The sequence below is a fragment of the Pseudophryne corroboree genome, assembly GCF_028390025.1.
Source record: "Pseudophryne corroboree isolate aPseCor3 chromosome 1 unlocalized genomic scaffold, aPseCor3.hap2 SUPER_1_unloc_6, whole genome shotgun sequence".
NCBI classification, from domain to species: Eukaryota; Metazoa; Chordata; class Amphibia; order Anura; family Myobatrachidae; genus Pseudophryne; species Pseudophryne corroboree.
In genome coordinates this window covers 364,565-652,922 of record NW_026967471.1, presented here as the reverse complement: position 1 = coordinate 652,922, position 288,358 = coordinate 364,565, and the positions used below count along the sequence as shown (strand labels likewise).

The 288,358-nt window shown below is 43.0% G+C and overlaps 1 protein-coding gene across 1 annotated transcript; it reads right to left on the bottom strand.

The window, feature by feature from the left end:
- Positions 1-47,318: 47,318 nt before the first annotated feature.
- On the bottom strand, positions 47,319-198,513 carry LOC134982033 (vomeronasal type-2 receptor 26-like). The gene is made up of 10 exons (XM_063948679.1): positions 198,487-198,513; positions 196,985-197,051; positions 165,783-166,047; positions 165,318-165,384; positions 164,667-164,767; positions 147,128-147,419; positions 127,034-127,336; positions 108,076-108,300; positions 49,038-49,161; positions 47,319-48,226 (listed from the first exon to the last, which is right to left on the bottom strand). Exons 1-10 carry the CDS (start codon positions 198,511-198,513, stop codon positions 47,319-47,321), a joined length of 2,379 nt encoding a protein of 792 aa, XP_063804749.1.
- Positions 198,514-288,358: the final 89,845 nt, after the last annotated feature.

The window sequence follows — 288,358 nt, the reverse complement described above, 5'->3', positions numbered from 1 at the left end:
CAGGGAGTCTTCCCCTTCACTTCTCAGATGCCTTTATTAAAATTTTACCAAAGGCTGGCAGGAATCTTGCTCTCCCAGGATCCTACAGACCTATTTCATTGTTAACTTCTGATTATAAACTTTTTACAAAAATTTTGGCTGAAAGATTGAAACCTATTCTGCCACTTATAATTCACAAAGACCAAACTGGTTTTATTACAGGGAGGCATTCGGTGGTGAACGTGCGAAGAGTCCTTGCTGCGATACATCAGGCTACTGCTGTTACCCCATCTTCTTCCCCCTCAATTTTAATTACGTTAATTATGATGCGGAAAAGGCCTTCGACCTTGTTTTATGGCCTCACTTGTTCTGTACCTTAGAAAAATTTGGCTTCCCTACTCAATTTATTGAAATTCTCCATTTGTTTTACTCTAACCCTAAATCCCAGGTAGTATGTAATGGGCTCTTCTCTCCTGCCTTTAATCTCTGTAGAGGCACGAAACAAGGATGTCCTTTGTCGCCCCTTTTGTTCGCCATCGCAATAGAACCTTTGGCGGTGCCGATACGATCGTCCCCTTTATTAACTGGAATAGGGGTGGGGGCTGAGGAATTGAGGGTGAGCTTGTTTGCGGATGATACTCTTATCTTTCTATCTAATCCTCAGCACTCTTTGCCAGCTTTACTACATTTGCTGCGCTCTTTTGGTATAGTTTCTGGATACCAAATTAATATGTCCAAATCAGAGATTCTGCCTCTGGGAGCGGTCCCCTCTGATTTTCTGACTGATCCCTCTGTCCCCTTTTCAGTCGCATCGTCCCAGATTAAATACATGGGTATACAAATTTGTTCTGATTTAAAAAGACTCTACTCGGCAAACTTCCAACCCATAATTACTAAACTCGCAATGAAACTGGTGGCGTGGAGGGACCTTCCTCTCTCCCTTCTGGGTCGTTTAACTGTTATACACTCAATCCTTTTTCCTAAGTTGTTTTACTGCATGCAGATGTTGCCGATTGCGTTAGTACAAACAGACATACAAAAAGTTGATGCCCTGTTTTCTAAATTTCTCTGGCAGGGTAAACGCCCCAGGATTTCTAAAGCTAAACTTATACTGTCCAGGAAGGAAGGTGGGATGGGTTATCCCGATTTAAAGATGTATTCACATGCCGTTTTCTATAGATATATCCAAGCTTGGATATTAACCAAATCTCAATATACGGATCTTTCTCTTGATATGGAAATTTTCGCACCATGTTCGCCTAGTGCCCTTCTTCAATCACCACCCTCCCTAATACCTGCAGAAATGCGTACTCACATTTTATTTGTGGATACTTACAAGACTTGGATTGCTGTTAATAAACACTGTAAAAGTGATCCATACACTACGACCTTCATCCCCTTATGGGGTAATCCCTCTTTCTCCCCATCACTAACGAATCCATGGTTTAAAATATGGCGTTCTAAAGGGCTGGATCTATCTTGCAAGATCTTTGACCCGGGGGGCCAGTTGGTTTCTTTTGATATGATTTCTAGCCGTTTTTCGATCCCTAACACACACCTATTTAAGTTTTTACAAGTTCGCCATTTCTTGATGACAAAGAAAGCACCCCCTTTCGTATCACATACGCCAAAAATCACACTGTCCCAGATTGATTCTTTAGAGAAACTGTTTTATCTTCTTTTACACACTGATTATAAGGTGAAGCATTTATACTCTCTGCTTATTACCTTCAATAGTCATAATCAATGGGAGATGTTGGTGTCTAAATGGAAAATGGATATTCCATTAGTGACTACGCTACAAGATCTGACAGCCTCCTATTCCCTCTCTTTGAAAATATTAAAATCTGCTTATCTGCAAGAGGTACATATTCGTACCATACACAGGGCATATATCACCCCATATGAACGCAGACATATGGTCCAGGACGAACTTGGTTATTGTTGTAAATGTACAGCTGTTAAAGCGGATTTTATGCACTGTATGTGGGACTGCTATAAGATTAGGCAGTTTTGGTGTAAAGTCATACGATTTGCCAATGATATGTTCCATCTCCACCTTTGTCCAGAACCAGCCGCATGTTTAGGTATAAATTTTTCAAGTTTCAAGTTGGTATCTGGGCGGGGAATAAGAAATGTGTCTTACCATTGCTAATTACTCTACTAGCAGTATGTAAGAAATGTATATTACTCCACTGCATTAAAAAGTCTGCTCCTAGATTGGGGGACGTAAAATTTAAACTCTTACAACTCTTATATTATGAAAGGAAATATGCTTGTCAGGACCTATCTACAGGAGTCAGGTAATTTTCTATTAAATGGGCTCCATTCAGTGACACTCTTGACTTAACTACTCAGTAACATATATTTAGAGTCTTCAATGATTATACACCTTCATAGACGTGTTGAGACGGTATAAAGTGGATTACTACACTTACACTGGTTTATGTTGTAATTTGCAACTCATGATCTAGGATCCCCCCCCTCCCTTTTCTCATCCTCTCCCTTCTGTATGTCTCTTTTGATTCTTTTGGGTTTATTTCTTTCTATATTTTCTATGTTAAGACTGGTCTATATGGTCAGATATCATGACGATCAAATATTTTGCCCTTTCTATTATACCTTAGGGTTTTTATTTGTGCTCTAGGGATTGATGTTATACCTACATAATACCTTTATTAATGGTTACTTTTTATTGTAATCTTTCATTCACCTTTATTGTTATGACTATTGTACGATGTCGGACTGTATTGCAATGTTTACTTTCTGATGTAACTGGAAAATCTGAATAAACAAATATAAAAAAAAAATGAATAAGGAGTTCAAATAATGCCGATATGTGTTAATCAATAACTGAGAAAATATAGAGAAAAAAAATATAGAGAGCTACTGTATATAATTTATAGTACAAATACTATCATTTAGGCCAAGGTGGCTATATCTGTGGTCACATATTGATCACAATGTGATACATTGTATATACCCACCTTGGCCTACATGATAGTATTTGTACTATAAATTATATAGATCTATATATATTTTTTCTCTATATTTTCGCAGTGTTATTGATTAACACATATCGGCATTAATTGAACTCCTTATTAATATTTTTAATTAGAAATGATTAAAGCATTTTGCTTTTATCCAGTTATTGGTATTTGACCACACCAGTCTGTCTGTATTAGAGTGCTCCCTAACAAGAGTCTTCTACTTTCTCTTTCCTTTGTTCATATTGATACTCTCTGACTGAAGGGAGCACCACTGATGGTCACCAGATATACACCATACAGAGGATCACAGTATCTTATGTGTATGGCTTTCCAATTGAGGAGCTAATCCTTGGATACAATATCAGTCTTACAGACAACAACCACGATACATATACAAATATCTTCAACCTGTGCGGTTTCCACTATTGTTCTTTGTTAAACCTATATCCATCTGTGTGAGCAATGTGTTTGTATTGCACTTGTGTGAGCTTACACTATACAATTGTATCTGTAAATGATGGGTGTTGAGGGGAAGCAACGCGGTGTTAGCAGGGAGTGGTGTAAGTAATGCTGGCATGTGATGGGCATTTTTGGGGCAGCCTGATGACATCTCTTGTTTCCTGTGATGGGGAACATGGTGCCAGACATCCTGCATATGTAGCCTGGCTACCTCTCTTTCAGGATTCTCTGATGCGATCACAATTTAAACGTGATTGCAATGGAGGGTGGCACTACATATGCTGGGCGGCCTTGCCCTGTGCTAGGCGTCCCCCAGCATTCTATATGATCAGTAGCAGTTTTTGCTATTTTTGAACAAACTGCTACCAACTCTGAATAATCCCAAATGTTACTTCTTTTCCTGGTGAGGTGTCAGCTAGGATACAATGATAGAATTTAGTACAGTATTAAATACATGTATACCCATTTCAATAAAATATCTTATGATGCAACTGTGTTTATTTAAATAATGTTCAGGTAGCAAATAAATATGTATATATTCTTACTGCATGCAATTCTTTATAACTTGCTCTTCTCCAGCATAAATTTTCTGGAGTTCAGTTCAGGTTTTATAAGCATAATGTAGAGTTTGGGGAAAAATATACAGCTCAGAACTCCAGCACATGAGGTCAGTATGGCGAATATCTCCACGGCCACCATGTATTTCCCTTTGGTGCTCAGATAGGCCAGGATCATTGCAATCCAGACACTGCAGAGCACCAGCATGCTGAAGGTGATGTACTTGGCCTCATTAAAGCTGTCCGGTAATGTCCTCACCATGAAAGCCAGAACAAAGCTCACAGCCGCCAAAATCCCCATGTAACCCAACATAGAGTATAACCCAATCACTGACCCCTCATTACACTGAATGATGATCATTCCCTTATATGAGTGATGGTAATACTCCAGGTAGGGAGGAGAAACAGACAGCCAGATACCACATATCAGAACTTGGACAGAGGAGCACACAATGACCACATAATTAGACACTTTGAGTGTGACCCACTTCCTCCAGGGACTGCCGGATTTGGTGGCTTTGAAAGCAACGCAGACAGTGACAGTCTTGGCCAGTACAGAAGAGACAGCTGTGGAGAAGAAGATCCCAAATGACATCTGTCTCAGCCTGCAGGTTATATCCACCGGCCGACCAAGGAACAAGAACACACAGAGGAAGCTCAGCAAGATGGAAACCAGGAGAATGAAGCTTACAGCCCGATTATTGGCTTTCACAATTGGAGTGTTCCAGTAATAAATAAAGTTCCCTAATACAAATAATGTTCTGGCAGAGAAAGATGAAGCTGTTCCTGCAGATAGTTGCACCACAATGTCCTGTTCATAGGACAGAAAGTCATATTTTTTTGGAACGCATCTCACTTTTCTCTCATCCGGCCACTCTTCATCAGGACATCTATGGCAGATCTCTCCATCTAAAATGTAATATAAATAAAATATATTATATGTGTAGACTATAGTTTGTTTCCTGCACATAATAAATGAAAATGTACACATAGAATTACTTCAATTCTAATAAAAATATGAGTCTGAAGTGTTCTTGCATGACATGTTTTATGTGGTGGACAACCCATTGAGCTGATTTCGAGTACTGTATAACCAACATACATATAGTAAATCTCTGAAAGAGATGGGCAGAAAGTATTGGAGATTAATATAATAGGGTGTGAGTTCTACAAATTTGCTCTAAACTCACACATTTTACAGAACTTGCAAAAGGTATATTTTAAGATCCAGCACAGAGTCTTGGACCAGTTCTAGTTTTAAAAATATTTTGAACCCCTGATTGTTTTCTTCATATTTTTTAAAAAAAGGACAGTCCAAAATCCTTGTGCTTGTTTTTAAAATGCAGGGGGGCCTCACACATATTGCCCCTTTATTTTTGTTTCAGGACAAGCTCCAAGAGCGAGAGTGATTTTGGAGGGGGACTCCAAGTTTTTTTTTTAGCAGCTTGTTTAACCTTTTCCAGACAGAAGAAAGCATGGATCTAAGTGATATGTGCGTGCTTCTATACTACTCGCATTACAAGGTGCAAGGATAACAAGTAAAAGTTCTAGCACTGACTGGCACCTGTACTCTACACTGACTTGCCTTGAACTTTAGAATATTTAGGCTATTACATTTTCAAGTTGTGGTGCAAGAAGGTGCGAGTCTGACCAAGACTAAAAACTCACACCCTATTACATGTAGCCCTTGGTAAGATTTAATTTCCACACACAATATGGTACAGTATCTGGTGGATTAGTTGTCATTATTATTTCTTCGGATATAGAAGTTTAATTTGCCCTTTTTGTCAGAGTTTTCAAATTCACCAATTACATTTTAGCTGAGTATATTTTATTTTTATTAAAAAGTCAGAAACATTGTGCATTTTTGTTATTATACCATATTTCTTCTACCTATTCACGTTCTTAATTATATCCTCAGTTACTCTCATGATTATTCCTCCTGTTATACAGTACCTGTTATATTGGACATTTCTCCCTCAGAACATGGGACACAGTCATAGCAGCAGACATGGAACCCTCCATTAGAGGCTTTTCTGTATCCAGGAGGACATCTGTCATTGCACCGAGATTTGGGGATCTTGTCCAAGGAGTAATGAACAAATTATTATTATTTATGTCATTGTCAGTGTTATATACAGTGATCAGCCATAAGAATTAAACCACTGACAGGTGAAGGCAATAACATTGATTTTCTCCTTACAATGACATTTGTCAATGAGTGAGATCTATAAATAATCACTCAGTTTTTGATGTTGATGTGTTTAAAGCAGGAGGAAAAATGGTCGAGAGTAAGAACCTGAGCCATTTTGACAAGGTCCAAATTATGATGGCTAAATGACGGGGTCAGAGCATCTCCAAAATTGCAGGTTGTGCAGGTTTTCCAAGTATGCAGTAGTTGGTACATAGCAACATTGATCCAAGAGAGGACATCTGGTGTACTGGCATCACAGTCATTTATGCACATGGGGAGCAATGGCTATCCCACCTGGTCCTATTGCTCTGAGTACCTACTGTAGCGCAAATTGCTAAAAAAAGTTTTGGCTGGCTATTATAGAAAGGTGTCAGAACAGACAGTGCATCACACATTGCTGTGTATGGGGCTGTGCAGTCTCAGACCAGTCAATATGCCCATGCTAACCCCTGTACACCATGAAAACACCTACAATGGGCACAAGAATGCTAGAACTGGACCATGGAGCATGAAGGAGGCATGGTCTGAGGAACCATGTCTTCCTTTACATCATATAGATGGTTGATATTACCTGAAAACACTCATTTTGTGGACAACCAGCAAATATTTATTTTCCCCAAGCAATACAGTACATAGGAACTTTCAGCCTTAAAAGTAGATGATACTGTACATTATGATGATACTTATAACAAGCTTAGACCTGGTAGCTAACACCATTGTGTTAGCTACCAGGTCTAATGGGAACACCCATTTTCAGCCTTAAAAGTAGCTGATGCTGTATGATGAGAATTATACCAAGCTTAGACCTGGTAGCTAATGTCATTGTAGTCTGCGGACAATACACTGTAAAGGCTTCTGTCAATCTCTGTTCACATGCACAGTGGCATGACTGCAGTAGGCCGCAATGCCAGAAGTAAAATTATCACATTAGCAATCACTTTAAATATAACACATCACAGATGTGAGGTCACCTATCAGAGGTCTTGTTCCTGCATGTGATTTCTGTTACATCCTGCTGATATTTCATTTCTTATTGTTATGATAATTTACAATTCATGAAAACTAATAAATATGATTAACTAGTACCTCTTGCACTTACTAAAACCCTTTTAAACTTTAATATATTTTTCTTATAAAAGGATAATTACAAACAAATGGCTGAGAGATAAAAGATAAGTCAACACTCTTCTAGTATAAATATAAAACTGAACTGTGGCTAAAAGAAACACAGCAAAAAGAAAGTTTCATAGTAACAAAGTTATTGATGATAAAAAAGAAAATGTGTCCATCAAGTTCAACCTACATTTGATCTACTGCTATGATATGGATTTACTTCTACTGCCCAAGATACTACCATACATTATTATTAAAGATTATATGTTTGGATGCCATTTAAAGCTGAAAGCTTGTCTAACCCTTTTTAAACATATCAATTTAGTCAGCTATTACAGCCTTCTCTGGCAGAGAGTACCATATACTTACTGCTCTTACAGAGGAGAAGCCCTTCCTTCTCAGGGTATGAATCTTCCTTTCCTCCAACCTTAGGGGGTGACCGCGTGTCCTGTGTATAGGTTCCATACCTCATGTATATAATTGAAACTGCACAAAAATACCCTTTTTCGTGATCTACCTACAAATATTTAGTATCCCCAAGATGTATGTACTGTACATGGGAATACCCATTTTCAGCCTTAAAGGTAGCTGATACTATATGATGAGAATTATACCAAACTTAGACCTGGTAGCTAATGTCATTTTAGTCTGTTGACAATATACTTTAAAGGCTTTTGTCAATTTCTGCTCAAATACGCAGTAGCAAGGCTAGATCACAGAGCCAGAAGTAAAATTATCACATTATCAAGGTTGTGTCCCTTTATGTATTTTCTTATTGTTAATAATCATTTGCAATTCTGAATAATTAATAAATATGCCCCTATCTTTGATACCTCTTGAACATAAACTAATACCCTTTTGAGTTTAAATATACTTTTTACTTTAAAAGGAAAAATACAAATGGTTAGAAGATACAAGATAATTTAACACTCTTATGTAGTTTCAATTAAAAACTGAACTGATGCTAAAAGAAAGATAGTAACATAAAAGTGGAACATTTAAGCGTTCTCTTTTGGTGTCACTTGTTGTGTTTTGATTGTGTGCTTCAGATTAGATTGTAGATGGCTGATTGGAAATTCTTAAATTACCTAGAAGTACAGTAAATTTACTAAATGTTAAATTATATTTTATTTTAAATTGATCTAACTTTAACAAAATTGATATTGTGTTTCAGGGGCAATTATGCATATTTAATAAAAAATATTTTTTTTTATATTGATTTATAAATGTCAGTACATGCGCAATGTAATGACTGTGAAACATCAATGTAACATTTCTAAATTTACACCAAAAATGGGAACTTGTGAATCAAAATCAATTGGGGTTTGCTTGTAAAAAAAAAAATAATAATAAGAGAAAGGTAGTGAAATAATAAAGCAAACTTATTGTGTACATTATTTGTTTGTATCATTCTACAGTATATATTGGATAATAACTTAGCGTGCCTTTTTTCCATGTGATTTCTCCTTGTTCAATACGATGAACCTGGTCATCTTCTAGTGATTCTTTAAAGTTGTTCACATACTTCTCAACAAATGTATATGTACTGCCCGTCTTGTAAATGACCCAGTTTGCCATATACCACTTAGAGCGCAGATCCCCTCTCTCATTTAAGATAATCTCTTCACCAGCGGGGTCAGTGTAATGAAGGTTTCTCATGTAGTTCTGCTTTCATTGGGGAAAAAAAACACAATTTGCTTAAATACTAACATATTCAAAGCGCTATATTCAAATGCCCCTACTTACAGAATATAATGGGTGTATATTTTATATACAATGATTGTGTTTTACTCAGTTTGATGTAAGACTTAATTTTCAATTTAGAATAACTAAGTGTAGTAGCTTGCAGCTCTCGTGTATATGAAAAACATTCATCCTGTGATTAAGTTTTTTTTTTTTAGAAAGTTCTGTATTTCAAAACGTATTCCTCATAAAATGAATATGTCCATACTAGAGACAAGGGTTGATCCAGGGTAATTGTGAGAATTAAATGCAGATACTTATATGCATGGTGGGCTAAATTAAAAAGATTTCTATAACCAGATATGTTCATAGAAAAAAAGGGGGTACATTTATTGAAACATATACATGCATAAAAAGGAAAAATATACAAAACAACAAAATAAAAAAAACTTAACTTATAAAAGGTGTGCTTTAAAAGAGTCCTTCAAAGTCCACATAGTTCAGTTGTAATTACTTCAATGAAGTAATCAACTCAAGAAACTTCTCACCAAATGATTTATGGTTTATGGACTGAGTTAACTGTTTATAAACCATATGTACTTTAAAGCACTAGTTACTTTTTTATTTTGTCTTTTTTGCTTATTTTTCCTTTTTATGGATTTATGGATTTATATGTTTTAATAAATGTACCTCCCATTTTTTTCAACAAACATACACTATGGGGTATATTTGATAAGATTCAGATCCATTCCGACATGCAGTTGTCGGAATGGATCCGACAACCCCTATTCAATGTACGGACAAATCTGACTGTCGGATTTGTCTGTTCCTGATGTCCTGTCCTGCTGCCTTGGTCAGCAGCTGCCGCGTGCACTGTCAGTGGCAGCAAGAGGAGCTGGCAGCGGCGCAGGGGGTGATGGGTGCGGTGGCGGGGGGAGCTGGTGGCGTCGGCATTGGTTAATGTCTGTGGCAGTAGGGTGGAGCTGGCGGCATCAGTAGGGGTTAATGTGTGCGGCGGCAGGGGAAGCTGACGGTGGAGGGGGGAGTTGTTTGTGGCAGGGGGAGGCGCTGCATGGAGTAAGGAGCCTGGCAAGGGGGATGCCCTGTTCAATCTGACTTTCTTTAAAGTCGGCTTGAGATTATCTGAAAGGGGGCCAAAACCTGTTGGTTTTGGCCCCGTTTCCGGCAGCAGCAGGTGGATCGGCGGGTATTCCGCTGATCCACCTGCTTTCCGACAGCATTCCGACAAGTCGGATTTCTCGACTTGTCGAAAAAATTTGCCAGTATTGAATAGGACATAACCTCTTCTGACCTATTCCAGATGGTAACTGCCGTCTTTCCGACTAAAGGGCAGTTTCCGACTCTTATTGAATACACCCCTATATGGACAAAGTATTTGGACACACCTGTTAATTATTGAATTCAAAGGGTATACAGTATTTACTAAAAGTCGATTTTGGTTCTATTTATAATTTACCAAAATAGAATCAATATCACCCCACAAAATCGATTACAATGTTTCTATTCCAAATATTGTAACTCATTTACTAAAAGTTGATTTTGAGTTCCTTTTAAAAATTGCTGTGTGATGTGAGTTGTATTTTTTGTTCTAAAAGTGTTCGACTCATCAAAAACTGACCCAAAATCAACAAAAATGTATAACATTGATCAAAAAGTAATCAAATATTGATCAAAATTGACCCAAAATCATCACACAATAGACAAAAGCATTTCTATTGGTCAAAACAGGTCACATGCACTGTATTACCTACAAACACCTTCATTCCTGGGCTAATTTGCATATCCATGATTTTTTTTTAAATCATTGCTTTGCCTTTCAATGTCATAATTTATGCCACCAGGGTGCCCCACATGCTTATCTGCAATGTGATTTCCATCATATTTCAGAAAATTTTATATGAAAAACAAAATAAAAAAATAAAAAAACAATTAGAACTATTTCTGATGTTTCTATTGAAAATAGTGATTTTGGGTTGACTTTCGGTGGATTTTCATATAGACTATTAGTACGTATGGGTTAGGAATTCAACTCTATGTTAAAGTATTGAAGGTTCTGTTGTAGTACTATTTAAGTATAATGTTCTATTTCAGTTGATTTTGAATTGATTTTAACTGTAGTAAATACCTGTCAGTCGAGTCAAAAGCAAAATTGACTTTAAGTCAAAATACCCTGATGTGTTTCAATCAGACCCATTGCTACAGGTGTATTAAATCAAGCACCTAGCTATGCAGTTTCCATTTGCAAACATATGTGATACAAAATGGGTCATTCTGAAGTCTTGCAATAAGAAGGTTCATGAAATTTCATCCCTGATGGATATTCCACAGTCAACTGTAAGTTATATTATTAGAAGTGGAATTATTTAGGAATAACAGCAACTCAGTCATGAAGCATAAGACCATTGCACCGCAGCTCAACCCCTTAGAGCACCTTTGAGATGAACTGGAAAAGAGATTGTGAGCCTTTACAGAATGGATGGGCAAAATTCCCACAGAAACACTCCAAAATCTTGTGAAAAGCCTTCCAAGAAGAGTGGAAGCTGTTATAGTTGCAAATTTTTATTTTACTACATTGTCATTACAGACCCTGTTGGTGTAATGGTAAGGCGTCCAAATACTTTTGTCCATATAGTGTTAATGGACATAGAATTATCTTTATTTAGCCTACCACATGGATAAGAATCTACATTTAAACCTTAGAATTATCCTGGTCCAACCCCAGTCACCAGGTATGGACATACTAATTTTATGAGGAATAAGATTTGAAATACAGAACTTCCTGAAAAACATGGATCACAGCCTGACAAAATACTAGGATGGATATTTATGATTTCACCAACACCAATAATATCCAGTATACACATATATATTATTTACTGTTTTTACCATTTTTCCTAAATACTACACTATAACTGTAGGTGCATTTTCCTCTTGCCTGATATAAATATATATATATATATATATATATATATATATATATATTAGAGATGAGCGGGTTCGGTTTTACTCTATTTTACTCGGCTCACGAACGTCACATGTTTTGAATAGCCAATAAGAAACATCCAGATAAAACCGGACTGCCGTTAATTCTGGCATTACATTCGAACCCGCTCATCTCTAATATATATATATATACAAACAGAAATCAGTCCTTTGCGCTATAATCCTTGGAAATCCAGAATAATGTCCAATTGCGCTTCAATCCCCTCCGTGCCACCGGAGCAAAGTAGAAACTGGTAAACAAATTGGAGAGCGACGTCAGTGACCGTAACCAGAACGGGCCCTGAGAGAAGTCTGCAGTACGGATGCAGTGGCTGAGTTGCAGTATTCCACACATGCCGTTTGTTTTAAACTGAAATGTATGTAAGCAGTTTTTACAAGTAAAACTATATACTTTTTATTACTCATTTGCGCTCTCCAATTTGTTTACCAATATATATATATATATATATATATATATCCATAAAGGTGTCCGCACTCACGTCCAATATGTCATCGCCGTGGGGTGCTCCTCATGATAACCCCAAAGGAAAGGTTTCACATATACCAGGTGTGTTGGAAAATCCAACAGAGGGCACTCACCAGTCCATAATGATAATAAAGGTTTTATTGATACATCTCAAGACAGTCAGAGAGAACATCCAGACAGCATGCCATGTGTGTAACTGGCATGCTGTCTGGATGTTCTCTCTGACTGTCTTGAGAAAGGCCCTATGGGTCGAAACGTCGACACACTACTGGTGATTAAGATGTATCAATAAAACCTTTATTATCATTATGGACTGGTGAATGCCCTCTGTTGGATTTTCCAACACACCTGGTATATATATATATATATATATATACACATACATGATGTACTCTGTTCCACAGTAAGGAATCAGCCTACCGGGTACCTTCCAAACAAAGTAGAAATAACACAGGTCTGCAAAATTTAAGGTATTGAAACCATTATTAATAATACTTTTACATTATTAATTATACTTCTGTGTACTGTACATCAATAAATATATTATAAAAAAAATACAACATCACATTTACCTATAAGGGGGTTAAATATATTTTTTGCAAAAATGAGGAGTTTAATAGTTTTTGACATATTTATTGTAAAATATGAAGAAGTGTAGATCATATCACTGTGTTTTTGGTCTTAATTACTTTATAAAATAACAATAAAATCAAATAATAATAGAAACAAAACCATAATTATTGAAAAAAATCCTTAATATCTTTTTTTTCCTTCAAACTTCATTTTGTCGCTTTTCGCTTATAAGTTAATTCTCAGCCTAGTACCCATGGCTGTTTCCTCAGAAGTATACCAGAGGAAACAGCCACGGGTACTAGGCTGAGAAATGCGTCAAGTGTAAACCCCGGCCTATGTGGACACAAGCCTCTTCCAAACAACTATCATCTCTCCCAGTGCCGGTCAGACTCTGTGCAATCCCGATGTGTACGGGCCAGCGTCCAGCAGCCAAAAGAGCCTAGAATCTACTGGCCGGAGGACCTTCTAATATTCCAGCCACCTGCACATGACCAACTCCATTGAGAGATATACAGCGCTCATGCTAGCGGTGAAGCCGCTGAGCACTGTGTGAGATGGGAACGGAGTCCAGCTGGAGACACGTTAGCAGAAAGCACCGGTGAGATAAGCTTTACTTTTGTTACAGCCGCAGTGGACATATAGGCAATTTTGAACCACGGTCATTTCCACTAAGAACCCTTACTCATAATACCTGCACATAGACGGGGGATGCCCGTCAGAGGATACACAGCTGGTTTGATTAGTTTCTGAAAGAGACCGTAAGACCGACAGTTACCCTATCTAAACCCAGCTTGTTTAACATCAGAGACATTTTTGGACTTATTACATCACAACGCTGTCCCAGCGGGAGGTTACAAGCAAATTTTGATTGTATGCATTTCCTCTAGATATGTTTGGGCTGTGAAGTAGTAAGTGGTATACTAGAGTTCTTAGGAGGTTGTATAATACAGTGTGGTTATTGAGCATCAAAGATTGTGCACTGTGGATCTATTTGCAGGTGTAACCATTGTGATAGCTGTGGTAAGCAATACCAATTATGCAAGGAGGCAGGCTTTGAGGTCATATGCAATATGTTGTAGATATCCAGGTGGATTATTTTATATCAAGTGTTTATAAAAAATGTTTTATTATACAAATTACATTTTTTTAGAACTAAGTCTTTATTCTGGACAGCGCTTTCAATTTTTCTCTATACCAAGGTTTCGGTAACTATTAAGCATTTCCCTGACAATTTCTTTGTCACAAGCTCTGCCCCCAGACTACATAAGGAGCTGCTGCTGCATGAAGCCTGGTACTGTAATTTGTTTTATGGTAGCTACTTGATGAGTAGCATCAATTAGTGTGTATACTCTACTGTATGAATGGTGTGCACTGTATATGTAGTGTGTGTGTGTATATGTGGTGGTGGATGTGTGTACTGTAAGTATGAGTGTATACGTAGTGTGTGTGTATATGTGGTGGTGGATGTGTGTACTGTAAGTATGAGTGTATATGTAGTGTGTGTGTGTGTGTGTATATGTGGTGTGGATGTGTGTACTGTAAGTATGAGTGTACATGTAGTGTGTGTGTATATATGGTGGTAGGCAGGAGTGAAAATAAGCTGGCACAGGGCAAAACTGTGCTACATCTGTAATATTTGGTTCCACCTTTGCCAGATACCAGCTCACCCTGTAGTTGTTGTGTGTGTGCAATGTTCCTTTAGACAGAATGGGGTTTAGGCCCTTTGTAAATTTCAGCTCCAGGCCCATGTGGACCGTAATCTGGCACTGGGCGGGGGGAAGCTTTTATTCTATACTACCGACTGAATTCATTTTAGACAAGGGGCCTAATTCAGATCTGATCGCAGCAGCAAATGTGTTAGCTAATGGGCTAAACCATGTGCACTGCAGGTGGGGCAGATGTAACATGTGCAGAGAGAGTTAGATTTGGGTGGATTATTTTGTTTCTGTGCAGGGTAGAAACTGGCTGCTTTATTTTTACACTGCAATTTAGATTTCAGTATGAACACACCTCACCCAAATCTAACTCTCTCTGCACATGTTACATCTGCCTCCCCTGCAATGCACATGGGGGGTTATTCAGACTGCATAGCTTCAGCAGCAGAGATAGCAGTCTAAATTACTATGCGCAGTGCGCACACGTGGCAGGCCTACTGTGCCTGTGCAGCCAGTGAGATGCGAAAGCATCTCACTGGTGCAATCACCTGATTGACAGGCAGAGGAGGTTGCAGGGTGGGACGGGGTGTACCAATGACGTTAGAACGTAATTGGTGAGGCGCGGTCTGGACAACGGAGGCATGTCCGGACCATTGGGTGGGGTGGCCGCGGTGGCTGCGTGACGTGCGCTGGCAGGGATCTACTTGTCATGTACAAACGTATCGCCGCCGTGTGATGCTTTTGTACCCTGTCGGTCTGTGGGGGCAGGGCCCTGTGCTGGACGTCCCCCCGCGTGTCAGAGTAAATGATCATAGATGTGCTAAATTTAGCACATCTACAATTAACTCTGAATTACCCCCATGATTTTGCCCATTAGCTAACAAATTTGCTGCTGCGATCAGATCTGAATTAAGCCCAATGTGTTTTAATAAATGTAGGCAGAATACATTTATTACTTTAATGAATATGAAAAAAATGACTTATTCATAAGTACACGTTTTGCAGAAAAACTGGATGTGATATGGAAAATCGGGAGTCAATTTCATGTTCAGAAACCAAAAATCTATAAGTTTCACATAAATTAGTTAAAAAAGCTTTTTTATCGCAGACCTGTGTAATCATAGTATGTACAGGTGGCACTCACAGACTTAATTACTCAAAACATGGAGATTCCCCATGAGTTCCGCCTGTACATACTATGATTATATATCATAGAACACCCCAAATGCTGGACAAAGAATTTATTTTTTGAAAAGTTGTAATTCATTTGAGGGTCAGTTCGAGTAGAGCAAGAAAAAAATCAACACAGGGCTAATCATATTTCTGTCCACTGTAGATTCAAGTAGATGTTTGGTCACCCGCAGGCCATCTTTATGAGGAATGCTTAAATAGATGCTCTTGATATCCATAGAATAATGCCAAGTATTATCTGGGATGGTACTCATATCTTGCAATTTCAATAGTAGGGCCGTGGTGTGTTGTAAATAGCTTGATTGAGGGTGGACGTAAGGTTGAAGTAAGAAGTCCAAAAATGTAGCCACCAAGCTGTATAAAGAGCCCTGGCCATATGTAATGGTTCTGCCAGGTTTTTTTAAGATTTTTATGGATTTTGGGAAGACAATATTAAATTGGCCTCCGTGGATGTTGGATTTTCAAGGTTAATGTTAACTCTTTTGGAATGATGTTTGTAAGTACTGCTTCATCTAAGATCTTATCTAGCTCAATCTTATAAAGATTAGTGGTGTCTCCCTGCAATTTAGTAAACTCCGTTATATCGGCAAGTTGAGAATACACCTCCAATTTATAGTAAAACAGATTGAGAATAACAATCCACCACCTTAATCCGCTGGGAGAAGCACAACATCTTGGTAGAAGCTGAGTTGTTTAAGTGCTGCCCACTCACTTTTAGTAAGGTTGGAAAACCGCTATGTTTTCTGTTCCTCAGTAGTAGGTGTCTGTACCACTAAGGCTTTCATAAAGCTCTAAATAGAGCTATTGTTGGAGTGAGGATTAAAGGTGGATTTTTGTTTGAACTATTCAAATTTACAGTCTGGTGTTTTTGTCAGCCAGGTTATCCTTAAAAAATCACATATATTTAATTGGCGATTGAGACATTTGATATCAATTTTCCATTCAGGATCATTGAAGCAGGTCATGGGAATAAATTACAGTCCCTTGTTGTGAACACAAATTTCATCAGATGTAAAGATTTTATCAGAAGGATTGAAAACTAAGTTTTCTTCTGCCGTCCTTGATTGGACACTGCACCAGCAGTTTCCCATTCTTCTTGTGGGGCATCTCCTGTGCCTCACCCAGCATGGGTAAGTACCCCTTAAATTGGGCTTGGAGGAGTTGGCACTTCCCTGATTGTATAATGAAATTGATTAGTTCCAGAAAGGAATGGGGAGAGGAAAGTGTAATGCCTAATTTTTGCTTAAAACATTAAGATAAATAATCCACTCTAAGGGTAGATTTAGAAGAGGTATCACTCCAGTATACTATTATGTTGATGGTAGCTGCCATAGGCAGACATAAACAAGGACAACATGAAAGCTACAGGCAACCTTATTGAACATACAGAAGCAGTAAAGGAGTTGCTAGAAGCTAAACAATTGTAGACATATTTTCATGGTGTTTGAAGCTTTGAAAGCTACCCAATGTTGTTATTGCACCTGTATATGAACTCAGTAAGAGACATGACTTAACTGTGAAAGATCTATTCATGCTACACATTGCACAACAATTAAATCTCATGAGACATTCTTTAAGATACTGCTTCTTTACTTCACCAGTAAAAGTATAAAGTGAGTGGTTCTTACAGGCACCTTCTGGTCTACATATCAACTAGTGAGTGTTTCAGTCATAATAAAATGTGTGCTACTTGCCAACATAGTAACACTGAAAAGTAACATAACTATGAATAGCACTGTGAAGAAAACATCATAAACAGAAATATTTTGGTGGACCCAAGGCCAGATTGAACAGTTTGGGGCAGCATTTTTGGATGGAGTAATCTTATTCTCATGACTGTTATTCTGATTGAAAATCTTTATATGACACAAAACTGAATTTGGTGTGTAAAAAAGCCATGTCAGCTGCATCATAGCACTTTTAATGAAGATTAAGAGACTAAGTCGCACACATATAAAAAAGTTTGCATGTCAAATTAAACTGTACAGTCTCCTGGTGTGCTGAAGTAGCACAAACATATGCTTAACACTAGCAGAGTCTATTGAGACCTGACCGGTAAATACTGTATGTGCTGTCTTGGCAGCAAAGATGCATGAAGACAAATCTATACTAACTGTACAGGAACAATTTTGTAACTGAGATGCATAGTATCTTTTCATTGACTAATCTAATTGCCTATTGGTATTCAATAGATGATGTGGGGTCTTTGTGAATTAATTATTTTTTCAAATACAAAAGGATAGTTGTACTTTTGATAATGCAACTTGTACTGGTGCTGCAGAAAACAATACAGCTTTATTGTTGAACATATGAGACTTATTTACACTACAGTAGTGGGCATACACTTGTCTAATGGTATGTATGAGTTATGTGGAATATACATGGATTCCTTTGGGATATAATGGGCAATGAGTACACTTCTATGTAGTTCCCTTTGTGAGTGTTAATGATCAATACACAAGATACATCCCTATAGAACATGTCTTGCCAGCCACTGATCTGATTAGATTCTCAGATGGTGAGCATATGGCTGGAGTACTTTTTCCATTATTCACTGTTCTCATGGTAGAAAATGTGTGCTAAGAAATGCTGACTCTAAGGGATCAGACTATAGGAGACATGGTTGTTTCTAATAATAATAATAATAATAATAATAATAATCTCTTATTTATATAGTGCTCTTTCTCCAATAGGACTCAAGGCGCTTAATAGATACATAGCATAACATAGTACAGAAAATAATGATTTACAGAACAGCTTTTCATAAAATACAGAAGCATGTAGATTCTAAAGGGACATTATGGAAATGCTTGAGTAAACAGGAAAGTCTTTAGTCTACTTTTGAAGGATTCTATAGTTGTGGCCTCTCGCACTGTGCGGGGAAGTGAGTTCCATAGAGTCAGAGCCACATGATTTAAAGCTCGACCCCCAGATGAATTACAGGAGATTCTAGGTACAGATGGGTCCACCGTTATCTTGAGTAGTTTTCTGTGCCTAGTCACAACATGATTTATTAGCATAAACCCTTCATCTATTGTTCTCAACTGCAATACAATACAGAGAACAATACAGCAGGGGATTAAGTCATTACAGAAGGGGATTAAGTCTGACAGGCCAGTCTCAGTTAATCCTATTAACCGTCAAGATAAACGTGGACCCATCTGTACTGCTAAAAGTCCTTCATCTACAGATTGTAGTAATCGAGTGGGGCAGTATGGGGTCAGAAGCTGCTTCAGGTACCTTGGGCCCTTGTCATGTAGTGCTTTGAAACTCAGTCAGCCAATCTTGAAGATGATTTGCCATGTTACAGGCAACCAGTGAAGGGAGTAGAGGATGTGTGTTATGTGGCTAGAACTTGGCTGGTTGGTAACAGCCTGGCAGCTGTGTTTTTCACCAGCTGTAAGCAGTGCCATTCTTTTGCTGGGAGATCAAGGTAGAGGGCATTACAGTAGTCTAATTGAGATGATACAAATGCATGTATGACTTGTGGCAGATCATCTGAGTATTAAGTGATTGATTCTTGCTATGTTCCTCAGGTGAATGAATGAGGATTTGATTATGGCTGATATCTGATGTATAAGTGTCAAGCCACAATACAGGACACTGCCAAGAATCCGTACATGAACAGTGGTTTGTAATTCTGAATCCCAGAGTGTAAGTCCAGTTGGTTGGCTATGCTGCAGTCTTGTCCTTTGATGTTGCGGTCCTATCATAAGGACCTCTGTTTTACCCGGGTTCAGTCACAGCCAACTGGCGCTCATCCACTCCTGGAGCTCAGCTAGACAGCCATTTAGGGTTGCTGTTGGGTTATGAGTGCCAGGAGCAAAGGACAAATACAGTTGTGTATCATCTGCATAGCAATGGTAGACCAGGCCATGGCGCCTTATTATTTCACCCAGCGGGGGCATGTATACTGCAATAAGCATGGGGGATAGTATAGAACCTTGTGGGACACTACCTGGCAACGGCACTGATGGTGATGAGTATACTCCAGACAATACTCTCTGTGACCTGCCTATGAGAAATTATTTGAACCAGCTTAAGGCTGTGCCATCCAGTCCACAAAAATGTATCAGTCGCTCAATCAGGAGCCCATGGTCCATGGTATCAAATGCTGCAGAAAGAGACAGAAAGATTAATATTGAACAGTCACATCTGTCTCTTGCCATCAGAAGATCATTTAACACACACACACACACACACACACACACACACACACACACACACACACACACACACACACCAGGGCTGTTTCAGTGCTATGTCTTCTCCTGAATCCTGATTGCAATGGATCATAAATATCATGGGTTGTCAGGAGGGTTTCCAGTTGATTTGCAACCTTTTTCTCAATAACCTTTCCTAGAAAAGGAAGGTTTGATACAGGTCTGTAGTTGGTCATGCAGTCGGGATCTAAATTAGGTTTTTTAAGAAGAGGTCTAACAATTGCTTCCTTTAGGGGTCCAGGAAAAATGCCTGTCTGCAAAGAGCAGTGAACAATTTTTACAAAGACAGGACCAATTATATACATGCAACCTATTAGAAGCTTAGTTGAGGCAGGGTCCAAACTGTAGAAGAAATTGACCAAATTTAGAAAGTGGCTTTACAGATTAGGGATGGCAAAAAAATTCAGTACATATACAATAAATAAGGAGCTCTGATTTTCTGCAGCTGAGTAAGATATTCAGTCTCACAATAGAAAAGGAATAGGGAAAAAAAGGCAGTGCTGTGAAGCAGAGTTCATAAAAATAACTATATAACTCACTGTGATAAACATTAGATACAATTTATTACATACTGTAAAAAGCAAAATCTTCTAGGAAAATAACCCACCAATATATCGATGTATAATTTATAAAAACAGACATATTTACAGTGCATCCGGAAAGTATTCACAGTGCTTCACTTTTCAAACATTTTGTTATGTTACAGCCAAATTCCAAAATGGATTAAATTAATTTTTCCCTTAAAATTCTACACACAATACCCCATAATGACAACATGAAAAAAGTTTTTTTTGAGATTTGTACAAATTTATTAAAAATAAAAAACTTAGAAATCACATGTACATAAGTATTCACAGCCTTTGCTCAATACTTTGTTGATGCACGTTTGGCAGCAATTTTAGCCTCAAGTCTTTTTGAATATGATGCCACAAGTTTGGCAAACCTATTTTTGGGCACTTTCGCCCATTCCTCTTTGCAGCACCTCTCAAGCTCCATCAGGTTGGATGGCAAGCGTCAGTGCACAGCCATTTTCTGATCTCTCCAGAGATGTTCAATCCGATTCTAGTCTGGGCTCTGGATGTGCCACTGAAGGACATTCAAAATTAACCGTCACCCCAGTCTGAGGTCAAGAGCGCTCTGGAACAGGTTTTCATCCAGGATGTCTCTTTACATTGCTGCATTCATCTTTCCCTCTATACTGACTAGTCTCCCATTTCCTTCCACTGAAAAACATCCCCACAGCTTGATGCTGCCACCACCATGCTTCACTGTAGGGTTGGTATTGGCCTGGTGATGAGCAGGTGCCTGGTTTCCTACAAACATGATGCCTAGAATTCACGCCAAAGAGTTCAATCTTTGTCTCATCAGACCAGATAATTTTGTTTCTCATGGTCTGAGAGTCCTTCAGGTGCATTTTGTCAAACTCTAGGTGGTCTGCCATGTGTTTTTTACTAAGGAGGAGTGACTTCTGTCTGGCCACTCTACCATGCAGGCCTGATTGGTGGATTGCTGCAGAGATGGATGTCCTTCTGGAAGGTTCTCTTCTCTCCACATAGGAATGCTGTAGCTCTGATAGAGTGACCATCGGGTTCTTGGTCACCTCCCTGAATAGGGCCCTTCTTCCCCAATCACTCAGTTTAGATGGCTGGCCAGCTCTAGGAAGAGTCCTGGTGGTTATGAACTTCTTCTATTTACAGATGATGGAGGCCACAGTGCTCATTGGGACCTTCAAAGCAGCAAATATTTTTCTGTATCCTTCCCCAGATTTGTGCCTCCAGACAATCCTGTCTTGGAGGTCTACAGACAATCCTTTAATTTCATGCTTGGCTTGTGCTCAGACATGCACTGTCAAGTGTGGGACCTTATATAGACAGGTGTGTGCCTTTCCAAATCATGTCCAATCAACTGAATTTACCACATGTGGACTCCAATTAAGCTGTAAGAACATCTCAAAGATGATCAATGGAAACAGGATGCACCTGAGCTCTATTTTGAGCTTCATGGCAAAGGCTGTAAATATTTATGTACATGTGATTTCTTATTTTTTTATATTTAATAAATTTGCTAAAATCTAAAAAAAAATGTTCACGTTGTCATTGTGGAGTATTGTGTGTAGAATTTTGAGGGGAAAAATGAAATTATTTAATTTTGGAATAAGGCTGTAACTTAACAAAATGTGGAAAAAGTGAAGCACTGTGAATACTTTCCGAATGCACTGTATCTGTTTTACTTGAAATTGCACTTTTTAAGTGAAATAAGAGTTAATAGGATTGAGACACATATTGTAAATATATGTTTTCTTACAGTTTCTCATGCATTTAATAAATGTACTTCAGATATCCAGGAGTAATCCCCTTTATAACATCTGTCTCTGTATATTTTATAGCCAGCAGGTGGTGTCACTAATGCAGACCTCACCAGTGTTTGCATTACCAGAAATAAGTTAAAAAGTGGGCAGAAATTGTTTGTAAAAATTGGAGGATGTATTACTGCAATGCCTCAGTCGGATAATTCAGGAGCAGCAGTCTGGGGAACCCAATGCATGACTGGATTTTGCTTCAACACAATCTGCAGCAGGAAGTATTTCCTTATACCCTAACTCTACTTAAGCACTTCCTGGATGTGCTATAGAGGTACAGAGTCATCCTTTTCATACCAGAATAAGAGACACTTAGCTGAGCAATGACTGAGGCTGAGAGGGTAAGTACCAAAGATGTGTATGTGCTGGATGTACCCAAAACTGATTAACCATCTAGGCTCAGAGACATATAGCTGATGACCATTTGTGAATTCACATAAGATCAAGGGCTAGTCACCTTTGTGTTTCAATGCTCACATTTTTGTCAAGATTCTCAGATAGTGTCAATCATCAATCAATTTTTAATTGTCACTTCCATGTTACAAAAATGTACAGTATCAGTGAAATTACAATAACAAATCTAATTTTCCATGTTCTCTTAAAAAATATAGTTACCTCTTTTATTTTCTTACTATTTAAAAGCATATTATTTTCCAACCCCCATTTGACAAGTTGATCAACTTATCTCTTATAATGTTCCGCATCCTCATAGCTATTAAAGCCCACTTTCATATTGTTGTCTGCAAATTTTTCAATACAATTAAAGACAAGAACAATCCTGCTATCCAGAATGACTGCAGACGGTCAGTAACAAATCCAGCAACAAGGGTCTGTACAATTGGGCACATCATAACCAATCTCTCAGAGTTTAGCAATTACTACAGCCTGTCCAAATGTTTTGAAGGGAAAATTCTAATCCACAAACAACAATCTTGCATATGAATCTCTATTCTCTAGCTGACTAAGGACTTTGTGGAGAACCATAGAAGCAGCATCCTCCATGGATCTATTTGACGTACATGCAAATTGCTGGCAATCAAACCCACCAGGATGCCATCCTTGGAGTATCCCAAAACCACCTTTCAAAACACTTCATAATTAATTATGTAAAGGTAATGGGATGATCATTTAGAAAAGAACCAGATGAAAGTCCAGCGACATGAATAATAATAGTAGTTATAAAACTTATCAGAACATTTCAAAAATAATAGTCTGGACTAGTATGAAATTAAAAATTGTATTCAAAGTTTCTGCTAGCTGGTCAGTGCACTCATGCAAATCCCTACCCAGAATACAGTCCAGATCTAGGGGCTTCATAGTATTTGTTTTATGCAGACAAATAATGATGCCAGAATCAGATAGATTCCAAGAGCTGTCTAATGAGGGATCACATATTTTCATGACTAAAATTGAACATTGGATAAAATGTATTCAACTCCTCCACAGAGGTCCCTCTTCCCTTATGGATGCAAGTGTTAATTATGTATGTGCTTAATCCCCTGCCACATTGACCTTGAATCACCAGATTTCCAAAAACAGCTCTCAATTCTTTGCTTCTGTAGTTCTCCTTTCTATTATCAACTATTTTCTTGGCAGAAAGGGTGATTTCAGAAACACTGACTCAGATGGATCAGATGGCAGCAGAATTGGCAATTTCTAATAATAAAACAGTAAAAGAATTTGCCAAATTTATGAAAGTGGCTATGCAGATAAAAATGGCACTAGAAAAATTGTTGGTGGTACATGTACTGAAGGAGGTCAAGAATGTTGCACATATTTACATTTTTAATAGTTCAGAATTGATGCGATATTTGAATAAGGTTACAGAAAGACTTGAGGAAAGTAGGTGCTGGAGAAGGGTGGGCCCATTTTGAGTTGTTATGGTCAAGCATTGCTAAACTTTTCTCTGAAATATTACAATACAGTGTATTGTGTTTGGCATGATTATCCAAGCCAAAATAGTTATAGGTTTTAAGTGTGGATCAATAATTTTAGTACAATGTATTTAGAAATTTGGGATTTTGGAGGTTTAAAGCAAAGAAAGAAAAATAGTTTGTCTATTTGTGTCTTATATTAACCAAGTTATACAATCACGACAATATCCCCATATTTATATTGTCGTGATTGTATAACTTGGTTAATATAAGACAAAAATAGACAAACTGACTTCCAAGGTCAGCAGCTGCGAGGGAGTATGGTCATCACGTGTGGACACCTTACCCCGAGACAATGGTTGCTGCATGCACAGATGTGGAGATTCTGGCATAATTAAAGTAGAAATGTTCTCCATACTTTCATGTGCCAACAATGCATTTTCCACTAGCAAGACTGCAGAGTCTAAAATGTCAACTAAATGCAGCTGAACCCAGTGAGTAACCTTGGCCGGAAAAAGAGCAGTTAACTGTTCCAAAGTGATCAAATCCACTAGCCGGGCAGAATTTTTTTGGTCCTGCTGGAACCACTTAACAGCAAGGTTGGCTTGCTTCTGGGCCAGAGCAAGTGGCCTCACACCAGTGTCATAGGAGACAGACCTGAATTTTTGCCGGTATGCTTCTGGATAGAGGTCAAATCGGTCGGCTGCAGCAGTCTTCAGCGAGAGGGTGGCATATGCAGCTTGTGCCTCACTTGTTAGCAGAAGGGCAATCCATAGGGCCCAGAATACTTTGGGTCATGCTTGCAAGGTTGCAACCTTTTCAAAAGTGGTAAGAAACACCTCCACTTCATCTGAGGCCTGCATTTTGGGGAGCACTAGAGCATTCACTACCACTTGCTGCTATTTAAAGTCCTGTTGCATAGTGGCATCTAAAATTGTCTGTTAATGATCCTCAGCACAGGACACACTTTATCCCACTTCTAACACCACCAATAGGGTAAATTCCAGATGACCAATAGGAGGCAGAGGTATTGCAAACAAGTAAGATTTATTTCCCGCTGACATGCATAGCCACTGTATTCATTATTATTATTATTATTATTATTATTACCACCAATTATTTATATAGTGCACTCATATTCCACAGCTCTTTACAGAGAATATTTGGCCATTCCTATCAGTCCCTGCTCCAGTGAAGCTTGCAATCTATTTTCCCTACCACATGTACACAGACACACATTCATGCTAAGGTTACTTTTGTTGGGATCCAATTAACCAACCAGTATATTTTTGGATTGTGGGAGGAAACCGGAGCACCCGGATGAAACCCAGACAAGTACGGGGAGAATATACAAACTCCACACAGTTAGAGCCATGGTGGGAATTGAACCCATGACCTCAGTGCTGTGAGGCAGTAATGCTAACCATTACACCACCCATACTGCCCCCATTGTAAAAGCTTCTTACAAAGGGTACTACCAACAGTTCAAATATAACAGTTCAGCTTACTTGAAGACAGCAATGCAAACATACATAGTATTCCCACTAGTTTCAGTGTGCAGATTTCTGCAGGATAGAGAGAGCTGCTAAAGGTGCAGGCTCTCCCACTAATTCCCCACTACTAACTCATCTTGCCTGGTTTTTATACCTTAGCTCAGGGGTGGGGAACCTCCGGCCCGCGGGCTGTATAAGCCCTGCAAAGCCGTTTGTTCCAACCCACCCGCTTGTGTCAGTGAGACACTCCGCCGCTCAGTCCGGCGGCAGCATGTCTCAGCTGTCAGGGCAGGGAGGAGAGTGCAGCTACATGTCCGGCGGCAGGTAAGATCTCAAACCAGCCGCCGGTTCATGAGCCAATCAGAGCTCGCGGACAGCAGCCAATCAGGAGCTGCCGCTTCTGGTCCGTGAGCTCTGATTGGCTCACGAACCAGCGGCTGTTTTGAGGTCCTACACACCGCCGCTGCCACCCGACATAGCCACACACTCCTCCCTGTCCTTGCCCCCCTGACACCCGAGACACGCCGCTGCCAGATGGAGAAGCAGCAGCAGCAGTAAGCAGTGGGGGCACTGGGGGGGGGGCATTTGTGGATTTGTCACTGTAGGGGCAGTTGTTTACCTGGCACTGTGGGGGCATTTGTATACCTGGCACTGTGGGGGCATTTTTAGATTTGGCACTGTGGGGGTATTTGTATACCTGGCACTGTGGGGGGCATTTGTATACCTGACACTGTGTGGGCATTTGTATACCTGGCACTGTGGGGGCATTTATATACCTGGTACTTTGGGGGCATTTGTATACCTGACACTGTTGGGCCATTTTTATACCTGGCACTGTGGGGGCATTTGTGGATCTGGCACTGTGGGGGCATTTATATACCTGGCACTGTGGGGGGGCATTTGTATACCTGACACTGTGGGGGCATTTGTATACCTGGCACTGTGGGGGCATTTTTAGATTTGGCACTGTGGGGGCATTTGTATACCTGGCACTGTGGGGACATTTGTGGATCTGTCACTGTGGGGGCATTTGTATACCTGGCACGGTGGGGGGCATTTGTATACCTGACACTGTGGGGCATTTGTATACCTGGCACTGTGGGGGGCATTTGTATACCTGGCACTGTGGGGACATTTTTAGATTTGGCACTGTGGGGGGCATTTGTATACCTGGCACTGTGGGGGCATTTGTTGATCTGGCACTGTCGAGGCATTTGTTGATCTGGCACTGTGGGGGGCATTTGTATACATGACACTGTGGGGGGCATTTGTATACCTGACACTGTGGGGGCATTTGTATACCTGGCACTGTGGGGGCATTTGTATACCTGACACTGTGGTGACATTTTTATACCTGGCACTGTGGGGGCATTTGTGGATCTGGCACTATGGGGGCATTTGTATACCTGGCACTGTGGGGGGCATTTGTATACCTGACATTGTGGGGGCATTTGTATACCTGGCACTGCGGGGGCATTTGTATACCTGACACTGTGGGGGCATTTGTATACCTGACAATGTGGGGGCATTTGTATACCTGGTACTGTGGAGGCATTTGTGGATCTGGCACTGTGGGGGCAATTGTAGATCTGGCACTGTGGTGGCATTTTGGATCTGGCACTGCACTATTGGGGGCATATGTGTATCAAGTCCCATTTTAATTGGCCACACCCAGTTTTTGGGGCATGCGCACACAATACCTCTAAGGGGCAGACCTACTGGGGGCAGGGTAATTTTTTAAGTTGAGAATTTTTTTTCGCCCCCCCAAAGGAATTTATAAATATCCAAATGGCTCTTGGTAGAAAAAAGGTTCCCCATCCCTGCCTTAGCTGGTCTTAATTAAGGGAAGGGTGTGGTTCCTCCCTAAGCTTCAGATGACTATCCCTTTCCTCAAAATGTGGGAGAGACCCACTCTGCTACACTCACCCAATTCTTGCTCTCTCTGCATATGTTTTATCTGCCCCACCTGCACTGCACATGGTTTTGCCTATTACAGGATGATTTTGCTTTTGTAGTCAACCTTGAATTCAGCCTTTAGTTTTTTGTTACCTAATCAATGTTTGAATAAACACAGTTGCATCATACAATATTTAATTTAAATAATCATAAATGTAATGCAATCTGTACTAGATGATATCATGGAAATAAGTAGCATAGTTATGACACAGGGCACTGATATGTCCACAAATATAGGGCCTGGTTCAGAGGATGAGAGAAAGGATGATAAGAGCAATGCATGCACAGCCCAGATGAAACCCTTATTTCCACAGTGTGAACACCAGTCCAATGACATTTGTATTTGTGTATAATGGAGCTGAGTCTGAGGTGGGAGTAAAGCAAAATATAGCAAGTGTCTGTGCACCTTGGGGAACCATGCTGTACTGCAGGAGGGGAATACTGATGTTGTGTAGAGAGATGTAGATTTGGGTTGGGTGTGTCCAAACTCAGATCTAAAATGAAGTGTTATAATAAAGATATCCAACATTTTTGGGGTCATGCAGAATCAGCCAGTACCCTGCATTTAACAAAAGAAATAGTTGCCCCCTTTGCATTGCATCATGACTTGTCTAGGGTCACAGCTACAGTACTTGCTCTTTTCTGCTTTTCTCCTAACTCAGAATCAGTTTCAAATTTCTTATAAGTTGATTTGGCTTCTGTGATCCATTGGTGACTCAGGGTGGAGACTTATGAAAGTTACAAGGAAGAATCTGTACCAGACTGGCTCTGCTTGAGGAGTCACTGGTGCAGGAATTTTGGAGAGATTGGATCCACCAGGGCTGTTGAGCAATGCTCAGTCAGATAGGGAAAGTCTGCATGATAGGGCTTGTTCAGTCCCTTGTACAGATACTCTTAAATGCTTAAACTGGCATTTGCATATTTTCAGACTTAAGAATCTGTAAATTATTTCAGCAATGCAAAAAATTGAGTGCACCTCTGATCAGGCCCATACAGGTGTGTCTTGTCCCAGATTGCCTGCATAAGTCAGAGCTGAATTATGCAGGTGCATTGCAGCATGATGTGATCCCCCCTACAGCCTGAATAATAATATGGTGCCTGCCATCAGGCAATCAGAGCTCACACGCCGGATCCTGATTGGCTGGTGGTCCGCACCATATTTCAAAAGACCACCCACCGACTGCACCCGCTGCACCTGTTCCTTCTCTGCCACCGCTCCACAGCACCTGCAGCTCCACCGGTTCCAGTGAGAGCAGGCGAAGCCCCCTGAACTGGGCGGATACGGTGAGCAGCAGAAGCGAGAGCAGCGCCCGCAGCCAGGCAGGCGTCCCCTCCATAAACTCTAGCGCAAAGTGCCACCCACCACAGGCGCGTAGGGAGAAGCGCTTCCCTCGCTCCCCCTTCCACCGCTGCCAGGCAGGAGACGTCAGCTGAATTGTGAATTGTGGGGGTCATTCTGAGTTGATAGCTCGCTAGCAGTTTTTAGCAGCCGTGCAAACGCTATGCCGCCGCCCACTGGGAGTGTATTTTAGCTTAGCAGAAGTGCGAACATTTTTATCACAGAGCGCCTGCAAATTTTTTTTGTAAAGTTTCAAAGTAGCTCAAAACCTACTCAGTACTTGCGTTCACTTCAGACTACTCAGTTCCGGATTTGATGTCACACACACTCAGCGTACGCTTAGCCACGCCTGCATTTTCCCTGGCATACCTGTGTTTTTCCGAACACTCCCTGAAAACGGTCAGTTGCCACCCAGGAACGCCCACTTCATGTCAATCACTCTGCGGCAACCAGTGCGACTGAAATGCATCGCTAGACCCTGTGCAAAACTGCATTGTTCGTTGTGACCGTACATCGCGCGTGCGCATTGCACCGCATATGCATGCGCAGAACTGCTGGTTTTAGCATGATCGCTGCTCTGCGAACAAATGCAGCTAGCGATCAACTCGGAATGACCACCTGTGCACAGTGTGCTGCGCTGTTAAGGTTACGCAGGTCAAAAAGGGAATAAATAGGTTAATTGGTAATATTGAGCGCTGATGTGTTTGTGGTGGGTGTGGGATACTAGGAAATAGAGATGCAGGTAGTGAAAGATTAAGAGGGGAGACAAGTTAAACCAAAATAAAATAAAACAAATTTAAATCAATAAATAAGTCAAATAAGCAGTTACAATGGGGGTAATTCCAAGTTGATTGCAGCAGGGATTTTTGTTAGCAGTTGGGCATAACCATGTGCACTGCAGGGGAGGCAGATATAACATGTGCAGAGAGAGTTAGATTTGGGTGGGTTATTTTGTTTCTGTGCAGGGTAAATACTGGCTGCTTTACTTTTACACTGCAAATTAGATTGCAGATTGAACACACCACACCCAAATCTAACTCTCTGCACATGTTATATCTGCCCCCCCCCCCCCGCAGTGCACATGGTTTTGCCCAACTGCTGACAAAATTCCTGCTGCAATCAACTTGGATTTACCCCCAATGTTCCAAGCTCTTTTGTGCCTTGTTTAGGATGCGGGAATGTTTTGTATTGTGCCACAGCTTTTCAGTAAAATTCAGTCTACGTAGCCCGTCTGGGCTGAAGTGAATACTTTCCCTACTTTGCCCTTATCGTTGGCGCATAGAGGGACCATGGACCACACACAGCTGTACATGAAACACATATGGGTCCATTCCGACCCATTCGCATGCAGCGATTATTCACTGCGATGTGATCGGGTCTGGAATGCACATGCGTGGCGTGCGCATTGCACATGTGCGTCATTGCCTGGCAACATAGGTGGCCGGGCAACAACGCTGACAGAGAAGAAAGCAGTCGCAGTGGCGACCGCAAGAAGAAGGACAGCAAGAGAACTTAACGTTTATCGTTTGCTGCCGTTTTCAGGGAGAGGTAAGTAAAACGCAAGCGTGTCCAGGTGTACTGAGGGTGGAGGTGTGACGTCAAAGCCGGGCCCATCATCGCTGGATCCATCGCACAGGGTAATTATGTCCAGGGCTGGTCTTGTTTTTAGTGAAACTTTTTTAGCTTAGCAGGGCTACACAAGCGATCGCAGCCCTGCTATGCTAAAATACACTCCCCCATAGGCAGAGATTAGTTGATTGCACCAGCAGCAAAAAGTTGCTTGGTGCAATCAACTCGGAATGAGGGCCATAGACCGGTGCTAAGCAGTGCAGCAGTAGCAGCCAGGACGAAGACATGTCTTTACTTCTCCCCTCCGCAAAACCCTGCAAGCTGCAACATATGAGCCACCAACGATAGGTGCAAGGTAGGGAAAGTATTCGCTTCAGCCCAGTCGGACTAATATAGACTGAATTTTACTGAACTGCTGCGGCAAAATACAAAACATTCCCGCATCCTAAACAATGCACAAAAGAGCTTGGAACATTGTAACTTCTTATTTTACTTATTTATTGATTTAAATTTGTTTCATTTTATTTTGGTTTAACTTGTCTCCCCTCTTAATCTTTCACTACATGCATTTCTATTTCCATGTTTCCCACACCCACCACAAACACATCAGTGCTCATTATTACCAGGAGACATTAGTGCCGGTACTACTTCAGATGGAGCAGGAGACTGAGCCTGCAATGTGCTAGTGCTATGTTCTTCTCTCCTCATCTTCTCCCATCAGACACAGCGACCAGGAGACATTAGTGCCGGAACTACTTCAGATGGAGCAGGAGACTGAGCCTGCAATGTGCTAGTGCTATGTTCTTCTCTCCTCATCTTCTCCCATCAGACACAGCGACCAGGAGACATTAGTGCCGGAACTACTTCAGATGGAGCAGGAGACTGAGCCTGCAATGTGCTAGTGCTATGTTCTTCTCTCCTCCTCTTCTCCCATCAGACACAGCGACCAGGAGACATTAGTGCCGGTACTACTTCAGATGGAGCAGGGGACTGAGCCTGCAATGTGCTAGTGCTATGTTCTTCTCTCCTCCTCTTCTCCCATCAGACACAGCGACCAGGAGACATTAGTGCCGGTACTACTTCAGATGGAGCAGGAGACTGAGCCTGCAATGTGCTAGTGCTATGTTCTTCTCTCCTCCTCTTCTCCCATCAGACACAGCGACCAGGAGACATTAGTGCCGGTACTACTTCAGATGGAGCAGGAGAGTGAGCCTGCAATGTGATAGTGCTATGTTCTTCTCTCCTCATCTTCTCCCATCAGACACAGCGACCAGGAGACATTAGTGCCGGTACTACTTCAGATGGTGCAGGGGACTGAGCCTGCAATGTGCTAGTGCTATGTTCTTCTCGCCTCATCTTCTCCCATCAGACACAGCGACCAGGAGACATTAGTGCCGGTACTACTTCAGATGGAGCAGGGGACTGAGCATGCAATGTGATAGTGCTACGTTCTTATCTCCTCATCTTCTCCCATCAGACACAGCGACAGCTGCGGATGGCAATATTTCTGTGCACTACTGTTGTATCTGTCACTAATGGGGGAATTACATGTATCTGGCACTGCTTGGGGTATTATTTGTGTATCTGGCACTGCTTGGGGCATTATTTGTGTATCTGGCACTAATGGGGGAATTACATGTATCTGGCACTACTTGGGGCATTATTTGTGTATCTGGCACTAATGGGGGAATTACATGTATCTGGCACTGCTTGGGGCATTATTTGTGTATCTGGCACTAATGGGGGAATTACATGTATCTGGCACTACTTGGGGCATTATTTGTGTATCTGGCACTAATGGGGGAATTACATGTATCTGGCACTACTTGGGGCATTATTTGTGTATCTGGCACTAATGGGGGAATTACATGTATCTGGCACTACTTGGGGCATTATTTGTGTATCTGGCACTGTTGGGAGGCATTATTTGTGTATCTGGCACTGCTTGGGGCATTATTTGTGTATCTGGAACTGCTGGGGCCATTACTTGTTTATATGGCACTGTTGTGAGGCATTATTTGTGTATCTGGCACTGCTGGGGGCATTACTTGTTTATATGGCACTGTTGGAGGGCATTATTTGTGAATCTGGCACTACTGGGGGGCATTATTTGTGTATCTGTCACTGCTGGGGGGCATTACTTGTTTATATGGCACTGTTGGGGGCATTATTTGTGTATCTGGCACTGCTGGGGCTATTACTTGTTTATATGGCACTGTTGGAGGGCATTATTTGTGTATCTGGCACTGCTGGGGCCATTACTTGTTTATATGGCACTGTTGGGGACATTACTTGTGTATCTGGCACTACACATGGGGCTTTACTGTTGTGAGGCCACACCCACTTTTCTGAGGCCACACCCACTTTCACAGGAATGCACATGCATTGTGGGTGGGGGTAGCTCTTCCAGAGGTTTTATTTTCTGAAAGTGGCTCACACCCCAATTAAGGTTGGAGACCACTGGTCTAACATATGTGATGAAAAGACTCAAAGGCAGCAGCAGTATAGGCAGAAAGGGCTGACATCAGAAATTGAGAACCAAGTACTAATAAAAATAGGCATTACCTTCCCAATAGACTCACTTACACATATTCTCCCCCCATACTCACAATTCCTTCTGTTTCTGCCCTCCCACCAACATACTATGTTTCTCACTGACACCCACATTCCACAGTCTCTCACTGACACCCACATTCCACAGTCTCTCACTGACACCCACATTCCACAGTCTCTCAGTGACCTTCCACTTTCCCCAGTCTCTCACTGACACCCACATTCCACAGTCTCTCAGTGACCTTCCACTTTCCCCAGTCTCTCATTGACACCCACATTCCACAGTCTCTGTGACACCCACATTCCACAGTCTCTCAGTGACACCCACATTCCACAGTCTCTCAGTGACACCCACATTCCACAGTCTCTCAGTGACACCCACATTCCACAGTCTCTCAGTGACCTCCCACATTCCCCTGTGCCTCTCAGTTACTCCCCAACACACACATTCACCTTCCTCTGCAATCACCACCTTACATTCCCCTCTCTCTTAGTGACCCCCACCCCACATTCCCCTATGTCACTCAGTGACCCCACTTTCCCCTCAGTCTCTCAGTAATGCCCCCATTCCCCTCTCAGCAGTAGTAACTACTACTACTTTAATAAGAGTCCTCACCAGGAAAGACATGGTCCTTTTAGCAGGATTATCAGGGGTTCCATGTCGAAGGAGATGTCCGTCCGTGACTTTTCCTGACCACAACTAGCCCCTCAATACAATTCTGATGCTTGGATCAGGAGCCAGGGCAGTGTGGTGGTGCAGAAATGAAATCCATGCTTCACATGGTAGGCCACAGGGTGAGCTTGTAATGGAAGAGAGGGTAGTCCTGGGCTAGTGGATGATAGAACCTGGGCCCCCTCCATCACTTTCCTGGGTGGATGAGCAGTCAGGCAGGCAGAGGACTGGTTGGTGGCATCTTTTACATGTTGCGGCAACAGTATGGTATGAGTGGAAAGGACACACTTGTTTATCAAAGTGTCTGGGCCCAGGACTGTTGATGGTGGCCCCTTTGATGGTGGCCATGTAGGCAGCAATGACTGGTGCTGTGGCTGATACACTTGGCTCTGCTGCATCAGCCCCACATAGCATGTGTTCTCTGTCATGTGGTCTGGTGCCTGCAGATGATGCTATCTGTATCCACACAATACAACCAATCAAGCACCTTACTGACAACCAGTGGAGCCAAGGGGGGAGTGGGTACTCTTTACTTGGGCCTATTGGAGTGGCCTGGGTGGGCCTAGGAGGGCATGTGTCCTGCTGCCCTCCTCTCCATTGTAGACAGTGACATCTTGGGGTGGGGAGAGAGAGGGTTGTCTGCTGCAGAAGCCTCTCTCCCCAGTCCAGCACACACTCTGTTGTATGATGTGCTGGGGACAGTGTTTGTTGCAGAAGCAGTCGATCCTCTCTCTGCCTGATGTGCGGGTGATGATTGTACTCCCGCCATGGGTGGTGACACCCCAACCGCCGCCTGTCCTCAAGATGGCGATTCCCTTCCCTGCATGGGTGGCTGCTTTGCGGCTACACATTAAATACTATTTTAAATATTTCACAAGGAGGGAAGCTGGCCACACCTCTCTGCATTGGCCATGCACTATCCCATTACATGGGCCCAGCACAGCTGTCAGTGCCCCTGCTGACAACAAGGGTCTAAAACTTGGGTCACATCCATTCATACTTCAGGCAACCCAGGTCACTCACAGGAAAAACACTGGTACCGAGCAGGGTTGCAGACCTGGCTCCCACAGTCTAGGTTGGCTCTCTTCTCTTACAGCCAAAACCCAGATCAAGCCTTCTCCATGGGAAAAAATGTTTTTGCTGTATGTGTAAAGGGTTATAAGTTATATTGGAAAGACTAAAAAGGATCTTAATATCATACTATATCATTCTCAGAATAATAAATGTGGCTTAGGAAACCATAGCCTTCCTCATCACTTTATACATTAACATAACTGTAATACAGATCTTTTGTTATGTAAGGGAATGGAATTTGTAGAACCGGACAAAAAAGGATGGTATTAAACTTAAAAAATTAACCAGAAAAAATATTCTTAGGATAATTATACATTATACTGTACACTACTGTATGTCCTAGTGGTGTAAAGGAAAATTATGAGATACTGTATACCCTTTCCTGTGATGTTTTATGTGAATGTGCTGCCTATTCTCTGGATAATAAGCACAATTGTTTAGAGTCCTGTGTTTGTTCACCTTGACAAAGGGACGTTCGCGCCCCGAAACGTTGGATCACCCTTTTTTTGCTGAAATGGATTAAAAGCACTTGCACTTTATTCCTGGCTTTTGCAGTCTCTGAGTGCCGCTGATTGTCCTTCTAGAAAGCGTATGTATATATATATATATATATATATATATATATAGTTGTAATGTTCTGATTTTTTGTCCTGTATAAAAGAAAATATCCTCATTTCATTATTGTTTAAAAATGTTAATTTGATTCTTAATAGCAATATGTAATGCAGTCAAATGCAATAATTAAAAAAAACTTGATAAAATGCCTGTTTTAATTAAGGTTAAGAATAAATAATATAAATGATGCATAATTTACAAATAAACTTGGAACAAAATCAATTCATTTTGGGGCACAAAAATATCTGAAATAGTACTAACTATCTAACTTTTATTAACTGTTATTTAAAAATGAGAATATATTTAAAAAAATATTTATGCTCAAAAGTGAAATAGAAATAAAATCAAGAAGTGAAAAGAAAAGAAAAAATAAAGATCAGTTTAAAACAAAAGAGTTGTCCACAGGTGCTTGTGTATTTATATTTCATAATTGTATATAATATATATTGACCACAGTAACAATTTTTGCAGGAAATATTCTGTAATTTTCCTCTTTTTCCTTAATACTGATTCAAAAATGGACTTCATAAGAAGACAACCCAATGCGTTTCATCTTTTCTCCAAGACTTCATCAGGGGTGAATCTATGATTGTATAAGAACTTATCAATAAAACATTCATAATTGTGTATAATAGATATACAGAACATCTCACATAAAAACATAAAAAAGTGCAGTATATACAAAAGAGCAGACAAAAAACATAAAGTGAGAAAAGTCAAGGACAACCTTCCCAGATAACATAAATACATCTTTGGAACGTACCTCAAATGAATGGTAAGTATGAATAGTGTATGGAACCACAGTCTCAACAGATCATTCGTGAATGCTTGATGACAAGACCTTATATGCGACTAGGACTTTAAATTGGCCAGTCAGTCAAGCCTAATAGGAAACAATTCCATCAAGTGCATTAAGCCAAATGATGCTATACATAAGACTCGATTAACTGGTCCAGGAAAAAACACAAACCTTGTAGTAAGACAATTTGCACATGGAAAATCAGATGCTCAGGTTCAGAGACAAATCACTTAACAGGCGAACCTAGCAAGTTCATATCAGTAAGTTAATTAATGGAATTCAATCAATATATATTAATTAATTTAAATTGATATCAAATTGATAAATGTTCAACCCATAGAATGACTATTTAACACCATAAAAGACATTACACCGCACTTAAATTCATATGATGGTCCAATATAGCATATCCCCTCTCATAAATGTCTTGCGGGGAATAGTGCTTATGAAGATAATGCATATCGTAAAGTATTAAATTAAATGTTGGAAAAAGGGGTGTCATTAAAAACACAGTGATTTTCGGACCTTACACTGAGATTCATTGGTGTACTTAACATCATAAATCCTTCAATTATTAAATCCACTGACATACATTGTCGCAAGATCTGTGATAACATTCTAACAAATATAAACATAGTTTACATAGTATCCAAAGCATAATTTACATAGTATCTAAAGCAAAGTTTACAAAGTATAAAAAAAATAGTAGGAACCTAATTCACAACAGTGAACTTTACTTTACTTGTACTTTGTACTTTAGAAGTAATCCTTACCCTCAATGGATCTGCAAAGGTGGTTCAGCATCTGTGTAATGAAACACTGAGCCACAAAACTGCTTTATAAAGGGAATAAAAATGACATCATCACACTTGTTAATGTGATTGGTGCACCAAAAAAACAAAAAAACAGTATTTTAAAAAGGGCTATAAATTTACCATCAACTTAGTGAATATTAATAATTGGTGTGCAATTTCAAAATCACTTAAAAAGCTTTAAATACTTATAAACTACTGAGAAAAATGTTTATTGGTGTTATACCCATAATGCCATTCAAGAAAATCATTACACCCACACCTTGATTGACAGTCCCCAGCCACCAATAACTTATATGCAGGTCGGGATGCTGGACTGTCAGTTCATTTACACCTCATGGGCATGTAGCGGCTAACAACCACAGCCCATCCTTGAAGCATAAAGGTGTGCTACCTAGCACACACATCTACTCGCGGCAGACTATACTGGCGCGCTCGATCTCTGCGCCCACACGCTGCCGCTGGCCGGAGCCCATGCATTCCAGCACCATTACTATGCACTCTACAGGGACGGCCAGACTCTTCCTGTCATGTACTCCCGTCACATGACCCTATCACTCCAATAGCATAACTCCAGGGTTCTGAGCACCTAGGGATGACGGCTAGTAGTCTTTATTCTTAAAAATGATGATTCCTCCATGTAGGATAAGCGGGACCCATAGATACAAACCTTTGAATATATATATATATATATATATATATATATATATATATAGTGTAACTATAAACTCCGGTGAATATATTATAAATACCTAAAACAACCCCTGTCCCGGAAGCATCTGTCAATTATCACCTATCTCTGTGTTACATATATATTATACATAGGCACAACGATACTTAAACATTAACACAACAATACTTGTACATAAATTCCTAAATTAGGGGATAAATAATATAGGGAATAATTCATTAATTATTATTCATGGACCCGCTCCTTATTCATGAACTTGTTCCTAACTAGAATACAGTGAAATGAATTACCCTATTTATCTACTCTATTCGAAACAGTGAAATTAATAACCCCATTAAGCTACTCTATACGTAACACAACAATACTTGTACATAAGGTCCTAAGCTAGGAAATAAATAATTTAGGGGACAAATCATTAATTATTAATTATGATCCCGCTCCTAATTACAATACAGTGAAATTAATTAACCTATTCAGCTACTCTATTATTCATAGACCCACTCCTAATTACAATACCGTGAAATTAATTACCCTATTTAGCTACTTAAATGTGAATCCTATTTAGTTGTATCACACAATGAATAGAGTTTTATTCATTTTCTTTATTATCTAGCATGTGACCAAAACAAGACCAAAAGACATATAAAATATTACATATGAGATGCACACATAACCACTTTATCAATAATTATCTATCTATAATTTAGATCTAAGGCACTATTATGAAATGAAGGCCACTACTGTACAATAAAAGATCGATATCAATTATTTATAGTCACAAAAGGATATCATGGAACGTTAAATATAACTATATATAATACCTAATCTAAATATACTCAATAATACAACTATACCCCCTGTGCAGAACACAATTCTTCTATTGTGTTATATTTTTATTTTCAGTTCATTCTAACAGGAAATTTAGAAGCATCAGGCTGCCATTTCTACATCTAGTGCAGTAATTGCATTGAATATACTACACTTACCAGCACAGAAGGAGAGTATTGATTTGGTATATATATATATATATATATATAGTATTATAACTCTCTTATAAAAATACATTGTAATATCTGTTGCTTGACATGTTTAATTTATGTGTTGTATGAAATATGTGTTGAATATATCTTTGTGGCTACCATATATCGCTGTGCATGCTGCGAGTATGCTCCATCTGTTTGGAGTTTGTATGTGGTGTGTATGTAATATTTTTGACTTTGACAGTCCACCCTTTGTCAGTAGACAATAACTGTCATAACTGACACACTAAAAAATATTTTTTTAAAAAGTATTTCAAACACATAATCTATGACCTAGACACACGTATGTATTCATTTCACAAATCAGCCATTGACTATATTTGGGGAAGACAGGGATGAGGATGGGACATCCTCTATATGCACTCGGCGGTCACGGGACCACTGGTTGGGTGTGGGATGACATTAAACCTGTAGAGTATGCTGAAACAGTGCTATGGCCTATGACAGGGGTGTCCAAAAGGTAGATCGCGATCTACCAGTAGCTCATGGAGCACCTGCCGGTAGATCACAACCAACATAACCAAACTTAACCAGCTCCCAGTAGTGCGGCGCGCCGGTGACATAATGATGTCACCCGCATGCTGTGAGGAGCCCACCGCCGCTGCTTCTCTTTCTTCGACTGGCTGTCCTGCCTGTAATGGTGTGCTGTCATAGGGAGCTGCTGTTCTGCCTGGTTGCCTGCTCGGTAAATAGTGTTTGGAGGTGTTATGTTATATGGGGAAGAGGGAGGGAGGAGGAGTGGAGTCTGACACAATTTAATATATGTTTTCGTTTTTTATGGGAGACAATTTTTTTTTCTACTTGTAAGGGGCAATTTTACTACTGTGTGGGGGCAATGTATTTTTACTACTGTGTGGGGGGCCAATTTGTTTTTACTCCTGTGTGGGGGTCAGTGTGTTTTTACTCCTGTGTGGGGGCCAATGTGTTTAAGGTTTTCACTTGTAGGGAGCCAATTTGTGATTTCGGGGGAGTCAGCCCCTACACCCCATGCAGCGAGGAGGTCACGCCCCCTTTCTGTTATGCCTTGCCCCGTTTTGGCCATGCATCTGTGGCGCGCGCTTTTTTCCCACCTAGGTAGATCACGAAAGCTTTTCAGCTTTCAAAGTAGATCGCCAACTCCAAAAGTCTGGCCACCCCTGGCCTATGATGTCTGATTTGAACAAACGTTGCACACATACATGTACTTACATCTTTGCAAACTGATGTTTGGATTCTATAGAGGTTTTGCTGGGTAGAGGGAGAAAACACAAACAAATCGTGAAAGAGATATATAAAATATTCCTGGTATATATTCCTATCATTTCCTGAACATTGTTTCCATTTCTGGAACGTATGCTAGGTCTGTTTCATCATTGAACAAGGGTTATTATTTCAGGTATTGTCCTTCCTAGATAACACAAACCTTCGGAGTTCGGGGAGAGCAACTCAAAAACTTTTCTTCCACATATATTAATGAGCTCTTTATCTGCTATGTGTGAATAGGCCATTGTCTGATTGTTCTCGATTACCTCCCAATTTCCTGATTTCTTGAAATTGGTGAGATTTAAACATACCAGGGATTTATATATGGTACTGGTGGATCTTAATACTAGCAGATCTAGTTAGATTATATTCCTTGTCCACCGGTCCACCCCCCCCCCCCTCAGTATCATTCAAGTACCTCAGCTAACTCTAAAGAATATGGCACTAGTCCTGCATTATTTTGTCTTAGAGGTACCTGTGAGCACATCCACCATTACATTTGTTTTAAGACCGTACCCACTAGTGAGTGGTAATCACTCTAGGGATGTCTGTCAAATGCTGCTTTATTGCTAGACTGACATCTCTTGATGCACTCATCTTCAAGTATAGGGTCCCAATAAGTACAAAATACAGTATTCCTCAGACAATAGCCACATTACCTCCGAACTCCGTAACTACTAGACCTTTGATTTTCTCTGGCTTTAACAAAGTGATAGGGTGATCCTTGGATCCTATAAAAATATCACTCCTTTCTCCAGAACCAGTTCCAGTTCCACACTCGACTCCTCATGAGACCTCACAAAAATAAAATGTCTTGAAAAAAATGTTTGTCAAGGGGAAAAATAATTCTTTAGTACGCACAGGTAGTGTTTAGTGCCGCCTCTCAGTCTACATGGAACAGACTCTCGGGTGATACTTCTGCAATCTCACTACCTTTACAAGTTCCTTCTGGACTACTGACTTTCCTGCAATGAGAATTCGTGGACCCAAGTCTCTCTCTCGGCTACTTTCACTAGGATCGTGCTGTCAACAAAACTTGGTACGGTCCTTCCCACCTGTCTATTAGGCAACCTGAGCGTAAGAACAATCAGACAGTCTCTTGGTTCACAATGAAGACAGTTAGTAGTTGGCATATCAGGAATCAACAGTTTCAAGTTCTTTTGTTACGTTCTCAAATGCTGGCTCATCTCAATAAGGTACTGTACTGTCACCTCATTGGTGTATTTCTGATCATGGTGTGTATAGATCATGACATTTGGTTGTCTTCCAAAAAAACACAAACATTTTTTTTTTGAAAGAGGGTTATTCGTTAAGTGGGAATCTGGGAGTGGTTCTGATGATACATAACATTAGTGGTAGTGTCTATGACCACAATAGTCCAGTTTCAAGGTATCCCTTTGCTCCTAATCCTAGGGGTACCATATATACACACAAATATCTGCACAATTTTCTTTGCGGTAAACACAGCAGTATTTGTGGTGGCAGGAAATGCCTCTACCCAGTTTGAGAAAACATCAGTGCACACCAATACATATTTCAAATTCCTCCAGGGTGTTAACTGTACGAAGTCGATTTGTATTACCTGAAAAGGTCCGTCTGCAGGAGGAGTATGGGATGGCTCTGTTGGTGCTACCTTACCAAATGTTCTTCCTCATGCAAGTAAGACAGGTCATTGCTTTCCTGCTTGCCTGAGAAGAGAACCCTGGTGCATGCCAGTATTCTCTTACCAATTTGCACATACCTTCCCTACCCTAGGTGAGTCAGAACATGTGCTGCCTCAGCTAGGCCTAGGAGATACATCCTGGGGGCCACTGGCTTACCTTGTCCATCTCTCCTGAGTCCTGAGGACTCCTGAACATACCCCTTCGCATTCCAGACCTCCTTTTCCTGTAGGGAACACAAATTTGCATCTTAATTTAATTGTTGTATGATTGCAAATATAGAGTACCAAGAGCATAACTCAAAAAAAAAGAAAAAAAATCTCTAGAGAGAAAAAAAAGAAAAAATATTAGGTCTGCGTTCACTAACGGGCTGTCACTGATGTCTGGTCTCGTAGTAAAGGTCTGATTCAGATATTCCATACCATCATGCATATCAGTGTCTATACAAAATGTCCCTTCACCAGAATTCTCATCCTCCACCCTTTGCGAATGACAAGGCACACTGAAGTAATATACTGGTGCCATCGTGCTGATGAGACATACCGGGTTTGGACAGAACTTTGAAGGACCAATATGGCATGTGGTGTATGAACTGTCAAATCATGTACCAGTACTACGACCCAGGTATTTGACCCTTGTCCCACACAATTGCAGTTTATCCCTTAAAACCTGGTGTCCTGTCTGGAAGAGACGAAACAGAAACTGCTTCGTATCTGCCAGGGACGACTCAAATGAATCAGTGCATAACAACAAGTCATCAACATATTATATCAGCACTGACCCGTTCTCAGGCTGAAAGGTCTGTAAAGAGTCATGTAGGGCTAGGGAGAAAATACTCAGGCTGTCACTTGAAACCTTGGGAGAATCGGGTCCATGTATTGTACCCCCTTTGTGAACGCAAAAGATGAAGAGGAAACTGTGAAGAAACAGAATAGAGGTTGGTGACAGTAAAGTTTGTAGAGGTGGAGAGGATTTTATAAAAATGACAGCTGGATTGGGCACTACGGGGAATTGATTAACTACTTGGTCTACCTCCCCTTAAAGCTTGTTCTTGCTGTGTCACTACTGGGACTACCTCATCCATTCCATCAATCCAGTGTCCTGTCCATCCTAAATTCATAGGGAACCCGGTATCTGTGAGATAATTTCCTCTACCTGTGATGGACATGAATCTAGAACAGTGGAATGCAACATTAGTCTTTGAGGAGTATCTAACATACCTGTTACTTCCTGAGCAGGAGTACAATATATGTATTTCACATTTCAATTTACATAACAAAATCTCTGTCGATTAAGTTAGTCAGGGGCTACTGCTGCTAGGGAAAAAGAAAAAGGTTTAGCATCATAGATGCCCAATCGTAACTTCAGCAGGTTTTGTGAAAGGGTAATGTAGCAGTTCTCTCGTTCCTCCCATTTGCCGAATTAGTGTTTACCAGTAATCTTATCCTGACGGGGAATTTTCTAGTACTAAAAAAACAACCAAATAAGCTTCTAGGTCATGCAAAGTATTGATTCAATCCTTCTCATCCCGTATTAAGGGTCTGTATATGGTCCAACAAACATTTCAGAGATTATCTAGACAAGGGCATTCCTAGAAATGAATACTTCTTATGTAGTAATTAAAAATAAATTCCCGGGGGTTACCCCATCTCTGTCTGCTTTCCTACTGGGAAATACTAATGTGCAGACAGGATAATCTCCATTTATGACATTACTTTCTTGATTTTTGTTTTATTTTTGTCTATATATGTACTTGAATGGCTCCATACTTACCAGTTCCACTGGTCTCAGCCACTTCCCCTGCAGGCTACAGCTCCTCTTTTACCAGGTTGGATACTACTCCTCTGAATGCATGATAAATGGCTGAAACCAGTCAGGTCACCTTCTCCTCCTAAATAAAACTTTGACATTCATTAGTGCATATATATTGGTTACATTCATATTTTTCATATTTTTATTATTTTCTATAGTTTGTATACTGGCTGTAACTGCTTCCACATCCACATATGGCAGTGTACTTGCTTTCTATTTTTACTTACTTATTTTTGCTATGAGTTCAAACAGTTATTATGTTTTTGTTCTTGTCTTATATGACTTTAGTTAAACATACTACCTGCAACCTCATGATCAAAACCACCAATCACTTGAAAATTATATTCCACCATTCATACGTACTCAATCATTACAAAAAGCCTTTGTGTGTGGACTATATTTCCCACACATATTATACCGAGTGGACCCTCTTGGCCTCTGCTCCTCAGCCTGAACCCTGGCTCCTGAACGCCTCTCGGTTGCGCATTTGGCTCCCATTGTGGGCTTTTTTCACAACCCCAAATGGACAATGCAAGCAAACGATGAAAGTTCTCAGAGTTATTTCACCAACTCCTTCTCCACTGGAAATATCATTGGCCACTTCTGTAGTGACTACCGCGTACCCAGTGAAGATCCCTACCAGACACCTCAGCACTGGAAGTATGACATATTAACAGCAATAAATCAATACTAACAAATTTGCAGCAGCGTTCAGGTCTGAATTACCCCAACAGTCCTCTGCACCAAATACAAAATTGCAAGCAATGTGGAAGCTTCTATGAATAATCCTACTTTTACTGCCTCCATAAAGCAAACACAAGGCATCTCCAATGGAAAGCAAACCACACAGATGAAAGTCCTCTACCAGCAAATCGGTGCAGGCAACAATACAGGAAATGTGCCTCCAACCAATGGATCTACAATCAAGCTACAAAATGGTATGGTGTTCAAATGCCTGTACAAAATATTTTCCTCGTGAATATTGAATTTTTAAAATCACAGTGGTTACACTCATGGTTAAAGTTGTGGATAAAATGTGTTCAAGAAATGTTTTAAAAGGTATTGAAAAGGACTACATTAGTTTATTGTGTGGTCAATCAAAATAATTTCTCATGACTGGAAGGGAATGACTGTTGCCAGATAGGTGATTTGCGTAAAATATATTTTAGGAATATTGAGATTAAAGAGATATTGTCTGAATTAGAATATTGTTAAGGATGAAAGGTGGTTTTAACCCAAGTGAACAGTATGGAAATACATTTTATAGTAAGAAACAGGTTTAATAGGTTTGAACATAGGTAAATGTTTAAATTGTTTTGGAAATAAAGTTTTGTATACAGTATGTGTGTTTATTTGTGTTTACTGTAAGACATTGTGTAGGGAACAGGTTTATTCTACTCAAGCCATAAATTAGGCTAGTGAGGTTACAATATAACAAATAATTGTTTCACAATCAAATAGACCCTGTAATCCACAAGTGTATATTTTAATCAGATTCAAGATTTGCAATACAGTACCTTTGGTACTTATAAACCATCTGGCCTATTGCCAATGTATACTGCAGACCAGAGACAATTACAACATAAGATAATTTAATCTACTACCAACAAGTCCCAATTGTTGATGCTAACAACCAAGGCAAACACATACAGTACATTTACACTTTGACGATTAACACATTTTATGACTCCAATATATATGTACTGTTTACCACCTTTGTGCAGAACAATTGCATATGTTTTAGGACACTTTTGAATCTGGCAGCAATCCATTACAAGGGAACCAATAGGAATATGCCAATTTGAAATGGTTAAGTTAGGTATAAATGTAGATGAGTTCAGTTAGTAAGTTAGTTAGAGTCAAGAGATAAAGGAAATCAGAAGGACAGAGGAAGATGCAGAGAAAAAGCTAAGTGTAGGAGGAAAGGAGACATGGTCAGACAGAGAAAAGGATCTCAAGATGGTAACTATGGAATTGCAAGCGTACAATTTGTGTTAGTAATTGTCTAATAATTTCATGTTTTTTATTAAGGAAGCACAAGTATAAATATTAATAGTGTGTATGTATATATATATATATATATATATATATATATAAAACTATATATCACTACTGTGTGTGTATATCTTATTCTGTATGATTTGATTTTGCCTGTGAATAAACAATCAGATGATAAGAGCTGTGAATACCATGTTTGAACTCCTTTTGGAATCATGATTTCATAACTCATATGTATGAGAACTGCATATATGTATCAGCTACATAGTTTCTAAGTCTGACATAATATAATTGCAGATATATATGATAAACGTATATTATAAAATATACATATAGAGTCCACTTTTCAATAATTGGCACTCTAGACACTACTATAAAAATATAAGATAATATAAGATTCCTCAACAAGTATCACCTGCCTCACCCCACCTCACGTCACGGCTCTACGCTAGCATGCAAAGAGGGGCTATCTTTGATATAAATAGGCACTACTACTCCCAGTACTTTGGAGAGGGGAGAGGCAGGCACTTAATCATGTTATGTATAAAGGGAGATCCAGGGCACCACTCAGTATGTCTCTGTTGTTCCTGCTGGAGGGATGTGTTGAAGAAGGTTACATTTGTGAACCAAAATGTCGACTCTATGTATTAAAGTGGTGATGTGAGTAATAAAACTCTGAATTATTGCTTGTGAAAAAAACTGCAACCAGCAATAGATCCTCTTAATGAACCCTGTCTCCTCTTTATATAATTTGTGGACCCCAGGAAATAAATATATCTGGAATGAATGGATAAGAAGAGGGCGCCCATAGTGCAAATCATTTTTTTTAATTTAAAAACAGTTCTTGTAAAATACCACAATACAAAATGCACCTTCTGACCAAGAATCTCACCGCTGTGGGCTGGACACCACAAGATGTAAAACAGAAAGCCACGGCAATAATGTAATACTTCACTAGGGAAAGAGTCAGGACCATAGACTGTATCTACTGGTCACGATAGGGTCCATCTGGACACTGCTCACTACCAGCATGACAATAATCTGGGCACACACAACATTGGATAGGCCAAAATCTTATGTGTTCCATGTAATCACTTTGTCAGTATAACGAGGCTGCAATCTTTCTTGTGGTGTTTCAAAAGAACTGTTTTCAAGTGAATAAAAAAATTGACTTGCAATATGGGTGCTCTCTATTCCCACACACAGACATATATATATATATATATATATATATATATATATAGAAAAGCAAGGTAAACAGGCGGCACTCGTCAGGCTGAATAAACGTGGTAAATTTATTGGCTAAAGGCCTTTAGCCAATAAATTTACCACGTTTATTCAGCCTGACGAGTGCCACCTGTTTACCTTGCTTTTCTATCTGATGGGAATTATTTTCTTCATGAGGAAGGCACCGCAGCAAGTCGTCTCTTTACATGAGAGTGCCGGACACCACACTGGACGCTATATATATATATATATATATATTTATAAATATATATATTTTTTTTTCCTTTGTCCATGTCACTAAATCCAGATCTTTCTATACGTATTTACATAAACCAATTTCGATGAAAATATTGTTAATGAAGCAAAATTTAAGGAAAACAACAGGTTTTGAATCGTATAATGGTAAAGTACAGTATCTGATGGTTTATATAGTGTTTTTTCCCAGTATTGTTTTTCTGGAGTTAAATTCAGGTTTTCTAAGCAAAATATACAGTTTTGGGAAAAATATACAGCCCAGAACACCAGCACATGAGGTCAGTATGGCGAATATCTCCACAGCCACCATGTATTTCCCTTTGGTGCTCAGATAGGCTGGGATCATTGCAATCCAGACACTGCAGAACACCAGCATGCTGAAGGTGATGTACTTGGCCTCATTGAAGCTGTCTGGTAATGTCCTCACCATGAAAGCCAGAGCAAAGTTCACAGATGCCAGGATCCCTATGTAACCCAACATAGAGTATAACCCAAGCACTGACCCCTCATTACACTGAATGATGATCATTCCCTTATAGGAGTGATGGTCATACTCCTGGTATGGAGAAGAAACAGTCAGCCAGATACCACAGATCAGAACTTGGAGAGAGGAAAACACAATGACCACATGTTTAGATACTTTGAGTGTGACCCACTTCCTCCAGGAGCTTCCGGGTTTGGTGGCTTTGAAAGCAATGAAGACAGTGACAGTCTTGGCCAGTACAGAAGAGACAGCTGTGGAGAAGAAGATCCCAAATGATGTCTGTCTGAGTCTGCATGTTATATCCACCGGCTGGCCAAGGAACAAGAACACACTGAGGAAGCTCAGCAACATGGAGATCAGTAGAATGAAGCTTACAGCCCGGTTATTGGCTTTCACAATTGGGGTGTTCCAGTAATAAATAAAGTTCCCTAATATAAATAATGTTATTGCAGAGAAAGATGAAGCTGTTACTGCAGATATTTGCACCACAATGTCCTTTTCATAGGACAGAAAGTCATATATTTTGGGTACACATCTCACTCTTCTCTCATCCGGCCACTCTTCATCAGGACATCTATGGCAGATCTCACTATCTAATGTAATATAAAACCATACATATAATCTCGGTGGGTCAGTTCTTTTGTTCGTTATAAACAATCAAACTGTATGTATATTCAATATAAATCTGCAAAAAAAATTAATGTGTTTTGTCAGCAAAGGGAGCATTGGACATTTGTTCTTCTGAAATGTTTTCATGGGGTATGTACCCAAATGGGGTGTATCAGAGTATTTTTTTCTTTATTGTAATACTTCTGTCTCTCAATAAAAAGTGGTAATTAACTGAAACAAAGTACTGCAATATAATATTTAGTGAATTTGGAATGTGGTATTTTATACTTTAATGCAGTGGTTTCCAAACTTTTTTGAATCACGGCGCCCTAGAATATCAGAAATTTTTTCACGGCACCCCTAGGCCAAAAATGTCTTATTGGTGAAATTTAGAAATAAATATTACATTAAGTAGATCATGTTTATGTGTCATCCTTAGGGTCAGTTGTGTGGCGAGGGACAAGATTTGCTTCTGTTTGGCCACATATTTTATGACTGGCAGCCACCAGCACTGGTTTTGCCTATTATATTGACCATGAATAATTTGAATTGGTCCTGGACCACCAACCCAGGGCACCCCTGCAAGTGTCCCGAGGCACCCCAGGGAGCCACGGCACACAGTTTGGGAACCTCTGCTTTAATGTGAGAACATCAATATAGTTTTGTGCTATTTGTATTGTGTGTTTATTCTATGGTACAGTTTGTCTTCTATACTTATATGTTACTATGACAATTGTTAAATCTTTACTCTATTATGTTGATTTATCTAATGTATATACTGTAACACATTCCTACCTGTTGTATTAGATATTTCTCCCTCAGAACATGGGACACAGTCATAGCAGCAGACATGGAATCCCCCATTAAAAGCTTTTCTGTATCCAGGAGGACATCTGTCATTGCACCGAGATGTTGGGATCTTGTACATGTATTAAAATATAAAATATGATTCAGGTTTTTTATAAATCATTTAATTTAATTATTGTTTCTTTTTATTTGCAAAACCGTTTACTATTTTTTAAAATTTCTCTTAGGGATATAATATACTGATATGACCTCATCCTCCAGTGATAACATGGACCATATCTTCTGTCCCTCAAGTCTGTTGCCTCTTTGTCATTCTAAAATTCACTTTCTCCTTCACTCCCCACATTAACGCTATATGTTAATACTGACGCCAGATTAGGGGTATAAAATATACCTTTTTATTAAAGCATTTCATCCTTCCTGTTTATTTGATTCTCCAGCCCTGCACAATATATATTTCTCTGGTCACCCTCCAGCTGTTTTTCCCTTCACTTTAGAGTGTAAGCTCCTCCTTCTTGTTCTTCCTTAGTACACCGCCTTTCACCAGCACTCCATGGCCTTGTCTCCTTCCTACTGCCACTCTGATTCTTGTAGCTTGCCCACATGCTGGGTACAGGATCACTGCACTGCCCTGACTCCCACCTTTGCCTCCAGCTATCTTCAATGAGTTGTCATACAGTATGTAAGCCCCAATTGTCACTTCCAGTCTGGTGTAAGCTTCTTTTTTGACACTTATGTTATGGCGTTCCTTTGTGTATTTTATGTAAAACCTACTGTAATGCCCTGTTAATGACAAATGTTTTGTATGTATACTCTGTACAGCGGTGTATACATTTTGCGGCACCTAATAAATAAAAGGTAATAATAATACTGTGGGATTACACACATGAGAAATTGCACCTATTGAAATATACAGTAAATAGACTAAATTCTGTAAATCCTAGAACTTGTTTTGTTGGTGTTACATTGTACACAGCAGATCATTCATAATACTTTTTACAACGTATTTATTTTCTAATCATTCCTAACATATTCCAGCATTCATTGTTCTGTGTATAATCCACATCCCTCCTGCACAACAGCTCTGACCACTTACTGCATATCAAGGAAAGATGCTTCCCCCGGTCACACACTCCACATTGTGATCACTCTGCAGCTTATTTCTAATATATAATAATTTATGGTCAGATATCACTCTGACTCTTATTATAGGATTTACTATCAGACATGTAACAGTTTCCAAGTACTTCTAGAAGATGGTTTACATATAAGACTGATTACAACAGTACATGTCCTTATTATTTATATTATTCTTATTGATGTATGTAATTTACAGATGCTGAGGTAAGTAGATGAGGGTGCACAATCCCACACCATACCATACCATACCATACCATACCATACCAGCTGCAGGGGTTGCAATGTTATCAGGGGGCTCTGGTTCCCTGCACCTGGCTGTTACAATCAGGGCCGGCGCTACCACTAGGCAGCTTTAGGCAGCTGCCTATGGGCGGCGACCACTGGAGGGTGGCACTCAATGAAACAGAGAACGCTTTCTTTATTACCCTGCCTCGCCTCAGCTCAGCCAAGCTCCTGCTCTTCTTTAAGAGACGAGGAGCAGCCAGGGATGTTGTATGCGCCCAATTGTCTCGGTGCGGGTGCTGACAATTGTTCGTGAGTGAGTCAGTGAATCCCTCCCTCTCTCCCTCCCTCTCTCCCTCCCTCCCCTCCCTTCCTCCCCCCCTCCGCGATTGTACTCCCGAATGTTACCTCCCCCCCTGCAAGATTATGCTCCCCTCCGCATTATTACCAGCCCCCACTCCCGAGATTGTGTACCCAAACATTACCCGCTACCTCCCCACCGCCTGCATCTTGTTACCATCCAGGGCTGCCAGGGCCAGGCTGAGGAAGGTCAAGACCTCCCCTTTGCACTCAAAACACGGCAGCATTAGGACCCGGGACATCCTCCATGACCATGCGCCCTCCCGCCCCCCGGCTGTTGCTGCTGTGTGGCTGAGCCTGACATCGAGCGGAGCTGAGCTGCCCTGAGACACTGAACAGCGGTCACACCAGCTGCAGCTACTGTGTCACACTTTTCCAGTTATCTGGCTGGACACATAGCACCTGCGAATGACATCTGCCTCCCGGGCTCCTCACAGCCAGCTGCGCAGTGCGAGGTGGCACTAGGTGAGCACTACTGGGTGCATTGTTTGTGTGTGGGTGACATTGTGGGTTACATTGGGTGTATGCTGTGTATGGGTGCCAGTGAATGACTGCTGTGTGTGGGTGCCAGTGAATGACTGCTGTGTGTGGGTGCCAGTGAATGACTGCTGTGTGTGGGTGCCAGTGAATGACTGCTGTGCGTGGGTGACATTGGGTGAATGCTGTGTGTGGATTACTGCTGTGTGTGGGTGTCAGTGAATGACTGCTGTGTGTGGGTGCCAGTGAATGACTGCTGTGTGTGGGTTACATTGGGTGAATGCTGTGTATGGGTGCCAGTGAATGACTGCTGTGTGTGGGTTACATTGGGTGAATGCTGTGTGTGGATTACTGCTGTGTGTGGGTGCCAGTGAATGACTGCTGTGTGTGGGTGCCAGTGAATGACTGCTGTGTGTGGGTTACATTGGGTGAATGCTGTGTGTGGGTGCCAGTGAATGACTGCTGTGTGTGGGTGCCAGTGAATGACTGCTGTGTGTGGGTGACATTGGGTGAATGCTGTGTGTGGATGACTGCTGTGTGTGAATGTGTGTGACAGGGGGTGACTCCTGTGTGAGTGACTGTGCTAAGTTTAAATTTCCACCATATCTGCCGTGATGCTCCTGATTTGAGATTTCTATGTCCCTGCTTGGGGACGGAGCTGCATTGGATGAGAAATCGCATTGGGGAGAGGGGCTAGGGGTTAAAGAAAAGAAAGCTAGTTAGAGGTGTGGGGATGAGTGAAGGAATCAGGTGGGGCAAGGAAGCAGGCAGGGAGTGAAACAAGCAATGAGAGGTGAGGGAATGAGGGGGGGCAGGGGTAGAGAGGGAAGAAGGAGACAAATGGGTAGCAGGCAAAATGCGAGGTGTAAGTAAAGGTGAGAGACACCGGCATTCAGACACCAAGGAGAGCAAATGTTTTTTGGGATTTTTTTTTTTTGGGGGGTGGGGGGGGTGTTAGGCTGAAGTTTTGCCTAGGGTGCCGAGATACCTTGCTCCAGCCATGGTTACAATCACATAAGATCAGGCTACTGCTGACAGGGTCAGGGCTATGGATGCGTGTCAGTGTCTGCTCCAGCCTTTAGTTTCCCAGCCCTCAGCTACTGCCTGTGGATGTGAGTTACTGATAAGCTGTAACTGGAGTATGTCTCTCTCACACACACGCTGCAGCAGCCCTGGCAGGGAGTGGGAGGAAGATGGAGGCTGGGGCTCTTCACTAGCTTTGCATGGATTTGTTATAGGGTCTGGTTGTTCTGCAGTGCCAGGAATGCTGAGTGATGCCACTGAGGTCAGGAATGCTGAGTGATGACACTGAGGTCAGGAATGCTGAGTGATGACACTGAGGTCAGGAATGCTGAGTGATGACACTGAGGCCAGGAATGCTGAGTGATGACACTGAGGCCAGGAATGCTGAGTGATGACACTGAGGTCAGGAATGCTGAGTGATGACACTGAGGTCAGGAATGCTGAGTGATGACACTAAGGCCAGGAATGCTGAGTGATGACACTGATGCCAGGAATGCTGAGTGATGACACTGAGGCCAGGAATGCTGAGTGATGACACTAAGGCCAGGAATGCTGAGTGATGACACTGAGGTCAGGAATGCTGAGTGATGACACTGAGGCCAGGAATGCTGAGTGATGACACTGAGGCCAGGAATGCTGAGTGATGACACTGAGGCCAGGAATGCTGAGTGATGACACTAAGGCCAGGAATGCTGAGTGATGACACTGAGGTCAGGAATGCTGAGTGATGACACTGAGGCCAGGAATGCTGAGTGATGACACTGAGGCCAGGAATGCTGAGTGATGACACTGAGGCCAGGAATGCTGAGTGATGACACTGAGGTCAGGAATGCTGAGTGATGACACTGAGGTCAGGAATGCTGAGTGATGACACTGAGGCCAGGAATGCTGAGTGATGACACTGAGGCCAGGAATGCTGAGTGATGACACTAAGGCCAGGAATGCTGAGTGATGACACTGAAGCCAGGAATGCTGAGTGATGACACTGAGGCCAGGAATGCTGAGTGATGACACTGAGGTCAGGAGTGCTGAGTGATGACACTGATGCCAGGAATGCTGAGTGATGACACTGAGGTCAGGAATGCTGAGTGATGACACTGTGGCCAGGAATGCTGAGTGATGACACTGAGGTCAGGAATGCTGAGTGATGACACTGAGGTCAGGAATGCTGAGTGATGACACTGAAGCCAGGAATGCTGAGTGATGACACTGAGGCCAGGAATGCTGAGTGATGACACTGAGGTCAGGAGTGCTGAGTGATGACACTGATGCCAGGAATGCTGAGTGATGACACTGAGGTCAGGAATGCTGAGTGATGACACTGTGGCCAGGAATGCTGAGTGATGACACTGAGGTCAGGAATGCTGAGTGATGACACTAAGGCCAGGAATGCTGAGTGATGACACTGAAGCCAGGAATGCTGAGTGATGACACTGAGGCCAGGAATGCTGAGTGATGACACTGAGGTCAGGAGTGCTGAGTGATGACACTGACGTCAGGAATGCTGAGTGATGACACTGAGGCCAGGAATGCTGAGTGATGACACTGAGGTCAGGAATGCTGAGTGATGACACTGAGGCCAGGAATGCTGAGTGATGACACTGAGGCCAGGAATGCTGAGTGATGACACTGAGGTCAGGAATGCTGAGTGATGACACTGAGGTCAGGAATGCTGAGTGATGACACTGAGGCCAGGAATGCTGAGTGATGACACTGAGGCCAGGAATGCTGAGTGATGACACTAAGGCCAGGAATGCTGAGTGATGACACTGAAGCCAGGAATGCTGAGTGATGACACTGAGGCCAGGAATGCTGAGTGATGACACTGAGGTCAGGAGTGCTGAGTGATGACACTGATGCCAGGAATGCTGAGTGATGACACTGAGGTCAGGAATGCTGAGTGATGACACTGTGGCCAGGAATGCTGAGTGATGACACTGAGGTCAGGAATGCTGAGTGATGACACTGAGGTCAGGAATGCTGAGTGATGACACTGAAGCCAGGAATGCTGAGTGATGACACTGAGGCCAGGAATGCTGAGTGATGACACTGAGGTCAGGAGTGCTGAGTGATGACACTGATGCCAGGAATGCTGAGTGATGACACTGAGGTCAGGAATGCTGAGTGATGACACTGTGGCCAGGAATGCTGAGTGATGACACTGAGGTCAGGAATGCTGAGTGATGACACTGAGGTCAGGAATGCTGAGTGATGACACTGAGGCCAGGAATGCTGAGTGATGACACTGAGGCCAGAAATGCTGAGTGATGACACTGACGTCAGGAATGCTGAGTGATGACACTGAGGCCAGGAATGCTGAGTGATGACACTGAGGTCAGGAATGCTGAGTGATGACACTGAGGCCAGGAATGCTGAGTGATGACACTGAGGCCAGGAATGCTGAGTGATGACACTGAGGTCAGGAATGCTGAGTGATGACACTGAGGCCAGGAATGCTGAGTGATGACACTGAGGTCAGGAATGCTGAGTGATGACACTGAGGTCAGGCTCAGGCTCCCTCTCTGGGCTGTCACATGCCAGGTGTCTGTGAGATAGGGGAGCATAGTCACTATGGTATTACCCTCAGTATTCTCCCATAATATACTGTATGTGAGCAGACACCTAATGCTGGCATCCTTCCTCAGTGATAAACTCCCACAGATCCCACAGGAGGGATCCAGTTATGATCCCGTCTATCGGGATACCAGCTGTCAGAATACTGACGCTGGAAACACGACACAGGGGTTAATTCAGGTTGCATCGCTGTCACGATGGGACCATAATTCGCCCTCCATGGTGCCAATGCGCAGGCGCAGGTTCCATCCTACATATGCGCACCCACCAGATGCGATAGGTTTGCAATAGGTGCGATTTCCTCTACCTGATTTACAGGCATACAGTAGGTGTTCGCGGGGCATGTGCGGGGTGGCAACGAACCATTGTGGGGGCAGTGTGGGGAAACCAGAGGTGGGTCAGCTGCATTTTCAGGGTAGCGGCATGACATCACACGCAGCCGCTCTGATGTAAAAAATGTTGGCTGCCCTCCTGCATATACATCCCTAATTTCTGCATGAGCAATGAAATCGCAATTGTTTTCCAATTGCATCGCCAGGCCCACCAATTATCATGCCGGGAGGCCTTGCCCTGCGATGGGCAGCCCCCAGAATGCCACAGAAGGAATTGCAGACCCTGTTTTTTTGCAAAATCTGCAATCTCTACTGAATAACCCCCACTATTAGGAATGCTGACACAGGCATCCCGATTAGGTGCACCATCCCAGCACCGGAATCCCATCAGCCAGGATGCCAAATGGCAAGCTAGCGGGATGATGCAGGGAGGGGGGAAGTTAGATTAAGGCTGCTGGGGGAGGGTTAGGTTTAGGCTGTGTACCTGGAGGGTTAGGTTTAGGCTCTGGGGAGGGAGGGTTAGGGGGCCGGGGGGAAAGGTAAGGTAGGTATATATACTCTGTATATAGATGATCAAGCTGCTGCTGCAGGGACAGGAAGGTGGGAGAGGAGCACTGGAGCCCCCAGGAGGACACATCAGTTCAGCTGCTGCTGCCTGGTTGCGCACCTCATAGCACCCTGCACATCATACTCAGTATAGATCTACCCCAGGCAGCCTGCACCAGTGTCTGTGCTGTGAGTTACCCCCAGCAGACACGGACATAGCACCCTGCACATCATACTCAGTATAGATCTACCCCAGGCTGCCTGCACCAGTGTCTGTGCTGTGAGTTACCCCCCAGCAGACACGGACATAGCACCCTGCACATCATACTCAGTATAGATCTACCCCAGGCTGCCTGCACCAGTGTCTGTGCTGTAAGTTACCCCCCCAGCAGACACGGACATGGCACCACTGCACTGAAGCTGGATGTGCTGAAGGTCACAAAGCTGTGTTCCACTACAAGGTATGATCCCAGCCCCGGCTGCCTTACACTGTGCACTGCAGCGTACACCTGCGTTGTGGCGAGCTGCATTACATCACTTACCCTTGTTGCTGTACACTGTATATAGATCATGTATGTTGTGTGACAGTAAGCACCTGTCCCAACTCCTGTGCTCAGTGATACCCAACAGTGGAGAAAGTGACTATTTACTCTCCTAGAACAAAGTTGTCATTTTATACAATCCCAGCTGTAATGAGCATAATGTGTAAGGGCCACTACAACTGCTCTTTCCCATGAGCACCAAAGTATATCAAAGCATACCAAAAAATATGCGTTGGGCCAGCCCTGGGAGTGTCTTATTACTTTACTGCTTGCATAACATCTTTACAGTGAGACTGGCACGACTTTTGGATACAATAGATACTGTAGCACCTTTTGTATAATGCCCCCAGAACCATTGGGTTCATACACTGTATGCTGCTGTAAATCCAGGTCTGTTATAAGCCAGTGCCTCCCCAGTCATTCACCTCACCGCACGGCACTGATAGTGAGCAGGGAGTGTACACAGCTTTTATGCTGGCTGATTATAATAAATAGATGTTCCTATTAGTAGTATCTCAGATGTAATTGTGTAGTAAGATATTTGGGGTATTGTATTCATTAGTGGGTGAAAGTGGAAACCTGTCAAGCCATTAGATAAATTATCTAATATGAATTATTACTGTACCCAGCTTCACAGGCCATGAAAGTATTATCTGTTAAGACACTGAAAGTAATCTTACAGGAGGGCTATAAAGCCTAGAGGCTTACCCATAGTAGATCAGTTCCGATCAAAGCTAGTTTTGTCTGCAGCGGATATAGACTTCCACAAATCCCCTCCAGCTTTTAAATTGAGACAAAGTTAATAGGCGGGACCCTGGAGAATCAACTGAACTTCATTTTTTAACCTACTTAATCAGTGACCATCATCTGGGACATATCCTAAACCATCTGAGATAAGAGCAAAGTATTCTAATTTGTTCATGCTATTATTGTACCTGAGTATAACTTGTTACTTGCATGTTTTTATTGATGTAACTTCGATAAATAAATGCTTATCCTTTTTTAAATGTCCTGTGTAAATCTCCATATTTAATACATTGTATCCCAGAACCAGGGTCTCTTGGGTTTTTTACACAAGATGCCTCCTGAGGAGTAACCATATGGTCACACAGCAGCTGCACACAAAGATGAAATGGTTGCAACAGTAGCGTTCACCTCTGAATTAGCTCCTGGATTTTGGAGGTGGAGTGTGTAGAAAGTCAAAAACAGATTGTGAGGGAGGGGGGGGGGACAGAAAGCCTGACAAGGAAGTTAAGATTGACATGGCAGAACTGTTCGATGAGAGCATGAATTTGAAGTTGCAGAAAACAGTGTGACATCATTGACTGTAATTCAGTGGAAAGGGAAAATTGCATAGGTAGGAGGAATGTAAAGTGTGTCATGGTTGATGTGGTAACCACCAATGCTTAATAGCAGCAACCAGGACAGTAATATCTAGATCAAGGTAAATGTGTAATTAAAGAGTAAAAAGGCCTCTTTTGGGCAGAAAGGACATCCATGTACAAATAAGAGAGTTAAGAAAATTGTAGAATGTAATAAGTTCAACAGTGCGGAAGCTACTCCTAATCAGGGCTTTTTTAGAGAAGGATGGAAGGGATACCATGAAAATATGGTACAGGAGAGGAGAATGAGGCTGGACAGATAATTTTTTTATAGCCAGAGACAGCATAGAGGGAATGTACCTAAACATGGATAAGAGAGGAGATCCATTTACATTGTGTAGAGTTAGACCATTGCATAAGAATAAAAAGACTGGAGACAGCAGGTTCAGAAACATTGTCAGTTGGGATGTTAAAGAACAAAACATAAGAGAGGGAAGGTTGTAAGAGAAAAAGAAAGGTATCCAAGTGGCTAAGTTATCAAGGAATTCATAGACTGTTTTAATTAGGCAAATGTTGAATTGGTGATAGAGACAGATAGGGAGGACATCAAAGGAGAATGAGAGGGAAGATTCATGGCAAATAACCTGGAAGATATAGATGAGGATAAAGAATAATCTTTTTGTTGCTTGTTAGGTCAGGGATTATACAAAATGAACACAATTACAAAGAAGACAGCAGTATGCCGGTTATGTCATGTGAGGACAGTAAAGAAGTTAAGAGAAGTAAGAGATTAGGAAATCATGAACAGAAAGTACAGTATGTTTGTTGCACATCACTCTGGCATTACAAAGTACACAAGATAGAGGGAGAGAGAAAACATTTTTTGCTGATATTTCTGGATTGCAGGGTGGTCAATGTTTTTATCAAAGAGGCTGATATAAAGAGAAGAGGGAAATGAGACAAGAAACAGAAAGTGGAGGGAGGACATCAGTAGACTGGATTGGAAGAAGTGGGAGAGGGGCATACTATTTTGTGATGTTGATTTGAAAGGAAAGAAGAGTTAAAGACTCAAAGTGAAAATAAATGCTAGAAAACAGTTTATTGCTACAAAAATAGAAAAAAAAATCACAAAATTGTGCACTAGCTCACACTGGCTGGTGCTTCAATTCACATAATAATACAATCTTTATAAAAACAATTAAAAACAGCAAAAATTCAAGTTGAATTAATTTCATTAGCTGCTGTATTCAACATTGAGCTTGGATCATTAAAATTCACTAGGATTTTTCATGTAAGCATATAAAGGGTTGATAGCATCAGGGCCGGACTACCCATCTTCCCTCCGGCTCTCTTGTTTGGCCACCCTTGCCCGAAGTGTGTGTCTCAAGAAAATTGAGGTGTACCGTGAGTACACGCCCCCTGACTCATGGTACACCCCTGTTAGCTTTGTTGCACGCCCTTGTCCCCCCCACCTGAAGTGTCTGTTTCAAGGGAAATGTGGGTGTGTAATGAGTACATGCCCCCTGCTTTGTGTGTCTGTGCACTCCCCCTGTGACATGTGCACACACTCACAAATGTCAGAGCTGATTTGTAGACCCAATACATTCCTATAATGCGGCCATCTCTTGAGTGTAAATTACCACAGGTCTTCCTGTTTGTATGAAAAATCCTATACCAGTGCATATTAATGATCCAAGTTTAATGTTGAAACTACAGTAATATAACATCTCCTAGCAGCTTCCAAGTCTATCAGCAGCCTCCCCATGGTAATGATGGAGGCAAAACCACAGAGAATCACGGAAACCACCTGACAAGTGAGTATATTTTTTTTTTATTATATACTGCGGGCAATGGGAGCACGCATAACCGCCATAATTCAAATCAATGAGCGTCGCTACATCTGTATCTTCTACCTATTACTGTCTCAAAATGCATCTAGCTCCGCAAGGATAACATGTCCACCAGGTTTACACCAGGGGCAATATTTACTAAGAAATGTGTTTGCATTCTCCGGCATATTAGCCATTTTTGTCAAACACAGAAATGTACTAAAGGCAAACATGGGAATGTTCTATCAAATTAAACTTCCAAACACAGGCTATCATGTAAATACTATCAGATAAACCATTGGCTAAACTAGTGACTACTTTCCATAGGGATCAATACAATGTAAAAAAAAATTCAAGAATTTTGTTTTCAACTACAATATGCCTGAGAATTCTGCTAACTCCGGTTAAACTTGGCCCAAATTAGAATGTTAAAAGAAACCACCTCAGCAGCAGCATGTTTGTGACATGTTGGTTATTTTGATATGTTACAAATATAAAAAATGTAAAGTAATCACGTATACCTAGCCCATGAATACTGTGAAGAAAAATTGGATACATTAGCGCACAAAGATTTGCAAAAAAGAAATGTATTTTAAATGAATCCTTACTTTTGCAAAGGTCAAACCTGCAGGAAAAGATTGCACTTAAGAAAAAACTACTGTACAGCACAATATGTCATTACACTTTAGTAACAAAGTGCACAATGGTGCAAAAAAATATAATAATCACAATAAATTATTTGAAAAATATATATAAGTAACCAATTGTCTATGCTTTTTTTGTCGAACAGATTAAGTAGGTCACTACTTGCAGCTACAGTATCTGCACCACAGGCCTGCTGAGATCTACCTTTGATGTGGGCTGTTCATAGTGGTATTGTTGTCACCATTGTAGGTACAGTATTTGGAAGTTGCTGCATGCTGATGTGCTACCATTCTGCTCAGGTGAGGTTCCCCAAAATCTACTTCTTATGCATTCTCATATATAGAAGTTTTTAAAACAATTTTCAGAAAATAAGTTGACTAATTTCTGAAATGGCTGGACATCCCTTGAGTGCCATGAAAGTTGTTACCCTATTTACTGAGGCACAAATGACCTAAGTAGGTCTCTGGTTACCCTAGTTGTGGAGTCATTCTTTCTGTACTGACTCAAATGAGAATCCAGAATTTTTTTTAATACAAAGCTTTCCAAGTCTGAGCATCAGTGATGGAACTACAATCTGCTGTGCGTGTATTGGGGAAGCACAAGTCACTTTATAAAGGACTGCTCACTCTGTAGTTCAGGAAAAATTGACTCTCAACATCTCAAGGTTTGGGTGGTCTTCAGTATGCCGAATGTCGAGATCCCGACACACAGTATACCGGCGCCGGCATCCTGAAACCCGGCATACCGACAGATATTCTCCCTCGTGAGGGTCCATGACACCCCTGGAGGGAGAATAAATTGCATGGCGCGTGTAGCGTGCCACCATGCCCACAGTGTGGCGAGCGCAGCGAGCCTGCAAGTGGCTCCTTTGCTCTCACCATGCTGTTGGTATGCCAGCGGTAGGGCTCCTGTCGCTGGTGTGCTGGTTGCCGGGAGCCCGGCCGCCGGCATACCATACTACACCCCAAGTTTCATGCAGACATTTCATCTAATTCATCTCAAATAGTCATTCCAGACTCCCTCACTTCCAATAATAGTATCAAAGGTTTCCAAAAGGATATATATAGGTCTATAAATGGGGTCCTATAACCTGGAGCCACAGGTTAAGATTTGGGAACCAACTAAGGGTATCCAAATCCATCAAGCCCATGGTAATCCCTATTCCTACAGCCCTAGGAGCGTCTTCAAACACTACAATGCCTGGAGGTTCATCCAGTCCTGTAGCCCCAGGAGATGATCCTGTTTCCATGTAAAGTCTTGAAGCCCCTGGAGGGGCATCTGTTCCTGAATCAAGTTTAGAAACAACTTAAGGGCAGTTTCTCCATGTCAATTCCTGGAGCCTTAGGAGATGCTTCTGCTTCCAGATCTATTCCTGAAGACCAAGGAGAAGAGGCTTATGCCTCAGCCAATGGTCTGTCCCCAGGTAGGCAGGCCAATGTCGCAGCCAAGGTCCAGATATTAGGAGAGGTATCCAATGCCCTGACCTCAGAATAGGTATCTGATGTACCAACTCCAGGAAGGGTGTCTGGTCCAGCTGAGATCTGTTTTTCCTGTTGAGACCTCTGGACATGTATTTTTAGTTGAGACCCCTAAAGGGGAATTTCTAACTGATACCGCCGGAGAGGTATCTCCAATAAAGACCCTTAAAGGGGTAATTCCTGTTGAGACTCCAGAAGGAGATATTTCAGTTGAGATCCCAGAAGTGGTAGATTAGAGATCCCAGAAAGAAAGATTTCAACTGATAACCAAGAAGGGGAATTTTCCGGAAAAGACCCTGGGAGGGGAAGATCCTATTAAGTCCCCAGAAGGGTATATTCCAGCTGTGATCCCAGAAGGGGTGTTTCATGTCATGTCCCTTGAAGAGACCTGTATTTCTGAAGCACTTGAAGGGTCATTTTGGGGCATTTGACACTATTAAATTTGAGGAGACATCCCAGCCAAATATTTCAGCAGGCAAATCACATCCTCCTCCTAAAGACCAAGATCCAGGTACACTCATCATCTATATGAAACTGGAACAGTTTACTGAGCTAATGTTGCAGTCACTAGCTGCAGTTCCACTGTGTTCTAAAGGAGGGTTATGACCTTGAGAGAGGCTGGCTACGAAGTGGTCTGACCGGTTAATTGCTTCCATAGATCAGATTCTGCAGGATTTGGGGACTTCCAGCCAAGGTGTCGTCAAGAGGTTTGGTGGACCAGAGTCAATGTTCATTCTGGATCTTCTGAGAGTTAATTTTCCCCTACCAAGGACTCACTTACCAGCAAAGAGGTCAAGTCTGCAAGATCTGAGATTCTGAGGTATTGTCAGTCTCAGGTTGATTACAGCACAGTGACATCTTTACCTAGACCTCAAGCCCAGAATTGAACTATTGGATATGCCTTACTGTCTGCATATTGTAAACAAGATCTGAAAAAGCCTGATTCACTGTATCTAGTAACTGTCCAGTCTGGCTATGCCCAATTAAGTTGTGTTTCTGTGGTACCATCTGTCTCCAAGAAGAACACTGTGATTCTTACATTGGACGTAGACTCAAACTAGAAATGTGATTTTGAAGTTGGAGAAATGTCTTTGCTGGAAGGTACAATCAGCTTGGATAATGTACTTGGGATTACCTTAGTCAGATCTCTGCAAACTTACAGAAAGTCCCTCTGGAAATCTTGAAATCTGCCTTCTCATTCTATCCAGTCTTATCAAGTCCCTAGTTCCTCTTGGACTTGGTGTCAGGAGGAGGTGGGTGGGTACTGTTATAAGTCACTACTGCGGCACATTCCTGGTTGTATTTTTGTTTGTCTTCTACCAACTAGGTTGCTGGCTGCTATGTGTAGCAGCACACCTGTTTGTTATGCCTCATTATCTGACTCTAACCTGATAACTCTTGTGATTAATCTCTCTCTCTTTTATTAGGGATTTTGCCAAGTTCCTGTTGCTGGTGATATTCTTTAGTTCCCATTACCTAATGTACTTGTCACATAACCACTGCACTCTGTACAGTTCCTAGTCTCACAGTCTGTTTCTATGTCCTGGTGCCCAGCCATTGTGTATATACATTTATGTATCCTGCTCTCAGTCCTGTGTGTGCTGTCCCATACAATCCTGTACCTGTGCACTGTGTGACTAAAGTGATGGATAAAGGTGGAGCCGTGGATATAGCTTATCTAGACTTTAGTAAGGCTTTTTACACTGTTCCACATCGCAGATTGCTAAATAAACTTCAAAGCTTTGGTTTAGATACTAGGATTATTGAATGGATAAGAGCTTGGTTGAAGGAAAGAAAACAGAGAGTTGTGGTAAATGGAGTGCATTCACAGGAGGAAAATGTGACCAGTTGAACTCCCCAGGGATCTGTACTTGGACCAGTGCTTGTTAATATCTTTATTGGTAACATTGCAAATGGCATTAAAGGGAAATTATGCCACTTTGCAGATGACACAAAGGCAGGGACGGACTGGCCATCTGGCACTTCTGGCAAATGCCAGAAGGGTCAATGGCCACATGGGCCGGTCCAGCGGTCACTGAGACGCGCTGCCGATCAGTCCGATGGCAGCACGTCTCAGCTGTCAGGATTGGAGAGCGCCCGCCAGCACAGCTGTGTCTGGCGCGGCGTGTATAGCGGACTACAAAGCATCCGCCGGTTCGTGAGCCAATCAGAACTCACTGACCAGCAGCCAATCAGAAGCCGCCGGTCCGCAAGCTCTGATTGGCTCACAAACTGGCGGCTGGTTTGAACGCTATACGCCGCCACGCCAGACTCAGCCGCGCTGGCGGGAGCCCGGCACTCTCACCCCCGTCCCTCACAGCCCGGAGGAGGAGCAGCAGCAGCAGTGCAGCAGCGGTAAGCAGCTGCAGCTCTGGCTGCTGTGGGGGCAATTATATACCTGGCACTGTGGGCGCAATTGGCTGGCACTGTGGGGCATTTGTATACCTGGCACTGTGGGGGCAATTGTTTATCTGGCACTGTGGGGGCATCTGTATACCTGGCACTGTGGGGGCATTTGTATACCTTGCACTGTGGGGGCATTTGTATACCTGGCACTGTGGGGGCATTTGTGGATCTGGCACTGTGGGGGCATTTGTGGATCCGGCACTGTGGGGGCATTTGTATACCTGCACTGTGGGGGCATTTGTGGATCCGGCACTGTGGGGGCATTTGTATACCTGCACTGTGGGGGCATTTGTATACCTGGCACTGCACTATCGGGGGCATATAATGTAAATTTCGGCTCATACCGGCTGCTGTAATATGAATTTTGGCTCATACTGTGTGGTATAATGTGAAAGGGGCAGCAGTACTAGATAGTATAAGGGGTCCTACTATTGTGGTGCATAATGCGTATAAGGGGTGTATGGTGTGGTAAATTACACTGAAGGCCACACACCCCTTTTGAGTGCCCCCTTTTCCGGAGCGCGCGCGCTTAATTACAAACCTCACATTTCCATACCCCCACTTAAAAATTTCCACTTCAACCACTGGTTGTGTATATTTTAATAGAGAATGATGTACGCTTGTATGTTGTTAGAATATTAATTATATTTGCAAGAACATAGACTAATAAGTGAGAGGAGTCAGGAATAGTAAGGGGAGGAGTCACAGAGGTGGGCCTGTGTGCTTCAAAAATGCCAGGGCCTATTTTTAGTCCCAGTCCAGCCCTGCACAAAGGTATGCAAAAGGGTAGACACACCAGGTGGGGTAAAACAAATGATTGAGGATCTAGGTAGATTAGAGGAAGGGTCAAGAGTCTGGCAATTACAGTTTAATGCCAAAAAATGCAAAATCATGCACTTGGGTCTCAAAAATCCAAAGGCTAAATATAGTATTAATGGCACTATACTGGAAACGGGCATAGTATGGTATGCCGGCGGTCGGGCTCCCGGCGACCAGCATACTGGCACTGGGAGCCCGAGCGCCGGCATACCAACAGTGTGGCCAGCGCAAATGAGCCCCTTGCGTGCTCGCTGCTCTCGCCACGATGCAGGCATGGTGGTGCGATACGCGCACCACGCTATTTTATTCTCCCTCCAGGGGGGTCATTTGTCCCCACAAGGGAAAATTAGTGTTGGTATGCCGGCTGTCGGGATTCTGGCGCCGGTATACTGTGCGCCGGGATCCCGACAGCTGGCATACTCGAGACCACCCCTGGAAACTACTGAGGAGGAAAGGGATCTAGGAGTCACTATGCCTTAAAGGCAGGTAAGCAATGTAACAAAGCATTGTGGAAGGCTAGTCAGATGCTTGGCTGCAGCAGAAAGTAATAATAATGCCATTGTATAGGTCATTGGTACGGCCTCATCTAAAATACTGTGTTCAATTCTGGAGGCCATATCTTCAAAAGGATATTAATAAATTAGAGACTGTAAAAAGAAGGCCATCTAAAATGGTGCATGGCCTTCATCACAAAACATACCCAGAAAGACCATGAAATCTCAATATGTATAGTTTGGAGTAGAGAAGGGAAAGGGGGGACATGATAAATACGTTCAAATATATCAAGGGTTTTAAAAAAGTCCAGGAGGGAAACATTCTCCAAATGAATACAAGCAAAAGGGGGGTTTCAGGGGAAATTTGAGGAAAAATAACTTCACAGAAAGGGTAGTGGACAAGTGGAATAGCCTCCCATCAGAGGTGGTAGAGGCTAAGACAGTAGAGGAATTTAAACATGCATGGGATAGACATAAGGCAATCCTTACACAGAAATAAGGATCAAATAAGGGCCCTCATTCCGAGTTGATCGCTCGGTATTTTTCATCGCATCGCAATGAAAATCCGCTTAGTACGCATGCGCAATATTCGCACTGCGACTGCGCCAAGTAATTTTACAATGAAGTTAGTATTTTTACTCACGGCTTTTTCATCGCTCCGGCGATTGTAGTGTGATTGACAGGAAATGGGTGTTACTGGGCGGAAACACGGCGTTTTAGGGGCGTGTGGATGAAAACGCTTCCGTTTCCGGAAAAAACGCAGGAGTGGCCGGAGAAACGGGGGAGTGTCTGGGCGAACGCTGGGTGTGTTTGTGACGTCAAACCAGGAACGACAAGCACTGAACTGATCGCACAGGCAGAGTAAGTCTGAAGCTACTCTAAAACTGCTAAGTAGTTTGTGATCGCAATATTGCGAATACTTCGGTCGCAATTTTAAGAAGCTAAGATACACTCCCAGTAGGCGTAGGCTTAGCGTGTGTAACTCTGCTAAATTCGCCTTGCGACCGATCAACTCGGAATGAGGGCCAAGGTTTGAGATAAAATTATGGTAAAAATAGGGGCCGAGTAGATGGGCCAAGTGGTTCTTATCTGCCATCAAATTCTGTGTTTCTGTGTTTCAATGACATTACTTATGAAAGACATGTGGGTAATTATAGTATTGTTTTATGTACAGTATGTCCCAGAAATCACTTTTGCTGTCTGCAGGAGGAACAAACAATTCTATTTTAATATCACAATACAAATGCTGAAAATCTTTTTAATGAAAAAATGACCCATCTCCTCTTCCTCCTCATGTTCCATGTCTCTGCCTTTGTGGACTTTTTTATTTTGTCTTGTTAACAAAAATACATCTTTTTTTTTTTTAATTGAAGCTGGGTATCTGGACCCAGGGAAATACATCAAAACAACTGCCTGCTGTTGCTGACACCTATTTATGCCAACCAAGTGAGGATCCAGATATGGACTTTTGCCAAGTATACTAGAAGTAGACTCCATCTCTCCATCATACAATTGCAGCATTCATTGGAAGACCCATACAAGCCACATACCACAGCTATAAGGACAGGCAAACCTGCATACAGATTGTGCTTAATATGGTCCTGTGGAAAGGGAACAACCAGCTATCTTAATGGAGTTCCAATTGCCACTACCAATTGTGTCTGGGATCCCCTTGGGGAAACTGTCAGTAGATAGACTGTTTTTTATATTTTATTGATTCTCTGAAGTTCACTCTTTCTTATTTTTATATGCATATTTTTTATGTGCTGAATTATGTCTTAACATTTATTATGTGATAAATTGTGTATATATTTTTTATACTAATCCCAATTGGTGTATATATTTTTAGTTGGGTCTTCCAACATAGCGCTAGTTATTTAGTTATTCACATTTGTATATGTCAATGTAGTACACAACATTGCATTTTTTTAAGTTTTTGTGTGTGAAAAATCACAAATATTTATCAACAATACAGCAGTCTGAATGTCCTGACAACCTGAAAAACATTCCATTGTAGCCTTTAAAAATATTTGCCAAGTATATTTTTGTAGTTATTGCTGTGTACTGTGCAATGTTAATGTTGTTTGTGAACTCACCAGAAAGGTGTCATGAATATGTCCCAGAAATCACTTTTGCTGTGTGCAGGAGGGAAAACCAATTATATTTTAAATTCACAATTCAAATGCTAAAAATATTTTTAATACAAAAAGTGACCTACAGCATCTCCTCTTCCTCCTCATGTCCCATGTCTACAGCATCTCCTCTTTCTTCTCATGTCCCATGTCTACAGCATCTCCTCTTCCTCCTCATGTCCCATGTCTACAGCATCTCCTCTTCCTCCTCATGTCCCATGTCTACAGCATCTCCTCTTCCTCCACATGTCCCATGTCTACAGCATCTCCTCTTCCTCCTCATGTCCCATGTCTACAGCATCTCCTCTTCCTCCACATGTCCCATGTCTACAGCATCTCCTCTTCCTCCACATATCCCATGTCTACAGCATCTCCTCTTCCTCCTCATGTCCCATGCCTACAGCATCTCCTCTTCCTCCTCATGTCCCATGTCTACAGCATCTCCTCTTCCTCCTCATGTCCCATGTTTACAGCATCTCCTCTTCCTCCTCATGTCCCATGTCTACAGCATCTCCTCTTCCTCCTCATGTCCCATGTCTACAGCATCTCCTCTTCCTCCTCATGTCCCATGTCTACAGCATCTCCTCTTCCTCCTCATGTCCCATGTCTACAGCATCTCCTCTTCCTCCACATGTCCCATGTCTACAGCATCTCCTCTTCCTCCTCATGTCCCATGTCTACAGCATCTCCTCTTCCTCATGTCCCATGTCTACAGCATCTCCTCTTCCTCCTCATGTCCCATGTCTACAGCATCTCCTCTTCCTCCTCATGTCCCATGTCTACAGCATCTCCTCTTCCTCCTCATGTCCCATGTCTACAGCATCTCCTCTTCCTCCTCATGTCCCATGTCTACAGCATCTCCTCTTCCTCCTCATGTCCCATGTCTACAGCATCTCCTCTTCCTCCTCATGTCCCATGTCTACAGCATCTCCTCTTCCTCCTCATGTCCCATGTCTACAGCATCTCCTCTTCCTCCTCATGTCCCATGTCTACAGCATCTCCTCTTCCTCCTCATGTCCCATGTCTACAGCATCTCCTCTTCCTCCTCATGTCCCATGTCTACAGCATCTCCTCTTCCTCCTCATGTCCCATGTCTACAGCATCTCCTCTTCCTCCACATGTCCCATGTCTACAGCATCTCCTCTTCCTCCTCATGTCCCATGTCTACAGCATCTCCTCTTCCTCCTCATGTCCCATGTCTACAGCATCTCCTCTTCCTCCTCATGTCCCCTGTTTACAGCATCTCCTCTTCCTCCTCATGTCCCATGTCTACAGCATCTCCTCTTCCTCCTCATGTCCCATGTCTACAGCATCTCCTCTTCCTCCTCATGTCCCATGTCTACAGCATCTCCTCTTCCTCCACATGTCCCATGTCTACAGCATCTCCTATTTCTTCACATGTCCCATGTCTACAACATCTCCTCTTCCTCCTCATGTCCCATGTCTACAGCATCTCCTCTTCCTCCACATATCCCATGTCTACAGCATCTCCTCTTCCTCCTCGTGTCCCATGTCTACAGCATCTCCTCTTCCTCCTCATGTCCCATGTCTACAGCATCTCCTCTTCCTCCTCATGTCCCATGTCTACAGCATCTCCTCTTCCTCCACATGTCCCATGTTTACAGCATCTCCTCTTCCTCCTCATGTCCCATGTCTACAGCATCTCCTCTTCCTCCTCATGTCCATGTCTACAGCATCTCCTCTTCCTCCTCATGTCCCATGTCTCTGCCTTTGTGGACTGTTTTTGTTTTGCCTTGTTAACATAAATGACACAACTAAGACTCTACTACATGTGCACTTTCAGTCTGCAAGTCAAGATGTTTTCAAAACATGAATACATGGACAGTTTTGTAGGTAAAAACATACATATTGGATAGAATATTTTCAAAAACTAAAATCGAATATTAAAAAAAAAAAAAAGTTTAGCAGTAAAATCATTGGAATATATACTATTACATAATTTTGAATAGTCAAGTTTAAAAAAAAAACAGATCACCATACAAATCACTTCTGCAACCAACATCTGCAATATATAATAAACATACGGTACTATCAACCAAAATCACAGCCATTTACACAGTGTTCATCCTCCTCCTGTATTTCTCTGTCACTGCCACACACATACAAGGAAAATAAAACTTGTAAAATGAAATACTTTACTATAGTAAGTAAACCTCCAAAACTCTACCTGCAGAAACCTAAGCTGGGTGCACACTGGAGCAATGTCATAATGACAAATACCCTACATCACTCAGTGTGTGGGTGTATGTGTGATACATCGCTCAGTGTGTGGGTGTATGTGTGATACATCGCTCAGTGTGTGGGTGTATGTGTGATACATCGCTCAGTGTGTGAGTGTATGTGTGATACATTGCTCAGTGTGTGGGTGTATGTGTGATACATCGCTCAGTGTGTGGGTGTATGTGTGATACAACGCTCAGTGTGTGGGTGTATGTGTGATACATCGCTCAGTGTGTGGGTGTATGTGTGATACATCGCTCAGTGAGTGGGTGTATGTGTGATACATCGCTCAGTGTGTGGGTGTATGTGTGATACATCACTCAGTGTGTGGGTGTATGTGTGATACATTGCTCAGTGAGTGGGTGTATGTGTGATACATCGCTCAGTGTGTGGGTGTATGTGTGATACATCGCTCAGTGTGTGGGTGTATGTGTGATACATCGCTCAGTGAGTGGGTGTATGTGTGATACATCGCTCAGTGTGTGGGTGTATGTGTGATACATCACTCAGTGTGTGGGTGTATGTGTGATACATCGCTCAGTGTGTGGGTGTATGTGTGATACATCGCTCAGTGTGTGGGTGTATGTGTGATACATCGCTCAGTGTGTGGGTGTATGTGTGATACATCGCTCAGTGTGTGGGTGTATGTGTGATACATTGCTCAGTGAGTGGGTGTATGTGTGATACATCGCTCAGTGTTTGGGTGTATGTGTTAACATCGCTCAGTGTGTGGGTGTATGTGTGATACATCGCTCAGTGTTTGGGTGTATGTGTGATACATCGCTCAGTGTGTGGGTGTATGTGTGATACATCGCTCAGTGTATGGGTGTATGTGTGATACATCGCTCAGTGTGTGGGTGTATGTGTGATACATCGCTCAGTGTGTGGGTGTATGTGTGATACATCGCTCAGTGAGTGGGTGTATGTGTGATACATCGCTCAGTGTGTGGGTGTATGTGTGATACATTGCTCAGTGTGTGGGTGTATGTGTGATACATCGCTCAGTGTATGGGTGTATGTGTGATACATCGCTCAGTGTGTGGGTGTATGTGTGATACATCGCTCAGTGTATGGGTGTATGTGTGATACATCGCTCAGTGAGTGGGTGTATGTGTGATACATCGCTCAGTGTGTGGGTGTATGTGTGATACATCGCTCAGTGAGTGGGTGTATGTGTGATACATCGCTCAGTGTGTGGGTGTATGTGTGATACATCGCTCAGTGAGTGGGTGTATGTGTGATACATCGCTCAGTGAGTGGGTGTATGTGTGATACATCGCTCAGTGTGTGGGTGTATGTGTGATACATCGCTCAGTGTGTGGGTGTATGTGTGATACATCGCTCAGTGTGTGGGTGTATGTGTGATACATCGCTCAGTGAGTGGGTGTATGTGTGATACATCGCTCAGTGTATGGGTGTATGTGTTAACATCGCTCAGTGTGTGGGTGTATGTGTGATACATCGCTCAGTGTGTGGGTGTATGTGTGATACATCGCTCAGTGTATGGGTGTATGTGTGATACATCGCTCAGTGTGTGGGTGTATGTGTGATACATCGCTCAGTGTGTGGGTGTATGTGTGATACATCGCTCAGTGTATGGGTGTATGTGTGATACATCGCTCAGTGTGTGGGTGTATGTGTGATACATCGCTCAGTGTGTGGGTGTATGTGTTAACATCGCTCAGTGTGTGGGTGTATGTGTGATACATCGCTCAGTGTGTGGGTGTATGTGTGATACATCGCTCAGTGTGTGGGTGTATGTGTGATACATCGCTCAGTGTGTGGGTGTATGTGTGATACATCGCTAAGTGTGTGGGTGTATGTGTGATACATCGCTCAGTGTGTGGGTGTATGTGTTAACATCGCTCAGTGTGTGGGTGTATGTGTGATACATCGCTCAGTGTGTGGGTGTATGTGTGATACATCGCTCAGTGTGTGGGTGTATGTGTGATACATCGCTCAGTGTGTGGGTGTATGTGTGATACATCGCTCAGTGTGTGGGTGTATGTGTGATACATTGCTCAGTGTATGGGTGTATGTGTGATACATCGCTCAGTGTGTGGGTGTATGTGTGATAAATCGCTCAGTGTGTGGGTGTATGTGTGATACATCGCTCAGTGTGTGGGTGTATGTGTGATACATCACTCAGTGTGTGGGTGTATGTGTGATACATTGCTCAGTGTATGGGTGTATGTGTGATACATCGCTCAGTGTGTGGGTGTATGTGTGATACATCGCTCAGTGTGTGGGTGTATGTGTGATACATCGCTCAGTGTGTGGGTGTATGTGTGATACATCGCTCAGTGTGTGGGTGTATGTGTGATACATCGCTCAGTGTGTCGGTGTATGTGTGATACATCGCTCAGTGTGTGGGTGTATGTGTGATACATCGCTCAGTGAGTGGGTGTATGTGTGATACATCGCTCAGTGTGTGGGTGTATGTGTTAACATCGCTCAGTGTGTGGGTGTATGTGTGATACATCGCTCAGTTTGTGGGTGTATGTGTGATACATCGCTCAGTGTGTGGGTGTATGTGTGATACATCGCTCAGTGTATGGGTGTATGTGTGATACATCGCTCAGTGTGTGGGTGTATGTGTGATACATCGCTCAGTGTGTGGGTGTATGTGTGATACATCGCTCAGTGTGTGGGTGTATGTGTGATACATTGCTCAGTGTGTGGGTGTATGTGTGATACATCGCTCAGTGTGTGGGTGTATGTGTGATACATCGCTCAGTGTGTGGGTGTATGTGTGATACATCGCTCAGTGAGTGGGTGTATGTGTGATACATCGCTCAGTGTGTGGGTGTATGTGTTAACATCGCTCAGTGTGTGGGTGTATGTGTGATACATCGCTCAGTGTGTGGGTTTATGTGTGATACATCGCTCAGTGTGTGGATGTATGTGTGATACATTGCTCAGTGTATGGGTGTATGTGTGATACATCGCTCATTGTGTGGGTGTATGTGTGATAAATCGCTCAGTGTGTGGGTGTATGTGTGATACATCGCTCAGTGTGTGGGTGTATGTGTGATACATCGCTCAGTGTGTGGGTGTATGTGTGATACATCGCTCAGTGTGTGGGTGTATGTGTGATACATCGCTCAGTGTGTGGTTGTATGTGTGATACATCACTCAGTGTGTGGGTGTATGTGTGATACATTGCTCAGTGTATGGGTGTATGTGTGATACATCGCTCAGTGTGTGGTTGTTTGTGTGATAAATCGCTCAGTTTGTGGGTGTATGTGTGATACATCGATCAGTGTGTGGGTGTATGTGTGATACATCGCTCAGTGTGTGGGTGTATGTGTGATACATCGCTCAGTGTGTGGTTGTATGTGTGATACATCGCTCAGTGTGTGGGTGTATGTGTGATAAATCGCTCAGTGTGTGGGTGTATGTGTGATACATCTCTCAGTGTGTGGGTGTATGTGTGATACATCGCTCAGTGTGTGGGTGTATGTGTGATACATCGCTCAGTGTGTGGTTGTATGTGTGATACATCGCTCAGTGTGTGGGTGTATGTGTGATACATCGCTCAGTGTGTGGGTGTATGTGTGATACATCGCTCAGTGTATGGGTGTATGTGTGATACATCGCTCAGTGTATGGGTGTATGTGTGATACATTGCTCAGTGTGTGGGTGTATGTGTGATACATTGCTCAGTGTGTGGGTGTATGTGTGATACATCACTCAGTGTGTGGGTGTATGTGTGATACATCGCTCAGTGTGTGGGTGTATGTGTGATACATCGCTCAGTGTGTGGGTGTATGTGTGATACATCGCTCAGTGTGTGGTTGTATGTGTGATACATCGCTCAGTGTGTGGGTGTATGTGTGATACATCGCTCAGTGTGTGGGTGTATGTGTGATACATCGCTCAGTGTATGGGTGTATGTGTGATACATTGCTCAGTGTGTGGGTGTATGTGTGAAACATTGCTCAGTGTGTGGGTGTATGTGTGATACATCACTCAGTGTGTGGGTGTATGTGTGATACATCGCTCAGTGTGTGGGTGTATGTGTGATACATCGCTCAGTGTGTGGTTGTATTTGTGATACATCGCTCAGTGTGTGGGTGTATGTGTGATACATCGCTCAGTGTGTGGGTGTATGTGTGATACATCGCTCAGTGTGTGGGTGTATGTGTGATACATCGCTCAGTGTGTGGTTGTATGTGTGATACATCGCTCAGTGTGTGGGTGTATGTGTGATACATCGCTCAGTGTATGGGTGTATGTGTGATACATCGCTCAGTGTGTGGGTGTATGTGTGATACATCGCTCAGTGTGTGGGTGTATGTGTGATACATCGCTCAATGTGTGGGTGTATGTGTGATACATCGCTCAGTGTGTGGGTGTATGTGTGATACATTGCTCAGTGTGTGGGTGTATGTGTGATACATCGCTCAGTGTGTGGGTGTATGTGTGATACATCGCTCAGTGTGTGGGTGTATGTGTGATACATCGCTCAGTGTGTAGGTGTATGTGTGATACATCGCTCAGTGTGTGGGTGTATGTGTGATACATCGCTCAGTGTGTGGGTGTATGTGTGATACATCGCTCAGTGTGTGGGTGTATGTGTGATACATCGCTCAGTGTGTGGGTGTATGTGTGATACATCGCTCAGTGTGTGGGTGTATGTGTGATACATCGCTCAGTGTGTGGGTGTATGTGTGATACATCGCTCAGTGTGTGGGTGTATGTGTGATACATCGCTCAGTGTGTGGGTGTATGTGTGATACATCGCTCAGTGTGTGGGTGTATGTGTGATACATCGCTCAGTGTGTGGGTGTATGTGTGATACATCGCTCAGTGTGTGGGTGTATGTGTGATACATCGCTCAGTGTGTGGGTGTATGTGTGATACATCGCTCAATGTGTGGGTGTATGTGTGATACATCGCTCAGTGTGTGGGTGTATGCGTGATACATCGCTCAATGTGTGGGTGTATGTGTGATACATCGCTCAGTGTGTGGGTGTATGTGTGATACATCGCTCAGTGTGTGGGTGTATGTGTGATACATCGCTCAGTGTGTGGGTGTATGTGTGATACATCGCTCAGTGTGTGGGTGTATGTGTGATACATCGCTCAGTGTGTGGGTGTATGTGTGCTCCTGTGGTCACTAGCGGCTGTTGCCAGGTGTGATGTGCTATAAATTGCACAGTGATAAAGTACCAGCCAATCAGCTCCCAACTGCCATGTTAAAGGTTATTTTTGAAAAATGACAGTTAAAAGCTGATTGGTTGGTACTTTATTACTGTGCAATTTATCACTCTGCTAGGCTTGATAAATCTGGGCCACAGAGAATAAAAAGCAATCACACACCTCCTCCATTGCACAAAACAGATAACTCCCCCAACACACAGATAAACACTGACTGAACATACAAATATGACAAAGACAGAGAAATGAGACACACTGATAACAAACAAGACAATAATGTAGACAAGACAACTTACACTCAAATATCACCAATAAGGATGTGCAATAAACAATTCACCAGGATTCCAACATTCCAAACTCTCCACTACACTCTCCACAAGGTCCATATGGTTTGGAGCCTATTTATGTGCCTTCTACACCAAGCAATGTACGGAAGTGATTAACTGGCCTGAGACAAAACACGGCTTAAAATAAGAATTTACTTACCGATAATTCTATTTCTCGTAGTCCGTAGTGGATGCTGGGGACTCCGTAAGGACCATGGGGAATAGCGGCTCCGCAGGAGACTGGGCACAAAAGTAAAGCTTTAGGACTACCTGGTGTGCACTGGCTCCTCCCCCTATGACCCTCCTCCAAGCCTCAGTTAGGATACTGTGCCCGGACGAGCGTACACAATAAGGAAGGATTTTGAATCCCGGGTAAGACTCATACCAGCCACACCAATCACACCGTATAACTTGTGATCTAAACCCAGTTAACAGCATGATAACAGAGGAGCCTCTAGAAAAGATGGCTCACTACAGCAATAACCCGATTTTTGGTAACAATAACTATGTACAAGTATTGCAGACAATCCGCACTTGGGATTGGCGCCCAGCATCCACTACGGACTACGAGAAATAGAATTATCGGTAAGTAAATTCTTATTTTCTCTGACGTCCTAGTGGATGCTGGGGACTCCGTAAGGACCATGGGGATTATACCAAAGCTCCCAAACGGGCGGGAGAGTGCGGATGACTCTGCAGCACCAAATGAGAGAACTCCAGGTCCTCCTCAGCCAGGGTATCAAATTTGAAGAATTTTACAAACGTATTTGCTCCTGACCAAGTAGCTGCTCGGCAAAGTTGTAAAGCCGAGACCCCTCGGGCAGCCGCCCAAGATGAGCCCACCTTCCTTGTGGAGTGGGCATTTACAGATTTTTGGCTGTGGCAGGCCTGCCACAGAATGTGCAAGCTGAATTGTACTACAAATCCAATGAGCAATAGTCTGCTTAGAAGCAGGAACACCCAGCTTGTTGGGTGCATACAGGATAAACAGCGAGTCAGATTTTCTGACTCCAGCCATCCTGGAAACATATATTTTCAGGGCCCTGACAACGTCTAGCAACTTGGAGTCCTCCAAGTCCCTAGTAGCCGCGGGCACCACAATAGGTTGGTTCAGGTGAAACGCTGAAACCACCTTAGGGAGAAACTGAGGACGAGTCCTCAATTCCGCCCTGTCCGAATGGAAAATCAGATAAGGGCTTTTACAGGATAAAGCCGCCAATTCTGACACGCACCTGGCCCAGGCCAGGGCCAACAGCATGACCACTTTCCATGTGAGATATTTTAACTCCACAGATTTAAGTGGTTCAAACCAATGTGACTTTTTTTTGGAACCCAAAAACTACATTGAGATCCCAAGGTGCCACTGGAGGCACAAAAAGAGGCTGTATATGCAGTACCCCTTTTACAAACGTCTGAACTTCAGGGACTGAAGCTAGTTCTTTTTGGAAGAAAATTGACAGGGCCGAAATTTGAACCTTAATGGACCCCAATTTCAGGCCCATAGACACTCCTTAAGACAAAATGAAACAGTGACTTGCGCCCCAGCGGCAGCTTGAAAATACGTCCCAAAGAGCACCACTTCTTTTCTAGCTACTAAACAAAATGATGGGCGAATTCCAAGCGCTGCTGTGAACCGGAACTCCTTGTGTCTGAAAGAATCCTCAAAGGAAACAGAATACACAATATCCTTGTACAAGCTTCAGCATCCAATAAATCTCTTGAGATATCCTTCAATGACTGACCTGTATTATAGGCCCTATATTCACATAAGGGTATCTTTGTCTTCTATTTAATACACCGCAATCATGTCATCCAAAATATGTAGTTTCAGCACACAGGTGTTTACTTAAGATATTCTTTAATAACTGACCTGTATTATAAGCCCTATATTCACATAAGGGTATCTTTGTCTTCTTATTCAATACACCGTAATCACATCATCTATAGTATATCACTTATTGGAACAAAGCTCACCTTTGTGATAAGCCCTATGTGTATCCACAGGTATCTTTAACGGGTCCACCCACACCAGAATCTTTCAATGATCTTGTAGGTACATCCACAGCCTCATAATAGGTAAAAACTTCATCAATCCGTTTTGAATTAAAAAAAAATCTGTTTTTCTTTAATTGTTGTAGTCACATAAAAATATTTAAAAATCCATACAAAAATGGAGGTACCCCATAAGTAGAACCGGCAAGATCACTTCCACTCACACCCCTAAGATGGAACTCGGGAAATAGGTACGAACCAATAAGGATCGGAGTGCACAGCCAATCCAGAGGATGTCCTAGTGAGTGGTAGGATATAGCCGGGGGTCCTTTACAGCAAACACCAACGCGTTTCGGAACTTTGTCCTTCCTCAGGGTGTGATGGTGGAAGTGATCCTCTCGGCCCTTTATACCCACCACCCATATCACATGACCAGTTTAGCCAATACGATTATTATATCCTAAAAATCATACATTTACACATAATAATATCGATATTGATCTACCATTGTTATGTAATTATCAACATAAAATCATATATATCCATTAAAAGACAAAATACCACAGAATAATAATAAAAAACATTAATTCATGTTCTATTGGTAAACTATAAAATGAGGCTGTGGTTCCATCTCCAATGTTGTTGCCTGCAAATGCTCTTCCAATCCCGGATTAGTATGTCCATATTTTGATATAGTTCATTTCACCTTCTCTAAGGCCCATAAGCCTCTGCGGTTCGTTGCCATAGAAACCGCACGTACGTCCGTTATTTTCCCTGACACAGCTGCAATAATTCATCATTGCCCGAACTTCCGCCCTCTCAGGGTTTGCAGCTTCCGCCCTGCGTTCCTTCTACCACTTGGTCCGTGACCCGCTTGTCCTGACCGGATGTTTTGATTGCGATACATCACATCCGGTTCTTGGAACGCAAACCGGAAGTTCAGGATTTGCCGAGGTGGAACGCATATCGCTATGCCCGTCTCCCCCATGAAGTACATAGAGAAAAATAAATATCCATTAGTGATGTCATTTTTTACATAATTTGAATATACAAAGATCGCTCCACATACATAATTTAGGTAGTAATGATCTCACAAGAACCATTTAGTCTCGAAGTCCATATTAAGACCCCTTGGATGTAATGTTTTTAGCTCAAAGATTTTCCTCATCTCTGCTCTCGCCAGCCTCTCTTCTTCATCCTTTCTACGCCAATTTGGGTTTATACCCATAATGGCGCAGAAACTGGCAAGATGGTTGGTATCACATTTATGTGTATTCTTAAAGTGTAAAGAAACATTATGGGTTTCCATCCCTTTTTTAATATTGCGGATATGTTCGGACATACGTACTTTCAAAACTCTGGTAGTCCGACCAACATACTGTAATCCGCACGTACATTCAAGCAGGTATACCACATATTTAGTTGAACATGTTAAAAATTCTTTGATAGGGAAAATTTGTTTAGTATAACCAGATGTGTATTCAGTGATTTTGCTTCTCTTATCGCTACAAGTTCTGCACATGATACATGTGCCACATTTATAAATTACGTGGCTACCGGGTTATATGTTAGTTACAGCTGACGTGACCTCGCTATACACAATCATAACACACGAGCATGGTTTGGAGGCCACCAAATTTTTTTTAGATAAACAAATTATGCGGGAGGAAATGAAGGAGTTCACTGTGGAGGGTACTTCGCTTATTTTGAGAAACAATTTTTTCTGGTTCCATGATTCTTTTTACCTACAGTTGACCGGTACCGCAATGGGCACCAGGCTGGCGCCTAGCTATGCTAACCTTTTTATGGCCCTTTGGGAAGAAAATTCCGTATGGAAGGGTCATGAGCATGGCGCCAGCCTGGTGTCTTGGTACCGGTACATTGATGATGTTATATTTGTGTGGGGAGGGGATCGTAGTTCCTTAGACTCCTTCTGCACACATTTAAATGATAATGAATACAACATCCAGCTTACCTTTAATATAAGCGAAATTGAAGTTAATTTCCTAGACTTAAGGATTTATATAGACGATGGGAAAATTAAAACCAGTAATTATGGTAAAGAAACTGATTGTAATTCATTTATTGAATTCAATAGCAACCATCATGCAAATTGGTTACGCAGCATACCCACAAGTCAGTTCCATCGAGTACGGAGAAATTGTACGGACATAGGGATCTATGAACAACATGCAAATGCGTTACAAGAACAATTTTTGGAAAAGGGATATGATCCAGGGATAGTAAAAATGGCCAGAGAAACAGGGGCTGAATTAGATAGAGATTCTTGTCTAAAGAAAGTGAGAAATAAAAACAATAAATTTAATAACGAGGTTATGTTTATCACGGGCTTTAATAGCCAATATAGACAAGTAGAAAAAATTGTAGGTAAACATTGGGACATCCTCGTTAGAGATCCGATATTGAAAGAATATATCTCTGATAGGCCCAGATTTATATATAGAAAAGCAAAAAACCTGCGGGATAATATTGTGAATAGTGTGATAACTGTCCCCAGAATGCAGACCAGAATTAAATCTAAAGGGTTTTATAAATGTGGCACATGTATCATGTGCAGAACTTGTAGCGATAAGAGAAGCAAAATCACTGAATACACATCTGGTTATACTAAACAAATTTTCCCTATCAAAGAATTTTTAACATGTTCAACTAAATATGTGGTATACCTGCTTGAATGTACGTGCGGATTACAGTATGTTGGTCGGACTACCAGAGTTTTGAAAGTACGTATGTCCGAACATATCCGCAATATTAAAAAAGGGATGGAAACCCATAATGTTTCTTTACACTTTAAGAATACACATAAATGTGATACCAACCATCTTGCCAGTTTCTGCGCCATTATGGGTATAAACCCAAATTGGCGTAGAAAGGATGAAGAAGAGAGGCTGGCGAGAGCAGAGATGAGGAAAATCTTTGAGCTAAAAACATTACATCCAAGGGGTCTTAATATGGACTTCGAGACTAAATGGTTCTTGTGAGATCATTACTACCTAAATTATGTATGTGGAGCGATCTTTGTATATTCAAATTATGTAAAAAATGACATCACTAATGGATATTTATTTTTCTCTATGTACTTCATGGGGGAGACGGGCATAGCGATATGCGTTCCACCTCGGCAAATCCTGAACTTCCGGTTTGCGTTCCAAGAACCGGATGTGATGTATCGCAATCAAAACATCCGGTCAGGACAAGCGGGTCACGGACCAAGTGGTAGAAGGAACGCAGGGCGGAAGCTGCAAACCCTGAGAGGGCGGAAGTTCGGGCAATGATGAATTATTGCAGCTGTGTCAGGGAAAATAACGGACGTACGTGCGGTTTCTATGGCAACGAACCGCAGAGGCTTATGGGCCTTAGAGAAGGTGAAATGAACTATATCAAAATATGGACATACTAATCCGGGATTGGAAGAGCATTTGCAGGCAACAACATTGGAGATGGAACCGCAGCCTCATTTTATAGTTTACCAATAGAACATGAATTAATGTTTTTTATTATTATTCTGTGGTATTTTGTCTTTTAATGGATATATATGATTTTATGTTGATAATTACATAACAATGGTAGATCAATATCGATATTATTATGTGTAAATGTATGATTTTTAGGATATAATAATCGTATTGGCTAAACTGGTCATGTGATATGGGTGGTGGGTATAAAGGGCCGAGAGGATCACTTCCACCATCACACCCTGAGGAAGGACAAAGTTCCGAAACGCGTTGGTGTTTGCTGTAAAGGACCCCCGGCTATATCCTACCACTCACTAGGACATCCTCTGGATTGGCTGTGCACTCCGATCCTTATTGGTTCGTACCTATTTCCCGAGTTCCATCTTAGGGGTGTGAGTGGAAGTGATCTTGCCGGTTCTACTTATGGGGTACCTCCATTTTTGTATGGATTTTTAAATATTTTTATGTGACTACAACAATTAAAGAAAAACAGATTTTTTTAAATTCAAAACGGATTGATGAAGTTTTTACCTATTATGAGGCTGTGGATGTACCTACAAGATCATTGAAAGATTCTGGTGTGGGTGGACCCGTTAAAGATACCTTTGGATACACATAGGGCTTATCACAAAGGTGAGCTTTGTTCCAATAAGTGATATACTATAGATGATGTGATTACGGTGTATTGAATAAGAAGACAAAGATACCCTTATGTGAATATAGGGCTTATAATACAGGTCAGTTATTAAAGAATATCTTAAGTAAACACCTGTGTGCTGAAACTACATATTTTGGATGACATGATTGCGGTGTATTAAATAGAAGACAAAGATACCCTTATGTGAATATAGGGCCTATAATACAGGTCAGTCATTGAAGGATATCTCAAGAGATTTATTGGATGCTGAAGCTTGTACAAGGATATTGTGTATTCTGTTTCCATAGACACTCCTGTTTGCAGGAAATGTAGGAATCGACCCAGCTGAATTTCCTCCGTCGGGCCTTGCACCACGCAACATATTTTCGCCAAATGCGGTGATAATGTTTTGCGGTTACATCCTTCCTGGCTTTGATCAGGATAGGGATGACTACATCCGGAATGCCTTTTTCCTTCAGGATCCGGCGTTCAACCGCCATGCCGTCAAACGCAGCCGCGGTAAGTCTTGGAACAGACAGGGTCCTTGCTGGAGCAGGTCCCTTCTTAGAGGTAGAGGCCACGGATCCTCTGTGAGCATCTCTTGAAGTTCCGGTTACCAAGTCCTTCTTGGCCAATCCGGAGCCACGGATATAGTGCTTACTCCTCTCCATCTTATAATTCTCAGTACCTTGGGTATGAGAGGCAGAGGAGGGAACACATACACTGACTGGTACACCCACGGTGTTACCAGATCGTCTACAGCTATTGCCTGAGGGTCCCTTGACCTGGCGCAATACCTGTCGAGTTTTTCCCAACGGTTTATAATCATATGGAAGACTTCTGGGTGAAGTCCCCACTCTCCCGGGTGGAGGTCGTGTCTGCTGAGGAAGTCTGCTTCCCAGTTGTCCACTCCCGGAATGAATACTGCTGACAGTGCTATCACATGATTTTCCGCCCAGCGAAGAATCCTTGCAGCTTCTGCCATTGCCCTCCTGCTTCTTGTGCCACCCTGTCTGTTTACGTGGGTGACTGCCGTGATGTTGTCCGACTGGATCAACACCGGCTGACCTTGAAGCAGAGGTCTTGCTAAGCTTAGAGCATTGTAAATGGCCCTTAGCTTCAGGATATTTATGTGAAGTGATGTCTCCAGTTTTGACCATAAGCCCTGGAAATTCCTTCCCTGTGTGACTGCTCCCCAGCCTCGCAGGCTGGCATCCGTGGTCACCAGGACCCAGTCCTGAATGCCGAAACTGCGGCCCTCTAGAAGATGAGCACTCTGCAACCACCACAAGAGGGACACCCTTGTCCTTGGTGACAGGGTTATCCGCTGATGCATCTGAAGATGCGACCCGGGCCATTTGTCCAGCAGGTCCCACTGGAAAGTTCTTGCGTGGAATCTGCCGAATGGGATTGCTTCGTAGGAAGCCACCATTTTTCCCAGAACCCTTGTGCATTGATGCACTGAGACTTGGCTCGGTTTTAGGAGGTTCCTGACTAGCTCGGATAACTCCCTGGCTTTCTCCTCCGGGAGAAACACCTTTTTCTGGACTGTGTCCAGGATCATCCCTAGGAACAGAAGACGAGTCGTCGGAATCAGCTGCGATTTTGGAATATTGAGAATCCAACCGTGCTGCCGCAACACTACCTGAGATAGTGCTACACCGACCTCCAACTGTTCTCTGGATCTTACCCTTATCAGGAGATCATCCAAGTAAGGGATAACTAAAACTCCCTTCCTTCGAAGGAGTATCATCATTTCGGCCATTACCTTGGTAAAGACCCGGGGTGCCGTGGACCATCCAAACGGCAGCGTCTGAAACCGATAGTGACAGTTCTGTACCACAAACCTGAGGTACCCTTGGTGAGAAGGGTAAATTGGGACATGAAGGTAAGCATCCTTGATGTCCAGAGACACCATGTAGTCCCCTTCTTCCAGGTTCGCAATCACTGCTCTGAGTGACTCCATCTTGAATTTGAACTTCTGTATGTAAGTGTTCAAAGATTTTAGATTTAAAATCGGTCTCACCGAGCCGTCCGGCTTCGGTACCACAACAGTGTGGAATAATACCCCTTTCCCTGTTGCAGGAGGGGTACCTTGATTATCACCTGCTGGGAATACAGCTTGTGAATGGCTTCCAAAACTGCCTCCCTGTCGGAGGGAGACATCGGTAAAGCAGACTTTAGGAAACGGCGAGGGGGAGACGTCTCGAATTCCAATTTGTACCCCTGAGATACCACCTGAAGGATCCAGGGGTCTACTTGCGAGTGAGCCCACTGCGCGCTGAAATTCTTGAGACGGGCCCCCACCGTGCCTGAGTCCGCTTGTAAAGCCCCCGCGTCATGCTGAGGGCTTAGCAGAGGCGGGAGAGGGCTTCTGTTCCTGGGAACTGGCTGATTTCTGCAGCCTTTTTCCTCTCCCTCTGTCACGGGTCAGAAATGAGGAACCTTTTGCCCGCTTGTCCTTATGGGAACGAAAGGACTGCGCCTGATAATACGGCGTCTTCTTATGTTGAGAGGCGACCTGGGGTAAAAACGTGGATTTCCCAGCTGTTGCCGTGGCCACCAGGTCTGAAAGACCGACCCCAAATAACTCCTCCCCTTTATAAAGCAATACTTCCATATGCCGTTTGGAATCCGCATCACCTGACCACTGTCGTGTCCATAACCCTCTTCTGGCAGAAATGGACAACGCACTTACTCTTGATGCCAGTCGGCAAATATTCCGCTGTGCATCACGCATATATAGAAATGCATCTTTTAAATGCTCTATAGGCAATAATATACTGTCCCTATCTAGGGTATCAATATTTTCAGTCAGGGAATCCGACCACGCCAACCCAGCACTGCACATCCAGGCTGAGGCGATTGCTGGTCGCAGTATAACACCAGTATGTGTGTAAATACATTTTAGGATACCCTCCTGCTTTCTATCAGCAGGATCCTTAAGGGCGGCCATCTCAGGAGAGGGTAGAGCCCTTGTTTTGACAAGCGTGTGAGCGCTTTATCCACCCTAGGGGGTGTTTCCCAACGCACCCTAACCTCTGGCGGGAAAGGATATAATGCCAATAACTTTTTAGAAATTATCAGTTTTTATCGGGGGAAACCCACGCTTCATCACACACCTCATTTAATTTCTCAGATTCAGGAAAACTACAGGTAGTTTTTCCTCACCGAACTTAATACCCCTTTTGTTGGTACTCGTATTATCAGAAATGTATAAAACATTTTTCATTGCCTCAATCATGTAACGTGTGGCCCTACTGGAAGTCACATTTGTCTCTTCACCGTCGACACTGGAGTCAGTATCCGTGTCGGCGTCTGTATCTGCCATCTGAGGTAACGGGCGCTTTTGAGCCCCTGACGGCCTATGAGACGTCTGGACAGGCACAAGCTGAGTAGCCGGCTGTCTCATGTCAACCATTGTCTTTTGTAAAGAGCTGACACTGTTAATTCCTTCCAACAGTTCACCCACTCAGGTGTCGACCCCCTAGGGGGTGACATCCCTATTACAGGCAATTTGCTCCGCCTCCACATCATTTTCCTCCTCATACATGTCGACACAAACGTACCGACACACAGCACACACACAGGGAATGCTCTGATAGAGGACAGGACCCCACTAGCCCTTTGGGGAGACAGAGGGAGAGTTTGCCAGCACACACCAGAGCGCTATATATATACAGGGATAACCTTATATAAGTGTTTTTCCCCTTATAGCTGCTGTATTGTTAATACTGCGCCTAATTAGTGCCCCCCTCTCTTTTTTAACCCTTTCTGTAGTGTAGTGACTGCAGGGGAGAGCCAGGGGAGCTTCCCTCCAATGGAGCTGTGAGGGAAAATGGCGCCAGTGTGCTGAGGAGATAGGCTCCGCCCCTTTTTCGCTGACTTTTCTCCTGCTTTTTTATGGATTCTGGCAGGGGTTAAAATTCATCCATATAGCCCTGGGGGCTATATGTGATGTATTTTCGCCAGCCAAGGTGTTTCTATTGCTGCTCAGGGCGCCCCCCCCCTAGCGCCCTGCACCCTCAGTGACCGAAGTGTGAAGTGTGCTGAGGAGCAATGGCGCACAGCTGCAGTGCTGTGCGCTACCTTGGTGAAGACAGGATGTCTTCTGCCGCCGATTTTCCGGACCTCTTCTTGCTTCTGGCTCTGTAAGGGGGCCGGCGGCGCGGCTCTTGGACCAGACTCCATGGCTGGGCCTGTGTTCGATCCCTCTGGAGCTAATGGTGTCCAGTAGCCTAAGAAGCCCAATCCACTCTGCACGCAGGTGAGTTCGCTTCTTCTCCCCTTAGTCCCTCGATGCAGTGAGCCTGTTGCCAGCAGGTCTCACTGAAAATAAAAAACCTAAAACTAAACTTTTCACTAAGCAGCTCAGGAGAGCCACCTAGTGTGCACCCTTCTCGTTCGGGCACAAAAATCTAACTGAGGCTTGGAGGAGGGTCATAGGGGGAGGAGCCAGTGCACACCAGGTAGTCCTAAAGCTTTACTTTTGTGCCCAGTCTCCTGCGGAGCCGCTATTCCCCATGGTCCTTACGGAGTCCCCAGCATCCACTAGGACGTCAGAGAAATCATGAAACCATACGACATGAGAAAACACGATACTGGACAACATAGTAAATTTCCATGTTTGAGTAAATAAACAATCTCCTGTGCCCGAGTGATGACCAGACTGTTTATACTTGGGGAAACTTGGCCAAAACACAACTTTTAAAAAATGTATTCCCAGGAAAGAACATTAGTACATGCTTCAGGAGGAAGTCAAGAGAAAATTATAATATACTGTAAAGGGGTGTAGTATGGTATGCCAGCGGCCGGGATCCGGCGGCCAGCAGACCAGCACCGGTATCCCAAATGCCAGCATACTGACAGCTATGGGAGCGCAAATGAGCCCCATGTGGGCTTGCTGCACTCGCCACGCTGAGATCACCACGCTGTGCTCGCCACGCTGCGGGCATGGTTGCGCACGCTATTTATTCTCCCTCCTGGGGAGTCGTGGACACCCAAGAGGGAGAATAGTTGTTGGTATGCAATGTGTCGGGATTCTGGCACGGTATACTGAGCTCCGGGATCCCAACAGCTGGCATACTGAATACCACCCCTGTAAATGATGTGCCTGTTTTATACAGCAGCCTATCTATGTCTGAATACTGCTATAACATAGCAAGTCACATTTATAATGTCAAATAGATTTACATAGAGATGCATATAGTGTAAAAAGTTAAAGTACTAATTAATTAAAAATATAGAAAATTCCTCTTCATAACAAATAAATGTAATCCTCATCTGATTATTTTGAAGTTCTATATTTAACTCAGGTCCAATGTTAACTCAGATCTAAAGGAATACAGTATATTTACTAAAGTGCTGGCTTTTATAAGTGTCACCTATAGTAACCAACCAGAATCTACTTATCATATATCTAGCACTTACTAGAATAAAATAGCTAGAATCTGATTGGTTGCTATGAGCAACCTCACCACTTAAAAACTCACACCTTAGTATTGTAAATATACCCCATATAGGTCGCTAAAATACAGCATGAATAGTTACTCCTACAGTCAAAGATATAAATTACAAAAAAAGTTATGTTTTTGATATACAAGGAAAAGATTATCCTGACAGTGTGGGAGATGATGCAATGATAATAGCGGAGAAGTGAGCCATTGGGGAGGTTACCCATGACAATCACTTATATGCTATGTATAATTGTATAGAATTCCCTTGATAAATGTTATCTCTAAGCTGATTGGTTACGATGGACTAATTCTCCACTGGCCACTTCTCCATTCTCTTCACTGCTTCATACATCTACCCCAATGTGTTCTAGTATTAGACATAATGATCCACAAGGCTGTTCCTGGACAGGTGATACTTTCTCAAATCTTTTTCTTCCACTTGGTTAAGAATTCACATTTCCAGGTGACTGACATGAACAGGACTATTGATGCCAGACAATACAGGCAGACCAACCCATCCAGTCATGACCTGTATAACTCATGACAGCAGGTGGTGGGTTCATGTATTAGCCTGTGTGAATGGGAAGCAGAAACCTAGAACATTGTGTAGATTTAGGGGAAAAAGAATATGGAGTTACAGAAGTAGAAAAAAATAAATAAAAATAATTGCTAATTTTAGTAAGCATCTAAATTTTACTAAAGAAGTGTATATTGGCCCTCATTCCGAGTCCTTCGCTCTGTAAATTTCTTTGCATCGCAGTGAATTTCCGCTTAGTGCGCATGTGCAATATCCGCACTGCGACTGCGCCAAGTAAATTTGCTATGAAGATAGTATTTTTACTCACGGCTTTTTCTTCGCTCCGGCGATCGTAGTGTGATTGACAGGAAATGGGTGTTACTGGGCGGAAACAGGCCGTTTTATGGGCGTGTGGGAAAAAACGCTACCGTTTCCGGAAAAAACGCAGGAGTGGCTGGAGAAATGGGGGAGTGTCTGGGCGAACGCTGGGTGTGTTTGTGACGTCAAACCAGGAACGACAAGCACTGAACTGATCGCAGATGCCGAGTAAGTGTGAAGCTACTCTGAAACTGCTAAGAAGTTTGTAATCGCAATATTGCGAATCTTTCATTCACAATTTTAAGAAGCTAAGATTCACTCCCAGTAGGCGGCTGCTTAGCGTGTGCAATACTGCTAAAATCGCCTTGCAAGCGAACAACTCGGAATGAGGGCCATTGTGTATTTGTACATTTTATTAAAGCAAAATAAAAAAACACAACATGTACTGTATGACATTATTTTTAATATAACAGCAAAAAATACTGTAGGCTTCCACTTTGTCAGGACACCTGTAAAAAGTAAAAGAAACAAACAATAAAGAGGGGCCTAAGTTATATGAAATAAAAAAAAATTAATAAACTGTTAAATGATGAAGTATAAGTCAAAATATTTAAGCATAAATGCCTTTGGACTTAATAATTTGGCAGTAAAGGGATCAATATATCTGAGGCTTCATTAGATAATTGGGAAAAAGTAGAATTTAATTGATTTTAAAAGGATTGCTATGGAACAATAAATGACAAGGTGTGTACACACGGTGAGATATATCCTTTAGATTTTGACTATATAGTCAAAATCACAAGGAAAGTTAGTGGAAATCGCAAGGGGTTAGGCAGCTTGTGATACTGATTCATCCCGATGCGCACTCACATGGGGTCAGTATCGCAAGGTTAGATAGTCTGTGCAGGCAAGTCAATCTTGACTATCTAGTGTATATAATACAAAGTATAGTGAAAATTGGCACTTAGTCAAAATCCTACATAGTCGAAGTTGAAAGTACAGATAATCAAAACTGGTCCTCCTGGGCTCTGCGTGAGTTCAAGGGTCATCACATAGTTAAAATCAGGCATAGCAAGTATCTCACTGTGTGTATGCACCATAAGATGAAGTCTCCACTGTGACTTAAGGTGGGTACACACTAGAAGATATATCTGCAGATCAATTGATCTGCAGATATATCTATGTACGGATCGCGCAGAGTGTTCAGCATACACACTGCCAGATCCGTCGGGGGACTGACGTCATGAACTGGGCGGGCGGGCAGGCGCCCGCCCTGTCACCTGTCAATCACCGCCGGCCGCCGCAGCATGTGTACGGGCGCTCGGACGACCGCCCCATACACACACAGCGACGCGCCAATATATCGGTAGATATATTGGCCGTCGGCTGTGCTGCACAGCCAACACGATACGTCTGTGAACGACGGAGTTCACAGACGTATCGCCCGTACACACTGGCCGACGGACCCGCGATGTATCGGCCGTTCAAGAGAACGGCCGATACATCGACCGGTGTGTATGGGCCTTTACTTCTGTACAGAGCAAGAATTTTCTGAAATAAAAACTAAATACAGTAACATTAAATTCATCAGCCTTATAGTGTATGCCAGATTTGTTTAATCAGAGTTCCTCAAATATGTCCTCAAGTATGTCTTCCAATCTCATTATTATAATTATATGATTTATACAAATGTTTTATAACTACACTTTCCTAATTTTTCCTGTAAAGTTTCCAACTATCATATGCCCATGATTTATTGGGTCTGGTATATAATACTGGCAGTCGGGATTCCAGCAGTCACAAGACCGACAGTGGCATCCCAACAGTAAAGCTACAGACAGTGGACAGGGTAAGTATTTTTACATTCCACTTTCACCTTACCTAACCCTTCACCCTTTGGAGGGTGGCTATGGTTACATATAACCACCTGACCCAGTGCCAAACCCTAACCCCACATAGAGCCTAATCATAACCCTTCCCCGGGCCCTAACACTGAACCCTGATACTCACCTTTTGGAAGGCAGCTGCCATGTACTTTCGCTGGTCACATGACCGCCGGCACCTCAGCTGCCAGGATGATGAATGCTTCCCAAATTATTACCAGGTGTTAACTCTCCACAATTACATGTATGCAAGATGTAATTTAATTTCAGCATTCTAATAATTCAGCATTAAAACAAAACATTAATTTGATCATTCAGATTCCACACTGTAAGAAAAGAACACTCTGCGCTATTTAAGAACCTTCCAGACTCCAAATAAAGTGAATTCACATATATACATAAAAACACCTTTTTATTCCGGATTAATCACATAAATCTCTAATTAGTAGATGGAACCACATAAAATTCTTAATCTAATAAAAAAGCTATCATATGCATATATAAATTTAACAACTCTAATTAATTCTTATTTTCAAAAGCCGGCTTTCTATATGCACCTAAAATAAAATCTGGATCAGCTCTCATGCGTATATAATAATCACAATATGTGCTATAGGGGATATACTTATTAATTGATGTGCAAATCAGTATTTTCAGATTGTCCACTAACTGCTTGTAGAGAGACGGAATAATCAGATGTAGTAATCACCGCTTGTTGTTACAAAGTCTCAGAACGGCTCCTTGTGTTATTATACTGAACACTTGTTACAAAGTCTCAGAATGGCTCCTTGTGTTATTACACTGAACACTTGTTGTTACAAAGTCTCAGAACGGCTCCTTGTGTTATTACACTGAGCACTCGTTGTTACAAAGTCTCAGAACGGCTCCTTGTGTTATTACACTGAGCACTCGTTGTTACAAAGTCTCAGAACGGCTCCTTGTGTTATTACACTGAACACTTGTTACAAAGTCTCAGAATGGCTCCTTGTGTTATTACACTGAACACTTGTTGTTACAAAGTCTCAGAACGGCTCCTTGTGTTATTACTAGAGATGAGCGGGTTCGGTTTCTTTGAATCCGAACCCGCACGAACTTCACTTTTTTTTTCACGGGTCCGAGCGACTCGGATCTTCCCGCCTTGCTCGGTTAACCCGAGCGCGCCCGAACGTCATCATGACGCTGTCGGATTCTCGCGAGACTCGGATTCTATATAAGGAGCCGCGCGTCGCCGCCATTTTCACACGTGCATTGAGATTGATAGGGAGAGGACGTGGCTGGCGTCCTCTCCATTAGAATAGATTAGAAGAGAGAGAGAGAGAGAGAGATTGTGCAGACAGAGTTTACCACAGTGACCAGTGCAGTTGTTGTTAAGTTAACTTTTATTTAATATATCCGTTCTCTGCTATATCCGTTCTCTGCCTGAAAAAAACGATACACAGCAGTCACACAGTGTGACTCAGTCTGTGTGCACTCAGCTCAGCCCAGTGTGCTGCACATCAATGTATAAAAGCTTATAATAATTGTGGGGGAGACTGGGGAGCACTGCAGGTTGTTATAGCAGGAGCCAGGAGTACATAATATTATATTAATTTAAAATTAAACAGTGCACACTTTTGCTGCAGGAGTGCCACTGCCAGTGTGACTAGTGGTGACCAGTGCCTGACCACCAGTATAGTAGTATATTGTTGTATACTATCTCTTTATCAACCAGTCTATATTAGCAGCAGACACAGTACAGTGCGGTAGTTCACGGCTGTGGCTACCTCTGTGTCGGCAGTCGGCACTCGGCAGGCAGTCCGTCCATCCATAATTGTATAATTATATACCACCTAACCGTGGTATTTTTTTTTTCTTTCTTTATACCGTCGTCATAGTCATACTAGTTGTTACGAGTATACTACTATCTCTTTATCAACCAGTGTACAGTGCGGTAGTTCACGGCTGTGGCTACCTCTGTGTCGGCAGTCGGCAGGCAGTCCGTCCATCCATAATTGTATTATAATATATACCACCTAACCGTGGTTATTTTTTCATTCTTTATACCGTCATAGTGTCATACTAGTTGTTACGAGTATACTACTATCTCTTTATCAACCAGTGTACAGTGCGGTAGTTCACGGCTGTGGCTACCTCTGTGTCGGCAGTCGGCAGGCAGTCCATCCATCCATAATTGTATTATAATATATACCACCTAACCGTGGTTTTTTTTTCATTCTTTATACCGTCATAGTCAGTCATACTAGTTGTTACGAGTATACTACTATCTCTTTATCAACCAGTGTACAGTGCGGTAGTTCACGGCTGTGGCTACCTCTGTGTCGGCACTCGGCAGGCAGTCCGTCCATCCATAATTGTATTATAATATATACCACCTAACCGTGGTTTTTTTTTCATTCTTTATACCGTCATAGTGTCATACTAGTTGTTACGAGTATACTACTATCTCTTTATCAACCAGTGTACAGTGCGGTAGTTCACGGCTGTGGCTACCTCTGTGTCGGCAGTCGGCAGGCAGTCCGTCCATCCATAATTGTATTATAATATATACCACCTAACCGTGGTTTTTTTTTCATTCTTTATACCGTCATAGTGTCATACTAGTTGTTACGAGTATACTACTATCTCTTTATCAACCAGTGTACAGTGCTGTAGTTCACGGCTGTGGCTACCTCTGTGTCGGAACTCGGCAGGCAGTCCGTCCATCCATAATTGTATTATTATAATATATACCACCTAACCGTGGTTTTTTTTTCATTCTTTATACCGTCATAGTGTCATACTAGTTGTTACGAGTATACTACTATCTCTTTATCAACCAGTGTACAGTGCGGTAGTTCACGGCTGTGGCTACCTCTGTGTCGGCAGTCGGCAGGCAGTCCGTCCATCCATAATTGTATTATAATATATACCACCTAACCGTGGTTTTTTTTTCATTCTTTATACCGTCATAGTCAGTCATACTAGTTGTTACGAGTATACTACTATCTCTTTATCAACCAGTGTACAGTGCGGTAGTTCACGGCTGTGGCTACCTCTGTGTCGGCACTCGGCAGGCAGTCCGTCCATCCATAATTGTATTATAATATATACCACCTAACCGTGGTTTTTTTTTCATTCTTTATACCGTCATAGTGTCATACTAGTTGTTACGAGTATACTACTATCTCTTTATCAACCAGTGTACAGTGCGGTAGTTCACGGCTGTGGCTACCTCTGTGTCGGCAGTCGGCAGGCAGTCCGTCCATCCATAATTGTATTATAATATATACCACCTAACCGTGGTTTTTTTTTCATTCTTTATACCGTCATAGTGTCATACTAGTTGTTACGAGTATACTACTATCTCTTTATCAACCAGTGTACAGTGCGGTAGTTCACGGCTGTGGCTACCTCTGTGTCGGAACTCGGCAGGCAGTCCGTCCATCCATAATTGTATTATTATAATATATACCACCTAACCGTGGTTTTTTTTTCATTCTTTATACCGTCATAGTGTCATACTAGTTGTTACGAGTATACTACTATCTCTTTATCAACCAGTGTACAGTGCGGTAGTTCACGGCTGTGGCTACCTCTGTGTCGGCAGTCGGCAGGCAGTCCGTCCATCCATAATTGTATTATAATATATACCACCTAACCGTGGTTTTTTTTTCATTCTTTATACCGTCATAGTCAGTCATACTAGTTGTTACGAGTATACTACTATCTCTTTATCAACCAGTGTACAGTGCGGTAGTTCACGGCTGTGGCTACCTCTGTGTCGGCACTCGGCAGGCAGTCCGTCCATCCATAATTGTATTACAATATATACCACCTAGCCGTGGTTTTTTTTTCATTCTTTATACCGTCATAGTGTCATACTAGTTGTTACGAGTATACTACTATCTCTTTATCAACCAGTGTACAGTGCGGTAGTTCACGGCTGTGGCTACCTCTGTGTCGGCAGTCGGCAGGCAGTCCGTCCATCCATAATTGTATTATAATATATACCACCTAACCGTGGTTTTTTTTTCATTCTTTATACCGTCATAGTGTCATACTAGTTGTTACGAGTATACTACTATCTCTTTATCAACCAGTGTACAGTGCGGTAGTTCACGGCTGTGGCTACCTCTGTGTCGGAACTCGGCAGGCAGTCCGTCCATCCATAATTGTATTACAATATATACCACCTAACCGTGGTTTTTTTTTCATTCTTTATACCGTCATAGTCAGTCATACTAGTTGTTACGAGTATACTACTATCTCTTTATCAACCAGTGTACAGTGCGGTAGTTCACGGCTGTGGCTACCTCTGTGTCGGCACTCGGCAGGCAGTCCGTCCATCCATAATTGTATTATATACCACCTAACCGTGGTTTTTTTATACCACCTAACCGTGGCAGTCCGTCCATAATTGTATACTAGTATCCAATCCATCCATCTCCATTGTTTACCTGAGGTGCCTTTTAGTTCTGCCTATAAAATATGGAGAACAAAAAAGTTGAGGTTCCAAAATTAGGGAAAGATCAAGATCCACTTCCACCTCGTGCTGAAGCTGCTGCCACTAGTCATGGCTGAGACGATGAAATGCCAGCAACGTCGTCTGCCAAGGCCGATGCCCAATGTCATAGTACAGAGCATGTCAAATCCAAAACACCAAATATCAGAAAAAAAAGGACTCCAAAACCTAAAATAAAATTGTCGGAGGAGAAGCGTAAACTTGCCAATATGCCATTTACCACACGGAGTGGCAAGGAACGGCTGAGGCCCTGGCCTATGTTCATGGCTAGTGGTTCAGCTTCACATGAGGATGGAAGCACTCAGCCTCTCGCTAGAAAACTGAAAAGACTCAAGCTGGCAAAAACACCGCAAAGAACTGTGCGTTCTTTGAAATCCCAAATCCACAAGGAGAGTCCAATTGTGTCGTTTGCGATGCCTGACCTTCCCAACACTGGACGTGAAGAGCATGCGCCTTCCACTATTTGCATGCCCCCTGCAAGTGCTGGAAGGAGCACCCGCAGTCCAGTTCCTGATAGTCAGATTGAAGATGTCAGTGTTGAAGTACACCAGGATGAGGAGGATATGGGTGTTGCTGGCGCTGGGGAGGAAATTGACCAGGAGGATTCTGATGGTGAGGTGGTTTGTTTAAGTCAGGCACCCGGGGAGACACCTGTTGTCCGTGGGAGGAATATGGCCGTTGACATGCCAGGTGAAAATACCAAAAAAATCAGCTCTTCGGTGTGGAGGTATTTCACCAGAAATGCGGACAACAGGTGTCAAGCCGTGTGTTCCCTTTGTCAAGCTGTAATAAGTAGGGGTAAGGACGTTAACCACCTCGGAACATCCTCCCTTATACGTCACCTGCAGCGCATTCATAATAAGTCAGTGACAAGTTCAAAAACTTTGGGTGACAGCGGAAGCAGTCCACTGACCAGTAAATCCCTTCCTCTTGTAACCAAGCTCACGCAAACCACCCCACCAACTCCCTCAGTGTCAATTTCCTCCTTCCCCAGGAATGCCAATAGTCCTGCAGGCCATGTCACTGGCAAGTCTGACGAGTCCTCTCCTGCCTGGGATTCCTCCGATGCATCCTTGCGTGTAACGCCTACTGCTGCTGGCGCTGCTGTTGTTGCCGCTGGGAGTCGATGGTCATCCCAGAGGGGAAGTCGTAAGCCCACTTGTACTACTTCCAGTAAGCAATTGACTGTTCAACAGTCCTTTGCGAGGAAGATGAAATATCACAGCAGTCATCCTACTGCAAAGTGGATAACTGAGTCCTTGACAACTATGTTGGTGTTAGACGTGCGTCCGGTATCCGCCGTTAGTTCACAGGGAACTAGACAATTTATTGAGGCAGTGTGCCCCCGTTACCAAATACCATCTAGGTTCCACTTCTCTAGGCAGGCGATACCGAGAATGTACACGGACGTCAGAAAAAGACTCACCAGTGTCCTAAAAAATGCAGTTGTACCCAATGTCCACTTAACCACGGACATGTGGACAAGTGGAGCAGGGCAGGGTCAGGACTATATGACTGTGACAGCCCACTGGGTAGATGTATGGACTCCCGCCGCAAGAACAGCAGCGGCGGCACCAGTAGCAGCATCTCGCAAACGCCAACTCTTTCCTAGGCAGGCTACGCTTTGTATCACCGCTTTCCAGAATACGCACACAGCTGAAAACCTCTTACGGCAACTGAGGAAGATCATCGCGGAATGGCTTACCCCAATTGGACTCTCCTGTGGATTTGTGGCATCGGACAACGCCAGCAATATTGTGTGTGCATTAAATATGGGCAAATTCCAGCATGTCCCATGTTTTGCACATACCTTGAATTTGGTGGTGCAGAATTTTTAAAAAAACGACAGGGGCGTGCAAGAGATGCTGTCGGTGGCCAGAAAAATTGCGGGACACTTTCGGCGTACAGGCACCACGTACAGAAGACTGGAGCACCACCAAAAACTACTGAACCTGCCCTGCCATCATCTGAAGCAAGAAGTGGTAACGAGGTGGAATTCAACCCTCTATATGCTTCAGAGGTTGGAGGAGCAGCAAAAGGCCATTCAAGCCTATACAATTGAGCACGATATAGGAGATGGAATGCACCTGTCTCAAGTGCAGTGGAGAATGATTTCAACGTTGTGCAAGGTTCTGATGCCCTTTGAACTTGCCACACGTGAAGTCAGTTCAGACACTGCCAGCCTGAGTCAGGTCATTCCCCTCATCAGGCTTTTGCAGAAGAAGCTGGAGGCATTGAAGAAGGGGCTAACACGGAGCGATTCCGCTAGGCATGTGGGACTTGTGGATGCAGCCCTTAATTCGCTTAACAAGGATTCACGGGTGGTCAATCTGTTGAAATCAGAGCACTACATTTTGGCCACCGTGCTCGATCCTAGATTTAAAGCCTACCTTGGATCTCTCTTTCCGGCAGACACAGGTCTGCTGGGGTTGAAAGACCTGCTGGTGACAAAATTGTCAAGTCAAGCGGAACGCGACCTGTCAACATCTCCTCCTTCACATTCTCCCGCAACTGGGGGTGCGAGGAAAAGGCTCAGAATTCCGAGCCCACCCGCTGGCGGTGATGCAGGGCAGTCTGGAGCGACTGCTGATGCTGACATCTGGTCCGGACTGAAGGACCTGACAACGATTACGGACATGTCGTCTACTGTCACTGCATATGATTCTCTCAACATTGATAGAATGGTGGAGGATTATATGAGTGACCGCATCCAAGTAGGCACGTCACACAGTCCGTACTTATACTGGCAGGAAAAAGAGGCAATTTGGAGGCCCTTGCACAAACTGGCTTTATTCTACCTAAGTTGCCCTCCCACAAGTGTGTACTCCGAAAGAGTGTTTAGTGCCGCCGCTCACCTTGTCAGCAATCGGCGTACGAGGTTACATCCAGAAAATGTGGAGAAGATGATGTTCATTAAAATGAATTATAATCAATTCCTCCGCGGAGACATTGACCAGCAGCAATTGCCTCCACAAAGTACACAGGGAGCTGAGATGGTGGATTCCAGTGGGGACGAATTGATAATCTGTGAGGAGGGGGATGTACACGGTGATATATCGGAGGGTGAAGATGAGGTGGACATCTTGCCTCTGTAGAGCCAGTTTGTGCAAGGAGAGATTAATTGCTTCTTTTTTGGGGGGGGTCCAAACCAACCCGTCATATCAGTCACAGTCGTGTGGCAGACCCTGTCACTGAAATGATGGGTTGGTTAAAGTGTGCATGTCCTGTTTTGTTTATACAACATAAGGGTGGGTGGGAGGGCCCAAGGATAATTCCATCTTGCACCTCTTTTTTCTTTTCTTTTTCTTTGCATCATGTGCTGATTGGGGAGGGTTTTTTGGAAGGGACATCCTGCGTGACACTGCAGTGCCACTCCTAGATGGGCCCGGTGTTTGTGTCGGCCACTAGGGTCGCTAATCTTACTCACACAGCTACCTCATTGCGCCTCTTTTTTTCTTTGCGTCATGTGCTGTTTGGGGAGGGTTTTTTGGAAGGGACATCCTGCGTGACACTGCAGTGCCACTCCTAGATGTGCCCGGTGTTTGTGTCGGCCACTAGGGTCGCTAATCTTACTCACACAGTCAGCTACCTCATTGCGCCTCTTTTTTTCTTTGCGTCATGTGCTGTTTGGGGAGGGTTTTTTGGAAGGGCCATCCTGCGTGACACTGCAGTGCCACTCCTAGATGGGCCCGGTGTTTGTGTCGGCCACTAGGGTCGCTAATCTTACTCACACAGCTACCTCATTGCGCCTCTTTTTTTCTTTGCGTCATGTGCTGTTTGGGGAGGGTTTTTTGGAAGGGACATCCTGCGTGACACTGCAGTGCCACTCCTAGATGGGCCCGGTGTTTGTGTCGGCCACTAGGGTCGCTTATCTTACTCACACAGCGACCTCGGTGCAAATTTTAGGACTAAAAATAATATTGTGAGGTGTGAGGTATTCAGAATAGACTGAAAATGAGTGTAAATTATGGTTTTTGAGGTTAATAATACTTTGGGATCAAAATGACCCCCAAATTCTATGATTTAAGCTGTTTTTTAGTGTTTTTTGAAAAAAACACCCGAATCCAAAACACACCCGAATCCGACAAAAATAATTCGGTGAGGTTTTGCCAAAACGCGTTCGAACCCAAAACACGGCCGCGGAACCGAACCCAAAACCAAAACACAAAACCCGAAAAATTTCAGGCGCTCATCTCTAGTTATTACACTGAGCACTCGTTGTTACAAATTCTCAGATCGGCTCCTTGTGTTATTACACTGAGCACTCGTTGTTACAAAGTCTCAGAACGGCTCCTTGTGTAATTACACTGAACACTCGTTGTTACAAAGTCTCAGAACGGCTCCTTGTGTTATTACACTGAACACTCGTTGTTACAAAGTCTCAGAACGGCTCCTTGTGTAATTACACTGAACACTCGTTGTTACAAAGTCTCAGAACGGCTCCTTGTGTTATTACACTGAACACTCGTTGTTTCAAAGTCTCAGAACGGCTCCTTGTGTTATTACACTGAACACTCGTTGTTACAAAGTCTCAGAACGGCTCCTTGTGTTATTACACTGAACACTCGTTGTTACAAAGTCTCAGAACGGCTCCTTGTGTTATTACACTGAACACTCGTTGTTACAAAGTCTCAGAACGGCTCCTTGTGTTATTACACTGAACACTTGTTGTTACAAAGTCTCAGAACGGCTCCTTGTGTTATTACACTGAGCACTCGTTGTTACAAAGTCTCAGAACGGCTCCTTGTGTTATTACACTGAACACTCGTTGTTACAAAGTCTCAGAACGGCTCCTTGTGTTATTACACTGAACACTCGTTGTTGCAAAGTCTCAGAACGGCTCCTTGTGTTATTACACTGAACACTCGTTGTTACAAAGTCTCAGAACGGCTCCTTGTGTTATTACACTGAACACTCGTTGTTACAAAGTCTCAGAACGGCTCCTTGTGTTATTACACTGAACACTCGTTGTTACAAAGTCTCAGAACGGCTCCTTGTGTTATTACACTGAACACTCGTTGTTACAAAGTCTCAGAACGGCTCCTTGTGTAATTACACTGAACACTCGTTGTTACAAAGTCTCAGAACGGCTCCTTGTGTAATTACACTGAACACTCGTTGTTACAAAGTCTCAGAACGGCTCCTTGTGTAATTACACTGAACACTCGTTGTTACAAAGTCTCAGAACGGCTCCTTGTGTTATTACACTGAACACTCGTTGTTACGAAGTCTCAGAACGGCTCCTTGTGTAATTACACTGAACACTCGTTGTTACAAAGTCTCAGAACGGCTCCTTGTGTAATTACACTGAACACTCGTTGTTACAAAGTCTCAGAACGGCTCCTTGTGTTATTACACTGAACACTCGTTGTTTCAAAGTCTCAGAACGGCTCCTTGTGTTATTACACTGAACACTCGTTGTTACAAAGTCTCAGAACGGCTCCTTGTGTTATTACACTGAACACTCGTTGTTACAAAGTCTCAGAACGGCTCCTTGTGTTATTACACTGAACACTCGTTGTTACAAAGTCTCAGAACGGCTCCTTGTGTTATTACACTGAACACTTGTTGTTACAAAGTCTCAGAACGGCTCCTTGTGTTATTACACTGAGCACTCGTTGTTACAAAGTCTCAGAACGGCTCCTTGTGTTATTACACTGAACACTCGTTGTTACAAAGTCTCAGAACGGCTCCTTGTGTTATTACACTGAACACTCGTTGTTGCAAAGTCTCAGAACGGCTCCTTGTGTTATTACACTGAACACTCGTTGTTACAAAGTCTCAGAACGGCTCCTTGTGTTATTACACTGAACACTCGTTGTTACAAAGTCTCAGAACGGCTCCTTGTGTTATTACACTGAACACTCGTTGTTGCAAAGTCTCAGAACGGCTCCTTGTGTTATTACACTGAACACTCGTTGTTACAAAGTCTCAGAACGGCTACTTGTGTAATTACACTGAACACTCGTTGTTACAAAGTCTCAGAACGGCTCCTTGTGTTATTACACTGAACACTCGTTGTTACAAAGTCTCAGAACGGCTCCTTGTGTTATTACACTGAACACTCGTTGTTACAAAGTCTCAGAACGGCTCCTTGTGTTATTACACTGAACACTCGTTGTTACAAAGTCTCAGAACGGCTCCTTGTGTTATTACACTGAACACTCGTTGTTACAAAGTCTCAGAACGGCTCCTTGTGTTATTACACTGAACACTCGTTGTTACAAAGTCTCAGAACGGCTCCTTGTGTAATTACACTGAACACTCGTTGTTACAAAGTCTCAGAACGGCTCCTTGTGTAATTACACTGAACACTCGTTGTTACAAAGTCTCAGAACGGCTCCTTGTGTTATTACACTGAACACTCGTTGTTACAAAGTCTCAGAACGGCTCCTTGTGTAATTACACTGAACACTCGTTGTTACAAAGTCTCTGAACGGCTCCTTGTGTTATTACACTGAACACTCATTGTTACAAAGTCTCAGAACGGCTCCTTGTGTTATTACACTGAACACTTGTTGTTACAAAGTCTCAGAACGGCTCCTTGTGTAATTACACTGAACACTCGTTGTTACAAAGTCTCAGAACGGCTCCTTGTGTTATTACACTGAACACTCGTTGTTACAAAGTCTCAGAACGGCTCCTTGTGTAATTACACTGAACACTCGTTGTTACAAAGTCTCAAGCAATTCCTTTTGCATAGATATTAGTAACAGTTCCTGATTGCTTAATCAGGCTGGCTAAATGGTAAAAACTCTCACCCTCCGTCTTACACATAGACGGATCCAGCTGGAGATACACTGCACTGCCGGTCAGGTGCGGCTAGGGAGCTCCGGACGTCTCCGGCCCCCAACGTATGAAATGCCGCTGCAGTCTCAAGTGAAGCCGCTGGCTTCCGGCGTGGTGCAGTGATTCTTAGGTGATAACCGCAATGAATGCTATTGTCATCAGATGTCTCTTCTTTCCTCTGACTAGTTTCTCTCGTCACTGGAGCTTCCTCATAGAGTCTATGCAAAAGAAATTGCTTTAGACTTTGTAACAACGAGTGTTCAGTGTAATAACACAAGGAGCCGTTCTGAGACTTTGGAACAACAAGCGGTGATTACTACATCTGATTATTCCGTCTCTACAAGCAGTTAGTGGACAATCTGAGAATACTGATTTGCACATCAATTAATAAGTATATCCCCTATTGCACATATTGTGGTTATTATATACGCATGAGAGCTGATCCATATTTTATTTTAGGTGCATATAGAAAGCCGGCTTTTGAAAATAAGAATTAATTAGAGTTGTTAAATTTATATATGCATATGATAGCTTTTTTTATTAGATTAAGAATTTTATGTGGTTCCATCTACTAATTAGAGATTTATGTGATTAATCCGGAATAAAAATATGTTTTTATGTAAATATGTGAATTCACTTTATTTGGAGTCTGGAAGGTTCTTAAATAGCGCAGAGTGTTCTTTTCTTATATTGTCTAGTTGGTAATTCCCCCTTTCTTAAAGGGGAACCACTGATTTTATGCTTACACTAGCACAATTAACATTCAGCAGCTGATTAATATCTGTATTCCTATTAACGATTAAGGTTTGTTTTAGAATAAATATAACATTTAAAATGTAGTACTAGCACCGTGAGACATTCTTGTATGAAGATTCCACACTGTGTTAATTTATCCATATTATTCCTCTTTCTGTTGATCCTTATCAGTGTCCTACTACACAAATCAGGAGGTTCATATTTCAACTACCTGTATTATTTATTGTTATCCTTTATATGACATCACAAGGAATTAACAACACCCAATTACAGAGTACATAAATAAATACGCAAAACAGGCAAACAGTGACTTACTGTCAAAGACAATATAGGACAAGTACAGGGTACATAAACATATCTTCATCAGCTCCCGACACTGAACTAGGTATCAGGGTGTCAGAAAACTGTGTGATTTGATGCTGTTGAAGATGGTTAAAGTAAGAGAATGAAAAGCACATGAGGAAAGAGGACCCGGCTCATAAAAACTTACATTCTAAAGGGGAGAGACCAACAGATGTGATGCAGATGAGTGAGCATGGAACAGAATGTTATGATGAGATTTGGCTGCAGTTGTTGGGTATCGAGAGCCAAATTAAAGTTTTGTAGAGAGGTGGAGATTCTGAGGGGGAGATACAAAGAATTCCATAGAAAGAGAGTGGCACAAGAAAAATATTGGAGGTTGGAGTGGGAGGAAGTAATCAGTAGGCAGTGCCTTAGCGGAGTGAAGAGGGCAGGTGGGAGTGTAAAGGGAGATAAGTTCAGAGATGTAAATGGGAGAAGAGTGGGTAAGGGCTTTGTAATGTAGCGTGAGAAACTTTACTTGTATTCTGAAAGGGAAGGAATGTTAGTTAAGGGCTTGTAGAAGAGATGAGGTGGACAATTTTGTTTGATGAGGTTGATAAATTGGGAAACAGCATTGAGGATAGATTGGAGTAGAGAAAGGCATTTGTCAGGGATTCCAGATAGAAGGAGATTACAGTACTCCAGTCTGGAGATGATCAGTGAGTGAATTAAGGACTTGGTAGCATCCTGGTTGAGAAAGGGTCTGATCCTGGAAATATTTTCAGATGAAAATGGCAGGTTTGTGAGAGATGATACATTTGTGGTTTGAAGTAGAGGGAGGAGATAAGGATTACTCCAATACAGCACACTTGGAGGCTAGAGGATATAATGGTGCCATTAATAGATAAAGAAATTGTGGTGGGTGAGGTTGTGTGGAAGGGTGGAAAGATGATCAGGTCATTCTTAGTCATGTTATGTTTAAGAAAGTGCTGGGACATCTACGAAAAGGTAGCAGAAAGACAGTTGGAGATACAGTATGATGGAGGAGTGACGGAGAGGTCAGAGGACAAAAGGTAAATTTGAGTATCATCAGCATAGAGATGAAAATGGAAGTCAAAAAAGCCGATGAGTTTACATAAAGAGGACATATAGAGAAAAGGAAATAACCAAGGACAGAACCTTGAAAGACAACAACAGTTAGTGAAAGTGGGGGTGAAGTGGCATCATGAGAGGAGAAAGAAAAGGAACAGTCAGAGATCGGACCAAGAGAGTGAAGGATTTGCAGAAGAGGGTAGTCCACGGTGTCAAAAGCAGAGTTTAAAATTAATTATCAGAGATCAGTGTCCCTTCAATTTTGCAGCATGAAGGTCATTACAGACTTTGTGATGAAAGTTTCAATGGAGTAGACAGGACAAAATCCAGACTGGAATGGGTCAAGCAGGGAGTGGGAGGATAGGAAGGCTGTAATGCAGTTGTACAGGATATGCTCAAGTAGTTTGTAGTGAAACATGAGGAGAGAAATGTGTCAGTACATGGAGAGGGGGTTTGGATCAATGGTAGGTTTTAAGAATAGGGGAAATGAGTATATTCTTGAAGGTAGAGGGTACAGTGCCTTATGAGAGGGAGATATTGAGGAAGTGAGTCAAGTGGAGAGGTGGTGGTGGGCAGGAATGGATGATGGTTATGAATTTATCATTAGTTACAAGGAAGAAAGATGTTAGAGTTGATAAGAGGGACGGGGGGTGGGTTTAAGGGACAGGGGGTTGCTGATGGACTGGTAGGATGTGAAGTCCTGATGTACAGATGTGTCCTCCATTATCTTGACTGACTGAGGCATTAGTCGCGATCGGGCATACGCAGTGTGCCTGGGTGCAAGGAGGTGCGCCTAGTTGAAGGGATGCGCACAGAGCGTTTATTGTTACCTTTGAGTATAATACCGAAAATCATCCACCAGATGTCGCTTTTTAAAATCACCAACGTGCATACGTGTGGTCTCCATTAAAATACAATACTGAACTACAGGGTAAGAACTACTTTACTGGTGCGTCTCATTACGCTACTGTATGTCATAAAGTATATAACAGTATATACAGTACAGATGCAAATAGTACAGCATATACAGATGCAAACAAACGTGTTACAGATACAGTGTGGTCTATTGATGTTAGGAATATGTGAGCGTCCAAATCCCATAGTATTAAGTATAATGGGGAGAGAAAAAAGATACTCCCTAAGTTCCTGGATGCCAAATCACTGTGTGAATAGTTTATACAGATGAAAATGAACATTTTAAAACACTTGTGTATGCAAACACACTTGTGTATGCAAATGTAACTAATGTGTGAAAGGAATAATGTAGCTCATTGACTTTACAGTATGTACAGTGCACTAAATGAGCAGCCGAGTCCCCTAATGGCATAAATGTAGACCAATAGGAAGGAATCACTGCTTGCATTACTTTTACACATGATCTTGTGTATCTTCCATGCAGTGACATAGGCTAGCAGTGAAGGCTCCCACCTCCCATGCTGAGGATCCCGGCTTCGATTCCCAAAGTGCCAATCTATATATTTTTTTCCCCTTACATTCACATTATTAATTTTGTTTTTCTGTGTAATGTATTGTAAAACTTTCAATGGAAAGGTGCACACAGGTTTCACATAAATCAGGGTTTATAGTGAACAGCTAATTAGTACCATAATATAACATACTGTACAGAGATATTAAGGATGGTGATTTGGCACCCAGGAACTTAGGGAGGAGCTTTTATCTCTCTCCACTATACATAGAAAGATTGCAATGGAGAGAGATAAAAGCTCCTCCCTAAGTTCCTGGGTGCCAAATCATCATCCTTACTATCTCTGTACAGTATATTCTATTAGGGTACTAATTAGCTGTTCATTCTAATTAGTTGTTCACTAAAAACCCTGATTTATGTGAAACCTGTGTGCACACTTCCATTAAATGTTTTGCAATGGATTACACAGGAAAAAAATTATAATAAAGTGATTGTCAGGGTAAAAAAAAATTCACACATTAGTTAGAAATTAGAGCTACATTATTCCTTTTACACATTAGTTGCGTCTGCATACACAAGTGTTCACACATTAGTTGCATCTGCATACACAAGTGTTTTAACATGTTCTTTTGCGTCTGAATAATTTTTTACATTTATTTTACTCTCTCCATCTGACCATTGGTCACCATCTGTGTGTACACTATGCAGTACAGGACTATATTAAAATTACAGTCATCACTGACCATTTTCCAAAGCTTGTACTGTAGATCAATCCGCCGCTATTCAAACTAAAGTACTGGATTAGTAGAGCATTAGCCACCCAGTGGTGGAGATGTGTATTGCATGCTGAGTATCTAGTCACGCCTCAACGTGCCTGTCCATGATTAAACTCAGCAACATAAGCTATTGCCTTGGCGTGACTAAACCTCCGTCTATGTGCTGAAAAAATCAAGATAACGGAGGACTCATCTGTATAGAGTACATTTTGGATGTGAAGTAAGTGGAAAAATCAAGAGCATAGAATGAGGAGGGGAGATGAGTTTTTGGTTATGTAAACTTCTCTAGACACATGCATTTAATTGTACTACCCTTGATATTCAAAGATTTATCTAATCACGACAGGTTTCACAGACTAACAGAGCAACATCTGAGATACCAGAATGTCCAAGTTATTCAATATTGAACACAAAGTTTGATTAACGATAGAGAATAAATGAGATTTCGATAAGTTTACTCTGATGAATTCCCCCAATGAAAAGAGTAAAGATTCTTCAAAAATATTTATTTTATTGAAATCTCTTTGGCATTCTGTTTAATTATATATTAATTCCAAATTGGAAAAAAATATTTTCCCTTTTGTTATCTTACTTTTTACAATTTTACTTTGCTATTATATAAATTTATATTTTTAAAGAGGTAATTCACTGTGGGGGAATTCCATACTGTACCTCGCACCTGATTTTGGAACACCACAGTTATGCATGAATCTAATATCTATGGGATCTAATTATAAAAAAAAACTATGGTTGAAGGTTTTTCAGCTCTGAAAAAAAGATACTCATCTCTCCATGCAGAATATCAAGATTGTATGTTAATATTTTAGATCTCAAAGCTGTGAACATATTGACAGTCTGCACATGTTGACATGTTCATTGTTGTCATTTTATCAATGTTCAAAATACCAAAATCCTAATTTAGTCTACTATCTTGATGGCAGTGACCATAGGCAGACAGAAACTGGGGCAAAAAAACCATGGTATAGTTGACACAAAGTTTTCTCAACTTCTCCTTTACCACCAAATTCAGCACAATTTTCAGAATTAAAAGAATTAACCAAGTCTTGACTTAAGTCAGAAGAGAGGACCATAAATATTCACGCAGAAAGTTCATATGATTTTGTTGTATTACTTGATTTTGGCGATTTTTATAAAAAAGAGACTTTATAACAGTAACAATAAACCAATATGTACATGTGAGAGCAGTTGAGGAGTTGCCAGAAGTCATACAATTACAACCTACTAGTGGCTGTTACAAATACCAATCCCAGGACAAGATAAAACTAATAATGTAAATAACTATATGCAGTTATAGCATCCATGAGTAATCTGATTAAGACCTACTGGTATAGTTATACCTTCACATAATTTCTAGACATATACTATGTCGCCTGTATTGTCTATTTGCAGATTAAAAAATCAGTAAGGAAGGATAAAACACTACCTTCATGTATATCCTTTTACACATCCTATAACCAAATGTAATTCAAGTTGCAGAGGCTAGAATGACTCAGTGTGATTTGGTATAAGATGGAGGGTACTGTATGTCAATGCTAAGGCACGGGATTATTTCTGTATGTATAGTATGCCTAATGTAATACCATCTGCTCAAAGTACACATTTTACTAGACTACTTTAAAAATAAACCAAATAATCTGTAACATTCACAAGTGGGAGAGATGATGGAAAACTACTACTACTATTACTACAACTACTACTACTATTATTACTACTACTACTACTACTACAACTACCACCTATTACTACCAACAATTCTACAACAACTAATACTAATTCTACCACTACCACTAATACTACTACTACTACTACTATTACTGCTACTACTACAACAACTCCTACTACTACCACCACCACCACTACCTATACTACTATTACTACCAACACTACCACAGCCACTAATATTACTTCTACCACTACCACTAATAATACTACTACTATTACTTACTACTACAACTCCTACTCCTACTACACTACTACTACTACTACTACTACTACTACTACTACTACTACTACTACAACTACTACTACTATTACTGCTACTACTACTACACTATTACTACTACTACTACTACTACTACTACTACACTATTACTACTACTACTACTACTACTACTACTACTACTACTACTACTACTACAACTACTACTACTACTACTACTACTACTACACTATTACTACTACTACTACTACTACTACACTATTACTACTACTACTACTACTACTACTACTACTACAACTACCACCTATTACTACCAACAATTCTACAACAACTAATACTGATTCTACCACTACCACTAATACTACTACTACTACTACTATTACTGCTACTACTACTACTACACTATTACTACTACTACTACTACTACTACTAATAATAATAATAATAATAATAATAATAATAATAATATAAAATAATAATAAAAATAATAATAATAATAATAATAATAATAATAATATAAAATTGATTTCATCACAAAGTTCTTGTATATCCTTTGTTGTCTAACAAATTTTGGGAACCTACCTCCAGTACTTCATGAAACTCAAAGTGCTTGAGATGACTAATAATTAGATCATGTATTTTATATCTGTACAGTGTGCCTTCATCAGTTTGCCATGAAGGTGGCACCTACTGTTTACCCTATCACACTATGCTGCACCAAGAGGCTCTCTGAAAAATCCCTTTAGCAAATTTACTATTTTCTCTCACTAATCTCGGCTACGCAGATATTCCATGTCCAGTCAAAATAATTTATTACACAGAAGTTAATGATGTTTTTATTCGTGTAACACATTTGTGGACAGATGTCATGTATCTAGGCTTACCATACATACCATGTAACTGGGGCACACATGAAACACACAGATTCTCTAGCTGAGTAATACCAGGTGAAATACAAGATTGTAGTCAGCCAGCCACAGAATATGTGTGATTCATGTGTCCTGGTATAAAGGGATAGTACGGCACATCTGCATGTATAATACACCAACTGCATTCCTACTGTATATGATATACTGTATTTCATCTTCTCTTACCATGCCATTTTTCCATGTGATTTCTCCTGCTTTGATATTATAAACCTGGTCATCTTGTGATTCGTCAAAGATGGTCACAGGCTTTACAACAAATTCATATGATGTGTTAGTTTTATATATAACCCAGTTTTCCATTAACCACTTAGAGGGCAGATCCCCTCTTTCATTGAAGGTCATCTCTTCTCCAGTGGGATCTGTGTAATGAAGGTTTCTCATAGAGTTCCGCTTTCGTTAGGAAATAAAAATGTCTGTATAAGTAATAGCACAAACACAGCAAATGTTCTGGACATACACATACACTTATAGCATAACTGTGGCCATAGATTTTATAGGTAATGAGAGATTGGGTCTATTTACTAAACACAGGAAGTAGAGATGAGCGGTTTCGGTTCTCCGAGAACCTAACCCCTCCGAACTCGACGTGGTTTACACGGGTCCGAGGCAGCCTCGGTTCTTCCTGCCTGACTTGGAAACCCCGATGAGGCAAAACGTTATCATCCCGCTGTCGGATTCTCGCGAGATTCAGATTCCATATAAAGAGTTGTGGGTCTCCGCCGTATTCACTTGTGCATTGTAGAGAGAGCGGAGAGGACATGGCTACGTTCTCTCAGTGGAAATCTCAATATCAGTGCTCAGTATCAGTGCTTACTGCTAACTTTTTGCTGCTCAGTAATACTACTAGTTGTGTGTCTCTCCTGCTCAGTGTCAGTTCTAGTATCCTCATCAGTGCTCAATATCAATATTCTTTGTCTTGTGCTGCATTGTGTGGTGCTCAGTATATTACAGTACATTACTAATAGTCCAGGGCTGCATCTTGCTGCTCAGTGTCAGTTCTTCTCAGTATAATCCTCATCAGTGCTCAGTATCACTGCTCATTGTCTTGTGCTGCATTGTGTGGTGCTCAGTATACTACAGTACATTACTAATAGTCCAGTGCTACATCTTGCTGCTCAGTGTCAGTTCTAGTATCCTCATCAGTGCTCAGTATCACTGCTCATTGTCTTGTGCTGCATTGTGTGGTGCTCAGTATAATTCAGTACATTACTAATAGTCCAGTGCTGCATCTTGCTGCTCAGTGTCAGTTCTAGTATCATCCTCAGTGCTCAGTATCACTGCTCATTGTCTTGTGCTGCATTGTGAGGTGCTCAGTATACTACAGTACATTACTAATAGTCCAGTGCTACATCTTGCTGCTCAGTGTCAGTTCTAGTATCATCCTCAGTGCTCAGTATCACTGCTTATTGTCTTGTGCTACATTGTGTGGTGCTCAGTATACTACAGTACATTACTAATAGTCCAGTGCTGCATCTTGCTGCTCAGTGTCAGTTCTAGTATCATCCTCAGTGCTCAGTATCACTACTCATTGTCTTGTGCTGCATTGTGTGGTGCTCAGTATACTACAGTACATTACTAATAGTCCAGTGCTACATCTTGCTGCTCAGTGTCAGTTCTAGTATCATCCTCAGTGCTCAGTATCACTGCTTATTGTCTTGTGCTACATTGTGTGGTGCTCAGTATACTACAGTACATTACTAATAGTCCAGTGCTGCATCTTGCTGCTCAGTGTCAGTTCTAGTATCCTCATCAGTGCTCAGTATCACTGCTCATTGTCTTGTGCTGCATTGTGTGGTGCTCAGTATACTACAGTACATTACTAATAGTCCAGTGCTGCATCTTGCTGCTCAGTGTCAGTTCTAGTATCCTCATCAGTGCTCAGTATCACTGCTCATTGTCTTGTGCTGCATTGTGTGGTGCTCAGTATACTACAGTACATTACTAATAGTCCAGTCCTACATCTTCCTGCTCAGTGTCAGTTCTAGTATTCTCATCAGTGCTCAGTATCACTGCTCATTGTCTTGTGCTGCATTGTGTGGTGCTCAGTATACTACAGTACATTACTAATAGTCCAGGGCTGCATCTTTCTGCTCAGTGTCAGTTCTCAGTATCATCCTTATCAGTGCTCAGTATCACTGCTCACTGGGGTATATTTACTAAGGTCCCGATTTTGACCGAGATGCCGTTTTTTCTTCAAAGTGTCATCTCGGGAATTTACTAAACTCAAATCACGGCAGTGATGAGGGCATTCGTATTTTTTTGGAAGTCCAAGAAAAAAAATACGAATGAATACACCATCGGTCAAATACGCCAGCAAATTAGTAGAACTCGGTCATTTACTAAAAAGTGCAAATCTCAAAATATCCAAACACTGCCGTGAAAAATTACAAATCGTAAAAAAGTGCTAAAAAAAAAACAGACATGCTTTTTTGAACCGTGATTGGATAGGCATGCACGGATCCATGAGATCCGTGCATGTATATCAGTGGGAAGGGGTGGGAAAGTGTTAATTTCAATAAAAAAAATTGCGTGGGGCCCCCCTCCTAAGCATAACCAGCCTCGGGCTCTTTGAGCCGGTCCTGGTTGCAAAAATATGGGGAAAAAAATGACAGGGGTTCCCCCATATTTAAACAACCAGCACTGGGCTCTGCGCCTGGTCCTGGTTCCAAAAATACGGGGGACAAAAAGCGTAGGGGTCCCCCGTATTTTTGAAACCAGCACCGGGCTCCACTAGCTGGACAGATAATGCCACAGTAGGGGGTCACTTTTATACAGTGCCCTGCGGCCGTGGCATTAAATTCCCAACTAGTCACCCCTGGCCGGGGTACCCTGGGGGAGTGGAGACCCCTTCAATCAAGGGGTCCCCACCCCAGCCACCCAAGGGCCAGGGGTGAAGCCTGAGGCTGTCCCCCCCATCCAAGGGCTGCGGATGGGGGGCTGATAGCCAAAGTTAAAAGTGATTGATATTGTTTTTAGTAGCAGTACTACAAGGCCCAGCAAGCCTCCCCCACAAGCTGGTACTTGGAGAACCACAAGTACCAGCATGCGGTGGAAAAACAGGCCCGCTGGTACCTGTAGTACTACTACTAAAGAAATACCCCAATAAAGACATAAGACACACACCTTGAAAGTATAACTTTAATACATACATGCACACCAACATACATACATACTTACCGATGTACCCACGCAGGTCGGTCCTCTTCTCCAGTAGAATCCATGGTGTACCTGTTGAAAAAATTATACTCACAAAATCCAGGGTAGAAGGCTCCTCTTCTTCTTGTAATCCATTTGTAATCCACGTACTTGTTAAAATAAAAAAACGGATACCCGACCACGAACTGAAAGGGGCCCCATGTTTTCACATGGGACCCCTTTCCCCGAATGCCAGGAACCCCCTCTGACTTAAGTCCAAGAAGGTTCCATCAGCCAATCAGGGAGCGCCACGTTGTGGCACCCTCCTGATTGGCTGTGTGCTCCTATACTGTATGACAGGCGGCACCCGGCAGTGTTACAATGTAGCGCCTATGCGCTCCATTGTAACCAATGGTGGGAACTTTGAGGTCAGCTTTTTGTCCGCCGTATTTTTGAAACCAGGACCAGGCGCAGAGCCCGGTGCTGGTTGTTTAAATATGGGGGAACCCCTGTAATTTTTTTTCCCATATTTTTGCAACCAGGACCGGCTCAAAGAGCCCGAGGCTGGTGATGCTAAGGAGGGGGGACCCCACTCAATTTTTTTTCCCATTTAAAACAATTTTAAAAAATAAAAAAGGTGCACAATGAACCCCAGCACGGATCTCACAGAGCTGGCCGTGATTCATTGTGTTAAAGTCGGCAGTGTTTTGCCATTCACTACCGTAAAACACTGAAAAAAGTTACGAATGACATCGACATCGGAAAACACGAAAATGCAGAATACGACAGCTTAGTAAATTAGTCGTAATAAATTAAATAAGTTGCAGTTTTACACTTTCGATGTCATTCGTGATTAATCTACCACCAAATCGGGAGAATTACGAATGTTAGTAAATATACCACATTGTCTTGTGCTACATTGTGTGGTGCTCAGTATAATTCAGTACATTACTAATAGTCCAGTGCTGCATCTTACTGCTCAGTGTCAGTTCTAGTATCCTCATCAGTGCTCAGTATCACTGCTCATTGTCTTGTGCTACATTGTGTGGTGCTCAGTATACTACAGTACATTACTGATAGTCCAGTGCTGCATCTTGCTGCTCAGTGTCAGTTCTAGTATCCTCATCAGTGCTCAGTATCACTGCTCATTGTCTTGTGCTGCATTGTGAGGTGCTCAGTATATTACAGTACATTGCTAATAGTCCAGTGATACATCTTGCTGCTCAGTGTCAGTTCTAGTATCCTCATCAGTGCTCAGTATCACTGCTCATTGTCTTGTGCTGCATTGTGTGGTGCTCAGTATAATTCAGTACATTACTAATAGTCCAGGGCTGCATCTTTCTGCTCAGTGTCAGTTCTAGTATCCTCATAAGTGCTCAGTATCACTGCTCATTGTCTTGTGCTACATTGTGTGGTGCTCAGTATACTACAGTACATTACCAATAGTCCAGAGCTGCATCTTACTGCTCAGTGTCAGTTCTAGTATCCTCATCAGTGCTCAGTTTCACTGCTCATTGTCTTGTGCTGCATTGTGTGGTGCTCAGTATACTACAGTACATTATTAATAGTCCAGGGCTGCATCTTGCTGCTCAGTGTCAGTTCTAGTATCCTCATCAGTGCTCAGTATCACTGCTCATTGTCTTGTGCTGCATTGTGTGGTGCTCAGTATATTACAGTACATTACTAATAGTCCAGGGCTACATCTTACTGCTCAGTGTCTGTTCTAGTATTCTCATCAGTGCTCAGTATCACTGCTTATTGTCTTGTGCTACATTGTGTGGTGCTCAGTATAATTCAGTACATTACTAACAGTCCAGGGCTGCATCTTACTGCTCAGTGTCAGTTTTCAGTATCATCTTTATCAGTGCTCAGTATCACTGCTCATTGTCTTGTGCTGCATTGTGGTGCTCAGTATACTACAGTACAATAGTCCAGGGCTGCATCTTGCTGCTCAGTGTCAGTTTTCAGTATCATCTTTATCAGTGCTCAGTATAACTGCTCATTGTCTTGTGCTGCATTGTGTGGTGGCAGTATACTACAGTACATTACTAATAGTCCAGGGCTACATCTTGCTGCTCAGTGTCAGTTCTAGTATTCTCATCAGTGCTCAGTATCACTGCTCATTGTCTTGTGCTGCATTGTGGTGACCAGTATACTACAGTACATTACTAATAGTCCAGTGTCTTGTGCTGCATATTGCTGCTGTAGGGTGCTGTGGTAGTGTCCTATCACTGTGCATAGGTCATCGTCATTCCAGTCACAGTGGCATCTGATATCTATCTAGTGGTATCTAATTCCAGACAATACTGCCGTCTAATTCCAGATATATTACTAGCATATAATTCCAAACATTAAAAAATGGAAAAAAAAATTTGAAGAGTAAAATAGTGAAAAATCAAGATTCATTTCCACCAAGTGCTGAAGCTGCTGCCACTAGTCATGGCAGAGACGATGAAATGCCATCAACATTGTCTGCCAAGGCCGATGCCCAATGTCATAGCAGAGAGCATGTAAAATCCAAAAAGAAAAAGTTCAGTAAAATGATGACCCAAATATCTAAATTAAAAACGTCTGAGGAGAAGCGTAAACTTGCCAATATGCCATGTACGACACGGAGTGGCAAGGAATTGCTGAGGGCCTGGCCTATGTTCATGGCTAGTGGTTCAGCTTCACATGAGGATGGAAGCACTCATCCTCCCGCTAGAAAAATTAAAAGAGTTAAGCTGGCAAAAGCATAGCAAAGAACTGCGTTTTAAATCACAAATCCCCAAGGAGAGTCCAAATGTTTTGGGGGGTGTGATGCCTAACCTTCCCAACACTGGACGGGAAGAGGTGGCTCCTTCCACCATTTGCACGCCTCCTGCAAGTGCTGGAAGGAGCACCCACAGTCCAGTTCCTAATAGTCAAATTGAAGATGTCACTGTTGAAGTACACCAGGATGAGGATGTAAAATAAAAAAGGGCCGACTAGATGGGCCAAGTGGTTCTTATCTGCCGTCAAATTCTATGTTTCTATGTTTCTATATGGGTGTTGCTGGCGCTGAGGAGGAAATTGACAAGGAGGATTCTGATGGTGAGGTGGTTTGTTTAAGTCAGGCACCCGGGGAGACACCTGTTGTCCGTGGGATGAATAAGGTCATTGACATGATTGGTCAAAATACAAAAAAAATCACCTCTTTGGTGTGGAATTATTTTAAAAGAAATGCGGACAACAGGTGTCAAGCCGTGTGTTGCCTTTGTCAAGCTGTAATAAGTAGGGGTAAGGACGTTAACCACCTAGGAAAATCCTCCCTTATACGTCACCTGGAGCGCATTCATCAGAAGTCATTGACAAGTTCAAAAATGTTGGGTGACAGCGGAAGCAGTCCACTGACAACTAAATCCATTCTTCCTCTTGTACCCAAGCTCCTGCAAACCACCCCACCAATGTCAATTTCCTCCTTAGACAGGAACGCCAATAGTCCTGTAGGCCATGTCACTGGCAAGTCTGACGAGTCCTCTCCTAACTGGGATTCCTCCGATATATCATTGAGTGGAACACCTGCTGCTGCTGGTGCTGCTGTTGTTGCTGCTGGGAGTCGATCATCATCCCAGAGGGGAAGTCGGAAGACCACTTGTACTACTTCCTTTAAGCAATTGACTGTCCAACAGTCCTTTGCGAGGAAGATGAAATATCACAGCAGTCATCCTGTTACAAAGCAGATAACTCAGGCCTTGACAACTATGTTAGTGTTAGACGTGCGTCCGGTATCCTCCATTAGTTCACAGGGACTTAGAGAATTGCTTTATGCAGTGTGTCCCCGGTACCAAATACCATCTAGGATCCACTTCTCTAGGCAGGCGATACCAAGATTGTACACAGACGTCAGAAAAAGAGTCACCAGTGTCCTAAAAAATGCAGTTGTACCACGGACATGTGGACAAGTGGAGCAGGGCAGACTAAGGACTATATTACTGTGACAGCCCACTGGGTAGATGTATTGCCTCCCGCAGCAACAACAGCAGCAGCAGAAACAGTAGCAGCATCTCGCAAATGCCAACTCATTCCTAGGCAGGCTACTCTTTCTATCACCGCTTTCCATTAGATGCACTCAGCTGACAACCTCTTACGGAAACTGAGGAACATCATCGCAGATTGGCTTACCCCAATTAGACTCTCCTGGGGATTTGTGACATTGGACAACGCCACCAATATTGAGCGTGCATTACATGTGGCCAAATTCCAACACGTCCCATGTTTTGCACATACAATGAATTTGGTAGTGAATAATTAAAAAAAAACACAGTGGCGTGCAGGAGATGGTGTCGATGTCCTAAAGAATTGCGGGCCACTTTTGGCATTCTGGCACCTCATGCTGAAGACTGGAGCACCAGCAAACACTCTTGAACATGCCCTGCCATCAGCTGAAGCAATAGGTGGTAACGAGGTAGAATTCAACCCTCTATATGCTTCAGAGGATGGAGGAGCAGCAAAAGACCATTCAAGCCTATACATATGCCTATGATATAGGCAAAGGAGGGGGAATGCACCTTACTCAAGTGCAGTGTAGAATGATTTATATGTTGTGCGAGGTTCTCCAACCCTTTGAACTTGCCACACATGAAGTCAGTTCAGACACTGCCAGCCTAAGTCAGGTAATTCCCCTCATCAGGCTTTTGCAGAAGCAGCTGGAGAGAATGAAGGAGGAGGTAAAACAAAGCGATTCCGATAGGCATGTGGGACTTGTGGATGGAGCCCTTCATTTGCTTGGGTGGTCAATCTATTGAAATCAGATCACTACATTTTGGCCACCGTGCTCGATCCTAGGTTTAAAGCCTACGTTGTATCTCTCTTTCCGTCAGACACAAGTCTGCAGATGTTCAAAGACCTGCTGGTGAGACACTTGTCAACTCAAGCGGAACGTGACCCGCCAACAGCACCTCCTTCATTTTCTACCACCACTGGAGCTGACAGGAGAAGGATAACAATTCCAAAACCACCCGCTGGTGGTGATGCAGGGCAGTCTGGAGCAAGTGCTGACATCTGGACAGGCTGAAGGACCTGCCAACGATTACTGACATGTCTACTGTCACTGCATATGATTCTGTCACCATTTAAAGAATGGTGGAGGATTATATGAGTGACAGCATCCAAGTTGGCATGTCAGACAGTCCGTATGTATACTGGCAGGAAAAAGAGGCAATTTGGAGGCCCTTGCTCAAACTGGCTTTATTTTACCTAAGTTGCTCCAGTGTTTAGTGCAGCCGGTAACCTTGTCAGCGATCGGTGTACGAGGTTACTTCCAGAAAATGTGGAGAAGATGATGTTCATCAAAATGAATTATAATAAATTTCTCCGTGGAGACATTTACCAGCAATTGCCTCCAGAAAGTACACAGGAACCTGTGATGGTGGATTCCAGTGGGGACAAATTAATAATCTATGAGGAGGGGGATGTACACAGTGAAAGGGGCAGACTAGATGGGCCAAGTGGTTCTTATCTGCCGACAAATTCTATGTAAAGGGGTGAGGAATCTGACGATGAGGAGGAGGTGGACATCTTGCCTCCGTAGAGCCAAATTGTGCAAGGAGAGATTGATTGCTTCTTTTTTGGTGGGGGCCCAAACCAACCAATCATTTCAGCCACAGTCATGTGGCAGGCCCTGTCGCTGAAATGATGGGTTTGTTAAAGTGTGCATGTCCTGTTTATACAACATAAAGTTAGGAGGGCATCATGTGCTGTTTGGGAATTATTTTTGAAGTGCCATCCTGTCTGACACTGCAGTGCCACTCCTAGATGGGCCAGGTGTTTGTGTCGGCCACTTGGGTCGCTTAGCTTAGTCATCCAGCGACCTCCGTGCAAATTTTAGGACTAAAAATAATATTGTGAGGTGTGAGGTGTTCAGAATAGACTGGAAATTAGTGGAAATTAGGGTTATTGAGGTTAATAATATTATAGAATCAAAATTACCCCAAAATTCTATGATTTAAGCTGTTTTTGAGGGTTTTAAAAAAAAAAATACACCCGAAACCTACATTAATTTGAAAGGAAGGTTTTGACAAAATGCGTCCGAATCCAAAACACGACCACAGAACCGAATCCAAAACCAAAACACAAAACCCGAAAAATGCCCGCTGCACATCTCTAATAGGAAGGAGATAAAGTGGATGGACATAAAGTACCAACCAAACAACTGCTGTCATTTATCACACACAGCATGTAACATGACAGATAGGAGCTGAGTCTCTGGTACTTTATCTCTGTCCTCTTTATCTCTCTCCACTGCTTAGTAAATACACCACTATGTTATTAAGGGGGGCATGTACAAAGAAGTGATACAAGTAGAGAATTGAGCGAGTGGAGTAGTTGCCCATGGCAACCAATAAGCTGCTCTGTATGCTTTTATAGTATGCAAATTATAAATGTTACGTCAATGCTGATTGGTTGCATGGGCATCTTCTCCAATGGCTCACTTATCCACTTTATCACTGCTAAGTACATGTCCGCCTTAGTTTAGAATGTGCCAAATGTTGATCCTGGCAGTCCTGATATCTCTGAATAGCCCATTTTTCCCCTGACCAGGGATGGTGTGGTAGTCAGCAGTTTGCCCATTTTGTATTCTGTCATCTTCTATGAATGACTGCACAGATACAGTAGAACATATTGTAATGATGATTTTTTTAACTCTGTTCAGTCTGCTGAAATAAGTAACTTAGGCCCTCATTCCGAGTTGTTCGCTCGCTAGCTGCTTTTAGCAGCCGTGCAGACGCTAAGCCGCCGCCCTCTGGGAGTGTATCTTAGCTTAGCAGAAGTGCGAACGAAAGGAAAAAAAAATTCGAGCAGGTTTTTAGTAGCTTCAGACCTACTCCTAGCTTGCGATCACTTCAGACTATTTAGTTCCTGTTTTGACGTCACGAACATGCCCTGCAATCGGCCAGCCCCTCTCCCGTTTCCCCAGGCACGCCTGCGTTTGTATCTGACACGCCTGCGTTTTTCAGCACACTCCCTGAAAACTGTCAGTTACCTCACAGAAACGCCCCATTACTGTCAATCACTCAGCGATCAGCAGTGCGACTGAAAAGCGTCGCTCGACCTTGTGTGAAACTGCATTGGCTTTTGTGAAAGTACATCGCGCGTGTGCACTGCACCGCATACGCATGTGCAGAAGTGACGATTTTTAGTCTGATCGTTGCGCTGCTAATGACGGCAGCTAGCAATCACCTCGTTAGTCTGCTGCTTTAGTGGAAACAATCCGCTAGTTCCATGCCAAAAAAACTAGAGATGAGCGGGTTCGGTTTCTCTGAATCCGAACCCGCCAGAACTTCATGTTTTTTTTCACGGGTCCGAGCGACTCGGATCTTCCCGCCTTGCTCGGTTAACCCGAGCGCGCCCGAACGTCATCATGACGCTGTCGGATTCTCGCGAGGCTCGGATTCTATCGCGAGACTCGGATTCTATATAAGGAGCCGCGCGTCGCCGCCATTTTCACACGTGCATTGAGATTGATAGGGAGAGGACGTGGCTGGCGTCCTCTCCATTTAGATTATAAGAGACTGAGAGAGATTTACTGGAGCTGACTAGGAGGAGTACTGTTACTGTAGAAGTGTAGAGACTGAGTGGAGAGAGTTTACTAGTGAGGACAGTGCAGTTTACTTTATAATCCGTTCTCTGCCTGAAAAAAGCGATACACAGCACACAGTGACTCAGTCACATACCATATCTGTGTGCACTGCTCAGGCTCAGGCCAGTGTGCTGCATCATCTATTATCTATATATAATATTATATATATCTGTCTGACTGCTCAGCTCACACAGCTTATAATTGTGGGGGAGACTGGGGAGCACTACTGCAGTGCCAGTTATAGGTTATAGCAGGAGCCAGGAGTACATAATATATTATATAGTGAGTGACCACCAGACACACAGTGCAGTTTATTTAATATATCCATTCTCTGCCTGAAAAAAGCGATACACACAGTGACTCAGTCAGTCACATACCATATCTGTGTGCACTGCTCAGGCTCAGGCCAGTGTGCTGCATCATCTATATATATTATATATCTGTCTGACTGCTCAGCTCACACAGCTTATAATTGTGGGGGAGACTGGGGAGCACTACTGCAGTGCCAGTTATAGGTTATAGCAGGAGCCAGGAGTACATAATATTATATTAAAATTAAACAGTGCACACTTTTGCTGCAGGAGTGCCACTGCCAGTGTGACTAGTGACCAGTGACCTGACCACCAGTATATAATATTAGTAGTATACTATCTCTTTATCAACCAGTCTATATTAGCAGCAGACACAGTACAGTGCGGTAGTTCACGGCTGTGGCTACCTCTGTGTCGGCACTCGGCAGCCCGTCCATAATTGTATATACCACCTAACCGTGGTTTTTTTTTCTTTCTTTATACATACATACTAGTTACGAGTATACTATCTCTTTATCAACCAGTCTATATATTAGCAGCAGACACAGTACAGTGCGGTAGTTCACGGCTGTGGCTACCTCTGTGTCGGCACTCGGCAGCCCGTCCATAATTGTATATACCACCTAACCGTGGTTTTTTTTTTTCTTTCTTTATACATACATACTAGTTACGAGTATACTATCTCTTTATCAACCAGTCTATATATTAGCAGCAGACACAGTACAGTGCGGTAGTTCACGACTGTGGCTACCTCTGTGTCGGCACTCGGCAGCCCGTCCATAATTGTATATACCACCTAACCGTGGTTTTTTTTTCTTTCTTTATACATACATACTAGTTACGAGTATACTATCTCTTTATCAACCAGTCTATATATTAGCAGCAGACACAGTACAGTGCGGTAGTTCACGGCTGTGGCTACCTCTGTGTCGGCACTCGGCAGCCCGTCCATAATTGTATACTAGTATCCAATCCATCCATCTCCATTGTTTACCTGAGGTGCCTTTTAGTTGTGCCTATTAAAATATGGAGAACAAAAATGTTGAGGTTCCAAAATTAGGGAAAGATCAAGATCCACTTCCACCTCGTGCTGAAGCTGCTGCCACTAGTCATGGCCGAGACGATGAAATGCCAGCAACGTCGTCTGCCAAGGCCGATGCCCAATGGCATAGTACAGAGCATGTCAAAACCAAAACACCAAATATCAGTAAAAAAAGGACTCCAAAACCTAAAATAAAATTGTCGGAGGAGAAGCGTAAACTTGCCAATATGCCATTTACCACACGGAGTGGCAAGGAACGGCTGAGGCCCTGGCCTATGTTCATGGCTAGTGGTTCAGCTTCACATGAGGATGGAAGCACTCAGCCTCTCGCTAGAAAACTGAAAAGACTCAAGCTGGCAAAAGCACCGCAAAGAACTGTGCGTTCTTTGAAATCCCAAATCCACAAGGAGAGTCCAATTGTGTCGGTTGCGATGCCTGACCTTCCCAACACTGGACGTGAAGAGCATGCGCCTTCCACCATTTGCACGCCCCCTGCAAGTGCTGGAAGGAGCACCCGCAGTCCAGTTCCTGATAGTCAGATTGAAGATGTCAGTGTTGAAGTACACCAGGATGAGGAGGATATGGGTGTTGCTGGCGCTGGGGAGGAAATTGACCAGGAGGATTCTGATGGTGAGGTGGTTTGTTTAAGTCAGGCACCCGGGGAGACACCTGTTGTCCGTGGGAGGAATATGGCCGTTGACATGCCAGGTGAAAATACCAAAAAAATCAGCTCTTCGGTGTGGAGGTATTTCACCAGAAATGCGGACAACAGGTGTCAAGCCGTGTGTTCCCTTTGTCAAGCTGTAATAAGTAGGGGTAAGGACGTTAACCACCTCGGAACATCCTCCCTTATACGTCACCTGCAGCGCATTCATAATAAGTCAGTGACAAGTTCAAAAACTTTGGGTGACAGCGGAAGCAGTCCACTGACCAGTAAATCCCTTCCTCTTGTAACCAAGCTCACGCAAACCACCCCACCAACTCCCTCAGTGTCAATTTCCTCCTTCCCCAGGAATGCCAATAGTCCTGCAGGCCATGTCACTGGCAATTCTGACGAGTCCTCTCCTGCCTGGGATTCCTCCGATGCATCCTTGCGTGTAACGCCTACTGCTGCTGGCGCTGCTGTTGTTGCCGCTGGGAGTCGATGGTCATCCCAGAGGGGAAGTCGTAAGCCCACTTGTACTACTTCCAGTAAGCAATTGACTGTTCAACAGTCCTTTGCGAGGAAGATGAAATATCACAGCAGTCATCCTACTGCAAAGCGGATAACTGAGTCCTTGACAACTATGTTGGTGTTAGACGTGCGTCCGGTATCCGCCGTTAGTTCACAGGGAACTAGACAATTTATTGAGGCAGTGTGCCCCCGTTACCAAATACCATCTAGGTTCCACTTCTCTAGGCAGGCGATACCGAGAATGTACACGGACGTCAGAAAAAGACTCACCAGTGTCCTAAAAAATGCAGTTGTACCCAATGTCCACTTAACCACGGACATGTGGACAAGTGGAGCAGGGCAGGGTCAGGACTATATGACTGCGACAGCCCACTGGGTAGATGTATGGACTCCCGCCGCAAGAACAGCAGCGGCGGCACCAGTAGCAGCATCTCGCAAACGCCAACTCTTTCCTAGGCAGGCTACGCTTTGTATCACCGCTTTCCAGAATACGCACACAGCTGAAAACCTCTTACGGCAACTGAGGAAGATCATCGCGGAATGGCTTACCCCAATTGGACTCTCCTGTGGATTTGTGGCATCGGACAACGCCAGCAATATTGTGTGTGCATTAAATATGGGCAAATTCCAGCACGTCCCATGTTTTGCACATACCTTGAATTTGGTGGTGCAGAATTTTTTTAAAAACGACAGGGGCGTGCAAGAGATGCTGTCGGTGGCCAGAAAAATTGCGGGACACTTTCGGCGTACAGGCACCACGTACAGAAGACTGGAGCACCACCAAATACTACTGAACCTGCCCTGCCATCATCTGAAGCAAGAAGTGGTAACGAGGTGGAATTCAACCCTCTATATGCTTCAGAGGTTGGAGGAGCAGCAAAAGGCCATTCAAGCCTATACAATTGAGCACGATATAGTAGGTGGAATGCACCTGTCTCAAGTGCAGTGGAGAATGATTTCAACGTTGTGCAAGGTTCTGATGCCCTTTGAACTTGCCACACGTGAAGTCAGTTCAGACACTGCCAGCCTGAGTCAGGTCATTCCCCTCATCAGGCTTTTGCAGAAGAAGCTGGAGGCATTGAAGAAGGAGCTAAAAGGGAGCGATTCCGCTAGGCATGTGGGACTTGTGGATGCAGCCCTTAATTCGCTTAACAAGGATTCACGGGTGGTCAATCTGTTGAAATCAGAGCACTACATTTTGGCCACCGTGCTCGATCCTAGATTTAAAGCCTACCTTGGATCTCTCTTTCCGGCAGACACAGGTCTGCTGGGGTTGAAAGACCTGCTGGTGACAAAATTGTCAAGTCAAGCGGAACGCGACCTGTCAACATCTCCTCCTTCACATTCTCCCGCAACTGGGGGTGCGAGGAAAAGGCTCAGAATTCCGAGCCCACCCGCTGGCGGTGATGCAGGGCAGTCTGGAGCGACTGCTGATGCTGACATCTGGTCCGGACTGAAGGACCTGACAACGATTACGGACATGTCGTCTACTGTCACTGCATATGATTCTCTCAACATTGATAGAATGGTGGAGGATTATATGAGTGACCGCATCCAAGTAGGCACGTCACACAGTCCGTACTTATACTGGCAGGAAAAAGAGGCAATTTGGAGGCCCTTGCACAAACTGGCTTTATTCTACCTAAGTTGCCCTCCCACAAGTGTGTACTCCGAAAGAGTGTTTAGTGCCGCCGCTCACCTTGTCAGCAATCGGCGTACGAGGTTACATCCAGAAAATGTGGAGAAGATGATGTTCATTAAAATGAATTATAATCAATTCCTCCGCGGAGACATTGACCAGCAGCAATTGCCTCCACAAAGTACACAGGGAGCTGAGATGGTGGATTCCAGTGGGGACGAATTGATAATCTGTGAGGAGGGGGATGTACACGGTGATATATCGGAGGGTGAAGATGAGGTGGACATCTTGCCTCTGTAGAGCCAGTTTGTGCAAGGAGAGATTAATTGCTTCTTTTTTTGGGGGGGTCCAAACCAACCCGTCATATCAGTCACAGTCGTGTGGCAGACCCTGTCACTGAAATGATGGGTTGGTTAAAGTGTGCATGTCCTGTTTTGTTTATACAACATAAGGGTGGGTGGGAGGGCCCAAGGACAATTCCATCTTGCACCTCTTTTTTCTTTTCTTTTTCTTTGCATCATGTGCTGATTGGGGAGGGTTTTTTGGAAGGGACATCCTGCGTGACACTGCAGTGCCACTCCTAGATGGGCCCGGTGTTTGTGTCGGCCACTAGGGTCGCTAATCTTACTCACACAGTCAGCTACCTCATTGCGCCTCTTTTTTTCTTTGCGTCATGTGCTGTTTGGGGAGGGTTTTTTGGAAGGGACATCCTGCGTGACACTGCAGTGCCACTCCTAGATGGGCCCGGTGTTTGTGTCGGCCACTAGGGTCGCTAATCTTACTCACACAGTCAGCTACCTCATTGCGCCTCTTTTTTTCTTTGCGTCATGTGCTGTTTGGGGAGGGTTTTTTGGAAGGGACATCCTGCGTGACACTGCAGTGCCACTCCTAGATGGGCCCGGTGTTTGTGTCGGCCACTAGGGTCGCTAATCTTACTCACACAGCTACCTCATTGCGCCTCTTTTTTTCTTTGCGTCATGTGCTGTTTGGGGAGGGTTTTTTGGAAGGGACATCCTGCGTGACACTGCAGTGCCACTCCTAGATGGGCCCGGTGTTTGTGTCGGCCACTAGGGTAGCTAATCTTACTTACACAGTCAGCTACCTCATTGCGCCTCTTTTTTCTTTGCGTCATGTGCTGTTTGGAGAGGGTTTTTTGGAAGGGCCATCCTGCGTGACACTGCAGTGCCACTCCTAGATGGGCCCGGTGTTTGTGTCGGCCACTAGGGTCGCTAATCTTACTCACACAGCTACCTCATTGCGCCTCTTTTTTTCTTTGCGTCATGTGCTGTTTGGGGAGGGTTTTTTGGAAGGGCCATCCTGCGTGACACTGCAGTGCCACTCCTAGATGGGCCCGGTGTTTGTGTCGGCCACTAGGGTCGCTAATCTTACTCACACAGCTACCTCATTGCGCCTCTTTTTTTCTTTGCGTCATGTGCTGTTTGGGGAGGGTTTTTTGGAAGGGACATCCTGCGTGACACTGCAGTGCCACTCCTAGATGGGCCCGGTGTTTGTGTCGGCCACTTGGGTCGCTTATCTTACTCACACAGCGACCTCGGTGCAAATTTTAGGACTAAAAATAATATTGTGAGGTGTGAGGTATTCAGAATAGACTGAAAATGAGTGTAAATTATGGTTTTTGAGGTTAATAATACTTTGGGATCAAAATGACCCCCAAATTCTATGATTTAAGCTGTTTTTTAGTGTTTTTGGAAAAAAACACCCGAATCCAAAACACACCCGAATCCGACAAAAAAAATTCGGTGAGGTTTTGCCAAAACGCGTTCGAACCCAAAACACGGCCGCGGAACCGAACCCAAAACCAAAACACAAAACCTGAAAAATTTCAGGCGCTCATCTCTAAAAAAAACCCCACAATCTACTGTAGATGCTAGATCTTCTCCATATGCATATTGCTAGGTAATAAAGGGAACATTACATGTATTTCTTTGTAGAGGTTGTTGCTTTGTCAGACAACTTTATTGCTGTTTGTCTTTATGTTTTCCACAGAACTAAGAAAAACTATTTGACAGAGCAAATGTGACTGATGTAGGACTTGAGAGATTGACATGATACCATGTGACTGCAAAAGTCAATGTCAAACAATTATCTCTCAATTTATTACATACATACAAATAAAATATCTGGGGAGTTTACTGGGATTGTAACGCACAGCAGCACATTGGGAACTTAATTCCAGTGCTCCAGCCAGTTGCTACTAGTATTTTTGAGTTTTGGAACAAGCCTTGTTCTTCACCTACAGTACTTTCTAGATACAACAAATCTTCTACAGTACATACGGAAATACACCTACATATCCAGTTCTAGGTATACTGGGGGTAATTCAGATCTAATTGCAGCAGCAAATTTGTTATCTAATGTGCAAAACCATGGGGGTAATTCAGACCTGAACGCTAGGTTGCGTTTTTGTACAGCCTGCGTTCATGTCTGAACTGCGCATGCCTATGCAACGCAATGCACAGGTGTGTTGCACGGGTAAAAATCAGATCGCCGCTCAGCAATGGGTTTGTGTGAACAATCCATTTGCACGCATGAACGCAAGGATATTGACCATAAGAAGGCATTTGTGGGTGGCAAATGACCGTTTTCAGGGAGTGGTTGCAGGCATGTCCAATGGTTTGCAGGGAGGGTGTCTGACATCAATTCCAGTCCTGGACAGGCTTAAGTGATTGCATTGGCTGAGTAAGTCCTGGGCTGTGCAGAGACTGTATAAGATCTGTTTGTACATCTCTACTACACGTGCGTTTGCACACTTGCACAGCGAAAATACACTCCCCCTGTAGGTGGTGACTATCTGATCGCAGCAGTGCAAAAATCACCTGCTAGCAATCAGGTCTGAATTACCCCCATGTGCACTGCATTTGCTGCTGTGATCAGATCTGAATGAGGGTCACTGCCCTTTAGTTGTGTCTGAACATGCTACTGCGTATCTGCCAATTACTGCTAATGATCTCTGTGACTTATCTGTCCTCTCCAGTCCTGGCTTTAGACTGATGACTTATCTTCCTGAGATGCCTGCCTCAGACATAGATTGTTTCCCATCTGCTCTTCCCACCACCCATGACCATATGTAGATCACTCCTTGACTTCCAACCACATTACCTAATTACTTTGTCTATGCCTCCTGATATAATATACTCCCCTCTTCTTTGTCACATTAGCTGCTTACCTGGGGGACTATGACATGTGCAGCACAGCAGAAAGGACAACATGCAGGGATCAGTGACATGTATATACTGGGTGCGGTATGATATACTGACAGCTACAACCCACCTGTTGGTATATAAGCAGTGAGACATCCTGTGTTTGCTGTTCTTGCTGCACTTTGGGCCCGGTGGTGAGATTTACTCACAACATATTCTATTCCCACTCTGTAGGTGGCATGGAACCAACAACTGAGTGTGAATTAGAGGAGGTGTAGGGATTCTGACTGCTGGTAAAATGTCAGAGGTTTGGATTCCAGAGTCAGTCTCCTGAACACCGGGATCCTGACCACCAGCATTATAAGCACATCCTGTTTATACTCTATACCCTGAAGATAAACAGGACCAATACAGACTTATGATTCTGCAGAACCACTGACTGGATTAATGATCTATAATTATGCCACCATCCAATCGATTTGAGCCTAACATCATGGCAATAGTGTTGCCAAATAAAAATCAAGAGCTCAATTCCGACAATTCTCTTGTCACTCTCTTACATACACACAACTTACTGTTTGCTTTAATTCAAAAGATTTATCTTTATTTTTATGCAGATTCATTCTGTTCAGAGCATGAGCCAGAGCATATACTGACATGTATGTATAGTGGGGCTTCAATTCTGCAACACCATAAATTGTCCCTGGAAGATGATTTTTGCCACTGCAATTATGTCCAGAAAACTGATACATAAACTGATATAAATTATTTTTGAAAATGTTTTGTGAAAGACATTTATAAAACAGGAGCCAAATATCTTCCAGTATTGGGTCATTCGTTCTTTCAAATGGGATTGCATTGTTAATAAAATTATTAATGTTGGGGAATTTTTTAGGAGGCAATATAAAAATTAAGCTACAATTTATGGATGGGAAGAAGATATTATCAAAATATTTTACATAAGTCCATGTGTCACTGAGGATTAATGTGAAATTTTCATTAATACCTTCATTCTCAAAAAAAATATTAAAAAAATGCATGGAACCAACACCACACATTACTAGAATTCTAGCTGTAAATTGTTTCATCTCCTGAAGTTTCTTTCTATTAACGTCTAAATCAAAGGAAAGTTTAATGATAAACTCAATGCAGATCCCATGCTGGCTCATCAGTTTACTCAGTTCCAGTAATTCCATGTCCCCACTACCATCATTTGGTGTAATGACTCCAACCCAGTTCCAACCAAAATGTAGCAGACACTTAACAATAGCTGCATAACGGTCCTGATCATCTGGGACAATCCGGGAAAAAGTTGGATATAATTGTCTGTCATTTAGGACAGGATCAGTGGCTCCATAATTGATCTATGGAAATAAAGTATACTGTTAGAAGTAGTAGCTTAGTATAATAGCAGTAAAAGTGTAATCACTGGGGTAATTAGCAGTATTCTAACATAGTACAGTATTTTGTGAATTTGAGATCAGTGCTCCAGCCAGATGCTTTTAGTATACTTGAGCTTTTGGAACAACTCCTGCTCTTCAACTATTATTTGGCTGCAGTCAAAATCCTACACATGGTAAATACACAATGAAGGAAGTATATGTATTTACTGAAGTTCTTGTAATATTACCTTCTCCTTGGATTGTGTCAACCTGCTGCTGCTTACTTGAAAATTACTGTTTTTGGCCCAGACCTCTTTGAATTCTATAGCATCTGCAATCCTGACCTTGCTTGATCAGTGGAGGAATATACAGATGTGTCCACGTACACCTTTCCAATATCCTGTCACATATGGCACAGATTAGCATGCCATGGACTCAGATATTTAGCTATGTTTTGTGATTTTTCTTTATTGGCTTCTTTAACATACAGTACTACTTTATACATATTATTATGGCAAACAAAAATTCTAAAATCCATCCACTCGCTACTCATAGAAAAAAGCTTAGCCATGCTATACATGACGTTCCAAATGTAGCAAAATATATAAGGTGAAAGTGGTCACATATGTAGCGCAGAGTCCTGTACTGCAGGAGATCTTCTTGAGACTGTGAGTGAAATGATCCAAACTTATGTAGTCAGTAGAGGACAGGTACACACACCATTTCCATTTCAGAGAAGTCTGGCCAGAAGTGGTCTTCATGGAAGAATTGGGGCCAAAAAGTTATACCATTGATGTGGAAACTATGCAATCAGCTCCACAATTTATGAAAACATAGGAACTGGGGTACAGAAAAATGTCAGCAGGCGCTCTAGACTGATGATTCAAATGTTGAAATATTTGGCAGTAACAGAAGGCAGATTGTTCACCAAAGGGATGGAAATCAGTACAATAATGAGTGTCTGCAGGCAACAGTGAAGCATGGTGGAGGCCCCTTGCAGAATATGGGCTGCATTTCAGCAAATGGAGACAGAATGTATGGTGTCATGAATGCTGATTAATACAGACAGGTACTTCTTCAGCATCATGACTATCTGGGATTACATAATGAGACTGAAGTATTTGAGCAAGCCTACATCCACAGTAAATCTGTATCCAACAACTTAAAAAACCTCCACTGTGAGGTGCAATCAAGTATAAAAATCTTTCTACCAAAAAAGACTACAGTCCTTCAAATGGATCTAAATACAATGTATAAGTTCACAGATCCAATTCCTTCCCCTTTCGGATAATCCCCAGTGCATCCAGAGGCCTACGTATACAGCACAGAAAAGCACATGATTAGGTATTTATCATATCATTTCAAACTCTTTGTACCTAAGCATAGTGTATTTATATAAACCATTTGGTCTCAAAATCTGCATTTAACCCCTGTGGGTACAAAGTCCTCATAGTATATATCATTTTCATTTCAAGTTTGGCCAGTGCAGTTTCTGCATCTCGTGTTCTCCAATGTGGTTTAGCTATCTTAATACCGCATATATTTCTCAATTCCTTAATGTCACAATTATGTTTGTCTTGGAAATGTGCAGAAACGCTATGCCTATCATATCCCTTCCTAATGTTATGATTATATTCATTCAGCCGCTCCTTTAATGATCTACTTGTACTATATGTCCAACATATTATAGAGCGCAACTGCATTCTAATAAATACACATTTTTGCTCCCACATGTAATAAAATCATTGATTTTTTCTTTTTTATTGTTTACATTTGAAACATAGTCAGTAGTTTTTCTGTTTTGCACATTATGCGCAAATTTTGCTCCCAGTGGGACTATTATATCGGAAGTATAGTGAGAGTCAGGAACACGAATACTGTTTAACAATCATTTATTTACAATACCATTGACAAGAATTCAAATATACTTATCCACGTTCCTTAAGGCAGTTATACAGGATGGTCAGAGTCCTAGCATAAGGTGTAGTCCCAGGGAGCCTCCTGTCACTGCACAGCGCCTAGGTCTTGTCAGTAAAAGGAACCCTATTGCCAATCTCAGGTCTCAATGGAGGCTGCTATCAGTATAACATGACACTCTATTTAACCTAGAGTCTAGGAGGTGGTGAAAGAATCCGATCTCTATACACATGTCATTGGAGTCCCTGGTCACTCGTATAATATTGTGAAATCTTGTTGTATTGTATTCTAATGTAAGATAAATAGCCCTTTTCCTTGCGTAATTTAGATGTCTAGGCCACTTGATCAAAGGTAAACATCTATTTGTTGACCATGAATAGACATATTGTCTGGCACACATTCTCTGTGTGCTCCCAGTGTGACTAGGTGGACGGATCATACTGAGAATGCTGGAATACGATGGAGCCACATCGGATGAGCGCGGCTCCATCTGTACAAAAAAGTTACTAACAGGGACATGATACAAACTACCGGATATTAGTGTGAATGGGGAATTACAACTCTTGCAGCAAATAAAAAATGCTGCAAGACTGGGGAAGGTCCTAATCATTAGGGATTTTTACTATCTGGATATAAATTGGAAAACCAAATCAGATGATACAGCCAGGGAAAACAAGTTCTTAACGATGCTAAAAGATCATTATTTGTCTCAAGTAATCTAAGAACCAACTAGACTAAGGACTATACTGGATCTGGTACTAACTAATAATGTGGCGATAATATCAAGTACTAAAGTAGGGGAGACCTTGGGAAAAAGCGATCATAATATAGTATGGTTACATTCGATAATAGTTTCAAAAACAGCTCTATAAGGGCACAACTAAGATCTTAAACTTTAGAAAAGCAAAATTCATAATGCTGAAACATACACTAAAGGACATTAATTGGAAAACTATGGGGGTTATTCAGAGTTGATCGCAGCATCAAAGCTGTTAGCAGGTGGGCAAAACCATGGGGGTAATTCCAAGTTGATCGCAGCAGGAATTCTGTTAGCAATTGGGCAAAACCATGTGCACTGCAGGGGAGGCAGATTTAACATGTGCAGAGAGAGTTAGATTTGGGTGTGGTGTGTTCAATCTGCAATCTAATTTGCAGTGTAAAAATAAAGCATCTAGTATTTACCCTGCACAGAAACAAAATAACCAACCCAAATCTAACTCTCTCTGCACATGTTATATCTGCCCCCCCTGCAGTGCACATGGTTTTGACCAACTGCTAAAAAATTTCCTGCTGCGATCAACTTGGAATTACCCCCCCATGTGCACTGCGGGTGTGGCAGATATAACATTTGCAGAGATAGTTAGGTTTGGATGGGTTATTTTGTTTCTGTGCAGGGTAAATACTGTCTGCAATTTAGATTTCAGTTTTAACACCCCCCACCTAAATCTAACTCTCTCAACATATGTTATACCTTCCCCCGCTGCAGTGCACATGGTTTTGCTCAGCTGCTAATAAATTTGCTGCAGCAATCAACACTGAATTAGGCCCTTTGTTTCATTTTAAGGATCCAGCTGAAATGTGGGAGGCTTTCAAAACTTTACTGAATAAGAACATTCATAAGTTCATTCCCATGTGCAGCAAACGTAGGAGTAGTAAATTCAAACCAATGTGGCTTTAGAAAAGGATAAGGTACAAATAAATTAAAAGAGGCATGCATTCAAATTGTTTAAATCCAACGGGGAGGCAGAATCGTTCCAATAATACAAATAATGTAACATTAAATGAAAAAAGGAATCAGAGCTGCTAAAATATAAAACAATTAAAGTACTGTATATAAACAGTGAAAGGTTAAAAAAGGGGAACATAGGACCATAACAGGGTGAGTTGGTTGTCTTGATTAATGAGGACAAAGAAAACGATGAATTATTTAACTTTTTTTCATAGGTATTTACTAGAGAGGTTCAGTTTGTTGGAGTAATGTACAACAAAAGCCATGATAAGGTCCCATTGCTAAGTGCATTGTTAAATGAGTAAGTAGTCCAGGAGAGACTAAGTAAAATTAAGATAAAAAAATCTCCGGGTCCTGATGGTCTTTATCCAAAGATTCTTATGGAGCTTCACTCAGAATTAGCAAAGCCTTTATATTTGATTTTCTATGATACAATTCCATCAGTCTTGGAACCAAAGGGCTGGTGTATAGCAGAGGAAGTCCCAATATTTAAAAAGGGAACTAAAACTCATCCCGGAAATACTAGACTTGTAAGTTTGACAAATATAATGGGGAAAATATTGGCAGGTACATTATAATAAGGGATAGCATACAGGAGTTCTTGGAGACCTCCAAAGTTATTAATAGGAACCATCACGGTTTTGTGAGGAATAGGTATTGTCAGACTAACTTAATTAGTGTACAGTATATGAAAAAGTGAGTGATAATGTAGATCAGAGAGAAGCAGTACTGGAACTGATGTCAGACACCCACCCTGCCAACGCTAGGACACACCTGTGTTTTTTCAAATATTCCCAGAAAATGGTCAGTTGACACTCACAAACACCTTCTTCCTGTCAATCTCCTTGCAATCGGCCGTGCAAATGAATTCTTCGTATAATCCATCACCCAGCAACTATCCGCTTTGTACTCGTATAATGCACCTATGCATTGCGGTGCATACGCATGTGCAGTTCTGAACTGATCGCAGCGCAGCAAAAATCCAAGTGTGTGATCAGGTCTGAATGATCCCTAATGTGTACATTTCTGGGGTTATACTATAAAAAAGATATCATGGAACTTGAAAAGGTTCTGAGGCGAGCCACCAAATTGATTAAGGGGTTAGAGGAACTGGAATATGAGTAAATGCTTGCTAGGTTAGATATGTTTACACTCAAAAAGAGGCATCTAAGAGGAGAAATTATTGATACTTACAAATTTATAGCGGGACAATACAAAGAGCTATCAGGCGATTTAAAAAAAAATCTGTACACTGAACACGCGGTCACCCTCTGATGTTAGAGGAGAAAAACATTTTATACCCAATGCAGGACAGGACTCTTCACAGTAAGTGCAGTAAGGATTTGGAATTCTCTGCCAGAAAATGTAGTATTAGTGGAATCAGTCAATATGTTTAAAAATGGATTAGATAAATTTCCTAACCAAAAGAAATATCCCAGGATTTAGCATTTAAAAAAGAACATATTTGAGAAATATTGTGAATTACAGTTTTTAGTTAAACTTATTAACATAGCTACACCAGGGTCATTATAGGGGTATGGGACTCAGGGTGGACAGTGTCTAGGTTGACACCCAATAGGTTGACACCTATTGGTCTACAGTGGCTAGGTCGACACTTGAAATAGGTCGACATGACCATTATGTCGACATGAACAAGGTCGGCAAGAAAAAATGTTGACAAGTTTTTATTTTTTTTGTGTTGTTTTCTTCGTAAAGTGATGAGGAACCTCAATTAGTGCCCCGTGTCCCTTCGCATGACTCACTTCACTTCGGGCAAGGTGCTTCGCTATGCTACCGCTGTGCTCGGCACAGGTTACAGGTCCCAATTGTAGTCCACATGGAAAAAAACAAAGAGGAATTTTGACATGGATTGGGTCTCTATATTATTGTGCATCTTTATTAGTTGCTTTATTACCACATACTGGTATCTTACACAACAACCATCCCTCTGGCATCTGTCCCACAACAATTATTGCAGACAGGTATGAATTGCTGAGGATGTATACATCATGGGCTGAATCAGGAGAGCCGGTTACTTCACTCATGTTTATAAATGTCATTATATTTATCAGCCAAATTGCCCAATATTGTGCTCTGGTGCTATCTATTGCATAGTAATAGATTACGTTTGATGTTTATAAGTATAAATATGTGCTCTATTCAGCTCATTAAGCTGCTGCTGGTGCTCTGATTGTTCCTGCAGGGTTATCTCAGTCAGGTGATGAATTGTATTGTGTAGGTGGGAGCAGAACATATCATAACCATGGTCACCCATTTTTGATACTTCTACACTGCCCCATATGTTTTTGGGTACTCAAAAAGTCATCACTAACAATTTCCTATTATTAGAAAGAGCTTAGAAATCAAAATTGATCATCTAAGATCAGTCTAAACAGTTTGGGATTTGGGGTTTGATTTGGAGTTCGATTTAGAGTTCAATATCAAATTGAACTTTCTTAAATTAGGGGATTTTATGTTGGTCTATGGGAAAACATTGATATTTTTAAGAAATGTGATTTCTATTGGGATATGAGTTGAATCTGTCTTTATTATTGACATTTTATTTGGTCTTTAGTAAATCAACTACAACCCACATTGAATGGAAATCAAATTGAAACAGAATGCTAAATCACTTAAATCACCAAAATCCAACTTTAGTAAATTTGGCCCTTGGTTTCAAAATATTTGGAAAAAAAGATGTATTAGCACCTCGACTTTTAAAAACCAGCATCAGGCTCCACTAGTCCACAGCCAAGTGTCACAACTGAGGGCTGAGGCTGACTGAGGGAAGCCTCAGATGTAGGGGCTGGCATGTAGGTGAACCATTGAGATAAGATTAGGTTCCTAGACATACAGGATGTTAGAACACCATAAACCCGAAGGCGTGACCACAACAATGGAGTAAAATATAACAGTCAGTTTATTGAACACACAGTATAAATCTTGGCAATGAGAAATCCTCAACAGTGAGTGCAGAATGAAAATGCCGTACAGTTCCTGGGAATGTAACTGGTATTTGAGACTGTGGCTATGCAGAACAAGAAAACAAAGTCCTTTCCAAAATCCGGAGTTGGAAAGTCCGTGGCCACAGCTAACTGCTGTAATGAGGAATGAGCAAGTACTGCACAGTAGGTGGCAGACAGGAGACTGGGATAGGCACTGATACACTGAGGTTGAAAAGATGTAGGTAGGATTGCCAGAGACTACTGGATGAAACTGGTGTGAGGAAAGATGTGCTGAACTCACCACTGGAGCAACAGTTCGATGGTGAGCATCGATGGATACTGTGGTCCGATGTTGTGTGGAATGATATGCAGGATGATATATGAATACCGCTGGAGATGATATGAAGCACCGCTGTAGGCAGATGGTAACACCAATCCCTGCTGGAGGCTGAAAGCGATGTAAGTGACATGCTGGAAGCTTGAAGCCAGTGACACTTTACCACAGAAGCTAGTGAACGATGCTGTAGATAATGGAAGCAATAACGATACCAGGACACCACTGGAAGCTGGAGGCAGAATAGAACCAATGCTGGAAGCCAATGTCAGGACCGCAGCAGTAGAAAGCCAGGAAGCAGAGCTGGAACACTGCAGGATTCAGGCTGCACCGCAGGATGGTGATTGCTGCCGGTATTTTGTAGAAGCTGAATCACAGGAGCTGAAATATCTGGAAAGTCAAGCTGAGAATTCACCAATCAGGAGAGACATGTATGCAGGATTGACAACCAAAGCACTGACGATTATTCAGCCCTGGAGCAGGATATTTGTACTAGCTGATGAGCAAGGATTGGCTGGATAATTAAGGCAGAGTCCAAACTGCAGCGGATAGGCTGAAAACAACATGTGATGAAAAACAAACATGGCTGCACCCATGTTTGAAACTGGAGGGAAAGTCTTTGTACTTACATGTGAGAACCGGCAGTAATGGCGGCGGAGGCTGTGCATGGTAGGAGACACCGTACTTTAAACAAATGGATATTTTGTATAATGTGGCCGATGTACCGAGGAGCAAACTTCATACTTGGAACTCTTAAACTCAGATTTTTAGTAGACAGCCAAATACGGTCACCTGGTTTGAGGGCTGGAATTGCTCTACCCTTCTTGTCTGCAAACTTTTTGTACCTTGAGGAAGCTTTCAAGAGAGCTGTCTGGATATTCTTCCAGTTTTTAGAAAACTGACGAAAGGCGACATCAGCTGCAGGTACTGCTGTTGCTGGAAGCGGTTGAAACTCTGGAACCTTTGGATGGAGACCGTAACTGGCAAAGAATGGCGTAGAAGAGGATGAAGAGTGGTACTGGTTATTATGACATAATTCGGCCCATGGAAGAAGATGAATCCAGTTGTCTTGAGAAGATGATATTTAAATTCGGAGGAAGGACTCCAAGTCCTGATTCACCCTTTCGGTTTGCCCATTTGTTTGGGGGTGATAAGCGGTGGAAAACTTTAGCTTGACTTGGAGTGGTGAACACAGACTTCGCCAGAATTTGGCTACGATCTGGACACCTCTATCAGAGATAATCTCTTCTGGAAGACCATGTAGTCTGAAGATTTCTTGAATAAAAACTTGAGCCAGCTTGGAAGCTGATGGAAGACCGGTGAGAGAAACGAAGTGATCCATCTTGGTGAACCGGTCAACTGCAACCCAGATGTATTATATTTGTTACATTCAGGAAGATCTGAAATAAAGTCCATAGATAAATGGGTCCATGGGCGATGAGGAAACGACAAGGGTACCAGATGTCCAGCGGGCAACTGGCGAGGTACCTTGTGCTGGGCACATTTAGGGCAGGATGCAATAAACTCTGCAGTGTCTTTCTTCAGGGTCGGCCACCAGTATGATCTGGAAATCAATTTAAAGGTTTTCTAAATACCCACATGTCTGGAGAAGCGAAAGGAATGCACCCACTGCAAGAGCTTCCTTCTAAGGGACGGTTTCACATAGCTTTTCCGTGGCGGATGCATAGAGTCCACTCTCACAGCGGAGAATACCACTGGATCGAGAATGGGATATTTACCAGTAGACTCAGACTAATTTTCTTGCTCCCAGGAGCGGGAAAGAGCATCAGCCTTACGATTCTGTGACCCTGGACAAAATGAAAGTTTAAAGTCAAACCTGGAAAAGAAGAGTGCCCATCTGGCTTGACGAGAGTAGAGGCATTGGGTGGCATTTAAGTACAGAAGGTTCTTGTGGTCTGTGTGGATAGTGATGGTATGAGTAGCTCCCTCCAGTAGATATCTCCATTCTTCATGAGCGAGTTTAATAGCTAAAAGTTCTTGATCACCAATGGCATAATTACGCTCAGCAGACGAGAACTTCTGTGAGAAGAAGCCATAGGGATGTAAGTGGCCATCCTCGTCTGTTTGAGAGAGCACAGCGCCGACTCTGACTGAAGAGGCATCCACCTCTAAGGTGAAGGGTGAGCTGGTATTAATCTTTTTCAGAACTGGAGTGGAGACAAACTTCTGTTTTAGTAGATAAAAAGCTTGAGTAGCTTCTTCCGACCACTTGGAGGGATTAGCACCTATTCTTGTAAGAGCAGTGAGAGGTGCTACAATAGTAGAGAAGCCCCGAATGAACCTCCTGTAATAATTGGTAAACCCCAGAAATCTTTGAACACCCTTGAGAGTTGTGGGTATTGGCCAATCATGGATAGCCTGAAGTTTCTCAGGATCCATCTCTAATCTGGAACCGGACACGGTGTACCCCAGAAATGGAATTGACTTGACCTTGAACACACATTTTTCCAATTTACAATAGAGATGGTTGGCACGGAGATGGGACAGAACTTCCTTGACCCAATGATGATGCTCCTTTTTGTCATTAGCAAAGATAAAAATATCATTGAGGTAGACCACAACATGTCGGTAGAGGACATCACAAAAAATGTTGTTCACAAAATGTTGGAATACTGCTGGAGCATTACTTAGTCCAAAAGGCATGATGAGGTACTCGTAATGTCCATCACGGGTGTTAAACGCGATCTTTTACTCGTCACCCTTACGGATACGTATGAGATTGTATGCACCCCTCAGGTCCAACTTGGAAAAGATGGTGGCTCCACTGACACGATAAAAAAGCTCGGAGATAAGAGGCAAAGGATACTGATTTTTCACTGTGATGTCGTTGAGCCCACAGTAGTCAATACAGGGTCGCAGACCACCATCTTTCTTTTTCACAAAGAAAAAGCCTGTGCCAACCGGTGAGGAGGAAGGTAGAATGAAACCTTTGGCAAGGTTTCCTTTTATATACTCTTCCATGGAGTGTGTCTATGGAAGCGACAACGGATAGGTGCATCCTCGAGGTGGAGACTTCCCTGGAATGAGATCAATGGGACAATCCCACTCCCTGTGAGGAGGAAGAATATCTGCAGAGAATTTACTAAAAACATCAGTGAAATCTTGGTTCGGTGAAACATCTGTAGACTTGGAAGAAGAGGTGCAAGCTGGAAGTACCTTTTTATAAGACAAGTCTCTGAACAGGAAGGACTCCATGTAAAGATATGTGTAATCTTTCAATCAATTTGTGGATTATGGAGACGAAGCCATAGAAGGCCTAGAACCACAGGATGCATGGCTTTTGGAATGATCAGAATAGATATCAACTCAGAGTGAAGAGCTCCTAACTTCAGACGGATAGGCAGGTTCTTGAGATTAATGACTGAGTCGGAAATCCTGCTGCAATCCACCACAGTCAGGCATATGGAGGATGAGAGTCTCTCGGTGGGTAGGGACCACTGCTCAACAAATTCCGCAGTCACAAAGTTTCCGGCTGCTCCAGAATCCAACAGAGCGATGAGATTCCTGGAGCGCTGAGATGCCTGAAGAGAAACTGGAAGGTTACAGTTACATAAAGATTGAGAGGAATTAATTACTCCTAGCTGACCCTCTCCTTGATTGGCTAGGATTTGGAGTTTCCCTGACGCTTCGGACAAGCGTTGATGACATGAGATGGAGCAGTACAATATAGACACAGGTGTTCTGATAAGCGTCTTCTATGCTCTGCAGGAGACAGACGAGAGTGGTTGTACTGCATGGGCTCATCTTTGGGTGGAGATAACTGACGAGGAGGTATAACACTGGAGGTTTTAAGAAGTGTGGACCATCATCGTTCAATTGCCCTTTCACAGAATCTGAGATGAACTTTGATGCATAGGGATATGAGCTCATCAATTTCAGGAGGTAAGTCTCTAGTAGCAAGCTCATCTTTAATTCGCTCAGAAAACCCTTGCCAGAAAGCTGTGTAGAGAGCGTCATCATTCCATGAGAGTTCACATGAAATGATCTGGAATTGTACTAAATATTGACTGACTGTCCATGTTCCCTGATGTAGCTGGAATAGATCAGTGGAGGCAGATGTCACATGTCCTGGCTCGTAGAACATGCGCCTGAAGGTTGCCACGAAAATTGTATAGGAAGAAATCAGGACATCAGACTTCTCCCATAGAGGTGAGTCCCAATCCAGAGCAGGACCACTGAGGAGGGAGATGATGTAGGTAACCTTGGTGAGGTCGGTTGGAAAGTTGTCATGCTGCAACTCAAAGTGAATTTCACACTGGTTTAGAAAACCTTGACAGGCTTCAGGGGAACCATCAAACTTGGCTTGTGTCAGCAGATGAAGACGAGGAGCAGAAACGGGACTTGTGGGTGGGGTTACCACCAAAGGTACTGTAGTCGGCACACTGGACGCCCCTGGACCACAGAGGGTTGTTTGAATCCCATCCAGCCGGGAGGAGAGGTCCTGGAGACAGCAAATCACTTGCCTCCTGATGTTCTAAACGGGCTGCAAGTTGTTTTATCAGGCTGATAGGTTGGCCCTGGTCTCTGGCTGTATCCATATGGTCAGTGCTTACTGTCACAACTGAGGGCTGAGGATGACTGAGGGAAGCCTCAGATGCAGGGGCTGGCATGTAGGTGAACCGTTGAGATGAGATTAGTTTGCTAGACATACAGGATGTTAGAACACCATGAACCTGAAGGCGTGACCACAACAACGGAGTAAAATTAAACAGTCAGTTTATTGAACACACAGTATACATCTTGGCAATAAGATATCCTCAACAGTGAGTGCAGAATGAAAATGCAGTACAGTTCCTGGGAATGCAACTGGTATTTGAGACTGTGGCTATGCAGAACAAGATAACAAAGTCCTTTCCAAAATCCGGAGTTGGAAAGTCTGTGGCCACAGCTAACCGCTGTATTGAGGAACGAGCAAGTACTGCACAGTAGGTGGTAGACAGGAGACTGGGATAGGCACTGATACACTGAGGTTGAAGAGATGTAGGTAGGATTGCCAGAGACTACCGGACGGAACTGGTGTGAGGAAAGATGTGCTGAACTCACCACTGGAGCAACAGTTCGATGGTGAGCATTGATGGATACTGTGGTCCGATGTTGTGTGGAATGATATGCAGGACGATATATGAATACCGCTGGAGATGATATGAAGCACCGCTGTAGGCAGATGGTAACACCAATCACTGCTGAAAGCTGAAAGCGATGTAAGTGACATGCTGGAAGCTTGAAGCCAGTGACACTTTACCACAGAATAACAAAAGAACAATACTTTGAAAAATTGTGCGCACTAGGTTGAAGTGCAGCTAAACAATTCACACATAAATGTGCACCCAAAAACACATTTAGATTAGTACATTTGGAAGAAGATAGTGTGAACAGATAATAGCGCTCTCCAACCACCATGAAAAAGGAGAAGACCTTTTGTCAGTGCAACAATAATAATAAAAACAAATCACCCTATCACCCTAGAATGGATGATCGACTATTCTATAAGGACTGAGCTGGATGCCTATGACTATTCCACTGGCATTTATTTCATCCATTAATAGGGTGATTTGTTTTTATTAATATTGTTGCACTGACAAAAGGTCTTCTCCTTTTTCATGGTGGTTGGAGAGCGCTATTATCTGTTCACACTATCTTCTTCCAAATGTACTAATCTAAATGTGTTTTTGGGTGCACATTTATGTGTGAATTGTTTAGCTGCACTTCTACCTAGTGCGCACAATTTTTCAAAGTATTGTTCTTTTGTTATTGTTGGTTTTTTGCATCCTTTCTTTGATTTTGTGCTGCAGCCATGTTTAATTTTAGGGAAAGCAGGAATACATTAATTCAATCCACCTTTTCTGATACATCTAGTAGTATTGAGATTTCAGATGAGGATCTAAATTCAGTATTTAAGAAACTTGAACAAACCATGATGAAAGAAAATAGGATGTGGTGAGAGGTAGTAACGCTGGAACACTACCAGAGCTCCCACCTCATACCTAAGGGTCTCAAAATTCTCAAACCACCCACTTTTAATACATCTGAAACAGAGTTTAGGAAAGAATGGGACACGATCCTTAATTCCTGTTCACTCTCCCTGATAGATTTGATTATCAGAGAGAGAAAGAAAAATATGACTCAATTGAATGATGAGATAGACACACTACAATCATTAGTACGTCCTTATAAGGAATCAGAAGAATTCCAGTGTTTAGAAAAATTACTCCTACAAAGGATGAATAAAAGTACGAAGGAATTGAGGGATAGGAAACTAAAGAAGTTTAAAAGGGATTCCGTGGAAACAACAGATGTAGGGACAGAAGTATTCCCCGTAGGATCTAATCCAGGGGTACAAATAGTAAATAAGATCAATAAGAAAAAGGGAAAAACTAGAAATGTCAAACAAACGGTAGAAACTAACCTGGAAGGTCCACACCAGGGTCCTTCAGGTCAGAGTGGAAAGATCGCCTCATGGAGAAGAGGGAAATCCTCTAATCCATCTAATAGAGATAACATCTATCATCCCCCTACGAACAGAAATAACACCATCCCCCACAATAGATCTGGGGATGAACCAAATCAAATCAATCATCAAAGGTTTAATGATAGGTGGGCCACATATAGGTCAGGACCCAGATTTCGAGACTTTGATAGAAGATTATCTTCTCCAAAAAGATTTAATAGAGTCCGGAATGGTCCATATGTCGAACAAGAAACGGCTTCTTTTTTAGAGTGGGGCCAAAGAACCCCGAGGGACCATTGGTAGGTGTTTCTACCGACATAGTAGTAAGTGGGGCACGCCATAAGACCAATAAAAGAGGTAAAAGGGCGGGTCTCAAACGAAAGTTTAAAAGAAATCCAAAAACCACTATACCAGTGATGATTGATAATCCAGATACAGATTTGGGTTCCACTGAAGGAAAAATCTTCAATCTCTCTGATCGTGTTCTTGATGAGGAGGAAAAAAAGGTGTTGCAGAAGGGTTTAAAATTTGCGCCTTCCTGTAAGCCCAATTCCTTTGACACCTTTATAGACGTACAAAAATTTGTAAGGAAGCTTACCATCAAACGTTTTTTTCAGATTAAAGAGGACAATTCTTTAGAACCTCCGGTAGTTATTACTAATAGTGAAAACTCATCTTTTAAGCCCCCTTCCACATTCTATCCCTTACATGCTAAGGGAAGTTGTCTGGACACTTTCAATAAAGTAGTGTGTGACGAAATAGAGAAAGTCATTGTGACGGATAATATGAGAAAAAATAAGAGACTTAATCTTACCAAAAAAGAATTCCTGGCAGTTAAGAATCTTAAAAATGACAAGGAATTAATTGTTAAGCCCGCGGACAAGGGTGGAGGGGTGGTCCTTATGAATAGGGAAGCCTATATGCAAGAAATCTATAGGCAACTTAATGACGGTAAAACTTACCTTAAGTTGAAGTCTGATCCTACATCAAAGATTGCCAAAGCATTGTCCGACCTATGTACAAAGGCTTTAGACATGAAGGCAATCACAGATAAAGAATTTGTCTACCTTAATATCTCAGATCCATCTATTCCTACTCTATATGTCCTTCCAAAGGTCCACAAGGACCCCCTCCACCCCCCAGGTCGACCAATTGTCTCCGGGTGTAACAGCCTAACAAGCAATTTGTCGGCAATGGTGGATTATCATCTTCAGCCATTGGTACAGTCTACCAGAGCTTTCTTAAAAGATACTGGAGATATGTTGAGAAGATTAACGTCATATAAATGGGAAGAAAATGATGTTCTATGTACAGCAGATGTGTGTACATTGTACACAATAATAGATCTACACCAAGGTCTCACTGCGGTTTCCTACTTTTTGAACTCCAGCTCTATGAGCGAAATATTGAAAGAGTTTATTCTGGACAGTATCAAATTTATTTTACTGAATAATTATTTTTATTTTGATGGTACGTTTTATTTGCAACGTGTCGGCACTGCCATGGGCACCAGGTTCGCCCCCAGCTATGCAAATTTGTTCATGGCCTACTGGGAGGAAACATACATCTGGCCCGGTGGTGAGCTGGGGTCGGGCCTGGTGTCATGGCAGCGTTATATTGACGACGTGTTTTTTCTGTGGAGGGGGGATAATGCTTCCCTTCAACTTTTTTGTGATGAGCTTAACACTAATGACATGTCAATCAAGTTTACTTTCACCATCAGTGACATGGAGGTTTCTTTTTTAGATTTGAGTATCTATATTGCCAATGGGAAGGTCAATACCAAAACATATAGGAAGAGCACAGACTCTAATGGCTTTATAGATAGAACGAGTGAGCACCATGCGAACTGGCTGGATGGGATTCCCTTCAGCCAGTTTGCAAGAATTAAGAGGAACTGCACGGATATACATATCTGTGATCAACAGTTTGATGAGATTTCGAACCGTTTCATCAAGAAAGGATACTCCACCAGTTTATTGGATAAAGCAAGATCAAGAGTATCCAATATAGAGAGAAACACTTTATTGGAAACCAAATGTAAATCAAAGGAGTCGAATAATGGGAAATTCCAGTGGGCCTTCATCAGCCAATTCAATCAGTCACACAAGAGAATAGAGCGGCTGTTCCAATCCAATTGGAACATCCTCAAACAAGATGCAATTCTCGGACCCCTGTTACCAGAGAAGCCTGTCTTCGTATATAGAAGGGCACCATCTCTAAAGGACCAACTGGTTAGGAGCAGTGTAGAGAGCGAGTCCAGGCAAAGCATAGGGACTAAGGGTTTTCACCGTTGCGGCGACTGCCTGATGTGTAAGACTGTGAAATCCCCTTTGAGAAAAATAACTGAATTTAAAGTGAATGGCCAGGTATACCCAATAAGGGAATTCATCACGTGCCACTCCAGAAATGTTGTATACATCCTGGAGTGTGCATGTGGTTTGTTTTATGTTGGGAGAACAAGTAGATGTGCCAAGGTGAGATGGGCTGAACACATCTACAATATACGCAAAAGCCTAGAAACCCACACAGTTTCTTCACATTTTAAAAAAATCCATAACACTAAGGAATGTTTTTTAAAAATTGTCTGTGCTATTCAGTTGATCCTCCCAGTCTGGAGAACCAGAGATATAGAAAAAAGACTGGCACAGGCTGAGATGAGGTGGATTCACCGTTTGGGGACCCTTGTTCCGAGGGGCCTAAACGGTGAATTTGAACTCAAATGTTTCTTACCTTAACTAATTTTAATTCGTAAACTAACTGTTATGGTTTATTTATACTTGTTTATTATTCTATTTTTTGTATATACCTGGACTGAGCCCTAGGGCTTGTGGACTTTTTTCTGCTATGGACATTGTATACCACCTTGCTGAAAGAATTGTGCGACTGATCATCGAGTGGAACGCACGAAGGAGGACATTTCCGGCATTGGTGGAACGCATATGGGCCGCAGAGGACTTCCGCTTCCGGTAACGCGTCCGAGAACGGAAGCGCGTCACCGTTTTTTTTTGCCGATTAGCGGCAATGAACCCCAGCTGAGGACACTCGTTTGTAGGGTTTAAATAAGGGGACTCGAGCCATTTTAAACCACGCTTCTGACGAAGGACCAACGGTCCGAAATGCGTAGAGCGTGGCTCGTGTTTGCTGTGTGTCTCGTGGACTGATCCAATCTCCTGGGAGGACCTCTTGTATTGGGAGCCGTGTATCCGGAACCGGGACCCATCCTCACCACATACATCGGGTGTCAGAGGTTTCCCCCCTTTCTTGTGCCATCTGGATTGGTGATATATCCCACTGAGTATATGTTATGCTGTTTAATTTTGTCTTTCTGTAAGTGGAACCTTGAAAGAATAAAAAGTTGTCTTTATTTTAAGGACGTCTACACTATATCTGTTCCTTATAAGTATCTCTCAATTTGTCCCTTGCAACAGGGACTAGAGAGATACTTTTTTTCAGGTGTTCACGGCTATTCAGAAAAGATATAAGAACGGATGATCGACTATTCTATAAGGACTGAGCTGGATGCCTATGACTATTCCACTGGCATTTATTTCATCCATTAATAGGGTGATTTGTTTTTATTATTATTGTTGCACTGACAAAAGGTCTTCTCCTTTTTCATGGTGGTTGGAGAGCGCTATTATCTGTTCACACTATCTTCTTCCAAACTTTACCACAGAAGCTAGTGAACGATGCTGTAGATAATGGAAGCAATAACGATACCAGGACACCACTGGAAGCTGGAGGCAGAATAGAACCAATGCTGGAAGCCGATGTCAGGACGCAGCAGTAGAAAGCCAGGAAGCAGAGCTGGAACACTGCAGGATTCAGGCTGCACCGCAGGATGGTGATTGCTGCCGGTATTTTGTAGAAGCTGAATCACAGGAGCTGGAATATCTGGAAAGTCAAGCTGAGAATTCACCAATCAGGAGAGACATGTATGCAGGATTGACAACCAAAGCACAGACGATTATTCAGCCCTGGAGCAGGATATTTGTACCAGCTGATGAGCAAGGATTGGCTGGATAATTAAGGCAGAGTCCAGACTGCAGCGGATAGGCTGAAAACAACATGTGATGAAAAACAAACATGGCTGTGCCCATGTTTGAGTCTTTGTACTTACATGTGAGAACCGGCAGTAATGGCGGCGGAGGCCGCGCATGGTAGGAGACGCCGTACTTTAAACAAATGGATATTTTGTATAATGTGGCCGATGTACCGAGGAGCAAACTTCATACTTGGAACTCTTAAACTCAGATTTTTAGTAGACAGACAAATACGGTCACCTGGTTTGAGGGCTGGAATTGCTCTACCCTTCTTGTCTGCAAACTTTTTGTACCTTGAGGAAGCTTTCAAGAGAGCTGTCCGGATATTCTTCCAGTTTCTAGAAAACTGAAGAAAGGCGACATCAGCTGCAGGTACTGCTGTTGCTGGAAGCGGTTGAAACTCTGGAACCTTTGGATGGAGACCGTAGTTGGGAAAGAATAGTGTAGAAGAGGATGATGAGTAGTACTGGTTATTATGACATAATTCAGCCCATGGAAGAAGATGAATCCAGTCGTCTTAAGAAGATTGCCTGGATAATTAAGGCAGAGTCCAGAATGCAGCGGATAGGCTGAAAACAGCATGTGATGATAAACAAACATGGCTGCACCTATGTTTGAAACTGGAGAGAAAGTCTTTTTGAACTTTTTATGTGAGAATCGGTAGTAATGGCGGTGGAGGTCACGGAGGGCAAGAGACACCATACTTTAAACAAATGGATATTTTGTATAATGTTGCCATGCCAGCACTGCCGCGATCACAGAAGAGAACCTTGAGACACAGACCTGCAGCGCGCTGCCCGCAGACAGCACAGTTGGAATGCAGGCCTGGAATGCCAGGCCAGTTTCAGGAGTTACTTAGCAGGTAAATAATGGGGGCTAATAACCCGGATCTTGACACCTATGACACATTTATACAGGCTGTTACACAAACTTGATGTCTCCTGCCTAACACAAAAAGCAGATCCACACTGTATCTATAAGACCCAGCTAATTATCCCCCCCTATATAGGTGCACTCTCATTGGACGTCTGACCAAATCCTTCTACTATCAAACCACACTGCTAATGCCCGATCTCGTCCGATCTTGGAAGCGAAACAGTGTGGGCTGAGTTAGTACCTGAGGTGGAGACTCACAGGGAATACTCAGTGTTGTAGAACATCAATCATTGCATATGATGTGTGGTATGTGACTCCAACAGCAGCATCACCATTTGTTCCTATCCTTTTCTTTCTTTACCCTGGTATATCCTTTGATTTGTTTCTATTATTACTTATTGCCATAACAGCTGTTATTCCTTCATTAGGATTATGACAGAATCTAAAATCAATTGACTTAATTGATCTAATTAATACAGATCATCTGTACTGGCCGGGTGAGAAAGGGTTTATGACTTGCAGTGTCTCTACCCCTCTCCATCTCATTTCCTGAGGCAGGACCAGAACATTTTTATCTGGGATCATTCACATCTCCTCAACCAGGGGCAATTATATTCTTAATATTTCCAAATAAATTTTGTTTTATCTGCTGATTAATCAACCTAGTGTTATTCATTCTAGTTATTTAACTACCATTAATGAGTGCGCCCACACAAGAGCCTTCTTCTTTCTCCCTTTTGTTTATACATTTATACAGGCCCCTGTGGCCATTGCATTACCCCCTCCCAACTACTCAGCCATGGTGGCGTTTTCTTTTGGGTTTTCTGGGTTTGCAAAAACACAGGTGTGCCCAGGCATTTTTAAGGGGGCCTCTGACATCAGCGATGACCACTTCCAGCCTCTTGTGTCACAAGAATGACCTTGCCTTGCACAGATAGCAATTTGTGTGTGGTTTTGTGATCAGACTGCATATTGTGATGCATTCACAATTTCTGCAATGGGTATTTTTTCACTATTTCTGTGCAACAACTATTGTATTTGATCGCAACAACTACTTTGTAGTAGAAATTGCAATACTTAAGGTCTCCTGAGCAATTAAAGAACTCACAGGACAATTGTATTATTGCAGGATGTGTGTGCCCTTATAAGTAATGTGCATTATAGACTTGATTCCACTATGATAACATGCATAAAGCAAAGTATTGAAACCCAAGACCCCCAGTACCAGAGTTAGTCATATTATTCAGGAAGTATGTGCCACAATGATGAAATACCTCTATTTGTAATACAAATGCACCTCTATGGGAAAAATACAATGGTCAGGATATATTCAGCGGCCCCAATAGGCATAGAGAAGAACAACAGCCAATGAGAGAGAGGCACATTTTACAGAGAAATGTGGGGATATTAGCAGGTACTGTATAATAAAATACAGATAAAATACAGAGATCACTTACCTGTGGGTACTGGTACAGACTCAGTAACTGGGCCATCACATGGCTTGTATGAAAATCAGAATCACCAACAAATCCAAACACTTTCTCATGTTTCCTACAGGAATAATTAGGAGCCTCCATCATTTCTCCAGACATTATCTGCAGGACATAGCGTAAGGTTTTCTTTGCATCCCCACAAGTGTCATATATGTGATAACCCAGTGTCACATTGGGGAGAAGGTTGGGGTCCTTGTTAATTTCATCAATTGCAAAGATAAATGCCAGGATACTTCTGTACTCTTCAATGTCAGGTCTGCAAAATGTTGAGTATGTGCCACAATTAGTAAGCCAATCATTAACTGCAGATGTTTAGTTTCTGTAGCCCAATGTTTAGTCAGTACACTCAAGGGCAATAATTCATGGCGGACAGCTGCAAAATTTCTACCGGAAGTGTCTATCATGATCTCTACCAGATACACCTGAGTTTTGACTATACAATTTCATGGACATTCCTGTTTCAATATATTTAAAAAATCACTACTCCGGCATTTGATGAATGCTGCAGAGAGCCTCAGTTTGCCCGAATGTGTCTCTTTGGTTCCATAGCATAGACCATTACATGCTCATGGATGACCTAACCTCTTTCATAAAGTTACCTTCTTCTGATTTTGTGGCTACCTGGAATAACTGGTTAGCCTTTAAAGAAACCAGAGGATACGATGAACACATTTTCTTTTACTCATCTACACAGCGTGATTAACTCGAATGACTCTCTTCCCCTTCCAACTTCTGCCCCTTTCCTTCCCCTATTTCCTATCACCTTTCTTTTGTCTTTTCTTATCCATTCTTTTCCTATTTACTATAGTGATCCTAGTATTGCTTGTGCCAACCACTCACTCTTACTCTATGTTGTAAAAGAAAAAGTACATAGTGAGTATAAAGTCACAAATAAAGCATAATGATATTTAGTGCAGAAGTCTTCTTTTGCATTTTTTACAACTTCATCTCACACATAAGTAGAGGTCCGGTATGATATACCAACAGATGGGTTGCCGGCTGTGAGGCAGCGAGTCCCCTTGTGTGCTCGCCATGCTGTGGGCCTGGTGGCAAGCTTTGCTCATCACAGTTTCTATTGCCACTCAGTTGGTGGCGTGGAACCACCATCCGAGTAGCAATCATTGGTGGGTGTCAGTATGCTTGCCTTCAGCAAAATACCAGCTGTCTGGATACCGTCGCTGGTCTCCTGAACACCAAAATCCTGACCGCAAGCATTGTGACTGCACCCCAGAAGTATATAACATGCTAGCCCCAGTGGTCACTGCACCCTTACATTGTACTTTTGTTTCATTAGTGATGCCACTGAGATCTATATATAAGGAAAAATATACTTAGCGCTGCTGAGTCTCAGTGACTGTTTCTTGCAAATGTCGCTATTTGGCGCTAATTCAGACACATCTATATAATGTCACATCTGCAATCTGATCCACATTTTTATTTGTTCTTAATCATATTCTGTATAAATGTGTTAATATTTTTCACAGTCACTGATATATTATTATTTTTAGCATATATTCAGAATTTTGACGCTGTGTAATTCTTGTGGTTCTCTTTTTTGGAAGTTGCATTTTTCAGCTGTAAAAGGATGGTTCAGGCCCTACAGTATGTTGGTTATACAGCTAGCAATCGTTCTTTGTATAGTACAGTAAGTGTCTAGTACAGCAGCTGCAGAACCTCATTACTGCTGAACACAAATCATTATACTGTTCTATAATTCATATTATAATAACAAAGAAAAACAGACAAAGTAAATTTCAGGGTTAAAATATTATCAACAATTAATTTGGGTACATATCAGGATAACATTTTTAATCCATAAAATTGTGCAGCAACTATGACCATCAGGACACTAACAGCGTAAACTTCTCATGTACAGACCTCAGTCATCATAGTGTAATACTCACTCCAGATCTATCAGGCTGCAGCGATGTTCCCTGCTAGAGTCTCATCATATATACCTGTCACTGATCATTATAGTGTAATACTCACTCCAGATCTATCAGGCTGCAGCGATGTTACCTGCTAGAGTCTCATCATATATACCTGTCACTGATCATTATAGTGTAATACTCACTCCAGATCTATCAGGCTGCAGCGATGTTCCCTGCTAGAGTCTCATCATATATACCTGTCACTGATCATTATAGTGTAATACTCACTCCAGATCTATCAGGCTGCAGCGATGTTCCCTGCTAGAGTCTCATCATATATACCTGTCACTGATCATTATAGTGTAATACTCACTCCTGATCTATCAGGCTGCAGCGATGTTCCCTGCTAGAGTCTCATCATATATACCTGTCACTGATCATTATAGCGTAATACTCACTCCAGATCTATCAGGACTGCAGCGATGTTCCCTGCTAGAGTCTCATCATATATACCTGTCACTGATCATTATAGTGTAATACTCACTCCAGATCTATCAGGCTGCAGCAATGTTCCCTGCTAGAGTCTCATCATATATACCTGTCACTGATCATTATAGTGTAATACTCACTCCAGATCTATCAGGCTGCAGCGATGTTCCCTGCTAGAGTCTCATCATATATACCTGTCACTGATCATTATAGTGTAATACTCACTCCAGATCTATCAGGCTGCAGCGATGTTCCCTGCTAGAGTCTCATCATATATACCTGTCACTGATCCCTATAGTGTAATACTCACTCCAGATCTATCAGGACTGCAGCGATGTTCCCTGCTAGAGTCTCATCATATATACCTGTCACTGATCATTATAGTGTAATACTCACTCCAGATCTATCAGGCTGCAGCGATGTTCCCTGCTAGAGTCTCATCATATATGCCTGTCACTGATCATTATAGTGTAATACTCACTCCAGATCTATCAGGACTGCAGCGATGTTCCCTGCTAGAGTCTCATCATATATACCTGTCACTGATCATTATAGTGTAATACTCACTCCAGATCTATCAGGCTGCAGCGATGTTCCCTGCTAGAGTCTCATCATATATACCTGTCACTGATCATTATAGTGTAATACTCACTCCAGATCTATCAGGCTGCAGCGATGTTCCCTGCTAGAGTCTCATCATATATACCTGTCACTGATCATTATAGTGTAATACTCACTCCAGATCTATCAGGCTGCAGCGATGTTCCCTGCTAGAGTCTCATCATATATACCTGTCACTGATCATTATAGTGTAATACTCACTCCAGATCTATCAGGACTGCAGCGATGTTCCCTGCTAGAGTCTCATCATATATACCTGTCACTGATCATTATAGTGTAATACTCACTCCAGATCTATCAGGCTGCAGCGATGTTCCCTGCTAGAGTCTCATCATATATACCTGTCACTGATCATTATAGTGTAATACTCACTCCAGATCTATCAGGCTGCAGCGATGTTCCCTGCTAGAGTCTCATCATATATACCTGTCACTGATCATTATAGTGTAATACTCACTCCAGATCTATCAGGCTGCAGCGATGTTCCCTGCTAGAGTCTCATCATATATACCTGTCACTGATCATTATAGTGTAATACTCACTCCAGATCTATCAGGCTGCAGCGATGTTCCCTGCTAGAGTCTCATCATATATACCTGTCACTGATCATTATACAGTGTAATACTCACTCCAGATCTATCAGGCTGCAGCAATGTTCCCTGCTAGAGTCTCATCATATATACCTGTCACTGATCATTATAGTGTAATACTCACTCCAGATCTATCAGGGCTGCAGCGATGTTCCCTGCTAGAGTCTCATCATATATACCTGTCACTGATCATTATAGTGTAATACTCACTCCAGATCTATCAGGCTGCAGCGATGTTCCCTGCTAGAGTCTCATCATATATACCTGTCACTGATCATTATAGTGTAATACTCACTCCAGATCTATCAGGCTGCAGCGATATTCCCTGCTAGAGTCTCATCATATATACCTGTCACTGATCATTATAGTGTAATACTCACTCCAGATCTATCAGGGCTGCAGCGATGTTCCCTGCTAGAGTCTCATCATATATACCTGTCACTGATCATTATAGTGTAATACTCAAACCAGATCTATCAGGGCTGCAGCGATGTTCCCTGCTAGAGTCTCATCATAGATACCTGTCACTGATCAGTATACAGTGTAATACTCACTCCAGATCTATCAGGCTGCAGCGATGTTCCCTGCTAGAGTCTCATCATATATACCTGTCACTGATCATTATAGTGTAATACTCACTCCAGATCTATCATTCTGCAGCGATGTTCCCTGCTAGAGTCTCATCATATATACCTGTCACTGATCACTATAGTGTAATACTCACTCCAGATCTATCAGGACTGCAGCGATGTTCCCTGCTAGAGTCTCATCATATATACCTGTCACTGATCAGTATACAGTGTAATACTCACTCCAGATCTATCAGGCTGCAGCGATGTTCCCTGCTAGAGTCTCATCATATATACCTGTCACTGATCATTATAGTGTAATACTCACTCCAGATCTATCATTCTGCAGCGATGTTCCCTGCTAGAGTCTCATCATATATACCTGTCACTGATCACTATAGTGTAATACTCACTCCAGATCTATCAGGGCTGCAGCGATGTTCCCTGCTAGAGTCTCCTCATATATACCAGTCACTGATCATTATAGCGTAATACTCACTCCAGATCTATCAGGGCTGCAGCGATGTTACCTGCTAGAGTCTCATCATATATACCTGTCATTGATCATTATAGTGTAATACTCACTCCAGATCTATCAGGCTGCAGCGATGTTCCCTGCTAGAGTCTCATCATATATACCTGTCACTGATCATTATAGTGTAATACTCACTCCAGATCTATCAGGGCTGCAGCGATGTTCCCTGCTAGAGTCTCATCATATATACCAATCACTGATCATTACAGTGTAATACTCACTCCAGGGTCAATATTTACAATAAATTCGAGTTTGTCCATTTTTTTTTTCTAAGTCCCAACACGGGAATTCACTAAGCACAAATATCCGCAGTGTTTGGACTATTCGTAATGGTTTGAATGGCAAAGTTCAGAAATACGAATGAATAGACCATCGGTCAAACGCGGCTGTTATTTCATAGAACACGGGTATTCACTATTCATTCGTATTTGGGTGTTAGTCTGTGAGTGCTCAATTGCGGTCGTATTATTTTGCGAATCGCAAAAAAAAAACTGCAAAAAAATAGACCTGATTTTTTCTGCCGTGTTTACATGTGTTGACACTTACAAATCATTCACACCTGACTTATCATGCCTATAAAAGGGACACAAATTTGTCTCATCCAAAATATTGTATTGCCTTATGTTTGCTTGAGTAAATTTGGAGTTTTAAAAGTCAATACATATTTTTCAACATATATCCATTATTACACACATTAGTGTTAAAAGTTAAAATATTTTTCATTTTGTGGGTTCTGCCTCAGGTTTTTAAATATGATTACTCATTTTTAACACACACAAACATGCCACAACAATAATGTCATTCATTTTGGGTATTACATTTTAAAAATTTACACAAACATATTCGAACACTTTTACACAACTCTATTGTGTTTTTCTTGTAAAGTCGTCTACAGAAGAAATGTAAACCAGTTTTAATTCACATTGTAAGTTGCATTGGTCATGGATGATTCTGCCTGGCTGCCAATTATTGTGTCTGCAGGATCTGAGAATGATTGGAATCTAGAAAGAGTAATGCTTATAAAAAAAAATCAAGTGGTCTGTTTACTTCCTGCTAAACATATTCTGCCTGGCTGCCAATTATTGTGTCTGTAGGATCTGAGAATGATTGGAATCTAGAAAGAGTAATGATTATAAATAAATCAAGTGGTCTGTTTACTTCCTGCTAAACATATTCTGCCTGGCTGTCAATTATTGTGTCTGCAGGATCTGAGAATGATTGGAATCTAGAAAGAGTAATGATTAGAAAAAAATCAAGTGTCCTGGTTACTTCCTGCTAACATCTATGTGCAACTCAAACAACATTTCCTTCCTCCCAAAAAATTCAAAGATGGTAAAGAATAAATGTGCGTACAAATTTCCTGTTGTTGTTTGTACCACTTATAATTAATTATGTTGTACAAATTGTCAAGGAGCTAAGTGTTATATGTATTATGACAAACATACACTTACTAAGTATTTTGATTAACTTCTCTGAAATTAAAAATGTGAGGTTTATTTGTTAAGTTTTTTTGGGTGGCTGCTTGTCCTGCCCTTTGCCTTTAACACTGTCATGTTGGCATGCTCTGGTGGAGCGTCTTGGTGGTGATGACACTGGCATGATATTTGGAGTAGTCATACCAGAACTGCTGCTTGTTTGCTGTTGGTGCATGGATCTGAGTGTTTCATTGAGGTTAGTGAGGGTGGCATTGAGTTCATTAGTAGCAGCATTTTGATTGTCTACAATTCGGAATAAAGATTAATTTATATTTTGATTGTTTTGAAAAATGTTGATATAGCTTTGCTGATGTCTGTGCTGTTCTTCCATTAGTCTGTGCTGTTCTTCCATTATGCGCTGTAAGTTGCCCATGGCATGTGTTCCATGGTATTGCCAATTCTCGTGGTTTGTTCATTTTGTCGACTCATATTTTGGATAATTCTTTTGAGGTGACATGGTAGGCTTGCAAACATTTGTGTCTGCCTACACAGGCAATCTTCATTAGTGGCCTGCTGTCTAGCCCAAATGTTCTAAAACACGTGATCAGGACCTTGTGTTACTGGTGTTGTTGGGCTGTGTTGTGGTGGTGGTGTGCTTTGATGTGGTGGTGTACTCACAGGTGCTGGGGGGCTGATTCCTTGGCTTAATGGCTGCATTTCTAACATGATTGTCTCATCCATATCACTGTGTTGCTGTTGTTGTGGAGGGAAGCTGATACCAGGACTAGAAGCTGTAATTTAAAAAAAATATCCGTTAGTTATTAGTGATGAGCGGGTTCGGTTCCTCGGAATCCGAACCCCCCCGAACCTCACCTATTTTACACGGTTCCGAGGCAGACTCGGATCCTCCCGCCTTGCTCGGTTAACCCGAGCGCGCCCGAACGTCATCATCCCGCTGTCGGAATTTTGCGAGATTCGGATTCTATATAAGGAGCCGCGCTTCGCCGCCATTTTTCACTCGTGCATTGGAAATGATAGTGAGAGGATGTGTCTGGCATCCTCTCAGTTTTGTTCAGGGGGCTGCAAATATCTGTGCTCACTGCTTTATTGTGTGGACTGGGTAAATAGGAGGAGTATAGTGCAGAGTTTTGCTGACCAGTGACCACCAGTATTATACGTTCTCTGCCTAAAAAATGCTCCAAATCTGTGCTCAGTGTGCTGCATATATCTGTGCTCAGACTGCTTTATTGTGGGGACTGGGGACCAGCAGTATTATATAGGAGGAGTACAGTGCAGAGTTTTACTGACCAGTGACCACCAGTATTATATGTTCTCTGCCTGAAAAACGCTCCATATCTGTGCTCAGTGTGCTGCATATATCTGTGCTCACACTGCTTTATTGTAGGGACTGGGGACCAAAGGTATTATATAGGAGGAGTACAGTGCAGAGTTTTGTTGACCAGTGATCACCAGTATTATATGTTCTCTGCCTGAAAAACGCTCCATATCTGTGCTCAGTGTGTTGCAAATATCTGTGCTCACACTGCTTTATTGTGGGGACTGGGGACCAGCAGCATTATATAGGAGGAGTACAGTGCAGAGTTTTGCTGACCAGTGACCACCAGTATTATACGTTCTCTGCCTGAAAAACGCTCCATATCTGTGCTCAGTGTGCTGCATATATCTGTGCTCACACTGCTTTATTGTGGGGACTGGGGACCACCAGTATTATATAAGAGGAGTACAGAGCAGAGTTTTGCTGACCAGTGACCAGTGACCACCAGTAGTATACGTTCTCTGCCTGAAAAACGCTCTATATCTGTGCTCAGTGTGCTGCATATATCTGTGCTCACACTGCTTTTTTGTGGGGACTGGGGACCACCAGTATTATATAGGAGGAGTACAGTGCAGAGTTTTGCTGACCAGTGACCAGTGACCACCAGTATTATACGTTCTCTGCCTGAAAAACGCTCCATATCTATGCTGCATTGTAGTATATAGTAGGAGTACAGTGCATAATTTTGCTGACCACCAGTATATAATATATAACAGTACGGTACAGAAGGCCACTGCTCTACCTACCTCTGTGTCGTCAAGTATACAATCCATCCATACTTGTGGTGTATTTCAGTTTTGAACAGTTTGCTGACCACCAGTATATAATATATAGCAGTACGGTACAGAAGGCCACTGTTCTACCTACCTCTGTGTCGTCAAGTATACTAACCACCCATACTGTACCTGTGGTGCATTTCAGTTGTGCGCAGTATATATAGTAGTAGGCCATTGCTATTGATACTGGCATATAATTCCACACATTAAAAAATGGAGAACAAAAATGTGGAGGGTAAAATAGGGAAAGATCAAGATCCACTTCCACCTCGTGCTGAAGCTGCTGCCATTAGTCATGGCCGAGACGATGAAATGCCATCAACGTCGTCTGCCAAGGCCAATGCCCAATATCATAGTAGAGAGCATGTAAAATCCAAAAAACAAAAGTTCAGTAAAATGACCCAAAAATCAAAATTAAAAGCGTCTGATGAGAAGCGTAAACTTGCCAATATGCCATTTACGACACGGAGTGGCAAGGAACGGCTGAGGCCCTGGCCTATGTTCATGGCTAGTGGTTCAGATTCACATGAGGATGGAAGCACTCATCCTCTCGCTAGAAAACTGCAGTGCCACTCCTTGATGTACCAGGTGTTTGTGTTGGCCACTTGGGTCGCTTAGCTTAGTCACACAGCTACCTCATTGTGCCTCTTTTTTTCTTTGCATCATGTGCTGTTTGGGGACTATTTTTTTAATCTGTCATCCTGTCTGACACTGCAGTGACACTCCTAGATGGGCCAGGTGTTTGTGTTGGCCACTTGGGTCGCTTAGCTTAGTCACACAGCTACCTCATTGTGCCTCTTTTTTTCTTTGCATCATGTGCTGTTTGGGGACTATTTTTTTAATCTGTCATCCTGTCTGACACTGCAGTGACACTCCTAGATGGGCCAGGTGTTTGTGTCGGCCACTTGGGTCGCTTAGCTTAGTCACACAGTGACATTGGTGCACCTCTTTTTTTCTTTGCATCATGTGCTGTTTGGGGACTATTTTTTAAATCTGCCATCCTGTCTGACACTGCAGTGCCACTCCTAGATGGGCCAGGTGTTTGTGTCGGCCACTTGGGTCGCTTAGCTTAGTCATCCAGCGACCTCTCGCAAATTTTAGGACTAAAAATAATATTGTGAGGTGTGAGGTGTTCAGAAAAAACTGGAAATGAGTGGAAATTATGGTTATTGAGGTTATTAATACTATGGGATCAAAATGACCCCCAAATTCTATGATTGAAGCTGTTTTTGAGGGGTTTTTGTAAAAAAACACCCGAATCCAAAACACACCCGAATCCGACAAAAAATTTTCAGGGAGGTTTTGCCAAAACGCGTCCGAATCCAAAACACGGCCGCGGAACCGAATCCAAAACCAAAACACAAAACCCGAAAAATATCCGGTGCACATCACTATTAGTTATCCATATGTTTGATAAATTATAACAAATCACTACATATGGAACACATGTCATTGACTGTTGCTTTCAGATATCCTGGCTAGCACCATCATCACTCATAACTTAAATACATACATATGACTGTTTGTGGCAAATGTGTCTGGTTACTTCATTGTGAAAGCAAACACATGAGTTTTATTGTAGATCAGACATACTCCACCATAAAAACACATTGTAATCCATAATGTGTTACCTTATAGCTTTTCAAAAACAAATATAGTAATGTTTTTATATGTATTTGGCAATGTTAGGTCAAACACACATGTGAAAATGTGTTAAACAACCTTACTATTTTCCAAAATTACACATGAGTTTCTCTTGCAGCATCTTCCACACAATGTGCTACTGTATGGCTGAAGTGGACATACATATCTTTACAGGATGTGGACAAGGCCATTTTGCTAGGATTCCATTTCATGTTTTACTGACTTCGGTAAGTATATCTGATTTTGATGTGTTTGGACTTAATGCATTTAAGTAAAAGTTTTATTATGATCAGAAATTTAATAAATTTATTTCAGTTTGATACTCACAATCAAGATGAGGGGAGTGTGGTTCGCGTCTTGGAGGTGTGTCCAAAATTTGGAGTGGGGGGACCGAACATACTGTCGATAATCTTCGTGGCGGGGTAGCCTGCTGTGGTTGGTCCTGGACATCACACCTTGCTTTCTTTGCTGCCACATGTTTTTTTTTGGTGGTGTGTTACATAAGTCCGCCTTCTGCTGCTCCAGACTTCTTTTGATGGATCTAGTATTGAAAGTTAAATTTTGTTATGGCCATTCCTTTACGAACATACCCTATACTACAATAGACACTTTACCTGCTTCCGTAGCGTCGTCATCATCATCAGATATAGGACGACCAGTACTGCTTTTTTCCAACACTGTAAAAAAAAAAAAAAAAAATGTATTCATGCTATTGTTGATACATCCACCCATTATGCTTATAAACCTTAAATCTGTTAAAAATGCTTGTTTTTTTTATTAAATAAAACATAAGAACCGTAAACCAAAAAACCACTACATAAAACAATAAACATTGTCCAATAGCCACATTCACTATGGAAAGTGCAACACAGGAAAACATGTACAGGACACAGACATAGGACACAAGTAAAAATACATACACTAACAACCAAAAATACACATCTTCATTTTGTAATGAAAGGAAACAATTTACAGATGCAATAAGGGAATTGCTCTGTGATGTGGCACTCCAAACACACATTACCACTATATGAGCCAAACAAAAACAAAACCCAAATAAAAAATAAAAAAATAAAAAAATTAGACTGCAGTGTAGTGTCAGGGTACAAATACAGACTCAAACTGAACAAACAAATAGTGGGATTTAAAAAAAAAAAAAAAAACATTCAGTACTAATGACATTACACATGTAAGTGGTTTCCAAACCACTTTCCACTACTCCAGCCTCTAACATGACAACCACTGTTTTTGCAACATTGCACATAGATAACCTAAATATAAAATCTAGTCCAAATTGAAAACTTAAAAATGTGCAAAAGGAAAACATTATTGCAGGACAATTCAATGACACACCAAGTCCAAACTACACATGGAAAATATACAGAAAAAAAACACATGACATACAATAAAGTAAGGTGTGACATTGGCTTTTGTAGAAAACATTACCAAAAACAATGTATTTGCTGACACACACTTGAAGATGGGAGTAATATGCAACGTCACATGACAGACATTTGAAAAACAAAACAAAAAAAACAGAAGTAAGGTAAGGCAAATACAAATGCTCACCATTCTTCCTGGGCCTATCTGAATCCCGGACATGGGTCGCAGAGACAACTTCAGGAGGTTTTACACTCTGCATGGGCTCCTCATAGTCCAGATATCTTGAAATATAGGGCTGGTCACCACCGGTTTTTCGAGCCGACTTCGCCTCCTTGGCCATTTTGGACTTGATTCGTTGCTTTATGTCAAAGTACCGTTTGCGGCACGTGTGCTCCGTCCGCTTGACCACCCCCTCACTATTGACAGCAGCAACAACTTTCGCCCACAACACTGTCTTCTTCCATGTTGGCACCTTGGCGGGCTCAGGCCCAAATAGCTGCCGCTGATACTTCATCAGCTCCAGCACCAATGCCACATTTTCTGCATAACTAAACTTGACATTCCACCCAGTCTTAGTAGTGGTGCGTGGCTGCAGAGCTGTCTGAATGTCACTATCACTGTCACTTGAGGCTGCTGCAGCAACCTTACCCACCTCCTCCACCTATCTAACCTCACTCACACTCACCTCCTCCACCTGACCGACCTCTTCCTCCTCACTCACACCCTCTACCACACCCACCTCTGAGTCACACATAATTGTGTGTCTAAACACTTAACACAGAAAAAAAAAGACAAACAACACACTCCTCCACTACCACTGCACAACTTTCACACACACACACACACACACACACACACACACACACACACACACACACACACACAAACACTGACAAGGGACTATAAAGAAAAAAAACTTGGACAAAAAAATTAGACAAAACCACAAAAGACAAGACTACAAGAATGACAAGACTACTTTCTAAAACAATACTACACTCAGAAATCGCAAACAACACTCCTCACCAAACCAAAAACTCACCTACCTCCTCAGCACAACCTCCCTACTCACCACTAACTAAACCCACGTGGTGCGGACGGTTTGGGGCGTATTTATGTGGTTGCACACAGACACTCCTACATATGAAACACAACCAATCACGAATGTGGATGAAAAACAAAACTAAAAATGAAAATGCGGCCGGGGTTTAAAAAAAAACATGCCGCGTTTAACTTAGAAAATAAACCAGAAAAAACAACAAAAACACGTACGCAAACGACAATGACGGCCGTAAATGTGCCAAAAAAAAACCGACTGGCATCGACATCGGAAAAAACGATAACCATAAAGTCGACTGCTTCGTAACTTTGCGTATATAGTTTCAAAAAGTTGCATGAAAATGCACCTGATACAAAACGACTTAAAACACTACACAAACCGACTCAAACACGGATATTAGGAAATAATTAAATATAGGCCCAGATCTATCAGGGCTGCAGCGATGTTCCCTGCTAGAGTCTCATCATATATACCTGTCACTGATCATTATAGTGTAATACTCACTCCAGATCTATCAGGCTGCAGCGATGTTCCCTGCTAGAGTCTCATCATATATACCTGTCACTGATCATTATAGTGTAATACTCACTCCAGATCTATCAGGACTGCAGTGATGTTCCCTGCTAGAGTCTCATCATATATACCTGTCACTGATCACTATAGTGTAATACTCACTCCAGATCTATCAGGGCTGCAGCGATGTTCCCTGCTAGAGTCTCATCATATATACCTGTCACTGATCATTATAGTGTAATACTCACTCCAGATCTATCAGGCTGCAGCAATGTTCCCTGCTAGAGTCTCATCATATATACCTGTCACTGATCATTATAGTGTAATACTCACTCCAGATCTATCAGGACTGCAGCGATGTTCCCTGCTAGAGTCTCATCATATATACCTGTCACTGATCATTATAGTGTAATACTCACTCCAGATCTATCAGGCTGCAGCGATGTTCCCTGCTAGAGTCTCATCATATATACCTGTCACTAATCATTATAGTGTAATACTCACTCCAGATCTATCAGGCTGCAGCGATGTTCCCTGCTAGAGTCTCATCATATATACCTGTCACTGATCATTATAGTGTAATACTCACTCCAGATCTATCAGGCTGCAGCGATGTTCTCTGCTAGAGTCTCATCATATATACCTGTCACTGATCATTATAGTGTAATACTCACTCCAGATCTATCAGGCTGCAGCAATGTTCCCTGCTAGAGTCTCATCATATATACCTGTCACTGATCATTATAGTGTAATACTCACTCCTGATCTATCAGGGCTGCAGCGATATTCCCTGCTAGAGTCTCATCATATATACCAGTCACTGATCATTATAGTGTAATACTCACTCCAGATCTATCAGGCTGCAGCGATGTTCCCTGCTATAGTCTCATCATATATACCTGTCACTGATCATTATAGTGTAATACTCACTCCAGATCTATCAGGCTGCAGCGATGTTCCCTGCTAGAGTCTCATCATATATACCTGTCACTGATCATTATAGTGTAATACTCACTCCAGATCTATCAGGCTGCAGCGATGTTCCCTGCTAGAGTCTCATCATATATACCTGTCACTGATCAGTATACTGTAATACTCACTCCAGATCTATCAGGCTGCAGCGATGTTCCCTGCTAGAGTCTCATCATATATACCTGTCACTGATCAGTATAGTGTAATACTCACTCCAGATCTATCAGGCTGCAGCGATGTTCCCTGCTAGAGTCTCATCATATATACCTGTCACTGATCAGTATACAGTGTGTGACTGTTACACAGCGTGTGTGACATATACAGCAATGAGACACTGTGACACTGTCACCTCTGCAGAACTGTCACAGCGTTAGTCACACTCACACCTGGAGAGACACCTGGTGGTAGCTGCACACATGTTGTGGGGTCTCTCAGTACATGTATGTAATAGGTGGTGTGTTGTTGGGAAATGTGTTGTCCCTATTTCACTATTTTAATATGTTTTCCCTAGATAACAAAGCAAACAGAAAGACCCCTGTAAAACAAGCAATTACAGTATATAGTTAAAATACAGAAAATACACTAAAAAAGACTTACGCTACACATATAGTGCTGAATGTAGACATGTCATATGCAGATTCATACTCTATGGTTTTGAAATGTGCAGATAATAGTCCTCCAACAATGATGTTTCCATCTTGGTAATATTTAAACTCAAATGCAGACTTTTCTGCCGCAAGGTGACACTGACTGGCTGAGTCTTGTGTTATACTCCCATAACATATTATCAGCAGGATAACTGACCACAGGTAACAGGCAGAGTGTACAGGAGACCAGGACATGACACACACAGGCTCTGCTCAGTCAGTATAATCCCTGACAGCTCTGCAGCTCCTCAGTGCTGCAGTTTATATACATTATCTGGGACTGATATAGGCTCAGAGCTGCAGCTGCAGAATGATAAACAATTGTAATAATTGTATCTTTAAATTCAAGAATAACATCTATATTTAATTGTGTTTTAATTTTTATAATAAGATATCTTTGTTACCTTAATTTTAAGATCTGTGTTTCATCCCGGATGAGTTTAAGACAATTTATAAACAGAAAAACATGGTTTTCAGAGCTCCAGATGAAGGAACTGATGTAGAACTACATGTGTCATTGTGTATTACGTGTATTGTGTACATTTTCTGAGAAGTTGAGATTATTTCTAATAAATATTTAAAATGCCAGCATTAATATATGCTGCGGACGCAAGTCGCATTTTATTACCATGTACGATAAAAGTGCGCTGTACATCTCAAACACTACATCCCTTAAGAGAAAACAAGCTCTTGCACACATTGTATTACTGAGGTCCAACACTCAGAGATGTATTTGATATTAAAAGGGTATGCATACCATATAACACATGTACAGTATATATATGTTTACAGTTGCAATTACACAAGAAGCAGTTGTAGTTACATAAGGATCAATTACAGCCAGCAAACTTCACCCTGTCCCATGCTCAATGCACAGTCTGCTCCATCTTTGAATCTGCCCCAACAGCAACTAACAAAATAACACAGAACTTCTTGGGTGAGGGAAAATACCTATATATTGTGTATTGGGAGAAGTACATGTCTGGGACTGAGTCTTTTGTTATGGGTCCAAGGGAGGGTGATCTCTCATTCATGATGTGTTATTTGTCAGTTCATATGCAAGCAATGTCCTGCCTTGAATATCACATCATAGGGATTAGCCATTCTGTCTTTCAGGAAGTTCTTTGTTAAATTTAAAATTGTGGCTTCATATTCCTGCATTTAATCATAACTAATCGTTGCAATGTGCTATAATCTACCCATTGCTATCAAATTAACACACTCATTCCCCTGATCATTTTGACAGCAAGCATGACATGTTTAACATGTTCCGTTCCAATAATACACATGTATATGATGTTATAACTCTCCTATATAAATACATTATAATGTCTGGTGCTTGACATGTTTAATTTATGTGTTGTATGAAATATGTGTTGAATATATCTTTCTGGTTTGTCTGTGTGAATGTGTATGCTACCATATATCGCTGTGCACACTACTATCTGTTCGGAGTTTTATGTGCTGTGTATGTAATATTTTTGACTTTGACAGTTCACCCTTTGTCAGTAGACAATAACTGTCATAACTTACTAAACATAATTAAAAAAATATATATTTCAAACACATAATCTGTGACCTAGACACACATATGTATTAATTTAGCTAATCAGACATTGACTATATTTGGGGAAGACAGGGAGGAGGAAGAGACATCCTCTATATGTACTCGGTGGGCACGGGACCACTTGTTAGGTGTGGGATGACATTTAACCTATTGAATTTGCTGGGACAGTGATATGGCCTATGATGTCTGATTTGAACGAACGTTGCACAAATACATGCACCTACATCTTTGTACACTGATGTTCGGAATCGATAGAGGTTTTGCTGGGTAGAGGGAGAAAACACAAACAAATCGTGAAAGAGACATATAAAATTTTCCTGCTATGTATTCCTATCATTCCCTGAACATTGTTTTCATTTCTGGAATGTATGCTAGGTCTGTTTCATCATTGAACAAGGGTTATTATTTCAGGTAGTGTCCTTCCTAGATAACATAAACCTTTGGAGTTTGGGGAGAGCCACTCATACACTTTTCTTCCACATATATTAATGAGTTCTTTATCTGTTATGTGTGAAAAAGCCATTGTCTTATTGTTCCTGATTACCTCCCAATTTTCTGATTTCCTGAAAGTGGTGAGATTTAAACATACCAGGGATTTATCTATGGTACTGGTGGATTTAAAAAGACTAGGGGGTCTAGTTATAATATATTCCTTCTCTACCGGTCCCCCCCTCCATGTAATTCAAGTACCTCAGCTAACGCTAAAGAATATGGCACTAATACTGCATTATTCGGTCTTAGAGGTACCTGTGAGCACATTCAACATTCCGTTTGGTTTAAGAACTTACCCACTAGTGAGTGGTAATCACTCAAGGGATGTCTGTCAAATGCTGCCTTATTGCTAGACTGACATCTCTGGATACACTCATCTTCAATTATAGGGTCATAATAACTACAAAGTAGAGTATTCTTCAGACAATAGCCTATCACATTACCTCCGAACTCCGTAACTACTAGACCTTTGATTTTCTCTGGTTTTAACAAAGTGATAGGCTGATCCTGGGATCCTATAAAGGCATCAATCCTTTCTCCAGAACCAGTTCCAGTCCCACACTCGACTCCTCATGAAAACCTCACAAAAATAGAATGTCCTGAAAAAAAAGTTTGTCAAAGGGAAAAAAGAAAGATAGAACAAAACAAATCTTGCCCATAGCAAATCCATTACGACTGGTCTTTCTGTAGTCCTTTAGTACGCTCAGGTAGTGTTCAACAGTGTCGCCTCTCAGTCTTCACGGAACAAACTCTTGGGTGATATTTCTGCGATCTCACTCCCTTTATGAGTTCCTTCCGGACTACCGACTTTCCTGCAATGAGAATTGATGGACCCAAGTCTGTCTCTCGGGTACTTTCACTGGGATCGTGCTGTCAACAAAACTTGGTACGTTCCTTCCTACCTGTCTAATAGACAACCTGAGCGTAAGATCTATCACATAGTCCCTTGGTTCACAAACAAGACAGTTAGTAGTTGGCATATCAGGAATCAACAGTTTCAAGTTCATTTGTTAAGTTCTAAAATACTGGCTCATCTCGATAAGGTACTGTACTGTCACCTCATTGATGTATTTCTGATCACGGTGCAGATCGATCATGACAGGAGGTTGTCTTCCAAAAAAAAAGCACTAAAGAAACAAAACAAAAATTTTAAAGATGCTGATTCATTAACTGGGGATATGGGAGTTGTTCCGATGCTACATATCACTAGTGGCAGTGTCTATGACCACAATAGTCCAGTTTCAAGCTATCACTTTGCTCCTACTCCTAAGGATACCATATCTGCACACAAAATTCTGCACAATTTTCTTTGCTGTAAACACAGCAGTATTTGTGGTGGCAGGAAATGCCTCTACCCAGTTTGAGAAAACATCAGGGTACACAAATACATATTTCAGATTCCTACAGGGTGTTAACTGTATGAAGTCGATTTGTATTACCGGAAAAGGTCCGTCTGCAGGAGGAATATGGGATGGCTCTGTTGGTGCTACCTTACCAAATGTTCTTTCTCATGCAAGTAAGACAGGTCATTGCTTTCCTGCTTGCCTGAGAAGAGAAACCTGGTGCACACCAGTAAGCTCTTACCAAGTTGCACATACCTTCCTTACCCTAGGGGAGTCAGACTATGTGCTGCCTAAGCTAGGCTTGGGAGATACGTCCTGAGGGCCACTGGCTTACCTTGTCCATCTCTCCAGAGTCCTGAGAACTCCTGACCAAAACCCTTCGCCTTCCAGACCTCCTTTTCCTATAGGGAACACAAATTTGAATCTTAACATAGTTGTTGTGTGTTTGCAAATGTAGAATACCATGAGCATAACTCAAAAAAAGAAAAAAAAACATCTCTAGAGGGAAAAAAAATAGAAAAAGAATATTAGGTCTGCCTTCACTAATGGGCTGTCATTTATGTCTGGTCTTGTAGTAATGGTCTGATTCAGATATTCCATACCATCATGCATATCAGTGTCTATACAAAATTTCCCTTCACCAGTATTCTCATCGTCCACCCTTTGTGCATGGCAAGGCACATTGCAGTAATACTGGTGCCATCGTGCTGATGAGACATACCGGGTTCAGGCAGAACTTTGAAGGACCAATACGGCATGTGGTCTATGAACTGTGAAATCATGTACAAGTACTACGTACCAGGTATTTGACCCTTGTCCTAAGCAACTGTAGGTTATCCCTTGAAAACTTGTGTCCTGCTGGAAGAGACGAAACAGAACCTGTTTTGTATCTGCCAGGGACGACTCAAATGAATCAGCACCCAACAACAAGTCATCAACATATTGTATCAGCACCGACCCACTCTCAGGCTGAAAGGACTGTAAACAGTCATGTAGGGCTCGGGGGAAAATATTAAGGCTGTCACTTGAAACCTTGGGAGAATTGGGTCCATGAAGTGTACCCCCTTTGTGAACGCAAAGATGAAGAATAAACTGTGAAGAAACAGAATAAAGGTTGGTGACAGATAAGTTTGTAGAGGTGGAGAGGATTTTATTAAAATGACAGCTGGATTGGGCACTATGGGGAATTTATTAACTACTTGGTCTACCCCCCTTAAATCTTGTGCTTGCAGTGTCAATACTGGGACTACCTCAGCCATCAATCCAGTGTCCTCTTCATCCTAATTTCATAGGGAACCCGGTATCTGTGAGATGATTTCCTCTAGCTGTGATGGACATGACTCTAGAACAGTGGAATGCAACATTAGTCTTTGAGGAGTTTCTAACATACCTTGTACTTCCTGAGTGGGAGTACAATATATGTATTTCACATTTCAATTAACAAAACAAAATCTCTGTCGATTAAGTTAGTCAGGGGCCACTGCTGCTAGGAAAAAAAGAAAAGGGTTTGCAGAATTAGTGTTTAGCAGTGTTCTTATCCTGACGGAGAATTTTCTAGTACTGCAAAAAAAAAAAAAAAACAACAACAAGCTTCTAGATCATGCGAAGTATTCATTCAATCCTTCTCATCCCATATTAAGGATCTGTACATGGTCCAACAAACATTCCCGAGCTTATCTAGACAAGGGCATTCCTAAAAATAATACTTCTTATGTGGCAATTAAAAATAAATACCCGGGGGTTACCCTATCTTTGTCCGCTTTCCTACTGGGAAATACTAATGTGCGGACAGGATAATCTCCATTTATGACATTACTTTCTTGATTTTTATTTTATTTTTTGGGGAATTTACTATATATGTACTTGAATGACTTCATACTTATCAGTTCCACTGGTCTCAGCCACTTTCCCTACAGGCTACAGCTCCTCTTTTACCGGTTGGATACTCCTCTGAGTGCATGAGAAATGGCTGAAACTAGTCAGGTCACCTTCTCCTCCTAAATAAAACTTTGACGTTCATTAGGACATATATACTGTAGGTGACATTCATATTTTTATTATTATTATTTTCTATAGTTTATATGCTGGCTTCAACTGCTTCCACATCCATATATGGCAGTGTACTTGCTTTCTCTTTTTTTCTTATTCATTGTTGCTACGAGTTCAAATAGTTATGTTTTTGTTCTTGTCTTATATGACTTTGATTAAACATACTACCTGCAATACCTCAGGATCAAAACCACCAATCACTGGAAATGATATTCCACCATTCATATGTACTCAATCATTACAAAAATCCTCTGTGTATGGACCATACTTCCTACTCTTAATATACAGAGTGCACCCTCTTGGTCTCTGCTCCTCAGCCTAAACCTTAGCTCCTGATTGCTTCTTGCATGCCCATTTTGGCTCCCATTGTGGGCTTTTTTCACAAAACACCAAATGGCCCACACAAGATGACGGTGAAAAGTCCCTTTGAGTGCTTTTTACCCACTCCGGCCTCTGCTGGCCAGTACGACGGTCCACTCCATTAGTGACCCCCGCGTACACAGACTAGGCCCTTACCAGACACCTCAGCACTGGAAGTATTTAAGTGTAAACAGCAATAAATTAATACCCCACCTTTTTCAGTGGAGGTTACAGGCCTGCTACTTTTGGGTTTCTATCAACTGGAATTTTCTTGGGTGAGAAACAACTTATAGATCACCCTTTCCAATTAATGTCCACCAGGAATATTTCCTGAGAGTCAGCGAAAAATTCCTTTACTTTACACAAATCACGTCTGTGTATGCTTTACACAGCGCATATGATGACACAATTGTGCAGAATTACGCAAATTATATCACATTGCACTGCATATCACACACACACATACACACATGTGGTCCAACTGCACAGCTTATGGATACTTGTTATCTGTACACCCTATGTTCATGGGAGTCGAATCAACAAGCTGCGCTCCACAGCCGGAGTGTAACACCAACCCTTTGGTCAACATATCACGCTCCTCTGCACATTTTTACCTTGAAAAAGAACACACACACACATCATGTGCCTAAAATACCAATAAAACGTAAGGTTGCTAACCTCCCACCACCGAGCCTCTGCTAACCCAGTGTCTCAACGACAAGATCCCGCTTTGTCCTGGTTCAATCCACTCACACTTACTTTTCAACAACCCATACTTTTAGATTATCTGTACTGAAAAAAAAGTAATTTACCAGTAATTGATAACACCCCCCCCTTAAAGGTATTACACTTTAAACAAAGTATTATAGTAATGTGCTTTAAAATCGGAAAGTTACCTGTTAAAATGTTTTTTATCCCACCTTAACAATCAATTTCTATTATGCGGCTAACTTCTGCTTGTGTAAATACACTAGAGATGAGCGGGTTCGGTTTCTTTGAATCCGAACCCGCACGAACTTCACTTTTTTTTCCACGGGTCCGAGCGACTCGGATCTTCCCGCCTTGCTCGGTTAACCCGAGCGCGCCCGAACGTCATCATGACGCTGTCGGATTCTCGCGAGGCTCGGATTCTATCGCGAGACTCGGATTCTATATAAGGAGCCGCGCGTCGCCGCCATTTTCACTCGTGCATTGAGATTGATAGGGAGATAGATAGATAGATTAGATAGAGAGAGATTGTGCAGAGTCGCAGACAGAGTTAGTTTACCACAGTCAGTGACCAGTGCAGTTGCTAGTTAACTTTTATTTAATATAATATATCCGTTCACTTCTCTCTGCTATATCCGTTCTCTGCCTGAAAAAAAAAACGATACACAGCACAGTCAGTCACACAGTGTGACTCAGTCTGTGTGCACTCAGCTCAGCCCAGTGTGCTGCACAGTCATCAATGTATAAATTAAAAGCTTATAATTAATTGTGGGGGAGACTGGGGAGCACTGCAGGTTGTTAGCAGGAGCCAGGAGTACAATTATATTAATTAACAGTGCACACTTTTGCTGCAGGAGTGGTGACCAGTGCCTGACCACCAGTATAGTATTGTTGTATACTACTAATATCTCTTTAAATATCAACCAGTCTATATTAGCAGCAGACACAGTACAGTGCGGTAGTTCACGGCTGTGGCTACCTCTGTGTCGGCACACGGCAGGCAGTCCGTCCGACCAGAATTGTATTATTTATTATTATATACCTACCACCTAACCGTGGTTTTTTTTTCATTCTTTATACCGTCATAGTGTCATCCTAATTGTTACGAGTATACTACTATCTCTTTATCAACCAGTGTACAGTGCGGTAGTTCACGGCTGTGGCTACCTCTGTGTCGGCACACGGCAGGCAGTCCGTCCGACCAGAATTGTATTATTTATTATTATATACCTACCACCTAACCGTGGTTTTTTTTTCATTCTTTATACCGTCATAGTGTCATCCTAATTGTTACGAGTATACTACTATCTCTTTATCAACCAGTGTACAGTGCGGTAGTTCACGGCTGTGGCTACCTCTGTGTCGGCACACGGCAGGCAGTCCGTCCGACCAGAATTGTATTATTTATTATTATATACCTACCACCTAACCGTGGTTTTTTTTTCATTCTTTATACCGTCATAGTGTCATCCTAATTGTTACGAGTATACTACTATCTCTTTATCAACCAGTGTACAGTGCGGTAGTTCACGGCTGTGGCTACCTCTGTGTCGGCACACGGCAGGCAGTCCGTCCGACCAGAATTGTATTATTTATTATTATATACCTACCACCTAACCGTGGTTTTTTTTTCATTCTTTATACCGTCATAGTGTCATCCTAATTGTTACGAGTATACTACTATCTCTTTATCAACCAGTGTACAGTGCGGTAGTTCACGGCTGTGGCTACCTCTGTGTCGGCACACGGCAGGCAGTCCGTCCGACCAGAATTGTATTATTTATTATTATATACCTACCACCTAACCGTGGTTTTTTTTTCATTCTTTATACCGTCATAGTGTCATCCTAATTGTTACGAGTATACTACTATCTCTTTATCAACCAGTGTACAGTGCGGTAGTTCACGGCTGTGGCTACCTCTGTGTCGGCACACGGCAGGCAGTCCGTCCGACCAGAATTGTATTATTTATTATTATATACCTACCACCTAACCGTGGTTTTTTTTTCATTCTTTATACCGTCATAGTGTCATCCTAATTGTTACGAGTATACTACTATCTCTTTATCAACCAGTGTACAGTGCGGTAGTTCACGGCTGTGGCTACCTCTGTGTCGGCACACGGCAGGCAGTCCGTCCGACCAGAATTGTATTATTTATTATTATATACCTACCACCTAACCGTGGTTTTTTTTTCATTCTTTATACCGTCATAGTGTCATCCTAATTGTTACGAGTATACTACTATCTCTTTATCAACCAGTGTACAGTGCGGTAGTTCACGGCTGTGGCTACCTCTGTGTCGGCACACGGCAGGCAGTCCGTCCGACCAGAATTGTATTATTTATTATTATATACCTACCACCTAACCGTGGTTTTTTTTTCATTCTTTATACCGTCATAGTGTCATCCTAATTGTTACGAGTATACTACTATCTCTTTATCAACCAGTGTACAGTGCGGTAGTTCACGGCTGTGGCTACCTCTGTGTCGGCACACGGCAGGCAGTCCATCCGACCAGAATTGTATTATTTATTATTATATACCTACCACCTAACCGTGGTTTTTTTTTCATTCTTTATACCGTCATAGTGTCATCCTAATTGTTACGAGTATACTACTATCTCTTTATCAACCAGTGTACAGTGCGGTAGTTCACGGCTGTGGCTACCTCTGTGTCGGCACACGGCAGGCAGTCCGTCCGACCAGAATTGTATTATTTATTATTATATACCTACCACCTAACCGTGGTTTTTTTTTCATTCTTTATACCGTCATAGTGTCATCCTAATTGTTACGAGTATACTACTATCTCTTTATCAACCAGTGTACAGTGCGGTAGTTCACGGCTGTGGCTACCTCTGTGTCGGCACACGGCAGGCAGTCCGTCCGACCAGAATTGTATTATTTATTATTATATACCTACCACCTAACCGTGGTTTTTTTTTCATTCTTTATACCGTCATAGTGTCATCCTAATTGTTACGAGTATACTACTATCTCTTTATCAACCAGTGTACAGTGCGGTAGTTCACGGCTGTGGCTACCTCTGTGTCGGCACACGGCAGGCAGTCCGTCCGACCAGAATTGTATTATTTATTATTATATACCTACCACCTAACCGTGGTTTTTTTTTCATTCTTTATACCGTCATAGTGTCATCCTAATTGTTACGAGTATACTACTATCTCTTTATCAACCAGTGTACAGTGCGGTAGTTCACGGCTGTGGCTACCTCTGTGTCGGCACACGGCAGGCAGTCCGTCCGACCAGAATTGTATTATTTATTATTATATACCTACCACCTAACCGTGGTTTTTTTTTCATTCTTTATACCGTCATAGTGTCATCCTAATTGTTACGAGTATACTACTATCTCTTTATCAACCAGTGTACAGTGCGGTAGTTCACGGCTGTGGCTACCTCTGTGTCGGCAGTCGGCAGGCAGTCCGTCCATCCATAATTGTATTATTATTATAATATATACCACCTAACCGTGGTTTTTTTTTCATTCTTTATACCGTCATAGTGTCATACTAGTTGTTACGAGTATACTACTATCTCTTTATCAACCAGTGTACAGTGCGGTAGTTCACGGCTGTGGCTACCTCTGTGTCGGCAGTCGGCAGGCAGTCCGTCCATCCATAATTGTATTATTATTATAATATATACCACCTAACCGTGGTTTTTTTATACCACCTAACCGTGGCAGTCCGTCCATAATTGTATACTAGTATCCAATCCATCCATCTCCATTGTTTACCTGAGGTGCCTTTTAGTTCTGCCTATAAAATATGGAGAACAAAAAAGTTGAGGTTCCAAAATTAGGGAAAGATCAAGATCCACTTCCACCTCGTGCTGAAGCTGCTGCCACTAGTCATGGCCGAGACGATGAAATGCCAGCAACGTCGTCTGCCAAGGCCGATGCCCAATGTCATAGTACAGAGCATGTCAAATCCAAAACACCAAATATCAGAAAAAAAAGGACTCCAAAACCTAAAATAAAATTGTCGGAGGAGAAGCGTAAACTTGCCAATATGCCATTTACCACACGGAGTGGCAAGGAACGGCTGAGGCCCTGGCCTATGTTCATGGCTAGTGGTTCAGCTTCACATGAGGATGGAAGCACTCAGCCTCTCGCTAGAAAACTGAAAAGACTCAAGCTGGCAAAAGCACCGCAAAGAACTGTGCGTTCTTTGAAATCCCAAATCCACAAGGAGAGTCCAATTGTGTCGTTTGCGATGCCTGACCTTCCCAACACTGGACGTGAAGAGCATGCGCCTTCCACTATTTGCATGCCCCCTGCAAGTGCTGGAAGGAGCACCCGCAGTCCAGTTCCTGATAGTCAGATTGAAGATGTCAGTGTTGAAGTACACCAGGATGAGGAGGATATGGGTGTTGCTGGCGCTGGGGAGGAAATTGACCAGGAGGATTCTGATGGTGAGGTGGTTTGTTTAAGTCAGGCACCCGGGGAGACACCTGTTGTCCGTGGGAGGAATATGGCCGTTGACATGCCAGGTGAAAATACCAAAAAAATCAGCTCTTCGGTGTGGAGGTATTTCACCAGAAATGCGGACAACAGGTGTCAAGCCGTGTGTTCCCTTTGTCAAGCTGTAATAAGTAGGGGTAAGGACGTTAACCACCTCGGAACATCCTCCCTTATACGTCACCTGCAGCGCATTCATAATAAGTCAGTGACAAGTTCAAAAACTTTGGGTGACAGCGGAAGCAGTCCACTGACCAGTAAATCCCTTCCTCTTGTAACCAAGCTCACGCAAACCACCCCACCAACTCCCTCAGTGTCAATTTCCTCCTTCCCCAGGAATGCCAATAGTCCTGCAGGCCATGTCACTGGCAAGTCTGACGAGTCCTCTCCTGCCTGGGATTCCTCCGATGCATCCTTGCGTGTAACGCCTACTGCTGCTGGCGCTGCTGTTGTTGCCGCTGGGAGTCGATGGTCATCCCAGAGGGGAAGTCGTAAGCCCACTTGTACTACTTCCAGTAAGCAATTGACTGTTCAACAGTCCTTTGCGAGGAAGATGAAATATCACAGCAGTCATCCTACTGCAAAGCGGATAACTGAGGCCTTGGCATCCTGGGTGGTGAGAAACGTGGTTCCGGTATCCATCATTACTGCAGAGCCAACTAGAGACTTGTTGGAGGTACTGTGTCCCCGGTACCAAATACCATCTAGGTTCCATTTCTCTAGGCAGGCGATACCGAAAATGTACACAGACCTCAGAAAAAGAGTCACCAGTGTCCTAAAAAATGCAGCTGTACCCAATGTCCACTTAACCACGGACATGTGGACAAGTGGAGCAGGGCAGGGTCAGGACTATATGACTGTGACAGCCCACTGGGTAGATGTATGGACTCCCGCCGCAAGAACAGCAGCGGCGGCACCAGTAGCAGCATCTCGCAAACGCCAACTCTTTCCTAGGCAGGCTACGCTTTGTATCACCGCTTTCCAGAATACGCACACAGCTGAAAACCTCTTACGGCAACTGAGGAAGATCATCGCGGAATGGCTTACCCCAATTGGACTCTCCTGTGGATTTGTGGCATCGGACAACGCCAGCAATATTGTGTGTGCATTAAATCTGGGCCAATTCCAGCACGTCCCATGTTTTGCACATACCTTGAATTTGGTGGTGCAGAATTTTTTAAAAAACGACAGGGGCGTGCAAGAGATGCTGTCGGTGGCCAGAAGAATTGCGGGACACTTTCGGCGTACAGGCACCACGTACAGAAAACTGGAGCACCACCAAAAACTACTGAACCTGCCCTGCCATCATCTGAAGCAAGAAGTGGTAACGAGGTGGAATTCAACCCTCTATATGCTTCAGAGGTTGGAGGAGCAGCAAAAGGCCATTCAAGCCTATACAATTGAGCACGATATAGTAGGTGGAATGCACCTGTCTCAAGTGCAGTGGAGAATGATTTCAACGTTGTGCAAGGTTCTGATGCCCTTTGAACTTGCCACACGTGAAGTCAGTTCAGACACTGCCAGCCTGAGTCAGGTCATTCCCCTCATCAGGCTTTTGCAGAAGAAGCTGGAGGCATTGAAGGAGGAGCTAACACGGAGCGATTCCGCTAGGCATGTGGGACTTGTGGATGCAGCCCTTAATTCGCTTAACAAGGATTCACGGGTGGTCAATCTGTTGAAATCAGAGCACTACATTTTGGCCACCGTGCTCGATCCTAGATTTAAAGCCTACCTTGGATCTCTCTTTCCGGCAGACACAGGTCTGCTGGGGTTGAAAGACCTGCTGGTGACAAAATTGTCAAGTCAAGCGGAACGCGACCTGTCAACATCTCCTCCTTCACATTCTCCCGCAACTGGGGGTGCGAGGAAAAGGCTCAGAATTCCGAGCCCACCCGCTGGCGGTGATGCAGGGCAGTCTGGAGCGACTGCTGATGCTGACATCTGGTCCGGACTGAAGGACCTGACAACGATTACGGACATGTCGTCTACTGTCACTGCATATGATTCTCTCAACATTGATAGAATGGTGGAGGATTATATGAGTGACCGCATCCAAGTAGGCACGTCACACAGTCCGTACTTATACTGGCAGGAAAAAGAGGCAATTTGGAGGCCCTTGCACAAACTGGCTTTATTCTACCTAAGTTGCCCTCCCACAAGTGTGTACTCCGAAAGAGTGTTTAGTGCCGCCGCTCACCTTGTCAGCAATCGGCGTACGAGGTTACATCCAGAAAATGTGGAGAAGATGATGTTCATTAAAATGAATTATAATCAATTCCTCCGCGGAGACATTGACCAGCAGCAATTGCCTCCACAAAGTACACAGGGAGCTGAGATGGTGGATTCCAGTGGGGACGAATTGATAATCTGTGAGGAGGGGGATGTACACGGTGATATATCGGAGGGTGAAGATGAGGTGGACATCTTGCCTCTGTAGAGCCAGTTTGTGCAAGGAGAGATTAATTGCTTCTTTTTTGGGGGGGGTCCAAACCAACCCGTCATATCAGTCACAGTCGTGTGGCAGACCCTGTCACTGAAATGATGGGTTGGTTAAAGTGTGCATGTCCTGTTTTGTTTATACAACATAAGGGTGGGTGGGAGGGCCCAAGGATAATTCCATCTTGCACCTCTTTTTTCTTTTCTTTTTCTTTGCATCATGTGCTGATTGGGGAGGGTTTTTTGGAAGGGACATCCTGCGTGACACTGCAGTGCCACTCCTAGATGGGCCCGGTGTTTGTGTCGGCCACTAGGGTCGCTAATCTTACTCACACAGCTACCTCATTGCGCCTCTTTTTTTCTTTGCGTCATGTGCTGTTTGGGGAGGGTTTTTTGGAAGGGACATCCTGCGTGACACTGCAGTGCCACTCCTAGATGTGCCCGGTGTTTGTGTCGGCCACTAGGGTCGCTAATCTTACTCACACAGTCAGCTACCTCATTGCGCCTCTTTTTTTCTTTGCGTCATGTGCTGTTTGGGGAGGGTTTTTTGGAAGGGCCATCCTGCGTGACACTGCAGTGCCACTCCTAGATGGGCCCGGTGTTTGTGTCGGCCACTAGGGTCGCTTATCTTACTCACACAGCGACCTCGGTGCAAATTTTAGGACTAAAAATAATATTGTGAGGTGTGATGTGTTCAGAATAGGCTGAAAATGAGTGTAAATTATGTTTTTTGAGGTTAATAATACTTTGGGATCAAAATTACCCCCAAATTCTATGATTTAAGCTGTTTTTTAGGGTTTTTTTAAAAAAACACCCGAATCCAAAACACACCCGAATCCGACAAAAAAAATTCGGTGAGGTTTTGCCAAAACGCGGTCGAACCCAAAACACGGCCGCGGAACCGAACCCAAAACCAAAACACAAAACCCGAAAAATTTCCGGCGCTCATCTCTAAAATACACACTCATGTTTCCTGCCTGTGCATCCACGTACTATTGTACTATGACACGTGTATACTTGCGTATGCAAATGTGTATCGCTGCATACCTTTGCACGCAGCTTGCCACACTCTGTTACCCAACTTTACAACAATAAACAATTAAAAAAAAACTTTTTTTGTATTGTGTAGTAGTAGTAGTTAGATAAATGCTTCCATGTTCCTTTGAGCACCGGAAGTTCCCTCCCGGAATGCTTCTGCTATGTGTTACCTAAACTTTTAGGTAGCACTTATGAAATGCAAATATTTTGTGAATTTTCATTAACAATAACACTTTAACAATCATTTTTAAAACACTTGAATATAATATGGCTATTGACTATCATTTAAATGCTATGATTCAGATTGGATAGCTATCTTGCAGAACATATGATGATATAAATACCAATATAATAATAATAATAATAATAATAATAATAATAATAATAATAATATAATAATATATATATATATATATATATATATATATATATATATACTCATTATTTATTGCACTTCTTTGAAACCCCTCACACAGCATATGTATTCACACACACATACTAAATTAATGTAATTTTCTACAGAGCCTCTAATTTGCATATCAACAGATGGTCACATGCTTATTGTCCAGGCTGGTTGAACAGGTTAATTAACATTTCAATTGAGCAAGCAGAGGGTTAACAAATCCTGGAGAAAAAAAAACTCTTCATCTGTGTGTAATTTTTACATCAAGTATTTATTTATTATTATTTCTCTCTCTAGGCCCAATTGAAACACTATTTAGAATTGACTATGCCATGGGTTAGTTAAATTCATTGGTAGCTTTTAAATGGTGTTGGATTTGTACATACATATTGCTTATTTGTGACAAAGGAAACAGATTGTTTAACAACCTGAAAGTCAGCTGTTAGCTAGGTGGATAGGGAGTGACCTTATGTACCTATAATGGCCACTGCTCCTCCCCCTTCCCAAGCCATGTGCATAGACAAAATGGTGGTCACACCATGTGGCCAGAATACCATGTGGCTAGCTCTTTTGTCACAAATAAATCCCAATTTATACCAGCACCGGTAGTTGCCCTAAGATACAATTCCCACTGCATGGTAACAACAATTACACACAATTTTTCAGCACGACCAAAGCTTTTCTGGTTCAGGCCTACGTTAGCAGTATGCGAATAGGCCTCAGCATGCTTTCACAGCTGTATCATACCTATGTACCAACTTTTACATACTTTTTAAATTTACTTAATAGATAAACAATCCAATTTGAATCGAACACAATATGATTTATTGAACTTTGTTTAGCAACAATAAAAGCTGTAGCATTTCAAATATTGTGCATTTTTGTCACACTCAAACAACAAAGAAATATATTGTCCCCTGATTGATATCAACAACTTACTGACAACACAAAAAAAATGGCATGCAGTTCAGCAGCATTTAGATGCGTCCACCTTTAGCTGGTATACCACAGTAGCATCTGTACAGTGCAACATTAAGTACATGATATCCCGGATGAGCACCCAACTGAGAAGTTCAGATTATCTCTAATAAATATTTGAAATGCCAGTGTTAATATATGCTTCGGACGCAAGGCACATCTTATTACCATATATGATAAAAGTGTGCTGTACGTCACTTACTCTACATCCCTTAAGAGAAAACAAGAACTCGCACACATTGTATTACTGAGGTCCAATGCTCAGAGATGTATATATTTGATATTAAAAGGGTATGCATACCATATAACACATGTACAGTACATACATGGTTACAGTGTTACAATTACAGAAGAAGCAATTGTAGCTACATAAGGATCAATAACAGCCAGCATAATTCCCCCTGTCCCATGCTCAATGCATATTCTGCTTCACCTTTGAATCTGCCCCAACAGCAACTAACAAAACAACACAGAACTTCTTGGGTGAGAGAAAATACCTATATTCTGTGCATTGGGGAAAGTACATGTCTGGGACTGAGTCTTCTGTTATTGGTCCAGGGGAGGGTGATCTCTCATTCATGATGTGTTATTGGTCAGTTCATACGCAAGTAACGTCCTGCCTTGAAGATGACATCATAGGGATTAGCCATGCTGTCTTCCAGGAAGTTCTTTGTTCACTTTAGAATTGTGGCTTCATATTCCTACATTTAATAATAACTAATTGTTGCAATGTGCTACAATCTACCCATTGCTAAAAAATGAACACACTCATTCCTATGATAATTTTGACACCAAGCATGATATGTTTAACTTGTTACATTCCAATAATACACATATATGAGATGGTATTACTCTCCTATATAAATACATTATAATGTCTGGTGCTTGACATGTTTAATTTATGTGTTGTATGAAATATGTGTTGAATATATCTTTCTGGCTTGTCTGTGTGAATGCGTTTGCTACCATATATCGCTGTGCAAGCTGCATGTATGCGCACATACAGGGACCCATCTATTTGGAGTTTGTATTTGCTGTGTATGTAATATTTTTGACTTTGACATTTCTCTACTAAAAAATGAGATTATGCAAATGCAGAGGGCACAGTGTGTGAGTAGTACTAGAGAAGTGTCCAGAGGAATCAGATAACCAGGTTATCAAGGAGAAGTCATAAAGCGAAGTCAGAATAAAGCTGGAAAAGAACACGGAGTAGCAATCAGCAGTCTGGATTAGTAACACTGGAGCACAGGAAAAACAGCCTGACATTTGGACAGTACTCTATTAGCAAAGTGGGGAATGATAGATTTGAATTTTTCACTAAGTGCCACGACACATGACTGCACACATAAATCTGGTAGGGGTTTTAGTTGGCATCCCGATGATAGGATGCCAATGGTTAGAAGACTGGTACCGGAATCCCGACACCACTGAAAAACCTGATGCCGGAATCTCAGCAGTCATAATCCCAAATGTACAGTAAGTATGCCGGGGAAGGTTACAGTTAGGCTGTGGGGAGAAGTTGTGTTCATTTTAATCACTAGTGGGAGGGGTGGGAAAGGTTTAGGCTGTGAGATGGGAGGGTTAGGACTAGGCTACGAAGGTGATGGCTGTGGTTGGGGGAAAAGTGAGGGGTAGTGTTAGTATGCTAAATAAAAAGTGTTGGGATTCTGATATTTGGGATGCCATTATTAGGCTTCTGACCATCTGCATCAAACCTGCCAGGAACCTTTACTAGACCCTCTGTAAGAGAGCTGTGTACCCACTCTAGCCCACAGCATGCTGCTAATACAGACACAAGGGTGTCGTCACCAACTTCACCGGGCCCAATATGTAAACCCTGAGTTCTGGCACTATTTTATATGGTGTATTTATGCAAATGCAGCTCATGCAGACCATCAAGAAAGCATATATACAACTAATAAAAGGCAGATACAAGTACTCAGGAATGATGACTTGAAGTAAACCAGATGCAAATGCTGGTGATGCAGAGGCATAGGCATCCATGATGGGGACAACTTTCTCTATGTATGAATATATGGTGTGGGATCTAAATGTGGACCCTCAGTTGGGTAACGGCTAGGTGTGCTCTTATGTGTGTCAGGACCCCTGGTCTGAGCTCAGTACCAGCTAGTGAGAACAACCATAGGATAAACATAGGATAACTCTGTGGTTTCAAGATTTTCTGATTTACTTGTAAAGTGGTTCCATATTTGTAGCACATTACATGGGTGAATTCCTCTTACTGTTTCTTGCTAAAATGTTCCTCTTAGAGTTTCACAGTAAAGCTCCTAGGCTACTTGTAAGTTTCTGCTAATGAATAAGCTTAAACTAGTAGTAAAATGGTGACTGAAGAAAAACATGGCTGCTGACTATAAAATCACATTTCTCATTTCCCATCTTTTTATTATTACATAGCCTATTACCTTTTATCTGCCTGAGATCACGGTCTTGCGTTGTATCAACAGGTGCTCATACATACTGTATACAAACTGCTGCAGATTATATACATATGGGGACCCTCAGCTCTTAATAGTCCACCCATCCCCTGTTGAAACACAAGTCTGTACTCTCCAAAATAATTATCGTACTAATTAATGTTCAGGTAAACAAGAATTGCTTTGTAATTCTTGCACATTCTTTGTTCACCAGGAGTCAGCTCTTCACTGTAAATGGAACACATGTCTGGCTCAAGCTGTGGGTACATATTCTGGTAGTAGGTGGGGGTATTGCCAAGCTGATCATATATTTCATCAATCACAATAGTGGTTGGGCCTAAGCAACCTTTTTACCAACCATATTAACACCTTTACAACTGTGTAAGTTATTATTAAAAGAACAAATCCTTTTGCTATAATCAATATGATGTTTTGTGGCAAATGTTTCTTTAAGATTTTTATTTCATTCATACAGTATGTTGTGTTATCACTTCCTCTGACTGTCTCATTAGTGAAATAAATGCAACATTGGAAAACTGAGTAGACAAAAATGGTTAGTCAATACACTCCTGACTATGCATGTAAAAAGTCTATGATTACTTTCTGCTGCGGGGTACACTGGGCTCCACAAGGATAGACATTGGGGTGTATAGTAGGATCTTGATCCGAGGCACCAACAGGCTCAAAGCTTTGACTGTTCCCAGAATGCACAGCGCAGCCTCCTCTATAACCCCGCCTCCCTGCACAGGAGCTCAGTTTTGTAGTTGGTGCTGCAGTAAGCAGGCACATAACAGAGGGGCTGCTCCAGGCAGCCCTAAGAAGAGCCTTTTTTTGAAGAAAAAAGTGAAGACTTCAAGGGCAGCAGCGGTGGTAAATGTCTGAAGACATTCACTGCTGCAGCTCAAGCTCTCCCCAGCGGCGCTGTACACTCCCGAGCCCTGGTTGCCTGCTAAATACAGCAGGAGGCTCCGTTTTTTTTAACGTCAGGCACACACGACGAGGGCTCTCCGGGATCACATGGCCGTGCTTCGGGAGGTGGTAAGTGGGTCCTGCTTGCTTGACCTGGTCTTTATCGCAATCCAGCGTGGTCAGTGGAAGGCGGGCCGTGCGTGCTGTCGGTGGACACTGTGACAGTACAGGCAATCCCACTAGATCACCAGGGCATGGGTGCAGGTCAGGTTTTCTCTCTATAAACCATTTTCAGTAGCCCACAGTACCCGGTGGTTTTGCCAGCAGGGGGATAAGGCTTAGACCTGAAGCCCCTCCCCCAGCCCCAGGGCGCCATTTCCCGCAAATGTTCCCACCCTGGAGCTGCATATCTGTCTCTACCTCACACCCTGTCAGTGTCTGGGCGCCATTTTCTCTCTGCTTCACTGTTCTTGGGACTGCTTGAGTAAATCCTCCTGTGTAAAGCCGCCTGGTTGTCAGTTCTGTGACTTTACATGACACTTAAGCATTCTACCTGCCTTTTTAGACAGTGCTAGTTAAGAAAGAGTGCATTTAGTCAGGGTTTTCTAGTACAATTACTCTCTGATATACATCCAGTTCTTACTGTGTAGTGTTATATCTATTGACTATATAGCTATGTATATAAGCTAGTCCAGTGCAGTATTATTGTTAGTAATAACCTCTGCATTGTACAAACTGTGACTATTTGTGTGTGCATTGATAGCTGAGTGGTGTCCATCTCGTGTCTTTCACTCAACTTGCTATCTCTATATTCTATAACCTGAGTGGGCTTGGTGAGTCAAGTTTTATACTGATATAGGATTTTCACAAAAATATACTTTAATACGTATTTTTCTCTGTGATTTTAGTCACGATATCTCTCCTTTATCTCTGCTTATGCTGACTACACTGCGCAGGGGTTTGGGTAAGAGGTATTGTGCTGCTGCCAATTGTACTGAGTTACCTGATACTGCAAGTTATATCATGTCTGCTTCTGAGGGTAACGGTTCTGGGGCTGAACACACTGCCGGTGATGCTGAAGCCACATATCCCTATGAGGAGAATATAGCAGCTGTGGGCTCTGGTTCTGGGGGCTCTTTGCCCCCCAGTGGGACTGTGGCAACGGAGGTACATAATGACCCACCGTGGGCCGCTTTTTCCACGCTTCTACATACGCTAGTTAATAAACTGACACCCCATATGGGACCCCCTATGTTGGTACAACCGTATGTGGTCCCTTCAGCTAACCCGCCGTGGGCAGACGATTTATCTGCCCAATTGAAGAAGTTGAAACAGTCCCTGACTACTAAAAAGTCTGACCATCGCTCGCCTAAGTCCAAGGGGTCCTCTAAGTGAGCGCTTGTCTCCTCACAATACACTGTTGTCACTGACACCTCGTCTGATGAAGACGGCACTTACACTGACCCCACAGGTTCTGACTCTGATACGGCTGATGGGGAGGGTAGTTCACATGTGGATGTTCCTGATCGTTTGGAGGCTATAAATTAATTCTACAGATTACGGATGATCCCGAGCCATCCATCCCTCCTAAGAAACAGGTTCAAGTGTCAGAAGGTGGTTAAACAAGTTTTACCTCACTCTGACCACCTAGTGGATATACGTCAGGAACCCTGGGAAAACCCAGGTACAAAGTTTGTGCCTCAAAAGAAGATGCTGGCTCGCTATCCCCTCGCACCAGATGGGATGTCTAGGAATTGTGAAACGCCTCCTCCAGTAGACTCACATGTGGCTAGGATGGTCGTTTCCTCAGCTCTACCTGTCACTACTGTTACGTCTCTAAAGGAGCCTACGGATAAACATGTGGAGGGTTGTCTGAAAGTAATTTACACCCTCACGGGTGCTGCACAAAGTCCCACTATAGCAGCAACATGGGCTGCAGAGGCTATTGAAGCATGGGCCTTGGAGTTAGAAGCTGAAATCTCTTCTGACCATGCTAGACAATGCTTGTCATATATTGTCACAGCTTCTCGCTATATTAAAGAGGCAGCTTCTGATGCTGGTATCCTAGCAGCCAAGGCCTCTACTATGTCAGTCCTGGCTCGCCGGATATTGCTGTTGTGATCCTGGTCTGTGGATCTGGACTCTAGAAAAACCCTGGAGGTACTCCCTTTCAAGGGAGATATTCTGTTTGGGGAGGACTTAAATAAGATAGTGGCTGACTTTGGCTACTGCCAAACCTGCCTGTCTGCCAAGTACCGCTCCTTCTGTGTCGAAGGCTAAAGGTACTTCCTTTTGCCCCTTTCGTCCTTCAGGTAAAGCAAAAGGTCAGGAGTACAACAAGCAGGCCCGCACTTCCAAACCTGGTAAGCCAAAGCCCAAAAGAGCCTGGGCAGCCCGTCAGCCAGCTTCCAAGGCCTGCCACATGATGGGGCGGGCCTCCCCCTGGGGGATCCCAGGGTGGGGGCCCGGCTTCTAGGGTATACCCAGGAATGGTTGAAGACCACTTCAGATGCCTGGCTACGGGAAGTCATCACTCGAGGTTACGCCATAGCCTTCAAAAACCGATCCCTTCATCGATTTTGCCAGACAGATGTCCCATTGGACCAGACAAAGGCAAACACTCTGCTTTTGGTGGTACAGACCCTCCTGGATACAGGAGTCGTAGTACAGGTGCCTCTTGCGCAGAGGTGCCGGGGGGTACTATTCTCCACTGTTTCTAGTCCCAAGACCGAATGGGTCCTCCCAGCCCATTCTCAACCTCAAGGCATTGAATAGGTTTGTGAAGGTTTCCAAGTTCCGTATGGAAACCCTTCGCTCTATAGTTCTGGCCTTTGAACCTGGGGACTACATGGTATCCCTGGACATACAGGATGCTTAACTGCATATTCCTGTAGCAGCGTCACATCAGCAATACCTGAGGTTTGCTATTGGCAACCTCCATTTCCAGTTTTGGGCATTACCTTTTGGTTTAACAACGGCTCCGCGAGTCTTCACCAAAGTCATGGCAGTGACGACGGTGGTACTCCGCCGTCAAGGGGTCAGGATACTGCCGTATCTGGACGACTTGTTAATCCTGCCAAATTCCCCAGAACTTCTCCTTCATCATCTAGATATGACGTTTCGGTTGCTACAAGCCCATGGGTGGCTCATCAACTGGAAGAAATCTTCCCTGATTCCTGCTCAGAGCATGGTGCATCTTTGAGCGCTATTGGACACTCACAACCAGAGGTGGTTGTTGTGTCAGGAGAAAGTCGTGAAGCTTCAGGACAGGATTTGTTGCTTCCTTTCTTGTCCGCAAGTGTCAATACATTCGGCGATGCAGGTGCTGGGCCTCATGGTATCAGCATTCGACATGGTGGAGTATGCTCAATTCCATTCTCGCCCCCTCCAGAGGCTGATTCTAGCCAAGTGGGATGGCCTTCCTCACCGGATCAGTTCTCAAATGATCTCATTGACTCCGGAGGTCCATCTGTCGCTGCTCTGGTGTCTCCAGGACCAACAATTGTGCAGGGGCCGTCCCTTCTGGATATCCAAATGGGTCCTGTTGACGACAGATGCCAGTCTAAGAGGTTGGGGCACGATGCTGGAGCAACACTCCCTTCAGGAGCGGGGGACCAAGTTTGAGTCTCTCCACTCGATCAACATTCTGGAATTGCGGGTGGTCTTCAATGCATTGAACCTAGCCCAGAATTTAATTCTTACTTTATTTGGTGCGCATCTAACGATTAAGACGCTTCCAAGTTTAGTACAGCTATGTAGGTTGGCTTATCTTCAGCAGGGCCTGGACTTAGGCCTGCATCTGGCTTCCCTCAAGGTTCATATTTCTGCCTTGTCGGTGTGGTTTCAGAGAAAAATTGCGACCTTACCTGCTGTGCATACCTTAAATCAGGGTGTGTTTGGTATCCAACCTACGTATGTCGCCTGTGGCTCCTTGGGACTTGTCGGTGGTTTTGGAGGCGTTACAAGAGTCTCCATTTTAACCTCTTGGTTCAGCTGAACATAAGTGGCTTTCCCTTATGGTGGTGTTTCTGCTGGCTATTGCTTCAGCTAGAAGAGTGTCGGATTTGGGTGCCTTGTCCTGTAGTTCCCCATATCTGATATTTCACCGTGACCGGGCGGTTCTTAGGACTCATCCCGGATATTTACCTAAGGTGGTTTCCTTGTTCCACCTTTACCAGGAGATTGTAGTTGCGGCACTTCTTTCTCCTGATCTATCTTCCAAAGAGCGGTCTTTGGATGTGGTATGGGCTCTCTGTATCTATGTAAAGAGAACTGATTCCATTAGGAAATCTGATTCTCTCTTTGTACTGTTTGGATTTCAGAAACGGGGCTGGCTTGCTCACAAGCAGACTTTGGCCAGTTGGATTAGAATGGTGATTGCACATGCTTATGTGAGAGCTGGTCAGTCAGCTCCTGCTCACATTACGGCATATTCTACTCAGTCTGTTGGACCTTCTTGGGCGGCCCGCCGTGGTGCAACCCTTGAACAATTGTGCAAGGCGACTACGTGGTCCTCAGTGAACACATTCATAAGGTTCTATGACTTCGATACTGCCACTTCCCAGGATGCTTCCTGTGGACGCCGGGTTCTTGTGCCCGCTACAGTGCATCCCCTACCATAAGGAACTGCACTAGGACATCCCCAATGTCTATCCTTGTGGATCCCAGTGTACCCTGCAGCTGAAAACGAGATTTGTGGTTAGAACTTACCTTTGTTAAATCTCTTTCTGCGAGATACACTGGGCTCCACAAGGTGCCCACCCTGATGCACTTAGCTTCTTTGGGTTGGTATGGCATTAGCCGCTGACATTTCTCCTGTCGTGAGAGTGTGGTGTATGTGGCTACTAACCGTTGTTGTCTCTTTTCCTGCCACTGCATTGGGCTGGTTAACTAAAAACTAAGATCCTGTGCAGGGAGGTGAGGTTCTAGAGGAGGCGGCGCTGTGCATTCTGGGAACAGTCAAAGCTTTGAGCCTGTTGTAGCCTCGGATTAAGATCATACTCTACACCCCAATGTCATTCCTTGTGGATCCCAGTGTACCTCGCAGAAAGAGATTTAACAAGTGTAAGTTCTTACCATAAATCTAATTTCATGTTGCATGATTACTTTTCATTGCATTTTTAATTCATGTCACACATATCTAAAAGTGTCATCATATATACCAGTAATATTGTTTAACAGACACCTCCTATTATTGAATGCTGTACCTGCTGTCCCCAAAGTAATGACATTGCCAGTGGCTACTCCCACCATTGTCCCAATATCAGTACCAAATATTTGTTTTGTAAGGGGAGCCAGTATTTACACTTTCAATTCTACTTTTGTGTTTACGGGGTTGGTATGGATGTGTCAGGAGTCAGCATTCAGGAGTATCTCACTTAACCAGTGCGCTGGTGTACAGGCCTCCAGAGGTCACGGCCCCAGCTTGTTACTGCATGAATACCCTGGCCATGGAGCACAGTACCCATTGTCACTGTGTACCCCTGAAGTCCATCCGGCGTGTGCCCCGTGGTGTGCCTGCCATCTGTACAGCATGAGCACCACCATGACACTTGCGGTCAGCTGACCTGTAACACTCAATCCTGTGCTATGTCTGCATACAGGATTCAAGCATCCAATGCCTGCTGACCAGGGGATATAAATCCAGAACATCGGCTCAGTCTCATCGCCTTGAACAATGCATCACATCCAGTGCACAGCGTCTGCTGGCTCCAATCTCCTGTCTCTGGTGATTTCCTAACTCCAATTTCTCAGTGGAACTACAGCCACTAGCCATCCTGCTCTGCTACAACTCCTTCCACATTCTGCTACCAATTCTACATGCAGTAAAATACTTGTAACGGATGCAGCCCCAGCTGGCTCATGAGGAGTACTTTTTGCCAGCCTGTTTCTGGATTCAGTGCGTTAGTGTAAAGAGACATGATAGAACTGTGTTATCACCTATACAGCATGCTGCCTGGATTCCCAATAGAACTGTATAAATGGACATCACATATTATTGTGAAACATTATCCCTCTGTTATTTGTGTTTGGGAATAATATGTCTAGCCTGATGTTTTGTACAGAATGCATATGAAGATGTATATATATGAATGTATTGGTTATTGTGTTATAGTTTGTAAAATAATGTTCCCCCATGTGACTGCTCAGATAACCTGTGTGTTTGCTGTTGGAGATACAGCCAGTCTCAGAGGTCAGCCCATGCACCCCCTCTCATTCTTCCCCACACAATGGATTCCAGGCCACACAATCAGATTAATGAAGTAAGGTTAATTTAGTTAACATCTATTGTGGCCTAGAGGACATGCCTGGACATGTGAAAGTAGGTTTGATCTAAAAGTGTTCTGCAGTCAGCCCCTTTAATGTAACCCACCCAATACAGAGCCAGAAGATGTCGCTTTATGGTAGGACAGACAAAGGTTTGAGGATAACAAACAGGGGCTATTGGAACAGAGATAGTGGAGTTTTTGACCTGAGAGGAATGAGGTGGATTGCTTCTGAAAGCTACTGGTAGGGTAGTGCTTCCCGTGTGCTGAGTAAGGATTGTGTCTGGATGCATTATGGACCCAGAACTACTGCTGGTATGTGACATCAGGAGACTGTAATCCTAAACTACTGTGGGGATTTAGTAAGTAAGATACCATCCTGGCTTGTAATTAATGTTATTGTGTACTGTTTGTGTATATTTACATTAAAGGGCATTTGCCACTTTACTAAACTGTTTACCTGAGTGATCAGAGAATCCGTATCTTCACAATACTCTCTCCAGGTGCCGCCTTACCATTCTCACCTGTGTGTTGTTAATCTGCATTCAGCACTGTGCTGTTGCATCCAGCACTTGAAACAACCGGCTTGTATTTACCAACTGTCTCCTGCAATAGCCTTGCTTGGATTTTCGCAATGGAGCGATTAAGGCAAAAATGTGCATGCGCATGGAACGCAGTGCGCATGCGATAAGTATTTTAGCACTAAGTATTTTAGCACAAAACTTAGTAGATTTACTCATGCCCGAACAAATAATTTTCATCGTTGAAGTGATCGGAGTGTTATTGACAGGAAGTGGGTGTTTCTGGGCGGAAACTGGACGTTTTCTGAGACTGTGCGGAAAAACACAGGCATGTCAGGGAAAAACGCGGGAGTGTCTGGAGAAACGGGGGAGTGGCTGGCTGAATGATGGGCGTGTGTGTGACGTCAAACCAGAAACGAAACGGGCTGAGTTGATCACAATCTGTGAGTAAGTCTCGAGCTACTTAGAAACTGCTAAGAAATTTCTATTCGCAATTCTGCTAATCTTTCGTTCGCAATTCTGCTAAACTAAAATACACTCCCAGAGGGCGGCGTCTTAGCGTGTGCAATACTGCTAAAAGCAGCTAGTGAGTGAACAACTCGGAATGACCCTCTTTGTACATATCTACTGAATGTGTGAATCTAGTTTCCAGATCGTTTACTGGAGTTTCTCATTGCCTGTGTTTACTGACATCGTATGCATTACTTGCCTACTGCATATTGTTCCTGTTTACCATCAGCTTCCAAGCTGGCCATCGGTGTTCACCACTGGTTTCCATACCAGCCAATTACCTGTGACTCTTATAATGCCTCTGTCAGTTTCCTTGCAAAATACCATCTGTATTGCCATTTGCTCCAGTTGCTGTTCATACCTCTGTGTGCTAAATAAAACCTCATTGCGCACATGTACTTGAACTTACTGCAGCCTCCACGTTTCCTCCACGCACCACCAGTGACCCACTAGTGCACCCTCTGGGAACAGACACAGATACAAACCTGACAGGATGATTTGAGGAAACTAGCGCTTTAAGTCCATCATGGGAATATACATGGGTATCAGTGGTTATCTGTGCTTAAGTGCAGTTACTAAATGAGCCAAATGGTAACCATTTATAGGCCTGGGATCCTCACATTATATATATATTAGGCATGTGGAAATTAAAGGGTTCCCATAGTTAGTTTAATCATAACTTGGGAGGCTCTGTGCTGTAAAGATGGGTGACAGTGGTTGATTTGCCTGTACTTGCAGTATTGGACAGTGATATTTAGTTTCTGACAATATTCAATACACATCCTGGTTTTATTTCCTTGCCTCTTTATATTAAAGGCAATTAATCTGGTGGTGTTATAGGGAATAAAGAAAGTTGCCTTGGAATGCTTATCCTCCACTTTTCCAGCATCAAATGCCATCGAGTTATAATTAACTTTTTGTACAATATTGTATTATAGATTATAGTCCACCTGGACCTTAAAACATACCTCTGGATAGTGATGGAGAAGAGCTATTTCCACAAAGTGTGGTGAACCCAGCATGGATTACTTACTATAGTTTGGATTATTATATTATGTAACTTCATTAATGAATTTTCTGCATTTTTATGTCTTATTACGCCTTTGACATTACACTCCTCAGTATTACTTCTACCATGTTTACAAAATAAAATGCTGCTCTCCCCGCAATCCGATACACTTACTATGCTGTTCCCTATTACTAATCAAAGAGGTGTGGTTTAGGGGCACCATCGTAATTTTGAAATGTTTAGGGGCACCATCGTAATTTTGAAATGTCTACATGATTTGCATTGTTATTTGCGCATTGGTCTTCATTGTCTGGAGACCAAACTACTGAAGCATGTATTGCAAATATGATTTCTGCAGCAGTAAATGCTGAGCCAAAAATTACTACCCACAGGTGTCTATCAGGTCAGGGTCCTGTAAGAGAAAACATTATGTGAATAACAGTTAGGTTTCAGAAGCTGACTCTCCTTTTCTAAAACAATTGCAGTGTGAAGCGTGGATCCATATGTCAAATTCTTCCAATTTTGCAGTGGAGGGTTTTGTCAGCAGGACCTGGTATGAACCTTCGCATCTGGGTTCAAGAGCTTTCATAAAATGTCTTATCACGGTTGTAGATGATGAGTACAGTACCTGGATCAAGATTGGGATTTGCAATGGAAGAAAACACTTTAACATGTATTTTGGTAAGTTACTTTTGTAAAATGGACACATAAGTTGTTGTTTTTTTTAGTTTTATTGACAGGTAATAGTAAAAAGGTCAACAGTACATGTCCAAGACACTAGAATACAGTGCTACAAAAGTAAAAAATAAAGAAAAGTACAAAGTCACAAAGATCACAATGATTACAAGTATGTGCACAGCATTTCAGAATGGGGCGCCTGAAGTAAGCATTTTCAGGTTATACCACTTGGGGGATTGAAAGCATTTCCTCACAGCCTCCTTAACTGTTATCGATAAAGTGTGTTCATAAAATTGTGTAAATTTGTCTTTATGAAGTCTGGTATTAGTAGCATCCTTAGAGAATAAATATTGTATTTGTGGAAGTAACAAAGTGATAGGTATAGGGTTCGAGGTTATCCATTGTGATATTATTGTATTTTTTGTGGCTGCAGCCAATTTGTTCAGCAATATTCAATTACTTTTGGATATTGAGCAATGGGGTGGTTTGGGATATTTGCCCCAGAATGCCCAGGCCATATCAATTGTGAATCTTAGATGTAAAGTGTTATTAATATATGATTAGAGTGAGATCCATAATGTCTGCTCCTTCGTGTAATATCACAAACAATGAATTATGTCTGCATCAGGAGTTCCACATTTATAGCAGTTAGAAAAAGGGGCATCATTAATAAGGAATTTCAATTTAGTTGTGAGATAGGATCTATGTAAGATTTTTTGTGCATTTCTGTGTAAGAGACCGATAAAAGTTATTTGTCTAGTTTTAGAGTACCTTCTAGTAAACTCTCCATCATCAAGATGGGGAAGTCAATTTTACAATGTAAGAGACCTAATGGACCCAGTAACAGGTTGAGTATTGGATGGGAATGGTCATGATTCAAAGAGGTGGGGAAAGGATTCCCCGAATTACGCTGGATCTGATTGAGTCAAAGAGAAGAGAACTGATTGAATATAGCTACATGCTTGCAAAAAAGGGAAACGGGGATAACCAATGATGGATATTTTTCTATCACTTGAGAGTGTGTGAGAAGGGTCAATGTGTTTGTTTGTAGGAAGTGGTGAACATACCATAATCCACCCTCATACCATGTATGGAATATCGGGTATGTCATATGACGTGTAAAGGACCGGTTACCCCATAAGGAAAGAAAAATGGAAACAAATTTTGATACCTTTAATTTTTAAGCATATCACTCTTTAAGCCATACATGTGGATGCAAAGAGGATATTGTCCTTAGCATCTTCATGCAGAGATTGTGGGGGGGGGGGGGTACTTTGGAAACTAAAACCCAGTGCGGTAGAGAAGATTGTTCCAACCATCTATCCGCATAAGTGTGTAGACCACCAATCCAGTCTATGGCAATTTTGTAGTTTGCTGTTAGAGCATATGATTGGAGGCATGGTATTTCCAGTCCTCCCAGAGACCAGGGTTGCTGTCATTTAAATGAGACTCGTGGAAGTTTACCAGCTCAAAAAAAACATTGTTAAAGCCTTATTGAGTTGTGTCAATGCACTTTTAGGTAGTAACACAGGGAGCATTTGCAATATATAGATAAACTGAGGAAAACAGATTATCTTGTATAGATGACACCGACGTGTACATTAAAGGAACGAGAGATAATTTGTTAAAGTCAGCTTATGTTCTAATGAGGAGGGGGAAATAATTGGAAGAGTACAATTTGGAAGGGTAGTTGAGGTTTCTAATACCTAGGTGTGTAAGGCAATCACCAGTGGCCCAGTGAAACAGGAGTGACTGACTTACCACAATCAAATTTAGCAGAGGGGAAGAAGGCCAAGGCTTCTGTTTTGTAGTAATTAATTTTGAACTCTGATACCAATTCCAATGAATCTAGTATGGAGTGTAGGTGAGGAAAATGGCAATACAGAGGACAGTTACATACTTTGGCAGATCTGATGGTTGCCAAGTGACATCATCTTCCAATTTCCCCGCTTCCCCGCTCCCCCATATGCAGTGGTGGTGAGGCGCTACAACATCTGAATACGTGGACAGCCATTTACCACACTCAGGCTGAGTAATCCTGCAGCAACTGGAAGGTAGGGACAGCTAGGTTTACATCCTCCGGAGAAGCTCATATGTCATACCACCTAATTGCTCCTAAAAAGAGCTGTAACACAATGTTGTTTTCTTTTATAGCTTATCTTTTTACAGGTGCTAGGGCCACAACAGCGCTCATTTTTTCTTACCATATCTATTGTTATAACCTGAGGTGCTTTCTCATATACATAACTGGAGAATACTTATATAGAAATTTAGGTGAGGAAGTGCTGTCAGAGGATTACTTAAATATATCAAGATGTTGTCAGCAAATGAAGAAAATAACATTTTTGGATTAGATAATTAATTACCCCGCCATCTATATTCTGCAATAAAGTTCCCTGACAACCTTGGTGCGTGCCTCGAAATAGGTGAAAGGTACGTATGTTATTGGCATTAACTGTCAAAAATGCAATTGGTTATTGATATAAGGTCTGGAAAATATGTAAAAACTCAGGGACAAATTCTTGATGATTGAGAATTCTGGTTAAGTGCACCCAAGAGACCATGACAAATGCCTTATCAGTGTCAAAGCTAACAATTATGTTTTCCAGATCCAAGATGCTATGTGATTTAATCATAGCTGATAATAGAGTAGGAACATTATGTACCGAATACTGGTGTTGAAGAAAGTCAGTTTGAGCCGGTCGCAACAATTTAGGTAAAATTAGTTGGAGATGGGAAGCCATAATTTTGATTAAAATTTTTAAGTCCTGGTTAAGGAGAGAGATCGACCTATATGAGAACAAAGATGGGTCCTTATTTGGTTTAGTAAAACCAATCGCTCGTGCAGTGTAAAAGTCAGGGGGGCAGAGTTACCTGTCAAAATAGAATTAAATAATTTAGAGCTTTGGGACTGCACTTGTTGAGATAGGATTTTTAGTAGGCAGCAGATAAGCAATAAGGCCCTGGAATTTTACATTTAGGTAAAGATTTAATAACCAGCTCAATTTCCCTTTCAGAGATAGGGGATATGACAGTTTTGCTATCTTCCAAAGTAAGGGGTGTAAGGCCTGCTTTGGAGAAAAAGTCCAGTCGCTGTGTTGGGTAGTCAAGAGGGGCACTATATACATTCATTCCTCAAAGACTTTTAGAAATATAGCGTTCATTAATTCTGGTCATTCACTACATGACCCTGGCCAGTTTTAATGAAGGGGATGTACTAAGATGTGTAAGAAACATTTGTCAAATTGCCAGTAGCTTCATGCTCCATCTAAAATATTTGTTAGATTGAAATAATAAACACAGTTGGGTGTGTTCCATGCAAAATGTATCATACACCGATTTAGCATCTTTGTTTATCTTTCTATTGACTTTGCAGGGGTCTATTAGTAGATTAGTAGATTACAATAGGCTGTCATAATGGTGTGAGGAGCATGTGATAGGCTTTCTTGACTCTGTTTCCTTTTGATAACTGTGCAGTACAATCTGTGGCCCCAGAGGACTAGTTTAGAGGCCTGCCAAAAGAGTTTGATGTCCGATGTAGTAAAATATTATCCTGTCTGTAGTTATAAAAAGATTGTAACAGGTGCTTTTTAAGGACCTCTGAAAAGGCTAGGGAAAATGCCAATTATAGGAGCATTGGTATGGGGTCATTAAAGTGAGTTGTAGGGTGAGAGGGGCATGATCAGAGATCAACATGTCAGCAATGATGCATTTCTCAACTCTATAGAGCAAGGAACCTGCAACCAGTAATCTAGACATGAGAAGGAATTGTGAGAATGGAAGAAAAATGAGTAATCCCTGTTTACATGATGTATAAATCTCCTGAAGTCTAATATCTGTAAAGAGTCAATGATTAATGAAAGAGTAGTCAGGGCCCTACGGCTTGGATTAATGTGTCTGAGGCCATGAGAAACATCTAGCGAAGGATTAAGCACAACATTTAAATCTATACCCACAATCAAAAAGCCCTCCATCCATCCATATGGCTCAACAAAAATGTATTAAAAAAAGAGCATTCTGGCCATTGGGACTATATATACAGGTAATGATAAAGTAAAAGGGGAATGGGGGATAAAATATGTGCACTGGATTATTCCCCTAAAGAGAAAAGGTGGATTGTAATCTCAATATTAATACCGGCTTAAAGAGAAGGATATTCATCTACCAAATTGGTCGCTGTTCATCCTTAGTGAGCAGCATGTAATTATAGAAAGCTGGTGGCGCTCCCCAAAGATGTAATGGATAACCTCAAATATAAAGGAGGAAAGGACAACTCTATTGTGTGGGGCACTCTTTTGACAAATACTGTATTTAAAACGTAACTTTTATATTAATAAATGATTAACAAAGACAAAAACAATTTCACACAACATAAAACATATAAGATATTCAAATGATCTGGTTTAACTGATATTCTACAATATCTTCTATTACTCGTCATAGGTATATTACATCCTTACATTTAAATACCATACAAGTATGGTAGAAGTTGTTATTCAAACATTAATACTGACTAGACATGCTGTCACAAAGTGACAATTTGTATTCAATTGAGCTGTCTAGCCCTTACAACTGGCTAGTAATAACACAGTTGCCTCTAATGACTACAACCTCAACTAAAGTAACCAGTTTTTGACATTTGATTTCATAAGTAGAGACTATTGCGTTGAGCCTGCTACAAGGTAACAATTACCTCAAGATGATGACTGTAACAGTTAGAGAAGTTATGTCGAGATGTCTACAAATCACATGATAGTGTCAGAGAGAGAGAAAAAGAGAAAGATTTAGAAGGAAGGTGGATATATATCATTAGCCCAGTTTCTACTTTTGTAAATCTGCAGAAGAGCATCAAATTTACAATAAGAGAGCCATATCGAGCATATTTATAAAATCCCAAGATCCTGAATCTGCTGTTAACCTTTTTTGTGTCTGTGTTCAATATCGGTTAATGAGAGTACAGGGGAGAAGTCCCTAACAGAAAGTTAAACCAGTAAAGAATAATGAGCCCAATGAAAAATTATTATAAAGCATATGATTATAGAAATTTCTTATATTAAGTATTGATACAGATTCAAATGGTCTAATAGAAATAGGAATTATGATGATAGAGTACGATTGTAAAAATATTCTAGGAAGGAAGTATCCCAAGAAGATAATATCACTGGTTTCTGCTGTCAACGATCTTATCATAAGACATTGAATCACTGATGAGAGAACCTATGATACTCCTTCAAGGTATAGAGGTGCTTCTACTGTCAGTATCCCCGTTTCCAGGTAGCCAGTGAAAGTGCACGAAAAGAGATATAGCAAAAATTATTTTTTAATGCAAAAAGTTGGATCTAACAGAATACCAACAATCAAAATTATATTTATAAACTTCCCTAGAATTCAATATAATATGAAATAAATGCCCTAGAAGCCCCGAATCTGGGTAACCTTCTACCTTAATTCAAAGCATGAGGACAAATATTGATGTATTGTATCAATCAGAAAATATATCTGAAATAACAGATATCCTACAACTGTTTGCTGATTTCTCAGTGACATCATGCGAGGGTCATAAATTCAGCAATGCACATAGTATCAATATTAAAATTGAATAATCATTTAATCTATACCATCGTCCATCATCCTATTTCATAGTCGCAAGTATATATCAGAAACAATACAATTAGATCATATTACATGCTATATGCTTTAATATACATGTCTGAAATTGTATTGCAAAGTATAAGTATATTCTTCAGCTTATGACAAGACTATTCTCTGTCTATCATGTCTGGTGTGCTTATGTAATGAGCCAGAAGTGATAAATCTTCATCTAGACTGATATGTAGGTGGGTACAAATCCAACATTAACTTTTATTGAGAGTATCTGCAATTCTACTATGCACTTCTATCAAAGAGTTATCTGTAAATTAATCTCTGTAATTCTTCACAGTATTCATGTAGGAGTTATGTACCCTCCACAAAGATACTGCATTGGCAAGTGGCTCAGGGGATTATTTTGCCCGAACCACTCACTTGTTGGTTTCACTTGTGCTGTCTTAGGAGGTGTGTCTTTTCTGCAGTGAGTGGACTGAATCCATGATTTATTATCCGATATCTTAACAGCAGATGGAGTTGTCATCAAGACTTGATATGGGCCTTCCCACCAGTCTGTCAGCAAGCCTGATCTCAGGAAATTACCATAACCTCATCACTAGGTTGTAGAGTATGATAGGCAACTTCCACAGGAGCTGGCTGTGCACTGGTCACACCAGCGTGAATCTTCTTTTACTGGTTGCTTAATAGAATAAGATAGTTCACAGTTAAGTCCTTTGTTTTACTGAGTTCATTTATATGTGCAGTAGCAACATTGGGCAATTTTCCATGCAGTATTTCATAGGGAAAATGTTCAATTCTCCCCTTGGTGTTGTTCTGATTGAGAGTAACACTAATTGCAAAGCTTCTGGCAGTTGCAAACTAGTCTCTTTACATACTTTGGCCAATTGATTTTTGATGGTTATGTTATAGAATTCCACTTTGCCACTCATTTGCGGGTTATATGGGGTGTGTAATTGTTGTTAATTCCCAAAAAGCTGGCACATCTTTTTGAACACTAGTCCAGTAAAATATGTCCCTTGGTATAAATATATTACATATGGTACCAGTTTCTTTGCTGATATTCCTGTTGCTGAACTAGCCACAACATATCCTTCCACCCATCTACTGAATGTATCTACATAAACCAATACATATTGAAGCATCCTAACTTTTGGAAGCTGAATGTAATCAATTTGTAGGATTTGGAAGTGACCAGTTGTTTGGGGAATGTGTGAAAGGTATTGTTTTTTATCTGCTCTTCTAGCATTTTTCTGCAAGCAAATAAAAAAAAAAAAGAAGCACTGCCACTGGTGCAAAACCGGGTACATAACAATAAGTCTGAATAAGACTTATTATGGTCTAACTTTTGGAAGCTGAATGTAATCAATTTTTAGGATTTGGAAGTGACCAGTTCTTTGGGGAATGTGTGAAGGTATTGTTTTAACTGCTGTTCCAGCATTATTATTTTTTTTGCAAACAAGTAATACAAGAAGCACTGCCACTGGTGCAAAACCGGGTACATAACAATAAGTCTGAATAAGACTTATTATGGTCATCCTACCTACATGTTCAGTCCATTGGATATCTGTGCCAATGCTGGCAAGATAGATTTTGGGACAAAAGGCTCACCTTCAGAGCTGTGCCACAGGCCATTGCTGTCTTCAGTACACTTTACACTTTCCCACTTGTTCTTTTCCTGTAAATCACAAACTTTTTACATATTTATTAATCTCTGTTCACTTGATATATATACATCAGTAATCATACATTTTAATTTTTAACCTCATGTTGAACATTTTAAACCTGTTGGGCTGTGTCAGCATCTGTCCTTCTGTTCCCTTTGGTAATTTCAACATGTCAAGTCATGTGAGCTTGACATTTAATGATTGCAATTTGTGAATGCAGTCGGATAGCATCCAGTAAGTCTTTTACTACCTCTGCTTGTGCAATTGGATTGCCTGCTACTGTGAAGAAGTCTGTTTCCACAGTTCACCAAAATCGTGTGTAACGCCAAATGCATACCTGAGGTTTGTGTATGTTAACAGTTTTCCCTTCAGATAGCAGACATGATTTAGTTGAAGCTTTAAATTGTCCTGTGGATGGTGGTGCTGGTTGGGAAAAATAAGTTTTGGAGTCATCTTCCACAGCATATCCTGATTGTGTAGCTCCAGTCTCTGTATATCTATGACAGCTACCATCAACATAGTAAACTAGATCAGGATTTTGAAGTGGTGTTTCCTCCAGGTCTACCTTAAGGATGGTCTGCTCATCGACATGCTTTAAGCTATCATGTGAGGTGCTTTTTCTGCTCCCTATTCTTCTCTATGATACTCACGGACTTGGTGGTACTGAAAAAACGTAACCAGCTACCAGCTGATCTCCAAGAATGGGTGTCTGGTTGAGACACCACCAACCCAGAAGGGTCTGCGCGACTGGCTGACGAATGCACTGCAAACCGGCCCGGTTAGAGAAACGCAAACCTTACCACCTTCCCCGGGGTACGACGAGTCACTCGGAACCTGCAGACTGCAATTTCCCCTATTAAGTTGACCATTCCCCAGTGGGAGCCCCAGAGAACACCAGTGGCCAGTTTTCCACCATCAGGGTCCAGACCTTGATCTCCAGTGAGGGCTCGTGACTGCTATAACTGTGGGCAGCCTGAGCACTTGCAGCAAATCTACACCAGAGCCCAATCCCTTCCTGTACCTGTTGCCCTGGCTTATATATGGCAATTCGATGATTTGAACGAGGAAGAGGTGGAAGACCTATACGTGAATGAGAGAGAAGTCAGCAAAGGGGTCTACGCCGAGGATCTGGTGGAGGATCGTGGGACCCCTGGCCCTTGGATCATGCGAGGCCACATGCAACCAGTATGGGTCCATGGCTGAGAAGTGAATTGACATTGGGCCTCTGTGATCCTTGTAAAGCCTGATGTAGTTACCACAAGCCTCCTTCTGCCACACTAATAAGTAAAAATCCCCACTGTGAGGGCCCAGGAAAGAGACATCCCTGTGGCCCATGTTCAGATAAACTGGAATGCTGTACAAGGAAACATAGAAGTGGGTGTGCTTAGCGGGCTGCATGCCAAAGTCATACTAAGAAACAGCCTCAGCCAAGGACTCATGACCCACTTTGTACAGCGAGTTAACCGCAGCCATACTCAAGGTGTAGTGAGGTTAGATTAGAAACATCAACCACTGGATACCACATCAAAGAAGACACCCCCCTGGTGTGCAGTCCTGTAACGATGCTACAGACCCACTAGGGTAAGTGAACCAAGTGACCCTGACTGACCAACTGTGCTTGACTTAGGGAAGGTAGACAGTGAGACATTTAGAAGTGCCCAGACCACTGACCCCTCATTAGCTGACTTATGCCAGGCCACTTTTCAGAGGCACATTGACAAAAGGGTGAACCAGATAGTATGGGACAAGGAAAAATGTCTTCTGACCAGGGGTGTCTTGCGAAGTGAAAAACTCCCGTGCATTGTGTGACACCTGCAAGGTGTACACCTGTACCCCCCAGAGCCCCATGATGCCCATGCTCATCATAGGAGAACCATTTAGGTGGGTAGCCATAGACCTTGAAGGTCCACTGATGGTGCACAGCAGGTCTTGCAAAAAGTACATTCTCACACAGGTCGACATGGCCACCCAATATCCAGAAGACAGGAATCCTGTCTCTATTGATGTGGAGCAAGTGGTACAGACCCTGGTGGACATCTTCATCAGGGTAGTATACCCACAGAAGGTACTCACAGACCAGGGATCACTATTCCAGGTATCATTACTGATTCAAATGTCATAATAGAAATTGGAATTATGATGATACAGTACGATTGTAAAAATATTCTAGGAAGGAAGAATCCCAAGAAGATAATGTCACTGGTTTCTGCTGTCAATGATCTTATCATGGCATTGAATCACTGATAAGAGTACCTATGAAACTCCTTAGAGGAATAGAGTTGTTTCCCAATTTCCAGGTAGCCTATGAGAGTCCACAAAAGGTGATATAGCAAAAATTATTATTAATGCAAAAAGTTGGATCTAACAGAATACCAACAATCAAAATGATATTTATAAACTTCCCTAGAATTCAATATGATATGAAATAAATGCCCCCGAATCCCTGTATCTGGGTAACCTTTTAACCAAATTCAAAGCATGAGGACAAATATTGATGTATTGCATCAATCATAAAATATGTCTGAAATAACAGAGAACCTACAACTGTTTACTGATTTCTCAGTGACATCATGCAAGTATCAAAGTCGAAAAATATCATGATTCACTATTGCCTTGTACTAACCCCAATGCACGTGCCCGCTGCTCGTGCACTGACTCCACCGTGCGTACGCATCCCCTCAGGTTGCGTAAGGGACGCTCCGACGTCGCCTGCGCACGGAGATGTGTATTTACAGCGGAGTTTGTGAGCGACTAGCGAGCGACTCGATCGCAACATATTTAACTCATATAGTGTGACTTAATGTAATGGTAGATAATAACCATAGGGGTATAGTCTCTAAATAGCTGTATATAGTACAAATATAAAGCTACAGACTGGTGCTACCCACTGATCCAAAAACATGTACAGAAAAGAAAATGAAGAAAAAGGGATCAGTTTCTTCAGGTGCACTCATTCCCCAAGGAAATTATTTTGTTGGTATTACATCTGTGTAATTAACCTTCTTTTATATTTATCGGTTAACACACAATTATTAGTATACACCAATACCCATATGGGACATATCAACTTTATTAGTATCCCATATGAAGTATTATGACCCTTTACTCGGGCCGTAAACAGTGAAATATAAGAACAATAAAAGATAGTTAGACGTGAGTCAGAAAAAGGACAAAAAAAGGAAAAAGGTTTTTTGTCCCAGTGCCAAATAATAAAGAAAGTATTAAAAACAAAACCGTGTGCCGCCTATTCTTTCTTAATTCAATATGTCTTGTGTAAGAATTGTGTTCCACTCATGTGTAGTTCAAAAATTATATTATCATCGGGATATATACATATAAATTCTCTATGATAATTATACCAATCCCTTGCTGATATTATTAATTAGACCTGTAACCTTGCTTCGTTAGTACTAAAGAGTATTCTTCTAAATAGATTGAAACATTGTATTATTTTTCAATCTTTATTTTGCCACTGTGCTTCTATTCTGTCAAATGTTATAGTTGTTCCTAAATGATACATATAATATCTACCAAGAGTTATAGTAGATACATTTATTAGTTTACTCGACAAAGTGTCTTATTATATTGTAACTGTATCATCATATCATTGGAGAGCTGCAGTCTCCCCAACGTTTAATCCCTGCAAAAATACCAGTTCAACCGTGTATCAAATTCAATAGATATAAAAGGCAGTACCATTCCCAGTTATGATAGAGTCATAATGACTTTTTATCATATACAGAAGATACAATGGTGATCTCTCCTATGTACCGTACTTCATATATATGCAATTGTATGAAGCGTTTCTCAATTGCAATGAATGTCCCTTGGCTAATGATAATAATGCACGTTAATCATATATAGGTCATTCAGAAAGGGTCAGATCATATCCCCTTAGATAATTTATTGTATATTTTGTCCATTAGTAAGATAGTATATGTATACCCAGCTGGTGTTTTTTTCAATTATACCTCTACTAGTATTGTACTCAATACCGCTCACCCTATACAGATTGTGAGACAGTCTGACACTGTTGTATCTGTATAATAATATTATAGGACAGATATATATTCCTCTATAAATTTCTAATGCACTAGTGATATGACTGCATCCTATAGGAATAGCATGTTAACAGTGTTGGTGTATGTTGTGCTATAGGTTCACACACCGTGTATACAGTCCTGGTCTATGCTGCTACGTGTCATGGATAAACAGTAGACAGCAAGTATTCTCTGTAGTGCGTGCTGCTAAGATTTTGTACCACTGCGCTGTCTGTGGTTGAAACCTCACTGTGCATACAATTTATCTTTACAGACAGTTAGATTAACAGTACATTTATAACAACACTTTCAATGGTATTTTGCGGCACGATGCCATGAACATCTGGCAGAACAGAAAGTGTTCTCTACAGTGCGTGCTTCTTAGGTTCTACAGCACTGCACTGCCCGTGGCTGAAACCTCAATATACATATGATTAATCTTTATAGGCAGTTCGGTTAACAGGTATAATAGTGGACTAGTAATTTCAAATACATTAATCATAACATTTCCAATAGTGTTTGCGGCACACGGCTATCTCCCTATGCGCATTTCACTCTATATATTAGCTTTGTCAGGGCTCTAGTGTCCGGCGCCCGCCTTATTCCCAGTTTATAAAAGGTGGGAGGACCAATGGGAATCTTTAGAGCCTTAGTGTCCAATAATGTATATGAACAGGAGATTTTCAAATCTCCGGTCCGTTGCCGCATACCTTAGCGGCTCCGTCCTTAATCAATTATTCACTTGTCTCCCAGTGTGAATCCACAGGTGAATTTAATCTTCTCACATCCCTATTATTCCGGGTCCCTCTAAGGAATCCTGCACTCTGAATATAAGTTAGCAAAACCAGTATAAATCGTATGTAATACATAACAAGATGTTTATAATTTTTAAAAAATAAAATAAAATTGCCCCATAATGTGATTGGGATCCATATTGAGCAAATCATAATTAATCACATGTTGACATGAATATGTATATGGAAATGAGCGCAACATTTTTTTGTATTGTACATAATCCCTAATAGATACTATATCTACTCCAGGGTTATATATCCAGTATGTATGCAATCCATATCTTTAATTATCATAACTATATATATGTACCAATAAAGTTAATCGTTCAAACAGATGTCCCACATATTGTGATTTAAATTTATTTTGATGCATATTTGTTTCAAACATGCCTCATAGACCCTATAGGTGAAACAATATGTATTTTTATTTTTATTTTTTTTTATCTTTTATTTTATTTTCACAGTAACTGGATAGGTTTAATAAAATTGGTTGTCTGAACGAAGAAATGTCTCATGTCCTTTCTTTCTTATTATTATAAATCAATTTGTATTATTACTTTGCCTATTCAGTCCTGTCATTCTTATAATGTGATGAATTATTCAGTATGTGTTGGTAATGTCCCATGAAAAGTGAAATGTGATATTCCATAAAGTATAGTGTTTGAATATAATTCCAGTGTAAAGAATATGTATAGAATTATTGATAGCATGTGGTTAAATACACTTGAAAAGTGATCATAGTGGATTGGGTTGTGAGAATTAATTGAATAACTAAGAAGATCCCATGACCAAAAAGAGGGAAAGTGAAAAAATGTTAGTGCCATAAAGAACAAGGAGCAAATGTGAGGGAATTGTGAGAGAACTATTCAATCATCACTGTATATATTGGTATTATTAAGATAAACCAATACATTATTTAGCAATAAGAACAGCATCCTGTGCGCTGTATCTACATAATTATATTTTATTATATCCCAATTGCAGTATTCTCAACAAATCATTGCTTGAATTAAATGAATTCTGTATTCTATAGTGTATCACTCAAGGATCATTGTGATCTAAATTCCTTTCAAAGATATTAATATATAAGAGGCATGTATGCTACTGTAAGATATTGTGTTAAGATGTGAGGTGTAATATATATTACAGTATGTAGGGTCATAGGTACATATAAATGTAGTTGCTAGATTACGATATGAATATATTACTATATAGATCTTATCATTTAATATGTGAGTACCATGTGTCTCATGTACATGGTTGGGTTCATATACTTAATAGCTCAAGCATAAATTAATATCATCCCTCAAATTTCATAACAATTATACATTTTTTGGTATATTGATATAAACTGGTTAGATTTAGTACATCCTACTGGGTATACAGTACAGATATAAAATCCAACCCAGTTCCGTGACATATCATGTGTCTGACATAATCACAACATGCCAGCTATATTGTAACATGCCGAACACACAACATAAACCAACTCAGTTCCATTCCAATGGTCCTGTTCAGGTAAGTTTTTCTCAAAATGGTAAGTGCATATTTGTTATATATATTTTTGTTTTTATTTTCTAATAGGATAGATCAATATGCTTTTTTTATCTCTGTTCTCATATATATGAACCATGATATAAACTGGACAAACGTATATTTTTGAGGTAAGTATAAGTCTACACCCATTCCCATACATGAATTCATGTCAAACAGGTAAGGGTCCTTCTTCACATTTTGAGTACAGTATATGTGTCCAATTAATGTTTCTTAAGGGTTGAGTTCCAGATTATAGGAAGGATGAGTATTGTATTTCCTCATTTAATCCATGCGGTGTTAAACTATCCATGAGGAAAATATGTCTGGATTCTCTCTTTAGAAGTTCCTTGGTGATGTCACCTCCTTTTAGCCCCAACTCAATCTCCTCGAGGCCGTAAATTTTCATTTGTTTTGGGTCACTCCCATGCTTCCTCATAAAATGTCGCGCTACACTAGTAAGCTGTTTCATATTGGAGTGATCTCTCCTGGCACGATTGATGTTGCCCACATGCTCCAATATTCGTTGTTTAAATTGTCTCTTGGTCATTCCTATATACTTGAGTCCACAAGGGCAGATCAAACAGTAAATGACCCCCTGGGTCATGCAATTGATATAATCTCGAATTTTAACCTTGGTTATGTGTTTGTTCACATATTCCTTGGTTACTTGTATATATACACAGGCTTTACATTTACTGCATGCATAGCATCCCTGGACTGTTGGTTCTCGTTTCTTATTCCTTACAAAATGGCTACGGACAAGTTTATTTTGCAAGTTGGGTGATTGCCTCCAACTGGTGAGTATTCTATCACCAATTTCCTTCCGTAGATCCTCGTCTGTCATGAGTACATGATGGTGCTTTTGTGAAGCTTCATTTACATCCCTCCACTCCTTACAATATGTACTGATGAATCTTGTTTCGATCTCCGTTTTCTCCTTCTTTTTTGGAGTGAGTAAGTTAGTTCTGGGGACAGTGCTGGTATGATTATATGCTTTTTGTAGCTCTTTTTTACTGTATCCCCTCTTTCTAAGGCGAGTTTGTAATTCATCAGCCCTCTGCTTGTACGTTGTCTCATCCGAGCAGTTCCGTTTCATCCTGATATATTCCCCTTTGGGAATTCCCCTAAGGATGGCCGGAAGATGTGAGCTACTATGATGTAATATGCTGTTTGTAGCTGTTTTCTTGCAGAAAACATCCATTTTAAGTTTGTCTTCTGTTTTTGTTATGATCAAATCTAGGAAGGTTACACTCTCTTGACTAATGTCAGATGTCAATTTGAGATTGAGATAATTCTTGTTAAGAACTGATATGAATTCTTCCAGATCTTCCTTTTCCCCTTCCCAGATGATCAAAATATCGTCGATAAATCTATACCAGCTGACGACATGTTCTGTGTATTCCGCATTGGCATCATTAAAAACCCACTCCTTCTCCCACCAGCCTAAATAGATATTAGCATAGGTTGGGACACAAGTACTTCCCATAGCGGTGCCCTGCACCTGTACGAAGTACTTGTCATCAAAGAGAAAAAAGTTTTTTGTCAAAACAAATCTCAGTAATTGTAGGAGGAAGTCATCGAAATCCTGATGTATACCCATATTGAGAAAGTACTTCACAGCTCTTATGCCAATCTCATGGCTGATACTTGTGTACAGTGCTTCCACATCGCAATTGCACAGCCAAGTATTGGGCTGTAGTACGACATGTTCCAATTTGTTCAATACATCCATTAAGTCTCGTATATACGAGGGTAATTCCAGGACAAAGCGTCTTAAATTCTGGTCTATGAAAATACTCGCTTTTTCAGTCAGGCTGCCAATGCCTGAAATTATTGGCCTTCCAGGAGGGTGCTCTCTATTTTTATGCACTTTTGGTAGCATATAGTATGTTGGTGTCCTGGAGTCTTTAACACCAAGGAATTCCGCTTCCATCTTCGTAATGATCCCATCCTGTAATGCATTGTTAATTAAGACTGTATACTTCTTCAAGAAATTAGCCATAGGGTTAAAAATTTACCTTTCATAGGTGGTAGTGTTGGACAATTGTTTGTATGCTTCTTTTTATCATCCATGTTAATCACCGTTACATTGTGGTAATATAACAGTACTAAGGTTTACAGTATAAGCATACCCTTACAGTGTGTTGTTAATAAGGTTTTCTGTGTGTAATTCAGTGAGCATCAGCGCCGCTCGTATCCCACTCTCGCGGTACAGCATCCGCTACGCCAATAGCGTAGCATTACGGTACTCGGGCCGCCTATAGCATGCTCGATACTAAGCGTAAGCCCGTGAGTGAACGTGCCACTCGTGCATCTTGACCACGGCCTTGCGTCTGCTGCGCTAAGTGCGTACCATTACGGCACCTAGTGCGCCTATTGCGTACATTGTCTATAATAAGTATATAGCTTAGGTTCAAGATTAATATTTAGCTTTATCACAAGGGTCATAAATTCAGCAATGCACATAGTATCAATATTAAAATTGAATAATCATTTAATTGAATAACCATCGTCCATGATCCTATGTCATAGCCGCAAGTATATATCAGAAACAATACAATTCAAATAGTTAGATCATATTACATGCTATATGCTTTAATATACATGTCTGAAATTGTATTGCAAAGTATAAGTATATTCTTCAGCTTATGACAAGACTATTATCTGTCTATCATGTCTGGTGTGCTTATGTAATGAGCCTTAATTGTTAAACCTTCATCTAGACTGATATGTAGGTGGGTATAAATCAAACATTAACTTTTATTGAGAGTCTCTGCAATTCTACTATGCACTTCTATCATAGAGTTATCTGTAAATGCATCTCTGTAATTCTTCTTTTGCAAAGGTTTTGCATACACGTGCTCTGCCTAGCATTCCACTATCATATCTTTCATTGACTGTATAACTGGTCACGTTGTTAACAGAACTTGGAGTGTATATACCAAACTCAAGAAAAATGTATATTATTATAATAAGAAATGCCCATGAGAGAATGCTCCCCCACAGTCCATACTCTGGCCTTTGGCCCAACAGCATCATTCTGTTCAACATTGTCTTTGGTGTCTTTTATCTTCACAATATTGATCTAGGAGTTATGTACCCTACACAATGATACTGCATTGGCAAGTGGCTCAAGGGATTATTTTGCCCGAACCACTCACTTGTTGTTTTCCCGTGTGCTGTGTCAGGAGGTGTGTCTTTTCTGCAGTGAGTAAAGTGGATCCACGATTTATTATCCAATATCTTAACAGCAGATGGCGTTGTCATCAATACTTGATATGGTCCTTCCCACCAGTCTGTCAGCAAGCCCGATCTCAGGAAATTACCATAAGCTCATCACTAGGTTATAGAGTATGATAGGCACCTTCCACAGGAGCTGGCTGTGCACTGGTCACAGCAGTTTGAATCTTCTTTAACTGGTTGCTTAATGGAATAAGATAGTTCACAGTTAAGTCCTTTGTTTTACTGAGTTCATTTATATGTGCAGTAGCAACATTGGGCAATTTTCCAAACAGTATTTCATAGGGGAAATGTTCAATTCTCCCCTTGGTGTTGTTCTGATTGAGAGTAACACTAATTGCAAAGCTTCTGGTAATGGCAAACTAGACTCTTTACATACGTTGGCCAATTTATTTTTGATAGTTATGTTATAGCATTCCATTTTGCCTTTCAATTGCGGGTTATATGGGGTGTGTAATTGTTGTTAAATCCCAAAAAGCTGGAACATCTTTTTGAACACTAGTCTAATAAAATGTGTCCCTTGGTATGAATATATTACATATGGTACTAGTTTCTTTGCTGATATTACTGTTGCTGAACTAGACACAACATATCCCTCGACCCTTCTACTGACTGTTTCTACATAAACCAATACATATTGAAGCATCCCAACTCTTGTAAGCTGAAGGTAATCAATTTGTAGGATTTGGAAGTGACCAGTTGTTTGGGGAATGTGTGAAGGTATTGTTTTAACTGCTGTTCCAGCATTTTTTTTTTTGCAGACAAGTAATACAAGAAGCACTGCCACTGGTGCAAAACCGGGTACATAACAATAAGTCTGAATAAGACTTATTATGGTCATCTTACCTACATGTTCAGTCCATTGGATATCTGTGCCAATGCTGGCAAGATAGATTTTGGGACAACAGGCTCACCTTCAGAGCTGTGACAAACGCCATTGCTGTCTTCAGTACACTTTACACTTTCCCTTTTGTTTTTTTCCTGTAAATCACAAACTTTTTACATATTGATTGATCCCTGTTCACTTGATATATATACATCAGTAATCATACAAACACTTTAATTTTTAACATCATTTTGAACATTTTAAACCTGTTGATCTTTGTCAGCATCTGTCTTTCTGTTCCCTTTGGTAATTTCATCATGTCAAGTCACGTGAGCTTGACATTTAATGATTGCTATTTGTGAAGGCAATTGTATAGCATCCAGTAAGTCTTTTACTACCTCTGCTTGTGCAATTGGATTGCCTGTTACTGTGAAGAAGTCTGTTTCCACAGTTCACCAAAATTGTGTGTTACGCCAAATGCATACTTGATGTTTGTGTATGTTTACAGTTTTCCCTTCACATAGTTGACATGCTTTAGTTAAAGCTTTAAGTTCTGTCAATTGTCCTGTGGGTGGCGGTGCTAGTAAGGAAAAAAAAAGTTTTGGAGTCATCTTCCACAGCATATCCTGATTGTGGAGCTCCAGTTTCTGTATATCTATGAGAACTACCATCAACATAGTAAACTAGATAAAGATTTTGAAGTGGTGTTTCCTCCAGGTCTACCTTAAGGATGGTCTGCTCATCAACATGCTTTAAGCTATCATGTGAGGTGCTTTTTTCTGCTCCCTATTCTTCTCTCTGAAACTCACGGACTTGTTGGTACTGAAAAAACTTACCCAGCTACCAGCTGATCTCCAAGAATGGGTGTCTGATTGATACACTATATACCCAGAAGGGTCTGCCCGACTGGCCGACGAATTCACTGCAAACCGGCCCGGTTGGAGAAACGCAAACCTGACCACCTTCAACAGGGTACGACGAGTCACTCGGTACCTGCAGACTGCAATTCCCCCTATTAAGCTGACCATTCCCCAGTTGGAGCCCCAGAGAACCACAGTGGCCAGTCTTCCACCATCAGGGTCCAGACCTTAATCTCCAGTGAGGACTCATGACTGCTATCAGTGAGGGCAGCCTGGGCACTTGCAGCAAAACTACACCAGAGCCCAATCCCTTCCCGTACCTGTCGCCCTGGCTTATGGATGACAATTTGATGAGTTGAACAAGGAAGAGGTGGAAAATCTATACGTGGATGAGAGAGAAGACAGCAAAGAGGTGTTAGGGTCTCCTGCCCTGTTCTGCCACGTCGTCATGGCAACCGGGAGACAAGTGCTAGCGGAGTAACCTGAGCGCAGCTGATACTCCGGTTCGGGTCTTTTGCTGTGCAGTGGTTATAGGCTCTGTGCACGGCAGGGGATCCGGTGCTGGTTTTTGTGCTCACAGTCTGTGAGGTCTGAGTGGGGCGTGGACAGCACCTGCTTTATAAGGCCTCTTCTCAGTGTAAGCAGATGCTGCTGAATCTTTGTTGGTTAGTCAGTTCCTGAAAGTTAACCAGTACTGTGTAGCTTTGTATTTGTTTGTTGCTTACTGCAAATAGGCCTGGGGATTTGGTATTACACTCTGCCAATCCAGACCTAGCAGTAAGACTGGAGTCAGTCGTTTAGCTTGCTGGGGTTCTGTTACTATTCTGTGAATTTAGCAAGTTTGCGGCTGTATTCTAAGACTTGCCTGTCTAATCCTGTCTCACTGTGCTAGGTGTCAGGGGTCAGTTTAGTGGCAGTAAGCTGAACCTGTGCACTGCAAGTGAGAATTAGGATTGTGGAGACTCTCCTTGTGTCTATCATTCCATCTCTGACCAAGGAGTTTACTGCCACACCCGTTGGTAACCCTTTAGGGTTTTGCTGTTGCCCTTAGCAACAGCATTTCGGGTTCTCTACGTATTAAAACACAACATCTTGCTTTTCCCATCTGAGCAGTTCTAATACAAGGGAGATACCCAGTTCCTTAGCCTCTGGGCTTCTCTGTTCACTTTGTGTGTATTTTGTTACCCTATCACCTTCTGTGTACATTATGTCATATTCCCCAGTCTGTCTGTGAGTCCATTTGTTTTGCATAACAGTTCAAACACCAGTACATTCCTGCAGGCACTGGTGTGCATAACATATTCAGCAGCCTAATACTCCTGTTGAAATTTTGTGGGAATATGGAGCATACCCCTCAAAATACGTTGCAACAGGTGGTCGATCAGGTGCAGGTCCTGACTCGACAATTTAATGATTTGTCCATTAAAATGCACACCTCCCAGGCTGATGGCGGAGCTCCCGCAGCAGCAGCACCTGCAGGGGTTAAGGAGCCGAAAGTAAATCTTCCGGATCGTTTTTCTGGAGATCGCTCGCAGTTCTTTTGTTTCAAGGAGAGCTGCAAGCTATACTTCCGGCTTAGGCCTCAGTCTTCTGGGTCGGAGATTCAGCGGGTGGGCATAGTGATTTCCTTACTACAAGGTGACCCACAGGTCTGGGCATATGGGTTGCAGCCTGACTGTCCGTCGCTTAAAAGTGTTGATGCTTTTTTTACGGCACTGGGCATGTTGTATGATGACCCTGAAAAGACGGCCTCAGCCGAGGCTCAGATTTCGATCCTTAAGCAAGGGCGAAGGCCAGTTGAGGTTTACTGTACGGAGTTTCGGAGGTTGGCCCATGATACCCAGTGGAATGACCCAGCCCTGAGACACCTGTACCGAAGAGGTCTTTCTAACCAGATAAAGGACCAACTGGTACAATATCCCTTGCCTGATAGCTTGGATCAGCTCATGCAGTTATCCATCCGGGTGGATAGACGGCTGAGAGAGCGTAGGCTTGAAAGGGAGACTGAGATTTCCTTCCTTCCCAAGGGAACCTCAGACTCTGAGGAATTTTCCGAGGAGCCTATGCAGATTGGGGCTACCCGCCTCTCCTCGCATGAGAAGACGCAGAGGAGACAGCAGGGGTTGTGTTTGTACTGTGGGAATAAAGGTCATGTGGTAGTATCATGCCCAGAAAAGCCGGAAAACTTCAGGGCCTGAGGGTGATGGGAAATATCCTGTCAGGCCAGAAGTCAGAATTTCCCAAGAAGACTTTTATCATTCCGGTGACCTTGAAGATCCTCTGTCAAACTGTCAAGACTGAGGCCTTTGTGGACAGTGGGGCCGACGGGGTTTTTATGGACCGCCAATTCGCCCTGAAACACTCTGTTCCCTTAGTACCCTTGGAATCGGAAATTGAGATTTGTGGGTTAAACGGGGAACCATTATCCCAAGGTAAAATTACCTCTTGCACTAGCCAGATTTCTTTGTTTATTGGAGCCACACACTCTGAAAAATTGTCCCTTTATGTGACTGTCTGTACACTTGCCCCATTGGTGTTGGGGTTACCCTGGTTAAGGGCCCACAATCCTCAATTTGACTTGGTCTCTGGGGAGATTCTTAGTTGGTGTACTGATTGTTTCCTGAGTTGCTTGAGCCTTCCAGTCAGGCTCTCGCAGCTAAGTTTGCCAGGATTGCCAGGGTGTTATGCAGATTTTGCGGACGTGTTCTCCAAAAAAATTGCGGTACTACCTCCCCATCGCCCCTATGACTGTGCCATTGATTTGTTGCCAAATGCTAAGCTTCCCAAGAGCAGGTTGTACTCCCTGTCACGTCCTGAGACTCAGGCTATGGCAGGGTACATTCAGGAGAACTTGGCTAAGGGATTTATCAGACCTTCACAGTCTCCATTTGGGTCGGGGTTCTTCTTCATGGGTAAAAAGGACGGTTCGTTGCGACCCTGCATCGACTTCAGGGAATTGAACCGTATCACGATTAAAAACTCATACCCACTGCCTCTCATTTCGGTCTTGTTTGACCAGCTTCGTACTGCCACCATTTTTTCTAAGATTGACCTACGCGGTGCGTACAATCTAATCCGAATAAGAGAGGGGGATGAATGGAAGACTGCCTTTAATACCCACTCAGGGCATTATGAATATTTGGTGATGCCTTTTGGGCTCTGTAATGCCCCGGCAGTCTTCCAGGATTTCATGAATGATGTGCTCAGGGAATATTTGGATAGATTCTTAGTTGTATACTTAGATGACTTCCTAATCTTCTCCCATTCCCTGGAGGAACATCGGAAGCATGTAAGCTTAGTCCTCCAGAAACTCAGAGACCACCGGCTTGGGGCGAAGCTGGAGAAGTGCGAATTTGAAGTTCAGCAAATCGCATTTCTAGGATATATTATCTCCCCAGAAGGTTTCCAAATGGAGGGTTCCAAGGTACAGGCAGTCCTGGATTGGGTGCAGCCCACTAGTTTGAAGGCGCTTCAGCGTTTCCTGGGCTTTGCGAATTTTTATAGACGATTTATCGCTGGATTTTCGTCTATAGTGGCGCCCTTGGTGGCACTCACTAAGAAAGGGGCGGATGTTGCTCACTGGTCTTGTGAGGCTAAAGCGGCTTTTGCCCGTCTCAAAAGGGCATTTGTTTCGGCCAAGGTGCTGCGACACCCAGATCCAGAGCGTCCTTTTGTGGTGGAGGTGGATGCCTCTGAGATGGGTATTGGGGCAGTGCTATCTCAGATGGGAGTGTCTGATAATCGCCTTCATCCCTGTGCTTACTTTTCCCGTAAATTTTCGCCTGCCGAGATGAATTATGACGTGGGTAACCGGGAATTGTTGGCTATTAAGGATGCACTCGAGGAGTGGAGACACTGGCTTGAGGGGCCTAAGTTTGTGGTCTCAATTCTCACTGACCATAAGAATCTGGCATATTTAGAGTCAGCGAAGCGTCTCAATGCCAGGCAGGCACGATGGGCTTTGTTTTTTGCTCGCTTTAATTTTTTGATAACATATCGCCCTGGGTCAAAAAACATCAAGGCTGATGCGCTCTCGCAGAGTTTTGCTCCAATCCAGGAGACCACCGAGGAGCCGTTGCCCATTGTTTCCCCATCATGTATTAAAGTGGGCATTACCCAGGACCTCTTATCATTAGTCCTTAGAGCACAGGAGCAGGCTCCTCCAGACCTTCCGGTAGGTCTTTTGTTTGTGCCTCCTAGGTTAAGACAGCGAGTGTTCCTGGAATTCCATGCCAAGAAGTCGGCAGGTCACCCGGGTATTGCCAGAACTCGGGAGTTGCTATCTAGGGCGGTGTGGTGGCCCTCGGTGGCTAAGGATGTGGATCAGTGGGTTCGGGCATGTGACATCTGTGCCCGAAATAAAACTCCTAGAGGGGTTCCTGTTGGCCCATTACATCCACTCTCTATCCCATCTAAGCAATGGACCCACATTTCAATGGATTTTGTGGTGGACTTGCCCAAATCCTCGGGGATGACAGCCATCTGGGTTGTCGTTGACAGGTTTTCGAAGATGGCGCACTTCGTTCCACTGGTTGGGCTGCCATCGGCCAGACGCCTGTCTGAATTATTTATGCTGCATGTTGTGCGTCTCCACGGGTTGCCACTTGATGTGGTCTCTGACCGCGGATCCCAGTTTGTGGCCAAATTCTGGAGGGCATTTTGTTCCGATCTCCAGATTTCTGTCAGCTTGTCGTCAGGCTACCATCCGCAGTCTAATGGGCAGACTGAATGGGTGAACCAGTCCTTGGAGCAGTTCCTCAGGTGTTATGTCTCCAAGTGTCAGACTGACTGGGTTGTTCATCTGTCCATGGCGGAGTTTGCCTATAACAACGCGGCTCACTCTGCTACAGGGATCTCTCCCTTCCTTTGTGTGTATGGGCATCATCCTAAGGCCAATTCTTTTGACCCCCTGGACTCCACGCCTGGTGGTTCCTCTGTGGTTTCGGTCCTTAGAGGTATTTGGCGGAAAGTGAAGAAAGCCCTTGTGTCTGTGTCATTAGTGACCAAAAGGGTTTTTGATAAGCGGAAAAGACCCTGCAGCTTCAAATTAGGATACTTCGTCTGGTTGTCTACCAAGAATTTGAAGTTGAGACAGCCATCTCATAAGTTAGGCCCCCGGTTCATCGGCCCTTATAAGATCACCAGGGTTATCAATCCGTTGGCATTTCAGTTAGATCTGCCCCGTTCTTTGGGTATCAATAAAACATTTCATTGTTCCCTTTTAAAACGGGCAATTAGTAATCCTTCTTCCAGTGGAAGACCTTCCCCTCTTCTGATTCGTGGCCAGAGGGAGTTTGTTGTTGAAAGGATTCTTGACTCTAAGGTGGTTCGGGGTCGGCTGTCATTTTTGGTGCACTGGAAGGGGTATGGTTTGGAGGAGCGGTCGTGGGTGCGCAGTTGTGATCTTCATGCCCCCAGACTGATACGCTCTTTCTTCTCGCAGTTCCCCGATAAACCCGGTGGTAGGGGTTCTTTGACCCCTCGTCAGAGGGGGGGTACTGTTAGGGTCTCCTTCCCTGTGCTGCCACGTCGTCATGGCAACCGGGTTGACAAGTGCTAGCGGAGTAACCTGAGCGCAGCTGATACTCCGGTTCGGGTCTTTTGCTGTGCAGTGGTTATAGGCTCTGTGCACGGCAGGGGATCCGGTGCTGGTTTTTGTGCTCACAGTCTGTGAGGTCTGAGTGGGGCGTGGACAGCACCTGCTTTATAAGGCCTCTTCTCAGGGTAAGCAGATGCTGCTGAATCTTTGTTGGTTAGTCAGTTCCTGAAAGTTAACCAGTACTGTGTAGCTTTGTATTTGTTTGTTGCTTACTGCAAATAGGCCTGGGGATTTGGTATTACACTCTGCCAATCCAGACCTAGCAGTAAGACTGGAGTCAGTCGTTTAGCTTGCTGGGGTTCTGTTACTATTCTGTGAACTTAGCAAGTTTGCGGCTGTATTCTAAGACTTGCCTGTCTAATCCTGTCTCACTGTGCTAGGTGTCAGGGGTCAGTTTAGTGGCAGTAAGCTGAACCTGTGCACTGCAAGTGAGAATTAGGATTGTGGAGACTCTCCTTGTGTCTATCATTCCATCTCTGACCAAGGAGTTTACTGCCACACCCGTTGGTAACCCTTTAGGGTTTTGCTGTTGCCCTTAGCAACAGCATTTCGGGTTCTCTACGTATTAAAACACAACATCTTGCTTCTCCCATCTGAGCAGTTCTAATACAAGGGAGATACCCAGTTCCTTAGCCTCTGGGCTTCTCTGTTCACTTTGTGTGTATTTTGTTACCCTATCACCTTCTGTGTATGTTATGTCATATTCCCCAGTCTGTCTGTGAGTCCATTTGTTTTGCATAACAGTTCAAACACCAGTACATTCCTGCAGGCACTGGTGTGCATAACAAGAGGTCTACGTTGGGGATCTGGTGGAGGATCGTGGGACCCCTGCCGCTAGGATCATGCGATGCCACATTCAACCAGTATGGGTCCATGGCTGAGAAGGGAATTGACATTGGGCCTCTGTGATCCTTGTAAAGCCTGATGTAGTAACCCCAAGCCTCCTTCTGCCACAGCAATAAGTAACAATACTCACTACGAGGGCCCAGGAAAGAGACATCCCTGTGGCCTATGTTCAGATAAACTGGAATGCTTTACAAGGAAACATAGAAGTGGGTGTTCTTAGCGGGCTGCCTGCCAAAGTCATACTAAGAAACAGCCTCACCCAAGGACTCATGACCCACCTTGTGCAGCGAGTTAACCGCAGCCAGACTCAAGGCATAGTGAGGGAAGATTACAAACACCAACCACAGGATACCACATCAAAAAAGACACCCTTCTGGTGTGCAGTCCTGTAACGAGGCTACAGACCCACTAGGGTTAGTGAACCAATTGACCCTGACTGACCAACTGTGCTTGACTCAGTGAAGGGAGACAGAAACATTTAGAAGTGCCCAGACCACTGACCCTCATTAGCTGACTTATGCCAGGCCGCTGTTTAGGGGCACATGGACAAAAGGGTGAACCAGATAGTATGGAACAATGAAAAATTTCTTCTGACCAGGGGTGTCTTGCGAGGTGAAAGACTACCGTGCATTGTGTGACACCTGCAAGGTGTACACCTGTACCCCCCAGTGCCCCATGATGCCCATGCCCATCGTAGGAGAACCATTTAAGTGGGAAGCCATATACCTTGTAGGTCCACTGATGGTGCAAATCAGGTCTAGCAAAAAGTACATTCTCACACAGGTCGACATGGCCACCCAATATCCAGAAGACATGACTCCTGCCTCTATTGATGCGGAGCAAGTGGTACAGACCCTGGTGGACATCTTTATCAGGGTAGTATACCCACAGGAGGTACTCACAGACCAGGGATCACAATTCCCGGTATCAATACTGATACAAATGTCATAATAGACATAGGAATTATGATGATACAGTACAATTGTAAAAATATTCTAGGAAGGAAGTATCCGAAGAAGATAATATCACTGGTTTCTGCTGTCAATGATCTTATCATAAGACATTGAATCACTGATGCGAGAACCTATGATACTCCTTCAAGGAATAGAGGTGCTTCCCCGTTTCCAGGTAGCCTATTAGAGTGCACAAAAGGAGATATAGCAAAAATTATTATTAATGCAAAAAGTTGGATCTAACAGAATACCAATAATCAAAGTTATATTTATAAACTTCCCTAGAATTCAATATAATATGAAATAAATGCCCCCGAATCCCTGAATCTGGGTAAACTTGTACCTTAATTCAAAGCATGAGGACAAATATTGATGTATTGTATCAATCAGAAAATATATCTGAAATAACAGAAATATAGAAACATAGAATTTGTCGGCAGATAAGAACCACTTGGCCCATCTAGTCTGCGCCTTATTTATTTTTTTTATATTTTTTTTATCACTAACCTTATTTGATCCTTATTTCTTTGTAAGGATATCCTTATGTCTATCCCATGCATGTTTAAATTGCTCTACTGTCTTAGCCTCTACCACCTCTGATGGGAGACTATTCCACTTGTCCACTACCCTTTCTGTTAAATAATTTTTTCTGCAAATTTCCCCTGAACCTCCCCCCCTCCAGTCTCAGTGCATGTCCTCGTGTCCTATTGCTTCTCTTCATTTGGAGAATGTTTCCCTCCTGGACTTTGTTAAAACCCTTCATATATTTGAAAGTTTCTATCATGTCCCCCCTTTCCCTTCTCTGCTCCAAACTATACATATTGAGATTTCTTAGTCTTTCTGGGTATGTTTTGTGATGTAGGCCATGCACCATTTTAGTTGCCCTCCTTTGTACAGTTTCTAATGTATTAATATCCTTTTGAAGATATGGCCTCCATAACTGAATACAGTATTCTAGATGAGGCCGTACCAATGACCTATACAGTGGCATTATTACTACTTTCTTTCTGCTGCTGATTCCTCTCCCAATGCAGCCAAACATCTGACTAGCCTTCCTCATTGCCTTGTTACATTGCTTACCTGCCTTTAAGTCATCTGAAATAGTGACTCCTAGATCCCTTTCCTCCTCAGTAGTTTCCAGTATAGTGCCATTAATACTGTATTTAGCTTTAGGATTTTTGAGACCCAAGTGTATGATTTTGCATTTTTTGGCATTAAACTGTAATTGCCAGACTCTTGACCATTCCTCTAGTCTACCTAGATCCTCAATCATTTGTTTTACCCCACCTGGTGTGTCTACCCTGTTGCATACCTTTGTGTCATCTGCAAAAAGGCATACTTTCCCTTTAATGCCATTTGCAATGTCACCAATAAAGATATTAAAAAGCACTGGTCCAAGTACAGATCCCTGGGGTACTCCACTGGTAACATTTCCCTCCTGTGAATGCACTCCATTTACCACAACTCTCTGTTTTCTATCATTCAACCAAGATCTTATCCATTCAATAATCCTAATATCCAATCCCAAACTTTCAAGTTTATTTAGCAGTCTGCGATGTGGAACTGTGTCAAAAGCCTTACTAAAGTCTAGATAAGCTATATCCATGGCTCCACCTTTATCCATCACTTTAGTCACACAATCAAAAAAGTCAATAAGATTTGTTTGACATGATCTCCCCCCAGTGAATCCATGCTGTTTGGGATCCAGTAAATTGCCGGATTTGAGATAATCTACAACTCTTTCTTTTAAGAGTGTTTCCATCAATTTCCCTACTACTGATGAAAGACTCACTGGTCTGTAGTTGTTTGCCTCTTCCTTGCTTCCACTTTTGTGCAGTGGGACTACGTTTGCTCTTTTCCAGTCCCCTGGAATTTCTCCTGTAGATAATGACAGGTTGAAAAATTCTGTCAATGGTGCTACCAGAACCTCTTTAAGTTCTTTTAGTATCCTTGGATGTATCCCATCTGGCCCAATAGATTTGTCCACTTTCAGCTTTGAGAGTTCTGTTAGGACCTTCTCCTCTGTAAATGTACTTGTTTAATTTTCCTGAATATCCCTGCAACTTAACTGTGGCCCCTTCCCCTCTCTTTCAGTAGTAAATACTGAGCAAAAATAATCATTAAGATGATCTGCTATTAAATTGTCTCCTTCAACAAGACTCCCAGTGTCCGTCTTTAGTTTTATAATTCCGCCTTTTGTTTTTCTCTTTTCGCTTATATACCTAAAAAAAGTTTTGCCTCCTTTACCCACTGACTGGGCCATTTTCTCCTCAACTTGTGCCTTTGCACATCTGATTACCTTCTTTGTCTCCTTCTGTCTAACAAGATATATCTTTTTGTCTTCATTATTTTGTGTCTGCTTATATTTCCTAAAAGCCATCTTTTTTGCTCTCACAATATTTGCTACTTCTTTTGCAAACCACACTGGCTTCCTTTTCCTTGTGTTTATCCTAACAGTTTTGATACAAAGGTCTGTTGCTTTCAATATTGCACATTTGAATGTTTCCCACCTCTCCTGCACTGTTTCCAAGTTCCTCCACTCTGCCAAAGAGTCTCTTACACATTTTCCCATCCCTACAAAATCAGCCTACCTAAAATCCAACACCTTTGTTTTTGTATGGGACGAGTCAGTCTCTGTCTTAATGCTGAACCATACTGCTTGATGATCACTGGATCCCAGGTTTTCACCCACTATTTCGTCCGATAATCTGTCTCCATTTGTAAGTATTATGTCTAATATTGCGTCTTTCCGAGTGGGCTCCCTTACCAATTGGTGGAGGGATGCTCCCTGAAGGGAATTTAAAATGTTCCTAATTCTAGTGGAACTAGCAACAGACACCTCCCAGTTTACATCAGGAAGATTAAAGTCTCCCATGATTATTACCTCTCCTTTTAATGCCATTTTAGTTATGTCCTGCAATAGGTTTTGTCAAGTTCCTCTTCCTGACCTGGTGGCCTGTATATTACGCCAATACGAATAATAAACTTTTCCCTGTTTCTATGGTCACCCAAAGGGCCTCAGTTTTTTCTTCAATACTTTGTATTAATTTAATATTTATGGCATTTTTTACATACATTACTACCCCTCCTCCGATTTTTCCAATTCTGTCCTTCCTAAATAAAGTATATCCCGGTATAGCTATGTCCCAGTCATGATTTTCATTGTACCATGACTCTGTAATTGCCACAATGTCAAGATCATCCCTTGTCATTATTGCAGTTAGTTCTGGGATTTTATTTCCTAAGCTCCTAGCATTTGCACACATAGCTTTTAGAGTTTTGCTTGTGCTTTTTCTGTTCCTAACTATGTTCTTCTCTCTGCCTATTTTTATTTGGTTTTGATCTGAATTATCTTCTGTTGCTGTGGATATGCTTCCTATTCCCTTTGCCTGCAGAAACAATACCTCTGTGTTGGGGGAGCAGATTTCTTTATTCCTATTTGGTTCACTGCCCCCCTTTGTTAGTTTAAATAGTTCTTGATGAAGCATCCAAACTGTTCAGTTAGTATTCTCGTTCCCCTTGAAGATGGGTGCAGGTCGTCACTTTTGTATAAGCTCCTATCTTGCCAGATGGTGTGACTATGGCCTATAAATCCAAATCTCTCCTCATTGCACCATGTCCTTAGCCAAACATTGAAGTTTCTGATGCAATGAGTTCTGTCTTCCTCTCTGTGTACTGGCAATACTTCTGAAAAAGATACAGTGGTTGCCACCTGCTTCAGAGCAGTCCCTAACTTCCTAAATTCATCTTTTACAGCCATGAGTTCAGCATTTGCCAGGTCATTTGTCCCTAGGTGGACAATGACATCCACCTCCCCATCTTTTATTGCTGCCTTCACAATTCTTAGCATGCGCTCTTTATCCCTTGGAGCTGTGGCTCCAGGTAAGCACCTTACTTATTTCTCTACTTCATTTGCATTTCCCAGATGTATTCCTCTAATAATGGAATCTCCCAAGAGAAGTGCAGTCCTTTTTGGAGATTCCATTTTCCTGTTCCATCTCCTGTTCCTATAGTTGGTAGATGTCCCCATATCCACCTGTTCTATAGTGCCTCTATTAGTTGTATCTTCCAGCCCTGCAAGAGTAGCATACGAGTTTTGCAGTGTCACCGCTTGTGGGAGGTGTCTGTGTCCCTCTGGAAATCTCTGCCCTTGAGAGCCCACAGTAGTCCAGGCAGAATGTCTTCTGGTGGCTCTCTGAGGCAGTGGAGGCTTCAAAGACACAGACATCCTACAAATCTCAGCATGCAGTTTTGCTATCTCCTCCTTCAGCAGAGAAAATTGCTCACAGATTGGACAGCAGCTAAGTCTCCACGCTGCCTCTTTCCAAACAAATGCTTTACATCCATTGCACTGCACAAGGCCAAACATTGTATCAGATGTTAATGGTATTGCAAATTTGTGTGTTACTTGGTGTATTTTAAAACTCACCTGTTGCTGTATTCTAACTCACCTGCTGCTGTTTCAAACTCACTTAATAAGCCAAGCCTCACTTTATAATGCACGCCTCTCACAAAGAGCACGCTCTCTGAGTCTGGTCACTGTTTATATAGTTTCTCAGGTAGCTGTTCTATTCAGCCCCTCCTCCTAAACACTTCACAACTAGATTCAGCCACTCCTCCTCCTAGTTTCTCTTCACACTCTAAGAAAGCACAAGTGAAAGCACAGAGACAAACACAGCCAAATTCTCACTCCTTTTTCACACAATATTACAATCCCTATATGGATAGACCGAGAATACTCACATGCTACTGTTTCAAACTCACTTAATAAGCCAAGCCTCACTTTATAATGCACGCCTCTCACAGAGATCCATCAACTGTTTACTGATTTCTCAGTGACATCATGCAAGGGTCATAAATTCAGCAATGCACATATATCAATATTAAAATTGAATAATCATTTAATCTGTACCATCGTCCATCATCCTATGTCATAGCCGCAAGTATATATCAGAAACAATACAATTCAAATAGTTAGATCATATAACATGCTATATGCTTTAATATACATGTCTCAAATTGTATTGCACAGTATAAGTATATTCTTCAGCTTATGACAAGAATATTCTCTGTCTATCATGTCTGGTGTGCTTATGTAATGAGCCAGAAGTGATAAACCTTCATCTAGACTGATATGTAGGTGGGTACAAATCCAACATTAACTTTCATTGAGAGTCTCTGCAATTCTACTAATCATTTCTATCAAAGAGTTATCTGTAAATTCATCTCTGTAATTCTTCTTTTGCAAAGGTTTTGCATACATGTGCACTGCCTAGCATTCCACTATCATATCTTTCATTGACTGTATCACTGGTCACGTTGTTAACAGAACTTGGAGTGTATATACCAAACTCAAGCAAAATTAATATTATAATAATAAGAAATGCCCATGAGAGAATGCTCCCCCACAGTCCATACTCTGGCCTTTTGCCCAACAGCATCATTCTGTTCAACATTGTCTTTGGTGTCTTTTATCTTCACAGTATTCATCAAGGAGTTATGTACCCTACACAATGATACTGCAATGGCAAGTGGATCAAGGGATTATTTTGCCCGAACCACTCACTTGTTGGTTTCCCTTGTGCTGTCTCAGGAGGTGTGTCTGTTCTGCAGTGAATGGAGTGGATCCACGATTTATTATCCGATATCTTAGCAGCAGATGGAGTTGTCATCAAGACTTGATATGGTCCTTCCCACCGGTCTGTCAGCAAGCCCGATCTCAGAAAATTACCATAACCTCATCACTAGGTTGTAGAGTATGATAGGCACCTTCCACAGGAGCTGGCTGTGCACTGGTCACAGCAGCTTGAATCTTCTTTAACTGGTTGCTTAATGGAATAAGATAGTTCACAGTTAAGTCCTTTGATCTCCAGTGAGGACTCATGACTGCTATCAGTGAGGGCAGCCTGGGCACTTGCAGCAAAACTACACCAGAGCCCAATCCCTTCCCGTACCTGTCGCCCTGGCTTATGGATGACAATTTGATGAGTTGAACAAGGAAGAGGTGGAAAATCTATACGTGGATGAGAGAGAAGACAGCAAAGAGGTGTTAGGGTCTCCTGCCCTGTTCTGCCACGTCGTCATGGCAACCGGGAGACAAGTGCTAGCGGAGTAACCTGAGCGCAGCTGATACTCCGGTTCGGGTCTTTTGCTGTGCAGTGGTTATAGGCTCTGTGCACGGCAGGGGATCCGGTGCTGGTTTTTGTGCTCACAGTCTGTGAGGTCTGAGTGGGGCGTGGACAGCACCTGCTTTATAAGGCCTCTTCTCAGGGTAAGCAGATGCTGCTGAATCTTTGTTGGTTAGTCAGTTCCTGAAAGTTAACCAGTACAGTGTAGCTTTGTATTTGTTTGTTGCTTACTGCAAATAGGCCTGGGGATTTGGTATTACACTCTGCCAATCCAGACCTAGCAGTAAGACTGGAGTCAGTCGTTTAGCTTGCTGGGGTTCTGTTACTATTCTGTGAACTTAGCAAGTTTGCGGCTGTATTCTAAGACTTGCCTGTCTAATCCTGTCTCACTGTGCTAGGTGTCAGGGGTCAGTTTAGTGGCAGTAAGCTGAACCTGTGCACTGCAAGTGAGAATTAGGATTGTGGAGACTCTCCTTGTGTCTATCATTCCATCTCTGACCAAGGAGTTTACTGCCACACCCGTTGGTAACCCTTTAGGGTTTTGCTGTTGCCCATAGCAACAGCATTTCGGGTTCTCTACGTATTAAAACACAACATCTTGCTTCTCCCATCTGAGCAGTTCTAATACAAGGGAGATACCCAGTTCCTTAGCCTCTGGGCTTCTCTGTTCACTTTGTGTGTATTTTGTTACCCTATCACCTTCTGTGTACGTTATGTCATATTCCCCAGTCTGTCTGTGAGTCCATTTGTTTTGCATAACAGTTCAAACACCAGTACATTCCTGCAGGCACTGGTGTGCATAACAAGAGGTCTACGTTGGGGATCTGGTGGAGGATCGTGGGACCCCTGCCGCTTGGATCATGCGATGCCACATTCAACCAGTATGGGTCCATGGCTGAGAAGGGAATTGACATTGGGTCTCTGTGATCCTTGTAAAGCCTGATGTAGTAACCCCAAGCCTCCTTCTGCCACAGCAATAAGTAACAATACTCACTACGAGGGCCCAGGAAAGAGACATCCCTGTGGCCTATGTTCAGATAAACTGGAATGCTTTACAAGGAAACATAGAAGTGGGTGTTCTTAGCGGGCTGCCTGCCAAAGTCATACTAAGAAACAGCCTCACCCAAGGACTCATGACCCACCTTGTGCAGCGAGTTAACCGCAGCCAGACTCAAGGCATAGTGAGGGAAGATTACAAACACCAACCACAGGATACCACATCAAAAAAGACACCCTTCTGGTGTGCAGTCCTGTAACGAGGCTACAGACCCACTAGGGTTAGTGAACCAATTGACCCTGACTGACCAACTGTGCTTGACTCAGTGAAGGGAGACAGAAACATTTAGAAGTGCCCAGACCACTGACCCTCATTAGCTGACTTATGCCAGGCCGCTGTTTAGGGGCACATGGACAAAAGGGTGAACCAGATAGTATGGAACAATGAAAAATTTCTTCTGACCAGGGGTGTCTTGCGAGGTGAAAGACTACCGTGCATTGTGTGACACCTGCAAGGTGTACACCTGTACCCCCCAGTGCCCCATGATGCCCATGCCCATCGTAGGAGAACCATTTAAGTGGGAAGCCATATACCTTGTAGGTCCACTGATGGTGCAAATCAGGTCTAGCAAAAAGTACATTCTCACACAGGTCGACATGGCCACCCAATATCCAGAAGACATGACTCCTGCCTCTATTGATGCGGAGCAAGTGGTACAGACCCTGGTGGACATCTTTATCAGGGTAGTATACCCACAGGAGGTACTCACAGACCAGGGATCACAATTCCCGGTATCAATACTGATACAAATGTCATAATAGACATAGGAATTATGATGATACAGTACAATTGTAAAAATATTCTAGGAAGGAAGTATCCGAAGAAGATAATATCACTGGTTTCTGCTGTCAATGATCTTATCATAAGACATTGAATCACTGATGCGAGAACCTATGATACTCCTTCAAGGAATAGAGGTGCTTCCCCGTTTCCAGGTAGCCTATTAGAGTGCACAAAAGGAGATATAGCAAAAATTATTATTAATGCAAAAAGTTGGATCTAACAGAATACCAATAATCAAAGTTATATTTATAAACTTCCCTAGAATTCAATATAATATGAAATAAATGCCCCCGAATCCCTGAATCTGGGTAAACTTGTACCTTAATTCAAAGCATGAGGACAAATATTGATGTATTGTATCAATCAGAAAATATATCTGAAATAACAGAAATATAGAAACATAGAATTTGTCGGCAGATAAGAACCACTTGGCCCATCTAGTCTGCGCCTTATTTATTTTTTTTATATTTTTTTTATCACTAACCTTATTTGATCCTTATTTCTTTGTAAGGATATCCTTATGTCTATCCCATGCATGTTTAAATTGCTCTACTGTCTTAGCCTCTACCACCTCTGATGGGAGACTATTCCACTTGTCCACTACCCTTTCTGTTAAATAATTTTTTCTGCAAATTTCCCCTGAACCTCCCCCCCTCCAGTCTCAGTGCATGTCCTCGTGTCCTATTGCTTCTCTTCATTTGGAGAATGTTTCCCTCCTGGACTTTGTTAAAACCCTTCATATATTTGAAAGTTTCTATCATGTCCCCCCTTTCCCTTCTCTGCTCCAAACTATACATATTGATATTTCTTAGTCTTTCTGGGTATGTTTTGTGATGTAGGCCATGCACCATTTTAGTTGCCCTCCTTTGTACAGTTTCTAATGTATTAATATCCTTTTGAAGATATGGCCTCCAGAACTGAATACAGTATTCTAGATGAGGCCGTACCAATGACCTATACAGTGGCATTATTACTACTTTCTTTCTGCTGCTGATTCCTCTCCCAATGCAGCCAAACATCTGACTAGCCTTCCTCATTGCCTTGTTACATTGCTTACCTGCCTTTAAGTCATCTGAAATAGTGACTCCTAGATCCCTTTCCTCCTCAGTAGTTTCCAGTATAGTGCCATTAATACTGTATTTAGCTTTAGGATTTTTGAGACCCAAGTGTATGATTTTGCATTTTTTGGCATTAAACTGTAATTGCCAGACTCTAGACCATTCCTCTAGTCTACCTAGATCCTCAATCATTTGTTTTACCCCACCTGGTGTGTCTACCCTGTTGCATACCTTTGTGTCATCTGCAAAAAGGCATACTTTCCCTTTAATGCCATTTGCTATGTCACCAATAAAGATATTAAAAAGCACTGGTCCAAGTACAGATCCCTGTAATACTCCAGTGGTAACATTTCCCTCCTGTGAATGCACTCCATTTACCACAACTCTCTGTTTTCTATCCTTCAACCAAGATCTTATCCATTCAATAATCCTAATATCCAATCCCAAACTTTCAAGTTTATTTAGCAGTCTGCGATGTGGAACTGTGTCAAAAGCCTTACTAAAGTCTAGATAAGCTATATCCATGGCTCCACCTTTATCCATCACTTTAGTCACACAATCAAAAAAGTCAATAAGATTTGTTTGACATGATCTCCCCCCAGTGAATCCATGCTGTTTGGGATCCAGTAAATTGCCGGATTTGAGATAATCTACAACTCTTTCTTTTAAGAGTGTTTCCATCAATTTCCCTACTACTGATGAAAGACTCACTGGTCTGTAGTTGTTTGCCTCTTCCTTGCTTCCACTTTTGTGCAGTGGGACTACGTTTGCTCTTTTCCAGTCCCCTGGAATTGCTCCTGTAGATAATGACAGGTTGAAAAATTCTGTCAATGGTGCTACCAGAACCTCTTTAAGTTCTTTTAGTATCCTTGGATGTATCCCATCTGGCCCAATAGATTTGTCCACTTTCAGCTTTGAGAGTTCTGTTAGGACCTTCTCCTCTGTAAATGTACTTGTTTAATTTTCCTGAATATCCCTGCAACTTAACTGTGGCCCCTTCCCCTCTCTTTCAGTAGTAAATACTGAGCAAAAATAATCATTAAGATGATCTGCTATTAAATTGTCTCCTTCAACAAGACTCCCAGTGTCCGTCTTTAGTTTTATAATTCCGCCTTTTGTTTTTCTCTTTTCGCTTATATACCTAAAAAAAGTTTTGCCTCCTTTACCCACTGACTGGGCCATTTTCTCCTCAGCTTGTGCCTTTGCACATCTGATTACCTTCTTTGTCTCCTTCTGTCTAACAAGATATATCTTTTTGTCTTCATTATTTTGTGTCTGCTTATATTTCCTAAAAGCCATCTTTTTTGCTCTCACAATATTTGCTACTTCTTTTGCAAACCACACTGGCTTCCTTTTCCTTGTGTTTATCCTAACAGTTTTGATACAAAGGTCTGTTGCTTTCAATATTGCACATTTGAATGTTTCCCACCTCTCCTGCACTGTTTCCAAGTTCCTCCACTCTGCCAAAGAGTCGCTTACACATTTTCCCATCCCTACAAAATCAGCCTTCCTAAAATCCAACACCTTTGTTTTTGTATGGGACGAGTCAGTCTCTGTCTTAATGCTGAACCATACTGCTTGATGATCACTGGATCCCAGGTTTTCACCCACTATTTCGTCCGATAATCTGCCTCCATTTGTAAGTATTATGTCTAATATTGCGTCTTTCCGAGTGGGCTCCCTCACCAATTGGTGGAGGGATGCTCCCTGAAGGGAATTTAAAATGTTCCTAATTCTAGTGGAACTAGCAACAGACACCTCCCAGTTTACATCAGGAAGATTAAAGTCTCCCATGATTATTACCTCTCCTTTTAATGCCATTTTAGTTATGTCCTGCAATAGGTTTTGTCAAGTTCCTCTTCCTGACCTGGTGGCCTGTATATCACGCCAATACGAATAATAAACTTTTCCCCTGTTTCTATGGTCACCCAAAGGGCCTCAGTTTTTTCTTCAATACTTTGTATTAATTTAATATTTATGGCATTTTTTTACATACATTACTACCCCTCCTCCGATTTTTCCAATTCTGTCCTTCCTAAATAAAGTATATCCCGGTATAGCTATGTCCCAGTCATGATTTTCATTGTACCATGACTCTGTAATTGCCACAATGTCAAGATCATCCCTTGTCATTATTGCAGTTAGTTCTGGGATTTTATTTCCTAAGCTCCTAGCATTTGCACACATAGCTTTTAGAGTTTTGTTTGTGCTTTTTCTGTTCCTAACTATGTTCTTCTCTCTGCCTATTTTTATTTGGTTTTGATCTGAATTATCTTCTGTTGCTGTGGATATGCTTCCTATTCCCTTTGCCTGCAGAAACAATACCTCTGTGTTGGGGGAGCAGATTTCTTTATTCCTATTTGGTTCACTGCCCCCCTTTGTTAGTTTAAATAGTTCTTGATGAAGCATCCAAACTGTTCAGTTAGTATTCTCGTTCCCCTTGAAGATGGGTGCAGGTCGTCACTTTTGTATAAGCTCCTATCTTGCCAGATGGTGTGACTATGGCCTATAAATCCAAATCTCTCCTCATTGCACCATGTCCTTAGCCAAACATTGAAGTTTCTGATGCAATGAGTTCTGTCTTCCTCTCTGTGTACTGGCAATACTTCTGAAAAAGATACAGTGGTTGCCACCTGCTTCAGAGCAGTCCCTAACTTCCTAAATTCATCTTTTACAGCCATGAGTTCAGCATTTGCCAGGTCATTTGTCCCTAGGTGGACAATGACATCCACCTCCCCATCTTTTATTGCTGCCTTCACAATTCTTAGCATGCGCTCTTTATCCCTTGGAGCTGTGGCTCCAGGTAAGCACCTTACTTATTTCTCTACTTCATTTGCATTTCCCAGATGTATTCCTCTAATAATGGAATCTCCCAAGAGAAGTGCAGTCCTTTTTGGAGATTCAATTTTCCTGTTCCATTTCCTGTTCCTATAGTTGGTAGATGTCCCCATATCCTCCTGTTCTGTAGTGCCTCTATTAGTTGTATCTTCCAGCCCTGCAAGAGTAGCATACGAGTTTTGCAGTGTCACCGCTTGTGGGAGGTGTCTGTGTCCCTCTGGAAATCTCTGCCCTTGAGAGCCCACAGTAGTCCAGGCAGAATGTCTTCTGGTGGCTCTCTGAGGCAGTGGAGGCTTCAAAGACACAGACATCCTACAAATCTCAGCATGCAGTTTTGCTATCTCCTCCTTCAGCAGAGAAAATTGCTCACAGATTGGACAGCAGCTGAGTCTCCACGCTGCCTCTTTCCAAACAAATGCTTTACATCCATTGCACTGCACAAGGCCAAACATTGTATCAGATGTTAATGGTATTGCAAATTTGTGTGTTACTTGGTGTATTTTAAAACTCACCTGTTGCTGTATTCTAACTCACCTGCTGCTGTTTCAAACTCACTTAATAAGCCAAGCCTCACTTTATAATGCACGCCTCTCACAAAGAGCATGCTCTCTGAGTCTGGTCACTGTTTATATAGTTTCTCAGGTAGCTGTTCTATTCAGCCCCTCCTCCTAAACACTTCACAACTAGATTCAGCCACTCCTCCTCCTAGTTTCTCTTCACACTCTAAGAAAGCACAAGTGAAAGCACAGAGACAAACACAGCCAAATTCTCACTCCTTTTTCACACAATATTACAATCCCTATATGGATAGACCGAGAATACTCACATGCTACTGTTTCAAACTCACTTAATAAGCCAAGCCTCACTTTATAATGCACGCCTCTCACAGAGATCCATCAACTGTTTACTGATTTCTCAGTGACATCATGCAAGGGTCATAAATTCAGCAATGCACATATATCAATATTAAAATTGAATAATCATTTAATCTGTACCATCGTCCATCATCCTATGTCATAGCCGCAAGTATATATCAGAAACAATACAATTCAAATAGTTAGATCATATAACATGCTATATGCTTTAATATACATGTCTCAAATTGTATTGCACAGTATAAGTATATTCTTCAGCTTATGACAAGACTATTCTCTGTCTATCATGTCTGGTGTGCTTATGTAATGAGCCAGAAGTGATAAACCTTCATCTAGACTGATATGTAGGTGGGTACAAATCCAACATTAACTTTCATTGAGAGTCTCTGCAATTCTACTAATTATTTCTATCAAAGAGTTATCTGTAAATTCATCTCTGTAATTCTTCTTTTGCAAAGGTTTTGCATACATGTGCACTGCCTAGCATTCCACTATCATATCTTTCATTGACTGTATCACTGGTCACGTTGTTAACAGAACTTGGAGTGTATATACCAAACTCAAGCAAAATTAATATTATAATAATAAGAAATGCCCATGAGAGAATGCTCCCCCACAGTCCATACTCTGGCCTTTGGCCCAACAGCATCAATCTGTTCAACATTGTCTTTGGTGTCTTTTATCTTCACAGTATTCATCAAGGAGTTATGTACCCTACACAATGATACTGCAATGGCAAGTGGATCAAGGGATTATTTTGCCCGAACCACTCACTTGTTGGTTTCCCTTGTGCTGTCTCAGGAGGTGTGTCTGTTCTGCAGTGAATGGAGTGGATCCACGATTTATTATCCGATATCTTAGCAGCAGATGGAGTTGTCATCAAGACTTGATATGGTCCTTCCCACCGGTCTGTCAGCAAGCCCGATCTCAGAAAATTACCATAACCTCATCACTAGGTTGTAGAGTATGATAGGCACCTTCCACAGGAGCTGGCTGTGCACTGGTCACAGCAGCTTGAATCTTCTTTAACTGGTTGCTTAATGGAATAAGATAGTTCACAGTTAAGTCCTTTGTGTTACTGAGTTCATTTATAAGTGCAGTAGCCACATTGGGCAATTTTCCAAACAGTATTTTATAGGGGAAATGTTTAATTCTCCCCTTGGTGTTGTTCTGATTGAGAGTAACACTAATTGCAAAGCTTCTGGCTATGGCAAACTAGTCTCTTTACATACTTTGGCCAATTTATTTTTGATAGTTATGTTATGGCATTCCACTTTGCCACTCAATTGCGGGTTATATGGGGTGTGTAATTGTTGTTAAATCCAAAAAAGCTGGCACATCTTTTTGAACACTAGTCTAGTAAAATGTGTCCCTTGGTATGAATATATTACATATTGTACCAGTTTCTTTTCTGAGATTCCTGTTGCTGAACTATCCACAACATATCCCTCCACCCATCTACTGAATGTGTCTACATAAACCAATACATATTGAAGCATCTTAACTTTTGGAAGCCGAATGTAATCAATTTGTAGGATTTGGAAGTGACCAGTTGTTTGGGGAATGTGTTAAGGTATTGCTTTAACTGCTCTTCCAGTATTTTTCTGCAAACAAGTAATACAAGAAGCACTGCCACTGGTACAATACCGGGTACATAACAATAAGTCTGAATAAGACTTATTATGGTCATCTTACCTGCATGTTCAGTCCATTGGATATCTCTGCCAATGCTGGGAAGATAGATTTTGGGACAACAGGCTCACCTTCAGAGCTATGCCACAGGCCATTGCTGTCTTCAGTACACTTTACACTTCCCCCCTTGTTCTTTTCCTTTAAATCACAAACTTTTTACATATTGATTATTCTCTGTTCACTTGATATATATACATCAGTAATCATACAAACATTTACATTTTTAACATTATTTGAACATTTTAAACCTGTTGGCCTGTGTCAGCATCTGTCCTTCTGTTCCCTTTGGTAATTTCATCATGTCAAGTCATGTGAGCTTGACATTTAATGATTGCTATTTGTGAAGGCAGTTGTATAGCATCCAGTAAGTCTTTTACTACCTCTACTTGTGCAATTGGATTGCCTGTTACTGTGAAGAAGTCTGTTTCCACAGTTCACCAAAATTGTGTTTTACGCCAACTGCATACTTGATGTTTTTGTATGTTTACAGTTTCCCCTTCAGATGGTTGACATGCTTTAGTTAAAGCTTTAAGTTCTGCCAATTGTCCTGAGGGTGGTGGTGCTAGTTGGGAAGAAAAAAAAGTTTTAGAGTCATCTTCCACAGCATGTCCTGATTGTGTAGCTCCAGTTTCTGTATATCTATGACAGCTACCATCAACATAGTAAACTAGATCAGGATTTTGAAGTGGTGTTTCCTCCAGGTCTACCTTAAGGATGGTCTACTCATCAACATGCTTTAAGCTATCATGTGAGGTGCTTTTTTCTGCTCCCTATTCTTCTCCCTGAAACTCACAGACTTGTTGGTACTGAAAAAACTTACCCAGCTACCAGCTGATCTCCAAGAATGGGTGTCTGATTGAGACACCACCAACCCAGAAGAGTCTGCCCGACCGGCCAACGAATTCACTGCAAACCGGCCCGGTTGGAGAAACGCAAACCTGACCACCTTCCCCAGGGTACGACGAGTCACTCGGAACCTGCAGACTGCAATTCCCCCTATTAAGTTGCCAATTCCCCAGTGGGAGCCCCAGAGAACCCTAGTGGCCAGTTTTCCACCATGAGGGTGCAGACCTTGATCTCCAGTGAGGGCTCGTGACTGCTATCAGTGTGGGCAGCCTGGGCACTTGCAGCGAAACGACACCAGAGCCCAACTCGTTTCCATACCTGTCGTCCTGGCTTATGGATGGCAATTCGATGAGTTGAACGTGGAAGAGGTGGAAGACCTATACGTGGATGAGAGAGAAGTCAGCAAAGGGGTCTACGCCGAGGATCTGGTGGAGGATCGTGGGACTCCCGGCCCTTGGATCATGCGAGGCCACATGCAACCACTATGGGTCCATGGCTGAGAAGTGAATGGACATTGGGCCTCTGTGATCCTTGTAAAGCCTGATGTAGTTACCCCAAGCCTCCTTCTGCCACACCAATAAGTAACGATCCCCACTGCGAGAGCCCAGGAAAGAGACCTCCCTGTGGCCCATGTTCAGATAAACTGGAATGCTGTACAAGGAAACATAGAAGTGGGTGTGCTTAGCGGGCTGCCTGCCAAAGTCATGCTAAGAAATAGCCTCAGTAGCCCACTCGTGACCCACTTTGTGCAGCGAGTTAACCGCAGCCAGACTCGAGGTGTAGTGAGGGATGATTAGAATCTCCAACCATGGGATACCACATCAAAGTAGACATCCCCTGGTGTGCAGTCCTGTAACAAGGCTACAGACCCACTAGGGTAAGTGAACCAAGTGACCCTGACTGACCAACTATGCTTGACTCCGGAAAGGGAGACAGAGAGACATTTAGAATGGCCTAGACCACTGACCCATCATAAGCGCGCTTCCTACCTTCACCTCCTGCATTCCTTTACTGTGTCTACGCGATCCACTGCAGTAGCTCACACACACGGCGGGTCCTTGTGAAGCTTAACATCTTTTCCGACAGGTACCTTCATGTGGTCTTCTCCGAAGAGTCATTAAACTGCGGGACGAGTATTGCCTGGATGGTAACATTATATGTCTTGTGGTAACCAGCCCACAGTGTTTTATTCTCTGAGTTACATCTCTCTGGAGTTTATATTATCTGTTTGTTTATATTAAAACTTTTATGCACTATGGAGCTCCCCCTCTTCTTTTGTCTTTTTTGCTAGAAATTACACCCATGAATCCTGGGTTTTTGGAGCTGGAGTAGGGGAGCAGCAGCCCTGATATATGTGGTGACAAGTGCAGACTCACTATAGATGATCTGTTGTTTTTGCTGGACTATTTATACACAAGTACACTGGTGCTTTCACTATTTGTTTTATTTAGTATATATATATATATGTATATATATATAGCGCATGTGAGCTATGGAAGCACACACTGACTCTGGAATTCTTCTCTACAGTTTTAGTTCATCAGGATGACCGCAGACTACATTATCATCTAAGTAGTGGATTGTGTGAATATTGACTGTTACATTATGTATGATTACATGTACATTTGTGGGGTTAGTCATACATTTATCTATAAATGTCTTTATAACATATTATTTTAAAGTATTAATTCATATTATAAGTTATGTTGTAAGTGATCAAGTTATCATATTGTATAAGAGTGCCCCACAAGGAATTTTCCTGTTACTTATGGCCTAGGCCAACGGTCTTTTTTAGTTTTTAGAAACGGTGTAAAGGTAGTAACCATGGTAACCACCATTAGTAGCTATGGTGTTCATCTGCTCAGGCTGTAGAGAAGCAGGGGGGAAATAGTAGACACCTGCAATGCAGCAATAGTGGGAACCATAGGTTCCTGACAATATGTTATAGCAGAACCAGCTGACCAGCTAAAGATCTGAGATGGGAATCCATAGTACTCAAACCTACGAGCAACACCTAAATGAATTGTGATGAAAACAGGGCAGACATCACTCCAGAGTCTACATGGTTCTTAGGACTAGTGATGTGCACTGGAAATTTTTCGGGTTTGTGTTTTGGTTTTGGATTCGGTTCCGCTGCCGTGTTTTGGATTCAGATCGGTTTTGGCAAAACCTCCCTGAAATTTTTTTTGTCGCATTCGGGTGTGTTTTGGATTTGGGTGTTTAAAAAAAAAAAAAACCTCAAAAACAACTTAAATTATAGAATTTGTGGGTCATTTTGATCGCATAGTATTATTAACCTCAATAACCATAATTTCCACTCATTTCCAGTCTATTCTGAACACCTCACACCTCACAATATTATTTTTAGTCGTAAAATTTGCACCAAGGTCACTGGATGACTAAGATAAGCTACCCAAGTGGCCGACACAAACACATGACCCATCTAGGAGTGGCACTGCAGTGTCAGACAGGATGGCAGATTTAAAAAAATAGTCCCCATACAGCACATGATGCAAAGAAAAAAAGAGGTGCACCAATGTTGCTGGATGGCTATGCTAAGTGACCCAAGTTGCCGACACAAACACCTGGCCCATCTAGGAGTAGAACTGCAGTATCAGACAGGATGGCACTTCAAAAAATAGTCCCCAAACAGCACATGATGCAAAGAAAAAAAGAGGTGCACCAAGGTTGCTGGATGGCTAAGGTAAGCGACCCAAGTGGCCGACACAAACACCTGGCCCATTTAGGAGTGGCACTGGAGTGTCAGACAGGATGACAGATTTAAAAAATAGTCCCCAAACAGCACATGATGCAAAAAAAAGAGGTGCAATGAGGTAGCTGTGTGACTAAGCTAAGCGACCCAAGTGGCCAACACAAACACCTGGCCCATCTAGAAGTGGCACTGCAGTTTTCTAGCGAGAGGATGAGTGCTTCCATTCTCATTTGCATCTGAAACACTAGCCATGAACATAAGCCGGGGCCTCAGCCGTTCCTTGCCACTCCATGTCGTAAATGGCATATTGGCAAGTTTACGCTTCTCATCAGATGCTTTTAATTTTGATTTTTGGGTCATTTTACTGAACTTTTGTAGTATAATTGATGACACAGAGGTAGAGCAATGGACTACTGTACTGTACTGCTATATATATATTGGTGGTCACAGCAAAATTCTGCACTGTCCCCTCCAACTATATACTGCGCACAACTAAAATGCAGCACAGGTATGGATGAATAGTATACTTGATGACACAGAGGTAGAGCAGTGAACTACTGTACCGTACTGCCATATATATACTGGTGGTCACAGCAACATTCTGCACTGTCCCCTCCTACTATATACTGCGCACAACTAAAATGCACCACAGGTATGGATGGATAGTATACTTGACAACACATAGGTAGGTAGAGCAGTGGCCTACTGTACCGTACTGCTATATAGTATATACTGGTGGTCAGCAAAATTCTGCACTGTCCTCCTACTATATATACTGCGCACAACTAAAATGCACCACAGGTATGGATGGATAGTATACATGATGACACAGAGGTAGGTAGAGCAGTGGTTTACTGTAACATACTGCTATATATTATATACTGGTGGTCAGCAAAATTCTGCACTGTCCTCCTACTATATATATTGCGCACAACTAAAATGCACAACAGTTATGGATGTATAGTATACTTGATTCCACAGAGGTAGGTAGAGCAGTGGCCTACTGTACCATACTGCTATATATTATATACTGGTTTTCAGCAAAATTCTGCACCGTCCTCCTACTATATATACTGTGCACAACTAAAATGCACCACAGGTATGGATGGATAGTATACTTGACGACACAGATGTAGGTAGAGCAGTGGCCTACTGTACCGTACTGCTATATATTATATACTGGTTGTCAGAAAATTCTGCACTGTCCTCCTACTATATATACTGCGCACAACTAAAATGCGATACAGGTATGGATGGATAGTATACTTGACGACACAGAGGTAGGTAGAGCAGTGGACTACTGTACCATAGTGATATAATACTGGTGGTCACTGGTCAGCAACATTCTGCACAGTCCTCCTACTATATACTACAATGCAGCACAGATATGGAGAGTTTTTCAGGCAGAGAACGTAGATATTTTCAGCACACTTAGCACAGATATTTGCAAGCACACTGAGCACAGATATTTGCAGCACACTGAACATAAATGAGAGAACGCTGCACGTCCTCTCCCTATCATCTCCAATGCACGAGTGAAAATGGCGGCGGCGCGCTGCTCCTTATATAGAATACGATTCTCGCGAGTATCCGACAGAGTGATGATGAAGTTCGGGTGCGCTCGGGTTAACCGAGCAAGGCGGGAGGATCCGAGTCTGCCTGGAACCATGTAAAATGGGTGAAGTTCGGGGAGGTTCGGATTCCGAGTAACCGAGCCCGCTCATCACTACTTAGGACTCAATTTCATGGCGAAATAGTGCTGCCTCCAACCCAGAAACATGGTGGTCACAATTAGAGATGTGCGGCAGACACTTTTTGTTTTGTGTTTTGGTTTTGGATCTGGATACTTGCTCGTGTTTGGGATTTGGATTGGATTTGCCAAAACCACCCTTTCAGGTTTTGGTTTTGGATCTGAATGATTTTTGAAAAACACAAAAAAACTGCTAAAATTTCAAAATTTGGGGGTAATTTTGATCATACGGTATTATTAACCTCAATAACATTAATTTCCATTGTTTTCTGAACACCACACAATTTTGTTTTTAGGCCAAAAGGTTGCACCTAGGTCGCTGAATGACTAAGCTAAGCGACCGAAGTGGGAGGCAGAAACACCTGGCCCATCTAGGAGTGGCACTGCAGTGGCAGAGTGGATGGCAGTTTTAAAAACTAGGCACCAAAGACCACACAATGAAAAGAAAAAAAAAGAGGTGCATGATGGAATTATCCTTCGTTGTATGTTGTATAAACAGGACATGCACTTGTTAACAAACCAATCACTTCAGCAACAGGTGTCTGCCACATAACTGGCTGAAATTAGTGGTTTACTTAGGCACTCACAAAAATGTTTCAGTTAATTCCCCCACCAAAAAAGAAGTAAGTAATCTCTCCTTGCACAAACTGGCTCTACAGAGCCAAGATGTCGTCCTCATCCTCATCGTGCAATACCTCACCCCTTTCAGTGTGTACAGCCTCATCCTCACAAAGTATTAATTCGTCCCCACTGGAATCCACCATCACAGGTCCCTGTGCACTTTCTGGATGCAATTGCTGTTAAAGGTTTTCCTGGAAGAATTTTTTATTTATTTTGATGACCTCCTATGCCGACCACTGACAATGTTACCGGCTGCACTAAACACTCTTTCGGAGTACACACTGGAGGGGAGGCAACTTAGGTAAAATAAAGCCAGTTTGTGCAAGGGCTTCCAAATTGCCTCTTTTTCCTGCCAGTATACATATGGACTGTGTGATATGCCTACTTGGATGCTGTCACCCATATAATTTTCCACCATTATTTCAATGGTGACTGCATCATATACAGTGAGAGTAGACATGTCACTAATCTTTGGCAGGTCCTTCAGTCCGGACCAGATGTCAGCACATGCTCCTGACTACCCTGCATCACCGCCAGCAGAGGGGCTCAGATATGTTATCCTATTCCCTGCAAATAATTCCACACCGAAAAGGTGGGTTTTTTACCCAAGCATGACAATGGACTTATTCATCCAATAGACAACAACTGTCTGCCCCGGTGCCTGATTTAAACAAACCATATCACCATCAGAATACTCCTCGTTATCTTCCTTCTCAGTGCCATCAGCACCCATATCCTCATCCTGGTGTACTTCAACAATGACAACTTCAATTTGAATATCAGAAACTGGACTGTGGCTGCTACTTCTAGCACTTGCAGAGGGCATGCAAATGGTGAAATAGCCACCTCTTCCTGTCCAGTGTTGTGAAGGTCAGGCATTGCAACCACCGACACACTTGGACTCTCCTTGGGGATTTGTAATACCATCTTAGAACACCCAGTTCTTTGCTGTGTTTTTTCCAGCTTAACTCTTCTAATTTTCCTAGCGGGAGGATGGGGGCTTCCATTGTCATGGGAAGCTGAACCACTAGTCATGAACATAGGCCAGGGCCTTAGTCGTTCATTGACATCCGTGTCGTAAATGGCATATTGGCATGTATATGTATCTCTTCAGACCATTTACATATAATTTTTTGGGTCATTTTACTGAACTTTGGCTTTTTGGATTTTACATGCCCTCTACTTTGACATTGGCATTGGCCTTGGCAGACGATGTTGATGGCATTTCATTATCTATGTCATGATTAGTGTCAGCAGCTTAGGCACTAGGATGAAGTGGTTCTTGATCTTTCCCTATTTTAGCCTTTAAAGTTTTGTTCTCCATTATTTTTCTAGAGTTATATAATAATGGGGGTCATTCTGAATTGATCATTCACTAGCTAGTTTTAGCAGCCATGCAAATGATATGCCACCAGCCACTGGGTAGTGTATTTTAGCTTAGCAGAAGTGCAAACGCTTGTGCAGCCAAGCTCTACAAAAACAGTTTGTGCAGTTTCAGAGTAGCTCTGAACCTACTCAGTGCTTGCGATCACTTCAGCCTATTTGTGTCCGGATTTACGTCATACACCTGCCAGCGAACGCCAAGTTACGCCTGCATTTTTTCAGACACGCCTGCATTTTTGCAAACACTCTCTGAAAACGTTCAGTTGACACCTAGAAAACGCCCCCTTCATGTCAATCTTCTTGCGGCCGTCAGTGCGAGGAAAATCTTTGCTAGAACCTGTGCACAACTACAAAGAGCTTTGTACCTGTACGTGTGCATTGCGGCCCATACGCATGCGCATAAATGTTTCTTTTTCACCTGATCACTGCGACAATCAGCAGCGAGCGATCATCTCGGAATGACCACCAGTATGCAGCACAGTAGAGCATACCCCTACACAACACAGTGCAAACCCTGTAAAAATTATTTGAAATAAATATTAATAACCACTTAATATGGAGTAAATTTAATATACAGCAGAGGACAGCACCAATGGACTTCTACAGTAGTATCACTGGACTTATACGGCAGTACCACTGGACTTATACGGCAGTATCACCGCACTTAGAGTATATGGCAGTACCACTGGACTTATACAGCAGTACCGCTGGACTGGATTTATAAGGCAGTATCACTGGATTAATACGGCAGTACCACTGGACTGGAATTACAAGACAGTACCACTGGATTTATATGAGAGTATCACTGGGCTTATATGGTAGCACCACTGGACTTATATGGTAGTATCACTGGAGTTTTATGGCAGTACTACTGGACTGGACTTATAAGGAAGTACCACTGGACTTATACGGCAGTACCACTGGACTTATATGGCAGTATCACTAGACTTATATGGCAGTACCACTGGAATTATATGGCAGTATCGTTGGACTTATATGGCAATACTACTGGACTGGACATATACAGCAGTACAATTGGACTTAAACATCATTACCATTGGACTTATACGACAGTATCACTGTACTTGTATGGCAGTACCACTGGACTTATACGTCAGCATCACTGAACTTATATGGCAGTATCACTGGACTTATATGGCAGTACAACGGAAGTGGATATATATGGCAGTACCACTTGACTTATATGACAGTACCACAGGACTTATATGGCAGTACCACTGGACTGGACTTATATGGCAGTACCACTGGACTGGACTAATATGGCAGTACCCCAGAACTTATAAGGCAGTACCCCCTGGCTTATATGACAGTTCCCCTATATTTGTACGGCAGCACCACTGGAAATATGGCAGCACAGGACAACACCACTGGACTTATCACAGCACAGGACACCACCACTGGACTTATCACAGCACAGGACACCACCACTGGACTTATCACAGCACAGGACACCACCACTGGACTTATCACAGCACAGGACACCACCACTGGACTGATGCAGCACAAGACAGCACCATTGAACTGGACTTATACAGCAGCACTGGGCTTATGGCAGCACAGAACACAACTACTGTGACTGGACTGATATAGCACAAGACACCACCACTGGATTGATTCAGCACAAGACAGCACCGGAATGACACATAAGAGCAGGTCGTTACACCTCTTTCCCGCACAGTCAAACACTGAGGAGAAACAAACATCTTCTCACTACTCTCTCCAGGACTGGAGTGAAAATAGCAGCGACGTGCGGCTCCTTATATGGAATCCAAAACCTATGAGAATCCTACAGCGGGATGATGTTTTGCATATTTCTGGTTTCCAAGTCTGGTGGGAAGTCCCGAGCCGGGCTCTTATCTGGGCTCAGGACGTGATGTTCGGGGGGCTTCGGTTATCAGAGAACTGAACCCGCTCATCTCTAGTCACAATGCAGAACCACTGGGGGATGGAATGGTTTTAGTGTAATTGGAGTGTGGGGCACCCTAGGAGGTGCCCTACCCTGATGGTGAGCAACCTGGTGTTTAATACCAGCCTATGGTAGATCGCAGCTAGAGCCGTCCCTAACCAATATGATGCCCTAGGCAAGGTTTTGGATGGTGCCGACCTAGAACCACTGCTAGTTCCACCTCTGACCCTGCACCCCTTTTCCAGCACCATCACCCCTCAACCATAGCAGTCCTTATTTTGGTTTTCCACCCCCTATATTTTAAATAGGAACAGTGCACACATTCGGCACACAGTCCTAAATGGGGGGTGTTTTTGCTGGCAAGGGGCATGGCTACACAATAGTACCCCCAATTCAAATTTCACCATACAAAAGTGTAACTTTATTCACATTATATCATGTGATAGTGTCTCTAATTCACGTTACATTACACAGTAGTACCACGTTACCTTATAAACATTACTATGTATAGTAGTGCCCCTTATTCACATTACACTGAACTGCTCCTTATTTATATTACAACACACAGTAGTACCCTTCCTATACATTACACCACACCACACAGTAAAGCACCTTATACACATAATGTCACATATTAGTAAAGCATTTATACACATAATACCACACAGCAATAGCCCTTACACATTTTACACAAATTATTAATAGCCCTAAAAATATAATGCACCTTAAACATATGCTACACATTACTAATGCCCTTATACCCATAATGACATACATGTCACTTACACATACGCCAAACACTGTTGCGCATCCAACCCACCCGAACACAGCATTCACTCGGCCACTAACAGTGTGACCTCTGCTTGCATACAGATGTGTCCTCATAAATCTTACCTCAATGCACTATGCAGAAGGAGATGCCTGGCGTGAGTCAGCTGGTAGCTTTGCTAACATTGGGTGCCTATTTTTTATGAAAATGCATCTTATTTGCTTTGCTACAGTATGTGACTAGGAGGCACAAGCAGCTTTGGCTGATTAAAATGATGGTCAGCATGCCTATGTTCTGTGTGCAACTTTGGCTGTATTTGCACATGAAATGCTACACACAGAATATAGGCATGCCGCATATCATATTAATCAGCAGAAGCTGCTTGTATCCCTAGGCATACCGAATGCCCTAGGTATTTTCCTAGTTTGCCTATGCTTAGGGCCAGCACCAATAGGTAAAAGCAGTAAAGGAGCAACTCTGATCTGATGGGCAGTGCGGGACGTGTGACAGCTATGTATGAATTGTATGTCGCTATCGCTATCAGAGAACCTGCTACTACTCGTGCGATAGGTGTGGCTGGTCCAGTGAGGGGAGCAGAAGAAAGAGTCCAAGCATAAACCAATACCCCTGGATACATTCCTGAAGTGAGGGAGAGTAGATAACACAGTTGCAGGGATAATGTATGCTGCACAAAATAAAATAAAAGGCAATATAACAAATCAATGCAAAGGGAAAGATAAATGAAAGATAAGTGAATAAAGAGGGATGAAAAGACCAGGGAAAGAATGAATAGGTAGAAGGGAGAAAAGGCAGAAAATAAACAAAAATGATAAAAAAAGTACAAACAGAAATAGAAACCAGGACAATGTTATATACAGGCATTGTACACAGAGGGGTAACTAGAGTCTTCTACACCCAGGGCAAGATGAAGAATCCCCCCTCTCTTTTCTGAAAATGATAAGCACACTACAGGTGCATACTGAAATATGGGTGTGGCCAAATGCCAGAAGGGGTGTGGTCACTTGAAATGGGGTATGTCAAAATGACATGCCACCCATTTCTCATCACTCTGAGAACATTCCTTTACATTCCATATGCACCTTACTTATGTGATGTTTTCTCCCAATGTGGATGCTCTGAAGAAATGCATCCTCCCTGGGAAGACGGCATCTTCAGTCGGTATTCACTATTCATGTAGGATATCACATTGTCCAGAAAATGACAGTTTGTATGGTAATATTAACAAGGTCATCATCATACACAGTGGTTCAACCAGTCTCATGCCCTCTGTGTCACTTCCTGCCCCCTGTGTCTCTCAGCCACACCATCATCTTCCCCCTGTGTCTTTCAGCCACATCATCTGCCCCTTGCATTTCTCAGCCACACCCTCATCTCCCCCGCATCATCTCTTAGCACACCATCATCTCCCCCCTGTGTCTCTCAGCCTCACCATCATCTCCCCCGTGTCTCTCAGCCACACCATCTGCCCCTTGCATTTCTCAGCCACACCCTCATCTCCCATGCATCATCTCTCAGCACACCATCATCTCTCCCCTTCATTCTATGTCTCCCCCATTCATTCTGTCTGTCTGTGTCTCCCTCCCATTCATTTTATGTCTCTCCCTCCACTACATTCTTTTTCTCCCTGTTTCTATTCCATCGGTGTTCATTCTGTCTATATGTCTCTAACTCCATTCTATGTCTCTCAGTGCAGTGTCTCTCCCCCTCCCACTTCATCCTCCATTCTATGTATCTCAGTGCAGCGTCTCTCCCCCTCCCACTTCATCCTCCATTCTATGTCTCAGTGCAGTATCTCTACCCTCCCACTTCATCCTCCATTCTATGTCTCTCAGTGCAGTTTCTCTCCCCCTCCCACTTCATCCTCCATTCTATGTCTCAGTGCAGTGTCTCTCCCCCTCCCACTTCCTCCTCCATTCTATGTATCTCAGTGCAGTGTCTCTCCCCCTCCCACTTCATCCTCCATTATATGTATCTCAGTGCAGTGTCTCTCCCCCTCCCACTTCATCCTCCATTCTATGTATCTCAGTGCCATGTCTCTCCCCTCCCACTTCATCCTCCATTCTATGTCTCTCAGTGCAGTGTCTCTCCCCCTCCAACTTCATCCTCCATTCTATGTATCTCAGTGCAGTGTCTCTCCCCCTCCCACTTCATCCTCCATTCTATGTCTCTCAGTGCAGTGTCTCTCCCCCTCCCACTTCATCCTCCATTCTATGTCTCAGTGCAGTATCTCTACCCTCCCACCTCAGTGCAGTGTCTCTCCCCCTCCCACTTCATCCTCCATTCTATGTCTCTCAGTGCAGTGTCTCTCCCCCTCCCACTTCATCCTCCATTCTATGTATCTCAGTGCAGTGTCTCTCCCTCTCCCACTTCATCCTCCATTCTATGTATCTCAGTGCAGTGTCTATCCCCCTCCCACTTCATCCTCCATTCTATGTCTCAGTGCAGTGTCTCTCCCCCTCCCACTTCATTCTCCATTCTATGTCTCTCAGTGCAGTGTCTCTCCCCTCCCACTTCATCCTCCATTCTATGTCTCTCAGTGCAGTGTCTCTTCCCTCCCACTTCATCCTCCATTCTATGTATCTCAGTGCAGTGTCTCTCCCGCTCCCACTTCATCCTCCATTCTATGTATCTCAGTGCAGTGTCTCTCCCCCTCCCACTTCATCCTCCATTCTATGTCTCTCAGTGCAGTGTCTCTCCCCTCCCACTTCATCCTCCATTCTATGTATCTCAGTGCGTGTTTCTCCCCCTACCACTTCATCCTCCATTCTATGTATCTCAGTGCAGTTTCTCTCCCCCTCCCACTTCATCCTCCATTCTATGTATCTCAGTGCAGTGTCTCTCCCCCTCCCACTACATCCTCCATTCTATGTATCTCAGTGCAGTGTCTCTCCCCCTCCCACTTCATCCTCCATTCTATGTCTCTCAGTGCAGTATCTCTCCCTCTCCCACTTCATCCTTCATTCTATGTCTCTCAGTGCAGTGTCTCTCCCCCTCCCACTTCATCCTCCATTCTATGTCACTCAGTGTAGTGTCTCTCCCCCTCCCACTTCATCCTCCATTCTATGTATCTCAGTGCAGTGTCTCTCCCCCTCCTACTTCATCATCCATTCAATGTCTCTCATTGTAGTGTATCTCCCCCTCCCACTTCATCCTCCATTCTATGTATCTCAGTGCAGTGTCTCTCCCCCTCCCACTTCATCCTACATTCTATGTCTCTCAGTGCAGTGTCTCTCCCCCTCCCACTTCATCCTCCATTCTATGTCTCTCAGTGCAGTGTCAATCCCTCACCCACTTCCTCCTCCATTCTATGTATCTCAGTGCAGTGTCTCTCCCCCTCCCACTTCATCCTCCAATCTATGTCTCTCAGTGTAGTGTCTCTCCCCCTCCCACTTCATCCTCCATTCTATGTCTCTCAGTGCAGTGTCTCTCCCCCTCCCACTTCATCCTCCATTCTATGTCTCTCAGTGCAGTATCTCTCCCTCTCCCACTTCATCCTTCATTCTATGTCTCTCAGTGCAGTGTCTCTCCCCCTCCCACTTCATCCTCCATTCTATGTCACTCAGTGTAGTGTCTCTCCCCCTCCCACTTCATCCTCCATTCTATGTATCTCAGTGCAGTGTCTCTCCCCCTCCTACTTCATCATCCATTCTATGTCTCTCATTGTAGTGTATCTCCCCCTCCCACTTCCTCCTCCATTAGATATATCTCAGTGCAGTGTCTCTCCCCTCCCTCTTCATCCTCTATTCTATGTCTCTCAGTGCAGTATCTCTCCCCCTCCCACTTCATCCTCCATTCTATGTCTCTCAGTGCAGTGTCAATCCCTCACCCACTTCCTCCTCCATTCTATGTATCTCAGTGCAGTGTCTCTCCCCCTCCCACTTCATCCTCCAATCTATGTCTCTCAGTGTAGTGTCTCTCCCCCTCCCACTTCATCCTACATTCTATGTCTCTCAGTGCAGTGTCTCTCCCCCTCCCACTTCATCCTCCATTCTATGTCTCTCAGTGCAGTGTCTCTCCCTCTCCCACTTCCTCCTCCATTAGATATATCTCAGTGCAGTGTCTCTCCCCCTCCCACTTCATCCTCCATTCTATGTCTCTCAGTGCAGTGTCTCTCCCTCTCCCACTTCCTCCTCCATTAGATATATCTCAGTGCAGTGTCTCTCCCCCTCCCACTTCATCCTCCATTCTATGTCTCTCAGTGCAGTGTCTCTCCCCCTGCCACTTCATCCTCCATTCTATGTATCTCAGTGCAGTATCTCTCCCTCTCCCACTTCCTCCTCCATTCTATGTATCTCAGTGCAGTGTCTCTCCCCCTCCCACTTCATCCTCCAATCTATGTCTCTCAGTGCAGTGTCTCTCCCCCTCCCACTTCATCCTCCATTCTATGTCTCTCAGTGCAGTGTCTCTCCCCCTCCCACTTCATCCTCCATTCTATATCTCTCAGTGCAGTGTCTCTCCCGCTCCCACTTCATCCTCCATTCTATGTATCTCAGTGCAGTGTCTCTCCCCCTCCCACTTCATCCTCCATTCTATGTATCTCAGTGCAGTATCTCTCCCCCTCCCACTTCATCCTCCATTCTATGTCTCTCAGTGCAGTGTCTCTCCCCCTCCCACTTCATCCTCCATTCTATGTCTCTCAGTGCAGTGTCTCTCCCCCTCCCACTTCATCCTCCATTCTATATCTCTCAGTGCAGTGTCTCTCCCGCTCCCACTTCATCCTCCATTCTATGTCTCTCACTGCAGTGTCTCTCCCCCTCCCACTTCATCTTCCATTCTATGTATCTCAGTGCAGTGTCTCTCCCCCTCCCACTTCATCCTCCATTCTATGTATCTCAGTGCAGTGTCTCTCCCCCTCCCACTTCATCCTCCAATCTATGTCTCTCACTGCAGTGTCTCTCCCCCTCCCACTTCATCTTCCATTCTATGTATCTCAGTGCAGTGTCTCTCCCCCTCCCACTTCATCCTCCATTCTATGTATCTCAGTGCAGTGTCTCTCCCGCTCCCACTTCATCCTCCATTCTATGTATCTCAGTGCAGTGTCTCTCCCCCTCCCACTTCATCTTCCATTCTATGTATCTCAGTGCAGTGTCTCTCCCCCTCCCCCTTCATCCTCCATTCTATGTATCTCAGTGCAGTGTCTCTCCCGCTCCCACTTCATCCTCCATTCTATGTATCTCAGTGCAGTGTCTCTCCCCCTCCCACTTCATCCTCCATTCTATGTATCTCAGTGTAGTGTCACTCCCCCTCCCACTTCATCCTCCATTCTATGTCTCAAAGTGCAGTGTCTCTCCCCTCCCACTTCATCCTCCATTCTATGTCTCTCAGTGCAGTGTCTCTCCTGCTCCCACTTCATCCTCCATTCTATATCTCTCAGTGCAGTGCCTCTCCCCCTCCCACTTCATCCTCCATTCTATGTCTCCCAGTGCAGTGTCTCTCCCCCTCCCACTTCATCCTCCATTCTATGTCTCAGTGCAGTGTCTCTCCCACTCCCACTTCATCCTCCATTCTATGTATCTCAGTGCAGTGTCTCTCCCCCTCCCACTTCATCCTCCATTCTATGTATCTCAGTGCAGTGTCTCTCCCCCTCCCACTTCATCCTCCATTCTATGTATCTCAGTGCAGTATCTCTCCCCCTCTCACTTCATCCTCCATTCTATGTCTCTCAGTGCAGTGTCTCTCCCACTCCCACTTCATCCTCCATTCTATGTATCTCAGTGTAGTGTCTCTCCCCTCCCACTTCATCCTCCATTCTATGTCTCTCAGTGCAGTGTCTCTACCCTCCCACTTCATCCTCCATTCTATGTCTCTCAGTGCAGTGTCTCTCCCCCTCCCACTTCATCCTCCATTCTATGTCTCTCAGTGCAGTGTCTCTCCCCCTCCCACTTCATCCTCCATTCTATGTCTCAGTGCAGTGTCTCTCCCTCTCCCACTTCATCCTCCATTCTATGTATCTCAGTGCAGTGTCTCTCCCCCTCCCACTTCATCCTCCATTCTATTTCTCTCAGTGTAGTGTCTCTCCCCCTCCCACTTCATCCTCCATTCTATGTCTCTCAGTGCAGTGTCTCTCCCCCTCCCACTTCATCCTCCATTCTATGTCTCAGTGCAGTGTCTCACCCTCTCCCACTTCATCCTCCATTCTATGTCTCTCAGTGCAGTGTCTCTCCCTCTCCCACTTCATCCTCCATTCTATGTATCTCAGTGCAGTGTCTCTCCCCCTCCCACTTCATCCTCCATTCTATGTATCTCAGTGCAGTATCTCTCCCCCTCCCACTTCATCCTCCATTCTATGTCTCTCCATATCCCACCATTGTATGTCCATGTCTCTTCCCCTCCTACATAAACTCTGGGAGCTAGGAACCTCGCAACAGGTGCTGGGTGGTTCTCGGCTGAAGGTGCACCGCAGTGGTGGGAAGGATGTGTGGCACGTAGTAGATGGGCATATTGCAGTGCAGCACAATGGTGGCAGGCAGGCAGTGCTGGTACAATGCCCTGGCCAACAACGACCCTTCTGCTGGGCTTACCACATCACCTAGGGTTTGTATCCTGCTCGCTCCGTCCTGGTTACATCTCTGATTGTACAACACTTAGCTCTGTCAGAAGACTGGAACAAAGAGGCTTTCACAAACAGCCCAAGCCTTTAAATAAACTGAAACAGAGGCACACCCCTGCTATAGGGTGATTAATAACCAGTTATCTGCATTTAATGCCTCCCCCAATCCTTGAGGTTCAAACCACCGCTTTTTATATGTCAATCATTCTGTTTCTCTTCTACTTACCAGATCAGGAAGCAACTACTGTACGTCACATTTGTAAGAAAAAAATAAAATAAAATAATGAAAGATATGTGGGGTGGACCTGAAGTCTGTATCTCACATAGAAAGATGGTGAATCCTAGTTTGAAAGAGGTGAGTTCCCTCTTTCAAATTGTGCTTCAGTGGGATCACCAAGCAAAAACCCTGATATACAAAAAAAAATTAGTCCAGGGATTGGTAGAATATATCCTCTCTATTTGGCATCAATTGAATCAGGGAAATCCATTTTAGAAAGGACGACCCCTCTTTAAAATGACGGATACCCTTTGCTCTTATTGTACTGTATAATCACCAGAGAATGTTACCCTGAGCTACAGAAAACATGTTTTTCATATAGCACTACTGTATGTACACTCTCAAAAACATAAGAACACCGGAATCTTTGTTGGAACTCCTAGTAAATATAGGGATTCTGCTCTGTCACAATATGTGTCACACTAGTGTCTTACCTGTCGTCACCAATTTTACCATGTACCACCGAAAATATATATTTTTTCTGTATGTGTGAAAGGGCATTCAGTATCCTTTCACCTGTGAATATTGGGTCACTGACATATGGAAGAGGGGTCTCCCAACTTTCAAATGATGTGACCCCTTTAGAAGCTACAATGCTTTGCAAAAATATTCACCCCCCCCCCCCCCCCTCCCTTTGCATTTTTCATGTTTTGTTGCCTCACAACCTGGAATTAAAATGGATTGTTTGAAGGTTTGCATCATTTCATTCACATAATATATACAAAAGGAAGAAGGAGGCTGCACTTTAATATTTTCATAGATTAATAGTATACAAGAGCTATATTGGGTACTAAGATTGTACAATTTATTCAAATAATGGAAAGTAAAGAAATAAATACTAAAATATTAATAAACTCTAAAATTGCACTGGATTTAAAAGTGCGAGTTTATACTAGAGATGTGCACTTGAAATTTTTCGGGTTTTGTGTTTTGGTTTTGGGTTCGGTTCCGCGGCCGTGTTTTGGGTTCGACCGCGTTTTGGCAAAACCTCACCGAATTTTTTTTGTCGGATTCGGGTGTGTTTTGGATTCGGGTGTTTTTTTCAAAAAACACTAAAAAACAGCTTAAATCATAGAATTTGGGGGTCATTTTGATCCCAAAGTATTATTAACCTCAAAAACCATAATTTCCACTCATTTTCAGTCTATTCTGAATACCTCACACCTCACAATATTATTTTTAGTCCTAAAATTTGCACCGAGGTCGCTGGATGACTAAGCTAAGCGACCCTAGTGGCCGACACAAACACCTGGCCCATCTAGGAGTGGCACTGCAGTGTCACGCAGGATGGCCCTTCCAAAAAACACTCCCCAAACAGCACATGACGCAAAGAAAAAAAGAGGCGCAATGAGGTAGCTGTGTGAGTAAGATTAGCGACCCTAGTGGCCGACACAAACACCGGGCCCATCTAGGAGTGGCACTGCAGTGTCACGCAGGATGGCCCTTCCAAAAAACACTCCCCAAACAGCACATGACGCAAAGAAAAAAAGAGGCGCAATGAGGTAGCTGTGTGAGTAAGATTAGCGACCCTAGTGGCCGACACAAACACCGGGCCCATCTAGGAGTGGCACTGCAGTGTCACGCAGGATGTCCCTTCCAAAAAACCCTCCCCAAACAGCACATGACACAAAGAAAAATAAAAGAAAAAAGAGGTGCAAGATGGAATTGTCCTTGGGCCCTCCCACCCACCCTTATGTTGTATAAACAAAACAGGACATGCACACTTTAACCAACCCATCATTTCAGTGACAGGGTCTGCCACACGACTGTGACTGATATGACTGGTTGGTTTGGACCCCCCCAAAAAAAGAAGCAATTAATCTCTCCTTACACAAACTGGCTCTATAGAGGCAAGATGTCCACCTCATCATCATCCTCCGATATATCACCGTGTACATCCCCCTCCTCACAGATTATCAATTCGTCCCCACTGGAATCCACCATCTCAGCTCCCTGTGTACTTTGTGGAGGCAATTGCTGCTGGTCAATGTCTCCGCGGAGGAATTGATTATAATTCATTTTAATGAACATCATCTTCTCCACATTTTCTGGATGTAACCTCGTACGCCGATTGCTGACAAGGTGAGCGGCGGCACTAAACACTCTTTCGGAGTACACACTTGTGGGAGGGCAACTTAGGTAGAATAAAGCCAGTTTGTGCAAGGGCCTCCAAATTGCCTCTTTTTCCTGCCAGTATAAGTATGGACTGTGTGACGTGCCTACTTGGATGCGGTCACTCATATAATCCTCCACCATTCTTTCAATGGTGAGAGAATCATATGCAGTGACAGTAGACGACATGTCCGTAATCGTTGTCAGGTCCTTCAGTCCGGACCAGATGTCAGCATCAGCAGTCGCTCCAGACTGCCCTGCATCACCGCCAGCGGGTGGGCTCGGAATTCTGAGCCTTTTCCTCGCACCCCCAGTTGCGGGAGAATGTGAAGGAGGAGATGTTGACAGGTCGCGTTCCGCTTGACTTGACAATTTTCTCACCAGCAGGTCTTTCAACCCCAGCAGACTTGTGTCTGCCGGAAAGAGAGCTCCAAGGTAGGCTTTAAATCTAGGATCGAGCACGGTGGCCAAAATGTAGTGCTCTGATTTCAACAGATTGACCACCCGTGAATCCTTGTTAAGCGAATGAAGGGCTCCATCCACAAGTCCCACATGCCTAGCGGAATCGCTCCGTGTTAGCTCCTCCTTCAATGTCTCCAGCTTCTTCTGCAAAAGCCTGATGAGGGGAATGACCTGACTCAGGCTGGCAGTGTCTGAACTGACTTCACGTGTGGCAAGTTCAAAGGGCATCAGAACCTTGCACAACGTTGAAATCATTCTCCACTGCGCTTGAGACAGGTGCATTCCACCTCCTATATCGTGCTCAATTGTATAGGCTTGAATGGCCTTTTGCTGCTCCTCCAACCTCTGAAGCAAATAGAGGGTTGAATTCCACCTCGTTACCACTTCTTGCTTCAGATGATGGCAGGGCAGGTTCAGTAGTTTTTGGTGGTGCTCCAGTCTTCTGTACGTGGTGCCTGTACGCCGAAAGTGTCCCGCAATTCTTCTGGCCACCGACAGCATCTCTTGCACGCCCCTGTCGTTTTTTAAAAAATTCTGCACCACCAAATTCAAGGTATGTGCAAAACATGGGACGTGCTGGAATTTGCCCATATTTAATGCACACACAATATTGCTGGCGTTGTCCGATGCCACAAATCCACAGGAGAGTCCAATTGGGGTAAGCCATTCCGCGATGATCTTCCTCAGTTGCCGTAAGAGGTTTTCAGCTGTGTGCGTATTCTGGAAACCGGTGATACAAAGCGTAGCCTGCCTAGGAAAGAGTTGGCGTTTGCGAGATGCTGCTACTGGTGCCGCCGCTGCTGTTCTTGCGGCGGGAGTCCATACATCTACCCAGTGGGCTGTCACAGTCATATAGTCCTGACCCTGCCCTGCTCCACTTGTCCACATGTCCGTGGTTAAGTGGACATTGGGTACAACTGCATTTTTTAGGACACTGGTGAGTCTTTTTCTGAGGTCCGTGTACATTTTCGGTATCGCCTGCCTAGAGAAGTGGAACCTAGATGGTATTTGGTAACGGGGGCACACTGCCTCAATAAAATGTCTAGTTCCCTGTGAACTAACGGCGGATACCGGACGCACGTCTAACACCAACATAGTTGTCAAGGCCTCAGTTATCCGCTTTGCAGCAGGATGACTGCTGTGATATTTCATCTTCCTCGCAAAGGACTGTTGAACAGTCAATTGCTTACTGGAAGTAGTACAAGCGGGCTTACGACTTCCCCTCTGGGATGACCATCGACTCCCAGCAGCAACAACAGCAGCGCCAGCAGCAGTAGGCGTTACACGCAAGGATGCATCGGAGGAATCCCAGGCAGGAGAGGAATCCTCAGAATTGCCAGTGACATGGCCTGCAGGACTATTGGCATTCCTGGGGAAGGAGGAAATTGACACTGAGGGAGTTGGTGGGGTGGTTTGCGTGAGCTTGGTTACAAGAGGAAGGGATTTACTGGTCAGTGGAGTGCTTCCGCTGTCGGCCCAAGTTTTTGAACTTGTCACTGACTTATTATGAATGCGCTGCAGGTGACGTATAAGGGAGGATGTTCCAAGGTGGTTAACGTCCTTACCCCTACTTATTACAGCTTGACAAAGGGAACACACGGCTTGACACCTGTTGTCCGCATTTCTGGTGAAATACTTCCACACCGAAGAGCTGATTTTTTTGGTATTTTCACCAGGCATGTCAACGGCCATATTCCTCCCACGGACAACAGGTGTCTCCCCGGGTGCCTGACTTAAACAAACCACCTCACCATCAGAATCCTCCTGGTCAATTTCCTCCCCAGCGCCAGCAACACCCATATCCTCCTCATCCTGGTGTACTTCAACACTGACATCTTCAATCTGACTATCAGGAACTGGACTGCGGGTGCTCCTTCCATCACTTGCAGGGGGCGTGCAAATGGTGGAAGGCGCATGCTCTTCACGTCCAGTGTTGGGAAGGTCAGGCATCGCAACCGACACAATTGGACTCTCCTTGTGGATTTGGGATTTCGAAGAATGCACAGTTCTTTGCTGTGCTGCTTTTGCCAGCTTGAGTCTTTTCATTTTTCTAGCGAGAGGCTGAGTGCTTCCATCCTCATGTGAAGCTGAACCACTAGCCATGAACATAGGCCAGGGCCTCAGCCGTTCCTTGCCACTCCGTGTGGTAAATGGCATATTGGCAAGTTTACGCTTCTCCTCCGACAATTTTATTTTAGGTTTTGGAGTCCTTTTTTTTCTGATATTTGGTGTTTTGGATTTGACATGCTCTGTACTATGACATTGGGCATCGGCCTTGGCAGACGACGTTGCTGGCATTTCATCGTCTCGGCCATGACTAGTGGCAGCAGCTTCAGCACGAGGTGGAAGTGGATCTTGATCTTTCCCTAATTTTGGAACCTCAACATTTTTGTTTTCCATATTTTAATAGGCACAACTAAAAGGCACCTCAGGTAAACAATGGAGATGGATGGATTGGATACTAGTATACAATTATGGACGGACTGCCTGCCGAGTTCCGACACAGAGGTAGCCACAGCCGTGAACTACCGCACTGTACACTGGTTGATAAAGAGATAGTATACTCGTAACTAGTATGACTATAAAGAAAGAAAAAAAAAAACACGGTTAGGTGGTATATACAATTATGGATGGACGGACTGCCTGCCGAGTGCCGACACAGAGGTAGCCACAGCCGTGAACTACCGCACTGTAAACTGGTTGATAAAGAGATAGTAGTATACTCGTAACTAGTATGACTATAAAGAAAGAAAAAAAAAACACGGTTAGGTGGTATATACAATTATGGACGGACTGCCTGCCGAGTTCCGACACAGAGGTAGCCACAGCCGTGAACTACCGCACTGTACACTGGTTGATAAAGAGATAGTATACTCGTAACTAGTATGACTATAAAGAAAGAAAAAAAAACCACGGTTAGGTGGTATATACAATTATGGATGGACGGACTGCCTGCCGAGTGCCGACACAGAGGTAGCCACAGCCGTGAACTACCGCACTGTACACTGGTTGATAAAGAGATAGTAGTATACTCGTAACTAGTATGACTATAAAGAAAGAAAAAAAAACCACGGTTAGGTGGTATATACAATTATGGACGGACTGCCTGCCGAGTTCCGACACAGAGGTAGCCACAGCCGTGAACTACCGCACTGTACACTGGTTGATAAAGAGATAGTATACTCGTAACTAGTATGACTATAAAGAAAGAAAAAAAAACCACGGTTAGGTGGTATATACAATTATGGATGGACGGACTGCCTGCCGAGTGCCGACACAGAGGTAGCCACAGCCGTGAACTACCGCACTGTACACTGGTTGATAAAGAGATAGTAGTATACTCGTAACTAGTATGACTATAAAGAAAGAAAAAAAAACCACGGTTAGGTGGTATATACAATTATGGACGGACTGCCTGCCGAGTTCCGACACAGAGGTAGCCACAGCCGTGAACTACCGCACTGTACACTGGTTGATAAAGAGATAGTATACTCGTAACTAGTATGACTATAAAGAAAGAAAAAAAAACCACGGTTAGGTGGTATATACAATTATGGATGGACGGACTGCCTGCCGAGTGCCGACACAGAGGTAGCCACAGCCGTGAACTACCGCACTGTACACTGGTTGATAAAGAGATAGTAGTATACTCGTAACTAGTATGACTATAAAGAAAGAAAAAAAAACCACGGTTAGGTGGTATATACAATTATGGACGGACTGCCTGCCGAGTTCCGACACAGAGGTAGCCACAGCCGTGAACTACCGCACTGTACACTGGTTGATAAAGAGATAGTATACTCGTAACTAGTATGACTATAAAGAAAGAAAAAAAAACCACGGTTAGGTGGTATATACAATTATGGATGGACGGACTGCCTGCCGAGTTCCGACACAGAGGTAGCCACAGCCGTGAACTACCGCACTGTACACTGGTTGATAAAGAGATAGTAGTATACTCGTAACTAGTATGACTATAAAGAAAGAAAAAAAAACCACGGTTAGGTGGTATATACAATTATGGACGGACTGCCTGCCGAGTTCCGACACAGAGGTAGCCACAGCCGTGAACTACCGCACTGTACACTGGTTGATAAAGAGATAGTATACTCGTAACTAGTATGACTATAAAGAAAGAAAAAAAAACCACGGTTAGGTGGTATATACAATTATGGATGGACGGACTGCCTGCCGAGTGCCGACACAGAGGTAGCCACAGCCGTGAACTACCGCACTGTACACTGGTTGATAAAGAGATAGTAGTATACTCGTCACTAGTATGACTATAAAGAAAGAAAAAAAAACCACGGTTAGGTGGTATATACAATTATGGACTGCCTGCCGAGTGCCGACACAGAGGTAGCCACAGCCGTGAACTACCGCACTGTACACTGGTTGATAAAGAGATAGTATACTCGTAACTAGTATGACTATAAAGAAAGAAAAAAAAACCACGGTTAGGTGGTATATACAATTATGGATGGACGGACTGCCTGCCGAGTGCCGACACAGAGGTAGCCACAGCCGTGAACTACCGCACTGTACACTGGTTGATAAAGAGATAGTAGTATACTCGTAACTAGTATGACTATAAAGAAAGAAAAAAAAACCACGGTTAGGTGGTATATACAATTATGGACGGACTGCCTGCCGAGTGCCGACACAGAGGTAGCCACAGCCGTGAACTACCGCACTGTACTGTGTCTGCTGCTAATATAGACTGGTTGATATAGAGATAGTATACTACTAATATTATATATACTGGTGGTCAGGTCACTGGTCACTAGTCACACTGGCAGTGGCACTCCTGCAGCAAAAGTGTGCACTGTTTAATTTTAATATAATATTATGTACTCCTGGCTCCTGCTATAACAACCTATAACTGGCACTGCAGTGCTCCCCAGTCTCCCCCACAATTATAAGCTGTGTGAGCTGAGCACAGTCAGATATATATATATATACATTGATGCAGCACACTGGGCTGAGCAGTGCACACAGATATGGTATGTGACTGAGTCACTGTGTGTATCGCTTTTTTCAGGCAGAGAACGGATATATTAAATAAAACAAACAACTGCACTGTCTCTGGTGGTCACTGTGGTCGTCAGTCACTAAACTCTGTCTGCACTCTCTTCTACAGTATCACAGCAATCTCTCTCTCTCTCTCAACCCTAATCTAAATGGAGAGGACGCCAGCCACGTCCTCTCCCTATCAATCTCAATGCACGTGTGAAAATGGCGGCGACGCGCGGCTCCTTATATAGAATCCGAGTCTCGCGAGAATCCGACAGCGTCATGATGACGTTCGGGCGCGCTCGGGTTAACCGAGCAAGGCGGGAGGATCCGAGTCTGCTCGGACCCGTGAAAAAAACATGAAGTTCGTGCGGGTTCGGATTCAGAGAAACCGAACCCGCTCATCTCTAGTTTATACACTTATGTTTGAGTATTGTTACCCAATTAGTCAGGAACTGGTTGTGGATGATAAGAGGAGCTGCTTGCTGAACACAGCGAAATGCGTCAGGTGTTTACCTTCCACATTCAGGAACACAGGAGCGGAAGACCGGACCATCCCCTGATCATTGCCAACTACTGATGCAACCTTGGAAGATATATCATCCAAAAATTTGCCATAAGGAGGACTGTCCACACCGTAATGCATGAGAAGCTCATTTCTAAGACAATGGAGCTCATCATCCTCAAACGGTAAACTATATAGTCAAAATCGTAAGAAAAGTTAGTGCAGATCTCAAGGTAAAAGTCACCTTGCGTTCCTGATTCGCGGTCCCGTGCGGTCGGCATCGCAAGCCTAGATAAACTGTGCAGGCAAGTCAATTTTGACTATCTCGTAGAAAAGATAATCAAAATTGACACTTAGCCAAAATCGCACATAGTCAGAATCGCAGACACCGTCATTATGTGCTTGCGATACAGACCTAGCCTCTATCGCATAGTGAGAATCATGTTTAGCCCAAATCTCACCATGTGTACACACCTTTACGCCTACAGTGCCATAGAAACAGGCTGATCGGGGCCGGAGCTGATGTCACACACCCTCCCTGAAAATGTTTGGGAACGCCTGCGTTTTTCCTGACACTCCCAGAAAACAGCCAGTTACCACCTCAAACGTCCACTTACTGTCAATCTGCATGCGCCTAGCGATATATAAAAATGCCGGGTTTTTCTCAGTTTGGCTTCGCTCCTGTGCATTATGATCCGTACATACGTGCAGTCATTTGATAATTGGCTGCATTGTAATTTTGCACAACAGTAATCAGGTCAGAATTAGCCAATAGTCAGCATTTAAACTTGGCCAGTGAAAAAAAATGAAAAACTCACTTTCAGTGTAGATTATTTTCTCAGAACCTTGACATAGAATCCTGGGATTTACAGTGTTGGAAAGGCGGATTATTGGCGAAACATGAACCACAGATTATTTATTTGTGGTGTTTATGAGACACAAAATACATTTCAGTTCCCTTTCATTAAATGTCAGTAACAATTCTATTTTGGACATGTTACACATGTTTCTGGCCCAATTCCTATGTGCCAGAAAGTAGCAGAGGAGGCTGATGTGGAGTCACATGTTTAGGTGGCTATTCAATCACCAGAGTCCACTTCTGCACAGATACCTATCAATTATCAGCAGCAGCTGACAAATGAGAGCTTGTATACTATCCAAGCTGCAGAGTGACATGGGTGAGTGACCATATACTGAATGACACATCCCACTCTGAAGCATACTTGCCTACCCTCCCAGAATGGTCGGGAGGCTACCGAAAATCGGGTGACCCTCCCGGCCCCCTGGAAAGGTGGGCAAGCCTCCCACTTTCCCCCTCGGCTGCCCGCAGCAAAGAACAAGTGGGTGGTCCGAGGGGGTCCGATGATGCGATTCACGTTGAATCGCATCATCGTAGCTCCACCCCTGCTATGCAGCACCTCGTTTCTCGGCACAGCACAGCTGGGGGTGGAGTCACGATGACGCAACGCTGATGCCATGCCCCGGGATTGCCCATCCTGCTGCCGGCCATGACCCCAAAACAGACCATCCTGCAGTCGGCCACGCTCCCATGCACCTACAACGCTGCCTCCTTCCGGAGGAGGAGGCAGCAAAGTAGGTAAGTGTGCTCTGCAGTGGTGGAACTAGTGACTTGCAGACATACATAGGTGCAACAGTAAACCACCCCCCCACACACACACACAACCCCAAACGTATGTACCCAAAAAGATGTACCGTATGGTGTATGAGGAAGGGTGTATGGCCTTGGTACATGCAACCATTTTCATTACTCCAGGCAGGGCTGGATTAACAATGCGGAAGAAGCAGCTGCAGCTCCAGGCCCCCATTGAAAATTCCTGTCACCCCCAGCAGCTCACCTCACTTACCTTCCAGTTGCCCAATGCAGCACCGTCTGTTCATTGTGCAGAACACCCCATGGCCTTGGCCTGTCTAATATTCTAGTGTGGTGCTGCCCAGACCTGTCCGAAAACTGCCACTGGTCCCGGTGAAACTCCGCCCGAGACAAGTCAGAAGCTCCGTCCTCATTCTAACCAATTTACTATCCCTGGACCCACTGAAGCTCCACCCACACACAAGTCCAAAGCTTGTCCTGAAGCTACGCCCCGTATCTGCTGATGCTACGCCCCCAGACCAGTCCAAAGCTTCATCCACATGCCAACCAAAGCTCTACTGTCTGGCCTGTCTGAATGACCTGACCTTGGGCAATAGGCTGCTATCTGTGAGTAAAGGTGGGTTATGGAGTCCACAGCAGACACCTGCGGAGGTGCAGAGCACACCAGGCATGGAGGTCACCCTCTCTCCATATTTCAGTAAGCGGTCTGTGTCAGTAAGTGTATTTGTCTGTGCATATGTATCAGTCAGGGTAGTCGAGAGCCAGGATGGGCCAAGGTACTTTTCAAGGGGTGTGGCCTAATCACAGGAGGTGTGGTCATGTACCCTTTGAAAAAAATACTGAAGAAAATAGTATTTTAGGCACATCCATGGGTTGAGGAGAAGAGCTGCTGCTGCTACTGCCAGGTAAGGGGGAGGGGCCTGTGCCCCTACCAGACCCTCACTGGGCCCCTCCATCAGACCTGGGCCCTAGTAATTTGTACCCTCTCACCCACTCTCTCTGCACCACTGGTGTCAGTAAGTAATGTCTGTCAGTAAGTGGTCTGTGTCAGTAAGTTTCTGTTTTGCGTGTGTCAGTAAATAGTGTCTGTCAGTAATTGGTGTCTCAGTAAGTGGTGTCTGTGTGTGTGTCACTAAGGCCCTTACTGGCACACACACAACTTCCTAACAGACTTACTGTGAGGGGAGTCTGTCAGTAAGTGTGTCTGTATCAGTAATTGTGTGTCAATGTTTTGTCAGTAAGGACTGGCTGTCAGTAAGTGAAGTGGTGTTTGAATCAGTAAGGGGTATTTGTCAGTGAGTGGTGTGTGTGTGTGTGTGTGTGTGTGTGTGTGTGTGTGTGTGTGTGTTAGTTTGTCAGTAAGATATGTCAGTGTCAGTGTGTATTATTTAGTGAAATCTGTGTTAGTAAGGATATATCAATAAGTATGTGTGTCAGTTAGTGGAATGTGTGTCAGTAAGTGATATCACTCAGTAAAGGGTGCCTGTGTCAGAAATACTGGGTACACACTGGACGATAAAGCTTGAACTCTCAATATATATTGTTAACGATATTGGTGCGTATGTACCAGCAATATGTCAGTGAATGATGTTGTTCCGAAACCTATCTTGTTGGCCCTGCAGCACAGGCGATGACCAATGAATCTGCAAACCTGATGATCACATGATAGGTGGGCCATTTAGTGCATCACCAGGATGGGCGAGTTTATGCTAAAGATGTCCTGGAGTCCGCATGGGAGAAGCAGCTTCGGCACTGCAAAGCTTGATCCTGTTGTCAGATAGCAGAACCATCAGAGAGTCCACAGGAACTTTGTCAGGTGAGTTCCCAGTCTGGGACATGGGGGGTCATCAGAGAGTGGGGTATGGTTGAGCTGTGACTTTCAGGGGTTGAGGGAGTTCGAGTGTGGATGCTGTGACCATCTGTGGTGGCAGGATGGAGAGATGCATGCAGATACTGTGACCATTGGGGATGGCAGGGTTGGTGTGGAACCTGGGACCATCAGGGGTTACCAGGGGGATGGGATTTTGGGAGTGGTGCGAGTGCTGTGACCATTTGGGTGTGCTGGTGCTGTGACCATAGATATCGATTTATACTCTCTAGATTTCAGCAAGGTTTTACCATGCAAAAAATATAGTTTCTTATTACTAGTTATATGATGTTCACTGCAATGCTCTCTGTGTCACAAGGCAGTCACTGCAGTGCTCTCTGTGTCACATGGCAGTCACTGCGATGCTCTCTGTGTCACATGCCAGTCACTGTGATGCTCTTTATATCATATGGCAGTCATTGCAATGCTCTCTGTGTCACATGGCAGTCACTGCAATGCTCTCTGTGTCACATGGCAGTCACTGCAATGCTCTCTGTGTCACATGGCAGTCACTGCAATGCTCTCTGTGTCACAAGGCAGTCACTGCAATGCTCTCTCTGTCACATGGCAATCACTGCAGTGCTCACTGTGTTACATGGCAGTCACTGCAATGCTCTCTGTGTCACATGCCAGTCACTGTGATGCTCTCTGTGTCACATGGCAGTCACTGCAGTGCTCTCTGTGTCACATGGCAGTCACTGCAATGCTCTCTGTGTCACATGGCAGTCACTGCAATGCTCTCTGTGTCTTTTGTTATAGCTGCACTATTAAGTGGTTGAAGGTAGGCACTAGCTATATCCATCATGGAGACAGCCACACCCCCTTGTGTAGACCACACCCACACCACATTGGTCACCCCCCAAATCTCTAGTCACACTGCCACAGCGTTTGTCACACATCCTGCTCCAGGCCCATGTGGATCTTAATCTGCCACTGACTCTGGGGCATGTCCACCAGTCACAGAGACGCTGGGCTGACCCCTGATTCTGAGCCACACACAATCCATACACAAAGTTGATGTTAACATTTGAGTGATTTTTTGCAACTGTGCATGTACAAACAATTCTAAAAGCTTGTAGGGCGCATGTGTTACACAAAGTGTATGCGCAGAGATGCTGTTGCCATAGCGATGGACGGTATCAGAAATGTTGTGATAAAGTGAAGGTTGTTCCTGGTTGGTGACTGCAGTGTGGCTAGTAATGGGCTTGTCATGGGAGTGTTGGGGCATGTGTGTGAAAGTGGCTGCATACACAGACGCTCAGCTGCAGTCACAGGAGGCCATGGTCATATGGATAACATGCACTTCACATAGGCCTGTTACAAGTTTTGATGGAGCATCCAGTGGTGGAGTATATGGAAACATCTACTGGTATCACTGCATGTATGGATGCTGAAAGTGGGAGTCTCTGTCCTTACACATTGTGCCTAACAGATGGTGCACAGCAGAAAGAGTTCATGTTGATATTTGCATCAAGTCACAGGTCGGCGACCAGCAATACCTGCTATGTGTGCGTCTGCATGTGACTCAGTATCAGGTCCAATGTGGAGGGTATTTAATAGTGGAGGTGAGTTAATTGGGTTAGTTATGTTTAATGGGGTTATTATGAAGTTGAGGGAGCATATTAAGTTGGAGTGAGATTAAATTAATTACGAGCAGATGCTATTGCAAGGCGTTCACAAAAATGTATCTCATGCTTACTGGGACGCTCAATGTACTGTATAGTGGAGAATGGGATGCTCAATGTTCTATATATTGGACAATGGGATGCTCAATGTAATGTATGGTGGACAATGGGATGCTCAATGTACTGTATAGTGGACAATGATATGCTCAATGTATTGTATAGTGGACAATGGGATGCTCAATGTACTGTATAGTGGAGAATGGGATGCTCAATGTACTGTATAGTGGAGAATGGGATGCTCAATATACTGTATACTGGAGAATGGGAAGCTCAATGTACTGTATAGTGGACAATGAAATGCTCAATGTACTGTATAGTGGAGAATGGGATGCTCAATGTACTGTATGGTGGACAATAGGATGCTCAATGTACTGTATAGTGGAGAATGGGATGCTCAATGTACTCTATAGTGGACAATGGGATGCTCAATGTACTGTATGGTGGACAATAGGATGCTCAATGTACTGTATAGTGGAGAATGGGATGCTCAATGTACTGTATAGTGGACAATGATATGCTCAATGTACTGTACAATGGACAATGGGATGCTCAATGTACTGTATAGTGGACAATGGGATGCTTAATGTACTGTGTGGTGGACAATGGGATGCTCAATGTACTGTATGGTGGACAATGGAATGCTCAATGTACTGTATAGTGGAGAATGGGATGCTCAGTGTACTGTATGGTGGACAATGGGATGCTCAATGTACTGTATAGTAGATAATGGGATGCTCAGTGTAATGTATGGTGGACAATGGGATGCTCAATGTAATGTATAGTGGATAATGGGATGCTCAATGTACTGTATAGTGGAAAATGGGATGCTCAATGTACTGTATAGTGGACAATGGAATGTTGATTGTATTATTTGATAGCCAGTGTACTATGGGGGTGATTCAGAGCTGATTGTAGTTGTGCAGAAAAATACACATCTAAGATCAAAATCTGTAACATGTGGAGGGACGCCCAGCACATGTCTAGTCCGCACCACATCCCAGGCCCTTTCAATCAGGCAAAGGTGATCGCATAAGTGAGATGCCTTCACACAATTTCTGAGCGAGCACTTCACACCAAACATCAGACTGTGAACGCTGCCGCTACAGCGTTCCAGTCTGAATTAGGCCCTATATGGTGATGCTTAACATACTATATACTGGTCTCAGGGATGTTTTGTGTACTGTGCTCTCCTTGTACTATATGGTTGTCACTAAGATGATTTGTGTACTATATGGTGGTTAATAGGACTCTCTGGGAACTATATGGTAGTCACTGGGATACTCCATGTACTGTACTCTCTTTGTACTGTATAGTGGTCACTGAACTGATTTGTGTACTGTACTCTCTGTGTACTGTATAGCGGTCACTGAGATGATTTGTATACTGTACACTCTGTGTAATGTATGGTGGTCACTGAGATGATTTATGTACCGTATGGAGGTTAATGGGACTCTCTGGGTACTATATTGTAGTCACTGGGATGCTCAATGTACTGCACTCTCTGTAACTGTATGGTGGTAACTGTGATTATTTATGTACTGTACTCTGTGTACTGTATGGCGGTCACTGAGATGATTTTTGTACTGTACTCTCTGTGTACTGTATGGTGGTCACTGAGATGATTTGTGTACTGTACTCTCTGTGTACTGTATGGCGGTCACTGAGATGATTTGTGTACTGTATGGTAGTCAATGATACTCTCTGGGTACTATATGGTAGTCACTGGGATGCTCAATGTACTGTACTCTATGGTGGTTATTGGGAAACACTGTGTACTGCGTAGATAGTAGAACTTGATTTATTTTGAGGTAACAATGGGGGTTATAGAGTTGTTAGCAGACGCAAAATGCACAGTAATGGGCAAAACCATGTTGCACTGTAGGTGGGGCGGGATGTGGTTAATGTTTGGACCCTAGCGGCCAGAATAACAACGCCAGGATACCGGCCACCAGCAGCACAAAGGCTATTAGCACTCATGGATGTCCACGACACATCGAGGCGAGTGCAGCAATCCAACAAAGGGGCTTTGTACCGATTGTCCCACTGTCGGCATTCTGGTGGCCGGGACCCCGGCATCGGTATTCTGACTTCCGGAATCACGGCCGCTGGAATTCCATACCCAATGTGGTGGGGCAGATGTAACATGTGCAGACAGAGAAACAATATAACCCACCCAAATCTAAACCTCTCTTACATCTGCGTCACCTGCAGTGCACATGGGGGGGTCATTCCGAGTTGATCACTAGCTGCTTTTGTTCGTAGCGCAGCAATCAGGCTAAAAAACGGCAGTTCGGCACATGCGCATGCGGTGCAATGCACACGTGCGTCGTATGGGCACCAGGAATTATGTAGTTTTGCACAGGGTCTAGCGAAGCATTTAAGTTGCACTGCTGGCCGCGGAGCGATTGACATGAAGTGGGCGTTTCTTGGTGGCAACTGACCGTTTTCAGGGAGTGTTCGGAAAAACGTAGGCGTGCCAGGAAAAACACAGGTGTGGCGGGCGAACGCTGGGCGGGTTTGTGACGTCAAATCCGGAACTTAGCAGTCTGAAGTGTAGGTTTTGAGCTACTCTGAAACTGCATAAAAAAATTTGTAGCCGCTCTGCGATCCTTTCATTCGCACTTCTGCAAAGCTAAAATACACTCCCAGTGGGCGGCGGCATAGCGTTTGCACGGCTGCTAAAAGCTGCTAGCGAGCGAACAACTCAGAGTGACACCCATGGTTTTGACCAATTGCCAACTTTTTTGGTTTACTGAATAACCCCCAATGTTTGTGTTTTGTATTCAGGGTTAATAGTTTGTCATTTATTTTATTTAGTGACATTGTGTTTGCAGGGTATTGGGACATATTTGCTGTTACTGTTGGTGACAATTATTGGATAAATAAAGACAGGAATGGATGGATCTGACTAGTGGAGACCCCAAGCAGTGCCCTAGAATCCTATTATTGCCTAGGACCCCAGGTTCTTATTCTGAGTCTGTGGCAGGAGCATAATTCTGCAGTAATATAACGTTTCCCTGTATCAGACTTACATATTGCACATTATGGGGTCACATACAGGGTGTGTAAGATCAGTATTCTCTCTCACTGTATGTAACATAACCTGTCATTCTAATGATTACATTTCTCACAGGCTGCGGCTCCTTCATGACGAGCAGATGGTTAACATCAAAGCTCAGTGTTTATTTCCCGAGGGACCTTCCAGTAATGTCTTTCTGCTGTAATTCCTGTTATACTTCTTATTCTGCAGATCTACTACTGTATAATTACACTGACCTCATGGTCTCACCACTGTAATTATGTACCTGGCGCAGAGCAGCCAGGTGAGACATTGATATGGATAGATGCTGAGGTGTAACCACAGGAGAATAAGCGGAGGGTGAGGGAACGCCCCACACACATCACATAACATTATGTTGTATTATTCACATCTAATCTGTATGAGACTCAGTCCCACTAGTTCAATACACCGGAGGCCAGACGTAAAGGGCAAATGTCACTGATACATTGATCCTGCATCACAGATAAAAGTTATTAATTTTATTTATCAGTTATACCGTGGCAGCTTCCAGCATTATCATATACAGTATTACAATGAGTTACGTGACACACAAGTACGGTGTAACGTGCTAAACATTGTGCACATACAGTGACACATAGGGCTTAGGGGGTAATTCACAGTTTATTGCAGCAGAAAATGTGTTAGCAGTTGGGAAAAACTATGGAAGTCATTCCGAGTTGTTCGCTCGTTGCCAATTTTCACAACGGAGCAATTAAGGCAAAAATGCGCATACGCAAGTACACAGTGCGCATGCGTTTAGTATTTTAGCACAAAACTTAGTAGATTTACTCACGCCCGAACAAAGAGTTTTCATCGTTGAAGTGATCGGAGTGTGATTGACAGGATGTGGGTGTTTCTGGGCGGAAACTGGCCGTTTTCAGGGAGTGTGCGGAAAAACGCAGGCGTGTCAGGATAAAACGCGTGAGTGTCTGGAGAAACGGGGGAGTGGCTGGCCAAACGCTTGGCGTGTGTGTAACGTCAAACCAGGAACGACACAGCCTGAGCTGATCACAGTGTATGAGTAAGTCTCCCACTACTCAGAAACTGCTAAGAATTTTCTATTCACAATTCTGCTAATCTTTCGTTCGCAATTCTGCTAAGCTAAGATACACTCCCAGAGGGCGGCGGCCTAGCGTGTGCAATGCTGCTAAAAGCAGCTAGCAAGCGATCAATTCGGAATCCCCCCCACAGTGACACATAGGGCTTAGGGGCAATTCAAACTTGTTAGCAGTTGGGAAAAACCATGGGGGTAATTCCGAGTTGATCGCTTGCTAGCAGTTTTTAGCAGCCATGCAAACGCATTGTCGCCGCCCACCGGGGATTGTATTTTCACTTTGCAGAAGTGCGAATGCCTGTGCAGCAGAGCGCCAGCAAAATCTTTTTGTGCAAAACAAGACCAGCCCTGTAGTTACTCTTCGTGTGCGTTGATTTTAACGACGGAGGGTCGGGTTATGACGTCACACATCCAACCAGCGAACGCCCAGCCACACCTGCATTATTTCTGCCATGCCTGCGTTTTTCTAAGCACTCCCTGAAAACGGTCAGTTGACACCCAGAAACGCCCACTTTCTGTCAATCTCCATACGGCCGGCTGTGCGATTGGAATCGTCGCTAGAACCAATGCAAAACCACAATGGACTTTGTAGCCGTATGATGCGCGTGCACATTGCGGAGCATACACATGCGCAGATAGCCTTTTTTTCACTGATCGCTACGCAGCGAACAACGGCAGCTAGCGATCAACTTGGAAAGACCCCCTATGTGCAGTTCAGGTGAGGCAGATGTAACATGTGCAGAGAGAGTTAGGTTTGGGTGGGTTATTTTATTTCTGAGCAGGGTAAATACTGGCTGCTTTATTCTTACAATGCAATTTAGATTTCAGCCATTGCGACCCGTCCTTAGCAATGGTCCGGACGTGCCTGCGTTGTCCGGACCACGCCCCCTAAATTGAGTGCAGTGTCGACACCCCGGTCCCACCCCCTTCAGGTCAGAGACTGTGTTCTGTAGAGAACGCAGTTTAGGACCTTGCACATGTACGTGCATGCGCAGATGAGTAATAATCACTACCTAGCGATTCTCTTTCATCAGCAACAGGGTCTGAATAGATCCATAGTACAGATATCAGATTGATTTAGAAATCCATGTAAACTAATATGATCTGACATTCAGTATTTACATGTGATTTATCTAACTTCATTTATAATCCCTCTTTCTTCACCTCATCCTGCGGATCTCGTGAATAGGGTTGGACTAAGGTTTCCATATGTACTAACCTAATATACTGGGTAGAAGGAAATTACAGAATAGGACAGGAGAGGGTGAAACCCCTCAGACTGAAGGCGGACCTGGGAAACCACCAGTGTTTATTATCCTATGGGTCAGAGGGTGGAGGTTGTCCCTGATATGTATGAAGGATCTGGCAGTTAGGTCAGCCTCTATTCTAGAAGCTTTTGATCAGGTGGGTTACTGTATTCTGCTGTGTGAGTAATTATGCTTATTTGCAGGTATATATTAAGCCCATCTATACTGATCCCTCTCAGTGGCTCATTGGCTACTGTATAGCGAGCATGCCCCACTCGCAGCATTCCCCCAAGACCCCAGCATGTTACCAGTCTGAGGAGGCCAGCGCTCTGGTCCATGAGGCACTGGCTGTTGTGCCTCCCTCTGATGGCTGCGGTGGTCGGCGGCAGGGATGTGTGTTAGAGAGGCTTCCTGCTGCTGCCTCTCCCTTGCCACATGTGATGGCTCCCCTCCCCGGATGGATAGCGCGCAGGGGTGGAGGTTGTTGGTGGGGTCTGGTGCAATGAGTCCATGGCCTGCTCAAACTCAGCCCTCACTGGCAGTGGCTGCAGCGGGAGCACATGACCGGATGGCCTCTAGCAAGGGTCTCCCTCTGTCTGGTGGAAGTGGTCAGCGGGCATCTGATGCAGTGAATCTACTGACCACTCACACTCAGCCCTCACTGACAGTGGCTGCAGCGGGAGCACAAGGCCGGATGGCCGCTAGCAAGGGTCTCCCTCTGTCTGGTGGAGGTGGTCAGCGGGGATCTGGTGCGGCGGATCTATGGACCACTCGCACTCAGCCCTTACTGGTGGCAGCTGCAGTGGGAGTGCGCAGCCATATGGACGCTAAGATGAAACTCCCTCTGCTTTCTCCGCCAGTGCAGGGTGCTGTCCCCGGTCTGCTGTTACATACTGATATGGAAAGCTGTGGAATGGGTGCTGCTGCCTGTGTTGAAGGTGGTGGCGCTCCGTTTTTTACCCGGTTGCCTGCGGGTGGTCCTGCGGGGGGCCCTGTCAGCAGAAATTAGCGGATGGAGGGGCTTCTGGTTGTTTAGGCCAAGCTGTTGGAGGGAATGAGCCTGCTGTTCCCCTAGTTATGAGGGGTGTTTCCAGGCACAGAAATGCTGATATCCACCCTGGTAGGCAGGCTGCCACTGGGTGGGCAGGTGGGCAGAGCAGTCATGGGGTGTTCAGGGCTGACATTACTGGTGAGTCAGGGTGGGCTGCGCCGGGTGCCTCCGTGGTTCCACTGATGCCCGGTGTTGACTCCTCAGTGTTGGCATCAGATATGGCGGCAATGGCCTCTGCTCCGGTGCTTCTGGAGAGCCTGTGGCTCAGTTGCTTAGAGCCTTCCAGGACATCGGTGCGGCTGCAGCGATTCATGGTTCTGGGGCGCCTTTGGCTTTGGGTACTGCTGTTTTATCTAACCCATTGTTTTCTGCGAGTGGAGCTTCGGCCCCGGTATTTTTTCTCATCTATTTTAGATGATTTGGTCAGTGACGGCAGGGATGCTGAGGAAGATGCGCTTCTTTCAGCCGTGTCTGGGGCGACACACAATCATCCCCCTGGGGGTTGACTGGTGAGTCTATTGCAGAATCTGTTACTAGCCAGGGTTAATCGGGGTCCAGTCGTTCTTCCAGTAGATCTTCGTTGACTGCATTGTCATCTTTGTCAATTGCGACTGGCAGTAGTGTGACTAGCGCCAAGAACCGGGCGCTGCAGTATGCACGATGTGAGGCCTACAGGAGAGATGGCAAGCGGTGGTCCTCTAGTGCACAACGGGATAGGAAGTGGTGCAACTTGCCAGGCGTGGTATATTGTGACTACACGGCGGTCTCCGTAGGTTTCATGAAATCTGTCAGAAGCGAATCCACAGGAGGGAGTATGTAAACATGTTCACTCTTACTGACACAGCGAAGAAGGAGTTTTGCGCATCTAAGGCGAAGAGTGATATTGGGATTGCAGCCTTCAGGTTATGATAATTGACTAGCGTATTCACGGCTTGCTGTTTGCAGGATCGGTCGGATGGATATTTGAATATTATTCGTTATATCCCTTTAGTACCTGAGATGCAGCGCAAGTACAAGGGAACTAAATGGAGGGTATATCATGAGGAGTTTAGGCACAAGCAGGATGGCTTGGAGGTGATGGACTTCAGCCGCAAGGATGTAGAAGTCTGGTTGGATTTTTTCGAGGTCGGAGCAGGAAAGTAAAGAGGTGCCTGTGGCAACATCTGAAATGCAGCAGGCATCTTCAGGCGCATCACATTTGCTATCTGAGAATCTTCTAACGCAGCGCTCCGGTGGTGCGGCGCAATTAGTTTTTCCAGCGCCGGTGAAAGGGAAGTGTTATGCCTTTAACAATTCTTCTTGCCCCCTGAGGTAGTGGTGTCCGTTTCGACACCTCTACTTGCATTGTAACGGGGCCCATCCCGCTTCCAGTTGCTTCTGATTGGGTAAGCGGGGTTCCAAGCCTGGTAGTGGCACAGAACCCAAGCAGGCAAGCAACATAGTCCCTAAATAGGGCTCCCGCCATGGTCCATTTGGCAGCCATGGCCAAATGGTTAGGTTGGTATCAAAACCGGCTTGATGCTAAATTTTTGTTTTCTGGTTTTTGTTTTCGCCTTCCAGTTGAAATGGAGGTAGTACTCAGTACAGTGCAGAGTTTTGCTGATAGTGACCACCAGTTTTATTATAATCCGTTCTCTGCCTGAAAAAAAGATACATACCATATCTGTGCTCAGCCTCAGTGTGCTGCATGATATATCATCTATGTATATCTGTCTGTGCTGAGTGCTCACTGCTCACACAGCTTAATTGTGGGGGAGACTGGGGAGCAGTTATAGCAGGAGTACAGTGCACACTTTTGCTGCCAGTGACCACCAGTATATTGTCTGCCTGAAAAAGTTAAACACTCCTGTGGTGTTTTTTTTTTTTATTCTATAAACGCATTCTGCTGACAGTGTCCAGCAGGTCCGTCATTCATTATATTATATAACTATTTACCTACAGTAGTGTTATATTTTTTTTTTCATCTCTATCATCTTTATCATCTCTATATTAGCAGACGCAGTACGGTAGTCCACGGCTGTGGCTATCTCTGTGTCGTCAGTGCTCGTCCATAATTGTATACCTACCTACCTGTGGTGGGGTTTTTTTTTCTATCTTCTTCATACTAGTAGTTTAGGAGTCTGCTGACAGTGTCCACCAGGTCCGTCATTATATAATATATCTACAGTAGTAATATATTTAGTATATTATCTATACTAGCAGACGCAGTACGGTAGTCCACGGCTGTGGCTATCTCTGTGTCGTCAGTGCTCGTCCATAATTGTATACCTACCTACCTGTGGTGGGGTTTTTTTTTCTATCTTCTTCATACTAGTAGTTTAGGAGTCTGCTGACAGTGTCCACCAGGTCCGTCATTATATAATATATCTACAGTAGTAATATATTTAGTATATTATCTATACTAGCAGACGCAGTACGGTAGTCCACGGCTGTGGCTATCTCTGTGTCGTCAGTGCTCGTCCATAATTGTATACCTACCTACCTGTGGTGGGTTTTTTTTTTCTATCTTCTTCATACTAGTAGTTTAGGAGTCTGCTGACAGTGTCCACCAGGTCCGTCATTATATTATATACCTACAGTAGTAATATATTTAGTATATTATCTATACTAGCAGACGCAGTACGGTAGGCCACGGCTGTACCTACCTCTGTGTCGTCAGTGCTCGTCCATAATTGTATACCTACCTACCTGTGGTGGGTTATTTTTTTCTATCTTCTTCATACTAGTAGTTTAGGAGTCTGCTGACAGTGTCCACCAGGTCCGTCATTATATTATATACCTACAGTAGTAATATATTTATTATATTATCTATACTAGCAGACGCAGTACGGTAGTCCACGGCTGTGGCTATCTCTGTGTCGTCAGTGCTCGTCCATAATTGTATACCTACCTACCTGTGGTGGGTTTTTTTTTCTATCTTCTTCATACTAGTAGTTTAGTAGTCTGCTGACAGTGTCCACCAGGTCCGTCATTATATTATATACCTACAGTAGTAATATATTTAGTATATTATCTATACTAGCAGACGCAGTACGGTAGGCCACGGCTGTACCTACCTCTGTGTCGTCAGTGCTCATCCATAATTGTATACCTACCTACCTGTGGTGGGTTTTTTTTTTCTATCTTCTTCATACTAGTAGTTTAGGAGTCTGCTGACAGTGTCCACCAGGTCCGTCATTATATTATATACCTACAGTAGTAATATATTTAGTATATTATCTATACTAGCAGACGCAGTACGGTAGGCCACGGCTGTACCTACCTCTGTGTCGTCAGTGCTCGTCCATAATTGTATACCTACCTACCTGTGGTGGGGGTTTTTTTTCTATCTTCTTCATACTAGTAGTTTAGGAGTCTGCTGACAGTGTCCACCAGGTCCGTCATTATATTATATACCTACAGTAGTAATATATTTATTATATTATCTATACTAGCAGACGCAGTACGGTAGTCCACGGCTGTGGCTATCTCTGTGTCGTCAGTGCTCGTCCATAATTGTATACCTACCTACCTGTGGTGGTTTTTTTTTATATCTTCTTCATACTAGTAGTTTAGGAGTCTGCTGACAGTGTCCACCAGGTCCATCATTATATTATATACCTACAGTAGTAATATATTTAGTATATTATCTATACTAGCAGACGCAGTACGTTAGGCCACGGCTGTACCTACCTCTGTGTCGTCAGTGCTCGTCCATAATTGTATACCTACCTACCTGTGGTGGGGTATTTTTTTTCTATCTTCTTCATACTAGTAGTTTAGGAGTCTGCTGACAGTGTCCACCAGGTCTGTCATTATATTATATACCTACAGTAGTAATATATTTATTATATTATCTATACTAGCAGACGCAGTACGGTAGTCCACGGCTGTGGCTATCTCTGTGTCGTCAGTGCTCGTCCATAATTGTATACCTACCTACCTGTGGTGGGTTTTTTTCTATCTTCTTCATACTAGTAGTTTAGGAGTCTGCTGACAGTGTCCACCAGGTCCGTCATTATATTATATACCTACAGTAGTAATATATTTATTATATTATCTATACTAGCAGATGCAGTACGGTAGTCCACGGCTGTGGCTATCTCTGTGTCGTCAGTGCTCGTCCATAATTGTATACCTACCTACCTGTGGTGGGGGTTTTTTTTCTATCTTCTTCATACTAGTAGTTTAGGAGTCTGCTGACAGTGTCCACCAGGTCCGTCATTATATTATATACCTACAGTAGTAATATATTTAGTATATTATCTATACTAGCAGACGCAGTACGGTAGGCCACGGCTGTACTTACCTCTGTGTCGTCAGTGCTCGTCCATAATTGTATACCTACCTACCTGTGGTGGGGTTTTTTTTTCTATCTTCTTCATACTAGTAGTTTAGGAGTCTGCTGACAGTGTCCACCAGGTCCGTCATTATATTATATACCTACAGTAGTAATATATTTATTATATTATCTATACTAGCAGACGCAGTACGGTAGTCCACGGCTGTGGCTATCTCTGTGTCGTCAGTGCTCGTCCATAATTGTATACCTACCTACCTGTGGTGTTTTTTTTTTATATCTTCTTCATACTAGTAGTTTAGGAGTCTGCTGACAGTGTCCACCAGGTCCGTCATTATATTATATACCTACAGTAGTAATATATTTAGTATATTATCTATACTAGCAGACGCAGTACGGTAGGCCACGGCTGTACCTACCTCTGTGTCGTCAGTGCACGTCCATAATTGTATACCTACCTACCTGTGGTGGGTTTTTTTTTCTATCTTCTTCATACTAGTAGTTTAGGAGTCTGCTGACAGTGTCCACCATGTCCGTCATTATATTATATACCTACAGTAGTAATATATTTATTATATTATCTATACTAGCAGACGCAGTGCGGTAGTCCACGGCTGTGGCTATCTCTGTGTCGTCAGTGCTCGTCCATAATTGTATACCTACCTACCTGTGGTGGGTTATTTTTTTCTATCTTCTTCATACTAGTAGTTTAGGAGTCTGCTGACAGTGTCCACCAGGTCCGTCATTATATTATATACCTACAGTAGTAATATATTTATTATATTATCTTTACTAGCAGACGCAGTACAGTAGTCCACGGCTGTGGCTATCTCTGTGTCGTCAGTGCTCGTCCATAATTGTATACCTACCTACCTGTGGTGGGTTATTTTTTTCTATCTTCTTCATACTAGTAGTTTAGGAGTCTGCTGACAGTGTCCACCAGGTCCGTCATTATATTATATACCTACAGTAGTAATATATTTAGTATATTATCTATACTAGCAGACGCAGTACGGTAGTCCACGGCTGTGGCTATCTCTGTGTCGTCAGTGCTCGTCCATAATTGTATACCTACCTGTGGTGGTGTTTTTTTTTTTCTATCTTCTTCATACTAGTAGTTTAGGCGTCTGCTGACAGTGACCACCTGGTCCGTCATTATATTATATACCTACAGTAGTAATATATTTAGTATATTATCTATACTAGCAGATGCAGTACGGTAGTCCACGGCTGTGGCTATCTCTGTGTCGTCAGTGCTCGTCCATAATTGTATACCTACCTACCTGTGGTGGGTTTTTTTTTCTATCTTCTTCATACTAGTAGTTTAGGAGTCTGCTGACAGTGTCCACCAGGTCCGTCATTATATTATATATACCTACAGTAGTTATATATATATATTTTTTTTATATCATTAATTATCATCTCTATACTAGCAGACGCAGTACGGTAGTCCACGGCTGTAGCTACCTCTGTGTCGTCAGTCACTCGTCATCCATAAGTATACTAGTATCCATCCATCTCCATTGTTTACCTGAGGTGCCTTTTAGTTGTGCCTATTAAAATATGGAGAACAAAAATGTTGAGGTTCCAAAATAGGGAAACATCAAGATCCACTTCCACCTCGTGCTGAAGCTGCTGCCACTAGTCATGGCCGAGACGATGAAATTCCATCAACGTCGTCTGCCAAGGCCGATGCCCAATGTCATAGTACAGAGCATGTAAAATCCAAAACACAAAAGATCAGTAAAAAAAGGACTCAAAAATCTAAATTAAAATCATCAGAGGAGAAGCGTAAACTTGCCAATATGCCATTTACCACACGGAGTGGCAAGGAACGGCTGAGGCCCTGGCCTATGTTCATGGCTAGTGGTTCAGCTTCACATGAGGATGGAAGCACTCAGCCTCTCGCTAGAAAAATGAAAAGACTTAAGCTGGCAAAAGCACAGCAAAGAACTGTGCGTTCTTCGAAATCACAAATCCACAAGGAGAGTCCAATTGTGTCGGTTGCGATGCCTGACCTTCCCAACACTGGACGTGAAGAGCATGCGCCTTCCACCATTTGCACGCCCCATGCAAGTGCTGGAAGGAGCACCCGCAGTCCAGTTCCTGATAGTCAGATTGAAGATGTCAGTGTTGAAGTACACCAGGATGAGGAGGATATGGGTGTTGCTGGCGCTGGGGAGGAAATTGACAAGGAGGATTCTGATGGTGAGGTGGTTTGTTTAAGTCAGGCACCCGGGGAGACACCTGTTGTCCGTGGGAGGAATATGGCCATTGACATGCCTGGTGAAAATACCAGAAAAATCAGCTCTTCGGTGTGGAAGTATTTCAACAGAAATGCGGACAACAGGTGTCAAGCCGTGTGTTGCCTTTGTCAAGCTGTAATAAGTAGGGGTAAGGACGTTAACCACCTCGGAACATCCTCCCTTATACGTCACCTGCAGCGCATTCATCATAAGTCAGTGACAAGTTCAAAAACTTTGGGCGACAGCGGAAGCAGTCCACTGACCAGTAAATCCCTTCCTCTTGTAACCAAGCTCACGTAAACCACCCCACCAACTCCCTCAGTGTCAATTTCCTCCTTCCCCAGGAATGCCAATAGTCCTGCAGGCCATGTCACTGGCCATTCTGACGAGTCCTCTCCTGCCTGGGATTCCTCCGATGCATCCTTGAGTGTAACGCCTACTGCTGCTGGCGCTGCTGTTGTTGCTGCTGGGAGTCGATGGTCATCCCAGAGGGGAAGTCGTAAGACCACTTTTACTACTTCCACCAAGCAATTGACTGTCCAACAGTCCATTGCGAGGAAGATGAAATATCACAGCAGTCATCCTGCTGCAAAGCGGATAACTGAGGCCTTGGCATCCTGGGCGGTGAGAAACGTGGTTCCGGTATCCATCATTACTTCAGAGCCAACTATAGACTTGATTGAGGTACTGTGTCCCCGGTACCAAATACCATCTAGGTTCCATTTCTCTAGGCAGGCGATACCGAAAATGTACACAGACCTCAGAAAAAGACTCACCAGTGTCCTAAAAAATGCAGTTGTACCCAATGTCCACTTAACCACGGACATGTGGACAAGTGGAGCAGGGCAGACTCAGGACTATATGACTGTGACAACCCACTGGGTAGATGTATTGACTCCCGCCACAAGAACAGCAGCGGTGGCACCAGTAGCAGCATTTCGCAAACGCCAACTCTTTCCTAGGCAGGCTACGATTTGTATCACCGCTTTCCAGAATACGCACACAGCTGAAAACCTCTTACGGCAACTGAGGAAGATCATCGCAGAATGGCTTACCCCAATTGGACTCTCCTGTGGATTTGTGGCATCGGACAATGCCAGCAATATTGTGCGTGCATTATATCTGGGCAAATTCCAGCACGTCCCATGTTTTGCACATACCTTGAATTTGGTGGTGCAGAATTATTTAAAAAACGACAAGGGTGTGCAAGAGATGCTGTCGGTGGCCAGAAGAATTGCGGGACACTTTCAGCGTACAGGCACCACGTACAGAATACTGGAGCAACACCAAAAACGCCTGAACCTGCCCTGCCATCATCTGAAGCAAGAAGTGGTAACGAGGTGGAATTCAACCCTCTATATGCTTCAGAGGATGGAGGAGCAGCAAAAGGCCATTCAAGCCTATACATCTGACCACGATATAGGAGGTGGAATGCACCTGTCTCAAGTGCAGTGGAGAATGATTTCAACGTTGTGCAAGGTTCTGCAACCTTTTGAACTTGCCACACGTGAAGTCAGTTCAGACACTGCCAGCCTGAGTCAGGTCATTCCCCTCATCAGGCTTTTGCAGAAGAAGCTGGAGGCATTGAAGGAGGAGCTAAAACAGAGCGATTCCGATAGGCATGTGGGACTTGTGGATGGAGCCCTTCATTCGCTTAACCAGGATTCACGGGTGGTCAATCTGTTGAAATCAGAGCACTACATTTTGGCCACCGTGCTCGATCCTAGATTTAAAACTTACGTTGTATCTCTCTTTCTGGCAGACACAAGTCTGCAGGGGTTCAAAGAACTGCTGGTGAGAAAATTGTCAAGTCAAGCGGAACGCGACCTGTCAACATCTCCTCCTTCACATTCTCCCGCAACTGGGGGTGCGAGGAAAAGGCTACGAATTCCGAGCCCACCCGCTGGCGGTGATGCAGGGCAGTCTGGAGCGACTGCTGATGCTGACATCTGGTCCGGACTGAAGGACCTGCCAACGATTACTGACATGTCGTCTACTGTCACTGCATATGATTCTCTCACCATTGAAAGAATGGTGGAGGATTATATGAGTGACCGCATCCAAGTAGGCACGTCAGACAGTCCGTACGTATACTGGCAGGAAAAAGAGGCAATTTGGAGGCCCTTGCACAAACTGGCTTTATTCTACCTAAGTTGCCCTCCCACAAGTGTGTACTCCGAAAGAGTGTTTAGTGCCGCCGCTCACCTTGTCAGCAATCGGCGTACGAGGTTACTTCCAGAAAATGTGGAGAAGATGATGTTCATTAAAATGAATTATAATCAATTCCTCCGTGGAGACATTCACCAGCAGCAATTGCCTCCAGAAAGTACACAAGGAGCTGTGATGGTGGATTCCAGTGGGGACGAATTGATAATCTGTGAGGAGGGGGATGTACACGGTAATGAATCGGAGGATGATGATGAGGTGGACATCTTGCCTCTGTAGACCCAGTTTGTGCAAGGAGAGATTAATTGCTTCTTTTTTGGTGGGGGTCCAAACCAACCCGTCATTTCAGTCACAGTCGTGTGGCAGACCCTGTCACTGAAATGATGGGTTGGTTAAAGTGTGCATGTCCTGTTTATACAACATAAGGGTGGGAGGGCCCAAGGACAATTCCATCTTGCACCTCTTTTTTCTTTAATTTTTCTTTGCGTCATGTGCTGTTCGGGGAGTATTTTTTGGAAGGGCCATCCTGCGTGACACTGCAGTGCCGCTCCTAGATGGGCCAGGTGTTTGTGTCGGCCACTTGGGTCGCTGAGCTTAGTCACACAGCTACCTCATTGCGCCTCTTTTTTTCTTTGCGTCATGTGCTGTTTGGGGAGTGTTTTTTGGAAGGGCCATCCTGCGTGACACTGCAGTGCCACTCCTAGATGGGCCAGGTGTTTGTGTCGGCCACTTGGGTCGCTGAGCTTAGTCACACAGCTACCTCATTGCGCCTCTTTTTTTCTTTGCGTCATGTGCTGTTTGGGGAGTGTTTTTTGGAAGGGCCATCCTGCGTGACACTGCAGTGCCACTCCTAGATGGGCCTGGTGTTTGTGTCGGCCACTTGGGTCGCTGAGCTTAGTCACACAGCTACCTCATTGCGGCCCTTTTTTTCTTTGCGTCATGTGCTGTTTGGGGAGTGTTTTTTGGAAGGGCCATCCTGCGTGACACTGCAGTGCCACTCCTAGATGGGCCAGGTGTTTGTGTTGGCCACTTGGGTCGCTGAGCTTAGTCACACAGCTACCTCATTGCGCCTCTTTTTTTCTTTGCGTCATGTGCTGTTTGGGGAGTGTTTTTTGGAAGGGCCATCCTGCGTGACACTGCAGTGCCACTCCTAGATGGGCCAGGTTTTTGTGTCGGCCACTTGGGTCGCTGAGCTTAGTCATCCAGCGACCTCGGTGCAAATTTTAGGACTAAAAATAATATTGTGAGGTGTGAGATGTTCAGAATAGACTGAAAATGAGTGTAAATTATGGTTATTGAGGTTAATAATACTATGGGATTAAAATGACCCCCAAATTCAATGATTTAAGCTGTTTTTAGAGTTTTTTTAAAAAAACACCCGAATCCAAAACACACCCGAATCCGACAAAAAAAATTCGGTGAGGTTTTGCCAAAACACGTTCTAACCCAAAACACGGCCGCGGAACCGAACACAAAACCAAAACACAAAACCCGAAAAATTTCCGGTGCACATTTCTAGTTTCCAAGTGGGCAGGGAATATTTTGTTGACCAAATGTTTGCCAATGGTATGCTCAATTTCATGCTTATTTTTTGAGCGTTGCATCACTTTCTACACTGGTGTCTGGAGTTTTCCTGCGGGGGTTGTGGGATAGTTCACTACCACGACGATTCTCTTTGTGTGGGTCCTGTGGGTTCTATGCTTTGCAGCACTTTCTACACTGGTGTGTGGAGTTTTCCTGCGGGGGTTGTGGGATAGTTCACTACCGCGACGATTCTCTTTGTGTGGGTCCTGTGGGTTCTATGCTTTGCAGCACTTTCTACACTGGTGTGGGGAGTTTTCCTGAGGGGGTTGTGGGATAGTTCACTACCTCAACGATTCTCTTTGTGTGGGCCCTGTGGGTTCTATGCTTTGCAGCACTTTACTACACTGGTGTGTGGAGTTTTCCTGCGGGGTTGTGGGATAGTTCACTACCTCAACGTTTTTCTTTGTGTGGGCCATGTGGGTTCTATGCTTTGCAGCAGTTTCTACACTGGTGTGTGGAGTTTTCCTGTGGTGGTTGTGGGATAGTTCACTACAGCGACGATTCTCTTTGTGTGGGCCCTGTGGGTTCTATGCTTTGCAGCACTTTACTACACTGGTGTGAGGAGTTTTCCTGCGGGGGTTGTGTGATAGTTCAGTACCGCGACGATTCTCTTTGTGTGGGCCCTGTGGGTTCTATGCTTTGCAGCACTTTACTACACTGGTGTGAGGAGTTTTCCTGCGGGGGTTGTGGGATAGTTCACTACCGCGACGATTCTCTTTGTGTGGGCCCTGTGGGTTCTATGCTTTGCAGCACTTTACTACACTGGTATGTGGAGTTTTCCTGCCCGGGTTGTGGGATAGTTCACTACCGCAACGATTCTCTTTGTGTGGGCCCTGTGGGTTCTATGCTTTGCAGCACTTTACTACACTGGTATGTGGAGTTTTCCTGCCCGGGTTGTGGGATAGTTCACTACCGCGACGATTCTCTTTGTGTGGGCCCTGTTGGTTCTATGCTTTGCAGCACTTTACTACACTGGTGTGTGGAGTTTTCCTGCCCGGGTTGTGGGATAGTTCACTACCTTGACGATTCTCTTTGTGTAGGCCCTGTGGGTTCTATGCTTTGCAGCACTTTACTACACTGGTATGTGGAGTTTTCCTGCGGGGGTTGTGGGATAGTTCACTACCGCGACGATTCTCTTTGTGTGGGCCCTGTGGGTTCTATGCTTTGCAGCACTTTACTACACTGGTGGGTGGAGTTTTCCTGTGGGGATTGTGGGATAGTTCCCTACCGCGACGATTATCTTTGTGTGGGCCCTGTGGGTTCTATGCTTTGCAGCACTTTACTACACTGGTATGTGGAGTTTTCCTGTGGGGGTTGTGGGATAGTTCACTACCTCCACGATTATCTTTGTGTGGGCCCTGCGGGTTCTATGCTTTGCAGCACTTTCTACACTGGTGTGTGGAGTTTTCCTGCGGGGGTTGTGGGATAGTTCACTACCGCGACGATTCTCTTTGTGTGGGCCCTGTGGGTTCTATGCTTTTCAGCACTTTACTACACTGGTGTGTGGAGTTTTCCTGCGGGGGTTGTGGGATAGCTCACTACCGCGACGATTCTCTTTGTGTGGGCCCTGCGGTTTCTATGCTTTGCAGCACTTTCTACACTGGTGTGTGGAGTTTTCCTGCGGGGGTTGTGGGATAGTTCACTACCTTGACGATTCTCTTTGTGTGGGCCCTGTGGGTTTTATGCTTTGCAGCACTTTACTACACTGGTGTGTGGAGTTTTCCTGCGGGGGTTGTGGGATAGTTCACTACCGCGACAATTCTCTTTGTATGGGCTCTGTGGGTTCTATGCTTTGCAGCACTTTACTACACTGGTGTGTGGAGTTTTCCTGCCCTGGTTGTGGGATAATTCACTATCTCGATGATTCTCTTTGTGTGTGCCCTGCGGGTTCTATGCTTTGCAACAGACTGTTGGTTTCCTTGCTCTCTCTGTTCCAGCATTTTGGGTGCCAGTGGCTGAGGATAAGACCAAAATGGATATCGAAATCAATACTGTTGCCGGGGTTTGTCGTTTGCCATGGGACAAGGTGCTGAAGCTTTGTTATGTGATTGCTCTGTGCTCTGGTAGGTCGAAGCTGATGCTTTGACAGGCCCAATCTCTGTTGGGTCTGTTGAACTTTGCCTGTCGTGTTATTCCCATGGGGAAGGTGTTTTGCCGCAAGCTCGAGCGGGCCACAGCCAGGGTTGCCGCCTATTCTGAGATTCAGAGGTACCTGTCAGTTTGAGTTTCATTTTTATCGGATATTAATGGTGTTAGGATTTGGTTGGCCTTATCCGTCGACAACTACGAGCTGCAGCTTTTCACAGATACTGCAGGATCTTCAGGTTTCTGATGTTATCTGAATGGTTCTGTTAGGCGCAGCGGTCCGTAGCCGGCCGCTGCACCTTCTCCCCTTTCTGCACGGCGTCTGGCAACGCTAGGGAAGCTGCGCGCGCTGAGCCGCCGGGTCCCTAGCAACGCTAGGACGCCATGCGCACTGAGCCGCTGGGTCCCTAGCAACGCAAGGACGCGTGCGTGCCGAGCCGCCAGGTCCATAGCAACAGGGACGCCACAGGCGGACCGCGTTCCCCGTTGCTGGTGTTTAATTAGTATGCACTCACACATGTTCTCTGGACGTGCAGCAAGGCAGCTGCACGACATTTTGGGTAATTAGGCTCTGGACTCTGATTGGAGGGTTCCCTGTTTTAATCCTCCTCAGTGCCTCACACAGACGCCGGTGATAGCTTCCTGCATGCTGCTTATGTTTGGTGAACGTCTGTTCCTGGTCTGCTGTGCCCGGTCTTTCCAGTTCTCTGAGTTCCCGAGTCTTGGTGTAGTCGTCTTATCCTAAGGAGTTCTTCTGGTCCTCGTTTACCTGTGACAGTCGATAGAGGATCTTGCCTGGTTTCGTGAGTGGCGGCCCTGCCGCGTGTTGCGGCCTAAGCCGCTTTATATTGTTTTTCTGGCATTGGAGCATTGCGGAGGTATCCGCTTCCACAGTCCTCCCCGATACTCAGCGGTGCCGTGTAGGAGAGTGGACAAGTGGAGTATTTTGTTGTTCTTTTCCCTCGCGGAAATCCGTGCATACTTTAGTTTTAGGTTTGTTAGTAGCCCCTGGCCTTGTTGTTTAGTTAGAGGGCCCCTTGTTATCACCCTGTCTCAGTTCACTCTTTGTCTCTCATTAAGACCTGAGGGGGCATCGGAGTTGGGCAGACGTAATCCGCCCTTCAAACGCGGCTGCCATGGGCTCAAGCAACCATAGTCTCGCAAGAGTGTACTGACAGCACGGGCAAGACAACGGAGATTGGGTGCCAGGGGCTATTCCCATTCCATTCCCCATTCCAGCATTACGTTCTGGTATTCAGGTCCTACCGTATAAGATCACCCCTGACCTGAGTATCAGAATCATAACATTATCACCGGCCAAAACGTAAAAAAAAAAAAAAAAAAAAGGGGGGGGGTGGGTGGGTTATTTTTTCCCATTCTGTTTTGGTGAGAGTAAAATCCGGCTTCATGAATCCGGCAGGGTTAGGACCAAATCCCGGTCAGCTTTTGGTTAACCAAATTCAAGAACTAACTCAGATGGTTCAGGACCTTACTCTTCGAGTGAGATCACAGGAAGATCTTTTACGAGCCTCCCCGAGTGTGGTCCCAGAACCACAGATGCATTTATCCGACCGTTTTTTCGGGTAACCGAAAATATTTTTTAAATTTTAAGGAGCTTGTAAGCTTTATTTTCGTTTAAGGCCTAAGTCCTCTGGTACTGAGTCTCAGCGGGTTGAGATTGTTATGTCATTGCTGCAGGGTGATCCACAGACCTGGGCGTTTGGGTTAAGAACGGAAGATCCTGCTTTGTTATCAGTAGACGCCTTTTTTAAATCATTAGGCCTGTTGTATGATGCACAAATGAAAAAAAGGGGGGTAGGTGGGCGCTTGCTGAAATGGCTATAAGACACCTAAAATGCTATTACTGTTCTCTGGCAGCAGCTTCCCAAGGTCGAGGTGTTGTATGATGACCCAGATAGAGAGGCGTCAGCTGAGAGTCACCTGCGTGCTCATAAACAAGGTAAAAATCCAGCAGGGGTGTATTGTACCGAATTTCGCTGTTGGTCGACCGACTGTGGCTGGAATGACCCGGCCCTGCGCAGTCAGTTTCGCCTCAGTTTGTCAGAACTTATTAAAGACAGTCTCCTTCAGTACCCCGCTCCTGAGTCTCTCGACAAACTCATGGAGCTTGCAATTAAAATTGATCGTCGTCTCCAAGAGCGGAGGGCTGAAAGAGGAACAACTTTTAGGCCTAGTCCTAGTGTTTTTACCTTTCCTGAATACGTCGAGGAGCCCATGCAGATGGGTCTCTCCCGGCTGTCCCCAGAGGAAAGAACCAGAAGATTAAGTTCTGGTCTTTGTTTGTACTGTGGTGGTAAGGGACATATTGCTCGCAACTGCCCGAACAAGTCGGGAAACGCTCTGACCAAGTGAATTGTGAGGGGGTTCACTTGGGTCTGCAGCTTATCTTCTCAAATAACTCTCTATTAGTCCCTGTTAAAATTTCCTTTGGCAGCCTCGGTTCATTGGTGTCGGCCTTCGTCGACAGTGGAACTGCAGGAAATTTTATGGACTTAGCTTGGGCTAAGGCCTTAGGCATTCCACAAATTCCGTTGGATAAACGTATTACCATGCACGGGTTAGATGGGAGTCCGCTTTCCAATGGGATAATTACTCACCGCACACCTCCAGTATTACTTACAGTAGGGGCCTTACATTCAGAAGATATAGAATTCTACCTTACACATTGTCCGGCAGTCCCTGTAGTTTTGGGTCACCCTTGGCTTGCCTTTCATAATCCCATCATTGATTGGCGGTCTGGGGAGATTTCCCAATGGGGTCCTTTTCGTGTTAAAGAATGTATTTCTCATCCAGTCCGGGTTGCGGCAGTCATACCAGAACTTATTCCTGTGGAATATCAGGATTTTGCCGATGTGTTTTCCAAAGGCTATGCGGACATTCTGCCTCCCCATCGGTCCTATGACTGTGCAATCGAGTTAGTACCTGGTGCCACTTTGCCTAAGGGGAGATTATATGCCCTGTCTGGGCCAGAAACCACGGCCATGAATAATTACATTCAGGAAAGCCTTAAGAAAGGCTTTATTAGGCCTTCAAAATCTCCGTTAAGTGCAGGGTTTTTCTTTGTTGAGAAAAAAGATGGGTCGCTTAGACCATGCATTGATTTTAGGGCTCTGAATAAAATCTCTGTGAAGAACACCTATCCTTTGCCATTGATTTCAGTGCTTTTGACCAGTTATGCTCCGCCGTGATCTTTTAAAAAATCGATCTGAGGGGAGCTTACAACCTCATCTGAATAAAATCTGGGGATGAGCGGAAGACGGCTTTCAGCACTCAGTCGGGTCACTATGAATACCTGGTGATGCCGTTTGGCCTGTCAAATGCTCCGGCGGTTTTTCAAGACCTCATCAATTATGTTCTCCCTGACTTCCTTGGTAAGTTCGTGGTTGTTTATTTAGACGACATTTTGATATACTCTGAGTCTATAGAACAACATGTTACCCAGGTGCGTCTGGTTCTTCAAAAAATACGAGAGAATCATTTATATGCTAAGCTTGAGAAGTGTGATTTTCACATCACAGAAGTGTCTTTCTTGGGGTACGTTGTTTCTCCCCAGGGATTTTGCATGGAACCGAAAAAACTCCAGGCCATTCTTAATTGGGCGCAACCCACTAATTTAAAAGCAATTCAGCGCTTTTTAGGGTTTGCAAATTATTATAGGCGGTTCATTCATACTTTTTCTGACCTGGTTGCTCCCATAGTAGTTTTGACTAAAAAAGGAGCGGATCCTTCCAAGTGGTCCCCTGAAGCTGAGTTTGCCTTCCGGGCCTTGAAGCAGGCCTTTGTCTCGGCTCCTGTCCTCAGACATCCTAATCCGGAGCTTCCCTTTATTGTGGAGGTTGATGCCTCAGAGGTTGGAGTGGGGGCTATCCTTTCTCAGGAAGATCCGGAGTCTCAGGAATTACATCCTTGTGCCTTCATGTCCAGGAAATTCTCCTCCGCGGAATCCAACTATGACATTGGTAATCGGGAATTACTGGCAGTAAAATGGGCTTTCGAGGAGTGGAGACATTGGCTGGAGGGAGCTAGGCATAATATTACTGTATTTACTGACCATAAGAACCTGCAATATATTGAGTCAGCTAAACGGCTTAATGCTCGGCAGGCACGTTGAGCATTGTTCTTTACTCGTTTCAGGTTTATTATCACCTTCAGACCTGGTTCCAAGAATACGAAAACTGATGCCCTGTCACGTTGCTTTCTTCCAGTTCACAATAGCAATCCTGTTACTACCCCCATAGTTCCATCTTCAGTCATCCGGGTAGGCCTCACACAGGATTTATTTAGGCAGTTAAACCAGCTTCAACACCAAGCTCCTAGACTTACTCCTGCTGGTCGTCTTTTTGTCCCTGAATTTTTGAGAGGCACTGTTTTAACTGAGTTTCATGACAACAAAGTCTCGGGGCATCCGGGTATCACTAAGACCTTGGAGTTAGTCTCTCGCTCAGTGTGGTGGCCTAGTCTTTCTAAAGACATTAAGGAATTCGTCCATTCCTGTCAGGTTTGTGCACAGCATAAGGTCCCTCGTTCGTTGCCTATCGGGCAACTCATGCCTTTAGCCATTCCTCTCAGGCCATGGTCTCATATTTCCATGGATTTCGTGGTGGACCTTCCACTTTCAGCCGGATTTTGAGTCATTTGGGTGGTAGTGGACAGTTTTAGTAAAATGGCTCATTACATTGCTCTTCCCCGGGTTGGCAGTTTTGTTCCTCCGCCATGTGTTCAGGCTCCATGGTTTGCCCACTGATATTGTCTCTGATTGGGGTCCGCAATTCATCGCACGATTCTGGAAACGTTTTTGTGCCTCATTGAAGATGAAACTGTCTTTAACATCTGGTTACCATCCACAGTCTAACGGGCAAACCGAACGAGTCAACCAGTCATTAAAACAATACTTACGCTTGTATTCGGCCAAACTCCAGAATGATTGGTCCGAGTTTCTTCCTTTGGTCGAATTTGCTTATAATAACTCTTGTCATTCCTCCACCAAGGAGTCCCCATTCTTTTCAGTCTTTGGTTTTCATCCTAGAGCCAACTCTTTTTTCCATCATTCTCCAGTTTCCTCGTTGACCTTAACCTCCCACCTCAGAGCAATTTGGAGAAAAGTGCACCTTGCCCTCAGAAAAGCTGCCTTCCGAGAAAATAAATTTTCTGATAGGCTCCGACGTCCTTTCACTTTTAAGGTGGGAGATAAGGTATGGTTGTCAACTCGCAACATCAAGCTCCGACAACCCTCGGCTAGACTGGGACCCAAATTTATTGGACCGTTTCTTATCATTAAGAAGGTCAACCCAGTGGCTTTTCGGCTGCGCTTGCCAAGATCTCTCAGAATTGGAAATACTTTCCACTGTTCCCTGTTGAAACAATATGTTTCTTCCAGGAGATTTCCTCGGAAGGCCTCCCAGGGTAGATCTCCAGTGGATGTTCAGGGGCAACAGGAGTACTTGGTTGAGAAAGTTTTAGATTCAAAAGTTTCTCGGGGCCGGCTTTATTTTTTGGTTCACTGGAAGGGCTATGGTCTGGAGGAAAGGTCTTGGGTCCTGGATGGGGATCTACATGCCCCTAGACTCAAGAGATTATTTTTTCAGGAATTTCCTCAGAAACCTGGCTTTAGGGGTTCTTTAACCCCTCCACAAGGGGGGGGGGGTACTGTTAGGCGCAGCGGTCCGTAGCCGGCCGCTGCACCTTCTCCCCTTTCTGCATGGCGCCTGGCAATGCTAGGGACGCCGTGCGCACTGAGCCACCGGGTCACTAGCAATGCTAGGACGCCATGTGCGCTGAGCCGCCGGGTCCCTAGCAATGCCAGGACGCGTGCGTGCTGAGCCGCTGGGTCCATAGCATTGGGGACGCCACAGGCGGACCGCGTTCCCCAAACGCGGCTGCCATGGGCCCAAGCAACCATAGTCTCGCAAGATTGTACTGACAGCACGGGCGAGACAACGAAGATAGGGCGCCAGGGGCTATTCCCATTCCTTTCCCCTTTCCAGCATTACGTTCTGGTATTCAGGTCCTACCGTATAAGATCACCCCAGACCTGAGTATCAGAATCATAACAGGTTCCTGGTGTGTCACTCCTTGGCCTGCGAGTTGGCAGCAGAGTGGTCTCATGAAGGGCCTCTTGCTTCTCAAGTTATTCCCTATCTTGGTCGCTTTGCATTAACAATCAGCGGGCTAATGCTTTGCTGGTGCTGTGGGCACTTGTGCGAGTTGTGTTGATTTGCATTAGGCAAAATGTGTTGTTTCGGGCCGTGCACGTTCCCAGTGTCGATAACACAATTGCCAATGCCTTATCTAGGGGTCAATGGGAGAGGTACCAGTTCCTCCTGATAAAAGGTGTCCCATTGATGTCTCCCTCTTATCTTCAATTTTGGGAGCGGTTGCAGATGTGCCAGTTTTGAGGTACTTTTATTTCATTTGGCCTTTTTTGTGTCATATCATGGAAAATTTTGGGTGTCGGAATGATGGCTTCATCTTACGGACAAATGCGACTATTTTCCACGTGGATGTTTCTATGCAGACTGATCCAGTCCAAAATGGACCAATTGGGTCAGGGTCATTGGGTAACGATGGTGTCCTCAGGGCTAGTCCGGGTATGACCGGTGGGTTTGGCCAATTTGTATGTGGGCATATGGCCATCTTCGGGGGGATCATGGCTTCTTCATGCAGATGGTTTGCCTCTGACTAAATATCAGTTTGGTTGGATGCCCTGGCGCTGTCTTGCTGGTTTGGGCTTGTCTCCTGGAGACTTCAGCACGTACTCGTTTAGGATTGGAGCTCTCACCTATGCTGCATTTGCGGGCCCCTCAGTGGACGAAATTAAGGCTTTGGGCCGATGGTGGTCGTACAGTTATAAGGATTACATTTGGACACTCCCTCAGTAGTTGTGCTGTTTTGTTTTTTCTGGTTAATGTTTGTTTAACTGGTTTTGCCTGTTTTGTCTGTGGTGTGAACATCTTATTAGTCTCCTCCTGTCCATACTTTCCATTGCCTATGCTTTGTTCCATATTTGCACCCCAAATTTATAACTTTAATTTTACAGTATTTTCCCCTCAATTTTAGATGAGCTAATTGATGGTTTGGAGGTCTGGGTGGACGGACACTCCATTGTTTATTGGTCAGCTGAATTGATGCCTACAGACGGGGCTCTGTCTTTGGTTGGACACACAGGTGTCCATTGTATTGGTGTGCGGGGTATGTTGTGGCAGGATTTGAAGCCCACCAATCAATGGTCAGACAGAATGCATTAATCATAGCCTGAAACAATATCTATGAATATATACAAACTTTCTGCAAGACAATTGGGTAGAGTTTCTCACTTTCGATAAGTTTGCTCAGTTTTCATTCATATAGTTTTTATTCATTTACTAAAGAAAGTCCATTGTATTTGAAAAAGTTTCCAAAATACATAAAAAATTAGAGTAAGAAAACAACTTGTCATTAATCTTCAAGATGCTCAGCAAAAATGTAAGGACCAAGGCAGATAAACACCACAAGACAACTCTGTAATATTATGGTATTCAGGATAAAATATGTCTATCAAATATCTTCATAAGTGTTCTAGCATTTCAATGGTCCTCTCCCTGTTTCAACTTCACCAAAGTCCACTACCGTGATATTGATGTTACATCAACAGTTGGATTAAAACCTAAAGATACTGTAGATCCAAATTGATTAACAGCAACTTACAAAAAGCCTTGAGAAAAATGGCATAAACCTGTCTGATGCTATAGAGCAGAGATGGCCTACCAGTCAAAGGCAAAGAGCCAAAAAATATCTGTAGTCAAGCCAGTATCATGTGCACTGGCAAAAATGGGGTGTGGCCTGACTGTCACAAGGCCATGCCCCTTTTTGTGCACCCACCTTCAGTATGACGTTCATAGGAGCATGACCATGTGTCACACCCCCATTTTTAGGTACACTGTGGGCAAGAAACACTGAAACATTTTACACATTATGGCAGGCAAGAGACCCCATTTTACACATTATGGCAGGCAAGAGTCCCCATTTTACACAATACGGCAGGCAAGAGTCCCCATTTTACACAATACGGCAGGCAAGTGTCCCCATTTTACACATTATAGCAGGCAGAGTTCCATTTTACAGTGAAAGAGAGAGAGAGCGTGTGTGTTATACTTACATTTGGAGCAGCATCCACCGGCCAGCCGTCCTCCCACTTCTCACCCTACGCTGTGGCTCTTGGCAGTGCAGGGCACTGTGGGTGGGCTGGGGGTGGCTGGGAGTGACAGGCAGAAGTGGAGAGAAGGGGGAGCAGGGAGGATGCCATGCTCACTGATGGCCGTGGTGGCCATCCTCTGTAAGTGTAGAAAACTGAGATAAACCTCTCTCCATCAGGGGGGGGGGTTCTGCTGCCGATATCAGGGAGCTGGAGGCAGGATCTGCAGCTCAGTAAAGAAAGAGCCATAGGTGGTTTGAGAGCCACGGGTTGGCCACCGCAGCTATAGAGCATGGGCAAAAATTACATTTGTAGGTTTACTGAAGAAAAATCATTGCAGTCTAAAGAGCACTGGGCAGTTTCTTACAGGGATGAAATGACCCATTCTAGTGACTCTATCTACTACTGTATGAGGAAGCCCTGAGATAAAGTTCAATGGAATATCCCTTAAGGGACTGGTAGGACTAGGTGACAGTTGTAGCGGTATGTGGAGTTTAATGTCATGTACATGTAGGCTATAAAATAGGTTGACTAAGACTAGTGTATATTGAACTCCCTGATGACCTGCTGTGGTAGCATCATGGAGCGATTGCGCATACACTTGAAATGAATTGCTTTCTGCGTGAAAAGCTTGTGTTGAAAACACACCAGTATTATACACCAGCTAGATACTGTAGATAGTCATAAGGTTTGCTTTACTTTTGATCAAGTCTGACACATACATTATTCTCTGAACATCAGAAGTACAAGAGAAAGTAAAGTGTAAAAATATCTAGTGCGTCTAGCTCCCTCTGGTTCTGCTGTCACACCATCTTGTATTACTGCAAATGACAGTTGGAAGACCAGAGGGGACTACTGGAGTGGAGACAGCACAAGAGGGAACTTCTGCTATCCTCATTTTTACAGCTGCTGTGTCCTGATATCTAGAAACTTTGCATGAAGTAGTTTAGCAATCTAGATCATTTTTTCCAAGGAGAGAATCTGGTAGTCTGGGACCACATGTGCCATCAGCACCTGTTGCACACCCCGCAATGATGTACGTTTCACCTTACATGGGCTGCAAGGTGACCAAGCTATCAAGATATCATATGCTATGCTTTATCCTGCACACCTTCA

Excerpts from the sequence above, each read along its gene's own strand:
- LOC134982033 (XM_063948679.1), bottom strand. The coding sequence starts at position 198,513 with ATGGCTGCGGTTAACTCGCTGTACAAA. Across the intron at positions 165,385-165,782 it reads GGACAAGGGTCAAATACCTG|GAAAAGGAGGTCTGGAAGGC; the intron begins GTACGTAGTACT and ends TGTTCCCTATAG. Across the intron at positions 164,768-165,317 it reads ACTCTGGAGAGATGGACAAG|TGCTTTTTTTTTGGAAGACA; the intron begins GTAAGCCAGTGG and ends TTGTTTCTTTAG.